Genomic DNA, 235,164 nt, shown 5'->3' on the forward strand with positions numbered 1-235,164 from the left:
GGAGGGGACAGGGAATGGAGAAGGCAAACAGGGAGGGGACAGGGAAAAGACCTGGAAAACAGTGAGGGAACAGAGGGGAAGCAGGGAGGGGACGGGAAATGGAGAGGGAAAGTGGGACAGGGAGCAGAGTTTGGAAGCAGAGAGGGGACAGGGAGCAGTCTGGAAGAAGGGAAGGGAAGGGAAGGGAAGGGAAGGGAAGGGAAGGGAAGGGAAGGGAAGGGAAGGGAAGGGAAGGGAAGGGAAGGGAAGGGAAGGGAAGGGAAGGGAAGGGAAGGGAAGGGAAGGGAAGGGAAGGGAAGGGAAGGGAAGGGAAGGGAAGGGAAGGGAAGGGAAGGGAAGGGAAGGGAAGGGAAGGGAAGGGAAGGGAAGGGAAGGGAAGGGAAGGGAAGGGAAGGGAAGGGAAGGGACACATCCCTCGCTCCCATCCCTGCTCCGAGCCCTGGCACGTGCGGCTCCCTCTGGCAGGGAGCAGGACAGCCGGACAGCGGGACAGCGGGACAGCGGGACAGCCGGACACGAGGCAGCCCCGGCTGCTCCCAGCTCGTCACCCTCTACCATTCCCTGGGAATGACACATTCCCTGGTGGTTTACGACCCTTTTCTCCCTGGGTTCCAGGCGAGCAGGGAACATTCCCTCAGCCTTTATGGATGGCCATTGCCACCCCTGTGCTGCCTCAGCTCCGGGGCAAACACCAAGGAGACGGGGATAATGAGGATTTTATGGAGCGTGGAGCCACGCCGGGAACACGGGGATGGGACTGAGCAGGCAGAGCTCTGTGTCCTGCCAGGAAATCACTTCAGGAGGCTCCAAATCTATTTCTCGCCCTTCTCCTGGGAGGTCCTGAGGAGGCACGGATTTAATGCTGCTCCCTCCGTGCCCCCGGATCGATCCTATCGGATTTTGGGAGCTCCCATCAATTAGGGAGAGGCTCCCGCTGCATTAAAGCCTCGAGGAGCCCTCCCAGGCTGACTTCAAGAGCAATTCCTGGCTGTGTTACTGCATTTCCAATAGGAGATTGATCCCTGTGAGGTCACATTTATTCCCAGCACCAAAAATTGCCAGTGGATGAGCGACAGCGAGGGCACTGCAGGGATCTCTGGAATAACCCCAGGAAAAGGGGATGGAGCAGCACGGAGCTGTTGTTTTTCCATTGGGATAAGAGGGATGAGGCTCCTCTCCAGGGAGCTGCCTGAAGAGGTGGCAAGAGAAAAAGATGGAGCAGCACCCATCAAAGCCCATCCTGCTCCAAAGATCCCATTCCCAGTTTTGGGGAGGTTGGTTCTGGTAGGGCTCAGGCAGTGGAAACTCAGGAGATTCATGATCCAAGGCCTCCACCTGCCTGGAATGATGATTTTGCAGGGAGTAAAACTGAAAAAAGGAAGGGATTCCAGGGAAGGGAAGGATGTGAGGAAGAGCAGGATGGTGCCAGTGCAGAGAGAAGGGTCCTGAGGCAGGTCAGGAATCCCAGACTTTGGGAAGAGTTAAAGGCAATAACTCAGCTCCTTTAAAAAACTGTGCCCAGCTCCTGGTCCAGCTCCAGAGGAAAGTTTTCCTGCTTCCACAGGGACACATTCCCAGAGCTCACAGAGCAGGAAGGAGCAGGAGGCAGCAGGGCAGAGTTTTCCCCCAAAACAAGGAATTGATTTCAACGATCTCAAAGTGGAAACAGCCTCCTGTTATCCCAGAGAGGCCAGGATCCTGGGAATCACCTCTGAGCCTCTCCTGCTTTCTCCATGCCGTGTTTCTGGGCCAAGGAGGAGCTGGCAGCAGCAGGAAAGTGGCCAGGGAATGCTGAGGCCAGGCTGGGTGTGAAGTGTCCTGCGGGATGCCCGTGCTGCAGCCCAGATCCATTTGCACTCCACAGGATCCATTCACAGGGACAACGGGATCCCCTCGGAGCCAGGGCTGGGATGAGGCTCAGCCCTTGCCCTGCTCAGCAGAAATTCCTGCTCTCCTGGAGCTGTGGATGGGCTTTTCCATGGGGTTGGAGCGGGGCCTTGCCACGATCCATCCCAAGGAGGTGCAGGAGCATCCTCTCCAGGGGATAAGGATGGGGAACACCAATCCCAAACAGCCCGAGGAGGAGGTGATGAGGCTGTGACAGCATCACAACAGGACCCTGCAGCAGAGCCAGGCTGACAGCAGCTCCTCATCCCAAAATCCCGACAAAACTGGCTTTTTCAACCCTTCTGTTTCAGAGCTGACCCCGTTTTCTTAACCCCATGACCACTCCCTGCCACACAGGGCTCCAATTCCTCTCCGATCCCTGTGGAGCAGAGCACAGCAGCCTTCCCAAATTCCCATCAGCAGCACCATTTGCCTCAGCAGTGCCAGCAGGAGCACCTGAGATCCCAGGGAAGCTGCTGCCCTTGGCTCTCCCCTGTCCCAGGCCACGCCACCAGCGAGAGATGCCAAAACCTCTCTTAAAAGAGCAGAAAAAAGAAAAACCCATTCCCATCACAGGCTTTGAGACGCCAGGGATAATCGATACACGGCTCCAGGAGATAAAGAATGAAACCTTTCCTCCTCCTTTTCCTCCAGGCTCTTTGTGCCTGCAGCTCCCAGAGCTGGGCAGCCTCTGACCTTGAGCTCCTGCATTTATGCTGGAGCGGGGATGGAGCGGGGATGGAGCGGGGATGGAGCGGGGATGGAGCGGGGATGGAGCGGGGATGGGAACGGGGATGGAGCGGGGATGGGAACGGGGATGGAGCGGGGATGGGAACGGGGATGGAGCGGGGATGGAGCGGGGATGGAGCGGGGATGGAGCGGGGATGGAGCGGGGATGGGAACGGGGATGGAGCGGGGATGGAGCGGGGATGGAGCGGGGATGGAGCGGGGATGGGAACGGGGATGGAGCGGGGATGGAGCGGGGATGGGAACGGGGATGGGAACGGGGATGGAGCGGGGATGGAGCGGGGATGGAGCGGGGATGGGAACGGGGATGGAGCGGGGATGGAGCGGGGATGGGAACGGGGATGGGAACGGGGATGGAGCGGGGATGGAGCGGGGATGGAGCGGGGATGGAGCGGGGATAGGAACGGGGATGGGAACGGGGATGGGAACGGGGATGGGAACGGGGATGGAGCAGGGGATGGAGCAGGGGATGGAGCAGGGGATGGAGCAGGGGATGGAGCAGGGATGGGAACGGGGATGGGAACGGGGATGGAGCGGGGATGGAGCGGGGATGGGAACGGGGATGGAGCGGGGATGGAGCGGGGATGGAGCGGGGATGGAGCGGGGATGGGAACGGGGATGGAGCGGGGATGGAGCGGGGATGGAGCGGGGATGGAGCGGGGATGGAGCGGGGATGGGAACGGGGATGGAGCGGGGATGGAGCGGGGATGGGAACGGGGATGGAGCGGGGATGGAGCGGGGATGGAGCGGGGATGGAGCGGGGATAGGAACGGGGATGGGAACGGGGATGGGAACGGGGATGGGAACGGGGATGGGAACGGGGATGGAGCAGGGGATGGAGCGGGGATGGGAACGGGGATGGGAACGGGGATGGGAACGGGGATGGGAACGGGGATGGGAACGGGGATGGAACTGGGATGGGAACGGGGATGGAGCGGGGATGGGAACGGGGATGGAGCAGGGATGGGAACGGGGATGGGAACGGGGATGGAGCGGGGATGGAGCCGGGATGGGAACGGGGATGGAGCAGGGATGGGAACGGGGATGGAGCAGGGGATGGAGCGGGGATGGAGCGGGGATGGGAACGGGGATGGAGCGGGGATGGAGCGGGGATAGGAACGGGGATGGGAACGGGGATGGGAACGGGGATGGAGCGGGGATGGAGCCGGGATGGGAACGGGGATGGAGCGGGGATGGAGCAGGGGATGGAGCAGGGATGGGAACGGGGATGGGAACGGGGATGGAGCAGGGATGGAGCGGGGATGGGAACGGGGATGGAGCGGGGATGGGAACGGGGATGGAGCAGGGGATGGAGCGGGGATGGGAACGGGGATGGAGCAGGGATGGGAACGGGGATGGGAACGGGGATGGGAGCGGGGATGGAGCCGGGATGGGAACGGGGATGGAGCGGGGATGGAGCAGGGATGGAGCAGGGATATCACACACAGCGCTCAGCCCATCCCCTGGGCTTTTCCTTTCTCCTGGCCCTGCACAACCGCAGCTTTGTCCTCTGCTCCAGGTTGTGGCAGGCCTGGCTCTGTCCCCCAAAGATAAGCCTGGAGAAAAATGTCACCGGCTGCCCTGATCCCAACCACCCATCAGCACCAAACAGGTGGAGTAATTCCAGTGCACACAGCATCCATCCATGAACAGGAGAGCTGGGAAGAGCATTCCCAGCTCCCAGCCCTGCCTCAGAGCTGATTTGTTTGGGAGGGACAAGCTCAGCCTCACAAGGAAGCAGCGCTGTCATCGCTGCAGCTTCCAAGGGCAGAATTCCCAGTGGCTGGAACACGATTCCCTGGACACCGCAGGGTGACAGGGGACAGCAGGGCAGTGCCAGCAGCGCGGCAGAGCCGCCTGGGACTTTGCTCCCAGAGGAATTTCCCACATATCCACGCTCGGAGAAGGCTCTGGCTCAGTTGTCACCCAGCTGCGGGGCAGGGGAAGGTGACAAGTGACAAAGAGCTGCCCAGAAGAGCCTCCCAGCCCTGCTCTGTGCAGCAGCCCCGGCTCTGCGAGCACCAGAATTAATTCAAAGCCACTTTAATTCCAACCGTTCAATTCCGCTGCCCTGCTTTGATTCCTCACCGAGGCCACGGAATTAATGGAAATCTTGGATCCAGCTTTCCAACGGGAGAGGCGGGTGATAAGTCAGCTCTGCAGGCACACGGGATTCACCTGGGACAGCGCCATTACCTGGTAACCAGGAAACAGCCACAGCTCAGCCGTCACACCCGGTTCCAGGATAATGGGAATGTGTGGGAATCTCAGCTCCCAAGGAAAACTCAGCTCCCTCATCGCTCCGGGAGCCTCGAACACGTGGGGAGTCGAAGCAGGAGCATCCCAGGAACTTGGCAGCTCTTCCCAGCCCTCCCGGGGTGTTTGAATTCACTGCCATCATCAAGGGACAAAGACGGGAATGTCGGAGCCGGGATGGGTTTGGGGCTGGGGAGGAGCTCGCTGGAAGCGCAGAGCTTTTGTCTGCATTTAAGGGACTCTCCTTAAAAGAATCCCCGCTCCCGAAGCTGTGATTTCTGTCACCTCCCTCCTGACCCTTTCCATTTAACATTCCAGGCTGGCTGTGGAGAAAGGGAAGCACGGCTGGCTCGTTAAGGAAAGGACAAAACGACTCCAGCAGGCTGGGATGGATCCCCAGCAGTGAACACAAAGCTTTGAAGGCAGCTCTGAGCGAACCCTGCAGTCCCCATCCCATGTGTGCACACACAACTCCCTGCGCCACACTGGCAGAGCGGTTTCCTTGCCAACATTCCCGGTTTTTCTCAAGGGAATCCCTGTTTTTCCTCGCGCCACTCCACCGACTTTGAACCCCGGGTGTCAGGAATCTGAACCGGCAGTGCATCCCAAATCCCGGCTGTGACACCACGGCCCTGTCCCTCATCCAGCCGGGCAGGAGCAGCAGGAACAGCTGGGAAGGTTGGAATTAGCATTAAGCTGGGGATGAGGCAGCTCTCAAAACTCCTCTGGATTTTCCCCCGGCAGTATTTTGTTCCCCTCCACCCTCTCCGCAGAGGGGTTGTCAGGAATTGGTGGAGTCACCGTCCCTGGAGGAGTTTCAGACACGGCTGGATGTGGCTGACAAGGTCCAGCTGATCCATCAAAGGTTGGACTCGTTGTCCTTTGGGGCCTTTTCCAACCTTAATGGGATTCTCTGACCTTGTTTTTGCTGTCCAGGGAGGAGGAAAGGGGAGAAATCCATGGATCATCCCCGCTCCGAGCTGCTGCAGTCCCTGGGCCCAACACACTCCAAAGCCTCAGCCGGCCCCTCCATCCCTTGGGATCCATCAAATCCCTATTTTTCTCTGCCCTGCTCCTGATGCGATGGCAGGAAAGGCTCTGACTCACTCCCTGCCTCTCTGTCAGTGATCTCCCAGCAGAGCAGCTGCTCGCTCCCCTCCCTGCCAGGCGCTGGAAGGATGGGATTGAAGCGTTCCTCGGGAACACATCGATCCCATCCGAGCCCTTGGAAAACCAGGATGCTCTCCCAGAACTCCTGCAGCCAGGATCAGATGTCAACACGCTGCTGCTATTTCAGCATTTTAACATTTGAACATTTCCCCCCAGGCCCTGACGGGTTCAGGAAAACTTCAGATCCCTGCTCCAGCCATTTCTATTCCACGCTGGAATCTCCTCTTCCCTTTCACTGTTGGGAATTGGAACACCAATAAATCACCCAGCAGAGGAGAGGCAGCCTCTGCCTGTGGAATTCTCCACAGGGACCCCAAAGCTCCGAGCCCAGCCAGCTGGAATAACCTCTGGAAAACAGGGACAATGGGAAAACAGCCACCAAGCAGCAGCCCGGGAAGGTCACGAGTCCCACAGCCCAGGGGGTTTTTGCAGCCAGGGATTCCTGCTGGGCTCCACGTTCCCAGCAAACGCTCCAGATGTTGGGAGCTCCCATGGCATCCCATCCTCGGGATCGCCTCGGGATGCGGCCCCTCAGGGCTCTGGCAGCAAGGGAATCCCCTCAGGGAAGGATTCCAGCCAGCAGCAACTCCCTGGAAAAGAGGCTTTAGGGAACGCAGAGGGAATCCTGGGAGCAGATTCCCTCCTTCCACAGAGGACATCCCATATCCTGGGAGCAGATTCCCTCCTTCCAGAGGGTGTCCCATATCCTGGGAGCAGATTCCCTCCTTCCAGAGGACATCCCATATCTTGGGACCAGATTCCCTCCTTCCACAGAGGACATCCCACATCCTGGGAGCAGATTCCCTCCTTCCAGAGGGTTTTCCACATCCTGGGACCAGATTCCCTCTCTCCACAGAGGACATCCCATATCTTGGGACCAGAGTCCCTCCTTCCAGAGGGTGTCCCATATCCTGGGAGCAGATTCCCTCCTTCCACAGAGGACATCCCATATCCTGGGAGCAGATTCCCTCTCTCCACAGAGGCAGCACATTCCAAATTCCCAGATTCCCTCCTTCCAGAGGGTTTTCCACATCCTGGGAGCAGATTCCCTCCTTCCACAGAGGACATCCCATAACCTGGGAGCAGATTCCCTCCCTCTGGACAGAGAAGTGATTCCTTACCTGGCGATTTCCCTGCTCCAGCTCTTCTAATCCATCTGCAGGCTCGGATTGGGGATTCTCCTTGGAGCTGGCTCCAGTTTTCCTTCTCCATGTGTAGAGTTCAGCCCTGTAGGAGAGGGCAGAGACACCTCAAATCCCAGCTCCCCTCCAGAATAAGGAATAAATAAAGAATGAATAAAGAAAAAAATAAAGGGGGGAAAAAAAGGAAAAAGGAAAAAAAGAAAAAAAAATAAAGAAAAAAAAAGAAAAAATAATAAAGAAAAAAAATAATGAAGAAAAAATAAAGAAAAAAATAATAAAGAGTAAAGAAAAAAGAATAAAGAAAATAAAGAAATAATAAAGAAAAATAAAGAAAAATAATAAAGAAAAAATAAAGAAGAAAGAAAATAAAGAAATAAGAAAGAAAAATAATAAAGAAAAAAGAAAGAAAAAAGAAAGAAAAAGAAAAAAATAACGAAAAAATAAAGAAAAAAGAAAGAGAAAACGAAGGGAAAAAATGAAGGAAAAAATGAAGGAAAAAATGAAGGAAAAATGAAGGGAAAAAAAGAAAAAAAGAAAAAAGGAAAAAAGGAAAAAAGAAGGGAAAAAAGGAAAAAATGAAGGAAAAAAGGAAAAAATGAAGGAAAAAAGGAAAAAAGGAAAAAGAAGGGAAAAAGGAGGGAAAAAGGAGGGAAAAAGGAGGGAAAAAGGAGGGAAAAAGGAGGGAAAAAGGAGGGAAAAAGGAGGGAAAAAGGAGGGAAAAAGGAGGGAAAAAGAAGGGAAAAAGAAGGGAAAAAGAAGGGAAAAAGAAGGGAAAAAGAAGGGAAAAAGAAGGGAAAAAGAAGGGAAAAAGAAGGGAAAAAGAAGGGAAAAAGAAGGGAAAAAGAAGGGAAAAAGAAGGAGGAAAAAAAGGGGGAAAAAAAGGGGGAAAAAAAAAGGAAAAAAAGGAAAAAAAAAAGGAAAAAAAAAAGAAAAATGGAAAAAAAAAAAGGAAAAAAAAGGAAAAATAAAGGATCTCCCTGGCAGCCTCCACATTCCCCCAGAGCTGCTCCAAGACACAAAATCCTGGCTGGTGACCCCAAAAAGTACCTGGCACCAACCCCACCCTGGCACCAACCCCACCCTGGCACCAACCCCACCCTGGCACGAGGGCTCTGCTCCATGCTCCAAAGGGAACAGCGTGGCAAGGGAACCCAAAAATTCCCAAACTCTGTGAGGCTCCCAGTTTTCCTGTAGATGTCTCCCAGGTCAGCAGGATCCAGAGGGAATTTGTGGCATGGAAAAGAGTTAAAATTTCACTTCCTCTTTGCTGATTTAGGATTTAAGGTCAGCTAAAACAAGGGAAGGGCCTAAGATTCCCACTCCATCCCAAAGAGTTGGGGTCCTGCAGGAATATTTCAGTTTAATCAGCCCTGGAGAGCTTGAAAGGGGTTGTGGAAATGTTACCTGGTGCATCCCTTGGGATTTCAGGAGGAATCAATCCACTTGCAGGCAGGAATGTCTGACATTTCCACTCGGAGGAGTTCTGGGATCATTTGTGACCCCCCAAATCCACCCAATGCAGGACACCAAAAGCACAGAGATCAGGAGTCATTTACCACAGAGCTGGGCTGAAGAGCTCCACTGAAATTCAGGGATTTCTAATCTTTTCAAACATCCTGGGGCCGTGGTGAGGCTGGAAGTGTCCAGGTTGGAGCCTCTGGAATGAGATGATCCTTAAGGTTCTCTCCCAACCCAATCCAGCCTGGAATTCTCTGAAGTGATTCCTGTGCCCATCATCCTTAACTGCTCCAAAAGCAACATTTTAAGTGATAGAAACAACACTTTAATCACAGCTCTATCTCCAATTCCAGCACCAGCCTGGATTTTGGTGAAAAAAAAAAAATCATCCAGAGGAAAAAGTGACTCCTATCAACACAGGAAGATCTCAGTTCCAATTAAGGAGCTGCTAATTTTTATCCTAAATTAGCTTTTAATTAGCAGGACATTTCACTTCAGGGTGTGGTAATAAAAAAAAAACCAGAAACTTTGAAAAACAAACAAGAGTTTGGTGTTAGAAAACCCCAAAAAAAGCTAAAAAAGAGCAGCTGGAACTTCCAGCCTCTCCTCCCAAAGGTTTTGTTCTCTCACAGCCAACAGGGACTAAAAATTTGTTCTGGGAGTGGGAAAAATCTGATAAATGTTAGAAATCCAACACCTATTTGCAAGGAGATTTCTCTGATGGCAGCAGAGCAAAGCTGATCATTATCTGTGAAAACCCAGGGGGAAAAAAAACACCTGAAATGATTTAAAGAAATGATTTAAAGGAATTATTTAAAGGAATTATCCAGATCGACTTCTGTAAGGAAAAATAATTAAAAAACCCACCTGAAATTATTGAAATAAATTCAACAGACAAACAGCATTCCAGTGCTAAGGAAAATATTGGGATCCAGGACTCCAAATTTCCCCTATTGTCACCCCAAAACAATCCCCCCATTCAGGTGCTGCCAGGTGTCCAGAAAAGTTTTGGCAACAGCTCTTGGGAAAGGTCAGAGCTGTTGTTTGGTTTGTTTCAAGGTAAGTTTACACCTTTTTTTTTAAATTTTTAAAAAGATAAAGGAAGAAAGGAAAAGAATTGTTCCTATTTCCCTGTTAAAAACAGCTTTTTCCAGCAGCAATTCCAAACCATGACTCGTGGAGATAATTAAACCTAATTAAAGGTGATTATTCCCCATTAATGAGCTGCAATAAAAGCATCGAGAGGCAGAGGAAAAAGAGATTTTACTGCAAGAACTTTATTGCACCACGTTCAAGGGCTGAGCCAGGAGTTGTGCCTGTGGGACATAGGGGGGCACAGTGACAGCCCCACACTGTGACAATCTGCATTTCTTCACTGTTTCCCCCTCAAATTAAGGCTGGAGATGATAATTAGTACATTATAATCAAGAGGGGAATTAGGGGAGGAGGGGGAAGAATGCAAAGTTATACAGAGAGCCTTTAAAATCTGTTTTATTGTTCTTCAGGAGGAGTTGGGGTTGGGGTTTTCCATCCAGCTCAGCACCTTCCCCTCCAATCTGACTTCATTTGTCAAATTGGTTTTAAAGCAGGATTCCTTTTGCTAAAAAAAAAAAAAAAATTCCATTTTTTTATTCGCAGAAAGGTGGAACTTCAGGCTGGGAGTGCAGGAGGGGAAGGTAAAGGCCAGAAGTGGGTGATTTCAGCACCATTTCCCTCCCACCTGGGCTCGGGCCATTCCTCAGGGCAGCATCCACACCACAAACACTCCCAGCCCTCCTCGATCCATGGAAAGACTCAGGAATATTCCACAGGGAGGAGGGAATTCAGCACAACCACAGCACCGGGGGCTGGGGACCTCACCTGAGGGGCTTGACAAGTACTGACATTTTCTGCTTAAATTTCTAAAAGCTCTCCCAAGGATTGGAATTGCAAAAGTCCATTCCCTGTGCTCTGGAAAGGTTCGTGCAGGAGTCTGGAAGAGGGAGAAATCCTGGGAAGGGAGGATGGGTACGAGGCCACATCTGCTGCAGGTACAGAACAACAGCAAAATATCCCAAGGGAACAGAGCCCTAAACCTGGATCCAAACCTTTCCAAGGTTGGATATTATGGAAAAACATCCAGGAGAAGGTGCACAAGGTCACCCCTGAGGCAGGGCACTACAAAAGTGTGTTTGGTAGAAGCAGCCTGGCTAAAATTGCTCCTAAAATCCCTTAATTGGTTCCCTGGCAGCCCCACAAAAAGATCTCCAAAAATCCGAGTTGTTACGGTTTGCTGATGAAGGGTGCCAGGATTTTGGGGTGCAATTAGGGATTCTCCCTCCCAAAGACCCCAATAAAAAAGAAGGCAATCAGTGGTTCAGTTGAGAAAATCCCCCCTCATCTTTCCCTCACACCTGGCCCCAAATCCCAATTTCCTGCGCTCAGCAAGGCAGGGAATGTGGATAGCAGCAGCAAAAAAAAAAAAAAAAAAAAAAAAAAAAAAAAAGCCTTTTCCATCTTTTTGACAGAGAAATTAATTTTAAGTCCTTGTCTGAATCGCCCCTTGCTCACCCAGGACACTTTGGAACATCAGTCTTGTGCCAGGATGGATTTTCTGTCTAGCAACAGAAAGGGAGTAATTAACATTTCAGCCAAATTCTTTGGAAAAAAAAATCAAGACTGACACACACAGAGAATCTCACACACTCTCAAAAGTAGATTCACCAGAGGGTTTAGGCAGTGAGGTTTCTGTTCAAGCCCCCCAGGAGTCAGAATTCCATGGGAAACACCCAGCACAGACATCACCCAATCCCCTGGGATGTGCCCAAAAAGGGGCTTAAGGCTGTTCCCAGCCAGCCACAAAGGCTCCTCCTCGTGTCTCTGCCAGGTTAAAACCAAAAAAACCTCCTTTTCCAAGAGTTTAAAGAGGAATTCATGGCTCAGGCCCTGACTAGGGGGTGCTTTCCTCAAGAAAATACTCCCTGCACAAGCCAATGCTCTGCTGCTTTTCCTCAGACATAAAGTTGACTTTATTTCTTTTCTTAAAAAGTTAAAAATACAGAAGGGTCAGAAACTGCTTTTCTCCTCGCAGATTGCAGCGTAAGGAGAAAACAATCCTTCACTGAAATGTTTCTCTTAATTGGGTTTTATTATTATTATTATTATTATATTTTTTTAATTTCGGGTTGGTTTTTTTTTTTCCTCTCAATCATCATCACCCATTTTTTTTATTATTATTATTTTTTAGGACACAGGTTGAGGAGCACTGACTCCACCATTAATTTGATGACGTTTTGTTTTGATTCCAGATTCACATTTCCAGGTGCCAAGAGTCCAGAGAAGAGCCCCCTGCTCACTTCTGCCTTCCTTTTGAGATCTTTTTGTTTGTTTATTTATTGAACACAGCAGTGACCGTTGGCATCTTTGAAGCGTAATCGCATCTTAGGCCGGTATTTCTCCAGATAAAGCAGCTGTTTGGAATTGAAAGCTCCCCTCCTTTTCCTAAAAAAACACAAGGAAGGAGGATATCAATGGAAAAAGCACCACTTCGCTCACTTCAGGCAGATTATTTGTTGTTTTAATGAGGTTTTTTAGCTCGAAAAAGCAGAATTTTGGCTGGAATTCGTGGCTTGGGAGAGGGGGGATAAACCAGCACAATATTCCAGGGGAATATCCTGATCTAATTCCAGCTTTTTTTTTTTTTTAAAGGGAGATTTTATTCCCATGCCTTGCAGTAGTTAAGGAACAACATCAAGGTCACCCTCCCCAGGTGCTGCTTATCAGCTAAAAGAGACAAAGAGATAAAGGGAAAAAAAAAAAGGAATTTCCAAAAAGGCAGGAAAATCTGTTGCCAGCAATCCAAGGAAAACTGGAGACCCTGGGAAGCCAGGAAAAGCTGGAATTGCTTCGTGGCAAAGCTCCCTCCACATAAATCTCACCTGCTGAGCTTCATTTCCAGGGATGTTGTCACTGAATTCATCCTGCCCCAGGTTTTTCTCCCCAAGATGGGAATGTGCCCCCAAAATTCCCCTGGGAATGCTGAGCTCCTCTGTTTGTTGGCTCGACCCCCCCCCCCCCCCCCAGAATTTAATTTGTATTTTTATTAATTAAAAGTAATTTTTACAGTCTCATTTTTGACATTTTTACCTCACAAAAATCAAGATTTTTGAGCCTTTTCTTAACATTTAAACCCAGAATTTAAGGAGAGAGATCACCCAATAATCTTCATTAATTAGCAGTTTTTACTGCTCCAGCCTAGACCTTTTCACCTCACAAAATTCAAAATATTTGAGGCTTTACTACACATTTAAACCCAGATTTTAAAGAGAGATCACCTGCTAATCCTCATTAATTAGAATTAATTTTTACAGCCCCATTCTCAGCACTTTTACCTCACAAAAATCAAAATTTTTGAGGCTTTTCTTCACATTTAAACCCAGATTTTAAAGAGAGATCACCTGCTAATCCTCATTAATCAGCAGCAATTTTTATAGTCCTATTTTTGACATTTTTACCTCACAAAAATCAAAATTTTTGAGCCTTTTCTTAACATTTAAACCCAGAATTTAAGGAGAGAGATCACAAAATAATCTTCATTAATTAGCAATTTTTACTGCTCCAGCCTAGACCTTTTTACCTCACCAAAATTAAAATTTGAGGTTTTTCTTCACATTTAAACCAAGATTTTAAAGAGAGAGATCACCTGCTAATCCTCATTAATTATAATTAATTTTTACAGCCCCATCCTTGACACTTCTACCTCACAAAAATCAAAATATTTGAGGTTTTTCTTCACATTTAAAACCAGAATTTAAGAAGAGAGATCACCTGTTAATCCTCACTAATTACCAGCAATTTTTATAGTCCCATCCTAGACATTTTTACCTCAAAAATCAAAATTTTTGAGCGTTTTCTTCACATTTAAACCCAGATTTCAAGGAGAAACTGGGGAAGATCACCTGTTAATCTTCATTAATTAGAATTAATTTTTACAGCCCCATTCTCAGCACTTTTACCTCACAAAAATCAAAATTTTTGAGGCTTTTCTTTACATTTAAACCCAGATTTTAAAGAGAGAGATCACCTGCTAATCCTCATTAATTAGAATTAATTTTTACAGCCCCATCCTTGACACTTTTACCTCACAAAAATCAAAATTTTTGAGGCTTTTCTTCACATTTAAACCCAGATTTTAAGGAAAGAGATGACCCATTAATCCTCATTAATTAGAATTAACTTTTACAGCCCCATCCTTGACACTTTTACCTCAAAAATCAAAATTTTTGAGCGTTTTCTTCACATTTAAACCCAGATTTCAAGGAGAAACTGGGGAAGATCACCTGTTAATCTTCATTAATTAGAATTAATTTTTACAGCCCCATTCTCAGCACTTTTACCTCACAAAAATCAAAATTTTTGAGGCTTTTCTTTACATTTAAACCAAGATCTTAAAGAGAGAGATCACCTGCTAATCCTCATTAATTAGAATTAATTTTTACAGCCCCATCCTTGACACTTTTACCTCATAAAAATCAAAATTTTTGAGGCTTTTCTTCACATTTAAACCCAGATTTTAAGGAAAGAGATGACCCATTAATCCTCATTAATTAGAATTAACTTTTACAGCCCCATCCTTGACACTTTTACCTCACCAAAATCAAAATTTTTGAGGTTTTTCTTCACATTTAAACCCAGATTTTAAAGAGAGATCACCTGTTAATCCTCATTAATTAGAACTGACTTTTACAGCCCCATTCTCAGCACTTTTACCTCACAAAAATCAAAATACTTAAGGTTTTTCTTCACATTTAAATCCAGATTTTAAACAGAAAGAGAAAAATCACCTGAGAATCCTCCCCTCTGAAGAGAGGGAAAGGCACGAAGCTCAGATTTATGGCAAAGCCATGCCATTATTTCAGGCTAAAACTCCTAAAAAACCCTAAATCTCTTCCTTAACAGGCCTGTCAAAACCACTGGAATGAAAGATTCCTGGGGAAAAGAAGCAAAAAATGGGAATTTTCACTTACTGCCTTATAAACTGAACTGCATCCTCATACTTCATTCCACATTCAATGAGAGCAAGTGCAACCAGAACAGGAGCCCTGCAGGAAAAAATCAATATTTAAGGAAGATCCACAGAAACAATAAATTGAACCCTTCAAAATTCATCAAATTCCTCTCCCAACAAGCAGCTGAAGGGTTTTTTTCTTGGAGTATTACCCACAGGAAGGAGTTTGCCTGATGTAAAATGACGTTTTGGAAGGGAGTTCTGCTTCCAAAGGAAATAAAAACCAATAGCAGCTCTTTAGTGGTTGGGGTGTGAGATAATAATTCTGGATTTTTATGCTTTTTTATCTCACTTGAACCTGATTTTCTGGTTTTTAACATCTTCTTGAATGCCTTTTACAGCGTGGATTGAGCTGTACAGAGGCAGAGCTATGAACACACGGCTTCATATATATTCACATATTTATTTTTTAAAGTACATTCTGTAAAGAAACGGGAATAAAGAGAATTTTCTGCTTTGGGATCTTCATTTTGGAAGTCAGTTAAGTGGAAAAAAAAAGTGGTTTTAACAAGCAAGAATCTCAGAATACACTGATTTTCTCCTGGATTGATGTTCACCCCACAGGGCAACAGGCACCTCTAAGGGTGGAGTAAAAAAGGATTAAAGAGGTGCCAGGAATTGGACAATTCATGGGGGTAAAATAACAAAATTCAGGAGGAATGACTCCCACTATCACCCTGCACCTGCATAAATACAATTATTCACTTGCCAAGTGTGAATTTGAAACTCTAAGGGCACTTGAATGAAATACAATAGACTAAAAGAGAATAGGAGAGACTAAAAGAGAACAGGGAAAAACAAACAGGGAAAAAATAGGGAAAAAATAGGGAAAAAACCAGGAAAAAACCGGGAAAAAACCGGGAAAAAAAACGGGAAAAAAAACGGGAAAAAAACCAGGAAAAAAACCAGGAAAAAAACCAGGAAAAAACCAGGAAAAATCGAAATAAAATCGAAATAAAATCGAAATAAAATCGAAATAAAATCGAAATAAAATCGAAATAAAATCGAAATAAAATCACTGTCTCTTTTCTAGGCCTGAACTCAGTTCCCCACTGCAGGCAACCAATTTTCTGGATTAACCCAGGATTTCTGTGCAGCTCCTGCTTTTCCCTGTGCCTGAGAGCAGCAGGAAAAGGGCCCTGTGGAAGGAGCAGATGGATTTGAGGTGTGGAGGTGACACAAGAGAGGAGAAACCTCTGGAAAAACCACTCGAGCCACATGTGGCCAGGTCCTGAAGATGTTCCTTGGATAAAACCAGAGCCCAAATGGGAGAACAAATGTTAATGGCTCCTGTGCCATGAAATATTGGCCATTTCTCCCTCTGGCTCCTCATCTCCTCCTCTCTTCTCTTGCAGAGGTGGGAATTTAAGAACTTGATGCACTCCCCACTCTTTAATCTTTGTTTTCCACTCCTTCAAGATGTTAATTAATGCCACACTGGAACAGCACCAACACTTCAATTCCGTTTATCCCCCAGGATAAATACAACATCCAGGGATTCCATTTGGGAATTGCAGCATTTTTTTTTTTTAATCTTGAAAGGTTCTTCCTCAAAGCTGGAGTGGTGAGGAAGAAACACCAGGCTGACTTCTCCAAACTGAAGGGAAGCCACTTGAGAGGAAGAAAAGTAATTAAATTAGTGCTCCTAAATGGCTTTTTTTTTTTAATTTCCACAGGATAGTTTATCAGTGGAAAAGAGAAGGAAATAAAACAAAAACGTATTAAAAATGTATTCTACTTATGTGAAGTAGCACAGAAGTGTTTATTGTTTTAGCACAAATACTTTTAAATTAATGAATTCCTAACACTTTTAAATTAATGATTTTATAATATTTTTAAATTACTGAATTCATGATTGACAGAAGTGTTCTGACCCATCTCTCCAAGGTTTTTGATCAGAGTTCTGAGATCACTGAGTATTTTTAAGCTGCACTAAGTCCCTGCTGCTTTAATGACACAAATTTGAGCTTGTTGGCTTAAATTATTTGGGAGAAAACAGAGAAATTGGGGTTTGTTAAACACCTAGCTGCAAAAGAAATGACATCTTAATCCCATTTAGAGCCAAGAGAGCAGAGCACTGACCTTCCCAAGCCTGCCACACAGTGAACAGCCACACAGCATCCAGGCTCCTCCCGAAATTTGGTTTTCAAAAGGTTCAGCCAGTCCTCCACGATCTGACTTGGGGGTGGTGCTCCATCATCAAACGGCCAATCCTGAGGGGGGGGAAAAAATTCCATGAAATCCACAACCTCCAGCAGTGGGAGAAGAATCCTGGATTTAGTGGGGGGAAAAAAAAAAAAAAAAAGCATAATAAACACAGTTCTGGGGGTGTTTTTCTGGTGGCACAGGAGTTTGTAGGTCGATATTATAATGCAACATTAAATGTTTAACAACCATTTAACTGCACTCTGCAATAAACCCCACACGAACTCCTCTGCAATGAAGGATTTTTTTAGAAAAAATAGCTGCCCTTGAAATCCCATTTTATTAAAAAAGATGTGAAAATCAATAGGTGTTTTCAAATAAACACGGGAGGGAGGAGAACTCTGCAGAGTTCCTTCTGAAATCCTATTTGTGCTTCAGGCTCTGTGGAGGAGAAGCTGTTCCTAAAAATTCCCAGTTCCAATGGAGCAGCTCCTCCAGCTGCTGGGAATCAGGGAGTTACCAATCACCTGGATGGTTTTAATTTGAAAAAAAAACCCCACATTCACAAGCAGAAAGGTGTTTAAATAATGGCTAAAAGCCACATTTTTGCAGCCAGCAGTAAATCCAGGCCACATTTAATATCAACAATCAAAAATGCCATGGAAGCAGCTTCCCATTTTCCTGAGGACACACAACTCTCCTGGAATTTGTGCTCCACATCTTTCCTTGCAGGCCCAAGCACAACATCCCACAGTTTATAATCCTCTTGGATGTGGGGAGTGCTGGAGAAAGGATGTAAAGGGGGGAAAAAACCCAGTATTTTGTAGTTATTTAGCACTTTTCTTTAGATGATCGTGATGTATTTTACCACAAAAACTCCTGGACTATTCCACAAGCTCTGGAAATGGAAGGAAATTGCTTTGAAAGGAGCCCTCTCCCCTCATCAGGCACAAACAACCCTTTCCTGGAGCACTTTAAGAACAGGTTCTGATTTAATAATATTCTCTGAAACCCGAAAACCACCGGAGTTTTCATTCTGAGATGCACTTCAACACTTCCTGAAGAACAAACAACAGCTCAGCAATGTGCTGCAAAGTGGGAATGAGTCTGAGAGCTACAAAACCCCCAAAAATACTGAAATAACTTTATATGGGATGAATTCTCCAAGCCTGAAGAGTGCAGAGAACTCCTTTGTTAAAGTACTTGGAAAATTAAAAATATCTGGGACAACACAGCAAAGTAAAAGGCCACAGGAATAAGATCAGCAAGTAAAACTTGTTCTTTCTAATAAAAGGCTTTTATGGGATTTTCCACTCAACCCCACAGTGCTGCCTGGATTATTTTAGGGCTGTGGCACCCCCTGTCCCAGGAAGAGAGGTACAGACTGCAGGATGCTGCTTTTGAAACGGGATTTCTGTGTATAAATTAAATTAAATCTTTTCCTTCATATCCACACAACTCCTGGGCTGGCCTGAGTCAACCCCAGCTGATCCCAGAGCATCCCAGAGCTGCTAAAACACAGCCCAGAATGAGGAACAAGAATAATTCTGGCACCAGGGAAGGAATTGCAGCAGAGTTTTGCAGGAATTTTTTCCTTATTCCGAGTTCTGCCACCCCTGGATTCCTGCTGGACAGGACAGAAAAGCCATTTCTGAGCTGCACAATGAAAACAGTGATTAATAACCAGGATTGCACAAAGGGAAAACACAGCTCTCCCTGCAGCAGTGGGAAGGGGGGAGAGGCAGGAAAGGAAAGGGATTTATCCTCTTTTCCCTTTTTCTGGAACAGCCCAACAGCTCCAGGTCTGCCCTGGCTCCAGGTGGTGAAGAAGCGACAGAACTTTGAGGTGACAAAGAACCTTTTCTTCAAAAATACTGGAATTAGGAGCTCCCAGAGCTGGCCTGAATCTGTGCAGGATGAGCCCACAGCTTCCACTTCCAGCCTGGAATCGCATGGCAAGGAATTCCCACCTCCAACGGGGCACTTCCACCTGCCTGTGGCATCCTGGTGAAAGCTCTTGGGGGGCACAGAGGGTCAAGAAAATCCGATCCAATAAATCAAGGAGTGAAAGAAGGAGGACAAGGAAATATCCCTTCGATCCTGAAGATGAACAAAGCCACCACAACCCCTCTGGTTGCCAAAAAAATCCTCCCAGGAATAAAAATCCCTCCCGGTTTTCCTGACGGTCCCATTTGTGTTCTGAGCCTTGCCACACGAACCCAGCCCACAGGAACTAAATCCATGCCCAGCTCCTGGATCCCAGCCCTGCTGACAAACATGTGCAGGCAATAGTATTCCTGCTGCACCCAGGGAACAGCTCATTCCCTACTTTCTCACTCTGCCATCTGGAAAAAAGCTCCGGAGCCGCCACGTTCTACCCGTGATCCAACACCCAGCTTTGCCAAAACACTCTCATTTTCGGGGGTTTCACTGAGTTTTTGAGCTCAGCAGGGTAAAAAAAAAGACATTAAATGGTGCTAAAAGAGGCACTGATCACCCCCAGGCTGCGGTTTTAATCTTTAATGTTCTTTTTTACAGGCAAATATTAGCTTTAAATAGCAAGGTGTTTTCTCAGCCGGGGGTAACTCGATCCCATTTCTGAGCAGTGACAGGGCTCTGCCTGGGAGAAAAAAAAAGCAGGAATTCATGGGGAAGAGTAGCTGGATTGATCTCCCTCCTGGAGCAGTGTGCTGAGGCTTTTTAGGCTGAGGGAAATGTCTTCAGACAGGAGATTCTGCTCAAAGTGAGAGGCTCCACAGCAGGGCAGAGCTGCAGGAAACCCCATTTCCAGTTTTTTTAGCAAAGCTTCCTCAAAGAGCAGCTTTCGGTTCAAAATTGAGGTTTGAAAGCTTCCTGAGAACCAAAACCTTGAATTATTTTAGAAACACAGGCTTCAGAGCACTGCCCAGCTCCTGCAGCTGCCCCACAGCCTGGAAAAGGTGGGAATTCCATGCCAGCTCAGGAAGAATCTCCCCTCTGGCACAGGAATTCTCTCCCAAGCCCCAGCTTAACTTAGGGCTCAGAGGGATTCTGCAGCACAATTTAATCCTTCCAACCTCTGGCAGCCTGAGGAGTGTCCCAGGGAGAGGTTTCACAGCAGTGTGTCCAAAAACACCTCCGTGTCCAAGTCCCAGACAGCTCTGGAAGGAGGAAAAACGCAATTCCAGAGGGCAGCCCTGCAAGGAGCGACTTTTCCAACAACACTGAGGCCCACGTGGCTGCCTGGAACTGGAATAAAAGCATTGCAGGGCTGGAAGCCAAGAAACCTGACTGACCTGGAGTTTTCACTGATATGCCGGGATACAATTTTTTTTCTCCTCATGGAAAACTGCAGGAGTTTTCCTCCGGCTGAGCCACGGAAAGCAAGAGGCAATGGAGAGCTGCAGGAAGGTTGAGGTGCAATTTCTGCCCTCACAACACCCGAGTGTTACTCACTGCAGCAAAATAAACTGATTATATCAGGCACACTCTAATAATTCCCAAGTATTGCCTGCAAAAACACTGCCTGCAAGCTCGGGGTGAGCACACACCTCTTAAAAAAACCTCCCCTGGAACAGTCAGACACCATTGCACAATGGCAGCTGTGATTAAGCAGGGAAGGAATTCCACCTGCTGAACTGGGAAGTGCCAGTCAGAGGTCAGGAGGACAGGGTTTGATGGGATTTTGGGAAGGAATTCTTCCCTGGGAAGGTGGGGACGGGTTGGGATGGAATTCCCAGAGAAGCTGTGGCTGCTCCATCCCTGGAAGTGTCCAAGGTTGGGTTGGAGCAATCTGGGATAGTGGGAGGTGTCCCTGCCCGTGGCATGGATGAGCTTTAAGATCCCTTCAGACCCAAAACATTCCAGGATTCCATGACTCTCTCCTGCTGCAGCCATTCCACAGAAATCTGTATTAATGTGTCACCTACAGGCTCAAAAGTGGAGCTTTCTGTAAGAGCAGGGAATGGGAATTTTATCCACATCCTGAGAAAACCAACAGCAAAGCCAAAAAATGCCGTGGCCACAGACAAGGACCAAACCAGGCTTCAACCACAGGGCTGAACACCAGATTTTACCAAAATAATCACTAAAAAAGCAAAGAAAATATCTCAACAAATCCAAAAATACACAAAGGTCCAGTGAGTTTCCCAAAGCCACCTTTACCTGGTGCTACTTTACTTTCCTTTTGGCCAAGCTGGAGCAGCCCCAAGCTCTTGCCCAAAGCATGAAGAGATTCCCGCAAGTTCTAGACATGAAAATTCACATTTTTAGCCAGTTTTAAAGGCAACTCACTAGAACTTGGATTCCTTCTTTCTCGATTGGAGCTTGATCATAAGTGGCATCACAAACTCGCACCAAGGTTGTCACCCCGTACTTCTTCAGCTCCTTGAAGGGAAAGGAAAACATGTGAGCACTGATGAATGATAAATCTCATTTTACCAGCTATAAACCTCAACATTTTCCACAGTTTCAGGGCACCGAGGCGACTGCCCAAGGAAGGAGCAAGGGATAAAGTTTGTGAGGACGAGTTACAAGAGAGAGGACAAAAGAGAAACATCTCTGAGGGGAAAAAAAATTACAATTTTAAAAGCAAAGTTAAAATAGCTGCTTAAATCCTCCAAGCAGCTTCTTCTCCTCCTCTTTAAATAGAAGCCTGGGACTGTTTGCTTCAGCCAGTGTTGACATTTGGAGGCAGGGAGGAACAGAACACACACCCCACCATAGTCCAGCTTCCTGGTAATGCACTATAAGTAGCACTCGGTGCCAGATAAAGAATCAGAGGATCAAACAAAAGCTGCTCCAGTTCACTCTGAAGGTTCATAAAGCAAGCAGGAATTTCCTCTGGTGTCTGAGCTGAATCCTTATTGCACCTCACAATTAACAGGAGTATCTACTGGAGAGAGACTCCTGAAAAGGGAAGAAAATTCTCAGTAACGGGGGTGAAATAAAAACAAAACGTGGCCGTGAGGGAAATGGAGCAGTGATATCTGAGCAGACCCACGTGAAGGGACACTCAGGCAGCAGCTGGAGATGACAGGATCCCTCTGGAATGACAAAAACCTGCACACAGCAGATAAAAGCCCTCTTGAGAGAAGCCAGAAGGGCACAGAGATGTGAAATCCACTGTGCTGCTGCTCCTCTGCTGAGCCCATCTGCCACTCGCACAGAAAATTGCATTTTGCTGTATTTAAGATGTCACTGTGTCAGTCACAGCGTGACCCACAGCACTTGGCTCCTCTGGCAGGGTGACCCAGCAGAGGCCACTTTTCATGGATCAGCTCTGGCACCTGAAATCCCTGACAGTTCTGGGATGGACAGAGGAGCTGGATAACTCATCCTGTAAATTTAAACTTCTGTTTGAGTCTTGCATTTAATCCTCTGAGGGAAGAGAAAGCTCAGTTCCAACTCCTACCTGCTTCTTGAAAAGCAGCAGCTGAGCGAGGGGTTGGTTTATTAAAAACAGTGCATTGTTCAATGAAAAAGAACATCTGGAGCCACAGAACATTCAAAAACCAGGACAAGAACAGCGGAATCATGGAATGGTTTGGGTGGGAAGGGAACTTAAAGCCCATCCAGTTCCAGGGGCCAGGGACACCTTCCCCTATCCCAGATTGCTCCAAGCCCCATCCAGCCTGGCCTCGGACACTTCCAAGGATGGGGCAGCCACAGCTTCTCTGGGAATCCCATCCCAACCCCTCACCACCCTCACAGGCAGGAATTTCCTGGATATTTAACCTAAATTTTCCCTTTTCCAGTTTGAACCCATTACTCTTGTCCAAGGAGTAAATCCTTGATGGTAAGGGGGGTGTGTTTGTATCCCAAAACTGAAGCTCTTTCAAGCCAAGAAATGCAAGAATTCAGAAAAAAATCATCAGTGGCTTAGAAAAAAATCATCAGTGGCTTCTCTCCTCGTACTGTGAGGAGAATGTGAATAATGAATACAAAAACCCCTTAAATTTTACCCTTTAATTTCAAGTAACAGGCAAAGCACTGAGCAGCAGAGGTGAGGAAGGACTGGTCAGCACCTGAGCAGGAATTCTGAGGAATTTGGGAATTGTTTTTTGGCCTCCTTACCTCGATGAACTTGCTGAGGGTTGCATTGGTTGGGTTGTGAGTGATCAGGAAACGCAGATTCTCGTATGTAATTTCCACGGGGGCTGGACGGTTCATAATGGCAAAGAAAATGTGTGAGGGGCCAAAAAAAAAAAAAAAGAAAAGAAAAGAAAAAAAAAAAAAAGAAAAATAAAAGGGGAGGGAAAAAAAAAAATCAATGACCTCGGAAACGTTTCACAGCAGAAAACATCAAAAAGACCACTAATATGCTTGGGATTGATCAGAGCTTGCTTTGACGGGTTTGTTCCTCAGGGATTTTGCTCCTAGAAAAGCAGGTTTGCTTCAGAATCCTCAATTCCTGGCGGGTGGTATCCTTCAGACTCCCGAAATTCCAACTACATGCAAGACTAGGCAGCCTGTTCTACATTTAGGCACTGGTGAGGCGAAGGAAGTAAGGGCAGGTTTTGTCTCCACTTCGTTTTCCTGGCGCTGAGTTCTGCCAGAGTCAGTGACAGGAATCTGCTTCCAATGGGCAGGAGATATCCCATAAATTTGAGCGCGTCCCGCTGTGTTCCCGGAGTCTTCAAGGCAAAGGGAATTCTGGCACACACGTGGGGAGCCCCCTCAGCTCACTTGGCAGCCAGGGTGCTGTGCTGGGCCTGGCAGAAGTCTGCCCTGACGCTCAGAATCGCCATAAATGTGCCAAGTATCCTCCAACAGAACACCTGGAATCAGGGAAAAACAGCGGGAAAAGCGTTGGTGGTTTCTGTTTCCATCATTGACCCGCCCAGAGAAACTCAAAATTAAGGCCAACACTGAAAAAAACCCCAAATAAATAGAAGTTCTGAGAGCCCTAATCCCAAATATTGTGAATATTCTCTCGGGATTTGTTGTAATTCCTGCTCCTGGAGCCACCAAGAACATGGAATTCTCGCTGTGCCCCCAACCAGGTGTCCTGGAATAACAGAGAACAGCATAAAGCCAAGCACACACTTGGAAATGTCATGGGCACAGCCCCACCTGCTTGGCTGGAGCCCAAATATATAAAAAATAGCACTGCTGTGGCTCTATTTTCTGAACAAAACCAGCAGCAGGAGCAGAAGTAAGAGCAGAATAAAAAAAACATAATAAGAGTATAATCAATTTTTCATGTCTTTGAGCTCTTGCTAGCAGATAAATTTCACCCAACTTGAAGTATCCCCCAGAAATCTATCAAAGTGATGGCCAAATGGTCATTTAGCTGCAATAACTTTTAGTTATTCTCAATTATTTCAGTTATAACCATAATAACTTTTGGTTATTCTCAGCCTTATCTCTATTTACAGACCTGGGCTTTAAAGGCAGCCAGTTTGAAGACCCAAAATTCAAAATACAAATGTTTCAGCAGTGAAGGATGGAACAAACCATGAAATTTAGGGAGATGAAAATGGACTTATCCCCAACTACCTCGAATCAGGAGCGAAATATTAAATTATCAACGTGGCTCTTCAGTGCTTTCAAAAATAATGAAGCCAAGGAGTCGCTGCTGACACCTCCTTTTTTGAGGGGAAAAAAGGTCGAAATCAGATGGATCAAATCCCACCCCGCAGGCAGAAGTCACAGACTTCTGCAACTGGAGTGGAAAGGTCACCGTGGCACAGTGGAGTGAGGATAATTAGGGAAAAACACACCCCCAAGGAGTTCCCATCCCAAACTTGTGCAGTGCTCAGTGTTTAATGAGATCCTCACTTTCAAACAGGCAAATTAAGCGCTACGAAATTACCTTTTCCACTGCCATCAAGTCAAAAATCACCCAAAGAACAGCAATTATTCCCTTAAAGTACAGCTTTCAGTGCCAAAAATGGTATTAATTAGCTTGCCAGAGGCAAGAGAAAAGCTGTGCTCAATCACCTCCCCCGACCTTAACGCAGCTCCTGCTCTGAGTGACTGAAATACAAATTTCCTCCATGAATCCTGGGATGTTTTATCCACAGGATGGAACCTCAGCCCAGATGGGAGAGTGCCCTCTAAACACATCAGACTCAAGTCCTTACATTTATCAATTCGCTCTCTCATAGATCATAGAAAACTTAGAGGTGAAAGCCCAATTAGAACTTAATTAAGGAGAATAAAAATGGTTTTTATAAATAATTTAATGGCAAAATGAGGAGAAAGGAGAAACTCCATTCCTAGATTTCCTTTTCCAAGATTTGGGTTGGAAGAGCCTCATCCAGAGCTATTTTTGCCCTGGAAGTGGTATCAAATCAGGGTCATTTTGGATACGCTTCAAATCAAAGAGGGAATTTCACCCCAATTATTTTAAAAGGTGGTTGTACAAACAATTTACCAGGTCATGAAGAAGTGGAATATCTCATTTCCACGTGTCCTAAGCATGGCAAGGACTCACCAACTCCTTGGTGACCTTGGCCAAGTCTTTTGGAGCGGCTCAGCTCCTCTGAAAAACGGGAATGACACCGGCTCCCCTTCCCAAAGGGATATTCCTGAAGCATTTAATTAGCTCCTAGCTCAGGAGTGATTAAAAATGTAAAGCACTGTATTTAAGCCCGAAAAAGTTATTCCCAGCAGGATAAGGAGTTGATGTAGCACGCAAGTTGAATTTTAAAAGTTTGGGTTACTGACAAATACCAAGTTTAAAAAGAAAAATCAGGCCTCTAATTAAGAAAATGAAAACTTATTGTCTACAACTTCCAATTTCCCCAAGTAAATACTTTTTTAAAAATCTCCCTCCCCGTGTTACCAAATCAATTCACACTTCAAAACCCCGAGAGAACTGATGGCAATAAATTGTAACCAGGTCTGTGGACAGCAGCAAACAAGGAATCGTTTTTCAGCCAATTAACCTTCCGATTTTATAGGCAGAAAGTGAGCTAGGACATGGAGAGCAACCAAAAAATGACAGCATGTTTGACGTGGCTGGCCTGGAAAAGGGAGCAGAACATCCGAGGAGGAAGCAGAGGAGGAAGAGGAGGAGGAAAAGCAGAGACCCAGCAGGACAAACAGCCGGGAATAAACACTCCTGGGGCTGAAAGGATGTGCCTGGGAGGCAGCTCCTGGTGGTGTTATCAGGGAATGGTTATCAATCAGCATGGAGAGGTTATCGATCTGTGCAGGTGGGAGGGATTTAGGGAAGCTGTAGCTGAACACACACAGAGATGCCACCAGGATTGGGCTCCCCTCACCCACGGCCAGGGAGAGCCTGATCCAAGGCAAATTTGAGAGGAATTTCCTTTAAAATCCCATGAATGGGTAAAAATAAGCTGAAAACCTATGGGAAGGGCAGTCATTAAGCAGCATAAATCAACCAAGGTCACAACTGATCAGGAGAGATCAGGGAAATGAATTCCTGGCTCGACAGGAGGCACTCTGGAGATGGCTGGAAGTGAAAAGCCAACACACCCACGACCTCCATCTCCAGGGGCTGCTGTGGCATTGATTCCTAAATTAGAGATTCCAGCAGAGCCAGTGGCCCTCGATTGAGCCAACACCAGTCCAGGGTAAATGAAAAACAAGGAATCACACCATGAGGAATTCCCAGTTCCACTGGCTCCTCCAAAACTGAGCTGCCCAGAGACAGAGAGAGAGAGAGAGAGAGAGAAACAGCTCGGAACAGCTGCAGCTTCCAGGGATTGCAAAACACGGATCCCCCTGGAAAGGTCACTGGGATCCCCTTTCCAAATGCCCCAGGGCACAGGATGCACAGCACTCCCTGCTAATTTGTTACTCGGAATAAAAAGGATACTTGGGTGTTTGGAAGGCCTCGAGCCACCCCAAATCATTTTGTTCCTCTAAGGGAGAATCCACGTTCAGCGTTAAATTCGTGAGCTGCTGGATTTTTCTCTTCCATAACATCTCTGGCATTTCCACACGTGAAATCAGCACCACCAGTGGATCCCATCAAATTTGCCATCCTGCCATCAGGCCAGGCTTTTTTCTGTCACTCTGCCCACGCCAGGTTTCACTTCCCCTTCCTGAAAATTCCCCACTGAGTGACCCCCATTGGATCCCTCCACTGCCAAAATCTTTCATCTGGAGCATTTCCCAAGTGAAAGAAGTCAGAGACCTCCAAAACAAGCCTTAAAACTTAGAACACAAATCAGCAAGAACCTAAAAAAGATCTTTTCTAAAATAACCTCTCCCAGCACATGGAGGAAAACCCTGGAACGAAATGGTTTTGGATGAACTCCTTGGAAACCCTCTCTGAAGGAAGCCTGCTCAGACTGACACGTGCCCGGAGAGGGGTGAGGTCAAAAAAATTTCACTGTTCCACCCTGTCCACCCCCGCGGGCGGCTGGAGCTCCTTCCCAGCTCCCTCCCAGTCCCTCCCAGTTCGCTGACAAGCTCTGGGAGTGACTCACTCGTTTCCTTTCGCACCAAAGCTGTGTAAAAGCCGCAGCAGATACGGATCTGCCCGAGCAGGAACACAAAAACCTCCGGATGGATGAAAGAAGCCTCCTCGGCTCGAAAGTGACACGTCAGGAAATGGTGACAATTGTCACCTGCTCAGGGGGAGGACAGGCCTGCGGCAAAGCTCAGGAAGTTGAGCTGCCATCCCTAAACAGGAATGGATGCAGAAATCACCCTGGAAGCACTGGGAAGCAACTGGACACTGCCATAATTCTTCCAGGAAGGTGCTTTATGCTCTTCCCTCCCTTAAAGTGCTGTTCTGACACTGGGGGTTTTTTTTAAAAAACACCTTCCCCACCCATCGCTTAAGCTTTTAGAGGATATATTTGAATGTTATTTGCATTCCATGCCCAAAAAGTTGAAAGTTGCTGAAAGTGTTTGAAGTCGAAGTTGCTAAAAGTGTTTGAAGTCAAAAGCAAAAAGGCCCTGCTGAGATAAAAAAAAAAAAAGGAAGCTACAATCTTGTTTAAGCCACAGAATTATATTCAAGTAAAATCAAAAATTACTTTCAGAAATTTGTTTGCGACATCAATAACTCCTTGTTAAAAATCAGAATGCTGAGTTGTCTAAGCTGGGCTTTGATAACAAGGCCCTGCCTGATCAGCAGCTCCCCCCAAACAACTCAGACTAAATATTCTCACACTTCCAGCTGAAATATCAAACCCAACACCAAAACCCCATTAACAAGTCAAGCAAGATTTAAAAGCAACTTCAAAAATCACACAGAAAACACAGAAGCTGCAGAGTTGAGTCACTTGCACCTCGCTCATCTCGCTAATTTGAGTTTGCCATCCACCTCTGCTGGGAAAGTGGAGCTGGCTCCTCTGAGGAGTTAAAGCCAGGCTGACAACTGAGCCTGGGGCTGACTGATAAATGTCACTGGCCCGCCACAAAGTCCCGATTGTTCCCAGCCACAGCCCATTCTCCGGGGCACAGCTCGGTTTTCAGTGCAGAGAGCAAAGAACTGAACTTTTTAGCACAGCACAGAGAGAAACAAGGGGCAACAAAAAGCTACAAGTAACAGTGACCCGAATGGAGCCAACCTGGAGAGGTCTTAGAGCTGGGAAAGGAGATTTCAGACTCATTTAGCCCTTCACAATCAGCAAAACGAGCCAGGGGATGATAGCAAAGCCTCTCTAAAGGGGTTTTATACTCTTGTACAAGAGCCTGAAGAGCTGCCAGGCTGATCCAGCTTCAGCTCACCTGCCTCAAAAAGAGCAACCTCCAAGCCAGCAGGGCTGATTTCCAATGTTTACACTGAGCTGCTCCAAATCTCCAGCTGTCAAACTGATCCAGAGGCACCGACAGCACCGAGCTGCTCTCTGCCAGCGCAGGAACATCCCTGACAACACGAGTTGCCCTCCCAAAACACGGCCAAAATACACAACACCAAAACACAAATCCCAGGATGGTTCAGGTGGGCAGGGACACCTTCCACCATCCCAGGTTGTTCCAACCCAACCTTGGACACTTCCAGGGATGGGACAGCCACAGCTTCTCTGGGAATTCCACCCCAGTCCTTCCCCACCCTCACAGGGAGGAATTCTTTCCCCCATCTCTAAACTCACTCTGTGTCAGTGTGAAGCCGTTCCCCCTTGTCCTGGCACTCCATGCTCTTGTAGGAAGTTCCCTGCTTGCCCTACACCTTTTCCAGCTGTGGATCACTCTCCTGGAGCGTGCTTTTCCATGAATCACCTGGCTCTCCCTCCCAGACCGCTCCACAGGTAACAGACCCGGAATTCCAGAGCGGGTCAAAGTCCAGGCAGGAGTCAGGGAAGCACCCTCAGCTCTGCCCTGACGCACAGAAAGCTTGGAGCACTGCAGGGTGCAAGAGAAGGACGGATCTCTGCAGGGAATTCAGCCTGGAATCATTCACTGAAGTTTATGAGGTGTAGCTAAAGAAAAAAAAAAAAATCACAACTAGACCCTGAGTAAGATCCACATTCCTGGCTGTGCATCCACACTCCTACCTTAACTCCAGCTGAGTTTGAGCTGATTAAATCCAAGTATTTCTACACGTTGAGTCATAAGGAGACAGAGTTTTCTGGCTGCTGCTACTGGTGGGTTTCTCTTTTTTTTTTTAAATTTTTTTTTTTCCCTCTCCTTTAAATCCTAACTGCAGTTCTGAGTCAGACCCTGCCTGGTTCGTTAGGGGAGTTTTGAGGCGAGTTTCCATTTATACAGGAGTCTTTCAAAGCCAAATTTCTGCCTTCCTCCTCCTCCTCGCCCCGAAACCAGCGAGCACAGACTGCCCCGGGAGAAAATGCAGATCGTGACTAATCACACCCAGGAACCATCATGCGACTGAGGGGAGGCCACTTCCAGCACTTCCTCACCTGTGCTCCAAAGCCCCAAATCCCAAAGCTCAGCTCCTTCTCACCCACAGCACGCCCCGAGCTGACATTCCCAATTAATCCGTCCCTCCCTGACTCAGACCTTCCCGCAGGTCACTCGCAGCACCCTGGGCCACGCCAGGGCTTTCCTGAGGCATTGCTTGTCCTAGAATTCATCGGCTCCCCCCTCTTCCAGCCCCAAATCCCACAGGGCAGCCCTTTATCCAGACAAACCGGCCCCGGCGTTCGCAGCCCTGCCCCCACTCCAACCCCAGGAAAACCACCACATCCTGGACACCCTTCCTTTCCTGCTCCATCTGCCCCCCTCCAGCCTGAGAAATGTCACCCTCCCCAGCCTTTCCCCCTCTATTTTCCAGCCCTAAACACAGAAAAAACCCTTCACTCTTTACAGACCGCCTCGAAGCTTCCCTTTCCCCTCCAAAAAAATCTTCAGCTTTTCTCAAACTTGTCCCCCATCCACACAGGAATAAGTAACACCCCTCCCCTCAAACACCCCTCCCCAAACCAGGTAGAACCCCCCCACCAAAAACCAGGTACAACCCCTCCTGCAGCCTCCTTGTCCTCCCACTGTTTCAATCCTACAGGAAACGCCCTCCCTTCCTCAACATCCCCCCAAAACCGGCTGCAAGGGGGGGCTTGGACTCCCTCCCTTGGGGTTCACTCCTCGCAGCCCCTCCCCCAGGTGAGGGAGGACCCCCCAAACCAGCCCTGCAGGTAGAAGGGACCCCCCCAATGCTTCAGGTCAGGGCCACTGTCCCCAACCAGCCCCAGGGGGACCCCCAGTGCAGCCCCCCCCAAGCAGAGGAGGGACCCCAAAGGTGAGCAGCGACCCCCAAACCTCCTCCTCGCACGCAGGGAGCTCTCAAAGCCCCAAAGGATCCCCCAAACAAACCCCACAGGCCGGGAATTTCCTCCAGAACAGGAAGGACTCCACGAACCAGCCCCTCAGCCCAGATAGAGCCTCGTAGACCCCCAAATCCCCCCCCAAAAACCAGCCCTTCAGCCCAGAGGGAGCCTCCTGGACCGCCAAGCCCACCCCAAATCAACGCCTCAGCCTTCTACAACCCCGAGACCCTCCAAAACAGCCCCTCAGAGCACAAAAGCCCCTCCAAACCACCCACAAGGGCCTAAGGAGACTCCCCAGATCAGAGAGCCCCCCCCCCCCCCCCCCCCCCCCCCAGAGCAGGGAATCCCCTCCAAACACGCCAAGCAACACCCGGGATTCCCCCCCTTCCCCGGCTCCCGGGGCGGCGGCTCCAGCCTCCGCACGTCCCCTCCGTTCCCCCGAAGCCCCCCGGTTGCCCCCTCACCCTGGGCATTGAGCGGGCCGGGGGCCGGGCGGGGTCGGGCGGGGTCGCGGGCGGGCGGCGGGGCCCGTGACGGGGCTGGGGCTGCGCTGGGCCCGGTCCGGCCGGAGACACCGAGAGCCCGCGCGCCGCCACACGGCTCCTCGCGCACAGGCCGCGCCCCCCCCTCCCGCCCGCGGCCCCGTGGTACGGCCCGCCCCTCACACCCACGGCCGGCAGAGTGGTACGGTCCGCCCACACGCGCCCCCGCCCCGGGGCAGCGCGGTGGGCGCGTCCATTCGAGGCGCCGCGGGGGGGGAGGTGGGGGGCATGGCTGGGGAAAGGAGGGCTACGTGAGGGTGTCGCAGCAGCTTCCAGTCTCTGGAGGGGCCTCTAGGGAAGCCGGAGAGGAATCCTTCGTCAGGAACTGTAGTGGTAGCACAAGGAGCAATATAGGTTGGGTATTAGGAGGAAATGCCTCCCTGTGAGCGTGGCGAGGCACTGGCGCAGGTTGTGGAATGCCTCGACCCTGGAATTGTTCAAAGCCAGGTTAGATAATACCTTGAGCAACCTGCTCTAGTGGGAGGTGCCCCTTCTCCATGCAGCGGAGAACGGCTCCTTCCATCCCGCTGCTTTTATAACAACCCCCCCCCCATACCCTATGGTACAGCCCTCTTTCTACCCCCCTTGGGCATTGGTACGGCCCGAGGGCGGCTCGCCCTGAGCGGGCACCGACCGTCCCCAGTCACCTTTGGTGCGCCCCGGCCCCCCCCGGGGCACTTGGACCGGCCCTCAGGCCGCACGTGCATGCGGAGCCTTCCACGCCAGCATCCCACCCTGCCAGCGCAGTGGTACAGTCCGCTCCCCCCCTCCACCCCCCCCCCAGCGGCCAGTGGTTCGGTCCTCCGGGGGGTTCCCACGGGTTCCGCTTCCCTGAGCCCGCGGCGGGATCGGGATCGGGATCGGGATCGGGATCGGGATTTGGGGAGCGGGACCTGGGTGAAGAACACAGTGGGAAACACTGGTGCGTCCCGCCCTGGCCCCCCCTGGAAGCCCCGTTGTCCCTCGGGAGCGCCAGCACACGGTGGAACGGCAGTTAATGAAGGAGCTGTCCCCGGCCCGGCCTGGTGTTCCCTTCCCCGCTCCCGGCTGGAGCACGGCATTCCGGGACTGAGAGTGATGCCATGAAGATTTTTGCCTTTTCTTTTATACCCCTGTTATACCTTTTTACAACTCCTGTATTCCTAGTGGTTTTTGCCTCCATTCTTGGACTTGTTTGTCAAGCTGAGAGACTCAACATTTTAGAAGCTTCGTAGCCAGGGATCAGTGTGCCCCAGAGCCCAAGGTCCTCTCCAGAACACATTCTGTAAACTCAGATAGAGCCATCCAGGGGAAGGCTCCTTGGGGAGGGGGAGCTCACTCGAGCCTCTCCTTGGGGAATCTTTGATAGATCTGCTAATTAGTAACACCTAGAATGATATACCCGATCTTTGGGGACACACTCAGTGGGTGCATCTCGATGCATATGACCTGGACGTGTGCACCTAAGGATCCTTAAAAATAAATACCAAAGTAAAATCCCTTTTCCCTTTCTAACCGTGCATGACTCTTGATTTTAAGACCACGAAAAGGCATCAAGAGCGTGGGGGGAGCAGGATCCTGGAGGGCAGGAAACCCCATGCTGGGCACAGCAGCGTGGCCTCAGGAGTGCTTGGGAAACACCCGCTTCCCAATCCCACCTGGAAAACGGGGTCTGCTCCCGTCACAATCCCGCTGAGAAGGAGCCGCTCAGAGCTGCCGGTCCCAGCTGGGGCAACCAAGTGCCACGTGTGCCCAAACACGGGGTGACATCTTCTCACAGCTCAGGGAGAGGTGGATAAATAAGAATCCCTTCTTTCCTGCACAGGCTGGAGGAGATGTGGAATCTCCCCAGTTATAAAAGCTGTTGTCTTCCCCTTTCCCGTGCTCTGACTGTCGAAATATTAATAGAAGGCCGTGTTTTATGCTAATTTAAGCAGCTGCGGTGCCTGGAATGTGTCTGTGCTAGTGAAGTGCTGCCTCTACACACCACAATAACAGAAACCCCTGCACAAAAGGGGGTTTGCATTTATGGAATCATGGAATATCTCAAGTTGGAAGGGACCAGTAGGGGCCACCAGGTCCAGCTCCTTGCCCAAACCCATCAGCAAAGAAACTTGAATCGTCCATGAAGGGGCAAAATTGAGGGCGGATCCACAGAGAGGAAAAAACGAACCAGCAAACCTTTGTCCCTCAAAATACACAGAGAAGCTGCTCAGTGCCACTTTGCTGGGTTTAATGGCTCTGCAAAGCCATAACTGGAGTCACATAAGCTCTGATAATCAGAGGCCTTAAGGCTCTTTTCTTTCCTTTTTCAGCACTGTGTGACATCACCTGCACACATCTCCTCTCCAAAGCCCTGTCCTCCAGCACAGAGCCAAGACAGAGACACCAAGGGCTCATCCCCAGAGTGGGCTCTGCTCCACAGGAACATAGGGGCAGGCAGAGGAAGCCTCAGCTCCCACAAGGACACTGCCAAAGCCCTGCTGGTCTCTGAAGGCCAGGGGGGACACGCTGAGCCCTCACTACCGCAGCCTCTCCCTCAGGGTGACAGTGGCAGGAGGGACACGCTGAGCCCTCACAGCAGCACTACCCCTGTACCTCAGGGCAGCGCTGTGAGCCGGGCAGCCCAAAGTCTCGGGTCCGGGTCCCGGTCCCCGATCCCCGGTCCCCGGTCCCCGATCCCCGATCCCCGATCCCCGATCCCCGATCCCCGATCCCCGATCCCCGGTCCCCGGTCCCCGGTCCCCGGTCCCCCCTCAGCCCCTTCCCGCGCCTCAGCGCCGCCGCCCGGCGGAAAAGCCGAGCGCGCATGCGCAGTGACTCCACCGAGGCACTTTTTTCCCATCGGCCCCCGGGACCGATGTGGCGCGGGCACGAGAAGCGGAGCCGCCGGTTCGAATCCTGCAGCCGCCGGTTCGAATCCTGCTGCCGCCGGTTCGAATCCTTCAGTCGCCGGTTCGAATCCTGCAGCCGCCGGTTCGAATCCAGAAGTCCCCGGTTCGAATCCTGCAGCCGGCGGTTCCCGTCTGCTCGCCGGTTCGAATCCCGCCCGCGCTCCCAAGGCCATCATCGGTTCTCTTCCAGCTTTGATTTTATGATTCTGTTTAAGCCGCATTGGTGAGGCCGCACCTCCAGTGCTGCGTTCAGTTCTGGGCCCCTCAAAGGCTTGTGCGAGGTGAAAGGACGTGTCTTGTGAGGAGCGGCTGGGGGAGCTGGGTTTACTTTGAAGAAATGGAGGCTCAAGGGGGACCTCATCGCTCTCCACGTGCACCTGACAGGAGCTTGTGGTGAGGTGGGGCCGGTCTCTTCTACTCTCCACTCTTCTACTGTGAGAAGAGTGGGCTGACCGACAGGAAATGGCCTCAAACTGAGACAGGGGAGACTCAAAGTAGATATTAAAATTCATTCGCGGTCAGACATTGGAAGGGGATGCTTGGGGAAGCGGTGGAGTCACCGTGTTTAGAGGCGCTGCGTGATGCGGTTTAGGCACTACAGTGGCAGCGCTGACGGAGCGGATGAGTTGGTCTCTTCTGATGCCTTTCCCTGGTCTTAAAATCAAGAGTCAGACACGGTTAGAAGGGGAAAAGGGATTTTACTTTGGTATTTATTTTAAGAACCCTTAGGTGCACACGTCCAGGTCATATGCATCGAGATGCACCCACCGAGTGTGTCCCCAAAGATCGGGTATATCATTCTAGGTGTTACTAATTAGCAGATCTATCAAAGATTCCCCAAGGAGAGGCTCGAGTGAGCTCCCCCTCCCCAAGGAGCCTTCCCCTGGATGGTTCTATCTGAGTTTACAGAATGTGTTCTGGAGAGGACCTTGGGCTCTGGGGCACACTGATCCCCGGCTACGAAGCTTCTAAAATGTTGAGTCTCTCAGCTTGACAAACAAGTCCAAGAATGGAAGCAAAAAGCACTGGGAATACAGAAGTTGTAAGAAGGTATAAAAGAAAAGGCAAAACATCTTCACGGCATCACTTCCAACATCGCTTATTCCCCGATCCCACGGCTCCCCTCACGCCGCCGGCATTCCTGAGGCGACGGCGGAACCCGGCGCATGCGCGGAGGCGCGCGGGGCCGGGGGGGGGGCTCCCCCCTCACGCACACACGGAGAGGGGCGGAGCTTCCGGCGCGGCACTTCCGGCCCCGGCGCTGCGCGGGCGGTGTGGCCGCTGCGCTCCCGCCGCTGTCCCCGGCCCGGCCCGGCGTCCCCTCCCCGGCACCGCCTCATGCAGCGCCGCGACGACCCCGCCGGCCGCCTGTCGCGGGGGCAGGGACCCGGCGGCCGCGCGCCGCAGCCGCCGCGCCGGCCGCCCCGTGGCGGAGGGGCCCGCGGGGCCGCGAGTGGGGCGCAGCCGCCGCCCGGTGGGGCCGCGGCGGCCGGCGGGGCCTCAGGGCAGGGGGGCTCTGGTACTTCGGCCCCGCTGGCTGGCGGCAAGATGGAGCCCGAGAACAAGTACCTGCCCGAGCTGATGGCTGAGAAGGACAGCCTGGACCCGTCCTTCACGCACGCCATGCAGCTCCTCACCGCAGGTACCGGGAACCCCCGGCGGGGCGGGCACGGGCGGGGCAGCGCCGGGAGAAGGGAGAGGGCAGCGGGTCCTGGTGGCCGTTCTGGCTCTGGTGCGAGAGGGGGGTTAAAATCGCGTATTTCCTTGTGTAATCTCAGCTTAATCCGCGGAGCCACAAGTTTTGTGTGTGTTATGTTGGTGGTTGTGTTATATTATATTGTATTAGCCCTTGCGGTGTAACCTCAGCCGGGCAGAAGGAGAATCGAGGGAATGAAAACCCTGGCGGGTTGAGATAACCGTTTAATAATTGGAATAAAATGCGATGATAATAGTAAATACGCTGATAATAATAATAATTGTAATGTTGAGAGGGAGTAGAAACAAGCGATGCCCAATTCCTCACCGCCCACTGAGCGATGCCCACCCCATCCCCGAGCTCCTCCCAAGTCTCTCCCGCAGTTTATAGGATGGGAATGACAGTCCGGGGGGATGGAATGTTCCTTTGGACAGTTCAGGTGACCTGTCCTGGCTCCCCTCCCCCCCCCGGTTTGGGAACAGCTCCTCTCCTTTACTGAGAATTCTTGGGGTAAACGCTGCTCGGGAGCAGCCAAAGTATCAGGGTGTTGGTAATGTCATTCCCGTAAAAATCCTCAAAAACAGCTGTTAAGAATAAAATAAGCTCTGTCCCAGCCGAAATCAGGGCGGCCCTTTCATCCCTGGGGAGAGAGAGGGACCAAAAAGGAACCTTAAAAACCCGGGGGGGGGGGGGGGGGGGTTCCCACGGAGCGGTGCTTGAGTCCCGCTGAGCCATTTCTGGGATTTTTTTCCCTGCTGGAAATCCGTGTCAGAGCTGGGCTCGTGCTTCTGCCGAGCCTGAGGAGGGACTGGAAATGGCAGTCTTTGTTCTGTGCCCAGCCGAGCCTTCTCCTTCCCCATCGCCGCTGTCCAATCGCCTGGCAGCTCGGATTTCCCTGGATCTCCCCGGTGCAGCTGCTGCACCGCCTTCGGGGCCTCCATGCAGCCGATTCAGCTGCTCCCAGACGCTGGAGTCAGCTTAAAAACGGGAATGAGTTCAAATATTCCCTGCCACTTTCTGCCTTCCGTGCGCGGTGGGGAGCTGGGAGGCTCCCAGAGCAGGAATCTGTTCGGATTTAATCTCTGTGTGAGCTCGCTGGTGCTTAGCATCCTGCTTTTAAATTATTTATTTTGTCGAGGCTTAAAAATGCAGAGTTTTTGGTGCAGCTCTGGAGGTTTTATGAGCTCGTTTAATGCTGGGAATAATTCTTGGGAATTGCTGTCTCTCCCGTTGTGCAAACAACTGGGAGAGATCGTCACGGCATCACTCGCCAGCGTCTTGATCTAAATAAATGAGTTTTATAATCCGATTTTCCATCAGTTTAATGGTTTTGATTAATAAAATTCTTCAGCCAGCTCGGCGGTGATGCCTCCCAGCCAAAGGAAATCCAAGGAGTTTGCAAATTCCCACACAAAGGGCAGCGTCCTGCAAAGCCTCCTTCACTTGAGGGGTGTAACGAGGATTTAGGAGGATTTATCCATTTAAAAATCGCTGATTGCAGCTTTGGGAGATTGAAAATTGGAACAGCTCCAGCTGTGGATATTTGAAAAATCGCTTTCTTTTTTGGGAGCATTCACAGTCCCAGTTCTAGGTGAGATGAGCAGGAAAACGATGAGGAAGAATTTGAGGTAAGATGGTGGCTTTAGGTCAATTTTTTTGCCTGGATGACCCCCAGAGAGCTCTGGATTCCTGGGAATTTCCGACTGCTCGTGGCACCCTTCGGGGCTGTCGTGTTGGAGAGGCTGCTGTGCCTTGGAATTTCAGTCTGGGCCAAAGCTGTGATGCACAGAGCCAGCACAACTCCAGCAAAATGACTTCCAGACACAGAAATGATCCTGAGTGTCAGCAGAATTCCTATTCCAGCCTTTTTTTTCCTCCAGGAGTGGAAGTTGCTCTGCCTCAGGGAGGGAGCCCTGCAGGAATTCTGCATTCGTTTCTCTTCAAACGACGTGTTGAAGTTGTCTGAAATGCTGTGGTGGTGCTGCAGCTGCATTTTTAGAGGGAATTGGCTTTTTTTGGGAGCAAGGGCAGGGCAGTGATGGGATTCTTATGGATTCCATGGACTCTGGGATGAAAGTGGCTACATTTAGGGTGCTGTTACCCTGAAGCGAAACTGAAAACTGGAATTTCTTGCGTTTTCAGATACAATCCGTGTTTCCCTCCTGGGATTTGGGGTCTGGGTGACTTTCCTTTTCTGTAGGAATGAGCAAATCCTTTTTTCCTTTGGATTTCTGCTGTGGAAAGAGAGCAGGGGGAGCTGCTGATGGTGTGAAAGGCACAGCCCTCTCTGCTTCCCTGCTTTGGGAAGATGGGAGATATCCCACCTGTGTGTTAGCCAGGTGTGGGTTTTAGGGTTTTTTGGGGGGAATTTTAGCTGTTTTTATTTCATGGAGAGACTCCAAGGGTCACCTCGGAGCTTCCCAAGGATGTGTGAGCAGTCATTCCATGTGGGGTGGCCAGGAGGGATGGGAATGGGTGGGAAGGGCTGGATTCCAAGCAGGAAGGAGCAGCTGGAGTTGGAACAACACGTGGAAAAGCTGGGAGCAGCTGGAGCTGCTGGGGGACTCCCACACAGAATTCCCTGCTGGCTCTCAGGCCAGATCCAGGCTGTGCATCCTTGGGAGTGGGAAAGGGCTGGGTGGGAGTGTCAGATGGGTGGGTGGTGGCTCCAGGGAGCCAAACAGAGGGATTAGAGAGGGCTGAGCTCACTGGGGATGAGAAGTGTCACCCTGAAGCTCCTTCACACGGAGTCCAGGCTCTCCGGAAATGGAGATTCCCTCAATTGCTGTCTTTCCAAGTGGATATCCTGCCCCCAAACTGCCCCCTTAAATTGGCCCCAGCTGTCTCAGGCTGGGTTATTCTTCCGAAACCATTTCACTGTGCCACTTTTCAGTTTATATTTTGTCCAACCATGGCAATGTTCTCAACTGCTGTGGCTGCTGTGGCCGTTCCTGTTCCTGCTGCTGTGGCCATTCCCGTCCTCCCTCCTGTGGCCATTCCCATTCCTGCTGCTGTGGCCATTCCCATTCCTGCTGCTGTGGCCATTCCTGTCCTCGCTCCTTTGGCCATTCCCGTCCTCGCTCCTTTGGCCATTCCCGTCCTCGCTCCTTTGGCCATTCCCGTCCTCCCTCCTTTGGCCATTCCCGTCCTCCCTCCTTTGGCCATTCCCGTCCTCCCTCCTGTGGCCATTCCCGTCCTCCCTCCTGTGGCCATTCCCATTCCTGCTGCTGTGGCCATTCCTGTCCTCGCTCCTTTGGCCATTCCTGTCCTCGCTCCTTTGGCCATTCCCGTCCTCGCTCCTTTGGCCATTCCCGTCCTCGCTCCTTTGGCCATTCCTGTCCTCCCTCCTTTGGCCATTCCCGTCCTCCCTCCTGTGGCCATTCCCGTCCTCCCTCCTTTGGCCATTCCCATTCCTGCTGCTGTGGCCATTCCCGTCCTCGCTCCTTTGGCCATTCCCGTCCTCCCTCCTGTGGCCATTCCCGTCCTCCCTCCTGTGGCCATTCCCGTCTTCCCTCCTGTGGCCATTCCCGTCCTCCCTCCTGTGGCCATTCCCGTCCTCCCTCCTGTGGCCATTCCTGTTCCTGCTGCTGTGGCCATTCCTGTTCTCACTCTTCCTGTCCTCATTCCTTTGGCCATTCCCATTCCCATTCCCTCCCAGGAGCTTTTCCCACCTGTGCCGTGTCCCACAGCTCACCTTTCCCTCCCCATGCCCCTTCTCCTGGCAGTGCCCTCCCTTCCCAGCAAAGCTCCAAAAGCAGAGCTGCCTGCCCAGGAATCCCAAGCCGGGGGGTGTATTTTGGGGAGGGAAACTGTGGGATTAGGCTTGCCAAGTTCTTGGAATCCATCCAGGAACAGGTTGCTGCTTCCCCTTCCTGAGAAATCAAACCAGCTGGGAAGCAGGGAGGGATGGAGGAGCCTCTGCTTTCCTCAGAGGTGCCACCCCAAACTCTTTGGGGATTTTTGGGGGAGCACAGGGTCAGTATTATTGTGCTGTTCAGGTAATGTTTTAGCCTTACAAATGAAGTGAACATACCTGTGCTCCCAGAGCCCAGCTGTGCTGCAGGCCAGCCTTTCCCATGGATTTTTATTATTAAGGAAAAACCTGGGCTTAGCTCAGGAGCACAAACGAGGAGCAGCAGCATTACCAACCCCCTTTACCTGCCCCATAGGAATCCTGCTGAGCCAATCCCTGCCCCACAGGAAGCCCTGGAAAAGCCACTCATGCCGCCAGCCTGCTGACATTCCCCGTGGCAAGCAGGTAACCTTCTCCCAGAAAACCTCTGGAATGGGCCTGGATCCTTCCAGGAATCCGGGTTTTATCCGACAGCTGCTCCTGGTGTCACATCCAGGTCACCACTGCCCTGGGTTTATCCTTCCTCACCTCTTTCCAGGCTCCCCACTTGGATCTGGAGGTGTCACTCACGCTGCCCTGAATTCCCAAAGTTTGGAAAAGCTTGGAATTCCTCTGCTGCTCCTTCTCCTCCCCTACGTTTTATGTTCCATTTCAAGGCATGGAGCTGCTGCTGCTTTTTTTTTTTTTTTGGCTTTTTTGAGTGATTTTTTAATTCCTTGTGGCCCTCCCAGAGCAATTCCCAGATGTTTCTGCAGCTTTGGCAGGAGGCAGAGATGGATTTTGCTGGGTGTGAACTGGGATTCAGTGGTTTGCAGAGGCTTTCACCCAGTCCTGTGGTGTTTTCAGGAGGCAGGAAATTCCTGTATTTAGTTCCATTTTAATGTTTAATTTGAACAGCAATGAATTCCTGTTTAGTTTCATTTTATGAAGGAAGTTTCAGGGTGTTTTATTCTGGATGTGTGTGGAGTAAACACTTGTTTATCAGCAGGATGCATTTTCAGAAAAACAAATTATTTGAGAAGTGGCTTTATAGGGTTTTAAGTTATCCTGAACCAGGCCACCAGTGCAACCTTTCATTTCCAAATCTTGATTCTCTGCTCTGTTCTGGGAGTTAAATTAAAAAAAAATTACATAAAACGAACCAAGGCAGCCCTTTTGTCTTACTTTATAGATTTGGCAGTGCATGAACTTGAGGGTTTTTTACTTTTGCTTTGTATCTTCAGAAAAATCACTTCTTTTTAAAGCAAAATTCAAGAGATCTCTTTCAAAACGACTCAATTTTGAAAAGTAAGGAGTCATGGTAACACTTTTGTGAGGGAGCCAAGGGGCTGCAGTGAGGAGAAATACAAAATTCAGTGGTTTTATCACAATTCTGTGCCATGGTTTGAGCCTAGTTTGCAACCCCAAAACCTCTGAGTTCTGTTTAGATCTTCCAACTAAAACCCACTTTATTACTGGGCCTATAATTAAAAATAATTCATTAAAATAGAGATTATTTAATGATGTTTCCTTAAGAGTGGATTCATTTTTTTATGGCTGTGGTCAGAGACGCTTCTCAGCCCAGGGCTTGTTCCGAGGGGTGACGGTGACCCCTTGTTCCCCTTTGGATGATCCCAGAATATTCCCACATGGATAATACCCCAAGTATCCACCACCATTAAGGTTGGAAAAGACCTCCAGAACCATCAAATCCACGTGGCAGGCTCGTGGAGCTGTGAGCAGGAGCGTTTCAGGCTCAAGCAGATGGTTTGACGTGGCCAGAAACCCCAGGAAATACAAAATATTGCAGCTGCACGGTGCTGTAAATGCTGCCCGTGACTAAGCAGGCTGCAGTTTGCTCTTGCAGCTCCATCCCAGTGCTGTGGATAATCTTGGGAAGTGTCTCTTTGCCCTGGAAAAGGCTCAGGAATTACATTTGCAGCCCTTGGGTTTGTTGGTGAAACGGCTCCGTTTGGTTTTTCGCCAAGGGTCGTGCTCCTCTCCTGGTAAAGAGCCTGAACTCAGGATTTGGGGTGGATATTAATGATGTGAGCGGTTTGGGGGGGTTTTTTTCTGTTGGACCAAAGGTTCATCAGGAATTTGGGGTTGTTAGCAATGGATTGGCTCCAAATTTGGATGAATTTGTCATGGAGTTGTTGGGTTTAGCTAAAGATTGTGCGTGACCGGCCACCTCTGGAAAGGGAATTCCAGGCAGCTTCCATTTCTTCTGGAAAATGCTGGGGGTTATTCCTGCACGAGGAAAATGCATTAATAACTCAGAAATGCCTGGAAGAGGATTTTTCAATCTCCATGTGGGTCATCTCTCAGTGAAAGCTGAATTTCCAGGCGGCTTTGAGGAGGTGTTTGTGTACCAGTCCCTAATTAACTTCCCTTAATGACCCACTTCCAGCAGGTTATTGGGACTGTCCCAGCTCCCCTCAGGCTGCAGCATTCCTTCCCTGCAGCCAGGCCACCTCAGTGGGGTTTTAAAACTCATTTTTAATTCACCACAGGCAATTAAAAACCCAAAAATCTTATTTTGAGGGCCAAAAAAATTCATAGTTGCATTGCTGAGAACTTGTGACACTTTTATGGCTGCACACCTGAGGGTTTAAAAACCCAGTTAGGAATTATTTGTGTGCTAAATCGGAATTTATTTCATGAAATGAGGCTGGGAGAATTTCCTGACCCAGACCACACTGGTGTTTATTGGGAATCTTTTCAATTTAACTGAAACTCGTCGTGCCAGGAGGTGTTGCCACCACTAATTAAAGGACAGATTTGAAATAATTCGAGTTGGATGCTAAAAACCTGCTGATTTCTGTCACATGATAGCAAAAATTTATAATTTTCACGTGGTTTGGGCTGGTTTCTTTGTAGATTTAGGGTGGGGGCTGCGTTCAGGGGCTGGCAGAGGAAGGCACAGGAATTTCCTTGTGGCATTTGTAGGGTTCAATCCTTGTCATGATTCCATCTCTGAATGTTTGAGGAATATAAAGCAGCCCTATTTTTATCTTGTTTAGAAATTGAAAAAATTCAGAAGGGGGAGCCAACAAAGAAGGATGAGGAAGAGAACTACCTGGATTTATTTTCCCACAAGAATATGAAACTGAAAGAACGAGTTCTGATCCCTGTCAAACAGTACCCCAAGGTGAGGGCCAGAAAAGAGCAACTGAATCTCTGGGATTTGCTTGTTTTCGGTGGGATTTTGTGGCAGGAGTTAATCCAGTGTTCCACTGTGGGATTTGGTTTGGTTTTTTTTTTCCTTTGCAGGCCTGTAGGGTTTTTATTTCTAATATATTGAATTTTTCTAGATTGTCTTGGGCTGTGCATAGCTGGGATCTGTGATTGTTGCAACAGACAATTCCACGTGTGGAGCTTTGTGTTTTAAATTGAAGAACTCATTTAACTCCTTGAAGATTTGCTGTGAAGCTGCTGCAGAGTAGATGTTGGAATTAAACAGTTCAGGGGTGTAAATTTAGCTTGATTGTTCTGCTGGAGCTTTTTTTTTCCATGAAAAGAAGGGTTTGAAACTTAAATTTTCCTTTTGAAACTCAAGTTTTCCGTTTGAAACTCAAGTTTTCCGTTTGAAACTCAAATTTTCCGTTTGAAACTCAAATTTTCCGTTTGAAACTCAAATTTTCCGTTTGAAACTCAAATTTTCCTGTGCATTTTTTGGGGGAGGTGAGGAGAAGAAAATGGAGAATGTTTTTTTTTTTTTTTTGTCAGCCAACAGAACATTCAGAAAAATTTTTGTTGAAGCTTTTGAGCTCTGGAGCTGATTTTTGTTTGGTTTTTTTTTCTTCATTTCCAGTTCAACTTCGTTGGGAAGATTTTGGGACCTCAAGGCAACACCATTAAAAGACTTCAGGAAGAAACTGGTGCTAAAATCTCCGTGCTGGGGAAGGGTTCAATGAGAGATAAAGCCAAGGTAAGGGAAAACACACACCCACAAAATTCCTTGTTTATGGTGGGAGAATTAGTGGCTCTCCAAGCATTTTCTTAAAAACCAACCCAGAAAAAGCTTCTCTAAAAGATGAACCACAAAGTTGATAAAATAAGAATTAATCCCAGCTCCTCCCTGAAGAACCATTCACTAAAGGAATCTTTTCCCCCTCCATCAAAAGATAAAAATCCCCTTTTTTAGCTGCTCCCTCTGAAATCCTTGCATTCTTCTGGTTCAGTGGAGTTGTTGGAGCAGCATGTTCCTGATAATCTTTGGTGAATCACAGAGTGCCAGGAGGGGTTTTTTAACAGCAAAAAAAAAAAAAAGAAAATCTGGGGAAAAAGATGGTTTTTATTTCTTCCTGCTTGTTTTCCAAACTGAGCTTAAGAATAGGCAGAGCTGTAAATTAATTCTGCTTTGACTTGAGCAGCACAAAAAGCTTTTTAACACTTCCAGGTTGGTTGTAACTTCTTAAATAACTGAAAAACAGTCCAAAAACCAGAGATATCTTAAAGAGATCTTGGAGCAGAGGTAGAGGAGCTGTTTGAGGCATGGAGCTCTACAAAGTGGTGTAAAAGAGGGTATTTCAATATTCTGAGGTCAAAATTTGGCTGGCACCAATTAAAAAGGGTGATTTAGTAAAAATAAAACCATCCAGCCATAAAAAGGTAGAAGGTTTTTTCTTACAAAACTCTTCCCATCCATGCTCTGTACCCAAAATCCCTTCCCAAACCCCCCCCAAAAAAAAACCCCATGAAGAGGCAACAACAAAAAGGTGAAAGATTTTTTCTTCTCAAACTCTGTATCCAAAATACCCTTACAGACCCTGGCAAGGCTCAGAAAAAGAGCTAAAAAGAGGTCCAAAAAAGAGCTTTTTCTGCCTCTCAAATAGATTTTCGAGCCCTGTGCTGTGCTTTGTTGCAGGAGGAAGAGCTCCGCAAAGGGGGAGATCCCAAATACGCCCATCTCAACATGGATTTGCACGTCTTCATCGAGGTTTTTGGGCCCCCCTGCGAGGCCTACGCCCTCATGGCCCACGCCATGGAGGAGGTCAAGAAATTCCTCGTCCCAGTGAGTGTCCTGCTCCTCTTTTTTTCTTTCTGAGGGATGGATCTGCCTCAGGATGGATGAGGTTTGCTCCTCCTGGGTGTAGCTGAGGAGAGCTGGAGTGGGGCAGCTTTGGAGAATCCTTCAGGAAGGTGGTTTTTATTCCCCTAATCATGATTCAAAAGATGAAATTCCCAGAGGAAACACTTGGGAGTGGGGATTTCTCTCCCAGGAGGAGCTGTGGGTGCCTTGTCCAGCTCCATGTGCCAGGTTGAGTGGGAAAATGAGTTTAGCCATGGGAGAGGCTTCTTGGATGGCTTCCCCCTGACTTGGAACTAAAAATCCAGCTGGAAAACTTCGTTGTCAGGTCAGGAATTAAACACAGAGGTGTTGAAGGGGGTGAGGATGGTGACTGCCCAGGCAGCTCAGTTGTTGAGTTTTGTGGCTTTTTTCTGAGTTAAATCGATATTTTTGCAGCTTTAAGTGTGGAAAAAAAAGCTTTTTGCAAAGCAGGTTTTCCTACTTTTCCTGCCTCTTCTCACTGGCTCGGGGATGTGTTTTCCTGCTGAACCTTTTTCATGCCTTCATGGCCAAATTCCTGTCATTTTGTGCCAGTGGGTGACAGGATTGTGCTGGAATTTTGCCTCCGAGGGTGGCAGAACTTGGAGGAGTCTCTCCCATGCTTTTAAAATTCAAATTGGTCGTTAAATTAGGGGAAAAAAACGGGGAAGTTCCCACATCTGGTGGGAGATTCCTCGCTCTGTGGTGTTGCTGTGGCACTGGGGAGACCCTGGCTGGGAGGCTCAGGGTGGAGTGTCCTGGATCCCCTCAGATCTTCCCCCTCCTGTGCCAGAAACCCACAAGGGATATGTAAGGAATGATGGATATCTCTGGATTATTAATTCCGGCTGAATGTGTGTGAGATATTCAGTGTGACTGAAATAAGATTGCAGTGGGATAGGGAGCACTGGGATGGTGCTGGGATCACCAAGGGAGCACTGGGATGGTGCTGGGATCACCAAGGGACCCCTGGGATGGTGCTGGGATCACCAAGGGACCCCTGGGATGGTGCTGGTATCACCAAGGGAGCACTGGGATGGTGCTGGTATCACCAAGGGAGCACTGGGATGGTGCTGGGATCACCAAGGGAGCACTGAGATGGTTCTGGGATCACCAGGGAGCACTGGGATGGTGCTGGGATCACCAAGGGACACTGGAATGGTGCTGGGATCACCAAGGGACCCCTGGGATGGTGCTGGTATCACCAAGGGAGCACTGGGATGGTGCTGGGATCACCAAGGGACCCCTGGGATGGTGCTGGTATCACCAAGGGAGCACTGGGATGGTGCTGGGATCACCAAGGGAGCACTGAGATGGTTCTGGGATCACCAGGGAGCACTGGGATGGTGCTGGGATCACCAAGGGACACTGGAATGGTGTTTGGATCACCAGGATGGTCCTGGAATCACCAGGGACTACTGGGATGGTTCTGCAGTCACCAGAGAGCACTGGGATGGTGCTGGGGTCACCAGGAAGCACTGGGATGGTGCTGGGACCACTGGAATGGTGCTGGGTGACTTTCTCTGCCCCTTTAGTCCCCAAATAAGGGATCTGCCAGCAACACACTGCATCCCTCAGGAGATGAAAAGCCAGCTTGGATTTGGATTCGGGTTTGCTCTGCATCCCAAGCCTTTCCTTTGGGAATGGGAACGCTGTGGAGTTACCTTGTGGGGGCTCCTTGCCCCTTTAAATGGGGGCTGTGGGGTGAGACTTGCCTGGGCTCTCCCCACATAAACCCTCCTGACATCCCTGGGATGCTGGGAACATCAGGACCTGCTGCTGGAACCTTCTTGGGAAAAGCTGCAGCAAATCCCAGTAAAACCACCCAGATCTGAACCGAGATCCATCCAGCTCTTTTCATTCCAGCACAGCATCCTGTGATATCCTGGAGCTGTTCTCTGGAGCTGACTCTCCCTTTTTTTTTTAGGATATGATGGATGATATCTGCCAGGAGCAGTTCCTGGAGCTCTCCTATCTCAACGGGGTCCCGGAGCCCAACCGCGGCCGAGGCGTCCCTGGGCGGGGCCGGGGAGCAGCCCCACCTCCCCCTCCACCCGTTCCAAGGTATTCCCAAAATCCCAGCCTTGGGAATGCTGGATTTTGCTCACAGTTGTGCTGTCAGGGAAGGTTAAGCCGCTTCTTTTTGCACATCAGCTGCTGGGCCTGACCTTGGAATCCGGCCAAGGTTTTCCAGCTGGTTTGGAGCACAGTGTTTGGGATGTAATCCAACACAGGGTGATTTGGGATGGCTGGAATCAATAGTTTCATAAAGGAGCCTCTCAGAAAGGGGCCTGGCTGTTGATGGATGTGCTGCAGCCCTCAGCATTCTCAGTTGGAGCTGCCCATCCTTGCAGAGCTCTGGGGTGGCATCATTCTGTCCTGGCTGTCGAGGGGATAAATTGGCAATAAAACTGTTCCTTCAGTCCTGGCCTCACTCCCTGATCTGTGGGGTGGGGCTTTTCCTTCTGCCTGCAGTGTCCCTGCCCGTGTCCTCAGTGATCCTGAGGGATCTGGAGGGCTGGGAGTGATCCCAAATAGGTGGGAGAGGCTCCTTTAAAGTGAAATTCGCTGCCCAAAGTTCTGTATCAGATTTATTTCTTTGTGTGTCTACAGCTTCCTCTATCCCCAAAAATCCTGATCCTGACTCTGGGCTGTAGATCTGCTCAAAAATGGGATTGAAATGTCATCAGGAGGCCTCTCCTTGGCTGTGTGGAGCCACTTGGGCTCAGTGTGACTCAGTAGGCAAAGCTGAGCTGATCTGAACCATGTAAAACTCCCAACTTAGGCTGGGCTGAACCAAAATTCAGTGATTTAACCCCAAAGGGCCACCAAGCCCCGCTCACTCATTCACTCCCCACTCATGGGATGGGGAGAGAATGGGAAGGGTGGAAGTGAGGGAATTAATGGGCTGGGATAAAATTCAATGGGAAAAGCAAAGTAAAGCAAGGAATTCATTCCCTGCTTCCTTGGGAACACACTCCAGAGGTTCCCCCTCTGCCTCCTGCTCCTCCCCTCAGCTATGGCTGCATTTCTTCTCTTCCTACACCTGTACCAGCAGAATTCCCACCCCCAGGAGGGTTTTGTGCCTGCTCCAGCACAACACCGTTCATTTTCATGCTGCTACAGAATCCCAAGCTCCGTTCTCGGCACCTCTGTTTCATTCCTGACAACGAAACCGGAAAATCCCCATCCTCAGTGAGCAGCAGCTCTTCACAACCCTTTTTCTTTCCTTTCCAGGGGCCGTGGGGTTGGTCCTCCCCCTCCTCCTCCTCCTCCTCCCCCCCCCCCACGGGGGGCCCTGGTTCGAGGAGCCCCCGTGCGCGGGGGCATCGCCCGGGGGGCCACGCTGGCCCGGGGGGTGCCCCCTCCCCCGGCGGTGCGGGGCGCTCCGGCCCCGCGGGCACGGGCAGCTGGCATCCAGAGGATACCCCTGCCCCCTCCACCCGCACCTGAGACCTACGAGGAATACGTAAGGAATGGGGGATTCACCAGGGGAATGGGTGTGGGGTGGTCAGGGTGGGTGGTGGCATAGGGATCACTGGGGATCGTTGGGAATGGAGTTGGGATCGCCAGGGACCGTTGGGATCGCCAGGGATCATTGGGAATGGAGTTGGGATCGCCAGGGATCATTGGGAATGGAGTTGGGATTGCCAGGGATCGTTGGGAATGGAGTTGGGATCGCCAGGGATCATTGGGAATGGAGTTGGGATCGCCAGGGATCATTGGGAATGGAGTCGGGATCACCAGGGGGTGTTGGCATCACCAGGGACCGTTGGGATCACCAGGGACTGTTGGGAATGGTGCTGGGATCACCAGGGCCCCCTGGGATGGTTGTGGGATCAAAAGGGACCCCTCAGATGATGTTGGGATGGTGCTGGGATCACCAGGGATCACTGGGATGGTGTTGGGATCCCATCAACCACTGGGATGGTTCTGGGATCACCAAGGGAGCACTGGGATGGTGCTGGGATCACCAGGGACCCCTGGGATGGTGCTGGGATCACCAAGGGAGCACTGGGATGGTGCTGGGATCACCAGGGACCCCTGGGATGGTGCTGGGATCACCAAGGGAGCACTGGGATGGTGCTGGGATCACCAGGGACCCCTGGGATGGTGCTGGGATCACCAAGGGAGCACTGGGATGGTGCTGGGATCACCAAGGGAGCACTGGGATGGTTCTGGGATCACCAAGGGACCCCTGGGATGGTGCTGGGATCACCAAGGGAGCACTGGGATGGTTCTGGGATCACCAAGGGAGCACTGGGATGATGCTGGTATCACCAAGGGAGCACTGGGATGGTGCTGGGATCACCAGGGACCCCTGGGATGGTGCTGGGATCACCAAGGGAGCACTGGGATGGTTCTGGGATCACCAAGGGAGCACTGGGATGGTGCTGGGTGACCTCCTCGGCCTCTTTGGCCCTCAGAGCAGGGAACTCCAGGTGTCCTAAATCCAGAGTAAGGGTTGGTTTTTATAAAAGTGCCCCCAAAGATCTGAAGTTTTCTGTGGCTGTCAGGGCACAGTGTGAAAAACGACATCCAAAAATGGATGGAATTGGCATTTCACGCTCTCTTTCTGCAAGAGAATTCTTCAGGAAGCATCAAAAATCCCCTAAAAAGTCAATATTGGAATGAACAGGGGGGTGTTTCAAGCCTTATAACTCAGCAGCACCCTTCTGCCGAGCTAATTTTGGCATTTGTGCTGTTGGTGTTCCAAAGGAAAATGGGAAACTGGTTTGGATGCACAAGAGCATTTTTTGGGAATGATCACAAATCCTGAGACACCTGAAAATTGGGTTTCTCTTCTCAGCAAAATGTTTGGGTTTTTTTTCACTGAAAAGTTCAAAGTTTGGGGGTTGTAAATGTGGGGTTTAGATGACACAAAATGATGGAATTATGGAGGGATCCCCAGGGATCATCCAGCCCAGCTCCTGGCCTTGCACAGACACCCCAAAATCCCACCCTGTGCATCCCTGGCAGCGTTGTCCTGGAGCTCTGCCCATTCCCTGGGGAGCCTTTCCAGTGCCCAGCACCCTCTGGGGGAAGAACCTTTCCGTGGTAACACAATTCCAGCTCTCCTGGCACACGGATTTATGGAGCCTTGGAGATGGAATGATTTATAAATAAATAGGAATATGATTTATCCCTGCCGAGCCACGGAGCACAGCAGGGCTCTGCTGCCTCCACGCTGTGCCTGAGCCCTTTCCCTGTGGCAGGGCAGGATTTCCAGGCTCCTCTGGAAGCTGCTGTAGGTTGGATTTGGTTCTTCCACTCCTCTTTTGCCCTTTTTTTGGTGACATTTTTGTCCCCATCCTTCCCAGGGCTACGATGACACGTACGCAGACCAGAGCTACGAGGGGTACGAGGGCTACTACAGCCAGGGCCAAGGGTGAGTTGGCTTCCCTTTTCCCAAAGGAATGCTGCATGACCTTTTTCCCTGATTTTTTAAATCCCATTTTAAGCCAATGGAAACATTCCTGAGCTGTGGAGTTCTGCTGGAATCCAGGGAATGACAGCGAGCTTCTCCTGGTTTTTGGGGAAGTGGTGGCGGTGTGGGAATGGGATTTCCCTGTGTGTAACCACCTCGTTGCTTTTCCAGGGACACAGAATATTATGATTATGGACATGGGGAGCCACAGGAAACCTATGAAGCTTATGGTATGTCTGGGAATTCTGGGACAGGGAAAAGGTTGGGAATTGCTTGTGGTCCATTTTCCGGTTTTCCAATGTGTGGACAAAAAAAAAAAATCTGAGGAGAACCTCGAGTGGTTTTCGTGGTGATTTTATCTAGGTCTGAACAACGTCGCTGGGGGTTTAGATTCTTATCAAATTTGATTGTCTCAAAGGTGAGGCTTTAAAAAAAAAATCCCATTTTTTAACTCTGGAAATGTCTTCATTTCCTTGTAGCTTTGGAATATTTCAGGAGGTCTGGATTTCCACCCACAGCACTTGTGCTGCAGTCTGGTTCTCCTGGGCTGGATTTGATGTGGTTCCATCTGCTTCCTCTGTCCTCAAAAGCCCTGATCCTGACTCTGGGCTGTAGATCTGCTCAAAAATGGGATTGAAATGTCATCAGGAGGCCTCTCCTTGGCTGTGTGGAGCCACTTGGGCTCAGTGTGACTCAGTAGGCAAAGCTGAGCTGATCTGAACCGTGTAAAACTCCCAACTTAGGCTGGGCTGAACCAAAATTCAGTGATTTAACCCCAAAGGGCCACCAAGCCCCGCTCACTCATTCACTCCCCACTCATGGGATGGGGAGAGAATGGGAAGGGTGGAAGTGAGGGAATTAATGGGCTGGGATAAAATTCAATGGGAAAAGCAAAGTAAAGCAAGGAATTAACAAACACCATCCCTCCAAAGGTCCCCTCTGCCTCCTGCTGCCCATTTATTTTTGAAGCCAGGCTTGGAATGGCATCTGGATGTGGCAATGAGAAGGAATCATTGTCCTCTGTCCCCACACAAGCCTGGGCTGCTCTGGGCTGAGCCAGAGTTCATTTTCCTCCCATTTTCCTCTGGGATTGAGGCTGGATTTGTGCTGATGATCCAGAGGAGTTTTCTTCTTGTTGAGCAGGGCTTAGACACAACCAAGGCCTTTCCTGCTCCTCACACAGGGAAATTGAGAGGGGACCCCAAGGAGTTTTCCAGACCACATAACATCCCGAATTCCCAAAGTTCTCCAGCAAGCTGCTTACAGGCTTGGAATTCCATGTGGATGGAACCAGTCCCTGTCACATCTGAGTGAGGGCAGGGAGTGACATTCACAACCAGCTGGAGGGGCTTCCTGGGCCCCCTGGGAGCTGGGAATTCAGAATTATTCTGCTGGGAATGGCAGAATTAGGGAAGCAGCTTTGTTGTCTCCTGCTCGCCCTGTTCCGAGGCTGGAGTTCCAATCCAGGAGCCTCAGGATGTTCCCTGCTCTGGGTTTAAATCCAAACCCAGGTGCCTGAGCAGGGATGTTTTCCAGCCCAGCTGCTCCCAGGAACTCTTGGCTCTTCCCAGGGTTTGCCTGTGTCACTCCCAGAGGACAAAGAGCCCTTTGTGCCTCCTGGAGCTGGCCGGGACTGGGAGGCCACAACGCTCCTGGGACGGAGCTGGCCCAGCTCATCTGTTTATCCCCAGCGATTTCCTTGGCTCTCTGCTTCCCTGAAAACAGAATGAGGGGGAAAAATCACGGAGCTGGGCCAGAGATAGTCGGGAGAAAGCGGGAATGTGGTGGGAGGAAGGGGGTTTGGTGTTTTGGGATGTTGGATTTGAGAAGGAAGCAATCAGGGGTGGATGTTGCAAGGAAATTCTGTTGGCTTTTTTCATGGAATGCTGGCATGGTTTGGAGCAAAAGGGACCTTCAAGATCATCCCCTGCCATGGAGACCTTCCACTATCCCAGGATTGCGTGGCCAGGAGGGTTTGGGATGTGCTGGGGGGTGCCCTGTCCTGTTACTGGTGCAGCACTGGCAGGTGGTGTCTGGCTGCTCCCCAAAAAATGTGAATTTTCCTGTGTTTTCGAAGGGATGGAGCAGCAAATGGTTTGGGGGAGCTCTTTTGGTGGATCACGAGCTGTTGTGGGGGATCAGAAGCTGTTCTTGGAGCTGTTTGGAAGGATCATGAGCTGGATTTTGGGGGATTATGAGCTGTTTTGGGGGAGCTGGATTTTGGGGGATCTCGAGCTGGATTTTGGGGAATCACGAGCTGGATTTTGGGGGATCATGAGCTGGATTTTGGGGGATTATGAGCTGTTTTGGTGGAGCTGTTTTGGGGGATCACAATCTGGATTTTGGGGGATCTCGAGCTGTTTTGGTGGAGCTGCTTTGGGAGATCAGGAGCTGTTTTGGGGGATCACTTTTGGTGGATCATGAGCTGGTTTGGAGGGATCACGAGCTGGTTTGGAGGGATCACAAGCTGCTTTGAAGGATCATGAGCTCTTTTGGGGGATCTCGAGCTGTTTCGGGGGATCTCAAGCTGTTTTGGGAGATCACGAGCTGGATTTTGGGGCATTATGAGCTGTTTTGGTGGAGCTGTTTTGGGGGATTTTGAGCTATTTTGGGGAGCTGTTTTGGGGGATTTTGAGCTGTTTTGGTGGAGCTGTTTTGGGAGATCACTTTTGGTGCATCACAAGCTGGTTTTGGGGGATCACAAGCTACTTTGGGGGATGATGAGCTGCTTTGAAGCATCATGAGCTCTTTTGGGGGATCTCGAGCTGTTTTGGGAGATCAGGAGCTGGATTTTGGGGCATGATGAGCTGTTTTGGTGGAGCTGCTTTGGGGGATTTTGAGCTATTTTGGGGAGCTGTTTTGGGGGATTTTGAGCTGTTTTGGTAGAGCTGTTTTGGGGGATCACTTTTGGTGGATCACAAGCTGGTTTTGGGGGATCACGAGCTGGATTTTGGGGGATTAGGAGCTGTTTTGGGGGATCTTCAGCTGTTTTGGGAGATCAGGAGCTGGTTTTGGGGGATCACAAGCTACTTTGGGGCATGATGAGCTGTTTTGGGGGATCTTGAGGTGTTTCAGGAGATCACGAGCTGGATTTTGGGGGATCTCGAGCTGTTTTGCGGGATCACGAGCTGGATTTTGGGGCATGATGAGCTGCTTTGAAGCATCACAATCCCTTTTGGGGGATCTCAAGCTGTTTTGGGAGATCAGGAGCTGGATTTTCGGGGATCACGAGCTGGTTTTGAGGGATCACAAGCTGCTTTGGGGGATTGTGAGCTGTTTTGGGGGATCAGGAGCTGGATTTTGGGGCATTATGAGCTGGATTTTGGGGCATTATGAGCTGTTTTGGGGGATCACTTTTGGTGGATCACAAGCTACTTTGGGGCATTATGAGCTGTTTTGGGGGATCTTGAGGTGTTTCAGGAGATCAGGAGCTGTTTTGGGGGATCACGAGCTGGATTTTGGGGCATGATGAGCTGTTTTGGGGGATCTTGAGGTGTTTCAGGAGATCAGGAGCTGTTTTGGGGGATCACGAGCTGGATTTTGGGGCATGATGAGCTGCTTTGAAGCATCACGAGCTCTTTTGGGGGATCTGAAGCTCTTTCTGGGGGATCACAATCCCTTTTGGGGGATCTCAAGCTCTTTCTGGGGGATCACAATCCCTTTTGGGGGATCTCAAGCTCTTTCTGGGGGATCACAATCCCTTTTGACGCCGCTTCTTTTCGGCACCATCCCAACCCCTCTTTCCCAACCCATCTTTAAGGCTGACCCTCCACAACTCCTCTCCCATCCCTGACTTTCTCCTCCTCTTCCTCACAGGCCAAGATGACTGGAATGGAACCCGGCCCTCCCTGAAGGCCCCTCCGGCCAGGCCAGTGAAGGGGGGCTACAGAGAGCACCCCTATGGACGCTACTAAAACACAAAAAATGAGGGAAAAAATCCCAATTTAGGAGCAAACAGTTGTTACTGGTTCTTGTATCTCCCGGGATTCCCGTTGCTTTACCCACACCACACAAGTAATTGTCTCCCTGTTTTTCTTCCTGGCCCTTTTTTTTCCTCCCACTCCATCCTCACCTTGCATTTTTGGCTTCTGTACGTAGGAACTTTTCGAGATGAGTTTAAATAGATTTAGAGGAGAACTTTTTAATTTTTATTCTTTGTTTTTTGGGGTTTTTTTTGTTTTTTTCTTCTTCAGTGTGTAGGTGGCCTTTTCTTTCTCTGTCGTTTTAGGTAAAAAACACAACTGTACCTTTTTTAAGGAAAAAAAAAAAAAGAAAAAAAACAAAAAAAAAAAAAAACCACAAAAAAAAAAAAGCTAAAAAAAATGTTAGTTTCCAAAGTGAAATGCTTTGCTTAGCAGTTATGAAATTAAGGTTTTGTTAAAACTTTTAAAGTTTGTTTTAAAGGAACCCATAAAGGTTGTAGTTGCAGAATCCCAAAGTAGGCTACATTTCAAAATTCAGGGTTATTTTTAAGAATTAAAATCATAATGTAACAGTAGTGGCTGCCACCATTTAAAAAAAAAAAATCTATAACTTCAGATGCCAAACCTTTAAAAGGAGATTGCTGGTGAATCTTGAAGTTTAAATTTTAACCCAAAGCATCCTCAAAACAAATTAAATAGCATTTTCTAAAGAGAATTGACTTAAAACAAAATTAGGTTGGTAAAAAAATTGACTTTTCTTATGTGGATTTTGAAATCTAGCCCCCCGTGCAGTGTTGAGATATGCTTGGGAAGATTTTTCCAGTGGAAAGGGGTTCTTAGTTTGGTTCTAAATGAACAACTTTTAAGGGGAAAAAAATACAAAGCATGGCTCTAATTGCCCAGTGTTTGATAGTAGAAAGAATATTCCATGGGTAGGCCTGTCAAATTCTCATTTTTTGTAGTGCTTGGGGGCAGAAAATCCGAGACAAATTCCAAACCCACCCAAAAAAAGAAACAAAATCTGAATTTTCAGCAGTCCCAGCGACTTGTTCAAGTGTATCTCAGCACGAGCTTTGCAGAAAGAGGGACACTGCAGCTGTAAAAAAAAATCAAACCAATAAAACAAAAAGCTAAAAAAATGATCCAAAAATTTCACTTTGTACATAAAAGTCCTAATTGGATTTGTGCACTGTCCTCCCACTCTGTTCTTGAAGAGAAAAAATGCTACATGTGTAAAGCCTGCCTAACTAGGTAGCTAAAAACGTGTCACAATGTCTGTCGAATTTGTCAATAAAGTTTAGTCCTTTTTTAATCCAAGTAAATGTGATGAATTGTCATTTGTTTTTGGAGGTTTTTGGTTTTTTTTTTTTTTTTTTCCAATAACTTTAATGCTAATTTGTCTTTTTTATTATTATTATTAATAATAACAATTATTATTATCATTATTATCACTATTATCACGATTATTATTACTATTATTATTACTATTTTCAAACCGTGGAGGCATTTCTAAAAATGGTGGTTTTTTGGTAATTCTCATGCCAAAAAAACGAGAAATTTTTCGAACTCCTTGAGCTTAAATTTCTTTTTAAATCTATTTCTATGAAAAAGACAAAAACCAAATTGTTTTTCACCCCCTGGAAGTTGCTGAAAGCAGTTTTGAGAGCCTGGACTGTGGCAGAAATCTGAATTTGGAAAGGGTTTGCTGGTTCTTTGCTTGATGATTCCAATTTCAGGTGGCCTCAGAGGATATTCCAGAGGCTGCCAGGGCTGGTTGAAGTAGGAATGCTGAGAATTCCAAGGAAGTTGCTTTCTGTAACCCCTTCCCTTGGCTAAGATGATGCCTTTCCTCCTTCCAGGCAGCTTTTACTTGGAAAAAACCACTTTAAAAATGGATTTTTCTTGGTGGCCGGTGCTGCAGCTGCTCCTTAAGTCCTTTCTGAGAGGGTGTGGATGTGTAGATATTTAAGATTTCGATTTCTAGTTAAGATTTCTATTTAAAAGTTAATGCTTCCTGGTTTGTATTTCCCATCCAGCACAAGAATTTGGAATTTTTAGGGGGAGAGGATTAAACTGCTCGGGGGTGAAAAATCGAATTTTAGGGAAAAAAAAAAAAACAAAAACAAAACAACTGCTTGTGCCAGCGCATGAGGGGAATATTTAAAAATAAAACCACACAAAAGTTGTATTTGTAGATCTGTTCTTAAAGTGCAAATAACTGAATTTTCAACACTGGTTTGGAGTCAGCTTTCAGGGCATAATGTGATGAAAAGATCAGCCTATGCCCCCCCTTTTAAAGGAAAATTATCAGCAGGAGAAATCAGGATGTGTAAAGCTAACAGGCATCGCAAAGCCCAAAAAGGTAACCTAAATGTCTGATTTTAATATAGCACATTTCTCTTTTCCATAAACTCGTGACGTAAACTTTTACCCAGCCAACCCTTCAGATGTTAATTTAATGTAAAAGGGGAAGGGAAAAAAAAAAAAAAAACACCACAAAAAAAACCACAAAACACAAACCTGACAAAAACAACCCCCCCCACCCCAAAAAAAAACCAACAAAAAAAAATGTTTAAAATATAAACATTTAAAACAACCCACATGGCTCCGGCATAAATTAGCAATAACTTTTAATAACGTGCCCTTGGCAAATGCACTGTGATGGAATGTGGGCCAGAAGGAATCTTTAAATATCCTGTGTTTTTAAAGGATAAAGGATGGAAAACCAACATGAATTGAAGCTAGTCTTGCTACTGCCCCACCCCCCCCCAAAAAAAAAACCCCCAAATTCTGCTCAGTTGTTTAAAAAATCAACTTTTTAGCCCCCCCAGTATTGCTGTTTCCTGTGAAATGTCCATAGCTCAGCTGAAGTTGCATGTTTTTCCTTCATGTGTAATTGCATGCAGGAATCTTCTCTTTTTCTTTCTTTCTCCTTATTTTTTGATGATGATGATGATTATTCTTCTTTTCTTTTCTTTTTTGGCATCTCTGCTGCCGTCGAGGAGCCTCACAAATTTCGTTTTAATTCGCAGGAGTTTGGGGCCGTGACTCAGCGGGGTGAGGAGGAGGAGGAGGAGGAGGAGGAGCAGGGGCAGCGCCAGCTGGGTGAGTTTTGGGGCATTTTTACAACCCCTTCTTGAGTTCCCCAACGTGGGGGTGGCACCATCTGAGCTGCTAAATTCCAATTATTCCTTGGATCTGCACGGCCAGAAAAAAAAAAAAAAACCGGGAAGCTGCTTCGCTGCCTGCTGCTCTGGCAGAGGTCACGGCGTGGAGGAGGCTCCCGAGCTGAGGTTTTAGGGGATTTTAAGGGATTTGGGATGAGATCCGTGCCTTTGGAGCTGGGATTCAAGGATTTGGGAGTGCTCCAGGCAGCAGGGGGGGTGTTGGATTTCATGGAATCACGGCTTGGCTTGGGAGGGGCCTGAAAGGTTCTGTGTTTCCCAACCCTTGGGATTTGTTACCCGATGCTGCAGGAGCAGAGCCGGCTCTGGGAATGGCTCAGCGGGAATTCAAATCCATTAAAATTCCAGGCTTCGCATCTTAAACCCGCAGCCTCGCCAGTTCCAGCCCTTCCATCCCTCACTGACGGATTCTGGAATGGGATGGGGCTGCTGGGGTCAGTTTTTATGGAATCCTGCCTGATGGATTCCCTCAAGTGATCTTGGGATGCATTTCAGAATCCCAGGATGATTTCGGTTTGGGAGGGAACCTTAAATCTCATCCCATTCCCGTGGGCAAGGACACCTTTCCCTAGCCCAGATTGCTCCAGTCTGGCCTGGAGCACTTCCAGGGATGGAACAAAGGAGATGCTTCCCTAAAAAAATCACTTTGATAAATGGATGGGAGTGATGGGGGGGATGATCACATCAGCAAGGACACAACTCCCCCCTGAGGGATTCCTTTGGGAACAGCAATCCCTGGAAGTCTGAGATCCCTGGAAGTCTGAGATCCCTGGAAGTCTGAGATCCCTGGAAGTCTGAGCTCCATAAATAAAAATCACAAAGGAATCCACCCTTGAAATGCTGAAAAAGCCCAAAGCCAACGTGGGCACATAAAAGGACAAATCGAATTTTATAGGGAATGGTGAAGCTCCCAAACGAGCCCCTCTTATCTCAGGGCCAGTAGGAATGTGTGGGAATGCTGCAGCAGGGAGATCCCCCTGAATTCCTGCACTTGAAAATCGGATCCTGCTGGAAGGGGAATGATAACAGGCCTGGATTTGTGGCCTGGTTATCAAATCCATCTTCATTTAAGGTGTAATTGGAACATCGATTTCTGTGGCAATGCACCAATCTTTCCCGTTTCTCTCCTAATAGGTACAGCTTTTCTATCAAGTGGAAAAGATTTGATAGAGATCATCTCTTAGCATGCAGTTGGGTTGGTTTTTTTTCCCCCCAAGTGGATTTTGTGATGCTGCCTTTGGAATAACCCAGCTCGTGCCTGGAATTTTGTGGGATGTTGATGGGAAACGCTTCAGTGTTGTGGCAGGATGGAAATGGGAATATATCGAAATATAACGGGATGTGCTGGGTGTATTTTGCCAACATGCCCTGCATCAGACAGCTCCCTCCCTCCCTCTCCAGGCAGATTTTAGCCCTGGAGCCTGCCAGAGCTCATTTGAGATCCCAAAATAACCCCTCAGCATCGGATGTGCCTCTCAGAGATGCTCTAATTAGCCAGACATCCCGGGGGTGATGCAGGGATTTGGGAGGGATCGAGATTCTTTGGAGTCTGAGTCACCTCGGTAACCTGGATAACCTTCCCTTTCCTGCTGGAGGTGCAATTCTGCTCACAAGTGCCAGGGATCTTTTCCTCTCCCTGCTTTCCCAAAGGCCTCATCCCCATCTCATTATTTGTAGGATTTTGGGAAAGACCCCAACCCAGAGAAAGGCCCCCGTTGTTCTTGGCTCTGTGCACGTCTCCTCTCTGGAAGTGTTGCCCAACAAAACTGTTCTTGTCAGGAGAAACTTGGCTCTGGGAACATCCTCCTGCTCTGTGCCTCAGCATTCCCATCCTCCCTGGCCTTTTCCCTGAGCGGGAACAGCTTTTCCAGCCTCCAGGGTTGTAAAACCTCAGCCTGGCCTTGCTTGGAGCTGGCACAAACCTGGATTTTGGGATCTTGGGACAGCCACGGGGGAGTGAATCCGAGGAAAACACTCCAGCTGGACTTGCCAGAGGTATCCCCAGCAGCTTTGCCTGGAAGGAGACTCATCCCCTGCCCCTTCCTTACCCCTGGTTTCAAGTTGCTGTTTGGATTACTTCAATAAAGCAAGTGGCTCCAAGCTTTATTCTATGGAATCATGGATTCAGGGATTGCTGTGGGGTGGGAGGGACCTTAAAGCTCCTCCAGTTCCATGGCAGGGCCACCTTCCACTACCCCAGGTTGCTCCAGCACTCCAGGAACATTCCAGGGTTGGGAATTTCACAGCTTCTCCGGGATATTTTATGTCTCCCTCAGCCTCACTGAAAGCACAGTGGGTTGAGGCTTTCCCTTAATGCATCCCTCCGAAATTCCACCTCGGATAAGCTGAGTCGGAGAGCACAGCTGGATTCCCTGCCCAGCTCTCGCAGCAGATGATTCTTTTTTATTCAGAATGAATTTGAAATCTGGATGAGAGCATCTGCCACGAGCAGAGCCAAGAAAAACAGCTTGAATGTGCATTTTCCCTTCCTTAACCCCTCCTGCTGCTCTCCTGAAGGAAACTTGGGCTCAGGGTGATTCCTGCAGCCTGGAGAGACCCTGGAGTGGCCCTGGAGGAGGAGGAGGAGGCAGCAGCTGTGCTGTGCCCGCTGGGAGAGGCAGAGGAGAACAGGGAATGCATCCAGATGGAGCTTTTGGGGAGGAAAACAGGGCTCAGGGAGCTTCTCCTGTCATGGATCAACCTGGAACATCCTGCATGAGACGTGGGCAGCGAGGGGGAGGAATTCCTGCAGGTTGGGCAGTGTCCATGGGGGCTCCCATCTGGGCTGGAGATGTTATTCCTCATTTTTCTCCTCGGGAAGCTCCCTTGAGTGAGCACAGAACAGCAAGCTTCGCTGTGGCTGCTCAGTTGAGCCTTCCATGGCTGCCATATGTTTTCCCGGGACTGTTTTTCCACGCTCCTTTTGCTCCTTTTGCCAAGAGGGATGAATCTCCCAGGAGTCGATTCCAGAGCTGGTTGAGGAGCACAGTTAAGACAGTGTTTGCTATGACTGCAAAATGGGAATCTGCCAGGTTTGGGGTAGTGCTGGAGAACACCAGAGCCTCCCTTGGATCCCTGGTGGAATACTGAAATACAAACTGTTTCCTGATTGTGGTGTTCATTTCGCCACCAAAAAAGGTTCATCCATCACGTTCCAGATGCAAACCTGACATTATTTGAGCCTGGCCATGTTTTTAGGGATGTCCTGGTACCTTCAGAGTTGTTCCTGGAGGATTCTCTCAAACATCAGCTGTCGGGACACTCCTGATTTTTTGATGGCTCTGCACAGTCCCAGAATCAATGTAGGTTGGAAAAGCCCTCCAAGACTTGTGACCCATCCCCACCACTCACACCTCCAAGGACGGGGACTCCAAACCTCCCTGGGCAGCCAAAAAAAAACCAGAAAAGAAGGAAAGTTCGGCTCTGTGCAAGTCCATTCATTTCAGAGCCGCCTTTCCCTGCAGCCCAGGCAGGCCTGGCTCTCAGCCTCGTGTAACGCTCCATCTGTGCTGAAGCATCAACCCCCACAAACTCGAGCAAAGAACTGCCATAAAAACCCACCGAGGGCGCTCCGTGAAGACGCCCCAAACCCATCCAGGCGCATCACAGCCCCTCCAGCGGGGAGCGCCGCGCAGATGGCGGCAGGGATTACTCATTCCCTGCAACAACGGGCTGCCGAGCAATGCTGTTGGCTGGCGGCGGTGCTTCCTCCCGTTTCCACGGGCTCGGGAGGTGACACCGGGAGGTGACACCGAGAGGTGGCACCGGGACCCCGCGGTGCCCCCCGGGTGGGCGTGGCCTGGCGGAGGGGGCGTGGCCCGGAGCGCGTTCGCGCCCCTCAGGAGCTTTGTCCCGCGCCGGCCGCCGTCGCGCCCCGCCCGCCATATTGTGCCCGGCGCAGGCGGAGCGGCGGCCGGCGATGGGTGAGGGGGGCCGGGCCGGGGGCAGCGCGGCCGGAGGGGGGAACGGGCGGAACGGGCGGGGGGGAGCCCGCCCGGCAGCCGGGGGGAGCGGCCCGGGCGGCGGGCGGAGCGCGGGAGAGCCCCGCGGCTCGCCCCGCCCCGCCGCGGTGAGGGGGGGCGGCTCCCGCGCCGCGGCCTCGCCCGGAGCCCCTGAGCCCCTCAGAGCCCCTGAGCCGCTCAGAGCCCCGCGTCCCGCCGCGGCCTCGGGGAGTGCTCACGGAGCCCCCCCGGAGCCCTCCGTGGCGCTTCCCTGCGAGTCCCGAGTACCTCGGTGGGGTCTTCGAAGCCCCGGGGGTCTCGCTGCAGCCCTGGCCGGACCCCCCGGACCCTCAGAGACCCCGGGGCCCCCTCAGCTCTTCTGCAGCCCCCACTTGTGCCCCCAAATTGCCCTCTCACAGCTCCCCCAGAGCCCCTGTGGCCCCCAGTGTTGTCCTGCAGCCCCGACTTGTGCTCCCACATTTCCCTTTTACAGCCGCGGCTGCTCCCCCAGAGCCCCTTTGGCCCCCATTTGTACCCCCAGATTTCCCTTTACAGCCCCTGCTGTGCCCCCACATTTCCCATTTCCCCCCTGGAGCTTTTGTGGCTCCTTCCCGCACCTCTGTGGACCCCAAACCCCCCAGGTCTGTGCCTTCACAGCTTCCACTGCTCCTTCAGAGCTTCCTCGGAGCTCCCAGAGCTCCAGCAGTTCCCAGAAACCATCCCAGAAGCTCCCCCAAACCAGCAGCTCCCAGGTGTCCCTCAAGATCCAGCTCTAGGACAGGGTTTTTGGAGAACTCCCGAGCTCAGCATCAGCTTTAAAACTCCTTTAAGATCAGTCTCTAAACCTTCAGCACTTATTTTGTTGCTCCGGATGCAAATTCCAAAGCGATGCAAGCTGGAAATGACCCACCAGGAAAAGGAATGTTCAGTCATTGGTCTGCCCTGAGTTTCCCTCACAGCTCAGATTTCACTTGGAAATGGGGGGTTTTTATCATTTCGTGTTGTGTGGATTCTCCTGTGGTTAAACAGGATCCAGGGAAAGTTTGGAACACCTTGGGATGAGTTTTATGTGTGGCAAGCAAGCACTGGAAAAGCTAAATTTGAGCATGACCTCAATGCCATCAAAACATAAAACAACAAATACCCTAAAAAAGTAGTGTTTTATCCCATCTTAAAGAGCCAACAATAAAATATTAATTTTAAAGAGCTGTAACCTTCAATTCCAACACAAAACTGAGTAAAATGCACCAAAACATCCCCAAATTCCCAAGTCCTTGGGGCCAGTTTTTGAGCATCTCTTGAGCGTCTCTGCCTGGCAGATGGAATTCCTTGTATAAAGTGATGAATTCCCAGCACCTCAGCAAGCTTGGAGCTCCCTGAGGAAAAAAAAGGGAATTCCTTGTATAAAGTGATGAATTCCCAGCACCTCAGCAAGCTTGGAGCTCCCTGAGGAAAAAAAAGGGAATTCCTTGTATAAAGTGATGAATTCCCAGCACCTCAGCAAGCTTGGAGCTCCCTGGGGAAAAAAAAAAGGTGGAGAAAGTTGAATTATCCCAGAGCAACGGGTCAGGGCGGTGATGGAGAGGCCTGGAATGATCAATCAATGATCTACTAAATGCTAATTCGTGAATAAATGCTCATTAATAAATGCTCAATGTCTCCCTGCAGTGGTGAGGGCTGAGCCCAGCCCGCAGTGAGCAGCTAGGAATCCCCCCAAGCTCCTGGGAATGGCCGGGGGACGCCGGGGTCCCAACAGAACCTCCTACTGCCGGAACCCCCTGTGCGAGCCCGGAGCCGCCGGGGCCTCCGGACACTCCTCGGGCTCCTCCGTCACCGGCGTGCGCTCCCGGACCAGGTACGGGCTGCTCCCAGCTCCAGGGACAGCTGGGGACACCTCTGGTGTGGAATGGCTTGGGTGGGGAGGACCCTAGAGCTCATCCCGTTCCTTGATCTTAGAGCTCCTCCCATTTCCTGACCTTAGAGCTCATCCCGTTCCTTGATCTTAGAGCTCATCCCATTTCCTGATCTTAGAGCTCATCCCGTTCCTTGGCCTTAAAGCTCATCCCATTCCTTGGCCTTAAAGCTCATCCCATTCCTTGGCCTTAAAGCTCATCCCATTCCCCAACTTTAGAGCTCATCCCGTTCCTTGATCTTAGAGCTCATCCCATTCCCCGACCTTAAAGCTCATCCCATTCCCCGACCTTAAAGCTCATCCCATTCCCTGACCTTAAAGTTCATCCCATTCCTTGATCTTAAAGTTCATCCCATTCCTTGATCTTAAAGCTCATCCCATTCCCCAACTTTAGAGCTCAGCCATTCCTTGATCTTAAAGCTCATCCCATTCCCCAACCTTAAAGCTCATCCCACTCCCCACCACCTTCCCCTATCCCAGGTTGTTCCAACCCATCCTGGGACGCTTCCAAGGATGGAGCAGCCACAGCTTCTCTGGGAAATCCATTCCAGCTCCTCCCAGTGAGGGATTTCTTCCCCAAATCCCGTCTAACCCAGCCCTCTGGCAGATTGAAGCCATTCCCAGCTCGCTTTCCTGTGGCTCAGCAGGTTGTTAACTCCCAGCTCCCTTTTCCCACATCCTGCTTTGTCCCTTGTAATTAGGATGGGTGTCCCTGAGACCCTTCAGGACGGGCTCCCAGGAGAGTTCAAACCCTTCAGTGACCATGGAATGAGAAATAAAAATAGAGACAATTTTATATCCAAAGCCCAGCTCGGGTTGTTGCATCTCCTGCGCCCTGAACTTGGTGTCAGGCAGAGTTTAGCTCAGGTGATGTGGCTCTGTAGGGTTTTTTTAGGATCAAATCCAGCTGGATTCTGTCACTGAGGCAGAGGAGGAGGGAGCAGCAGCAGCATAAACAGGAGGTGCTTTCTTTACTCTGCAAAGAAAATGTTGGGTCTGTCTCAGCACACTCCCTGCTGAGGGCCCTGAGCCAGGGAATTTGTAGGGATACAGTTATCCAGACAAGTCATTGCAAGGGCACAGAAGGTGGAGCAATCCACCTTTCCTGGGAAAGCACACTCCCAGGGCCTTATCCCAAGGCAGGGAATGCACAGATCACAGCCCAGCTCACCTCCGAGTGAGCCAGAGCCGTGCTTTTTGCGAGGGTATGAAGTGACAGGACACAGGGAATGGCTTCCCACTGCCAGAGGGCAGGGTTAGGTGGGATTTTAGGGAGAAATCCTTCCCTGGGAGGGTGGGGAGGGGCTGGAATGGAATTCCCAGAGAAGCTGTGGCTGCCCCTGGATCCCTGGAAGTGTCCAAGGCCGGCTTAGACGGGGCTTGGAGCAGCCTGGGATAAGGGAAGGTGTCCCTGCCCATGCCCTGGATGATCCTTAATGTCCCTTCCAGCCCAAACCATTCTGTGATCCCATGATTTATCAATCTCGAGGAGCTGAATCACCATGAATTTGGGAATCTGGGAGTTTCAGAGAGCTCAGGTTTTCCCCTCACTCACGGCCTTATTTTAGGTTCTCCACCTCGTGTTTTAAACCCTGGCCCCATCCTCCTGCATCCCCCTGGATCAGCACTTCTGCAGCCACACTCCACGATTGGGATCTCATTTGGGGATTTACAGTAGCAGTTCATGCTCTGCAGTTCCTTTGAGGTCCACACCCAGATTCCTTTGCCTGTTGTTATTTAGAGATTGCAGATAAATCTGGGAGATATTAATTCCCTTTGATTCAGAGGATCAGTCTGGGATGTGCTCACACAGGAATAGGCACCTCTGGCTAAACTCGTTTTTCCTCCTCAGGTGAACAGAAGGTGAAGAATGAACAAGGGCTTGTGTGTAATTGCTCTGCCTTTCATGTTCAAGCACTCTTAGATATGTAAATACCAACTTGAGGACTGAAAGCTTCCAATTAATTAAGAGAGCCACTGCTTGTCCCTCGAGTAGCACAACACAACCCTGGGTTTGAACCTGATCAACGCAGGGGATTTCATATCAAATGTCCTGGTGCTGGTGGCTGGCCTGGGCCCAAATATTGCTGTGTGTGAGCAAATCCCTGCTCACATCTGCCTGAAGAGTCACCCTGGCGTGCTGATATTTGTGATTTGTGCCAGCTCTTGATGGCTTGAGTTTCCCAATCAATCTTAGACCTGGGGCGGCGGGGGGGAGCTGGAGAACATTTCCCCTGTTCACCCCTGGCTGTTGGCTTCCCCTGGCAGGAGTGGCTCAGGGACAGGCCTGTCCAGCCCCCCTCTGGCAGCTCAGACCGTCGTCCCCCTGCGGCACTGCAAGATCCCCGAGCTGCCCGTGGAGAGGAGCGTCCTGTTCGAGCTGCAGCTCTTCTTCTGCCACCTCGTCGCCCTCTTCGTCCACTACATCAACATCTACAAGACGGTGTGGTGGTACCCACCCTCCCATCCTCCTTCTCACACGTCCCTGGTAAGCACCAAAGGGCAGCTGGCACTCCCAGGCTGTCTCTTGGATCACTAATCATAAACTTTTAGAGAGAGGTTTGATTAAAAACTACAGCTGACTCTACAACCCTTCAGCGCCGCTTCTGCAACTCCTTGTTTTCCACATTTTGGGCTCTGGCTGCCTGCTTGGCATTCTCTTGGAAAAGAGTCTGAGGAGAAGAGAATAATTTGGGAGTTTCTGTGTTGAATGTGGGTTCCTGGTGCTTCAGGGAAATGGAATCATTTTGGTTTTGTCCCCACAGAACTTTCACCTCATTGACTTCAACGTGCTGACGGTGACGACCATCGTCCTGGCACGGCGGCTCATCGGTGCTATCGTCAAGGAGGTAAAGTCAGAGCTGTCCTTCCAGGAGATCTGTAAAGCTCTGTGTCCCTTCTGCCATTCCAAACTCCTCCATCCTTCCCTGAAAACCTCTGTGAGATTCCCAAGTCAGAATTCCAGGCGTGGTTTCCAGTGGGAGGAGCGGAGAACAGAACCGAGCGCCCCAAACCGCTGCTCCTGCTGGCTCTGTGTCCTTCTGTGACTCTCCCTGAATTTCTGTCTCAGCTAAACTGTAGTGATTGTGCTTCTCTCCTCCCATCTGGCCCTTTTCCTGTTCTCTCCATCACTCCAGCTTTCCCCAGGGAAGAGCCAGGGCAGGTGGGTGTCTGCTCACTGTGGAAGCATCCCATCGTGAGCAGTGCCAGCAGAGTGGGCTGGGCACTGGTGACTACCAGACCTTAACTAGAAACTCTCCTCACTCCAGCTTGAGGAATGATTCCAGAGATTTTGGAGAGCCCAGATTCCACAGGAAGCCTCCGTGTCCTGATGTCAACTTGTCACTGGCACTTCCTTCCTACTTACGAATGTACACATTGAGTTTTCCCCTTGAAGAAGAGGGAATGCCCAGCTCTGCCCAGCTCTCTCCTGTGTCCCACAGGCTTCCCAGAGTGGCAAAGTCTCCCTGCCACGCTCCATCTTCCTGGTGGTCACTCGCTTCGCCGTCCTCACAGGCACGGGCTGGAGTTTGTGTCGCTCCATCATCCACCTCTTCAGAACCTACTCCTTCCTCAACCTCCTCTTCCTGTGCTACCCGTGAGTATCCCTGGCTCAGGGCTGGAGGATCCACCCTAAATCCAGGGGGAGGCTCCCTGCAGTCCTGTGGGGTTCTGAGCTGGAATTCCCCAAGTCTTGGAGCACCCTGGGCTTGTGGAAAGTGTCCCTGCCCGTGGTGACAGAGTTTTCCCTGCACCTCTCCCTCCTTCTTTGTCACATTCCTTAGTGGCAGCACACATCCATAAGACTGACCCTTCTTTCAGCTTGATGTGAGCATTAATTATTACTCATTATTGCTGCTCATTTCTTCTGAAAAGGGTTGTGTGCTTTTCCCATGGCGCTCACAGAACTCAGGGCTTTGTTTTCCCTTTGTTCCTGGGCTCCTCTGCCAGGTGGAGAGGGATTCAAACAGCTCCTGCTTTTTGTTAACTATCAAAAGGAAATATTTGGAGTGGAAATAGCTCCCTCCTCCCTGGTAGATGCAGGAGGAAACATCCACAGAGATTTGCTGCTTGTGTTTGAGCTCAGAGCTCTTTTGGGGAGTTTCCCTTTGGAATCATGGAATCCCAGACTGGTTTGGGTTGGGGGAGGACCTTAAAGCTCATCCAGTAGGGACAGGGACACCTATTAGACAAGGTTCCTGTGAGCCTTGAACTCCTGCAGCTCAGAGCCCCACAGGGCTCCAGGGAAATTCGGGATGGGAATGTGATCCCGCTGGGATGGGCTGCAGCTCCTAAGGTCCAACAGCCGTGCCTTGTGCTTCCCCAGGTTCGGGATGTACATCCCCTTCCTGCAGCTGAACTGTGACTTTCGGAAGGCGGGGCTCTTTGCCCAGGTGGCCAACATCGGCCCCAGGGACACGGGAGAGGTGACAGCCCGGGGCAGGGACTACCTGACGGTGCTCAAGGAGACCTGGAAGCAGCACACGAGGCAGATGTACGGCATGGAGGCCATGCCCAGCCACGCCTGCTGCCTGTCCCCGGACCTCATCCGCAACGAGGTGGAGTTCCTGAAGATGGACTTCAACTGGCGCATGAAGGAGGTGCTGGTGAGCTCCATGCTCAGTGCCTACTACGTGGCCTTCGTGCCTGTGTGGTTTGTCAAGGTGAGGCCTGGCTGGGAGGTGACACTGGGGGCACATTGGGGGAGGACGGTCCTTACTTGTGGTAATGGAATTCTGAATGTCTGGGGGTGAGGGGTGAGCCTGTCCCTGTCCCCTGCTCCATCAGCTGAGCATGGGGAGCATCAGGAGCTGTCTCCCTGGTTTTGGTGATGATGGCACGAGTATTTTGCAGGAATTCTCCATCCTCCATCTCACACCGGCTCTCCTTTTCCAAGCAGGATCAACAGCTCCGTGCAGAGCCCTCGTTTTACCTCCCTGCCCCAGTGCTCTGTGCTGTGATGCCTTGGGCAGGTGAGGCTGTCCACACGTGTCCCACAGTGTCCAAACCCTGTCACCCCTTCCTGTCCCCCCCCCAGAACACTCAGTACTACGACAAACGCTGGTCCTGCGAGCTCTTCCTGCTGGTTTCCATCAGCACCTCGGTGATCCTCATGCAGTACCTGCTCCCTGCCCGCTACTGTGACCTGCTCCACAAAGCTGCAGCACACCTGGGCTGCTGGCAGAAGGTGGATCCAGCCCTCTGCTCCAACGTGCTGCAGCATCAGTAAGGAATTCTCTGCTGGGCTTAGGGCTGGAGTTTTCCCTTGGCTGGGTGGGGAGCGCAGCCTTAAAATAAAACAGGGAAAAATGAGAGCGGAGTTGTTGGCTGACACATCCAACAGCACAAACACCCCTGGCACTGTCCCCTGCCAGGCAGAGCTGGTTTTTTGCAAGGTGCCAGCTGCTCCTGGCCACAGCTACCTGCAGTTTGTCACGGCCGTGGTGACAATTCCAAACTGGGAGCAGAATCCCCGTGCTCCTCCTCGCTGCTGGTGGGGAGGCAGCAGAGCCCAGTGCCCCGTGCAGGTGGGATTAAGGATTCTCTTGTTCCCTGCAGGTGGACTGAGGAGTGCATGTGGCCTCAGGGGGTCCTGGTGAAGCACAGCAAGAACGTCTACAAGGCCGTGGGGCACTACAACGTGGCCGTGCCCTCGGACGTCTCGCACTTCCGATTCCACGTAAGCTCCCCTCTCCTTCCCGGGGAGCAGGGATAAATAACACAGCAGGATCATGTCCTGAGCACCTCAGGCTGGTGGAGATGGGGATCAGTGCCCAGGCTGGGGGAATCCTGGGGTCACAAGGGTGACTCCATCCAGAGCCAGTCAGTGTATCCCCAGAGGAATCCTCACAGTCCTCTGCCTCACTCAAAGGTTTCACCCCTTTCCCAGTGCCTCACCGTGCTCTCCCACAGTTCTTTTTCAGCAAACCACTGCGAATCCTCAACATCTTGATCCTGCTGGAAGGAGCAGTCATCTTCTACCAGCTCTACTCGCTGATTTCCTCGGAGAAGTGGCACCAGACGATCTCCCTGGCTCTGATCCTCTTCAGCAATTACTACGCCTTCTTCAAGCTGCTGCGGGACCGGCTGGTGCTGGGCAAAGCCTACTCCTATGCTGCCAGCAGGGACTCAGAGCAGAAGTTAAATTAAAACAATTGCACTGATGCTCTCAGCTTATTACAGAACAAACAAAAACGAGAAACCCTCAGAGCTTTGTATTTTTGTTACCACTGCTTTTTTTTGTTGTCGTTTTCTTTGATAACTGATGTAATTAAAAGGAAAAAAAAAAACCTATTTTTTTACTCCCAACAAGTTGTTCGTGTGTTTGTTGTTTGAATCCACCTCCACGAAAAGTTTGCTGCTGTCTGGGTGTGGGGAGGGATTTGTTAATGGTGCTGAGGTTTGGCAGGGATGGAGTGGGAGGAGGAAGGTGAGAGTTAAAGGTGAGCTAAAGCTCCCAGTTGGGTTCCTTTAGGAGGAGCTGAACCCTCATCCCATCCTTTTGGGGGTCTTGTGCCCCCTCCCTGTGCTCTGTGGAGGGAAAGGTGATGTTATTTCTCTAAAATGTTTTATTTTTAAATTGCTGAGCCCCAGCTGCTGCAGCCCCCGGCTTGCAGCTCCCTGGTTCGAGGGGTCCCCTGGGGATGCGGGACATGGGGGGAGCCCCAGCCGCTCCCCTTTGCTGCTTTACCCGTGGGTCGGGTGTTCTGCCCCGGCTCCTCCTGCCCAACCTGCCCGTCAGGGTTGGGGAAGAAGGAGAAGGAGGAGTAGGAGGAGGAGGAGGAGGAGGAGGAGGAGGAGGAGGAGGAAGAGGAGGAAGAGGAGGAAGAGGAGGAAGAGGAAGAGGAAGAGGAAGAGGAGGAGGAAGAGGAGGAAGAGGAGGAAGAGGAGGAAGAGGAGGAAGAGGAGGAAGAGGAAGAAGAGGAAGAGGAAGAGGAAGAGGAAGAGGAAGAGGAAGAGGAAGAGGAAGAGGAGGAAGAGAAGGAGGAGGAGAGAAGGAGGGGGAGGAGGAAGGGACACGGCGCATCCCCCCGGCCCGGGGGCAGCGGGGCCGTCCCCGCTGCCGGGAGCAGCGCCCGTGCGGCCGCTCCGGGGGCTCCAGGCTCCCCCTACCCGCGGGAGAGTCCCGGGGGGGTCCCAAAAGGGGTTCCGGGGGTCCTAAATGGAGTCCCGAGGGGTTCGGGGGGGTCCCGGGTCCGGCCTTTGTTCCGGCAGGGCCGTGTGGCCGCCAGGGGGCGCCCGGCGCGCGCGCTCCCGATCCCAGTCTCGATCCCAATCCCAATTCCGATCCCGGTCTCGATCCCGATTCCGATCCCAGTCTCGATCCCAATCCCAATTCCGATCCCGGTCTCGATCCCGATTCCGATCCCAGTCTCGATCCCAATCCCAATTCCGATCCCGGTCTCGATCCCGATTCCGATCCCAGTCTCGACCCCAGTCCCAATTCCGATCCCGGTCTCGATCACGATTCCGACCCCGGTCTCGGTCCCGATTCCCATCCCGATTCTGATCCCGATTCTTATCGCGATTCTGATCCTGGTCCCCGTGCAGATCCCGGTCCCGGTCGCGGTTCCGACGCCGCTCCGGATTCAGCCCCGGCCGCACCGGGCAGTTATCGCCACTGAAGGCGGAGATCAAGCACCGGAGCGGGTCCGGGAGAACCGGGACCGGGAGTGGGATCGGAATCAGGACCAGGACACAGACCGGGACCGGCGGCAGCATCGCCCGTGGCACTGGGGAGGGGAAACGGGGCGTCGGTGCCCGGCAGAGCCCCGAGGGACGGCGGGGACATGGCGGGGACACGGCGGGACCAAAGGCCACCGGGAGCGAAGCCACCGCCGTTCCTCAGGGCTGCCGTCAGCGGGGCGAAGACCGAGGAAGAGGAAGGAGCAGCGGGAACAGCGAGGGCTGGAGGGGAGCCAGACGCGGCCGAGCCCGCGGGATTGTGCTCCCCCCGCGCCCCCACCCCACACCCGGACCGGGACCGGGACAGGCACGGAGCTGGGATCGCTCCACTCCCGGGATCACCGAGGGGCTCCGCTGCTTGGAGCGGCTGCGGGAACCCCCCCGAGCCCCCCCCCCGGAGGGTCCTGCGGGTTTGGAGGGGCACAGAGAGGCCCCCCCAGCCTGTCCCTGTTTCCCGTGTGACCCCACCAGGACCAAATCCAGCCTCCGGCCGGGGATTCCAGCCGGGATGGGGCGGGGGGTAATGTCGGGGCCCCGGCCCCCTCCCCAGCGCGGCGGGAGGAAACGGCCGTGTCCAGCCTTTCCCGAGGATGAGGATTTCCTTCCTCCCATTGAGCGGGGACCCTGGGGTTAGCACGCACCCTGTGGGGCCCTCTGGGGCACTCGGCCACAGGGCGGGGGGCCTGGCTGGGAATTGGGGGGCAGAGACCCCCCGACACGCAGCCCTGGGGGCACGTCCCTTATTCCCCTCCTGCCTGGCCGGGATCCCGGGAATGAGGGAGATGGATTTGGCGGGGGCACAGGATGGAGACGTGCAGCCATTTCCTCTTCTCCTTCCCTTTTTCCCACCCCGAGAGCGCCGCGGATATTTCGGGGTGGACCCGGGGATTCTTGGCTTCCCAGAAATGCTGTTCCCGCAGCTGGGAAGAGCTGTCACCGGCAGCAGTGACACGTTTCATTTCCCTTGAACCGGGGCTTTCCCAGGGCCTCCGGGCAGGGATGATGTCCCAGGGGAGATCCCGGTGGGAATTCCCCTGGGAACACCAGGGAAGTGGCTCCGCTGGGAACTCAGGTTGGTGACCCCGGGGGTCCCGGGCAACCCAAAGCCACGAGCTGCACGCCGGGGGTCCCGGGTTGGCCGGGCTCCATCTGCCGCGCTCCCCACGCCCGCTAATCCCGGGATTAGCAGCCAGATGCCAGGGGCAGGTTTGCCGCAGGTAACGAGGATCCCTCGGGAGGAGGTGACGGACATCAAAGTGCAGGAATTATGGCCGATCCCACCCGAGCCTGGGGTCCCCGGGCGGGAGGGCAGAGGGGACAGGGAGCTCACATCTGCCAAGACACATCCTGGCGTGTCCCCCAGCACAGCACCCCAGAATAGCGGCCACGCTGGAGCAAAATTCCCGGCAGAAATTCCCTCCACGGGCTCAGCATCGCCCGGGCTGAGCCCTCCCTGTGCACACCCAAAACTGGGAAAAGCTTCATCCTCCTGCTGCCCGCCGGGAATCCCCTCACGCTTCCCAGCAGATGCAGCTGATGGGAAAGTGGCTGATTTCCCTTAAAAGCCCGTCCCAACATTCCTGGGAGGCCATGTCTCCCACCCTTAATCCCAGTTCCTGGGACCTCCAAGCAGCCAATTCCTGATTGCTCCCAGCCCAGCTCGGCACAGATGAAGGACTGCTGGATCCCGGATTTCTGGATGGTTCTGCAGCTCAACCCCCTCACTGGGGACCTGTCAGACACCTCCCAGCTCCTCCTCATCCATCCCAAACCCCCAGCCCATCCCTGGCTTGTTCGCTGCCAAATCCAACATCCAGCAGCTCCTGATGTGGCACAAGAAGGTGGGAAGGGACAGGAGCATCCCCCAAAACCAAAGGTGATCCCACCTGGGCTGTGCCACCCTGTACCTGGCAGCTGTAATTCCTCCCTAATAAATATTTTTTTACATTAATAAAGCCAAATCCCCAAAGTGGTTAATTAAGGATTCGTTTGCTCGCTGTCACCTCACACTGCAGCCAGTTTGGGGTGAGACTGGGGGGAAAAACATCCCAGTACTGATCCTGTCAGCATCCCCCAGGCCGAGGGACCCCTGAGCAGCACCCGGGCCCTGCTCTCCCCCAGCCCCAGAGCCGCGGGGTCCCCTTGGGACACCCAAATTCTGGAGATGCTGAACTGAGCCGTGCTGGCCACAACAGCCCTGACCTTGCCCAGGGCTCACCCGGCCAAAACCGGGGCAGGCCACGGCCCACGAGGCCCCGTCCTGCCGTAATTACGAGCCCTCAATTAGCATACGCGCATCCTCATTAGCAATTACACGCGCGTCCTCATTTCCTCATCCAAACAAGTCCACGATGGGGACCAGGAGCTGGAGCAAGGATCGGGCAGACCCCCGAGCCACCCCCGCAGCCTCTCCCGTCACCTGAGGCCACCAAACTCGTGGTGCACGGGAGCGGGGACAGTGCCCGCAGCACCCCGGGCCCCCCGGCAGCGCCTCCCGCGGGGACCAGATGGTGACACCGAGCGCGGGGGCCAGATGGACCCTCCCGCCCGTGGTTCCCCCTCCGCTTCCGCTGCCATTTTCCCCCGGCAGCCGCCATAAATATGGAACAGCTCCGTTCCCCAGCCGGCAGGAGGAGGGACGGCGGCTCCCGGCGCTCCAGTCCCTTCGCTCCGGGCTGGGGGACATCGAGGTGCCACCCCCGGCATGGTGGACACGGCCCCCACTGCAGTTTCAGCTGAATATTCCCGGTGATCTGGGCTGGAGGCGCATGAGGACTGAAAGGTGGTGAATGGAGGCTCTGGAGAGCGTGGGGATGTTTCCCAAAAGTTGTGGAGAAGAGGGGGGCAGTGTCGGGACGGTCGCCCGCCCCCCAGGTGGGTGTCAGGCTCTGTGGTGGCCCTATCCAAGGCCGAGCTCCTCAAGCCCTCATGGAAACCCAAAGGCACATAAGAAACCCCAAACCCACCCTACACCGCTGGAGGTTCTGGATCCTTGGTCAGACCCCAGCCAGGCACCCCCTGAGTGGCAGCGCCTCCTCCTCGGCCACCAAAGGGGTGTCCCAGGGGTCCCGTTCGCCGCTTTTGGGATCTCCCACGAGGCTGCGAGTCCCGAGGTGTGGCTGATCCGGGACACGCCAGGACCTGCAGCCCCACGAGGGGCGTTTGCAGCCGGAGGCTCTGCCGGGAACGGGCGAGTTTCGGTCCCACGCCGGGCACGGCCGTGCCCCATCCCCTCCCCGCGGGGACAACGTGCACCGGGACAGCTCCTGGCCGGGCCACGCTTCCTCCCGCCACCACCACGGTGGCCTCGAGCCTTTCCTCCGCTCTTCCTCCGCTTTTCCGCCGAGCCCGGAGCCGTGACTGCCTTCCTGCCCCGGCCCCGCTTCCTGCCGGCCGGCGCTGCCTCCTCCGCACCCCGCATTCCCGGCTTTCCCAGCACCATCCATCCTGCCCGGGGCTCCTTCCCGAGATCCACACAGGGGGACCTGGCCTCCGTGCGTGTCCCCAGCCGCTGTCCCAGGACCCCGCGGCCTCCTCGAGCCTCCGGTCCCCAAAGCTCCACGTGGGACCTGTCCCCGACGCCGCTGCGGGGCGATTCCAGAGGTCCCTCCCTGCTCCACCCGCAGATTTCTTCCAGCTCAGCGGGAAGAGCATCGAACGCAGCAAATCTGCCCCCGGGCTCACCCCAGGGAGCGGCAATTCCCCGGTTCCAATCACTTTTGGGGATCTACCTCTGACCTAGTTTCTAATCCACCGCTCGGAGCGGCGGGGATGGCACGCAGGGCGCTGGGGAGGAGCGGGAGCTTTCCAGGAGCATCCACACCCCCCCCGGCTCCTGCTTTTTGGGGGGGCTGAGGGTCCGGAGGCTGCTCCCGGCTCGGGGCTGCTGCTGAGGGCAGGACATTCCCACACTGAGCCCAAGGGTGTCCCCCAAAACCGGTCGGACGCGCGCGGCCGTGACTCAGCCCGGTGGCAGCGGGCGGGGAGCGGCGAGAGCGGGCGGGCAGCGGCAGGACGGGACCTGCGCGGGGCCCCCCGCGTCCCAGGCAGCCCTGAGCAAACAGGGAAGTGAAAAATTTCCTTTTCCTTCTTCCCGCCGAGCTGGGTGTCACCGCGTCGGGGTGACCTCCCCCTGCACTCCGCTGCCTCATGCATCCCCTCCCCTCCCGCCGCTCCCTCCCGGCTCCGGGTGAGGGCTGGGAAGGGCTCCTTATCTCCCTTCCAGGCTGATGCAAGATTTGCTCATCCTGCAGCTCCCCAAGGCCGCGCTGCTGATGGTGTCACCTTCCCTTGAGGGCTGAGCTCGCCGTGGGTTTTCCATGTTTTTCACCAGCCCCCCTCGGCATCATTCCCTGCCCCACGGCCGAGATCAGCGAGGTTTTTCCCGCTGGCCCCGGGGCCGGGAGGGTTCGGTGCCCTGCGGGTGTTGGGAACAGGCTGCCAGCCCTCGGCTCCAGCCAGGAATAAGTGGATTAGGAACCAATCTCGTTATCGCTGCTGGCAGCCTCACAAGGGCCGTGGGATGGGGACAGCGATGGGGACAGCGATGGGGACGCTGCCGGTGGCGGCGGGGGTGGGGACAGGGGTGGCCGGTGCCCGGCGTGGGGTGGAACGTGGCCACCGCGCCTTGATAGCCAGGGCTCGGCTGCCTGCTGTTCCCAGGGATGCGGCATCCGGGCTCTAATGAGGAGGGACGGTTAATTAGTCAGTGTCAATTTATGTTAATTAGCCGGGGGGAGTGGAGAGACTGATGGCTCTGCCACCTGGCTGGCACTGGGGTGCGCAGGGCCGGGCTGGGGGGACACGCGTGGAGCTGAAGGTGTCAGGGCAGGACAGCGGAGCTCCCTGTGGGCACTCCCAGCCCTTCCTCACCTTCCCTGCCCGGTGAGTCAGGGCTGACACCCCGAAGGAAGCCCCAGGGATTTCCAAAACGCCTTGGAAACCCCCCGCGCTCCTGAGGCTGTTGGGGTGACGGAGCCGTGTGGGGCAGCAGCACGCGGTGGCCAGGCTGGGAATTTCGGAGGGAAACGGATGGGAAAGATGGATCCAGCCAAGGAATGAGCCCCTCTCCGGGCAGGGATGGAGCAGCTCCGTTGTTTACTCAATCCAGCTTGAGCTGCTGGTGGTTCCTGGGGTTGTTTCTTCTTCTCCAGACAGGGCTGTGACCACAGAAACAAAGGCAAAACTTTAATCCTGCAAATCCTCCTCTCTTCCCACCGAAGGCCGCGGTTGTTTGTCCCCCTCTGAGGGGACGCTGGGGTCGGACAGCGCCCGGGGGCTGCCCCGGGGGCGGCTCTGCCGGAGCCCAGAGCAGCTAAAAATATCTCCGTGTCTTCACGGAGGTGTTGCAGCCGCAATCAACCATGCAAACGAGACCGAAATTAAATCAGTCGCATGCGACAGGAGCTGTTAACCCCTGCCAGCGCGGGGACGTGTCCCCCCGGCACCGCCGGGCTCCCGAGAGGGACGTGCGGTGCTTGGAGCGTGGGGAGCGGGTTCCGTGTGCCCCGGTGGAGCCGAGCCGCCGTCCCCCCGCTGCCCCCGGCCCCTCCCGGCTCGCTGCCATCTGCTCCGGGTGTATTAAAGGCGTGGAGGAGCTGCAGAGAAACGAGGTCAGGGCTGCGATGGCTGCGCCCGCCCGCGAGGACCCTGCCACCCCCCCGTGTCACCAGCGGGACGCGCCGGTGGCACCGAGCGGAGCGGGGGTGACTCTTTGGGGTGTCCTTGGGCTCCAACGGCGGCTCGGGGCGAGCCCCAGCCGCGGCAGCTCCTTCCTGGCATTCCAGGTGGACTCCGCTCCGCCACGCCGTTCCCACATCCTGGTGCCAGCGGCGCTGCCAGGCGCCCGAGCCACCCCTCGCCCTGCCCGTGCCACCCCTCGCCAGCGCCGGGGATGCACCGCGATTCAAACACCGCCAGCCCCCCAAATCTGGGCAGCGAGCCCAGCGCTTCCCCTCCCCCCGGGGGGGGGCTCCCCCGTGCCCGCTCCGGTGCCAACGCGAGCCCCCGCCCGTGCGCCAGCCCCGGTGCATGTGCGAGTCCCCGCGGCAGCTGCCTGCATTTCATGCATTTTTCAGGAGAAGAAGGTTAGTGGGTCACTCCAGCGCCGCAGGCTCCGCTCCAGCTGAGCTGCTTTGCTGCCAAACGCGGCCGGGCTGGCGGCGCGGGGGCTGGGCCGGGCAGGTGGGCAGCTCCAGCCTGGCATCGCCACCCCGAGGTGCTGCCGTGTCCCCTGTGCCCCCGCCGAAGGAAGGAGCGGGATGAGCCCAGCCCGGTGCCCGTCCTGTTGCCAGCGAGCGGCGAGTTGAGGAGGGGTCTCTGCAGCCCCCCACGGTGCGGGGGTGGGGCTGGGCAGCAGCACCCCGAGGTTCAGAGCCCTGGAGAGGCGGGGAGGGAGCAGCGAGGAGGAAAAACGGCCGCGGTTAAAAGTTAATGCGGAGCCAAAGCGCGGCCGCGCCAAAGCAAACAGCGGCCGCTTTTATGGCCCCCGCCCGGCAGCGCCCGCACGGCTCCCTCCGCACCCTGCCCGCCCCTCCCGGGCCCTGCACCCCCGCGGGGACAGGGGGCACCCCCCGGCACCCCGGGCACACGGGGCACATCCCCGTGCCCAGCGGCTGCGGTGGGTGCCGGCAGCGCGGTTTGGAATGGGGTGAACCCGCACGGGGGGAAGGCAGAGCTGGGGGGACCCAGAGGTTTGGGGTGGTGCCAGATGTGGGGTGAAACCAGACCTGGGCGAAGCTCAGTGCGGGGTGAAGCCAGACCTGGGAAAAGCCAGATGGGGGACGAAGCCAGAGCTGGGAGAAGTCAGATGTGGGATGAATCCTGATGTGGGGTGACCCCAAGATGTGGGGTGAACCCAGACACGGAAAAAATAGCCGGGGGGCAAACCCACAGCTGGGCCAACTCAGATGTGGGGGTGAATCCCGACGTGGGAGAAGCCAGATGTCAGATGGGTGCGAATCCAGATGTGGGGTGACCCCAGACGCGGCCGAGCCCGCCCTGGGTGCGACGGCAGCGCTGCAGCCCCGCTCCCCCCGGGTTCCCCCCGGGTTCCCCCCGCATCCCCCCGCGCTGCCGTTGCCATGGTTACGGCCATGCAAGTCTGGCCGAGCTGCATCCGCCGCTGCATCCCAGCGAGCCGTGGGGGCGGGGACGGCACCGCTGCCCCCAGCCGCGGCCACACCGCCGCCGTCCCCTCCCCTCCCGACCCCAAAACCGGCCGCCGGCCCCTCCCGGGAGCTCACCCAGAGCGGGAGGGATCGGGGGTTGCCGAGCCCCTCCCAGCGGGATCCCCTTCAGACCCCGAAAGCCGTGCGGGAGTGAGGGGGGTGGGAACAGCACCTGCCTCTGGAGGCTCCAAACCCCCTCCCCGTGCCCCCTCCCAGGAGGATGGGAGCTCATCGGGCACTGCTGGAATGCCAGGGAGGCAAAGCGCTCCCCAAAAACCGCAGCCCCAGCACGGCGCGGGTCCCCCGGAGCCACCCCCGGGCTCTCGGTGGCCCGGCAGCTGCGGCCCTGGGGAGGCTTTCGGGTTTGCTCGGAGGCCAAGGGGGAATTCTGCTGCTGGTGACGAGGCAATCCCGGCTGGGGACAGCCCGGGATGAAGGGAAGGAGGGGATTTCTGATGGAAAGTTGCAGACAGCCCTGGCCCCGCCGGGATTCCCCCCCGAGTTCTGCTCCCAGCTCCCCCCTCACCCGCCTGGGATTTCGGGGAGAGGCTTTTCCCTGGATTTACCGGGGGTTCAGGTACCCCCAGCTGCCCCAGGAAACCGGGCAGGACCTCGGGGAGAGGAAACAGCAACGGGAACATTGGTGGTGTTGACACTTGCAGGTTCCTAATGAGGTTTTATAATTAATATTCCATTAGGATGAGCGGGGCGGGAAGTTTGTGGCTCTTGGGGATGATTTTCCACGCTCTTTGGGTACCAGAAAACAACACCCTCATCATCGAAACGCTCTTTAAGCTCCCTTCCAACCCAAACCGAGATGATTTTACAGCCTCCCAGGCACTCAGCATCCCTCCAGCCCGACATCCAGGAGCGGTTTGGGTGTCCCTGCGCTTTTCCTGCTGTCTGTCCGTCCATCCCGGTCCCTTCCCCCCGCATCCCGGACACACACTGGCCTCTTCTCTGCGCCTGGGCCCGTCAGATGTTGCTGAAAGGGAACAATGCCACGCATTGTCTGTCCCCGCTCGGCGGCATCAGCCCCGGCAGCGCAACAAAAAGCCACATTGACTCTCCTGGAGAAAGGGGCCCATAGATCCCGCGGCTCCCGGGGGAGGCACCGCGGCCCCGGAGCATCCCGGCCCCGCTTCCCTGCCCCGCGTCCCTGCACCGGCCCCGGGGACACGGGCTAAAGGGGTCACCGCTCTCGGGGGGAGGGCGGGGGAGGCGGTGGGATGTTGTGTCCCGCTGCCGAGGGATCTGTGGGATCGGCATCCAGCGGGAGGGGAGGGGGATTGTCCCTGTGTGCCCTGCTCAGGTGAGGCCGCACCTGCAGAGCTGCCTCCAGACATCAGGAGGATGTGGAATTGCTGGAGCGAGTCCAGAGGAGGCCACGGAGATGCTCCAAGGGCTGGAGTTCTCTGGAGCCAGGCTGGGGATGTCCACCTGGAGAACGGCAGGCCTCAGAGCCCCTTCCAGAGGGTCCAAGAGAGCTGGAGAGGTTTGGACAAAGAGCTGGAGTGACAGGAACGGCTCCCCACTGCCAGAGGGCAGGGTTGGGTGGGATTTGTGATCCCAAATCACGCACAGCCCTCCTGCCACGCTGCCCTGGCCATGGCGTGCGGGAGCGCTCCCGCCGCAGCTCCGCAGGAAACGCCACGGGAAAAACTCCCCTTGGACCGAGCCTGGCTTTTGTTTCCCTTATAAACTTCCCTTCCAGCCAGGAAGGATGCTCTGGAACCTGTCCCCGCTCGGCCCCGGGCTGGGGGACCCTGCCCAGGTCAGGGGAGCAGAGCCCGGTGTGGTCCCGCCCGCCGCCCTCCCAACCCTGCTCCCTGCTGGATGCTGCATTCCCGGTTTTCTCCAGGCACCCTCTGGCAGCCGTCCTGCTCTTCCAGTGCTCCCGAGCCGGCAGCTCAGGGTCAGGGAGCCCTTTATCAGCTCCCAGAAGCAGCCTAAGGCCGGGATTCGGGAGATAAGGAGAGTGGGATGAGCGGGATGCCCGGGCCAGGGCGCTGTGGGGGTTCCCGCTCTGCCAGGAGCAGCCAGGAGAGATCCACGGGCTGGGAAAGGCCGTGTGGGGGTGTTGACCCCCAAAATGCCAAAACTGTCCCGGGGACCGTGTCCATGGGGACCCTCACATGCCACCACTGTCCCCATTGTCACCCTGGGGCAGCCCAGCCCAGCCCAGCCTGAGGATGAGGCTGGAGGGGATTGGGTTCAGGGCCTGGCTTTGTTTGCAGATATCCCGATTCCTGGCCCTAAGGAAGAGCAGATGGGCTCCAAGATAAGATACGGAGGAGATTCCTCTCTCCTTCCTCCTCCGTGACTCAAAACACCTCAGCAGGACAGGGAAGGGGGTGACGGGGTGGGAAGGGCCCAGGGCTGGGAGAGAGGGGCTGATCCCATGGGATGATCCCACGGGAGGGAAAAAGCGAGCCCAGAAATAGCAGGAGCAGTCGCAGAAGGCGCCCGTTGCCATGGGATCTTCACAACCAAAAATGACGGGGCTCTGGCAGATACAAGAAGGGGCCCTTTCATGTGTTTCTATGGGAAGTCAGCGCCTCGCCACAGCCTCCCAGGCTGGAGCCTTGCCCAGGGCAGGAAGGATTTGGGGACACTGGTGGTGGGGACAGGGAGAGCTCCGGTAAATTCGTGGGACACCCTTTTTTCTCCAGGTGCACGTCAGAGGTCACTCGGTGCTGCCTCAGCACCACGAGCAGGTTGGGCAGTGCCCAACATCTCCTTGGTAAAGAGTAGAGATTCCCAGCTCTTCCTGCTGGGCCTTGTTCCCCTCAGGAATTCCCCAGCGTGGATGATTTTCCTCCTGCAGCTGAGGAAGCGCTGCCCCTTCACCCTGGATCCTCATGGGATGCGCATCCGGAGCATCCCGAGGCGTGTCCGTGTCCTGGGAAAGCCAAACCGCTGCGGCAGGGACAGCAGGGAAGGGGCAGCCCCCAGACCCTCAAGGAGAAGCCCCCAGACTCTAAAGCAGCTCTGGGCTGTCCCCAGGGGCTGTCCCCATCGTTGCCGTGGTGGCAGAAGCCTTCACCCTCCATCCAGCCAGCCCCGCACTCTCCCTGCTGGAATTCTGTCCCCGGAGAGATCTAATTAGTTAATTCCTTTGCTATTTATAAATCAAGATGGAAATCCCTCTGTTTTTGTTCCCAGCGCTGTTTGGTCACCCCGGCTGGGCCCCCTTTAACTCGGGATAAAATCCCGGAGCGGATGATCCGGGTCCATGAATAAACAATTGCCTTAATTCCTCGTTAAGGGCTGGCAGGACGAGCGGGTAGGGACGGTCCCTCCTGTCCCTCTCCAGCCCGGTGGTGCCGGGACTGGAGCTCCCTGCTCTGCCCCGCAGCCTCTGAGCGCTTAACACCCGATAAATTAATAATCAGCCGCAGTTTAAGTAGGTCTGGAAAGTGGAAAACAACATCCGCAAGGATCCGGCGTCCCCCCGGCCTGGCGGGCAGCAGCGGCAGAGATTTGTCTGCCTGTCCATCTGCTGGAGGAGCAGCCAGACCATAATCTGTCCGTCTGCGGGGATCCTGCAAATTCCTGCCCCTTCCAAAGCTCCCGGAGAGCCCGGTGGAGCCGGAGCATCTCCCAGCCCGCTCTGCTTCCCTGCCTGGGATGGAGGAGGGATGGGATCCAGCACGGGGCTGGTGGCCGCTGGTTTCCACTGGGAGGGGTGGGATGGGGTTTGGGTGATGCTGGAATTCAGCAGTTTCTGGTTTCTGCCGGTTCCCGTCCTCCACCCTGGTGTCACCACACGGCCCCGGCCACGCACGGAGGAGGAAAAAATGTTGGGAGCTGGAAAAACTGGCTGTGGATGCACCTGGGGATGGCCACGGTCACCCCACGGAGCTCCAGGGTTCTGGGACCGGCGTGGTCGCTCCAGAGGCAGCGGATCCGTCCCGGCAGCGTGGGAAGAGCACGGGAAGGACGGACATCTGCCGTGGAAGGGGAGGCACACTCGGGAATCCACGGGGAGCGTGGCTATTTATAAACACAGCCCTCACGCAGCGCTGCAGAAGAGGGTTCGCAAGAAAAGCTGGGATCGGGAGAGACGGGGATTCCTCGGAGATGAAAGCCCTGGGAAAATATCCTCTGGGAGGGCCTGGCGTGGTGGGAGGGATGTCATTGTCATCCCCCGGGTGTGCTTCTTGTCCAGTTTGCCCTTTCCACATCACATCCATGTCCTGGTGCTCTGGGAGAGGGGAGAGCTGTGGCATGAAATTCCTTGTCCCCTCTGGCAAAACACGGAAAAGGCCCGAGCTCTCCATGAGGTGGCTGCTGAGCCCAGCCCCAAAAATCCCCTCAGATCCAAGGGAACACCTTCCCACCAGCACCCATTCCACGGGGAATGCGTTGGTGTCCCCAGAGCCCCATCGGGGCTGCCACCAGCACCCCCAGGGCCGCACCCCCAGAGCTTCCCGAGCTTCTCAGAGCTTCCCGAGCTTCCCAATGCTCCAGCGGCGATGAGCCGCCGGTGCCACTCCCGTTTGTGGTTCCCTGTGCCTTTGGGATGGGAGATGGGAATGTCTCGGGGCCGTTGTGTGGATGGAGGGGTTTGGATGGGCGCTGCGAGAGCCGGCGCTGGTTGAGGGGTTTTTGGCACAGCCAGAGGGTGCTGGAGCTGCAGCAGAGGGATGGGATGGGATGGGATGGGATGGGGATGGGGATGGGGATGGGATGGGAATGGGGATGGGATGGGATGGGATGGGATGGGATGGAGATGGGATTGGATGGGGATGGGGATGGGGGTGGGATGGGGATGGGATGGGATGGGACGGGACGGGATGGGAGGGGATGGGGACGGGGACGGGGACGGGGACGGGGACGGGGATGGGATGGGATGGGATTGGATGGGATGGGATGGGATGGGGATGGGATGGGATGGGATGGGGATGGGCATGGCATGGCATGGCATGGCATGGGAGGGGATGGGAGGGGATGGCATGGGATGACAGCAGCACGAGGCCATTCCTGCAGACAAGACTCAGGATGAAATGACCTCCAGCAGAATGGCTGAAAACCTCTCCCAGAAGGTGGGAAGAGAAGCGCGGCTTTGACACGGATATTTCCCAAGGCTGAACAGCTGCTGGGACACCGGGAAGGGCTCCCCAGCTGTGGCTCTGCCACGTTGTCCTCCCCAGCTGGGAACACCAGCCTGGAGCTGGGATTGGGAACAAACATCATGCGTCCACTAAGTACCACACTCCCTTGGACTCTGGGTCTTCCCAAACCCGGCAGCATCCCTGGAACGCCTGTTTTCCAGCAGAGAACACCCTGCCCGGCTCCTTGGGCTTCTCGGGACACTCCGGCCCTCACGGCCAAGCCGGCAGCAGCCGGCAGCCGTCCAAGGGCTTTTTATCAACTGGCACCCAAAAGTCAATAAGGAAGATGCCGCCTGTTTTAATTAACAGCAATTTCGCTCCAGCGGGGGTGAGCTGGTGTGTCCCGGGGAGGGGGAGGGAGGCCGGAGACAAAACATGACCTTGTTGGCGCAGCGCACACAGCGGGACATTGTTTTCTCCTTGGAGCCTGGCCTTGGATCCTGCCAGGCTCCGTGGCACAGCTGGGTGCTGGGGACAGGGGGTCCTGCTGCCCGCGGTGGCTCCAGAGCAGCTCTGGTGGGAGCAGGATGCCTGGAAAAGTCCAGGGCACTCAGGAGCTGTCCTGCTGCAGCCCTCAGGGAATGTGGGTGGCTTGGGCTGGCACAAAAGGGTCAGGATTTTGGGACCCGCAGTGAAATCCAGCTGTGTGTGGGTGCCAGGGGAGAGCGAATCCCCGGCTGGCACTGCCGGATCCCTGGCAGGGATGCCGCAGGCCCCTCACCAGCTTGAGCAATCCATCAGTTTGGTGCCATTCTCCTTTCTCCTCAACGCTCCTGGTTCCAGGAAATCAGAGAAGAGGAACACCCAGAGGGGGAAAACCTCCCTGTGCGTGTGCCAGAGCGCTCAGCGAGGCAGGGAGCGGGGGTGTGAACCATGGCACAACCTGTCCCCACAGCAGGACCCCCGGGAATGATAGGGCTGGGATGAGCAAAACCCCGGGATGAGACACCCTGGAATGAGCAGGACCCTGGGGTGACAGGACTGAGGCCACCTGCACCAGGACAGTCCTGGGGGTGACAGGAAAGGGCCAAGTGGCACCATGGGACCCTCCCAGGGGTGACAGGGATGGGGTGAGCAGTACCCCAGGGGCGACAGGGCGGAGGGCACAGGCACAGCGGGGGTGTTGGTGATGGGAGCAGAGGCACCCAGAGGTGCTGGTGATGGGGGCACGGGCACCCCAGGGCTATCAGGGAGGGGTGAGCAGCACCCCGGGGTGATGAGGCTGGGGGGAGCAGCCCCCCAGAGCTGCCAGGGATGGGGTGAGCAGCACCCCGGGGCTGCGATGAGACCCTCCCCCACCAGGGAAGGGGGTGCTCACCGACCTTCGGGGGCTCCCAGGCTGGGAGAGGGTTCGGCGGCCCGGCGGGGCGGTGGCTCCAGCGCGGTCCCCCCGCCCCCGGGGCGGGCTCGGCACCGTCCCGCCCCCGCCCCTCGCCTTATCAGCGGCCGGCGGGGGGCTCGCCCCACTCCCGCCCAGCGCAGCCGCCGCGGCGGGGCCGGCACCTCCCCAAGTGCCGCACCATGGGCAGCCAGGGCTCCAAGGCGGCGGGCGGCGACCCCGACACCGCCAAGGCCAACGGGCAGGTGGGTACCGGGCGGTACCGGGGGGCACCGTGCGCCCCGCCGGGGCGGGCGGCAGCGCGGACAAAGGCTCGGTGGGGAGGGTGCGGTGATGGAGTCGAGGGGAACCTTCCTGCCCCGGCCTGGGGGGACCCTCCTGCCCGCCGGGCACCGGGGGATGCGGCACCGCCCGCGCCGCGCCCCGGGCTCCCCCCGGCACCGGGCGGGTTCCGTCCGCCGCCGCGCCCCGGTACCGGGAGTGGAGCGCGGGCGCCGCCCGGTGGTAGCGCGCTGGACCCCCCCCACCCACCCCTCCCACCGAGCGGATCCCCCCCGTGAGACCCTTACCCAGGCCCGCTGCACCCCCTTTTTATGGCTGGGCACCGCCCGGTGCGCTCCTCTCCCCCGCGGGAAGCTCCGCTCTGTGCCCGGTGTTCCCCGTTTCCACCGGCTGGAAACCCCCCCTTTCCCCGGCGTGGTGCCCCCCCCCCCCCATCTCCTTATCCCCAGCTGGATCCACCCCCCCCCCCCTCCCCGGTGCCCGCTGCCCCCCGTTTTCCCGGCTGGGAGCCCTTTTTGGGGTGCGGGGGTTTTGGGGAGGGGGCGCGGAGTGCCGGCGGTGCCTAACGCGGTTTCCCCCCGCAGGAGAACGGCCATGTGATCTACAACGGGGACATGACGCCCAAGGTGGGGGTCGAGGTAGCCCCCCAGAACGGGAACGGCTCGGCGGAACCCCCCAAGGAGGAGAGCGAGGGCGAAGCGAGCGGCGGGGACAGCATCGAGCCCGCCCCGGCCGCCGCCGACGGCGGCGACCCCAAAGCCGAAGGGGCCGCGGCCCCCAAGGACGCCCCGAAGAAGAAGAAGAAGTTCTCGTTCAAGAAATCCTTCAAGCTGAGCGGGATCTCCTTTCGCAAGAACAAGAAGGAAGCCGGGGACTCCTCTGGCTCCTCGCCCACGGAGGAGCAGGGCAAGAGCGAGGAGAACCCGCCGGGGGGGCTGCAGCCCTCGGCTCCCCCCGAGGAGGGGCCGGCGGAGGAGCAGGGGGAGGGCGGCGAGGGGGCTGAGCCCAAGGACGGGGGAGAAGCCGCGGGGAGCGAGGAGGAGGAGGAGAAGCAGCAGCAGCAGCAGCAGCAGCAGCAGGCAGGGGAGAGCCACGGAGACACAGCCAAACCCGAGGAGCCCTCGAAAGCCGCGGGGCCGGAGCCCACAACGAGCCCGGCGGCGGCGGCGGAGCAGAAGGAAGAGTAGAGGCCACCTGGGCATCGTCCTCACCGGGGACTCTCACGCCGCCCTCCCTCCATCCCTCCCCGTCCATCCCGGAACGCCACGGACTCGCCCACACCGCCCCGGCCCCCCTAGGACTGACACCACGCCCCGCACACCCCCCTTCCCTTCCAGGTATTTCTCCCCGTTCCTGGTAGAAAAGCTGGTTTGGATTCCCACCACCGCCGCCACTTGGAGTAGTTTGACCTGAATTCCTTGGGGAAAAAATAAAAATTAAAAAAAAAAAAAAAAAAAAAGAAAAAACAACAAAAAACCAACAAAAACCAACAAAACTGCCGAGGAAGATTTGTCCCGGACACCACTGGAGTTTACAGTTTGTAAGAATCCGGATCCCACTTCCCGCTCTGGATCTCTCCAGCCTCCAGACTGTCCCCTCTCCTCCCAGTCCCACTGACTGTTCAATGGAATTTTTTATTTTTTTTTTTTTCGGGTTTTTTTTCGGTTTTTTTTTTCTTTTCTTTTTTTTTTTTTTTTTTTTTTTCTTGCCTAATTTCTCAGTTTACATTCCTGGTTCTGACTTTTCATTTCAAGTATTTCGCGCTTTTTCTAGAAATCGATGGTTTAAAAGCTAATCTGGTTAGTTTTTTATAATGTCTTCTATTGGCTTAAAACCATAAAGCTTGTAAGTCCGCTGTGTTTAATTCTGCTTCTAAGGGATAACTTTTAGGGTGTGGGGTGGACAGAGGGGGCCCTGCCAGCTGTATAATGTGAAGCCAACGTTGTTTTTTTTCTCTGTAAATAATTTTTTTAATGGCCAAAAAAAACAACAACAACATAAAAAAAAACACCACAAAAAAACCAAAACCACTTGATTTGCAATTTTCTAACTTGTAAAAAAAAACCCCAAAAAAACAACAAAAAAAAAAAAAAAAAGGAGAAAGAGGGTAAAAAAAAAAAAAAAAAACAAACCCAAACCCAACCGAACCACTGAACAAAAGCTGTACTTGTAACATTTGAAAGGAATAAATGGTGACCCCTTTACGGGAGAGCTCGAGTCCTTCTTGTCCTGAATGCCAGGGAAGGGCCGGGGAAGATGGAGATGCTGATTTAGCCCAACAGCTGCTGCCTTTAATCACTGCTCGCCGTTAATTGACTCGCAGCAGATGCAGAGCCCTGGCCACAAAGGACTTTCCCACCCCAGCCCCGTCTCCACCTCGGGATCGCTGCTCAGCTGCCTGCTGGGGACCTGTTTTCCTGCCAATCCCGCTTTTTTCCCCCGGTGGGGGTTGGAAAAACCTCAAAACCCCCGGGATTTTCTTCAGGGTGAGGCGAAATTCCCGGTTTGAAGCTTGGTTTCTTTTAATTTAAATCGGGGTGGTTTTTTTGGGGGGGTGTTTTGGTTTTGTTTTTTTTTTTAAGAGCAGGATTAGCTCCTTTAGGCTGAAAAGATCCCGGAGCACAAAAGGAGAGGGCTGGGAGCAAAGATTCCCTGAACAAAGGGAAAAGGAGGCAACAATGGTGCCTCTATCCCTGCTGCTGTCACCTGCGCCGGCTTTTCCCGAGCCAGGAGGAAGGAGCAGAGCCTTGGAAGCTGCTCCCACAGCTCCTCCATTTCAGGGCCTGCTCCCAAATCCCACCTCGGCTCCCCAATTCCCAGCCCAGCACCTGCTCTTGGTGCTTGGGCTGGCGAAGAAGATGGAGAAGAGCAATGAGAAAGAAATAAAAGCCCAAACCATTGTTTGCCCAACAGGCACCACCCTGGCAAGGGCAAGGAGCATCCGGGCTCTTGGCGAGCCTCGAGGTAGGTGGGAATGCCCCCCAAAATTCCTGGGTTTATGCAAGGAAGCCGAAAGAAGGGATCAGCTTCCCAAAGGGATTCATTTCTTTGATCAGCGGGGTGAAATAAATGGGGTTTTTTTCCCCCCCCCCCTGTTTTGAAGGAAATCTGGGATTTGGGAGCTGGCTCATCCCGGAGCAGCCGGCGGAGCTGCAGCGTGGCAGCCATTTTAGGAATGCCTGGAAAAGGGAAGGGCTGCGGATGCAGGCGGGATCGGGAAGGGGGAATTCAATGGGGATTCCATTCAAACTCCAGGGGTTTTGTTCCAAGAGGGGAGGATTTAATGGTGGAAAGGAGGACGGAGCTTCCCAGAGCTGCTCCAGCACCCAAAGTCCACTGAGGCAACACAAAGCTGGGTTTTTTTGGACTCCAAAACCAGCAGATTTGGGGGTTTGTGGCCATTTCAGGTGTGATCCCAGCTGAGCTGCACAATGAACCTGCTCCTCATTAAATTAAGGAATTTTCATCCTCTTGGATTCCGCATCAAACCACTCAAATCCAGCCAAAAGATGAATTAAGTCCATCCCCTCCCATCACTTTGTTGTTCCCAAACTGTTCCACTCCAAGCACAAACCCAGACAGGATCAGGGATGAGAACCCAGCTGGAATTCGGGAATAAAACCACGCCAGGTGAAGCTGTGAGCACAAAAAAAAAAAAAAAAAAAACCACACCAAAAAAACCCCCAAAACCCATCAGGTTTTGAGTTCCCTTTTCCAGAGAGAGGGAGGATTTCAAGGCTGTTTTGTAAAAACACTGGGGGGGGAAAGAGGCAAAAAAATAAGAGAAAGCAAATAATGTGTAAAGGAAATAACCATTTACAAAAGAGATTCAAGCAGATTTCCAGGTGTGGGATAAATAAATAAATAAAATGTTCTCATGGATGGAATTAAACCAACATTGGAAGGGAAAAAGGGAAATTAATGCCTTCTTTTTCTTCCCAAATCCTAATTCCACCTCTAATTATTTCTTTGTTGGGATCTCCCATTAGATCCAGGAAAGGCTCTGAAAATGAATTAAAAAATTTTACTCGAGTAAAAAAAGCAGCCCAGGCTCACACCAACCATAGAAATGGACGAGTTTTTATTACAAAGGTTCTCAAAATTCAAAATAAACGCATCTTTAAAAAACCACAATAGATTTTTCCCCTCCCTTCCCACCCTCCCCAGACACAAAGTTACACTGATCTCTCTCTTGGTTCACCTACAAACACTGAAGAAGCAGGAGAGTGAAAAAACCTCACTCAGATCCCAAAGAGACTAAAAAACTCCACGGTGGGGGGAGGGAAAAAGCTGGAAGGTGGGGGGCTGGGAGGGAGGAGTTAAAAAAATAAACCCTTTGAAAAAATAACCTGTGTGAAGTTTTAGCAGCATTATTAGAGTTGAAACCCTCAGCAGTGCTCCCGTGGGAGGGTGCAGAGCCTCTGGAATTCCAGAGGGATTCCCCCTGAGAAAGGAGAGCAGCGAGTGGGAACTGCCTGGAAAAAAAAGAAAAAAAAAATCCGAATTTTTCCCCGAAGTTTTTTTTTTTTTTTTCCTCACCCCAAAAAGAAAGAAAAAAAACCAAAAAAGCTCAGTACAAAAGAGGCAAAAGAAAGGGCAGAGCTGGTCACAAAAGAGCTCTGGGGGTGAGAGAATGAGTGGGAGGAGGGAGAGGAGCTGTAAAAACGTTCAGAGCCCCATCTGCTGTTCCCTCAGGAAGGCAACAGTCGGCGGATAAAAAGGTTGGGATTTACTGGCCTTGGGAGGGAAATTCAGTTGGAAAACGTTGGGAATTTCACTTCAATCAAGAGGAAACTTTGGGTTTTTAGGGATACACAGCAAGAAGAGTTGTCAGCCAGGCTCTGGGCTGGCTTTGAGGGGGTTTTTGCAGTGGTTTGAGAGGAAAAAGCAAAGCCTGAGGGGAGGAGTTCCCTCCCCACCCAGAGAGGGTAAAAAATCAGGTCCAAAATCCCATCCCTTCCCTCCCTTCCAGGTGCGTAAAATGCTGCCACACTCCCTGGATCCAGCAGATCTTGGAAAACTCAACCACCCACTAAGGGTGATTTTCATTTTGTGTTCTCCACATTTGGGCTCTGGGGCTGATTCACTTTGAACAAAAACCCAAAAAACAATCCAAAAAAGCACTTTTCAGGTTGATTTTCAGCTGCTTCACCTCTTTCCCCAAGTTTGCTGCAGGGAGGAGCCAACTCTATTCAAGAACTGCACAATTTTGACCCTGAGAAGTGGCACCAGCTTGCAGGTTTTGGTTTTGGTTTTGTTTTTTTCTTTTGCCGTGGTGGAATCCAACTGAAGACCACAAAGGTCTCTCACAGGCTTCGTTTGGGAATTCTCCCATGAAACAAACACCCAAAAAAATAAGAGGAAAAATAAGAATTGATGGCCATCTTTCCACCTAACCTGAAATGCAGACACTACTTCTACTTAAATTCTTCTTTTCCAAGGTTATTTCGGAGGAGAGAGCAAAGGAAGGAAGTGATTTTTGTTGTTGCTGTTGTTTTTTAGAGACACACCAAGGAGGGCAGTGGAAGGCAAGAGTGAAACTCCCCGGTCACCAAATCTGGGCTGCAGAATCCTCCCCTGCCTGCTCCCAGTGGAGTGCAGCAAGGAATAATTTACAGTTCTCGAGTCATTTATACAATTATATAGAAATATATACAGAAAACTTATATAAAATAGAAATCCTGTGGGGAGGAGGCAACCCGGGAGCTAAACCTACGACAACGACAACGCCCGGCCAGCTGCAGCCACTCAGGTGGATTTTGTCTCTTCCTTCACCCTGGGGAAGCAAAAAAAAAAGGAAGGATTTGGTTGAAATCAGCAATTTGGGCTTGGATCTAACAAGAAGCCTTTAAAATGTTGCTTGTCTGGTTCATTTTCAGCTCAAATTTAATATATTGCTGAAGGAAAGAGAAGCGGTTTTGTTTTTCAGCCCTCTCAACACCTGCAAACTTCTTCCTGTGAGGAACTCGTGACAAAGCCACCCAAAATACCACCTAAAATGCCACCTAAAATGCCACCCAAGCTGTCACATCAACCTCTCAACCCTCCCCAAACCCCCCCAAACCCTGGCACGGGGAGTGAGCCAGGCTCACCCTTTGGGTTCTGCTGCTGCTGCCACTGCTGCTGCTGCTGCTGCTGCTGCTTTTTCCTCTTTTGCTTTTTCCTCTTCCTTCTCCTCTGGAATAAAATAAAAAAAAAAAAGACACAGAGCAGTGCAGGAGGAAAGGAGAAGCCAGGCAGAATTGCAGGAGGTGCCAGCTTTCCTGCTCACCTTTCTTCTCCTCTTCCTCCTTCTCCTCCTCTGCTTTCACACGCTTGGCTTTCTTGAAGTTGGCGACGTTTTTGCGCCCTCCTTCCCCCTCGTCCTCGGAGTCGGAGAATTCCTCATCACAGGATATTCTCTTGTTGGAATTTCGGACTGAGGGGGGAGAAGACAGAGGTTGGCTGAGCAAATTTTCAAATCAGGAAGCTCCCAGCATTAATTCTCTGAGTGGAGCCCACATCAATCAGGATTAGGCCACGATAAAAACACTTTATCTTGGCACCTGAGGCATCTTTGAACTCATCCCTTCCCCACCTGCTCCTGCCTCAAGATCCAAGATCACATGGACAGCTTGGATTAGGCACTGTGGGATGTCTAGACCTGACAGCACAGAGCACAGCCTCCCACTGCAAAATATGTCTGCTGGATCCCAAGGGCCAGGCTGGATCCAAAGCTCCAGGCTGGACACAAAGCTCCAGGCTGGACACAAAGCTCCAGGCTGGACACAAAGCTCCAGGCTGGATCCAAAGCTCCAGGCTGGACACAAAGCTCCAGGCTGGATCCAAAGCTCCAGGCTGGATCCAAAGCTCCAGGCTGGACACAAAGCTCCAGGCTGGATCCAAAGCTCCATTTTCCACTGCTGGGATACACCCAGAAGGAGTCTGCCAAGGATTCTGTCCCAGCACCCAGCAACTGTTGGAATTCTCCCATGATGGAAATCACCTGGCAGAAGGGATCCTGCAGTGCTCAGCAGTGCTTTGTCCTACCAAATCCATCAGGGAGGTGGGAATGGATTCAAAGGGAGACTCCAGGATCGGAGAATGGGATCTAAACCCTACATCCTGCTCTCCTCACGAGCAGCTCACGGATCCTGCCCAGCAGAATTCCCAGCACCTACTGGAAATGCGTTTCTCGGGATCATCCTCCTCCTCATCCCCGCTGTCTTCCTGGACAGCATCCTCAGGAATTGGCTGCATCTGGACCCCGGGAGCGTGAGGGAGCATGCGCAGGTTCTCGAAGAGCCGCTGCCTAGAGCCAGCCAGGGAAGGACATTTTGGCACCAGGGGCCACCCAGGGCCACCAACCCCCCCGGGGAAGGGGCGTTCCCCAAGACTCACTTGATTTTCTCCAGGTATTCGTTGGTGTTCTGGTTGGTCATGTTGGAGGGGCTGATGTGGAGCTTGAAGTCAGGCCCAAAGTACTCAAAGTAGTCGTTGTATGGAAGTTCTGGGGGGGGAATGAAAGGGAGTGAAATTCTCACTGGGATGACACAGGAGCAGCAACAGCACTGAGGGCATCCAAAAGGGATAATCCAGAGGTAACAAAACCCCAGCTGCATCATTTCCCTGAGCTGTCACTGGGATATCAGTGTCCCTAAGTCCTGGTTCAGGGCTCCAGGGGGGAATTACCATTGGGAATCTCAGTGTCCAAAGCCACAGCAGTCTCATAGGTCCAGCAGCGGGCCACGTTGCGGATCGTGTACCCCCCTCCTCCCAGCATCAGCATGGGCAGGTTAAAGCTCTTCACAAACTCCACACACTTGGCATGGCCTGCAGGGGGAAAAAAAAGGTCAAACTCATGGCATAAATCCCAAATTTTCCATGGAATTTCACGCTGTGAATCCTGCCACTTCAGCTCCTACCTTTGATGGTGAGGTTGAAGCAGCCCAGCCTGTCCCCAGACAGGGAATCGGAGCCGCACTGCAGGACAACGGCGCTGGGCTGGAACGTCTCCATCACTTTGGAGATCACCTAAACAACAAAGCCCTTGTCACCCCCTGCCCACAGGCCACTGTCACAGCAGCCCAGTGACAGCCAGGCACGTGAAGACATCCCTGGTGCTCCCACAGCTGCCCTGCTAACACTGGGGCTCTCACGCCGAGGCGCTCCCGCACAGGCCGCGATTGTTCGGGGTGAACAGAGCCCTGGGTGAATCTTGTCACAGAAAACTCCATCCAAGCCCTCAAAGAATGGCCCCAAGGACAAAGTGGGAGCCACAGAGGATCCCTCAGCACAGGAGCCTTCACTTACAGGCTTGAAAATGGCTTCGTAGGACTCGTCGTCGATGCCGTCCCGGAGCGGGTAATTGACAGCGTAGTACTTCCCTTTGCCTGCCCCAATGTCCTGCGGGGTGAGAGAGGAGATCAGAGCTCACCAGAAATCCAAATTCTGGGAATTTGGAATCCACACTGGGAAGGGAAGCTTGGATCACAGTGTGTTCCAGTATTAAGCCAGAGCTGTTCACTGCAGAGATGCACAGTAGCGGGCTGGGCTGGCACTGAATCTGTTCAGTCACTGAATTCTGCTTTAAAATTAAAATAAAATATTCTACTCTAAAATAATATATATTTTAACATTTCTCTTATCACTCTCACACCCAAGTGGTTTATTAAAAATAGTTATTTCATCTATGGTGCAGCTGCACCAGCACCAGCCTCTGGGCAGGGCTGAAAAAATACAAATCCTGAGTGAAAGATAAGAGGATTTAGATCAAAACCCCACAATTCCTGTAAAAATCCCGTAAAAATAAATAAAGAACCTTTCACCCCTGAGAACAGAAGTTTTGGCAATGTCAGAGGTTCCAAGGTGACTTTATCTGAGTGACACAGTTACAGAGAACTGAGTCACTGCAGGAAATACCACTAAAAATCCACTCACACTTCCTCAGAAACCTTCACCCAAGAGTTTGTGTCACCAAGCTGAGTCTGCAAGGTGACCAAAATGTCACCTTCAGAGTCATTTTTGGGAGCACAACCCCACCAGAAGGCTGCTGAGAGGCTGAGGGTAAAGATTTGGGTTTAATAAACGATCAAGGAGCCTCCCATCCACAGCTCTGCCCTCGGAAAATGGGTGTCACTCAGAGCAGGGACACCCAAGAAAGCAGTGACAAGGGGAAAAAGACCAAATCTCCGGGGAATTTCGTGGCTCTCACCCTCAGGTCCCCAGTTCCTGGGAAATATTCTCCATACTTGTGGAAGGACACGGTCATGACACGGTCTGTGGTGTAAAAAGCTTCCTCCACCCCGTCCCCGTGGTGAATGTCGATGTCAATGTACAGCACCCGCTGGTGGTACCTGGAAAAAAGTCACAATATCGTGTTTATTCTGAGGAAAAACTGCCTCCAGAGCAGAGGAAACTGGGAGGAGAGCATGGAACTCGGGGCTAGCCCCCAGGATTTATGAGGGAAAGAGCTGCAGGGAAGGGGCAGCAGTGGAACAGAAAATAAAGTGACTTTTGCTGCTGCAGCTGATCCTTGAGGGCAGCTCAGTTTGTTCAGATTCAGTCAATAAAACGCATTTTAATGCACATTTTTATGCCCAAGCCTCCCCCAGTGAGGTTTGCCTCGAGCCAGAAGCTGTCACAGCCATGGGAGGGTGGCAGAGGGGAGGAACAAAGAGCAGCAGCAAAATGTTCCCAAAAGCTTCAGGACAAATCCCTTCGGGACAGAGGAGAGCACAGCCCAAAAAAATCAACTCTGCTGGGAAACCAGCTGAAAAATAGGGAATAAAATTAAAATCCTGGGGGGAAAGCACTGAGGAAGAGGGGTCAGTGGTGCTGCCCATACTTGAGGAGCTCCAGGATGGCCAGGACGATGTCGTTGACGTAGCAGAAGCCGGAAGCCTCCGATTTCTTGGCGTGGTGGAGGCCTCCTGCCCAGTTCACAGCGATGTCTGTCTGCTGCTTGTTCAGCTTCACAGCACTGGCTGGGGGAAAAAATCACAGAGAGGTTAAAGCAAGAGTGAAAACCCTGGGACAGAGGCTGAGGGTGAAGCTCCAGCCCTTCCCCCGGGGTTTTTGGGGACTCTACAAAGCTCCAAGCCAAGGGTTTGACACTGGGTGTCCCCACAAGCCGAGGGAGGGGATGGAAATGGGATCCACGCTTCTCATCCCTTCCCACTTCTGCCTCAGAGCAGAAAAATCTGCACAAACCAGTCCCCAGCACCCAGCTGGGGTCACACTGGAGCCAATCTGGATTTCTCAGTGCCAGAGGGGAGGAGTTCCCTCCCCACCCAGAGAGGGTAAAAAATCAGGTCCAAAATCCCATCCCTTCCCTCCCTTCCAGGTGCGTAAAATGCTGCCACACTCCCTGGATCCAGCAGATCTTGGAAAACTCAACCACCCACTAAGGGTGATTTTCATTTTGTGTTCTCCACATTTGGGCTCTGGGGCTGATTCACTTTGAACAAAAACCCAAAAAACAATCCAAAAAAGCACTTTTCAGGTTGATTTTCAGCTGCTTCACCTCTTTCCCCAAGTTTGCTGCAGGGAGGAGCCAACTCTATTCAAGAACTGCACAATTTTGACCCTGAGAAGTGGCACCAGCTTGCAGGTTTTGGTTTTGTTTGGTTTTTTTTTCTTTTGCCGTGGTGGAATCCAACTGAAGACCACAAAGGTCTCTCACAGGCTTCGTTTGGGAATTCTCCCATGAAACAAACACCCAAAAAAATAGAGGAAAAATAAGAATTGATGCCCTGAACGAAGCTTTTGAATGCAAGGTTTGATGTGAGATCTATCCAGGTCATTGAGTGAAAATGCATTCAAAGGAAGTTCTCCTCCCCCAGCCCCTTCCATCAACTTCCTGCACGTTCTGCAAGGCTCCCAGGATCCAAACAAATTAAGAGATTCTGTGGAATTCTCCAGCCCTGGGAGCAGAGAGAGCACAGAGCTGCTTCAAACACTGCTGGTGCTGCTGAGGCCTGGCACAGGAAATACAGACTCGAGGCGTCACTGTGGGAGCAGCAGCCACAGAGCTCTCGGGCTGTGCACACAAACAGTTCCCCAGCAGCCTTTCTGTGAAGTGTGAGAAAATAGAAAACATTTAAATGCTCCAGCTCTCAAAACTTTCAGTTTCTGCTTTGCCTCATGTCCAGAGTTGGTGGTATTTTTGTTAAAAACAGCAGCTAAGTCACCCTGTTCTTTCCTTTCCAGGTTGTGCCTGCCCAGAGCAAGACTTTTACAACTTTTATTTTAATGTTAAACTCACATTGATTTTTTTTTCTTCTTATTATTCAACCCTGCTGTTGTGGTTTTGTTTTAACTCTGTCACTGGTGATGGTGCACGTTGAGTGAGGTAACCCAAATCAGCAATTAACAAATGGAGGGGGATTCATCCATAGGCAAAGCTCGGATTCACAGGGAGAAATTTGGGTTTAGTTATTAAGGAAATCAGAAATAGCTTCAGAGAGACAGAACTACATGAAACACATCTGAAGAAGGGGCAAATAAAAAATTCACAGGATTTGTGATCTTACCAACAGAGCCTCCAGCAGAGAGCTGACAGAACTCGAAGAGCCCATCAAACACAGGGCAGTCCTCCCCAACATTAACTGGAAAAGAATGGAAAAGAGTCATTAACATAAAACCAGAAATCAAATCCAAAGCTTACACCACCATCTGGATTGGAAAAATTGGCCAAAAGTGTTAAACAATAAAATGCTGGGATGGAATGACAAAATGGAAATGTGTGGCTGACACTTTGCACACTCCTTTGACTTCAAATCACTCGGTTTTGGGTACTCAGCACAACTGGAGTTTTAGCCTCAATAAATCTTTCCTGTAATTAATTCCACTATTAAAAATAGTTACTCATTAGAAGAAATTAAACCCCAGGCCCTTTTGATTTACTCTGCCCAAGTCTGGCATGCAAGAATGGAATTAGAGACTGTTCATTCCCTTTCCAGCAGGTTTTGTTGAAGAAAAGCTCTGCCCTTTGCATGTTTCATTTCCACATTTTGGCTTCTTCAGGGAAAAAACCACAGTGCAGAAAACACTGAGTGCCAGAGAGAGCAGAGTGTTCATGAGCTGTGGCTGCTCCAGGGGTAAACAGGTCAGTTTGGGTAGAAATGCACTTTGCTGGATGTCATCTGGTGGATTAAAGAATATCATGGACTGGGGGGAGGCTTTCAGAGTGTATTAATCGTGAACCTTGTGCTTTAGTATCTGTCCCCTTCAGCTCACAGGGGGTTCCAAGACTAAAATGTTGTTTAAATGAAGCTTGAGCTCTCCTCACTGTTTGTCTGGACTTGTTAGAAATCTGCTTTGGTAAAAAACATCAGCTCAGAGTGGAAGAGACACCAAATCCAGGTTTTTGTACCATTCAAGAGCCTTTCCGTGGATTGGAGAGGTTGGAACGAGACAGCAGCTCACAATTAACCAATAAATTAATGAGGCGTTAATGAGTATCTCAACCCTGCCCCATTTCCAAGCTGCCACTGCCCTGAAAATCCTTCAGCTTTGGGGTAGAACTGAGGAGTTTTTAGTTTGCTGGTTTGAAATACCCCAACTCTTCTGGTTAAAATAAAATCCATGCAGGTTAGAAACGGAGTAGTTCTGTCATCTCCAAGCCAGGAAGGCAATTTAGACAACAAGAAAACCCCAAATTTCAAAGGATTTCCCTCAGCTCCTTCAGCCTGAGAGAAGGAGCTGTTTCCAAAACGCTTATTTACCAGCAAAATCAAAGTCAAGAGAACGACAACTTCCCATGGTTCTTCCTACTGGTTTTATCCCAAATTTCTAGAGCTGGGCTGGGATTCCCAGCTCCCAGATTTGAAGCTGCAGCATCACTCACATCTTTGCATCTGCTTGCTGTACTCAGACATGTTGTCAGGGCGGATGGACCTCAGGAATTTGATGTAATCATCGCTGTGGTACTTGGTCATCTCCTCTGCATTCGCCTTGTGGGGACGCTGCAAACACAGCAAGGATTGTTCTGGAATTCAGCCCCCATCCCTAATTCCCGTTTTAAATCCCACATGTACCCCCAGCAACTGCAAAAAAGTATCAAAGCAGCAGCTTTAAGTAAGAAAAACTCGATTTGAAAGGTAGCAATGCCACTGTTGGCAAGTGTTACTTATGCAAGAGTGGGCATAAAGTGAATTTTAAGGATAAAAAGCAATTTTCCAGGGTCTGAAGCCTCTCTGAACCCCTCCCTCCAACACCCAGAAGAAACCAGAAATTCATCAACACAACCATTTGGGGTTTCATTCCTTTCCTCTCAGAGAAAAGCCCCAAAATTCAAGCCTGAAACATCAATTGTGACATTCTCTAACTCTTTTCTCTTGACGAGCAGCCCCACACTCACATAGATCTCCATCTTCCTGTAGAGGCCGTAGTTGAGCAGGAGGTTGTGGGTCATGCGGATCCTGTGGGGTTTCATGGGATGCCCTTGGCCATAATAATAATTCCCAACATCACCTGGAAGCAGAAAGGAGTTTATCATCAATTCCTGGAGAGGGAATCACAGCCGAGCCATCGGGACCTCTGTGATTTCTTTCTCCTTCAGCAGTGGCTGAGATCTCCCACTTTCCTGGCACAGGGGATATCCATGGATTCGGGAAAGTTCATCCACAAATGAGACAGAAGTTTGGAAATTCAGGCAATTTGGGATGCCAACATCACACTGCCACCACTGGAAGGTGTCCTTGTCTTTGGAAAATTGGATCATTGATGCTGGATCATCCTTCCAGCCCAAACCATCCCAGGGTTCTGTCAGACACGAGGAAGAAGCTCCAAGATCTTTGGGCCAGAGGAGTTTTGGGCACAGGCTGAGTGCCAGGAATGTCTCCCAGGTTTCACAGAGCACTCGGAGCAGAATCCACAGGGGCCAGGGGAGTTAATCCCGGCTCAGACAGTGACTCAGCCCAGGAACACCCGGCCTCTCCTTCCTCCTGTTTACCCAAGGGCAACGGGATCCAGGGAATTCTGCCACTCAGCAAACACCACCCAGCTGGGCTTTCACAGCTTCTACCTTTTTTTTTATTCCTTGAAATCCTCCAGAGGATTCCCAGGACTTTCCAGGCACCCCCTGAGGAATTATCCTATGGGACCAGGAGAACAAAGTCACCTTCCTGCAAATCCCACAGGTCACCTCCCCACATGGATTTTCTCCTCCAAACCGAGCTCACACTTCACTCCCCTCACTGCTAACTGGGGTTTTTTAATTCCACCTCCTTTCCCAGCAGGACTTATTTCCCTGAAATTTACAGGAATTTCACTTTCAGATTTCTACCTCCTGCCTGGTTTGGCTGCCAGCAGCAGGAATCTCTCCCAAGCCTCATTTTCCTGGGAAACCAGACCAAGTTGTTCCTGGAGTTGGACAACTCCCGACCCGTTTGGGAAGCAGGAGATCCAATCCGGTCTGGCTGGTGACTCAGTGGGGAGAATTAATATTTCATCAGCACTCTCAACGTTCAGCAGAAGCAGTTTTTCCTCCCGTGGACATGGATCTATTTTAAGGCAAGGAAAGGAGATGCCAACGGTGCAAATCCCACATCCAGGCAGTTCTGCTGCTGGAATTTACCTGCCTGTGGAGCTCTGAGGAAATGGGGGGGTTGTGTTCTCTCGGTAAAACTTCAGAACATTGCATTCTTTTCAGTAAAATACTTTTTTTTTTATTGAAAATAATTCTATTTTCTGAAATGTTGGGAAATCCGTGCTGGTATTTTACTGAGGCAACCAACCTGACAGGAAAATACATCCCTGAAACGATCCCAAAATCAAGGTTTGGGGAACTTGGAAGAGACGTCTGAGGCTCTGCCTAGAAAATCCAAGCACAGAACTCCGTGAAGCTTTTAAAAAATCACCATCAGCTGTCAGTGGAGTGCCCTGGGTCAACCCTGAGCTCCTGTTCCCTGTGCTGAGCACATCCCAAGTCCTGGGGATCCATGGATGAGCTCAGCTGCTCCTGGACGTCAGAGCAGATTAAGAAGTGTGAACTTAGCAGGCACCTCTTCCTCTGCTGGGGTTAAACAAATCCCTCCACAGGGAGATTTTCACGGAGAAGTTCCATCCAAACCCCCTCAGGATTCCAGAAAGGACCCTTTGGATACCTTCCCCCACCTCAGCATCCCACATTCCTTCATCCCATGAAATTCAGGGAATTCCCACACCAGGTCAGGCTGTTCCAACCTCTCTGTGTGGAAAATAGGAGGCCCAAATAAACAAAATGTGCATTTCCCCACAGTAAAAAGCACCTTTTCACTCTCAGCTGTGGATGTTTGAGAGCTGCTCAGAGAAGAAAAGTGGAAAAATAAATTAAAAAAAAAAAAGGCACTAAAACCTGGCCACAGAGTATGGAACCCAAATTTGTGGGGTTCCTGTGCAGCAAAGACCTGCAGGGCAGCAGCATTTCAAACTAAACAAGTGCTCATGTCCGATTTAAGAGAGAATTTTGTGCCTTTAAATATTACAGTTGATAAAACCAACAAATTGCTTTGTGAATTGGTTGTATTCTAAGGATTGAGAGAAATTTCGGAGTCCCAGAAAAAGGGAGAAAAGTTAAATTTAATCCAGTTCCATGGGCAGGGCACTTCTTACTATCCAGTCTGGGCTTGGACATTTCCAGGGATCCCAGCTTCTCTGGGAATTCTATCCCAGCCCCTCACCACCCTCACAGGGATTGATTCCTTCCCAATATCCCATCTAACCCTGCCTTTTTTTTTTTTCAGATTAAAGCCAGATTTGGACACAGAGACCAATTTTTCCAGGCTGGTCTGGAATTCTGGCACTCTTTAAGTTCCAACCTGGCATTTTAGGGATGAAGGGCTCGGTGTCCCCTGGGATTTGGGAATGCTAGGAGTCACACAGAGGGGTTGGGTGGTGAAACTGGGCCTGGTTTCACTTGAGCCAGAGCTCTAATCCTGCCTCCTCTGTGCTCTGACTGGCTGAGTCAGAGACCCAGCAAGGCTGAAAATCTCACATTTGAGGAAAAAACCTCACGTTTTTAGAGAGGAAAAAAAGCCCTCAGCACACGCCTGGCACAGGATTTGGAAGAGCCTCCCCCACTGGGCGCATCCTTTGAGAGGAAAAAGTAGCAAGACCAAGTTTTCCTTTGATTTCAGGCTAAAAACCGTGATGAAACAGAGAATTGCACAACGCCTCTCCCACAGGGTGAGCACAGAGCCTGCGAAAAACGAGCCTGCCCATCACCAGGGCACCAAGTCAGCCCTCCAAAGGGAAAGGGAGAGGGGCAGGACTGGGATTTCTCCCACTGGAAACCCCACAGGACACCCAGTGAGGGGTCTGGCCACGCTGTCCCCTCCCTGCTCCACAGGGCTGGTGACCCAGCCCCAGAGCCAAAACCAGAAGGAGCCACTCCACAACCCAGAGCCAGCACTGGGGGCTGGCTCCTGGACACGGGAGCTCCCTGCAAACAGCCACGCAGCCACTCCCAGAGCCTTTCTGTCCCCTCCCGACACCAAAACGCTGTCCCAGGAGTGCCTCTTCCTCCTCAGAGCCCGCCCTGTCCCCCAGCACCTCCGTCAGCACTCCCCAAAATCCTTCTCCAGCATCTCAGCATCCAAAGCGTCTCCTGGCTTCGTGGCCCTCTCTCCATCCCGGACCCTTCACAGCCTTTCCCATCTCCCAAACCTCCAGATCTCCACGCTTCCCCATCCCATTCCACCCTCCCCGATCTTCCGCCCACTCTCCCCATTCTCCTCCCCACATCCCCGCCGTGCCCCCCACACGCTCCCTGCGCCCTCCAACCCCACTGAAAACCCCACACAATCCTCGATCCCCATGCCCTGACTGCCCCCGCCCATCAGTGCCCCCAATATCCATCCCTGCAGCCCCCAGTGACCCCCCACAACCCCTAAACGCCCCTCAGAGCAGCCCCCACCCCATGCCCTCCGATGATCCCCCATTACCAGCCTCCCCCCCATCCCCAGCACCCTCCAGCGTCCCCCCTTCACCCCAGCGACCCCCATTACCCCCACACCCCCTCCCCAGTGACCCCCATTACCCCCAGTGACCTCCAGCGACCCCAATACCCCTCCACCCCCATTCCGTGGCCCCCCAGTGACCCCTCACCCCCACCCCCAATAATCTCCACTCCCCCCCCCCATTCTCCCCTCACCCCTCGCCCCCTCCCCCCCCCCCCCCGTCTCCGGTGCCCCCTCAGCCCCTCACCGCCCCCCTGTCCCGGGACGGTTTCCCCGCGGCCCGGCGGCCCCGGCGGGTGCCCGTGGCCCCTCACCATCGTAGTAGTAGCAGACTTTGCGCTTCGTCCCCTGCGTCAGCGCCATTTTCCTGCCTCCCCTCACAGCGCCCGACCCGCCGCCTCCCCGCGCAACCAACCCTGCCCGCCCCGGGCCCGCGGCCCCGCCCCTCGCGCCGTTCTGTCCAATCGCAGCGCTTCGTTCCTCCCCCTCCCGCCCGCCGACCAATCGCAAGGCGCAGCGGCACCCAGCAGGTTAGGCTGCGCGCCGGGGGCGCCTGGGCTGTACCACTGCGGCGGGGGCGCGGGGGGTGGGTGGGGAGGAACCATTCCCTGAGGGGGGGGGGCGCCAGGTGGGGCTGAACCATCCCATGGGAGGGGGGGGCCCAGGGCAGGGTTGACCCACGTGGGTGGGCGAGAGGGGGGCCGGGGGGGGTCTCACAGGGCTGGGGTGGGGGTCAGGGGGGTCTGGGGGGTCCCAGGGGCTCCCCGGCACGGGTTGGTGCGAGTGGGGTCCATCTGCCGTGGGCATCACCCCCGCGTGCCCCATCCCATGGCAGCCTGGCCCTGCGAGGCCCCCGCTGCTGAAAAGGCCTTTATTTCCCCAAAATCATTATGGGACGGGTCCTGCAAACGCCGTGGGGGGAGAAGGAGCATCCCACGGCCAAGGGGTGCGGTGGCCAACGCTGCTGGTGGGGCTCCTGCCATCACCGGGGGGCACAGCCAGAGCGGGGTGAGGTGACCCCTGGGCAGCTCCTGAGGGGCTGGAGCCTGGATCTGCCCCCTGGAAAGCGCAGGGACAGCGTGGTGGGCACCAGCAGAGCCCCTCTGTGCCATCCCCCTGCTTTTGGGGCTCTGCTTTGGCCGTCCATCCCCTCCTGAAGGGGTGAAATCTGCTGCTCCCAAGCTCTGGAGCGCTTCAGATGTTCACTGCGAGCCCCAGGCAGAGTTCAGCCCATCCCGGGGCGGTGTCCGTGGAGTTCTGTGGGCATGGGGGGCACCCCCAGCACCTCAAGCCAGGTGTGTTCCAGCTGTCAGGGCTGCTGCTGGTACTGGCCCTCGGTGGCCGTGAAGAAATCCTCGAGCACGCTCTTCATGAACTCGAAGGTGGGGCGCTCCTCGGGGCTCTCCTTCCAGCACTGCCTCATCAGCTCGTACAGCTCCGCTGGGCAGTTGTCCGGCTGCGGCATCCGGTAGCCCCGCTCCAAGTTCTGGATCACCTCGGGGTTGGTCATCCCTGCCAGGACAATGCCCAGGACTCAATTTGGGTGGGCAGGGACCACCCTGGGGTTGGTCACCCCTGCCAGGACCCAATTTGGGTCACCTCTATGTCACAGGTGTCACCCTGGAGTTGGTCATCCCTGCCAGGACCCGATTTGGGTCACCTCTATGTCACAAGTGTCACTCTGGAGTTGGTCATCCCTGCCAGGACAATGCCCAGGACTCAATTTGGGTGGGCAGGGACCACCCCAGGATTGGTCACCCCTGCCAGGACAGCAGACAGGACTCAATTTGTGTCACCCCAGTGTCACAGGGACCACCCCAGACTTGATCATCCCTGTCAGGACAATGCCCAGGACTCAATTTGGGTCACCCCAAAGTCATTGAAACCACCCTGACCTTGGTCACCCCTACCAGGACAACCCCCGTGGCACCCAATTTGTGCCACCCCCACCTCACAGGGACCACCCCAGGGTTGGTCACCCTTGCCAGGACAATACCCAGGACCCTCTTTGTGCCACCCCCACCTCACAGGGACCCCCCAAACCCTCCCAACCCCCGAAGGGGCGTGGTGGGGGGACCTTCCATCCCCCTTCCACCTCCTCCAAACCCTCCCCGCGTGGCTTTGGTGTCCCGGGAAGACCGGCGGGGATGGATGGATGGATGGACGGAGGGCAGGGAGCCAGGCTGGCAGCAGCGTGCGTGCGGCTCTGCATGCACACACTCGTGGGCGTGCCAGCCCCGCAGCTGCCGGAAAATCCTGACCTGGATAGGGGATCCGGCCGTAGGTGACGATCTCGGTGAGCAGGATCCCGAAGGACCACACGTCCGACTTGATGGTGAACGTCCCGTAGTTGATGGCCTCGGGTGCCGTCCATTTAATCGGGAATTTAGCCCCTGGGAAGCGGCGGGAGGGGAGGGAATGAAGCGTCCTGGCTGAGCTGGAATCAGCCCCAGCTGCGTTTAATCCGATGCGACAACCCCCAGCCACGCTCTGTCCCTGCCTGGGGACCAGCTGGGCTCGGTGGCAGCCCCCTGACCCCGCAGTAGCCACCGGGCAGGGCTGCCAGCCCACCCCAAGCAGGAGCCCCGCATCCCCACTCCAGCTGTGGGGAGAGAGATGGAAAAGGGGAAAACATCCTTGCACCCCCTGCTCGCCTCTCCTGCAGCTCCCAGGGTGGGTTGGGGTCCCTTTCCTGATGTCCCCAAGCTCTGGCACCCCCGGGGCTGGCCGGGGCTCACCCTCCCGAGCCGTGTACTCGTTGTCCTCGATGAGCCGGGCCAGCCCAAAATCGGCGATTTTGCAGCACAGGGTGTCCGAGACGAGGATGTTGGCAGCCCTCAGGTCCCTGTGGATGTAATTCTTGGCCTCGATGAAGGCCATGCCTTCAGCAATCTGTAATTTGTCATTATTAATGAATTGCAAATCTTAATGAACACCTCCAGCCCCACTGAGGTGGTTTTTTCCCCACTTCCATCCCCGTTTCTCTGCTCGCCCCTCACCTGCGCTGCCATGTCCAGGAGTTTGTTGGTGCTGAGCTTGACTCCTTCCGAGGTCTTGAGGAAATCCACGAGGCTGCCTGCAATGAAAGCAGCAGTTCTCAGCTTCTGACGGCTGTAGGGGTGGTCACAAGGGAGCTGTCACCCCCTCAAAAAAATCTCCCAGCCCCCAGGAAGGTGGGCAGGGGGGAGCGGGCAGAACACCCTTCCTGCAAAGTCCTTTTTCCCCCCTCTTTTTTTTTTCCCCCAAGCTGGAGGTGGGAGAGAGCAAAGCCAAAGCTTCCCCAGGGCTGAAGGCCAAGGAATCTCTAAAACGAACGGATTTCCCCAGCTCCCATCTTTCATTTTTACTGGTTTTGGAGCCGGCACTGGGAGGTGCTGGAGTCACATCCCTGGAGGAGTTTAAGGAACGAGCAGCACTCGGCGCTCTGGGCTGGTTGAGGTGGGGATTTTTCACAGCTTGAACTCGATCTTGAAGATCTTTTCCGGCCTTAAAATTCCGGCGGGGGGGTGTGGCCTCACCCTTCTCCATGAACTCGGTGATGATGTAGATGGGCTCCTTGGTGACCACGGCGTAGAGCCGCACCAGCCGCGGGTGCTGCAGCTTCTTCATCAGGTTGGCCTCGGCCAGGAAGGCGCTGGGGGACATGCTGCCAGCCTTCAGGCTCTTCACTGCCACCTTGGTGTGCCCGTTGTAGAAGCCTGAGGGGAAAAACGGGGAAGAACAGGATGGGGAGAGGGACTCCAGGTGACAACAGCGGTGCCAGCCAAGGAGGCGACACCGGGGCTGCTCCACGGAGCGTCCCAGCCCAAGGAAGAGGTGCTGGAGGTTCCAAAAGTTGTTTGGGAGTTGTAAAAGTTGGCTGGAGATGGAGTTTCACACCCCAAAATGCCTTTGTGATGTGGCCGGAGGGTTTTTGGGGCGGTCACAGCTCGGTGCTGGCCACTTCCTGTGGCCACGCTTTGAGGCAGCAGCAGGCACGGATGTTTCCGAGTGGGGTTTTCAGGGAGGGTGTTGAGAGCTGGGTTTGGAGTGGGATGTGGTGCTGGAGGAGCTGGGAAGTGATGCCAAAGCCTGGCTTTGGCTGGGAAGGTGGAGGGGACTTTGTGGGACAGCCAGAATCCGTGGGAATGAAGGCAGAGACCCCCACGGGGCTGTGGGGTCCCCCCCTCTCTCCACCAGCAGAGCAGGGATCCAGGGATGGGAGAAAAGGGAAGTTTGGGCTGCTCTGAGTGAACCAAAGCTGCCCCAGGGCTGAGTTCTCCCACCTTCCAGGACCCTCAAAGCCACAATCCCACACCTTGGGCTGCGCTGGCTGCTCCATGTGAGATCCCAGCTGGATCTTTCCCGGCTGGAGGGTCCTGCTGCTCACTCTGGTGGCCCAGTTTCACCCTGACTCACCCATCCAGACCTCTCCGAACTGCCCCGCTCCCAGCTTCTCCACCAGCTTCAGCGACTCCCGCGGCACCTCCCACTCGTCCTGCCACCACGGCTTCTGCGGCTTCTGCGTCCGGCAGGGTTTGCCCAGGCGGCAGCAGAGCCCGTCGGAGCTGCCTGGGCCAGGGAGAGGCAGAGCTGGGCCAGCGCAGGGCACCCGGCACGAGCCAGGGGCAGGGAGCAGCCTGTCCTGCTCATCCCATCCCAGCCGGTCCCGTTCCCTTTCCCGTCCCCTCTTGTTCCATTCCTGTTTCATCCTGTACCGTCCTGTCCCGTCCCATCCAGTTCTCTCCCATTCCCATTCCATCTTTTCCCTGTGCTGTCCCGTTCCATCCTATCCTGTCCAGTCCTTTTCCATCCCATCCCATCCCATCCCATTCTCATCCCATCCCATCCCCATTACACCCTGTCCCATTCCATCCTATTTTAACCCATTCTGCCCCATCCCATTCCCATCCCACCCTGCCACATTCCTATCCCATTCCATCCTGTTCCGTCCTATCCCGTTCCATCCTGTCCCATCCATCTGATCCTGTCCCATTCCCATTTCGTCTTGTCCCATAACACCCTGTCCTGTCCCATCCCAGCCCGCAACATTCCTATCCCATCCCCTCTTAGTCTGTCCTGTTCCCACTTCATCTTGTCCCATAACGTCCTGTCCCATCGCATCCAATTCTCTCCCGTTCCCGCCCCATTCCCACTCCGTCCCGCCCCATTCCCACTCCATTCCCGCCCCATTCCCACTCCATTCCCGCCCCATTCCCACTCCATCCCTCCCCATTCCCGCCCCATTCCCCCTCCGTTCCCGCCCCGTTCCCGCCCCACTCCCACTCCACTCCCACTCCACTCCCACTCCACTCCCGCCCCATTCCCTTTCCATCCCCGCCTCATTCCCGCCCCATCCCTGCCCCATTCCCACTCCATTCCCGCCCCATTCTTGCCCCATTCTTGCCCCATTCCCACTCCATTCCCACTCCATCCCTCCCCATTCCCGCCCCATTCCCCCTCCGTTCCCGCCCCGTTCCCGCCCCGTTCCCGCCCCACTCCCACTCCACTCCCACTCCACTCCCGCCCCATTCCCTTTCCATCCCGCCCCATTCCCACTCCATCCCGCCCCATTCCCGCCCTATTCCCACTCCATTCCCACCCCATTCCCGCCCCATTCCCTCTCCATCCCGCCCTATCCCCGCCCCATTCCCACTCCATTCCCGCCCCATTCCCACTCCATTCCCGCCCCATTCCCGCCCCGTTCCCATCCCGCACGTGTGTAGTGCTGCACCAGCTCCCTGAGGCTGCCGAAGGGGACGCGGGGGGAGATGTAGAAGCCGCCGTTGTCCAGGTTCCGGATCTTGTAGTGCTTCACCGTCTCCCCCTGGCTCTCGTCCAGGTCCCGCACGGACAGCGAGTACGAGCCTGGCGACAGGGACGGGGACAGCGGCTGGGACCCCGGCACCCATCCCGTGCTTCCCGGATCCAGAGGCACCCGCGGGTGGTACCTTTGGAGGTCTCGCTCTCGCGGATGAGGAAGGAGCCGTGGGTGTTTCCCGAGGCCAGGAGCTGCCGCTCGGCGTCCTTGCGGCTGATGTTCCTGAAGAACCACCTGGGGACACGGGGCAGGGTGAGGGATGGGGCGGACCAGGCTTTTGGGGTTCTCTGGGATGCTCCAGGCTCCCTCGCACAGCTCGGACGCCGCTGGGACACGGCTGCTGCTCGGTCCCTACTCACGGCTCGGGCTCCAGGCTGTTCACCAAGGCCACGAAGTTGTGGGGGATCAGCCCCTCCTGGCCCGTGGTGAGCGACTGCGCCTTCCACCACTCCCCGTTCCTGCCGGGACACAGCGCGGTGAGACACCCCCCGTGCGGCTGCCAGGACCCTGCACAGATCCCCGGCAGCTGCAGGGGTGCTGGGACACTGCTGGAATTCGCTCACTCTTCCAGGACGCGGAGCTTCTCCCCCTTCCGCAGCCCCAGGTCCCCGTCGTGCTTGGGCTCGTAGTTGTACAGGGCCACCACCAGCTTGTCTGGGGGAACAAGCGCAGGGACGGGGTGGCAGTGGCCGGTTTGGGGGGGTGTCACAGCCACCCCATGCCGCGGCCAGGCCTCACCTTGCATGGGCGAGCACGGAGGTGACGCGGGCTCGTAGGACACCAGAGGGTCTTGAACCTCGGAGTTGTTGCGGATCAGCCTCTGCCAGGGGACAGGAGCCCTGTGAGCCCTCCCCTTGTGGGATTTGGCCATCCCGTGGCCACTTCTGGAGGTGTTTGGCCGCTGGGATGGGGGTCTGTCAGCCCCTCCTCACCTGGCGCTTGCCGTCGGGCTCGATGGGGTAATTGCAGTGCTCGCAAATGTCGATGTTCTCGATCCAGTCCTCGTCGTAGTCGGAGCTGCAGCAGCAGCCCATGGTGGCTGTGGGGGGACAGAGGTGGCACGGGGAGCCTTGGGACCCCCATCCCTGCATGCATCCATCCATCCATGCACCTTCCCACATCGCCTGGCCCACCCCAGCTCCTCATCTGAACCGGGGGCACTCCCTGACTCCGTCACCAGCCGTTATTTCCTCCTAATTTATTCTGCCTTCGTTAATTAAAACCACTGAAGGCAATTAGTCCCCAGCCTGAAGCTCCTCTGTCCCCGGCGCTGCCTCCTGTGCCAGCTCCAGCCCTGGGGCTGATCCCTGTGCTCTCCCTGCAGATAACAACCTCATCATTAATATTCCATTAGCAATTAATACACTCCTGCAGCTCGGCTTTAATGAGGTTTGGCTGGGCAAACCCCGATCCTAAAAGCAGCTCCTGGGCTCCCAGGTGGATGTGGGCACTTCCAACGTCCTTTTCCTACAAATTCTCATTCACCCCACTTCTCCTGCACCAGAGATGTTCCTAAACGCCCATCCCTGCTCCGGGATTCCTCTGCACCTCACCCTGGACCACCCAGCACCCTCCAGCCTCAGCCACGGTGCCACGGGTGACACTTCCACCCGCGGTGCCACCACGGCGTGGGCACTGATGTCATGAGCGCTGCGTGGGCTCTGCAAACCACCCGGGCACCTCCCGCCTTCCCAGGAACGCTGAGCGTGGCACAAAACCGGGAGCAGCGCGTGGAAAGGGCGGCCCACGGCCCCGGAAAAGGCTCTTCCGCAGAATCCCCCGCGCCCACACGGCCGGGATTCATCTCTGACCCCGCTTTTCCAGCCTTAGCTCCGGGGCTTCTTCAAGCGCCCTGCTGCGGTTTCCGCGGGGCCGGGAGGGTTTTGTCACCGAGAGCCAGCCCAGGTGTGCCAGCCCCACAGCCAAACCCCGCCGTGCCAGCTCTGATGTGGTGGCAGCGAGGCCGTGCAGCTGCCAAGGTCCCCGTCCTCGCCAGTGCCCGGTGCCCAGCTGGGCTGGGAGAGGCTTTGCTGGGGGATGCCGGACGCTGGCACCGCTTTGTCCTTGTTTTCCTGCCTGGGAGCCGGGGTTTTCTCCAGCACGCACAGAAATCCACCTCCTCCCACGGTGCAAAGGGGGACATGGCAGCGGGGGCTTCCTTTGAGTGGGGAAAAGGGTTCCCCAGGGAGGGTTTGAGGTCCTCAGGTAGGGGTTTGGGGTCCCCATGGAGGGGTTTGGGGTCCCCATGGAGGGGTTTGAGATCCCCAGGTAGGGGTTTGAGGTCCCCAGGTAGGGGTTTGAGGTGCCCAGGGAGGGGTTTGAGGTGCCCAGGGAGGGGTTTGGGGTCCCCAGGGAGGGGTTTGAGGTCCCCAGAGAGGGGTTTGGGGTCTCCAGGGAGGGTTTGAGGTCCCCAGGGAGGGGTTTGAGATCCCCAGGTAGAGTTTGGGGTCCCCAGGGAGGGGTTTGGGGTCCCCATGGAGGGGTTTGAGGTGCCCAGGGAGGGGTTTGAGGTCCCCAGGGAGGGGTTTGTGGTTCCCAGGGAGGGTTTGGGGTCCCCAGGGAGGGGTTTGAGATCCCCAGGTAGAGTTTGGGGTCCCCAGGGAGGGGTTTGGGGTCCCCATGGAGGGGTTTGGGGTCCCCAGGGAGGGGGTTGAGGTCCCCAGGGAGGGGTTTGGGGTCCCCAGGGAGGGGTTTGAGGTGCCCAGGGAGGGGTTTGAGGTGCCCAGGGAGGGGTTTGGGGTTCCCAGGAAGGGTTTGGGGTCCCCAGGGAGGGGTTTGGGGTCTCCAGGGAGGGGTTTGGGGTCCCCAGGGAGGGGTTTGAGGTCCCCAGGGAGGGGTTTGAGATCCCCAGGGAGGGGTTTGGGGTCCCCAGGGAGGGGTTTGGGGTCCCCAGGAAGGGGTTTGAGGTGCCCAAGGAGGGGTTTGAGGTGCCCAGGGAGGGGTTTGAGGTGCCCAGGGAGGGGTTTGGGGTCCCCAGGGAGGGGTTTGGGGTCTCCAGGTAGGGGTTTGGGGTCCCCAGGGAGGGGTTTGGGGTCCCCAGGGAGGGGTTTGAGGTGCCCAGGTAGGGGGTTGAGGTCCCCAGGGAGGGGTTTGAGGTCCCCAGGAAGGGGTTTGAGATCCCCAGGAAGGGGTTTGAGATCCCCAGGTAGAGTTTGGGGTCCCCAGGGAGGGGTTTGGGGTCCCCAGGTAGGGGGTTGAGGTCCCCAGGGAGGGGTTTGGGGTCCCCAGGGAGGGGTTTGAGATCCCCAGGGAGGGGTTTGGGGTCCCCAGGTAGGGGTTTGGGGTCCCCAGGGAGGGGTTTGGGGTCCCCAGGGAGGGGTTTGAGGTGCCCAGGGAGGGGTTTGAGGTGCCCAGGGAGGGTTTGGGGGTCCCCAGGGAGGGGTTTGGGGTCCCCAGGGAGGGGTTTGAGGTCCTCAGGGTGCTGCCAGCCCAAGCCCCTCAGCTTGCACTTCCAGGTTTGGTTTTCCAGACCTGGAGTCCCCTCCCTCAGGTCCAGAGGTGGCCAGAAGACAAGGACTGTCCCCACAGTGGCCAGAGGGAGCAGGTGACGGGCGATTTTGGCCAGGAGAACACCCAGAAGTGACCTCCCCATGCTCTGCAATGCTGCTTTGGGGACTCAGATATTAAATCCCACCCTGCTGCCTTCAGCTCCTGGTGGCACCCATTTGGGGACACGCTTTGGCACCCAGAAAGGGGTTTGGCCACGCTGCAGGCAGGCTCACAGCGTTAAAACCACAGATTTTCTTTTGCTGACTCTTCCCTGATAATTCCCAGGAGCATCAAGACTTCCTACATTTCCAGCTGGTAGCCAGAAGAGTGAAAAAATCAAAAAATTCACCAACATTTTGCGGGCCTTTCTGAGCAAGACCCAACTCAAGATCAGCTCTTAGGGACAAGAACAACAGCAAAGTACCCTCATTTCTTGGCCAGAGCAAAGCACCGCTGAGAAATCCCATTTCCATCCCCCTGACCCCATGGAGGAGAAGCCCCAAACCCCTTCAAACAACCTCCAGCAGAGGCGAGCGGTGCCAGGAGCTGTTTTTTCCTCCCGGGGTGAGGAGGGAGGTGCTGCTATGGTGCCTTTTTTTCTTACAGCCCCAAGCCACAGCGTAATTTCCACCGAGCAGCAGCCGTTTCACCTGCGCCAGGGCCACGCCGGGGGGAAGGGGGGAAGAAAAAGGGGCGTTTGAAGTCGGCTTTTTTGGTGGCTGCATCTGTGCAACCGAATTTCTTTGTGCACAGGGGCCTGGCAGGGAGGGGTGTGGAGGTGCCCCTGCCGTGCCAGGTGTGCGACGGGTGGCTTTGCCAGGCGTGTGTCCCTCTCCCTGTTTTTTTCTCTGGAGTTGGGCTCCCTGTCCTGTGCTGTCCCTTCCTCCCACGTGGCCCTGGCCAGGTGCTGTTGGTTTGTCACCGGTGTGGGTGGGTGTGAGAAGAGCTGAAAATCTGGGCTGACCCCATCGCTGATGCTCTTCCGGACTCACCAGAGTGTCCTTGAGCCAGCTGTGAGCCAGATGTGACCCCTCTGGACGGACACCCAGCGCTGGCACAGCCCCGCAGGGCCACCAGGGACCGTGTCCCCAAAGCCGCCTTTGCAGCAGCGAGGTGTTGGCACCGCGACAGCACCAAAAATGGGAATTTCCGAGCGCCCGAACCCCCAAACCGGGCAGGAGCCCCCGAGGGAGCGGCAGCGAGCTGCTGGCTGTCCCTGCACTGCCCTCAGCCACAGCCCTGGGGACAAAAGTCCTGCTGTGCCCTGCAAATGCGGGTTTGGGGAGAGCCCTGCCAGGGGCCCAGCGCTGCCACCCCGGGCAGGACCTCCAGGCGGGCAGGGGACATCGGGACAGAGCCTTTCACTCCGATGTCCCCACCTGGGAGGCCCCAAAGGGACGTGGGGCCCAGCCTGGCTGCCCCCATCCCCACCCGGCGTCCAGCGCTCACATCCCCCCGCAGCAACGAGCCCGAACCCCCATTCCCATCCCTCCGAGGAGCCCTCGGAGAGCAAAACTCACCCCGCACCCCCGCAGGCAGCCGGGTGCTCCCCAAATCCCAGCGGGACGCGCAGACCCCTTCCCCCGGCTCTCACCTGTCGGCAGCGGGGTGAGGACCGGCCGCTCTCAGAGTCCCATGTCCAGGTGGGGCCGTGCCCGTCACCTCCTCCCCATCCCCCCGGGACCCTGCGGGGCACGGACAGGAGCCCCCCGAGCGCGGGTGGGACCCTGCGGGGCACGGAGAGGAGCCCCCCGAGCCCGGCTGCGCTGCCGCCGCCGCCGCCGCCGCCCGCTGCCGCTCCCCGCCTTGCCCCGGCTTCCTGCCTCATGAGCAAACTCAAGAGGAGCTGGTTCGCAGCTCTCGCACGACCGCAAAGAGCGAGTGACAAACCCCGACGGCTTCCTGCCATCCCCGGCCCCGCGGGGGTGGCCGAGGGGATGCTGAGACCCTCAGGGTCGCGGGAGGGGCCGGCGACAAGCAGGGGGGTGGTCGTCACCTGCTGCCCGCGCCCCTCTGTCGCCGGTGCTGTCCCCTCTCCTGTCTCCCTCAGTGCCCTGCCAGCCCCTCCACCAGCTGTGGGGCACATCCCGCACCCCGCAGCCCCCGATTTGGCTGGCACCGCTCTGGCACCGCGGTGCCACTGCAGAGTTTGGCACCTTGAGAGGTGCAGTGATGAGGAGCGGAGCTGAGGGGACACGCTGTGCCCCTGCCAGGCTGCCAGCCCCGCGTTTTGGAGCCAGCTCGGAGCAGAGCAACCACAGCACCATTGTCTTGGCTTTTTTGATCGAACGCGAAGCCACAGGGAGTTGGTGGCAGCTCGGTGAGGTACAGGCAGGAAGCCCAGAGGTGTCGGCGGGGGGGCAGTGGCAGCTTGGGGGACGCATTCAGGCTCTCCTCATGTCCTGGGAAGGAGAAACAGCCCCCAAAACGATCCTTGGGTCATCCCATAACTTCTCGGAGTCACCCCACAGCTTCCCCGCGGCTCTGCTTGCACACGGGGTTCTGCGAAAGTCACCTCCCCAAGTGGCACCTGGAGCTGCCAGCATCCCCAGAAAAAGGCCTGGAGCCACATCTGGAGGCACAGATAAGGAAAAAAAAAATCAACTCTCACCCTCACCTCCTTTTATTCCGCCTCAGAGGGCGGCTCCCCACATTTCCCACCGGGCCAGGCCCCAAAACACCCCGTGCCCCATGGGGACGGCGACGATCCCCGTGCCACCACCGCATGGCATCGCCCTGGGAGCAGCCCTACGGCTCGGCGCCGCCTGCCCCGAGTCCTGAGGGATTTGGGGAGGGATCCTTGAGCCCCAAAACACCCACGGCTCCCCCGCAGCCTCCGGGTGTGGCTCAGCAGAGGGAGAAGCGCCGGGAGTTGATGTTCATGCGGGTGACGCCGATGTGCTTGAGCGGCGTGGAGAGCAGGAAGGCGGCCTTGGGGGGGATGTTGCAGAGCAGGTCCGAGTCTTCCTCGCAGCCCTCGAGGCCGAAGGTGGCGTCGTCCAGCATCTCCTTGTGCTGGTGGCAGGCCTGCTCCACCTTCAGCCGGTGCAGCCGCGCCCGCAGCCGCATCAGCTGCTGCGCCAGGCGCTGGTCCAGAGCCTGCATTTCCCGCTGTGGGGGAGAAGGGAGAAGGGATGGAGCAGGATCGGCTTTGGATCAACTGCCTGGGCAGCGCGGGTGGGGCTCGGCCAGGGCACAAACCCAGCGGGGACCACCCTGGAATCAACCCTGGCACAGTCACAGCTCAGCTTTGCTGTCTGTGCCACCCCCGGAGCAGCAGGAGGGGGGTGACAGGCGCTGACCCCCACGAGGCCACGACCCCCGGTGCTGTGCGGGGGCAGGAGCAGAGCTATGGCACCGGAGAGCCACAAAAAACCCTGGAAAAAATCCGTGTACAACCAGCAAGGCGGGCAGGGGAGCTCAGCTCCCACCGTGGCCGGAGCGCCCTGACCCTGCCATGTCCCGCCAGCTCGGGCACGGAGGAGTTCGGTGGCCCCATCCTTGTCGCCTTCCTACTCACCAGCTCTGTCCTGAGCCACTCCAGAGCCGCCTCCACGGTGGCAAAGCCACACACGCCACCATCCTGCTGCTCCTTGGGGTGCCCGGGGCTCTGCTCTGCCCCCCAGGTGCCCGCGGGGGTCCGAGCACCCCAGCGCTGCCCCCTCACCCGGGCTTCCCACTCCAGGTACGAGGGTCTGCGGGTCTGCAGCTTCAGCTTGGCCGTCAGCGCCTTCACGCTGTCCAGGTTCTCCTCCTCCCAGGTGGGCTCCTCCTCGCCCAGTTCCTTGAATTTCAGCTGGCTGAAGGCCATGGTGGGATAAAGAAGAGCCCTCCCCAAAGCCCCCGCTGACCTCTGTCCACTCAAACCCTCCTCCCCAGGGAAATGAAGCCCCCACCCTGACCACGAGCACCCACCCACTCACTGCCCCAGCTACACCCGATTCCCGGCTATTTATCCACCCCTCGAGGACAAGTCCGATGGGCAGGAATTTCCTCATCCAGAGGAGCGCAAAGGAGGAGGTGGTTTTGGTTGGGTTTTTTTTTTTTTTTTTTTTGGGTTGTTGTGTTTGGTTTTTGGTTTTGTTTTTTATCATTCCTTTCCTTTTCTTTTTTAACAGCATTGTCTCCGCCTGGGAGGAGACTCCCCGTTCCCGGACGGAGCCTTCGCCGGGCACGGAGGAACGGGAATGATTTATCCCCGGGTGCAGCCGCCCCTCCTCACCCGGGGGGGGCCCAAAAAAGCCCAAGGAAGGAAAAAGAAACGGAGGGGGGGGGACCCACGGGGGGCAGCCGGGGTCCCGCACCCGGACGGGACCTTAAGGTGGAACCGGGTCCGGATCTGCCCTGTGCCACCTCCTCCCTACCCGGCGGGCTCCAGGGGCAGCGGCGGTGGCTCAGGGGTCTCACCTGTGTCCCCCGGCTCTCACCTGCCCCGTGGGTGCCCACCCCCGTCCCCTCCAGCCTCCCCCCCCCCCCAGAGTAGCCCCCAAATACTCCGCGTGCTCCCCCCTCGCTGCTCTCCGGCCCCGCTGTCCCCCCGCGTGTCCCTTCCCACGGCCCCGCCCGTGTCCCCTCGCTGTCGCACCGCACGCAGTGACCCCCCCAGACCGAGCTCCGGGGATCGCCGCGTCCCTCCGGACCGGGCCACCTTAAACCCGACATCCGCCGGCCGGGCCGGGCCGTGCGGGGCATCGCCGCCCTCTCGCTTCCACCCCGAGCTCCCCCTCCTGCACCCCCAAATCCCCACGCTCTCACCCCGAGCTCCTCCGCTGATGCCCCGCTGGCACCTCAGGGTCCTCTCCTTGCACCCCAGGACTCCTGGTGCACCCCACAGTCCCCTCCTTGCACCCTGAGACTCCTCCTTGTGCCCCAAAGTCCCCTGCTTGCACCCCAAAATCCCCGCTTTCACCCCAAAAGTCCTCTCCTTATGGCCAGCAATTCCCTGTTGGCACTCTGAGGTGCCCTGCTTTGCACCTCACTGGCCCCACACTTGTCCCCCGAGGTCCCCGCTTGTCCCCCGCGGTCCCCACCTACCACCAGCCCGAGCAGGTAAGCAAAGGGGTGGCCGGGGCAGGACCACCCGCCCTCCTCCTCCTCCTCCTCCTCCTCCTCACCCAGGACCCTTGGCAGCAGCTCCTGCCCCGTCCCCACCCCGGAGGTAGCTTTAGGGACAGCAAAGCCCGTGGCGACCCTGGCAGCGGGGTCGGGGTGGGGCCTCTCCCGGGGTGCAGCCCCAGCGCGGCCGGGAAGGACCCGGAGCTGCTCCCTGCAATCCCATTCCCACCCCAAATCCCCTCCCTCCAGCACAGCCGGTACGGGGGGACGCCGGAGCCAGCTCAGCCCCGCCCCGTGCCTCAGTTTCCCCGCTGCCTGGGAGGGAATGCGGCACCCCCGAGTGCTGGAGGTGACAATGCCACCACTCGGAGGGGCAGAGCCGCGTGACGCACAGGGAAGGGGTTTCCAGCCGGGCCGTGCGCTGCAGGATTTCCCCTTTCTCCCTCTCCCTGCGCCGGGCAGAGGCAGCGCCCATGGAGTTCTCGGAGCTGATCAAGACGGCGACAGTGGAGAACGTGCTGCTGTCGCGCTCGGGGCTGCCGGCGGTCAGGGGCACCCTGTGCATCACCAGCCACCACCTGCTGCTCTCCTCCTGCCCCCGCGGCGATGTGGAGCTCTGGCTGCTCATCCGCAACGTGGACGCCGTGGAAAAAAGGTGCGGCTGTCCCCAGGGCTGTCCCGGTCACCCCTGTCTGAGCTTCCCCTCCCAGCCCTGGCATCTCTGCCTGAGCTGGAGGTTCCCCCCCCACCCCACACCCCCTTGCTCTGGGTGGGCACCCCACGGGCACCCCAGTGCCCGCCCAGCTTTGTCCTTCCTCTTCCTCCCGGCCCACCCGCGGCAGCAGCGGGCATTGACCTCCTCTCGCCTTCAGAGTGCAGAATTTGGGCTGGTACCAGCCCCCCCGGACTGGCGGCTCCCTGCGGGACACCAGGTTTGGCTTTTTTGGCTCTTTTGCCTCTGCCACCCACCCACCGTGCCCCATCCCGGCTGCGGTAGCAGATGAGAGCCTGAAGTCCGGCACAGCCGCGGGGGGAGAGGGCAGCTCGGCGCTGTCTGTGTGTCCCCGTGTGTCCCCCACCCAGCCCTGACCCCCCACCCCCCTCTCGCCTCCCGTAGGGTCTCCGGCTCCTCCGGCACCATCACGCTGCGCTGCAAGGACCTGAAGGTGCTGCAGCTGGAGATCCCGGGCATGGAGGAGTGTCTGAACATCGCCAGCTCCATCGAGGTGAGCCCCGGCCGGCGAGCAAAGGGTTGGCCGGGGAAAAAGCGGCAGCTGCCGTGTTTGCTCTGGGTCTGGCATTAACTGGGTAAACACCCAGCTCCGGCAGCGCTGGCACCGGCTGCCCACGGGGCTGGGACGCGGCCAGGAGCAGGGAACAGCCCTGGGGACACGGCGGGGACGGTGCCAGCGCCCCGTGCCCGTGAGCAGCTCCGCCTGTGCCCCCGCCGCAGGCGCTCTCCTCGGTGGACTCGGTGATGATGATGTACCCGTTCTTCTACCGGCCCCCGAGCCTGAGGCTCGAGCAGGGCTGGCAGCTCTTCCCCCTGGAGCGGTACTTCCAGCGGGTCGCCTCGCAGGTGAGCCCGGCCCGGGAGGGACCCGGCGCCTTCCCCGCTCCGTGCCGGGCTCGCCGCTGATGTCGCCTCTCCCCCAGACGAGCCAGTGGCGGCTGAGCACCGTGAACCGGGACTTCAGCACCTGCCCCTCGTACCCTCCCGCCGTGATCGTGCCGGCGGCCGTGGGCGATGACACCGTGACGAAGGCGGCCCGGTTCCGGCAGGGCGGGCGCTTCCCGGTCCTCAGCTACTTCCACCCCAAAAACGGCACCGTGAGTCCGTCCCGTCCCTCGGCCCCTCTGCACCCCGCCAAGGCCGCCTTGCTGCTCTCCCCGCCCCGCAGGGGAAGGTGGCTGGGAGCCCTGCCATGCGTCTTCCCCCTGTGCCTCAGGAGGTGGGATTCCATCCTCATGGAATCCCGGAATTGGGTTGGAAGGGATCTTAAAGCTCATCCCGTTCCACCCCTACCATGGGCAGGGACACCTTCCGCTAATCCCAGGTTGTTCCAAGCCCCAATGTCCAGCCTGGGCTTGGGCACTTCCAGAGATCCAGGGGCAGCCACAGCTGCTCTGGGAATTCCATCCCAGCCCCTCCCCACTCTCCCAAGATCCCATCTATCCCTGCCCTCTGGCACTGGGAAGCCATTCCCTGTGTCCTGTCCCTCCACCCCTTGTCCCCAGTCCCTCTCCAGGTCTCCTGATGCCCCTTTAGGCCCTGGGAGCATCTCTAAGCTCTCCCTGGCGCTCCCCTTCTCCCGGCTGCACATTCCCGTCTCTCCCCCGTTCGCTGCAGGCCCTGCTCCGCAGCAGCCAGCCCCTGACCGGCCCCAACCGCCGGCGGTGCCGCGAGGACGAGAAGCTCTTGGGGACAATCCTGGACGAGGGGGAGCGAGGCTTCATCATCGACACCCGCTCGGCCCAGGCGGCCAAGCAGGCCCGGATGAGCGGCGGCGGCACCGAGCCCAAATCCTCCTACCCTCAGTGGAGGAGGCTGCACCGAGCGCTGGACAGGTGAGGGCTGGGCACTGGCACTGCGTGAACGTGGGGACTGCAGCCCTGCTGGCAGTGGCACCAAGCCCTCCACGCCTCTGTCCCCTCTCGCAGAGGCCGAGCGCTGCAGGAGAGCTTCATCAGGCTGGTGGAGGCCTGCAGTGACCCCTCCCTGAGCATGGACCGCTGGCTGAGCCGGCTGGAGAGCAGCCGCTGGCTCGGCCACGTCAAGGCCGCCCTGAGCACGGCCTGCCTGGCTGCTCAGTGCCTGGACAGGTGAGGGCAGCTGCACCTTTCCCACCTTTCCCAAGCCCTCAGTACAGCCCAAAATCCGGGCACCAGCCCTGGAATCGCCCCCACAGGGAGGACTCCAACGTGCTGGTGCACGGGGCGGAGGGGACGGACACGACGCTGCTGGTGACAGCGCTGGCTCAGCTCATCCTGGACCCGTCCTGCCGCACCCTGGAGGGATTCCAGGGGCTGCTGGAGAGGGAATGGATCGAGGTGAGAGCTGCAATTCCAAGGGGGGTGGGGATGCCAGGCTGGCTGAGTGCCCTCACACCGTATCCCCCCCTCGGGGTCCCGCAGGCCGGACACCCCTTCCAGCTGCGCTGCGCCCGCTCCGCCTCCTCCCACGCTCGAGGGAAGCAGGAGGCGCCGCTTTTCCTCCTCTTCCTCGACTGCGTGTGGCAGCTGAGCCGCCAGTTCCCCTTCTCCCTGGAATTCGGGGAGCAGCTGCTCCTCACCCTCTTCGACAACGCCTACGCCTCCGCCTACGGCACCTTCCTGTGCAACAACGAGAAGGAGAGGTCGGTGTGGGGGCACAGCCACGGCCAAACCCCTGCTGGGCACAGTTTGGGTCCCAGCAAAGCCTGTTGGGGACTGAAACGCGTCCCACGTGTCCTCCCCAGGAGCCTGTGCAAGGTGAAGGAAAGCACACACTCGCTCTGGGCCTGGCTGAACCAGCCTGAGGAGAAGCAGCAGTTCCTGAACCCTCTCTACTCACACAACCCCTTGGTGATCTGGCCCTCCGTGGAGCCCCAGAGCATCCAGCTCTGGCAGGGTGAGCGGGATCCTCCCAAAAATCCACCCTCAGCTCCGAGCTGGGCTGGCTCAGGGGAAGCTGCTCTGCTTTTCCCTCTCTGTCAGGGGCTGGAATAACACCCAGCCCCCTTCTGTCTCCCAGGTTTATTCCTTCGCTGGATCCGTCCTTCCCAGCACCTGGATGAGGCCTGGGTGGAGATCCAGAGGTTGGTGGAGGGAAACATCAAGGAGAGCACAGGGAAGAGGCTGAGCCAGCCCCTCCCTGACCCCACTGCTGGGACAGAGAATGAAAGATGAAGGATGGGCAGTTTGGGATTTTGGGATAAGGCGACACTGGATATTCCCATGGAAGTGCTGTGCAGGACACAGAGCCCATGGAGAGCTCTGGGAGTGGGGACAAACCCCCTTTCCCAGCTTTTGAGTGCCCGGACTGAGCTCGAGCCAGTAAATCTCTCTCCCCGCCCTCGCCTGTGTCCCGCTCTTCCATAGGGAAGCTGCTTCTTCCCAGTGGGATTTCAGCAGCGCCTGTGGACGGCTCTGGGGCTAAAGGGCAGGAGATCACAGCAAATCCCAGGAGGAGATCACACACAAAGCCAGCAGGACCCAGTAAACCACCACCCCCTCCACAAAACCACAAAGGCTGCAGCCTCAGTGTCGTGCCAGCGGCTCCGAGCCGGGAGCCAGCCTGGGAATTCTGCCCTTGGGCCCAGTTTTGAGGAAGGAAAGAGGCAAAAAAAACCCCATCCCTCTGGAGAGACAGGAGGGTGGGAGGGTGAGGAGCTGCAGCACGAGCTCCTAGGGCAGGAAATAACTGTTCCATGAGGAAAGCTGGCTCAGGGTCAGCCCAGCAGATAAACAAAGCGGCGGAGCCGGGCGCGTGCGTGGCAGCTGGAAAACAATTCCTGGCTGCTGCACTTCCAGCCTTTTCACACTTCAGGGCTGGGCCTGAGGCTGTGGAGCCTCCCTGGGAAGGAGTTCATGGATGGGCAAAGGTCCCGGGAGGAGCAGCACTGCTGTCTGTCTGCCCATGGGTGTGGAACAAAGCGCTGACAGCAGAGCTGGGAAAACAAAGTCCTTGGGTTAATTCTGGTCCAGCTCGAAAAAAAACTTAAAAAACCCCCCCCAGAGGTGTTTTTCCTTGTGTTTAGAAAAGATTGCTATTTATTTCCTGATTTTTTTCCCTCCCCTGATGTATAAATATACCCAGCAGGCAGGCAGCCAACCCAGTTCCCCTCACCCTTCTTCCAGTAAAAGCCATTCCTGCCCTTTGGAGCTGCTCGAGTTCCCGCTTCCCCAACTTCCCCCAGCCCCCAAAACTGCTGTCAAGAATAACTTCAGGCCTTTCCAACAGTCCTGTGGTGGAGCCCATGGACTGGGCAAGGGCTTGGAGAAGGGAGAAGGAGAGGGAAATCCTCCTTCAGGCTTCAAACTCGAACTCGAAGTACTGGGGATCGAAGTAGTGGATGCGGACGTAGCCATCCTCACCCCCACTGCTGTAGCTGCAGGGAGGAAAGGGAAAGTCAGGAATGCTGCTGGGAGCAAAGAGTGGGAAGTTTGGCCTCATCAACCCCTCCTGGAACTGATAGAGGAACCACAAAGGGGACAAAAAAAGGATCAGTGGCATGGCCAAAGTGTGGGACAGGGTGAGATTGACCCCCCCCAGGGCAGCCTGGAATGGGGAAATTCAGGTGCTGGCTGCAGATATCCTGTGGATCTGGCTGTATCCCAACTAAAAAGTGGGATTGGGTGGACTGGGGAGCACTGCAAGAGCCCCAGGGAGCCTCTCACCTCTTCCCATCAGGGTGGAAAGCAACGCTGTTGATGGGCCCAAAGTGCCCCTTCACTCTGCCAAACTCCTCCTCAAAAGCCAAGTGGAAGAACCTGGGAGGGGGAAGATTTAAATTGTCACAAGCCTGGAAGGGAAACAACCAGGGAATCCTCAAAAAAACCCAAAAAACAACCTCAAGGGCTTCTCCAGCACTGCCAATTCCCAAAACAAAGGGAAGTGCAATCCCTGGGATGCCAGGAGTGCTCCAGGTGAGGATTTGGCCCTGCCAGAGGGAAAAGGACCAACCTGGCCTCGAATTTGCCAATCCTGGTGGAGGTCGTGGTCACATCCATGGCCTCCTGCCCACCCCCGAGCACGACCTGCAGGGGAGAGAAACAAAGAGAAACCACAGCCCTGCAGGGCTTCCTCCTGGGATTTAGGGAATCCCGGAATCGCTGAGGTTGGAAAAGACCTCCAAGAGCAAATCCAGCATTGATCCCCACCTTGAAACCAGAGCAGAGCAGGGAGGGCCAGGTCCAGAGGTTCCCTGGACACCCCCAGGGGTGGTGACTGACCCCACCACTTCCCACTCATCCCACAAATCCCACAAACCCCCCAGCAGGCCTCCAACCCTCTGAGGAATTCCCACCTCCTCGTTCCCTGTGCCAGACCCAGCAGAATTCCCCAGGCTCATCCCAGAGTCCCGGTTTTAAGCTGGATTGGGAACACTCACAATGCAGGAATTTCAGGAGAAAGGATCCCCTGAGAGAGCTCATCCTTACGTGGTCAAAGATGGGGGAAAGGGCAGCAGAATTCACCGGCCGCTCCGTCCGGAACGTCTTCAGATGCTCCAGGGATGTGCAGTCGAAGAGCTGTGAGGGAAAAGGGAGAAATTGATGAATTAACTCACACAGATCCAGCCTTGGGCCTCACCTTGATGGGTGTTCCCTCTGCAGTCACTCCTGCAAGTTCAAAATCCAAAAAATATTCCCCCAGAAAAGGAAATCTTTCGCCTTCCAGAGGTGGCAAAGTGCAAATATTCTACGGAAGCGCCAGAATATTTCACTTTCAAAGCGTGGCTGCTCATTTGGCACCTCCCTTTTCTCCCTGAACATTCCCAAGGAGCAAAAAAAAACCCTGGGAGCAGAGATCCTGCCAGGAAATATCCACAGGCTGCTGGAAAAGCTCACCTTGGCCGTGTTGTCCTTGGAGGCAGTGATGAACATGGTCATGTCGCGGGAGGTCTGGATGTCGTTGATTTGCTTGGTGTGCTCCTTGATATTCGACAGCTGCTCCCCTGACTGGAGGGGAAGAGGCAATTTCAGGGAGCTGGGAAGGGATTTCCTCATTAAAAACAACCTGGGAGATTCATGGGAGGGAATCCTGGGCTGCTTTGGGTTGGGAGTTTAGAAATGGATTTCATTCCACGCCCCCACGCTGAGGCCTCGCTTCCAGCCGCGCTCGGCCTCCTCCTATTTTAATTATCCTTGATGAAACCGCTGTTTGGAGCCCCCAAATCCCACATCCCAACCCTGCTGTCCCCCCAGGAATGCTGCTCCATGCTCCCCCAGGCCCTGACCTTGGCACTGAACTGGTTGAGCTCGCCGCTCTCGTGGCCGGCGATGATGAACTCCCCGAGCGGGCCCCACACGGCACTGGTGATCTTGGAATCGCTGCAGGGAATCTTCATGTAGGGCTCGTTGTTCTCTGTGGGAAGAAGGGATCAGAGAGCCCCTGAGGGATGGATCCAGCATTCCACACTCCTTCCTGAGACCCCTGGAGCAGCCCCAGCTCCTCACCGATCTGGCTGGGGTCGCGCAGGTCGAAGAAGCTGACGAAGCACTGGTATCCCATCTGCTTATCCGTGGAAAACATGATGATGTTCCCTCCAAAGTCGAAGCCACACGTCCTCACGGCTGAGCTGGTCTTCACCAGGGCCAGCTGCTTCCCTGGGAGCAGCAGAGAGCTCAGGGATCATTGGGGGAAGGGTGGGAAAAGGGAGATCCACAGAATCGCTCGGGAATCGCTGAAGGATTTTCCAGCCTTTATCACGGAATGGTTTGGGTTGGAAAGGACTTCAAGCTCACCCAGCCATGGGTAGGGACACTTTCCACTAGCCCAAGTGGCTCCAACCCAGCCTTGGGCACTTCCAGGGATCCAGAAGCAGCCACAGCTTCTCTGGGAATTCCATCCCAGCCTCTCCCCACCCTCACAGGAAGAATTCCTTCCCAAATCCCACCCAAATCTCCAGTTTGAAGCCATTCCCTGGCTCCTGTCCCTCCATGCCTTGTCCTCAATCCCTCTCCAGCTCTTCTGGAGCCCATTTAGGCTCTGGGAAGGGCTCTGAGCTCTCCCTGGAGCCTTCTCCTCTGCAGGCTCTCCCAGCCTGGCTCCGTGGGTGCTCTGCAGGCTCAGGAGGTGCCACAGCTCTGGCCAAAAGCGGGATTTGGGAATGGCCTCACCTGTCTCACAGTCCCAGAGCCGACAGCTGTTGTCTGCAGAGCCGGTGAGGACGTGCCTCGTGTCCCCTGGGCCACCAGTGAAGGAATACCAGCCCCAAATTCCACCTGGGTACCCAAAGAATGCTTCTACACCAAATTAAAAACGTGGGGTTTTTTTGGTTTTGTTTTTTGGGCAAAGTCAACATTCCAATATGGACACGGAGCCCTTGCCAAATCCCATAATTTCCCCATGAAATTTGAAGGAAAAGGCTCCATGTCTTGCATTAAAACAACTTTTCCACGTTTTTGTCCCTGCAAATCTTCCCAAAAATCCAGGGAAGCAGCACAACACACAACAAATCCAAATATCCCTTTGGATGTCATCCCAAATCTCAGGGTGGGAGGAAAACCACCCAAAAGTTGGGGAAAGAAGAGGCAGCAGAAGAGTTAAATGCTGCTCTTGGAGAGGAAAACGCGGAGGACTCAGCGGGAATGAATCACCCACGAAAAACACGGGACAAACCGGTTTTTGGGATCAAAGGATACAATCGGCATCCACACACCACACAGCTCCCGTGTGCCCATTGTAGGTTCCCAACCTCTCCCCGTTCACCGAGTACCACACGTTGACAATCTGCGAGGAGGGAGAAAAACCCCAAAAACCCGACAAAAATTAACAAACGCCATTAATTACACGGTTTAGCGGGGCTGGGGAAGCACTCACGGGATCCTTGGCCACGGTGAACAGCAGGTCACCCTCGCGGTTGTATTTGATCTGCGTGATGGAGCGCTCATGGCCCTGCAGCAGGATGGGCTTCTGTAATTAATGATTAAATAAGAAATGAGTGACGGAGAAGGGGGTGGGGGGGGGGAGGGGCGAGCGCGGCCGCCGGTCCGGAGCTTATGGGGCGCGGGGGGGGGGCGGCTAAGCCGCCCCCCCCGCGCCCCAGAAGCTCCGGACCGGCGGCGTAGAGTCGCCAAATCGCCGGTAGCGACGACAAATCGCGAGCACCGCGCCCGTCGCGACATCGCTCTCACCATGGCGGCCACGCTGAGGCGTGAGGGGGGCGGGCACTTCCGGGTTGGCGGCGGAAATACGTCACGATCACCATGGCGACAAAAGGCGACTTCCGGTTAAACCGGGAAGTGGAACGGCGTTGCCATGGCGACCGCGGGTGAGGGGGGAGAGCGATGGCGGCCGGGTTTGTGTGGGAAATGAGGGGGGAGAACGTGGTTGGGGGGCTCTGAGGGGGTGTGAGGGTTCAGGGAAGAGTGTGGCCGCGCGGGGAACGTTGTGGAGAGGGGAGTCAGGCTCTTCTCGCAGGCATGGCAGCGCGGGGAGTGGTTTGGGTTGGGCAGCACCTCAAGCATCATCCCCGCGGGCAGGGACAGCCGGCACTATCCCAAGTTGCTCCAAGTTCCATCCAGCTTGGCCTTGGGTGCTTGCCGGTGTTGCAGAGAGGGGTTCCGAGGCATCGGTGCCACTGGTGCCGGCTTTCCGCAGGGCAGGCCGCGGCTCTGGCCAGTGGTGGCCGTGCTGTGGGGGCGGGAGCAGCCCTTCCTGAGGGCAGCAGCGGCGGGCATGGACGAGCTGCGGGGCCGGGGCCGCCTGGGGCAGCTGCTGGCTGAGCTCCGCTTCCTCTGCTTCAACTACAAGGTGAGAGCCCCACATTCCTTAGGCTCCTTCCCGTCCCTGAAACTTCAAACTCCGAGAATTCCTCGTCCTCAGTGCCCACTCTGCTCTTCCCGTGTGGTGTCCTGTCATTGCCGCTGCTCCTGGCATGGGCTGGGCTCAGGGATTGGCACCCTGTGCCCGGTTTTGGGTGCCCAGCCCAGCTCGGGGTGGGCAGGGCTGGGTCCTCTCGCTCAGCTTTGTGTTCTCCTGCAGTACCTGGTGCCCTTCCTGCTCAACCAAGGCGGATCCCTCCTCTTCTACCTCACCTTGGCCTCCACAGGTCGGTTCCTGGGGCTTTTTTTTGGGGTGGGTTTCTGGGATTTTGGCAGGATCAGCGCTGTGGGTCAGTGACTCGGCCGAACACCAAGAGGCCGCCTTGGGATGGTGACAAAAAACCCCAAATTGTCCACTTTAAACTTGGTGTTTCAGACCTGTCCCTGGCAGTCCCACTCTGCAACTCCCTGGCTTTGGTTGTGACCTTGGTGACAGGGAAGATCCTGGGAGAGGACATTGGTGGGAAAAGTAAGTCCCACTTGAGGCATTTCCTAAAAAACTCAGCTTTTCTTTGATTTCCAGGATTTGATTTGATTTCCATTATTTGATTTGATTTCTGCGATTTGATTTGATTTCCGTGATCTGATTTCCATGATTTGATTTGATTTCCATGATTTGATTGCCATGATTTGATTTGATTTCCGTGATCTGATTTCCATGATTTGATTTGATTTCCATGCTTTGATTTGATTTCTATGATTTGATTTGATTTGATTTCCATGATTTGATTTGATTGCCATGATTTGATTTGATTTCCAAGATTTGATTTGATTTCCATGATTTGATTTGATTTCTATTATTTGATTTGATTTCTGTGATTTGATTTGATTTCGTTGATTTGATTGCCATGATTTGATTTGATTTCCAAGATTCGATTTGATTTCCATGATTTGATTTGATTTGATTTCCAGGATTTGATTTGATTTTCATGATTTGATTTCCAAGATTTGATTTGATTTCCATGATTTGATTTGATTTCCATGATTTGATTTGATTTCCAAGATTTGATTTGATTTCCAAGATTTGATTTGATTTCCATGAGTTGATTTGATTTCTATTATTTGATTTGATTTCTGTGATTTGATTTGATTTCCAGGATTTGATTTGATTTCCATGGTTTGATTTGATTTCCATGATTTGATTTGATTTCCATGATTTGATTTGACTTCTATGATTTGATTTGATTTCTATGATTTGATTTCTATGATTTGATCTGATTTCCATGAGTTGATTTGATTCCTGTGATTTGATTCCCATGATTTGATTTGATTTCTGTGATTTCTGATTTGATTTGATTCCCATGATTTGATTGGATTGACAGTGTGTGGTCTGAAGATACCAAACACCCCACAAGGCTTGAACTGGGTCAGAGCAGCTTTGCCTGCAAAAAAAGGGGAATTGAATTTGGTCTGAAAGGGAATTGAAACATATTTGTGAGCAGAACTGGCAAATTTAAAAACAAACTGGCTGGTTTAAGCTAGAAGAGTTTATAGGCTTGAACTTTTCCCTCAGGAGACATTCAACCAGGAGAGAAACACGAAATAAACCCCTCACCATGGAAAAGGAATGGCCCCAAATCCCCCAAATGACAACCCCCACCTTTCTTCCCCTTCCCTGATATTGCACACCGACACTGCCCTACTCAAAAAAAAATCCAGGAAAGGCAGGAAATTGGACATTTTCAAACTCCAGGACCTGGCAGAACACCTCGAGGTTGTTATTTGAGCCACATTCCCAATCCATGCCCTGTTCATTCCCACAGGAGCTGTGGCAGGAATGTTGCTCACCGTGCTGGGAGTGTCCCTGTGTGTGGCTGGCTCCTGAAGGAGAAGCAGACCAGCAGGACCTGCTGGAAGGTACCTCCCCCTCTGGCTGAGGGAGTTTTTGGCTCTGTCCCACCTGGGAAGTTGTGTTTGGATGTCAGGATCCATGGATTCCCTGAGCACCAGGCTGGGAGCAGGCCCCGTTGCGAGCTGAGCCAATTTCGTGCCTTAAGGAATTTTTTGGTGGCTGTTTCAAGACAAAAACGATGAAATGGTTTTGTGCAGCATTGGAGGGATAATAAATGGTTAATAAATCATCCAGAGTGACCTCCTGGTGATGGATTTTTGATGAAAAGGAGTTTTTAGCATTTCCCAGAGGGACGACGACACAACGAAAATCTCTTGATGAGAAATATCCAATGCAGAACAAATTTCCTGGCAGACATTGGGTTATAAAAACATCAATTCTGTTTGGTGCTTCCTCCTTGCCAAGCTCAGCTGAATCAGAGCTTGGAAAAGCAGCATTTCCTTGGAAAAAAACCAGGAAAACCTCCCTTATTTAACAACATTGTGCATCTAATTCCCTGCTCACTGATCCTCTGCTCCCCAGGCCTGGAGGATGAGGATGAGGGACTTGGATTCATCCCAGAGTCTGGGGTGTGACAGAAATCAAGGATTCACTTCCTGGTACCTGTGCTGTGTTCCAAACTGTCCCCTTTTCCCATCACATTCCCACTGGGAACTCTCCAGAGCTCTTTGCTGCCAACACATTTTGGGTTTTTTTTTTCCATCCTTGGGATCACTGGCATCCCTCAGGGATTTAAATCCAGATCTGTGAGCTCTGCCAGGATTTATGGATCAGCAGCTCCATGGCAGCAGCTCTGGTCACTGCTTGGGAAATCCCAAAGATCCTGGAACAGGTTAAAGCACGCCATGGACACACCTGGCACCAGGCAGGAGAAATCAGGAAGGCAGGAACAGGTTCAGCATCAGGAAAAATTTGTTTATTCCCAAGAAAACAATCGAAATCATCCCAGAACAGAAGGATCCACAGGGCTGCAGTGTCCACGCAGGGCAGGGAACCCCAGCAGCACTTGGGAATGTGGAATGTTCCTGGACTGGAATGTCCCTGAGCTGAAGGAACTGACAAAGCACCAGCTCCTTTCCTGGCTCTGCCCCAGGAGGAAACGCCCAGAAGCCAGAGGAAAAAGCGGGAATGAGGGTCATCCCGAGGATCAGGAGGGATGGGCCCTCCCTCCCCACCTGCCCAGCACAGCCAGGGAACTCCTCCCAGCTCAGCACTTGAGTGTTCTCCAAAATCCACCACTTGGAGGTCGTGGATGTTGCAGATCCATCCCAAACACACAGCTCAGATTCCCAAAAATCCCCCACTTGGAGATCCCACAGCCATCCCAAACACACAGCTCAGATTCCCAAAAATCCCCCACCTGGAGATCCCAGAGCCATCCCAAACACTGAGATTCCCAAAAATCCCCCACTTGGAGATCCCAGATCCATCCCAAACACTCAGATTCCCAAAAATCCCCCACTTGGAGATCCCAGATTCCCCAAAATCCCCCACTTGGAGATCCCACAGCCATCCCAAACACTCAGATTCCCAAAAATCCCCCACTTGGAGATCCCAGATTCCCCAAAATCCCCCACCTGGAGATCCCAGATCCATCCCAAACACACAGATTCCCAAAAATCCCCCACTTGGAGATCCCAGATCCATCCCAAACACTCAGATTCCCAAAAATCCCTCACTTGGAGATCCCATCATCCCAACACACAGATTCCCAAAAATCCCCCACTTGGAGATCCCAGATCCATCCCAAACACTCAGATTCCCAAAAATCCCCCACTTGGAGATCCCAGATCCATCCCAAACACTCAGATTCCCAAAAATCCCCCACTTGGAGATCCCAGATTCCCCAAAATCCCCCCCTGGAGATCCCAGATCCATCCCAAACACACAGCTCAGATTCCCAAAAATCCCCCACTTGGAGATCCCAGATCCATCCCAAACACTCAGATTCCCAAAAATCCCCCACTTGGAGATCCCAGATCCATCCCAAACACTCAGATTCCCAAAAATCCCCCACTTGGAGATCCCAGATTCCCCAAAATCCCCCACCTGGAGATCCCAGATCCATCCCAAACACTCAGATTCCCAAAAATCCCCCACTTGGAGATCCCAGATCCATCCCAAACACTCAGATTCCCAAAAATCCCCCACTTGGAGATCCCAGATCCATCCCAAACACTCAGATTCCCAAAAATCCCCCACTTGGAGATCCCAGATCCATCCCAAACCCAGATTCCCACATGGAACCCCCACAGTTCTGTGGGAAGAGCTCGTTCCTGCAGGTCCCTGCTGCCCTCAGCCATTCCACTTCCACACCAGCACCAAAAGCACCTTCTGGAAGGGAAAATCCTCCCATTTCCCACTGGGATCATCCAGCTGAGCCAAGAAAAACAGGGATTTGGTGGGATGGATCCCTCCAGGACACGCCACAACCCCCCTGGCTGCGGATGTTTAATCCTGCTTGGACCAAATATCACATTCCCAAGAAATAAAACATTTTTTCTGGAGTGAAAAATCCAGAAAAATCCAGCTCCATCCCACCGTGCTGGAGCTGCTCCTGAGCTGCCCCTGTCCCATCAGGAGCGCTGCTGCAGCTCCAGGGCTTCTCCAAACCAATCCAAAAACTCGGGAATGCCTCCGGAGCGCTCGGGAATTCCCAGCTTCCGTTTCAGCAGCAGGAACTGCGAGCCCAAGAAAACCAAGCAGCCCGTGATTAAATCCCAGAGCCAAATCCCTGCCACATCCACCCAAATCCCTGGAAAACGGAATCCCTGGCACTGTCCAGCCCATCTTTCCCGTTTGGGAAGAGGCAGGAGCAGCTCCTCACGTTTTTCCTGCTGGCGATGGCCTGCTGGATCCACAGCAGCTCCATCAGGAGATGCTTCCTGTAGGATTGGAGCTCCGAGCGGGGCACGCCTGCAGTCCGCGGGGATTTCTGCCCCAAAAATGGGAGAAAATCCCATTGTTATCACAAAGATCCCGATTGTGGGAGTTGTTCCAACCTTCCCAAGATGTTCCCGAGGTTTTTATCCGTGTCCCTTACCCGGGCTGGCTCCGAGGTCGCTGCTGTCCCATTCGCTGTCGTTGTCCCACTCCTCGCTCCCTGCCGAGGCTCTTCCCTCCTTTCCCGGGATTTTATCAGCACCAGACCCAAATTTGGGGGGTTTGGGTTGTCTCACTGGGCAGGGGGGCTGAGGAGGGGGTGTTCCCACAGCCCCCAGCCCGCTCTGGTCCAGGGGGATCCGGCTTCTCCGGGGGTTTTTTGGGAATGGTCTCATTGTTCTCTGCAGCCTTCCCTGGATCCAAGAGCTTCCCTGGGAGGGGCTGCCCAAGGGAAAAGAGGAATAAACCAAAAAAAACCCCAATATACAGGGGGAGGGAAAGAAAATCTGAGGAAAATATTTAAAAAAACCCAAGAAAGTCTAAAAGGAATAAAATGGAAGAGAAAATATGAAGAAAATATGACGATGAATAGGAAGAAAATATAGAGAAAATATAAAAAAATAGAAATAAAATGGAAGAGAAAATATGAAGAAAATATGAAGATCAATAGGAAGAAAATATAAAGAAAATATCAAGAAATAAAAATAAAATGGAAGAGAAAATATGAAGAAAATATGAAGATGAATAGGAAGAAAATATGAAGAAAATACAGAGGAAAATACCAAGAAATAGAAAGGAAATATGAAAGAAACTATTAAAATATACAAAAGAAAATATATAAAAGAAAATATATATAAGAAAATATCACGATTCCCGGGAATGTTCCCCCGCTCCCGATTCCCGGGAATGTTCCCCCCGCTCCCAATTCCCAGGAATGTTCCCCCCCGCTCCCGACTCCGGGAATGTTCCCTCCGCTCCCCATTCCCGGGAATGTTCCCCCCCCCGCTCCCATTCCCGGGAATGTTCCCCCCGCTCCCTTCCCGGGAATGTTCCCCTCCACTCCCGATTCCCGGGAATGTTCTCCCCGCTCCCCATTCCCGGGAATGTTCCCCTCCACTCCCAATTCCCGGGAATGTTCCCCCGCTCCCGATTCCCGGGAATGTTCCCCTCCACTCCCGATTCCCGGGAATGTTCTCCCCGCTCCCCATTCCCGGGAATGTTCCCCGCTCCGCTCCCGATTCCCGGGAATGTTCTCCCCGCTCCAGAGTCCCGGGAATGTTCGCCCCGCTCCCGATTCCCGGGAATGTTCCCCCCGCTCCCCATTCCCGGGAATGTTCCCCTCCACTCCCGATTCCCGGGAATGTTCTCCCCGCTCCCCATTCCCGGGAATGTTCCCCCCTCCGCTCCCGATTCCCGGGAATGTTCCCCTCCACTCCCAACTCCCGGGAATGTTCCCCCCGCTCCCCATTCCCGGGAATGTTCCCCTCCGCTCCCGATTCCCGGCAATGTTCCCCCTGCTCCCGAGTCCCGGGAATGTTCCCTCCGCTCCCGATTCCCGGGAATGTTCCCCCGCTCCGGACTCGCGGGAATGTTCCCCTCCATTCCCGATTCCCGGGAATGTTCCCCCCGCTCCTCATTCCTGGGAATGTTCCCCTCCACTCCCGACTCCCGGGAATGTTCGCCCCGCTCCCCACTCCCGGGAATGTTCCCTCAGCTCCCGATTCCCGGGAATGTTCCCCCCGCTCCCGACTCCCGGGAATGTTCCCCTCCGCTCCCGATTCCCGGGAATGTTCTCCCCGCTCCCCATTCCCGGGAATGTTCCCCTCCGCTCCCCATTCCCGGGAATGTTCCCCCGCTCCCCATTCCCGGGAATGTTCCCCCGCTCCCCATTCCCGGGAATGTTCCCCTCCACTCCCCATTCCCGGGAATGTTCCCCCCGCTCCCCATTCCCCGGAATGTTCCCCCCCCTCCCCATTCCCGGGAATGTTCCCCCGCTCCCCATTCCCGGGAATGTTCCCCTCCACTCCCAATTCCCGGGAATGTTCCCCCACTCCCCATTCCCGGGAATGTTCCCCCCGCTCCCCGCGGCTCACGGACCTCGGGGCCGAAGCGCGGCAGCTGCAGGACGCGGCCGCTCCAGCGCAGGTGGCTCAGGTCGCCCTCGATCTCCAGCACCACGGCCTCGAACTCCTCCCGCACGCTCCGGAGCCGCCTCCGCAGCAGGAACCCCCTGGCAGCGGCCTGGCACGGCCCGGGGGCAGCGCTGGAGCCGGGGCAGACCCGCGGTGCCCCCCGAGCTCCCTCCCCGCCCGAGCCGGAGCATCCCCCGCGCCCAGATGTGCCCGTTCCAGATGTGCCCGTTCCAGATGTGCCCGTTCCAGATGCGCCCGTTCCAGATGTGCCCCCACAGCCGCATCCAAAGGCCCCTTCCAGATGTGCCACCCCAAGGGTCCCTCCCGTGCAGCCGTGCCCCCACGCAGCCTTCCCTTCCCGACACCTCCAGCGCTGTTCTCCCGCCCGCCCCGCGTCCCCCCGGCCCCGGCCCGCACCTGCAGCCGGGTCACGGCGCGGAGGAGCCGCCGCCGCCGCCCCTCGGCCTCAGCTTCGGCCCCGGCCCCGGTCCCGGTCCCGGCCCGCGGGCCCAGCGCGGCCGCCATGGCCCCGGCGCCGCCTGCTGACGTCATCGGGCCGCCACCGGCCCCGCCATGGCGGGAGGGGCCCGGCCGGGCCCGGTTGGGGCGCCCGGGGGTGGCGGGGGCCGGGGCTGGGCCGGGAGCCGGGCCGGGGTCAGGCCGCAGCGTCCTCGGGGTCCGAGCTCTCGGCCAGGTGCAGCTTCTGTCTGAGAGCGGGTCAAGGGGAAGCGCCGGCACCGTCCCTGTCACCAGTGCCACCATTGCCACCCATGTCACTGCCGTCATCACCAGTGCCTCCAGTGCCACCGTCACTGCCACCAGTGCCACCCATGTCACTGCCGTCATCACCAGTGCCACCAGTGCTACCAGTGCCACCAGTGCCACCCATGTCACTGCCGTCATCACCAGTGCCACCCAGCGCCACCGTCCCTGTCACCAGTGCCACCCATGTCACTGCCGTCATCACCAGTGCCACCAGTGCTACCAGTGCCACCAGTGCCACCCATGTCACTGCCATCATCACCAGTGCCACCAGTGCTACCAGTGCCACCAGTGCCACCCATGTCACTGCCATCATCACCAGTGCCACCAGTGCTACCAGTGCCACCAGTGCCACCTATGTCACTGCCGTCATCACCAGTGCCACCAGTGCTACCAGTGCCACCAGTGCCACCCATGTCACTGCCGTCATCACCAGTGCCACCCAGCGCCACCGTCCCTGTCACCAGTGCCACCAGTGCCACCCATGGCACTGCCGTCATCACCAGTGCCACCCAGCGCCACCGTCCCTGTCACCAGTGCCACCAGTGCCACCCATGTCACTGCCGTCATCACCAGTGCCACCCAGCGCCACCGTCCCTGTCACCAGTGCCACCAGTGCCACCCATGTCACTGCCGTCATCACCAGTGCCACCCAGCGCCACCATCACTGCCACCAATGCCACCAGTGCCACCAGGCCGCCCCGCTCCCCACCAAGGATACATGGAGCTGCTGAGCTCTTCCAGCTGTGGGAGCAAAGGAAGAGGCTGAAGGACCGGAGGGGACCCCGGGGGTGTCCCGGCCCTGGCAGGGGACAGGGGTGACGCTCACATGTGCCAGCAGCTGGTCCAGGTTCCTGTTGGCCGCCACCTTCTTCTGCTCCTCCGGGAGCTCCTCCACGCACACGTCGAGGCCGAAGTGGAGCCGCGCCAGCTTCTCCTGCATCTCCCGCACGTGCTCCAGCTGCTCGAAGGAGCACTCCTTCCCTGGGGAAAGATCCACCACAGCCCCTGCTCATTCCTTCCCTGGATCCAGGGGAAACATCCATGGTATTCCCCCATTCCACTCCTTCCCTGCGCCCATGGAAAGGATCTGTCAAATCCCCCAACCCATTTCTTCCCTATGGATCCAACATTTTCCCCATCCCAGCCTGTTCCTTGTGGATCAGTCCCATTCCCCATCCCGCCCCTTCCCTGCGGATCCAGAATTCCACCCTGTGCATCACCCCTTCCCTGTGCATGGATCCCTCCATCCCCCAGCCCATCCATCCCTCCACCCCTCCATCCATCCCTCCATCCATCCATCCGTCCATCCATCCATCCCTCCATCCATCCCTCCCTCCATCCATCCCTCCCTCCATCCATCCCTCCATCCATCCATCCATCCATCCCTCCCTCCCTCCCTCCATCCATCCCTCCATCCATCCATCCATCCATCCATCCATCCATCCATCCATCCATCCATCCCTCCCTCCATCCATCCTCCATCCATCCATCCCTCCATCCTCCCTCCATCCATCCATCCATCCCTCCCTCCCTCCCTCCATCCATCCCTCCATCCCTCCATCCATCCTCCCTCCATCCCTCCCTCCATCCATCCCTCCATCCATCCATCCCTCCATCCATCCCTCCCTCCATCCATCCCTCCCTCCATCCCTCCCTCCATCCATCCATCCATCCCTCCCTCCATCCATCCCTCCCTCCATCCCTCCCTCCATCCATCCCTCCATCCTCCATCCCTCCATCCATCCCTCCCTCCATCCATCCCTCCCTCCATCCCTCCCTCCATCCATCCATCCTCCCTCCCTCCATCCATCCCTCCCTCCCTCCTCCCTCCTCCATCCCTCCATCCATCCATCCATCCCTCCCTCCATCCCTCCATCCCCCAGCCCATCCATCCCTCCCTCCCTCCATCCATCCATCCATCTCTCCATCCATCCCTCCCTCCATCCAATCCCTCCCTCCCTCCCTCCACCCATCCATCCATCCCTCCATCCATCCATCCCTCCCTCCATCCCTCCATCCCTCCATCCATCCCTCCATCCATCCATCCATCCATCCATCCCTCCCTCCATCCCTCCATCTCCCAGCCCATCCCTCCTTCCCTACGGATCCACCCCACCCTCACCCCACGCACCCCAATCCCTCCCCTCACCGAACGCCTGCAGCTTTCCCGAGTGGAAGTCGCTGAGGAGGCTGAGCAGCCCCCCCTCCATCTCGCACACGTCGGACACATCCGTGAGGAAGCTGTGCTGGAGCGGGGCCCCCCGGGACCCCCCCGCGCCCGCCCGCGCCCGCTCCTTGCTCGTCCTGCGCGGGGAACACGGCGTTGGCATCGCCCCGGGGGCTCCGGCCGGGCTCCCGCGGGTCCCCCCTGGCCGCACTGACCGCCGGGGCCGGGGTCGCTGCCGGGGCGAGGGCAGCGTGGGCAGCGGCAGCGCGAAGGACGTGCTCTTGCTCGGGGGCAGCGGCCGCGGGGCCCCGGCGGGCGCCGGCTGAGCCAGGCAGGTCTTGGGGCTCCGCTTCTTCCTCCGCTCCTCCATGGCCGGCGCTGCGGGGGCTGCGGGGGCTGCGGGACGGGGGCCCTGCGTGGGACGGACACGGCGCTTGGAGGCTCCTTCCCTGCATGGAGATGACGGCTCGTGGAGAGGACGCGGCTTCCCGGGGCACAGCGGAGGGGTGCGGGGACCCCCGGGACAAAGCGGGGACAGCCACGGGCACCGGGACCCCCGGGACAAGGGGGGGGGACAGCCACGGGCAGCAGGACCCCCAAGATAAGAAGTGACACCCACGGCCACCGTGAGCCGCTCCAGGGCTCGGTGGCGGCGGCAGGACCGCAGCAGGAGCTCGGCCCCCCATTCCCGGGGGGGCTCCGCTCTCCCGGCGCCCGGAGCATCCCCGCGCGGAGCTCGGCCGGGGCCTGAACCGCAGCCGCAGCTCCGGCCGGGCCTCGGCTCTCGGCGTCTTCCCGATGGAGAAAAGGATTTCGGTCCCGAACGACCCCGGAGAGAACGGAGCAGGGACCGCTCGGGGGCCGTCACCGCGGGGCTCCCGCACAGCCCCCCCGAGCCCCGGGCCCCGCCGGGACGGGGCAGCTCCGGCGGCTGCGGAGCTCCTTTGTCCCCTTTGTCCGCAGCCTCCGGCCGCCGTCCGGAGCGCCACGGCCCGGGACTGACCTGCGCCGGGCCCGCTCCGGCCTCCGGGACCCGATGGACACCCCGATCCCGATGGACACCCCGATCCCGCCGGACACTCCGAGCGCGCACAGCCTGGGATTTGCATTTAAAGGGAAAGGGAACTTCCTCCAGGCTCCGCAGGACACCGGCTGCCCGCTGGACGCCCGGACCCGGCCCCAGCCTCAGCCCCGGGATCAGCATCCCGCAGTTTCGGGAATGGGGCAGGATCCGGCGCCCGAATCCGCGCAGCGCCGGCGGCAGCGGAGCCCGCGGAGCCCCCGGGGCATTCCTGCCACCCCCTCCCGCCGCCCCGGCCGCGGGGTTTACCCCGAGTCCCCTCCGGTGCCACCGCAGTGCCGCGATCGCGGGATCCGTCCCTGCAGGAAGCAGCCGGGAAGGAGCCGGGAAGGAGCCGGGAAGGGCCTCCAGCCCTGGCGCAGGGCCGGGATCAGACGAGTCCCGTCCCCCCCCCCCCGCCTCCAGCCCGAGCGCGGCTGCTCCTGTAAATCCCGGCAGGATTTTAAACCGACCTTGGACATTTTGGAGCCGATGGGGACACAGGGGACCAGGCGGGAGGGGGAGGTTGATACCCCCAGAGCCGGGACCCTCAGGGCTGGTGGCTCTTGGTGGCTCTTGGTGGCTGCAGCATCCCGGGGAGGGAGAGCCACGCTGAGATGCCCCGCGCTGGGCCAGTGTCCCCTCTTAGCAAGGACATCCCACCTCCACTGCAGCGAAACGTCCCTGCCAGCCTCCCCCTGCCCATACCCACTGGAAAGGCAGGATCAGAGCCCTGGGATACAGGGAAGTTGTGTCCCACGGAGGTTGATGTGGCCACCCCACACCCCAAAATCCTCATTCCCCCCGTGGTAAAGAACGAGAGACACCAGAGGCAGGAGCGAGGTCGGGAGTGTTTCTATTGGATACAGGATACACACAACAGCTCCCGCGGAGGTTTCTGTACCGTAACGGGGAAAAGATGGGGAAAAAAGGGGGTTTGGTGAATTTCTAAGGGGTTTTCCCTTTTACTGAACAGCGGGAGGAGAAGTCCAGATGCCGGCAGCAGCCCTCGCTCAGCCCGGCTGCTGGGAATGGGGGGGTCCCACCAGGCCAGAGCTACATTCGTGGATCATCCCGGGGGAACCGCACTGAGGGTGAGGGGCTGGAAGACAAAGCCACGCTCAGCTCCAGGGATTGTCCCAGTGGATGTCCTGTGGAGACTCAGGGCCCATCCCTGCTGCCTTCCTTAGACCTGGATTCCCTGGGATCACCTGGAGGAGAAGGGGACACGGAGACAGGTCCTTCACGGAGGGAAGATGTGAGAGCAGCTGCGTTGCCAGAAGAGAATCCCAGACCGATCCACTGGACACATCCACGGTGGGGAACGTCTCCAGGCAGCTGGCTTCAGCTTCCAGCAGGAGGAAGGCAACGCTGGGAGTAAAGTCTGTCACAAAGAGAAGCTGCAGCGAGGTTTGAAGCGAGTCAAGTCTTCCAAAAGAACAGCGAAAAGAGACAAGCCTTGAGAAACTAAAAGAAAATCCCAAAACCCGGTGCCAGCAGGTCCCACGTCTGTCCCTTAACTCCCTCCCAGCACATCCAGGCCCTGCAGGGTGAGGCAGCGCTGGGGAGATGCTCTTCCAGGCAGAGAGAGGAAGGAAAAGCGGGGCTGGGATAGCACAGGCAGCCCACGTTAGGAGCAGCCCCACGGCGCAGTCCTGGAGCTGATCCCGGCGATCCGGCTGGAGCAGCAGCTCGTGGAGCACGCACAGGGCTGAGGTTTGATCCTCCTCGAGTCCCAGCTCCGTGGATGCCTCCAGGGCTGGGGCAGAGGGGCTCGAGGGCACCTCCCCAATCCCTGTGCACAACGATGCGAAACACTTGGGAATGAGACCTTTGGATTAACTGTTTAATACACTTTGTGCACGTGTGCGTTCAGCAAAGAGGCAACTGTGAATCGTAAGGCGGTTGAGACATTGGCAGGGCCTGGGAAGAGCAAAAAGCCCGGGGCTGGGACCAGGCACCCCCTTCCTGCTTCTCCTCGTCCCCATTCCACACACAGAACCCACGGAGAGGAGGGGAACGGCCTCTTGTGCCCTCAGCTCACACACGAGCTGCCAGCGAGAGCCAGTCCGGGAGCTCCCTCCTGCCTGGCAGAGGGAAGAGGGAGAATCCAGCTCTGGGAATGCTCTGGAATTCTCCCAGCTCCACTTTCACTCCAGGCTGGGCTCGTTGTGTCCCTTGTCCCCGGCACTGCCGGATCTGCTTTCCTGAGCCTGCCAGTGCCAAGGTCTTTTAGCGAGAGGGACGATCAGTTGAGGCTCCATAGCTTCAATATTCACACAGGCAGGGAGCTGGGCCCTTCTGCTCCTCATGGATATCCACAGATCAAGTGTTGCCCTGCACATTTTTATATAGCTCATATATATATATATATATATATATATATATATATATATGTATATATATATAAAATCTTAAAAAAAAACCCTCCAAAAACCTAAGCTAGGAAATCTCACATCCCCAGGAGGGCTGCGTCCTGTCCTTTTCCACCTGTCCCAGCACCGGGAGAGGGGAGTCCAAGCAGCTCCCAGGCCACCCTCCCTCACCCCACATCTCAGCGCCCTGCCCGGGGCTCAGTCAGTGCCCCGAATCCCCTCCTCAGTCCCGCTCTGCCCCGCGCCTCCCGTGCTCAGTTCTGCCGGGATTTCCGCGGGATCCGGGCTCTGCGTGGCCTTTCCCGAGCTCAGGGAATCCGGAGCGCTCCCCACGGCCTCGGAGCTGTCCCGGGATGGGTCCTTCAAGGGCTCCAGCAGCTCCGTGTGGGCACACAGGTCCTGCACCTTCTTGTTGAGGTCGTTGCGCTCCGTCTGCAGCGCCCGGCACAGCTTCTCCAGGCGTTGGATTTTCACCTGGAGCCCCTCCAGCTCCTTGTCCCGAAGGGTTTTCTGTAGGAGGAGGGGAAGAAGAGGAGAGATGAAAGCCCAGAGGGATATGGGGGGGATAGGACAGAGCAAGGGGGATGGTTTTAAATGGAGGGAGGGCAGGGTTAGATGGGATATTGGGATGAAATTCCTCCCTGTGAGGGTGGCGAGGCCCTGGCACAGATTCCCAGAGAAGCTGTGGCTGCCCCTGGATCCCTGGAAGCATCCAAGGCCAGGTTTGGAGCACTCTGGGACAGTGGAAGGTGTCCCTGCCCATGGCAGGGGGTGGCACTCTGGGTGATCTTTAAGCTCCTTCCATCCCAAACCCTTCTGGGATCCTGTGAAGCTTTAACAATGCCTTTTGGGGTAGGACCTTGCTTGTCCTGAAACGGGGTGGAACTGGATGAACTTTTAAGGTCCCTTTCAACTCAAACCATCCCATGACTGATTCTAGGGAAACCCAAGAGGAAAATCCCTTCAGCACCCACAGCAGCATCACAGCTTCCTTCCCCTCTGCCCCCACAGAGCAGCAAGGCAGGACCTGTCCTGTCCCCATCCCACCCCTCCCCAGCTGCTCCAGAGCCTCCCCTCACCTCTTCTGCCATCTCCAGGAGCGCCTTGTTGCTGCTCTCCCAGCGGGAGCGGTACATGGTGGTCTCCTTCTCCAGCTTCTTGATTTTCTTGGTCATCTACAGAACCACAGGAAGGGCACAAATCGAGTCACAGAACGCCCTGAGTTGGAGGGGACCCACAGAGATCCAAGGGCAGCTCTTGGCCCTGCTCAGGACACCCCAAAATAAATTTATTTTATTGCAGTGACATCCCACAGGTCCTCAAGTGTCGCCCCAAACGGGTCTAGACCCAAAAAGAACTGAAATGATGGAGCTGGGGCTCTTCCAGCTCCCAGCAGCGAGGAAAAAGCGTCACCCACCTTCTCCATCTCCTGTTTGAAGGTCGTGAACACTTCACTGCTTTTGGAGAGGGTGTTCTGGAACTCCTCAAACTTCTCTGTGTAGAGAGCCAGCTGTGGGGAGAGACAGGGAGCTCATGGCACCCAATCCCTGAGAGGGGAGAGGCCAGCAAAGGGCTGAGCTGCTGCCCTGGGACACGGACAAACAGCAGGAGCTGCTCTGCCAAAGGAAAATTCTGTCCTAGGGAAACATCCTCGGAGCAGAGTGTTCTACAAACACCTCCTGCCTGCGGCAGGCTGATCCCGTGACTGCTGCCAGTGCTGGAAAACGATCCCTGAACGAAGTCTCAGCTCACCAAAACCAAGCCCAGGAGGGATCCTGCCCCTCTGTTTTCCAGATTAAGGAACTTTGGGTCGTTCCTTGCTTAGGGAAGGAGGGAAACCCCCCCCAAACACAGCAGGCTGAGCACAGAGAGCAGGGAACTCACCTGCTGCTTGAGGTGGGTCTCCTGCTGCTTCATCAGCTCACACATCCTCTGCGATTCCACAGCTTCCTTCAGCAGCTGGGAAAGAGCAAAGCATTGTCTGGGAATGCTCTTGGCACAGCAGAGGCACGAGGAGCACAGCAGGGCTCCAGCAGGGCTCCTGAAGATTCTCAGGAAGCAGCCACTGGGCATGCCAACATCTGGGATAACACTCAGGGATGCGCAGTAAGAGGCAAAAAGCAGAAAAGTCCAACCAAGACTTACAAACTCCTTCTCCCGCTGGTGCCTCTCCTCCGCCTCCTTCAGCATCTCCTGGGCCTGCTGCAGTTTGGCATCCACCAGCTGCTGCTGCAGCTCCTTGTGCTTGAACACCTTGTCAATGTGCTGCCGGGGGAACACCACGGGTCAGGGAAAGATCCACGAGTTCCTCCTCCCCTCTGGAAGCAGGAACAGCCTTCCCTGGGCAGGCCCTGCCCGGACCCACCTCCTCCCGCAGCTCGTACTGCTCGATGAGCTTCTTGAGCCTCTCGGCCAGCTCCATGTTCTCCTGGCGCAGCTTGGAATTCCGCTCATTGTGCTGCTCCATCTGCAGCTGGATGTCGTTCAGCGTCACCTGGAAGTGCGAGGTCACCTCCTTCCTCTTCTCCTCCTCCTCCCTGGCGCGCTGGACGCCCTCCTCCTGCGTGAGGGACACGGTAGGGAAGGGAGGAGATGGCCCAAATTAATGTTCCCAAGCCATCCAGCCTCCTTACATCCATCAGCAGAGCACTCAGAGCCTTCCCCCTTCCCTTTTTTCAGTGGATAAACCCCGAAGGAACAACTTGGACGCTGTGGGTAATGCTGGCTCAACACCAAAATTAAAGCATTGCCCTGATGGCAGAGTGGAGGCAAGCACTGGGAAAGGTGGATTTGCCAAAATGGCTCATGGGGAAGGGATCCAAGAGCTCGGGAAGGAGCAGAGCCTGGAGAAACTCACCTTGAGGGTGCGGTTGTGCCTCTGCAGCTCCCGGCACAGGCTCTCCAGCTTGCTCCGCGCCAGGATGGCCTTGCTGTGCTCGCTCTGCAGGTGATCCTTCTCCTGCACCAGCTGGCTCTGCTTCTTCTGCAGGATCTTCATCTGCTTCTGGGAATTCCGGTGCTCTTCCAGCTGGGAAAGGGGAGCAGAGGGCTGGGATGCAGCAGGGCAGAGCTGTGCCCCGCTGAGGGGGCACGAGCTCGCTGTGAGTTGTGTGACAGGGCAGGGCAGGGTGACACAGAGCCCAAGGGCCTTTCTCCTTCCTGAATTCCCATCCTGCTGGAATCTGAAGGACCTGCAGGTTCCCCCAGCCCAGGAAAAACCCACCCACGGACACTTTGGACGTGCACAGGCAGCCCCAAACCTCCTCCAGTTCCAGATCCATGCTTGGAACCCCACCTGTGCCCAGAACTGAGTCTGGTTAAACGCAGGATCAGGCTTTGAGTGTGTGAAAACAGATCTGAGCTCCTCCTGCACCCAGATTTGCCAAAATTCCTCCTGTCCACGCTTCACAAACAACACCAGGCTTGACCCAGCAACGCCCACCCTCTCCTATCCAGCGCTGGAGAGAACCCAGGACACCACAAAGCTCCAGTGTATCCCTGGAATGTCCCTCTCAAAGCCCTCTCCTGCCTCCCTGAGCTGCCACATCCTCCCCCAGCCCCAGGACTCACCAGCTCAGCGTATTTCTTGCAGAGCGCTGCCAGTTTCTCCTCTGACGTGCTCAGGGTGTTCAGGGTCTGCATCAGCAAAGTGATTTCCTTGCCTGGAATGAGATGTGGAACGGGAATAACTAAATAAATAGGATAACACGGCTTTACAGAGAGTTCTGGCTCGGAAAGGTGAAGAAAAGAGGGAGGTGCCCGGTGCCTTCCCAGGAGAACAACGGGAGCAGCTGGGGAGAGACCTGGATTTTGGAGGGGAAAACCATCCCTGGGCTGGCTGGAGCCAGCTGTGCCCAGCAGAAGAGAAACCCACGGCATTCAGAGGCTGCACTGGGTGCATTCCTCACTCCCACAGCACAGGAGGACGTTCCCAAACCCATCCAGGGCTCTGATTTCACCGAGGACCACCAGCGTGGTACAAAATCCATTCATCCACGCGCTGATATCCTCAGCTCCTCAGCTGGAGCAGGGAATCCCTCACCTAAACCCTTGGCTTTCTTCTTCTCCTGAGCCTTCTTCTGATCCCGCTCGCCGCCCTCCTCTCCGGGCCGGAATTCCTCGCTTCCCTTGGTGTTCTCCTTCTCCCCGTTCATCTCGGGGCCGCCCGGCTCCTGCTCCCCGTTCCTGGGGGATTCGCTCCGGCCCTTGTCGGGTTCCTCGGGCTCGGGGGGCTCTCCCTGCCCTCCGTCCTCCCCCGGGTTCTCCTGGCTGGCATCCACACAGTAGGTGTTCAGGATGTCCTCCAGCTGCCGGCTCAGCTCCTCGGAGACGTCGCGCACGGCGGGACGGGAGGATTTGGGATCCTCCTGAGTGAGGGGAGCTGGGGGGAAAAACGGCAACACAAAGCATGAGGCTCCCCCCTCCTCAGCCTGCTGGAAGCACACAGGGAATGGGAGGTTTTTCCTGGCTGGACTTCCAGCAGGATAAGCTGCTTTGTTCCGGCTGCGTCTCCAGCCGGCTGCCCTGACAATGGCAGGGCATTCCCAACAGCCTCTCCTTTGATCAGCAGAGCATGACCAAGCCCCTGACATCTGTCAAGAGGGAAAATTCCACCCTCTCCCCTCCTTTTTTTTTTTTTTTAAGGAAAGCAGGTTGTGTGTGAGCTTTTTCCACCCACAGGAATTGGCAGCTCGGATCTCCAGGGTTGGGCTTTTTAGCATGACAATGGATTTTAAACCTGGGTGAGCAGCTGGATCCCTGGGATCAAGCATCCCTAAGCAGCAGGGATGGAGCAGGCAGAACATCCTGGCAGCAGCCAGTAAAGGATAACTCCTGCAGGACTGCACACACACCGAAATAGGGGAAAAACCTCAGGATTTTCTGCCCCTACAAAGAGCTGGATAAGGCAGCCCAGCCTCATGCAGAAAAAGCAGCTCCCTGACTCTTCCCAGGCTCAAACCCGCCCTCACACATTCCAGGGAATGCCAGCACTGCCCCCAGCCGTGGGCAGGGACAGAATTCCCTGGTCTCCAGGGATCCCTCACCTTCCGGGGCTGCTGCAGCCTCTGGTAAGTCTCCCTCTTCCAGCCCCATCCTGCTGCTTGTTCTGGAAGGACGTGGAGCTTCTTTGGTCTCCACTCCCTGGTTCTTCATCACAGCCTTTCCACCCTCTCAGGCTCTGCAGAAACAGAGAGGGAGCGACTTTAAGGACACCTGAAGGATTTTAGGAGTCATCGGCCCAGGCTGGGAAGGAGCCTGTTCCCTGCAGGAGCTCTGTGCTGAGGAAAGCATCGCCTGGCTCCCAGTTTGTGTCAGGACAACTCCTATTCCAGCTGTGGAGAGCTGGGATCTCTTCCTGGAGCAAAGCAGAACCTCCCAACCCCCAGATAACAGAATTTTAACCCCCTCAGCCCTTTCTGCCCTCCCCAACTCTCGGATTTCAAAGCTGACCCAGAGAATGGAGCCTGCACAGCACACAGACCAATTCCTACTGAATTCCCCCGGCCAAGGAGAGCCTGAAACCCCAGCTCCTCACCCCCGAGGGGTTTGGATGTTCTCAGCCTTCCCATCCTCTGGGAATTAGGAGCTGAAGATGCTGCTGGTCTAGAGAGAAGGACGGGGCTGTTCCCAGAGAAGGCAGAGCCCCTTCCCGTGCCCCCCGCCGGGACCAGCCCTGCCAGGGCTCCTGCAAGGAAAACCCGAGGGCAAAGCGGCGGCAGAGCCCGGCCCGTGTCGCCACCCACGTGCGGGATCTCCAGGGCAGCGCCCTTCACCCGCACCTGCCCCGCGCCTCGGGCGCTCCTTTTCCGCTGCTGCTGCTGCTGCAACCGCGCAGCTCCCGGCCGAGAACCGGGGCTCGGAGTGCGAACCGGCCCCGCAGCACCCCGGGACGCCCCGGCCCATCGCTCCCTTGGCACCGGCACCCCCGGCCCGGCCCGGCCCGGCCCGCGGTGCCCCCGTTACACCGGGAACCGGCAGCTCCGGGCCCCCCGCTCCCCCCAGCCCCGTTATCGCCCCTGGCGCGGCCCAGCCCCCGGTGGAGCCTCCGCCTTCACCACCCCCCTCCCGTTAAAGCAGCCCTGCGCTGCCCCCCCCTCCCCGCACCGCCGTGACGTCACGCGCGCACCCCGTGACGTCAGCGCCGGCGGTCTGACGCAGGTGCCGCCTCGTTCCTCAGCCAACGGGCGCGCAGGGCCCGGCGGCGGCCCGGCGCATCGGCGGGGCGGTGGGTGCCGGTGCCCGCCCGGGGCCCGCCCGGTGCCGGGGTGGCGGCGGTTCCGGCGGTACCAGCGCTGAAGGAGCGGCTCGGCCCGGGGCCTCCAACGGCCGCGCGTGCGCCCGCCCGCGCCGCCGCCCAATCAGCGCCCGCCGCGCGGGGGCTGCCGGGAAGCACCGGGGAGACGCGGCAACCGCGGCGGGACGCGCCGGGGGAACTACAGCTCCCGGCATGCTCCGCGCGCGAGAGAGACCGCGAAAACTACAGCTCCCGGCATGCTCCGCGCGCGCGCGAGAGACGCCGTAGAAACTACAGCTCCCGGCATGATCAGCGCGGGGGTCGCCATAGGAACTACAGCGCCCGGGCTGCTCTGTAGGCCTGGAAGGAGAAGAGGTGGAGGAGGAGTAAGAGAAGGAAAGAAAGGAAACTGTGGCCTGCAATCCCGCCATGCCTCGGGGAATGGGGAGGAAGAAGAGGAGGAGGAAGGGGAGGAGAAAGAAGATATAACTAGTTCTTACAACTCGCAGCATGGCACACAAAGGGCCGGGCCTGCGGCCTACAACTCCCACCCTGCCCCTCGGGGCGGCGGCGGGGGATGGGGGGAGGGAAAAGTGTGGAGAAGAAGCAGAGGAGGAAAGAAAGGGGAAAACTGTGGCCTACATCCCCCAGCACGCCCTGCGCGTGACCACCCAGGGGACTACAACTCCCAGTACACCCTGCGGCCTACAACTCCCAGCACGCCCCGCGCGCGGCTCCGCCGTTACCGGGCGCCCCCCCCCCCCCCCCACGGTCCCGGAGCCCCCTCAGCCGCAGCCCCGAGCCCTCCCCGGGCACCCCCCATCACAGCACACCCGGGCACCTGCACAGCCGGAGTTTATTCGTTCCACAACAAGGGCTCGGCTCCCCCCCTGCCCCGCCACACCCCAGAACTCGGTGTTTGCTCCTCTGTTTTTAATGAAATCGTGGCAAAGTCACTCAAAAAGCGCCGAGGAGGCTCGGGGAGCTCCGTGGTCACGCACAGAGGATGGGAGGGAACGGGAGAAGCAGCGGGCCAGCCCTGAGCCCGGTGGTTTCCAGGTGTGCCTGCCTCACAGCGCTTATTTACAGGAATTGCAGAAATTTCATATATATAGTTTTCTCTGTGGCCCAATTAGACAAATAATCTACCTATCTATAATATAAAAAATACAGAGATTTGCCGTTTTTGGAAGTAAAATGTGCATTATCCGACTGTGAGCAGGAGGTAAACCTGAAAACCTGGTGCTGCTGGAGCTCCCACCACCACTGGCAGGTGGAGAGAAATCTTCCTCCACCCCAAACCACCCCAAGGCAGGAAAAACCCAGAATTCAGACCACGTTTCTCATGGAAAATAAAGTATTTCAAGTAAAGATGAAGGTGGGTTTCAGCATTTCAGAGCCCTGGTAGCAGTCAGTACAATGCAAACCAAACCTGTGCAACAGCAGCTGTGCTTCCTGCTCCAAAAAAAGCCATCCCAGTTCCCATCTTTGGGCTCTTGTTGCTTTTTTTTTTTTTTTTTGACTCCTTGGAAATACCACTAGCAGTTCTTCAAAAAACAACCAAAAAAATATCTAGACAAAGGGAAGCAGCAGGAAAAAAAAAAAAAACCAACAAAAACAAACTTCCCAGCAGTGAGAGAATTTCTCATTTTTCTGTCCATTTTCAGTATTTTGCATCAGGGAACTGGGCCCTGGGAGGAAAGCCAGGGCTAAACTTTGCTCTTGGCATATTAAGAGTCTTTAATAAAGAGTAACATGTGCAAAACCAAAAAAAAAAAAAACACCAAAAAAAAAAAAAATAAAAGAAGAAAAAAAAAATTTAAATAGATCAACCCACATTTCTCAGAATTACTGTGGCCAGAACAGCTCCCTCCTCTCCGTGTCCTCACCCAACCCAAGGCCGGAGTACCCGAGGTAAGAACTGCATTGGGGAGACACCACCACAAAGAAGAAGCCACCAAGAGGTGCCACCTGTCACCTCCGTGTCCCTCCTGCCTCCAAAGCCACGGGAGCAGCAGCCCAAAGAAACAAGGAGCAGAAATTCCCCTTCTTTCCGGGAGGACCGAGCGCTGTTTGTATTTGCAGAGCTTTCCTAAACAGGTGGAGTGGATGTCCAGCCTTCCCAGCCAAGACCAGCAGCTGCTCTCCCAAACTTTCCAGAAAGTTTGTGGTGGTTGTTTTGGGTTTTTTTGTTGTTGTTGTTGTTGTTTTGGGGATTCTCCCCAGGGCGTATTATAGCTGGAATCCTTCCATGGGAGCCTCGGATTGCTGGAAGATGTATTGCTGCTGGTTCTCATCCACCTGGGGAGCCACGGCCGCGTCGTCCTCCACCCCAAAGTAGTGCTCGATCAAATCAAAGGCTTTCTGGTAGATCTCCTGGTTCTCGTGGCTCTGGAGGAATTCTATTTTATCCAAACCTTTGAAGGAGAAAAAAGTGCAAAGGGATGAAACAAAGAAATCCACTCTCCATCCTCGTCGCTCTCTTCTGGGAGCAGAACTGACACCTAAATCCAACTATTCCAAAGCTGCCCCTGGATCTCATCCCTGCCAGGCAGGTTTAGCTCATGCAGATGTGCTCCTAGCTGGAGGCTCATCCCAGATTCCAGTGGAATTCAAACAGCTGGCTGTGAGGAATTTGGTAGCTGCAGGGGGTAGGGAGGAGCAGCAGCCTCCAGCTTTCGCTGCCCTAATTAAATCCAGTGCTGCACTGAAAGCATCCATGCACAATATACCCTCAAGAATTCCAGGAATTACTCTTCCAGGGACAATCAGGACACTCAGAGTAATGAGAGGGCAAATCAGACCAAAATAGGAACGTGCTCCTCCTCAAAGCATCGAGAGCAGGACAAAAAAAAAAATAATAAAAAAAAAAAAATCCATCACCACCAAATTAAGTCACTCCAGGGAAAAGCAAAGTCTCCCTGGATTTCCAGTGTTCAGCTGTGAAGAGTCAGAGCAATTTTAGACCCAGAACTGTCACTTTTTACTTAGCTCAGCTCATTTCTGGTGCCATGATTTTCAGCTTGGACTCCAGATCAGAGCTTTTACTTCCAAGTATTTTCTCCTTGCCCAATAAATGAGTTTGAAAATCTTCTGGAACAAATATTGGCTATTTTGGAATATAATAAACCTCTCAACAGAGCAGAAAAGCAGCCAAGAGACCCTTGCAGTGCCCAAAGCCCCACCTACCATAGGCCTCCTCGATCAGGCTGCAGTAGGGGTTGATCCCAGTCCCACTCTGGTTGGCTTCCTGCTCTCCCAGCCTCAGGATGTTCTCCAGCCCATTCAGTGCCACCAGAACAATCTTGGAGTCCATGACAGTCAGCAGGTCACACAGAGGCTTGATACAACCCAAATTCACCAGGTACCTGGAGAGAGAGAGCAGCACCAACATCCACTGCGTGCTCAGGAGCTGGGAAGCATCACCTCTGCTCCCTTGGAAAGGGAAATCCATAAAATCTATAAGAATTTTTCATAAAAATACGAAACGCATAAATTTACCTTAAAATACACGTTTACTGCTCGGCAAGGTTAATTTTGATCCATTTATTTGCATTTGTACAACCCCTTATTTTCAGAAATCTCTTTTTTTTTTTTAAGCAAAGGAGCCACTTCTGAAATCCAGGAGCTGCTCAAATTAAGTCCCCACTGGAATTTCATCTGTCATTAAGTCTGGACACTTAACCTAAGCTATCCAAAGAGGCATGGACAAAGTTTGGGACTAAATTACCCTCATCCAGAAGGAAATTCCAAGTTACAACCCAGCTCTTCCTGGCTCAGGTTCTCTCCAGAACTCCTCCAAATTCCTCGTTTGTCTGGCAATTCCCATCAAGGCCAAGCTCCCAGGAACCCAGCCAGATGTGCCCCAGGAGGAGGCCCCTCAGGGAATACCTGATCTGCTCAGGAGTCCCTCCTGACGTGGCGTTGGTGATGGCCCAGGCTGCCTCTTTCCTCGTGCGGAATTCTGCTTTCTGTAGGATTTCTATCAGCACTGGGAAAATGTTGGCATCTATGACTGCCTGGGAAGAGAGGGCAGGGAGAGGGGTTGGGATTGGCAGTGTTGTTCCCAAAAGGCTTCTCAGCACCTGAAAGAAACCTCTACCTCCGTATCTCAGCGTAAAGAACTTCCCAAGCTGTACCCTTCAGTGATTCCTGGGTTTTATTCCTCAGGCAAATCCTATTAAACAGCAGATATTCCATAACCAGCACAGCAGACAATCCCTAGGAACGCTGAAAGCACTGCTCTGCCTCCCTATGTAGGTCAGGAAAAGGATAATTAAACCTCAACGAGCTCCAGCTCTTCAAAGGGATTGAGGATGGAGAAATTCACTTATTCCAGTGATCCAACCTCAGTCCATGTGCTGGTGCCATTCCCAAGCTCTTCTTTAGCTCGTTTGGCAGCAGCAAATTGGTAAAATTACTGCAGAATAAGAGATGTGACCAAATCCAGCCTCTAAGAGTCAGGGTAAGGAAAAAGCTGCAAACCCTTAATGCTGAGCTTGGAATTTGGGATCACTGCAGGCAGGAAGGAGAAAACTGTACCTGGATTTGTGCTCTGTTCCCTGCTGTGATGTTGGATATGGTCCAGCACGCCTCTTTCCTGATGGATTCCTTGGGACTGCTTAATAAATGTAGGAGGCAAGGCAGGGCTGAGCAGTTTAGGATCACCTTTGGCACAAAAGAAGAAGTGAGATCACCCGATCCAGGCACAGCCACTGCACCCCCTGCAGGGAATTCCTCTCCTCTCACCTGGGTCTGGATGTCGTCCCCTGTCACGATGTTGCCAACTGCTCGAAGAGCTGGAGAGGCCACTTTGTAATCGTTGTGCCTGCAGGAAAACCGTGCAAGGACAAACCCAAATCCATCAGATCCCCAGCATATTCGCAGTATTCCCCTCCCCATTATCCCATCTGCATTATTTCCTTAGGATTCCATCCCCTGCCACACAGAACACATGGGAAGCTGAGCATATTGCCACTGAAAACAAAGCTGCAACACAGTTTGATCCCTTGCATCCCAATTCCATCCTCTTTTCCATATGGATTTTGGAGAAACAAAGTCAAACTGATTTTTCCTAGGCACTGTTCTTTGATTTGCCTCATAACCAGGCTTCCATTTGAAGTTTGAGAGCACACAACATTCTGCCATCATTCAGGAAATCTGGGAAGGGAGAGTGAAGTTCTTCCCAGTTGTCTGTGTAGTTGGCCCACACTCCTGTGATCCAATTTCAGAAACTTACAGGGATAAGGTTTCTTTGAGCAGCGAATTTGTAAATTTTTGGGGCAGATATTGAGACCAACACAAGTGCTTTTCCATAGTGTAGAGAAGAACTGGAAAATCTTCAGCTCAGGAAGACAAACCAGCAAATTACAGCTGTGAACCTGCTCCAGATCCTCCTATACCATCCCAGGTCAGCTCAGGTGCCTGGATCCCGTGTGCACAGGAGGTTTGGAATGCTCTGATGGGATTTTTTATGTGTCCTGCTCCCAGCCTGGCAGATACTCACATTAAGAGCTCCACCAGCCTCCTGCACACCCCTGAGTCCACCACAGCCTGGATCTTCTCGTTGGGACCATCGGACAGGTAGGACAGAGCCCAGCACGCGTCTGCCAGCAGGTCAGAGTCACTGTTGAACAACAATCGGGACAACACTGGCAGGCAGGGAGACACCTGCAACAACAGCCACCACCCAGGGTTAGTCACCAGGCCAGGACCACCACACCTGCAGGCAAACCCCTCCTGCTTGTGCTGACTGCTCAGGTAAAGTCCTGCACGGCCACAGATCCCTCCTCCCAGTCAGCAGCTTCCCACAGCTCCTAAGCAGCGTCCAAAGCCACCTCAACAGCTTTGTTGCTACACTCAAATGACACTGAGGAATTACACTGAGCTTTGGAAGCTCCTCATGCTCCTATAAAAGAGCTCTGCTCCATTTCTGATTCTAAAGAACCCTAAACAGCTCAGGATTCAGACCATCAAGTGACACCACAATCACTTTTAAGTGGGTTTATATTTACACTCAATTCAGGTTTCACCCCTCACCACAGACTTCCCAGCTTTGATAGGTGAGTTTGCACTTTAAAAAAGTGAAAACTCATTGATTTAAAACATTTGTTGTGTTACCAAAGGAGGATGAGACACCTGAAAAGTGAGCAGCAGGACCTTTAGTTAGGTTGCCTGGAAAGGGAAGCTACCCCAGCTCCCAGGAGTCACGGTTTGCAGCATTCGGAAGTCTCAGAATAGTTGTTGGTCATAATTGAAGTCCCAAAATTCCAGAGCTCATAAGAAAATGATTTAGAGAAACTTTCTAGGGAAGCTTGAGCCTGTCCCTTATTTGAGGGGTCCAGCAGAAAGGTTGGGAAAAATTAAACAGGTCCTCAAACAGTGCTGAACATCCAGCTCAACCTCAGCAGGAAAAACCTCACCCTGTGCCCTCCTTGAGTTCAACAGCCCAGAACAACCCAGACAAACATCTTCACTGGCTGTCTCCCCATCACCTGGCTGCCAACAAGGCATTTCTTCTCACCTTATCAAATTCAGGAGGTGGACTCTTCCCTCTGCACAGGTTTGACAAGGCCCAGACAGCGTTTCGTGTCATTGTCAGCCTGGTGGACGTGGTAAGGAGCCTGAACAGAGAATTACCAGGGATTATTGTCCTTGATGTGGAAGCAGAGGGAATCAAAGGAATTAAAACTAAAATATTTCATTCCAGTTCAGCCCAGGAAGACACTCCCAGCCCTCACCAGAGACCAAGTGACACAAACTCCTCAAGAGCCTGAGCTCTGAGGAGGACGTGAATCCTGTGGGATGAGGAGTCAGGCAGCCACCTGTGACTGACACCAGGAACAGCAAAATCAGCCATTTGTGACAAAGCCTCACCTTTCCAGGAGTGGGATAAAGATTAATTCCTGTCAGAGCAACAAGAACCCAGGCCTGACAGATCTACATTATCACCACGCTGAGGGAGGTGGTGGGAGAGAACTGCTCCCATTCCAAGACCCAAAAAAATCCATATCCCAAGCAGAGAACAGAAGCTCAGGGACACCCTGTGACTCCAGGAGGAGCAGCCCAGTGCAGTGTGAAGGAACATTACCCACAGGAGTCCCACTCATCTGAGCCAGTGGTTTGATTCCCAGGGATCACACACTGCCAGGCAATCTGTGGGGCCAGCTCCAGCACTGTGGCACAGTGGCACTCCCAAGAACTGCTCTGGCAAGTGTTTGTGGCTACTCACATTAATAAGGGAGGAAGAATAGCGCAGTTAAGGACGTAATCTCTACACACAGAGCTGTCTCCAGCAATGTTCCCCAATGCCCAGACAGCCTGAAAGGAAACAGCACCAGTTTTAGCATTCCCAGGTTCTAAGAGGGAGAAACAGGCAGTGTGCTAAGGAAGCAACTTTCCTGTAATTCCAGGCAAACATTCCATGTGTGCTCTGGAGCCAGTCGGGATCACTCCGTTGAAACACTGCCATTTTTAACGTGTGGTTCTCCCCAAAAAAATCCCAGAGGAAGGAGTGATCCTTACCTGTTCCTGAACATCCTCAAAGTCAGAGTTTAAGAGCTCTATAAATATGGGAACTGCCCCAGCCTCAATGACAATTTTGGTTTGTTGGGAAGTCCCCGAGGCGATGTTTGTCAGGGCCCACGCAGCCTCAAACTGAAACAAGTGACAAATGGGGATTAAAAAAAAAAAAGCCTGATTTAGCAAAATAGCTGTCATTACATTCTGGCTACAATTCCTGCAGCTTCTGCTACCAAAGGTTTTGTGAGAGAAAGGAAGAGAACACCTCAGCAGTCAAAGGATTTTATTTTCTTGAGCAATAAAAGAGCCACAACTGCTAAAAGCCTTCTCAGAGGCCACAGCTGCTCAGAGGACAAGCAAGAGAAGATGTCACCACCACATCATTTCATCTCCACAACCATTTCCCAGCAAGAAAAGTGAAGAGACACAGTGCATAAACACACGAAATAGAAATTTCTCGGTATTTCATCTGACATCCCAAAGATGCTGCGAGTTCAAGGGAAGCTGAGCAGCAAATCCCCTGCTTTTGCCTCTCTTTCTTGGTTTAAAATCAGATTTCCACCCAGTTCTCCTGGAAATTAAGCCCCTCTGGTCCATGGCCTGGGGCCAGAGGCAGGGAGAAAGATGAAAGCAGTCATCAACTTGGATCAAATTCCATGTATGGAAGTCTCTTGAACCCCTCCAAAGGAACCAGGAGGTTCAGGAATCTCAGGAAGCCACCCAGGCCTTCCCCCTGCCCCAGGCAGGATCAGCACTGTCCAACCCATTTCTAACATTTCTTGGCCTCTACTTAAAAGCCTCCAGCAATGGAGGTTTTTCCTCACACAGTTTCTTCCTGTGTTTATTCCATGGCTCCAGCAGCTCCCAGCAGAAATATCAGCTACAGGAAGGCCAAACTCTCTCCAGCTGCAGCTGAATTAGGTTATTTTTTCACCAGTGTTTTTCCAAGAATTTAATTCAGAGCAATTTACAATTTATTTTTTTTCCTGGCCATTACAGACTACTTTTGTCTTCTCCTACAGATCACATAACCTGCATTTTTTGGGGTTCAAAACATCATTTTTCCCTGACAGCACCTGTGGATTCTCATTGCTAAGCAAAGGTTAAACAGCTCCACACCCTGAAGAATTGATAAAAGAATCTCCTTTACCTGTAATGTGCAATTTTCACTTCTTTTCAGGAATTCCACGAATCTCTCCACCACTCCCTGAGTGTTTATCACCTCATCTATTGGAGGATTTGGCTCTGAAACAGCACGGCAGTGTCAGAGAGTGAACAGGCCTCATGCAGGGGAATAACAAGCCTGAAGTGTTAATTTAATTATCTCAAACTGGACTGAACTCATCAGGGCAGCTCGGCAGAATAATTGTCTGTACAATTCACACAAGTGGCAATCACCAGCAGTACAAGAGATGATCACATTTCCAGATTGTGGATACTTATTTTCCCCAAGCTGCAAAGCTTTTCTGCACAAACCCTTGCAAAAAGCAGGCTCTGTTAGATCCTGGGGCAGGGGTGAGTTATTTTTACCTTTGGAGAGTAATTTCCTGAATTTCTGAGTGGTTGCTAGCTGTAGGTCAGGGTCATCTGAGAACAGCATCTCTACCATCTCTCCTGTGATCAATCCCTCCTGAAAAGATGCAGAGGAGACAGAGAAATGGTTTCATTTCAGACTGAGACTATTTCAGGCATCACACACACGACATCCTACCACCATTTGGGCTTAGCCAGAAACCCAGAGATTCAAGACTGGGGATCCCAGCACATTATTTACCTCCTCGCAGACTCTTCCAGTTCACATTTGCAATGGGAGAAAAGGGGAAGACACTGGAGGAGGATTTTGAAGATGCAGCTGGAAATAACCCTTGGTAAACCAGAGTGAGCAGCAGGATGGGGATTCCCTGGCATGGGCTGAGCTTGGCAAGGCTCATGGCTCCACTGGCATCCCTCTGGACCCCCCAGAGGAATAAAATTTCCCCTCAGGAATAAATTGCCTCTTTGCATTTTAGCCAAGGGTTTGTGGCTGTTCCAGCTGCCTGCACCAACTTACACCAACATTCTCAAAAGTGTGGGAACAGAAACATTGGAGGTTGGCAGTTCTGTGCAATCAGAGAATCCCAGAATGGCTCAGGGTTGGAAGGAGCTTAAAACTCATCCAGTTCCACCCCCTGCCATGGGCAGGGACACCTTCCACTATCCTAGGTTGCTCCAAGCCCTGTCCAGTCTGGGATAATTCCAGGGATGGGGCAGCCACAGCTTCTCTGGGGATCTGTGCGGGGCCTCCCCACCTCCAAAGCATTAAATTTGTCTGAAGGCAACAAGGAAAGGCACCTTACCCCACATGTTGTGGAAGTAACGTAGGAATCCACCAGGAGACTATCAAACATGGAGTCATCTTCATTGATCAACTCCACATTCCTTCTTTTGAAGAGCTGGTGGGGAATAAAACACGGGGGTTGTTATTAGAAAGCAATGATGAACAGGCTCCACAACCTGACATTCTTGTTCCTCAACCAAGATCCCTCCTAGACTGAACGTAGCCTGAGTAAAAAGCGGTCATTAATAACAGCTCTGCACTCTCAGGACTAGTCTGGCACACAAACATGCTGAGTCTTGCCCTCAGATGTGCAAATGCCCAAGTCACTGAGACAATGGGGCAGGCAAGTGCAGAATTTGGCCAAAAGTCATGGAAACTGACCAAAAAGCAGCTTGGGGAGGCACTAATAAAGCAAATATTTAGTCCCACACACATCGCTTGGGAATCACCTCACACTTCCAGAGACCTCCAAGCCAAAAAAGAAATACAGTCAGGGTTAAAAAATACATGCAGGCCAAACTTTCACTTGCTCTTCCTGTTTCTCCAGGAAATAATCCCTTTCACTAATTACATCTAAAAAAAAAAAAAAACCACCACCACCTTTAAAACCAAGGATCTGTGAACAACAACAACAAAAAAAAATCCTCGAGTAGCCCCAAAAAAAAAACCACCTCGAGTAGCCCAAGAACAAAGTGCTTGGAAAGCTCTCCATGGGAGCTGGCTCCAGAGAAAAAGAGAAAAGCAAGATCTCGGTTAGAAGAGGAAAAAATAAGGACTGCCAACAAACCTTAATGCACAGATCCTTGAAGATTCCAGTTAGGCAGCAGCACAATCTGGGTTGTGTTAAGGCTGAACACAACCTACTCAAGGTGACAGTTACCTGTTGCTCTCGTTTCTGTTTGCGCAGCTGAATCCCTTCCTCTTCTCTTCTCCGGCGCATTTCCTCGGGATTTAGGGCTTTGTTCTTGTAGCTCTTCATTCGATAGTTTTCTGTGAAAACAGGAGGAGTTCTGCCTCAGGCTTCCTGCCACTGCTCCTGGGTGTCCTTCCCGAGGAGCTCCACGTGCATGAGGCATGGAATAACCAGCTCAAACACATTTCTTCCCTCAAAGCACCTTTGGTTTTCAGCAGGAATTCTTATTTCCTTGCTACCATCAAGGACTTTTTTTCCCCAGAGGTTCACAAGGCAAAAACCCAACAGAACAAAGGTGTTGAGTTTATAACAACAACAGAACAGAGCTGAACGTGAGGGACAGGCCCCGTGTGTCCCACCAGGTGTTCAGCACCTGACCTACTTCTGCTGCTGCTTCAGAGCTGAGTAATGCAGCAATTCCAACCTGATTCCTCCAGAGTTTGCCTCCCAGTCAGGGAAGGGACACTCCACTACCTGGCACAGCTGCAGGCAGCCAGGGCCAAGCTGTAACTCAAGTAGGGAAGGATGCCAATCCCTCACTGCTCCAGCTAGAACCTCCTGCTTTCACCACGGGAAAACTCTCCAAACTCTCCCATTTCTGACGTTATTTGCACATCTGTGCCCTTCTCAGGACAGGAAACAATCAGGATAAACATCAGAGGCCCAACTAGTCCTGAACCAAGTGACCACTTCAGAACTCATTTGAAAACCAACATTTTTGGTTTCTTCTCAGCTCTTAAGGGCAGGTGGAAGTGTTCTGTGGAAGTTTGCAGTTTTATCTCCTTATCCCCCCCATTTCAAACCTGAGGCACCCTCAGCCCCGTGGCTCACAGAAAGTTTCAGTCTCATTTATCAACCGCCTCCAGCCGCTCTGGAGCCCTTCCAAAATCAACTGCAGAAGTGTCAGACCTAAAAGTCCACAGCCAACCCAAGAAAAAACAAACTAAATACAAATATCCTACTTTTCATTACTAAGGAAAGACAAAACAACTGGAAAAATTAGTATTTTAACAGGAGAGGAAACAAAATACTTTCAGTTCCATGATTTCCCAAAACCAGCTAAAAAGACACCAAACAAGAGAGAAATCTACAGGTTTTAGGGGTTTATATCTGACCATACAATAGCCAGGTGTCACCTACATATAGATTTAAATTCAGGAAATGTATTTAAGCACCACTGCTCTGCTTTTATTCATATTTCCACCCCACTGCTGATGGCTCATGCAGCCACACGGAAGAGTAAGAGTTGACAGCTTAATTCTTTAAACAATTGAAGAATCTTAATCCTCCTTTTGGAAAGCAAAACCTCCAATTAAAAGGTGGTTTTTAAGAAAAGGAGGAAGGAAAAGTGAGGATCCACGGGATTACCAGGCAGTCACATAAATAGCCAAGTGACACATGACAGTTCAGCTGCCTCCAAACTCAGCTGTGCCACCCCAGAGTTGGGAAAGAGCCAGACTCAGGAACACCCAGAACCTTGTCCTTTAAGTTGGACTTTTTTTTTTGGTCCCAGGCCATCAAGAACTGTCATCCTGCAGGGAAACCCCGGAGATAACTCTTCAGGGCTGGTTGTATTTGTCACATCACTGTGCAACACTCTGTGACCCAAAATTCCCTATTTTCTCTCACACAGGTTTATCCCTCCAGATGATTTCCATTAACTTTTCCCAGTTCATCATCTCTGTCAATGCTTTAATGGCACGAGAATGCTGATTTGTGACATTCCACCCCATTTCCATGGCAACAGAGGGATGTGAGAAATGCAGGATCAGGGCCTCCCAGTGAGCTTCTGTCTGCAGCAGGACCAAACTCAGGGAATAAAACACAACAGGACAAATTCTGCGTTTGGAATGTTTCGGTACAAAACATCCAGTTCATCCCCAAGTGCAGCTTTGTGTTAACCCTAAACTCCCAATTCCATCTGTGGGAATACCCCCAAAACCCTTTCATCAGGCTCTGGGAGTAGCTGGGCTGTCAGGAATGGGGAGCAATCCCCTGCTCCTAAGGGAGTGATGCATGGAACAGACTCCAGCCACAGACTTTCCCTTTGCTCTGCAAAGATTTGCTTTTATGGAAGCACCAGTGGACACTGAACTCAGAACCTCAGAGAGTTCACGCAAGAAAACAGCAAATCTTGCCAGATTCACTCCATTTAAAAGAGCTCTGATCCAGCTTGGACAAAACATCCCTTCTGCTTTAGGAAGCCCACAGTTCCCCAGGTTTTGCCTTTTGTATCTCCCTGGATTAGTGCACTTCATTTGCAGCAGCTCCAGTGAAAAATAAAATAATAATAATAAAAAAAAAAAATCAGTATTTGCATTTCAAACTTAAGGACGAAACTGAAGCGAACAACACCTTTCCAATTCCCTGTGTAAAGCAAAACCCCTCAGGAGCCGGAAGAAATTTGGCTCCTGTTGCATTCACTGAGGGGGAAAAAAATCCACCAGCTGTCAAAGAATTACTAATCCAAGTTGCCACACTCATAAACTGGAGGATGAGAAGGTATTTAGCATTTAAAAGAAAGGAAAAACAAGGTGAAGCTTCACTTTAAAGGCTCAGCAGAGCACTCAAATCCCTGTAAAGCCAACGCAAGTTCGAGCAGAAAACTGTAATTCCAGGGTTGTTACTATAACGGCTTCTTGACGTTCCTGGATCAGGAATCCAACCCTGCCTCTTCCCAATTCTCTGCATGACAAGAAGCATTTGCTTCAAACATTTTATTCAGCTGCTGATTAAAGCCTGGGAGCTGAGTCACTGCAGGGACTTGTGCTGCTTAGTCAGAGCGAAGGCACAGAGCTCACACTGCCAGACCTGACACGGCTCTTTTGAAGCCAAAACACCCTTTCCCACAGGGAATCTTCCATAAGGAATCTTCCAAAGGTGGCTATGAATGCACAGCCTGGCCAGGAGGGCTGACAGCTGCTCTCTGCAGTGGGGAAGGGTTGGAGAATTATGCAAGTGTAAATAAATACACTTGAGGAACTTCATCAGCACTAATCTGCCAATTAGTGCCCGCTGGGGACATTCCCAGCTCTCAGCAAGCACCAGGTGACCTCCAAAGGCCCTTTCCACCCAAGTTTTCCCTGGGATAGTATAAAGTTGGTGGTTTACAATTTAAACTCCCCTAAATTAGACAAATCGCAGCAAAATTAATGGAGTGAACTACTGAGTTGCATGGGACAAACCTTATTCCTCGTATTTCTCCACTTCCCTGAAATCCCAGAGGAAGTGCCCATCTCTTCCTAACATAATTAACATCTCCAGAGGACTCTCCTAGAAAAAAGTGTGCCCAGGACAACTTTATTAAGTGAATTGAAACGCTGGAAAAAGAAGACTAAATCATCTGTACTACTTAAACACAAACCAAATGAAATTGTTGGCAATAAATATATAAAAGTAGTTGAATTAGTTGTACAGACTGTAGAAAAGGACAGCTCCAGAAATCAGTCAAAAGCACGTGGATTTTTTTTGCTGTCACTGGTAGTTTTGCAGTGAATCAACAAAAAAAAAAAAATAAAAGAAAAAATTCCCTTTGCTTGCTCAGAAGACAAGAGGGCAAAGGAAACTAAACAGGAGAACAACTACACAAGAAATCCTATCAAACAATCACAACTCCGGGCTGTCCCCACAGCCCTGCAACTCCACCAGCTGCAGCTAAACCCTGGAAAAGCAGCCGAATTCTGCTGTGCTGTCGCTCGAGCAGGTCTGGTCTGCACATTTGCTCTCACAGGGGTTGTTCTTGGAGGGTTTGCCACAAGCAGGCTCCCACCACGGAGCTGTCCCGGAGCAGCCTGGCCCCGTCCCTGTCCCGGGCACTCGGCTCCGGGACACGCTGTGCTGGTAAATCCCTGATCCCCGCAGTTATTTGGCTGCCGTTGGCTCGTTCCCTCCGGTTCAGCTCCCGAGAGCCAGGGATGTGATATCACTGCTGGAATGTGCAGCGCTGGGAGGGGGAAGGGAGAGGCAAAAATTCTCTTTGGGGAAAATTCACAGGCAGACAGCGTTTGCTGGTCACTCCCGAGGGTCAGGAGAAGATTAGGAATCCTTTTGGAATGTCCATGCCCTGATGGAAAAAGAACCCACCAACTCCTCAGTTCAGTTCCCAATGCTACCTCCTCCTGGTTTGATCTTTTCACCCCAAAATTTGAGGGCTTTAAGTCCTCTTCACCCTGGTTTATCTATTCTGAGACATTCAGATTTCCTTTAAAAATGGACTGATCAAGCACAAGTGTCACCTGAGAGTCACTTAGAACAGTCCCTAAAACAGGGATTAACTTTAACTGAATCAACTTAAACTCGAGCCAGGAGAGTTACAGGTTAAAACCAACCAGAAACACTCAGAGATAATTACAGAGGGATCTAAAATTCCAATAAATCCATCCTTTCCAACAAGTGCTTTGCCTCAGAAACAAACAGGACTGTGTGATTTGCTAAGCAGATTTATCTGGACCTCACCAGCCCCACAACTGAAAGCCTGAAGGAATCAGGACTTTCATTCTGGCAGGATTTTAATGATCAAACTCTCCCCCTTGACAAAGTTCATGTTTGCTCTCCTGAACTAAAGCAAACAAAGCAAAACAGCCAATTAACTGGAAAATTCATCAGCCACGGGAGTTTTATTAAGAATTGAGCATTAATACTGCTCCATGGGTTAAACAGCACTAAAAAAGGCATTTAAAGATGTCACTTGCACAGCAAACGAGGAATGACCTGATGACAATTTCCAACAATATCATTAACTTAAAATAATGAAAAAAACAGCCTTAGCTAATTTAAAAATAATAAAGTTACATGAGGATAATTCAAATGAGGGGGATATTAAACTCTTGCAGTGGTGGGAAGAACGGGAAGTTCCTGTGCACAAACTCCTCAGCTCCACATAAAACTGCTCCAAGACTTTCCAGACATTCACAGCAGGCCCCAGGACATTTTTCTCCTCAGAGCTGCCTGTCGAGGTTTTGCATCTCAAGCCATAAATTAAGATTTAAAAGCTGTTCAGGGCTGGGAGGTGCAGCAGCCACACAGAGATGTGGTCACTGACTTCTCCTGGAACACCACAGGAGGGTTTGGAGGCAGCAGAAAAGTTCCTGACGAGATCACAACAAGCAAGATCCCACCTCAAAGGGCACTTTTAAAGCTTCACAGAATCGTGGAATGGTTTGAAAGGAGCTAAAAGCTCATCCAGTGCCACCTCCTGCCAAGGGCAGGGACACCTTCCACCATCCCAGGTTGCTCCAAGCCCCATCCAACATGGCCTGGGATAATTCCAGGGATGGGACAGCCACAGCTTCTCTGGGAAATCCATCCCAGCCCTGCACAGGGAAGAATTTCTTCCCAGTATCCCACCTAAACTTGTCACTTTAAAGCCATTAGAGCTTCTGAAGCAGCTCTGGTTAAAAGACAATCCTGCAGGTGGAAAATGGAAACACTTTTCCTTACAGGAGAGTGAAGATGTTCACTGGAATTAAGGATTAAACACAGCTGCTACAAGCTTGGCTTTTCCACCTCACCCTTCCAAACCCTGCCTTCCCAGAGGAATCCTCAAAAAAAAAAAAAAAAAAGCCACTTCTCCTCCCCAAGCTGGGACCTTCCAGGTCAGGCACATCAAAGCAAAAAGCTGCTGGAATTAAAGCACCTTTTGAAGGGGCGACACTGAGCTGTGATTTATTTGCAGGGGGCAGAGACCTGCTCGCAACAGATTCCTCTCCTTCCCAGCAGTGTCGCGTCAGCCGCGGTGACACAGGGCCAGCTCAACACGTGCACGGTGACATTGAGGGCTGAAGCTTTCTTTTATAAAAGTCACAATAACCCAAAGCCCTGCTGGGTTATTAGAACGGCGAAGAGGTTATCTATATTCTCACTCCAACCCTGAACTCTGCGAGAGCTCAGAATTTAAATCAAGCAATTATCTGAGAATTTAAATGAAGCAGAGGTCTGACAGCCAGGGACACCCTGACGAGGCTTCAGCTGCAGCAGGTCCCGCTCAGGGTGTCTGCAGCAGGAACAGCCCTAAATACCCGAAAGTTACAGCACTGACACCCCAAAACCGGGGTCTTACAGCTCTCACAACCCAAACCCGAGCTCTTGCAGCACTGACACTCCCAAACCTGGGGTATTTCACCACTAAACCCCCCCACCCCACCCCCCGCAGCTCCCGCCCCACCCCGCAGCTCCCCAAAGTCGCTGCTGGCGTTGCCCAAAGAGGTCACAACCCCCGGCCCGCCCTCACCGAGAGCCCCCTGCAGACCCTCTGCGCCCTGAACCCCCCCGGGAACGGCCCCGGGATGACTCAGCGGCCGCGCCGGCCCCGCCGCCCTCAGCCCCGGGAGCGCCCGGGACGCCGGTGAGAGGCGAGGGCGGCGGCAGCGCGGGGCGGACGGGCTGTGCGTACTGCCCGGCCTCGCGGCGGCTCCCTCAGCCTCACCCCATCCCCTCGGCCGTGCCCGGAGCCCCCCGAGCCGCACCCGCCCCTCACGGCCCTCACCCATCGCGGCGGCTGCGGCGGCGGCTCTGGTGGTGCTGGCGGCGGCCAAAATATGGCGGCACCGGGCGGGGCGCGGGCCGGACGGCGGCCGCGCGGGGCCAAACCTGTGCGCGCGGAGGGCGGCGGGGCGCGGCAGCGGTGCTCGGGTGCCCCCAGCGGGCGGGGGCGGAACTGGCCCGGCGGGCGGGTCCCGTCACTCGGGTTCTGTCAGCGCTGCGCTGCCACTCGTGTCCCGGCACTCACGGTCTGCCACTCGTGTCCCTTCACTCGTGTCACTCGTGTCCCGGCGCTCATGGTCTGTCACTCGTGTCCCGGCACTCGTGTCACTCGTGTCCCGGCGCTCATGGTCTGTCACTCGTGTCCCGGCACTCATGGTCTGCCACTCGTGTCCCTTCACTCGTGTCACTCGTGTCCCGGCGCTCATGGTCTGTCACTCGTGTCCCGGCACTCATGGTCTGCCACTCGTGTCCCTTCACTCGTGTCACTCGTGTCCCGGCACTCACGGTCTGCCACTGTCGTCCCTTCACTCGTGTCACTCGTGTCCCGGCGCTCATGGTCTGTCACTCGTGTCCCGGCACTCATGGTCTGCCACTCGTGTCCCTTCACTCGTGTCACTCGTGTCCCGGCGCTCATGGTCTGTCACTCGTGTCCCGGCACTCATGGTCTGTCACTCGTGTCCCTTCACTCGTGTCACTCGTGTCCCGGCGCTCATGGTCTGTCACTCGTGTCCCGGCACTCATGGTCTGCCACTCGTGTCCCTTCACTCGTGTCACTCGTGTCCCGGCTTCGTGGACTGTCACTCGTGTCCCGGCACTCGTGGTCTGCCACTCGTGTCCCTTCACTCGTGTCACTCGTGTCCCGGCGCTCATGGTCTGTCACTCGTGTCCCGGCACTCATGGTCTGCCACTCGTGTCCCTTCACTCGTGTCACTCGTGTCCCGGCTTCGTGGACTGTCACTCGTGTCCCTTCACTCGTGTCACTCGTGTCCCGGCGCTCATGGTCTGTCACTCGTGTCCCGGCACTCATGGTCTGTCACTCGTGTCCCGGCACTCGTGTCACTCGTGTCCCGGCGCTCATGGTCTGTCACTCGTGTCCCGGCACTCATGGTCTGTCACTCGTGTCCCGGCACTCGTGTCACTCGTGTCCCGGCAGTTATGGACTGTCACTCGTGTCCCTTCACTCGTGTCACTCGTGTCCCTTCCCTCGTGTCACTCGTGTCCCGGCACTCATGGTCTGTCACTCGTGTCCCGTCACTCGTGGACTGTCACTCGTGTCCCGTCACTCATGGTCTGTCACTCGTGTCCCGGCAGTCATGGTCTGCCACTCGTGTCCCGTCACTCGTGGACTGTCACTCGTGTCCCGGCAGTCATGGTCTGCCACTCGTGTCCCGGCACTCGTGTTCTGTCACTCGTGTCCCTTCACTCGTGTCCCTTCACTCATGGTCTGCCACTCGTGTCCCGTCACTCATGGTCTGCCACTCGTGTCACGTCACTCTTGTCAGATCGCTCGTGTCACTTGTGTTGCATCACTTGTGTCCCATCACTCGTGTCCTGTCACTCGTGTCACTTGTGTCACGTCACTCGTGTCCCTTCACTCGTGTCACATCGCTCATGTCACTCGTGTCACGTCATTTGTGTCCTGTCATTCGTGTTCTGTCACTCGTGCCCCAGCACTCAAGTCCCGCCCCCCTCATTCGTGTCCCGTTCCCTTGGCTGCAGAGAAGGAAAAGAGGTGGTGGAGCTCAGCATTCCCCCACGAGGAGCATCCTTTGGGAATGGTGCCAGGCTGTAAGGAACCCTTGGGACAAATTCCCTCCAGTGCCAGCAGCCCAGTGGTGTCGTGGAACCATGGAACTGCTGGAGGGGGTTTTCCGTCTATCCGGGCTCGTGGGTGATGTGCCAGGCAGAGACAAACCTGGATCACACTGGGTGGTTTTATGGGGTCACTCAAAGCCCTGAAAAGTGAGGATCCCCCTTTCCCTCTCCTGATGGAGATGGGAGGAAAGAAAAATTGCCTGTGTCATCCCCACGGCAGAGGAAATGAGGACACCCGGGACTGGCAGCGACTCTGAGAATTCCTTTAATTGCTGTTAACTGCAAGTCTGTAAAAGGTTTGGAGAAAGTCGTCGTTACAAAACTACCAGCTGTTAGAATTGTTCCTGGTTTGTCACCCCAGCTAGAAAAGGCTCAGGGAGATGCGGAATAGTTCAAGAACAGAGAATATTGCACAACCAACCCACCGGTTAATTCGACTAAAGAAGAAAAGAAAGTGACACAGATGCTGCACCCTTGAGCTCTGCTGTGGGATCAGCTGGGACTCACACCAGCCCCAGGTCCCCACTGGTGTCCCCTGTGTCCCCTGCCCACCACAATCTGAGGCAGGACAAGGTGAGGCTCTGCTGGACCCACCACACCCCAGGCAGGAGCAGAGCTGTCCCCGGTCCCCAGGGGTTTGGCAGGACAGGGATGCTCCTACCAGAAGTCACCCCAAAAGAGGAAAAACCAACCCCAAAACCCCAACTCTTCTCAGTGCATCTCATTTAGTGCTGTCCAAACCCAGCAGGAAACCCCCAGCCTCAGTGGAGCGGCCCTGGAAGGGGCAGGACCAAGGCAAAAAGAGTCACCCCACCACCCCAAAGGTCAGGGAGAGCAGCAAGGCCACTGTCCCCTTGGGATAACTGTGCAGTAGCAACATCTTGTGTCATGACAAGGAAACGGCCCCAAAAAGAGGCCGTGGGGCCGAACGAAGCGTCGCAGGCAGTCACGGGGGCTTAAGGGAAGGAACCCAAGTGAGCACAGCAAAGCTGGTGGTGGCTGCAGGGCCTGGCACAGGTGGGACAGGGGGCAGATGGGCACACACAGCCTCAGCCAACAGGGACCACCTGCATTTGGGGGCCTCTCTCTCCCCAGGCTGGGAGAGGGAACGGCCAAGCAGAGGTTGAAGTGGTCAGTGGGTCAGGCTGGGGCTTTGCAAGGGCTGAACTGGGCACCACAACGAGGGGTTCTGTTCCAGGGTGACCCAAACCTCTGCCAGCCCAGCAGGGCCTCAAGTAAGAGCAAGCCACAAGGATTTTGCTTGGAGAATTTAACTAGAAAGACACAAAACCCAGTGCAGGAAGGTGGTGCAGCTGCAAAGGGGGGAGCAGCAGGCCTTGGCTCTTCGAGGAACTGCTGGAAACGGGAGTTTCCATGAGAAAAAGCTTCCAAGACAAAAAGCCAGGCAGAAGCTCAGGGTTTGGCAAGGGGTTTGGCTCCTTCCAAGGTCAAAGCCACAAGCCAAATGCCTTTTTCTGCAGCACCTCCAGCCCCCCAAGCCCTCCCTGGGTGTTGCTTTCCGGGTGGGAACTGCGGAGCAGCGAGCGGAGCAGGCACAGCCACATCCAGGAGCCTCTCAGCTGGAGGTTACACGTGCACACACAAGCAAGGAAGGAGCCAGCTGGCAGCCTGGCAGCCCCCAGCACACCTGGCAGGGCTCTGAGTGCCCAGCTGGCCCCAGGGACCCTTCACTCTGCCTCTTCCTGACACGTCAGGGTCAGTTTTGGCTTTGCCAGTCTCTAGGACCTATGGAGAAGTCGGGCTCCCCCGGGTGCCAGTGACCTCCTGCTTCCTCCTCCTGGATCTGAAGGGGTCACTTGAGTTGCCCACAGGTTTTAGCAGGAATGGAACTCCTCCTCCAGCCTGGGACTGCAATCCCCAGCACAGTCACACACAAAGGAACAGCCGGTCCGTGATTGAATTCACATTCGATGGTGGAAATGAGCCTGTGACACACGCTGGAAGCAGCTGCTTTATTCCCAGTCTTCCCACTCTTCATCTTCCAGCTGTGAACAGGAGGAAGTTTTTTCCGAACTGTTTCTGAGCTGTTTGCAACAGTTTGTTTCTGTAACTCAACAGCTCCTCCTGCCCAGGACACCTGAGCCAGCACAAAGCCCGATGTATCCTCATGCTGACACACCTTCCCAATAGGGATTTGCCTGCTTTGTTCCCCATGGGAAACCTCAGCACACTCATCCCACCTCTGCTCATCCCCTCTCTGCTCATGCAGCATCACCCCCAGGGCTTGGTGATGCTTTTGGGGAGCAGTTTTGCCTCCCCTGACTCACCTCCCCAGACATTTCCACCTTGGAGAGTGCCAGCTGCACCTCCTCTTCGGTCATGTCCAGATCAAAGTCCTTTTCCCAGTCCTCGCTGATATCCGTGCTGGAGCCTGGAAACACAAACATCCCCCACTGAGCCACCAGAGCTGGTCCTAAAGCCCTGGAATCCCCAAGGCTCAGAGCTACCACAGCCTGCCTGAGGAGGGAAAGCCTCCACATTCCCAGGAACAGCTCTCTGACAGAGATGGATGGACTGAGCCTGCTTCCCCTCGGAGAAACAAGTGGGAGAGGTGGATGCTCAAATATTTTTCTCCTCTGGCCTGGGAGAACTGGGATGTGTCAGCTTCCAGTCACACAGAAAATGCAGAGGGTAAAGAATGACAGGAGGGACTTAGATATGGGGACTGTCATTGTCCCAGCAGGGACATTCCTAGGGGATGACAGGCAGAGAGAAGCAATCACCAACATTCCCTCCACAGAGCACAGCCTTTCTTGGCATCCAGGGACCAAAGGCCTGTTCTGCTCACCAGCAGACCTTTGATTTCCTTCTCTTTCCTCTCCCCATCCCCATAAACCCAGAGGCCCTTTCCCCAAGAGGGTTCCCAGCCCCCACACAAACCTTTCTTGCCGTTGTTGGAGGGGTGGATTTGCCCACTGTCCGAGTTGAGCTCGAAGACTCGCAGATCTGTGGGCCCTTCCTCTCTCTGAGTCTCTGTCCTGCCCTGCCCTTTGCTCTCCAGCTCCCTGAGCTCTGTTCCAGCCGCCGGCTCCAAGGATGCTGCTGATTCCTCGGCAGGTGCAGAAGGCTGAGCAGCTTCTGGGGGCTTTGGCTCTTCCAAGGTGGCCTCCACCAGCCTCTGGGAGAGGTCCCCGGTGCCCGTGGGTGGAGCTGCAGTCTGTAGCTGGGTGGCAGGCACAGAGGCAGGGTTTGCAATCTGAGTCACAAGGGACACGCTCTCGCTGCTCTCCGAGGGGCTCTGCTCCACTGGGACCAGCTCTGGGGGCAGCACAGCCCGGCTCTCCCCGGAGGGGCCCTTGGCAGCAGCGGGGTGGTTTCCCTCCGGGGCTGCCGGGGTGGGTTCTTTGTGTGCTGCTCCTGGAAATGTGATGTTTGCACAAGGCAGAGGGGACATCCCCAAGAACTCCTCTGTAGGGAGGCAGAAGAGAAGCGAGAGATGTTTCAGCAAGTGCAGCAGCAGTTGGGCTGGGAGCCGGATTTCACAGAATCAGGGGATGGCCTGAGCTGGGAGGGACCCATGGGGGTCGTGGAGTCCAACCCCTGGCCCTGCACAGACACCCCAACAATCCCCAACTCTGCACATCCCTAAGAGCATCATCCTGGAGCTCTGGCAGCTTTGGGGCCGTGACCATTCCCTGAGGAGCCCCAGCACCCTCTGGGGGAAGAGCATTTTCCTGATATCCAACCTAAACTACCCCGAGCCAGCTCCAGCCATTCCCTCAGATCCCATCACTGGTCACACAGAGCAGAGATCAGAGCTGCCCCTTCACTGCCCCTTGTGATTTGTGGGAGTGAGAGGGATGATGAGTTCTCCACAAAGCCTCCCAGAGCCCCAAAACCTGACCCACCTTCATCCTCCTCCCAGCCTGGCTCTTCTTGGTGCATGCTCTGCTCCGCTCGCTGCTTCAGAGCCTCCCTCCGGGCTTCGTCCTGCAGGGAATTCTACATCAGCAGCAGCTCACATCCCCAACCCCTTCCTTCCCCCAGGCATTTCGGCATCACTGACTCCAAGAAGGCAGCCCAGATCCCTGTTTTCCCGGGAAAAGCACCCCCAGGGAGCCCCCCAGCCTGACCTACCTGCTCCAGGCGATGCACTTTGTAGAAGTAGCGCTGCCAGAATTCCGAGTGGGAAACAGCCACAGGGACCTGGGAAAGGGATCAGGAAAGGGATCAGGAAAGGGATCAGGAAAGGGGTGAGCCCCTCAGGGGGAGAGCTGCAGCTGCTGCTGCTGTGCCCCTCTCTCCTCCCAAAGCTTGGAACCATTTCACCATAGCTCAGCATGCAACCACAGCTGTTTCCATTCCAACTGCAAGGGGCAAACAGCTCAGGGCTTCCCTGCAGCATTCCCTGAGTCAGGAATTGCCCAGGCAGGGCCTCACCATTTTGGTGTAGAGTGCCCGGATGGAAGGGCTGGTTGCCAGCAGCTCTGCAATCTCCCCTTTCTTCTCCTCCAGGCTGAACTGAGCGAGCCAGGCCTCGAGCAGCTCAGCAGGGCCTGTTTGGGACGAGCACAGGGATAACAATCCTTGGCACAAAAGGGCAGGAAGACTTGGGAAGTTTAATTGGAAAGGTGCTGGGGCAAAAGAGGAAGGAGACACAGGGCTCAGAGCTCCTCTGCCAGCCCAACGCCACGTGGCACCAGTTTAAACTGGGCCAGTAAATTCAGCCTAAGCTGGTCCTTGAGGTAAGAGCCAGATCTGCTCTCTATAGCTGGCCCCAGCTACAGCCAAACCAGCCCTGCTGGCCAAAGGCTTCAGGGAATTCCAGGTGACCCCCAGACCCCCCAGGGACAGCACCCTGGACCCCCCTGGACCCTCCCATACCATCGGGCTCGTTGCAGTAGGTGGCTGGGTCGGACTGGAGGCTGTAGAGACGAGCCTGGAGGAGACACACAGGGACAGCTGTGAGGGAAGGGACAGCAGCAGAGCCAGGGGACAGGGCTGAGGATGCCACATCCCAGAGCATCCCCCTGGGAACGGGACACTCACCTTGGCACTGTCGTAGGGCTCGGTGGTACCTGAGGGTGTTGCCATCAGTGTTATCACGTCACAGTCAATGGTCTTGTCCGGTGAGGGAGCAAAGGTGTCCGAGATGACCCCCAGGAAGTCAGACAGCCCCTTCCTCACCTTTTCCGTGGCACCTGAGGAACCTTCCGTCCTCTTCAAGGGAAGAGGCAGCACAGTGTCAGTAACACCCCAGAATTCCTGGGTGGGATCCTTAAGGAAGCGGGATCTCTCCCTTCAGGAGAGTGCTATGGAGGAGACTGGGCTGCATGGGGGTGGTGGGAGGCACCTGCCTCAGGAGGGGAACTGAGGCTTTGTGGGAAGGACACAGCCAGGTTTGGGGCTGGCTGCTTTGGGGTGGGACTGTCCCAGCAGCAGCTGTGCAGGGCTGAGGCTCACAGCTCGTGTGGGGAGCCCGTGTCACCCCACAGTGACACTGCCAGCATCCCAGCTGCTCAGTGTAAGGGGAGAGGGAACCACAAGGCCCCTCCTCTGCTCATCTGCAAGGGCATGGAGTGATAGGACAAGGGGGAACGGCCTTAAGCTGAAGGAAGGAGGGGTGAGATGAGATATTGGGAAGAAATTCTTCCTTGTGAGGGTGGTGGGATGGAATTCCCAGAGAAGCTGTGGCTGCCCCATCCCTGGAAATGTTCCAGGCTAGGATGGACGGGGCTTGGAGCAAGCTGGGATGGTGGAGAGTGTCCCTGCCCATGGCAGGGGGTGGCACTGGATGATCTTGAAGCTCTCCCAGCCCCTACTCACTGCCAGCTTGTCCTTGACCACGCTGGCCGTGGCGGCGATGGTGCAGGCTGTGTCGTGCTGCACCACCTGGGTGAACTCTGCCAGGTCCCGTTTCATGAATTCCAAAGCCTCTGTGGACTGCAAGGAGACAGCAGATGCATTGCCCAGGCTTTTGGTTCTCCAACAAAGCCAGGATCGCTCCCAGCACGTCACAAAAATTCAACCGTGAGGGCAGCCTGGGCAAAGCGTGAGACCAGAATAACCTGAATAACAACAGCACTTGCTATGCCCAAAACACATCCCAGGAGGGTTGAAAGCCAAGAATAGAAAAACACAGGTTGGGAAAAGCCTGGGTTTAGGTTTTGTGTCTAATTAACACAAGCAATGCTGCCAGAGGCAGGAAATGACACACCCCAAAGCCACGCTGGGAGCACAGCCCTCCGTGCTCAGGGTGATCTTCACGGGACAGAGCCCAACACTCAGCCAGAAGGTCCCCAGCAAACCCATCCCAATCCCAGCCTGGGCAAACTGGGGCCGCCCCACAAGGTCCCAGTGGTTCCCACCTTCTCCTTGACAGCCTGGTAGCTCTGCTGGAGCCAGCTCCGCCACCAGCCCCCGTCCTCCCTGCGCGGGACACGGCGGCGTCAGCACAGAGCCTGAGCCCAGAGCAGCATCCCAGAGCGAAGCCCAAACCCCAGATCCCAGATCCAGACCCTGATCCTGACCCCAGAGCAGCATCCCAGAGCGAAGCCCAAACCCCAGATCCCAGATCCAGACCCTGATCCTGACCCCAGAGCAGCATCTCAGAGCGAACCCCAAACCCCAGATCCCGACCCCAGACCAGGATCCCAGACCAAACCCCCAAACCCCAGATCCAGACCCAGACCGCAGATCCAGATCTCAGATTCTGATCCCAGACCTCAGAACCCCGATCCAAATCCCAGACCCCAGATCCCGATCCCACATCCCAACCCCAGATCCCGACCCCAGATCCCAACCCCAGATCCCGACCCCAGATCCCGATCCCACATCCCAACCCAACAACCCGACTCCACATCCCGACCCCAGATCCTGATCCCACATCCCAGCCCCACATCCCAACCCCACATCCCGATCCCAGATTCACACCCCGACACCCCAAAACCCCGCCCCGGCCCCGCCGCCCTGCCCATCCCGGTCCCTGTCCCTGTCCCTGTCCCTGTCCCTGTCCCTGTCCCGTTCCATCCCGTTCCCTGTCCCGTTCCCTGTCCCGTTCCCTCCCGGTCCCGCCGCCCCCGCCCGTGCCCCGCTCACCCCTCCGCCATCTTGGCGCGGTGACGTCACCAATATTTACCGACCCCTCACCCCGCGGGCCCCGCCCCGGAGCCGGGCCCTCCTGACGTCACTTCCTGCCCCGCCCCGGGGGCGCGCCCCGGCTACGGCGGCCGGGCGGGACCGGGAGCGGGGCCGGGAGCGGGGCCGGGCGGAGGTGAGCGATGGGCACCGGGCAGGGCCGCGTTCCGGGGCACCTCCAGACCGGGCAGGGCGGTGCTTGGAGCAGGGAGGGGTCCCAGTACGGAGCAGGATGGTTCTTGGCGCGGCGGGGCATCCCGGTACCGGCTAGAGTGCTCCTTGGCCTTCTAGGGCATGCTGGGGGACCGGGCGTACCGGGACCTTGGCGGGATGTGGAACTCGTGGTACCGGGCGGGACGGTCCTTGGAGGGGTGTGGGATCCCCGGTACTGGGCGGGACGGTCCTTGGAGGGGTGTGGGAGCCCCGGTACCGGGCGGGACGGTCCTTGGAGGGGTATGGGACTCCCGGTACCGGGCGGGACGGTCCTTGGAGGGGTATAGGATACCCGGTACCGGGCGGGACGGTCCTTGGAGGGGTGTGGGACCCGCAGGGCCGCGCAGGACGGTTCTTGCCGGGGTCTCCCCCCCTGTCCCGGGTCCCCGCGGTGTCCCCGCGGCGCTGGCAGGGGGTGGCAGCGGCGGTGTCCCCGCGGGTCCCGGTGCTGACGGCTCGCTCTGTTCCCGGCACAGCCATGGAGGTGCAGTCGTACTACACCAAACTGCTGGGGGAGCTGAACGAGCAGCGCAAGCGGGATTTTTTCTGCGACTGCAGCATCATCGTGGAGGGCAGGATCTTCAAAGCCCACAAGAACATCCTGTTCGCCAACAGCGGCTACTTCCGAGCGCTGCTCATCCACTACATCCAGGACAGCGGCCGCCACAGCACGGCCTCGCTGGACATCGTCACCTCCGAGGCTTTCTCCATCATCCTGGATTTCCTCTACTCCGGGAAGCTGGATCTGTGCGGGGAGAACGTGATCGAGGTGATGTCGGCCGCCAGCTACCTGCAGATGACCGACGTGGTCAACTTCTGCAAAACGTACATCAGGTCCTCCTTGGACATCTGCCGGAAGATCGAGAGGGAAGCGGCTTTCTACCAGGCTGACAGCGGGAGCTCAGCCAGGGAGGGCACCTCCCTCGGCCCCAAGAGCTCCGCCCCCGCGTCCTGCCTGCAGGAGAAGGAGAGGATTCCACAATGCCAGCGGGAGCCTCCCTGCGAGGACTGCAGCACCCTGGAGCTGGTGGTCAGGGACCCCCTGAGCAGTGACTGCCCCGATGACCCCTCGCTGCCCAAAGGGGTGGAACCCAAAGTGGAGTTCGACCCCGACGAGGTGGAGGTGGCGGTGGGCGAGCGGCTGCCGCAGTTCCCCGCGCCGCTGTCCCTGGAGCAGATGGAAGAGGGGCAGCCCGTGGAGCTGGCCTGCAATAATTACCACATGAAGCAGTTCCTGGAGGCTCTGCTGCGCAACAGCTCGGCTCAGAGGAAGGAGGACGTGGTGCATCACTTTGTCCGGGGATTTGAGGGTAGGGCTGAGGATGCAGGAGTCGCCGTGAGTTCCATGATGGACATTCACAGCGACTGGTATGGTGAGGACACAGGTGAGAGGACTCGGGGGGTGCAGCCTGTGGAGTTGAGGAGGGAACAGCTTTGTTGGGCCGCTTCTTTTGTGACTCTTGTTGAGGAATATATTGCTGAATATTTTGGCACAGTGAAATAAACTCTTGTTGTGCACTTGAAAAGCAGCTGTACTCGTTTGTTCGGTGCAGCCCGTGGGAGGTGAGTATTCCTGACAGCTCTGCAGCTCCCAAATCACCCCCCAGACTCCAGTGGGGGCGATTCTGCTTTAATAAACTCACTGGGACCTCGTTGAAAGGCAGGTGCGTTTTTAAAAATCATTAAGAGCAATCCAGCAGCAGCTGAGCTGCCACAAGAGGGATCTGCTGCACGACCTGCTGCAGCAGGAGCTCATCCCACTGGAGCTCCTGCCAGTGCTGCTCTGCTCCTGCTTGGAATTTCAGAGGGCAGGAATCAGTTTTATCCAACACTGAGGGATCCCTACAAGTCCTTTAGGAGCACTGAAAGCTTTAAACTCTGTGGTATAGCATAAAGATGAGGCTTTTGTCACTTCTGAGCTGCTGGTCACTGAGGTTCTGCTGCTGCCCCGAGCCCAGCACCAGCTGGAATATCTCAGGAATATTTCCTGGCAGCAGTGTCAGGCACCTGGAGAAGAAGAAAATCAGGCCCATGTGCATTTCTCCTGATGTGGACAATAAAGATTTGGGCATTTTATCTGGTTTTTGATAAGTGCCTTGTCCAAACAGCCTTGCGAAGACAGGAGGTGGCTCTGACAAACTGCAAGTGCCACAGGTGCCGAGGATGTGACAAATGCCACAGCGCTGTGGGCAGCACACAAGTTTATTTTCACATCAGCTCAAGCTGCCTGTGCAATCTCAAAGCCAATAAAACTGACAAATCCTCTCTGCTTTCCAATCAGGCACTGATAAAATCACAAATCCAGGTTCAGTGCCACCAGCAGCTCTCAGAGCAGGGCTGGCACCACTCAGGCTGCTGCTTTTCCACGTGTGGCAGGGTGAGAACATCCAACACACAAACTTGGCTTCTCTTCTTCCCTCTCTCAACATCTCCAGGCTGTTAATGAGTCATGAAAAGGGAAATGCTTCCAGAGTTTGACAGGGAACATCGGGTGTCCTGACAGTGCAGCAGCAATCAGTGGGAGATGGGTTTTGAGTAGGAGTGAGGGAAAAGAAACCAAACCTTCCATTCCTTCTGTTTCTGTGCTAAACCAGGACATTGTAGCAGCGAGGAGAGTGGGAGCTTCTCAGCTTTCAGTGGTGCTGCTGCCTCAGCTTCCTCACAAGGCACCAGAAATGAGAAATGCAAAGTCCTGGTACCAGAATGGTGCACTCAGGTCAACAGAAGAGATAAACACCACTTCCTTTCACGTGTCCACCTCTGTTCCATCACCCTGGTCCCCTTCACAGCAGATGGAAGGGAAACAGGCACCTGCAGAGCACTGGAAGCAAGGCAGGACTAAGAACTGGGTTGGTTGGGGTTTTAATGAAGCTCTAAACGCCCAGCAGGGATTTGCAATCCTTTGGGAAGCTCCAGAATGGGGTGAGATGACTCTGGCTCACACCATTAACACCAGACACACCTTTTTTGATAGTGGGTTGGATAAACCTTAATACAAAGGATGCTCTGCAACCTCACCTGCTTGACACACAAAACATTTCCCTGAATCAGTGCCTGGAACAGGGAAAATTAATCCTTTGGCATCACATCTCCACCTTTCTGCTGGAAGGGAAGCTGGGCTGGTGCTGAAAAACTTGGCGGTGCCCATGTTTATGTAAAATGGGATCTTCAAGTTTAATTTTCTTCTTGCACCTGACTCCATAAATTGTGTAATACTTGTGGTTTGGTTTTAGGAACAGCAAAACATTGTCAGGAAATATATTGGGAGTCCTTCATCGTGCTATTCCCAGCAGGAGGGCAGTAGAAACAAAGAGTCATATTTTCAGATCTAAATATAAAAGCACTTGGACAAAATGTGCTATTCCTGCCTGCAGTTTGTGCTCAAGGTTTTCGTTGCTGATGCTGTTTAATGTTAATGGTTTAATAATTAACAAAAAAAAAGGAAGTGGCTGAGATGGAGCAGAGACCCCATCGCACCAAAAGCAGATTTTTGGTACTTCATTAAATATTCTTAAAATAAAATGAGCAACAGGGCGTCTGCAGCTGCATGAATTCTGCAATGGCACCAGCTGAGGAAAGCCCAGGTAAGCCAAGCCCAGGGAGAGGGCCCAGTGCAGCTCTCTGGCCTCAGCTTTGCAGCGAGCAGGACGAGGAGCCAACCCGAGGTGCCTGAGTGTCCTTGGGGTGACTTTAGGATGTGGATCCCATATCGCTGCCCATGCCCAGAAATTAATTCCTGTGCTTTTCTATGCCTCTAAACTGAGCCTGAGAGGGGGAAGGAAAAAACTGAGCAAAACTTTTTCAAAGCAGTTTGCAGCTTGTTCAAGGTCACACACAGAGATAGAAGTTTTTTTTTCCCCAGCTGCAGCAGGGGAGGGAGGAAGCACCCAGTTTGCTGCTTTCCAGTCAGCTTCTGGCCAGTTGTTTCAGTTTCTTGTTCTCCAGAGAGAGACTGAGAGTTGAGCTTTGTTTTTCCTTCCCTGGAATTCCGGGAATTTTCTCCCTTTTCTACTGGACTGCCAGATTTTCTCCCTTTTCTACTGGATTGCTTCAACCTCAGAGCAAATCAGGAGGACTTTCCACCGGGCACAGAGGGCCAAGCCTCAGCTCCAAGGAGACCAAAGGGAGAACTCTAACACTTCCCCAGGTTTTTCCTCCACAGAGAACGATTTTATTATTTAGCCTTATTATCCTTTCCCGTGTGTTTGCTAAATAAATAGCTTTATCTCCTTCACTTCCCTTCGAGGAAAATTTCTTTTTCCCCCAGCCTGGTGGAGGGAGGGATGGTTGTGCCTTCTCTCAGAGGACCTATTTCAAAATTCAGCCAAACCGCCACACTGAGCTAACCCCGCGCTGTGTGTTCTTCTCCCCAAGGTGACGTGCTGGTGGTGCCCATCAAGCTGCACAAGTGCCCCTTCTGCCCCTACACGGCCAAGCAGAAGGGGATCCTCAAGCGCCACATCCGCTCCCACACCGGGGAGAGGCCCTATCCCTGCGAGACCTGCGGGAAGCGCTTCACCCGCCAGGAGCACCTGCGGAGCCACGCGCTCAGCGTGAGTCTGGGTGGTTGTGGCCACCAGGGAGTTGATTCCGAGGGTTTTCTTGGTGTTTTCCAGGTGGATTTCCCGAAGGAAATTGCCTGTAGGAAGCCGGAGTGCTGAGAATGTTTCTCTGTTTTGAAGGGGTTTTGCCGCCCTGAGCAACGCTGGTTTTACCTCCAACCTTGGAAAAAATTACCAAGGATCAGACAACAACTAGGAAATGCAGTGGTGGGAATTAGGTGATAGACTGGAAATGCAGTGGTGAGAATTAGGTGATAGACTGGAAATGCAGTGGTGGGAATTAGGTGATAGACTGGGAAATACAGTGGTGGGAATTAGGTGATAGACTGGAAATACAGTGGTGGGAATTAGGTGATAAACTGGGAAATACAGTGGTGGGAATTAGGTGATAGACTGGAAATGCAGTGGTGAGAATTAGGTGATAGACTGGAAATACAGTGGTGGGAATTAGGTGATAAACTAGGAAATACAGTGGTGGGAATTAGGTGATAAACTAGGAAATACAGTGGTGGGAATTAGGTGATAGACTGGAAATACAGTGGTGGGAATTAGGTGATAGACTGGAAATACAGTGGTGGGAATTAGGTGATAGACTAGGAAATGCAGTGGTGGGAATTAGGTGATAGACTGGAAATACAGTGGTGGGAATTAGGTGATAGACTATGATGTAAGATTGTCACAGGGTGAAAAATTTAGAGGTTTTGGGCTTCTCTTTGTAGTAAATAGATGAGAGTAAAAAATATCAAAATGGAGGATTGCTGTTGTTCTCTAAACCTTCTTCTCCTTCTTCTACTACTCCATGTTCTGCAGTAAAAGTGGTTTGGGATGATTGGATAGAAAATTCCGCAGTTCCTGCCCGTGTTACTGAATAATTGGTAGGAAAGTGAAACTAATGGACGTTTTTAGTAACTATTGGTTAAAATATCTTTTAAAAGCTGTGTAAATCTTGATAGAGAGCCTTCACTCCTGCTTTCTGTGCTCTATGCTGTACCTGGGTCACGCTGGTGGCTCTGTTCCTCTGATAAGACTTCATAAACAACTATCTGGAAGCACTGAAACTCCAGGAAAAGTCTCAGTTTATCTTTGAAACTCCTTGCAAGGACTTTCAGTAAATTCTCTCCCATCAGGAGGGACTAGATTTATGGCATGGTAAAGTGTCAGTTGCCAAAGCGAGAGAAACTTTTCAGTTAATAATAATAATAATGATAATGATAATGATGATGATAATAATAATAATAATAATAATTAGTATTTGGTTCGTTGTTTTGCCCCATTGGATATTTGGTATTTCTCCTGAAGCACACAGTAAGGATTTAGGCATTTTGTTTTCCCAGTCTGTTCGATCTGGGAAGGAATTCTGCCTTGTGAGGGTGGTGAGGTTGTCAATTCCCTATTCCTGGAAGGATCCCAGGCCAGGCTGGACAGGGCTTGGAGCAACCTGGGATTGGGGAAGGTTGAGCAGGGATGGGCTGGATGAGCTTTGATGTCCCTTCCAACCCAACCCATTCCACGATTTTTGTCCTTTAAGGCCAGAATCACGATGGAATCCCCTTCAGCTGAAGCATGGCTGTTCTCCTCTTCTGGGAATCTCTCCCAACCCAGCAGGTTGCTGGTTTTCCCCCCCAGTTTTGCTGGTTTTCCCCCCCCCAATTTTGCTGTTTTCCCTGCAGGTCCATCGCTCCAACAAGCCCATCATCTGCAAGGGCTGCAGGAGAACCTTCACCAACAGCCTGTCCCAGGGGCTGCGGCGCTTCGGGCTCTGCGACAGCTGCACCTGTGTCACCACCACCCACGAGGACTCCATGCCCATCAACCTCAGCCTCATGGAAACAGCCTCAGAAGGCCAGGAAAAAGGGGATGCTGACAACGATTGGCCCATCTACGTGGAGTCTGGTGAGGAAAATGAGGCAGCTGATGATGATGATGGCGATGACAAGCAGGAAATCCACCGGAGTTTGTCAGACAGAGAAACTCTGATGTAGCAGTGAGAGGAGAGGGGGAGCACTGAGAGGTTCCCCAGCAGTGTCTGGGACAGAGAACTGCACATCTGCAGTTTGGTTTTTATTGTTCTGGTTTTTAATTCAACAGCGGGGAGAATTGGAATTTTTAAGGTTTTTTAAGTTTTCAGTGTTGTGCACCAGAAATCTGTGAGGAATCTTCTGCCTGGGGCTCACAGAGGTTGGACTCGAGCAGTTTCTCTGCCCCCTGGTTTTGGTTTTGCAGGTGGAACACCTCGGGGTTGTTTTAGGGACAGGTTTCTTCATATAATGAGTTGTGGTCCTTAATCCCTGATCTGAAAGGGGCACCACCTTTCCTCTGAAGATGATACAAAATGTGGTTTACATCTCTTACCTTGGGACTTTTCCGAGCTAATCTGTGATCCTTCTGCTTTAGGACAGTGTTACCTAAATTATGAACCTTAAGTGTTTGCTGAGACTGGGTTTGACCTGGAAACCAGGGCAGAAAAACCAGGATAACAAAAACAAAACAAGAATATGCTGCTGCTGAAAGGATAAGCAGGAAGAATAAACACATCTCACATGTCCTTAATTGCAGGAATTTAGAGATCAAGCTTCTCTTTCTGAATTTTTACTGCATCTTCCTCTCCTAAGAGCTCAGGCTGCAGATCTTCAGCCCTGTCTTTAATGTCACTCAGATATCAGTAGGCTTGGCTTAAATATCAAGCACAAATAATGGTGTCTTAGTGGCCTGGACTAAGAGAAAAGCTCAAATTCTTTTCAGCTTTTTACAGTAGGAGTTAAAAGCTGTCAGGCAGGTTCCTTGGGAATTCTGACTCTGGCAGATTGAATAACCAGATCCACACCTGGTGTAGCTGAGGAGCAGTGAAATATCTGAGCAATGCTGTCAAAGAGCTCTGAATGCCCTTTTGGAATCCTTTTCTTTCTCTTTTACTGTAATTTCTTTTAGAATTCGGGGATCCTCTCATGGTTTATGTTTTGCGATTTTATCCAGAATTTATTTATTTTTTCTAAAATACTCCACTGTGAGCCTCCTGTTTCTTTGCTGGGGCAGCTAAAGGTTTTCAAAGGAGGTGAGATTTTGTCACCTTTCCAGCAGCAAGTTGATAAGAGCTATCAAAACTCAGGCTGGGAAGCTTTAGGAGAAAACCCACCACCAAGAGAAAGCTTGTTTGCTTAGGGGTGACCTCCTGTTCCCTGACAAAGGGACAAAACTGAAATATACTGTGAAATCAGACTGTTAATGCTTCTTCCCTCTGCTGTTCCCAAGTGTTTCACGAAAAGGCAGATTTGATGAGCCTTTTTGCCTGGAGCAAGTGCTGGATCAGAATTCTGTAGACAGATTTGGCTGACAAACAGGGAGCAGTTCCTCCCACTTGAGGCGGTGTTTCTTGAGGGTTTTGGTGTAAAGATTTTACACTTGGCAAACCTAAAAAACCCAAGAGCTCTCTGATTTAACCAGGGTTTTTTTTTCTGCATACCTCGTGCTTTTGTTTCATATGCTGGAAAAGAGCAACTCAGCTTCTCCCTCTCCTTCATCCAGCAGTGAAACAGTCCCACTGTGATGTCAGATTTCTTTGCCAGAGCTGATTCTGCTCTCACAAGTGCAGCCAAGGGTTCATTGCCACACCAGGTAGGATGAGGAAAGAAGAAACAAGGTTCTTCTTAAAGAATTCACTTTACTGCTGGCTGCTGAAGAGAGCAAAAGGTAAAGAGACTTCTTTTGAAGTGGTCTGGTCCAAGTTCGTGATGAATGTCACCATGGAATGTGCTGGTTTTATTTTCTATCCCTTCGTTTGGGTGAGTTTCAGTCATCCCTGTTCCAGGTCGCCTGTAAATCTGAGTTTGTAGTAGCTGAGACAAGACCTTTACAGAATTCCCTGCTCTACAGCTCCTGTTTTAGTCCATCTGAGTTAAGGGACATTGGAGGGACAACTCAGGTGGGTGCCACATTTGGAACTGAGCTCCTCTGAAAATCCTGCTCTGGTTTTGGCTCCTCGGTGCTCTTGAAAACCTGAGCTAAATGTGGGGCTTGTAAATTTTGCTGGAACATTTGGAAATGCCTCTTCCAGCCTCCCAGGGCTTGTCTTTTGGACTGCTGGATTTTTGGTGAGTCCATCCAACACCAAAGGGTGATAAAGGAGATGAAGGAGGGACTTTCTGCCTTGAGAGCACCTGGGAATGAGCCACAGATCACCCGTGTTTGTTGGGAGACTTGCTTGCTGATGGAAGCGGGGCAGGAATGTAAATAGGGATCCAAAATGATATTTAATGACCAGGCCTCCCCAGTTCTGGTCAAGGAAGATTCCACCTCATTGTAAATATTGGTAGAAGCCACTAGACCTGGAATATCAGCTGAGCCTGGTCCTGGCTCGTGCTCCACAAGGTTGGGAAGCTCCTGGCATGGCCGAGCTCTGCTGACTCTGAGCCTGTGGAGACACTGGGAGCAGGGAAACCCTCGGGAAGTCTGGGTGGTGCAAGAGCTGCAGGAATGGCTGCAGAGACCTTTTCCTTCACCCTGCTCTCTTTGGTCTTAGAGATTGTTTCTTGTGTGTCTTGTGCCTAGAGAATGGAGCTGTCAGGGGTGTGGGGTGGGCGGGGGGCAGCTTTTCCCCAGGGAAAGGCACCACCAAACTCGGGGTTTCCTGTTGAATTGTCATTTTTTTGTGCTGCTTTGTTTTCCGTGGAGTCCTTTCAGCCTTTGGATGTAGAAGAGGGTGTAGTTCATGTAAATCCCTTTGCTTGTGCTTCCCACTTCGTTTTCTGGATGTTTTTTCCTCTGAAATCTTCCATTTGTAGACCCAGCCTCTACAAGCTTTGAGAAAATGATGTTGGCTGTTTAAAAAGCTTCCTCTGGTGCTTGCTGGAGAATCAAAAAATGTCGTTTTTAGGGGAGTTATTTCTAACAGAATCTTGTTCTCAAAGGTTTTTAAAAGCCGTGCAGGTGACATATCTTGAAGTCTTAGCTCGTCGTACTTGACTTTGTTTAGGAATACACATTTTAATGTATTTTTGCACAGAAATGCACTGTATTTCACTGAAGGAATACATGCTGCACTGGTATTTGTAGTGCATTTCACCTCTTGGTGCAAAGCCCTTGTAAATCTTCCAACTGTGCTCGTTTAATTTCCGGCTGTTTTGTAAGACAGTTTCATAACCGAAGTCCTTTAGTCCAGTAACGATGACAAATTCTTATAAACTGAACCTTATTTGTAGAAGTGACTGAAATATATTTGTGGATCTTGGAGCATTCTGGAGTTTTTTGATTGTCTAGAAAATAAAACTCTCTGAGAGGGTTGCTTGGATTTTTTTTTACCGTTCAAATGTTGACTGAGTAAACCTGAGAGTGCCTAGTTTCAATTTCTTGCATTAAAATTAAATAATTAATATTCCCATTTCATTAATCCAACTGAAAAATGAATAGATCTATTTCTGGGGACAGTTAGTTTGCAAGAAAAATCAGAAAGAACTAAAAGGGTCCTATTCACTTCAACCCCAGCCAAGGGAAATTTTTAGAAAATCTTTTATTTTATTAACACTGATTTGGTTTTCTTAACAGTCTTTGTAGTTTTATGTTAACTTTTTAAACTCCTTTTAAAACTTTTCGTTTCTGGGAGGCAAACCCCGATCCCAGCTAGGAGGAAATGCACATGGGGACGGGGAGAACAGCATCCCAAATATTCTTTCCAGATAATTTTGAATTATATCGACTATTTCACAAACGATCTCGCGGCAAATACACAATTTTTCCTTTTTTTTTTTTTTTTTTTCCCCATGAAAGATGTGAGGCGCTGAAGAACTCAAGAGGGGGTGAGGGTGGTTGTCTCCACCCTTGGTGAAAAGCATTTTTTGTGAGGCGAGGAGGGAGGGAAGCAGGAGAGCGGGGCAGCCAAGGGCCATCAGAGGGTGTCAAAGAACTCCCTAATGATTTGGGGAGGAGAATCGTTTGGATGCAGCCCTAAATCACCAACGCGAGCTGTATGCAAATACGGGACATTTGGGTGTTCCGAGTGACGATAAAGAATTTAACGAGGGGTTTTAATTGTCCTGCTGGAACAGGATGAGGGGTTTGGGCTCCCGCGTAGATGAAGTTCCTGACAAATCCTGCTGAGATGCGCGAGCAGCTCCTGGAAACGCTGCCACCAAATTTCCTTCTTTTCCTAAATTGTACCTTGCTGCCAGAGGGAAGATTCCTCCCTGGGCTTTAGGACAGGGCATTGGGATTTCCCGTTCATTTTGAAGCAGGAAGCGATGTCCCGGGGACCCCGAGGCTGCGGGGATTTGTACCTGGAGGTTGGGATTTGTGCTTGAAGAGAAGGTGCAGCTCCGACCCGATTCAACTGCCCTGGTTTGGTCCTTGGGAAAGCTGAGGACACGAACGATGATGCAAATGAAGTCAACCCAAATCCGGGCTGGCAGTGATCACATGCAAATTGTAGTCTCAATCTTAATTAATTCCTAGGCTTTGAACTCTTCCTTAAGTTGTTCTGGCACAGGTTCTTGAGTTTTTCCTCGGTAAAAAATATCCCTGGATATTTCAAGTTGGAAAGTGCACCATCACTGAGGGCTGTGATTCTTGAGGAGCATTTCTTTTAACTGGCATTACTGTTAATTAAACTATTATTATATAAGACACGATACCTTTATATATTATTACCGTTAATCACGTTTGATTACCAAACCCAAGGAGAAATGTACGTCAATTTTTGTATCAGCAAGAAAAATGGAATTTTTTTAGAGTAATTGGTAAATTCTTCTCTGAAGAGCAGACTCTCAGCCTTGCTCTGCAACCTTCTTGCTGTGAGGAGCACCTCCTTCACCTCCTTCACCCAGCTGCCAAGCACATTCCCCCTGGATGAACTCTCCAAACAGCATCTCAACTTCAAGTGGGACTTTCTCAGCTGGAATCAAGGGCTCTAAAATTTAGAAACACGAACCAGAAAACCTCGCTGAATGTCTGGGATTGTTTGGGACGCATTGTTGTGCACAACAGGGTGAAATCAGCCCCACGTATGAGAAAACCAAAGTTTGTTCCGTGGCTGTTCGTGGATCCACAGCATAGAGCAGTGAGCAGGAAGTGCTCTGAGGAAAGCACTCGTAGCATCTTTAAAAATTCTAATTAAGCTACTCTAGATATCACTGAACATTTTCCTCATATTTTTTAAATTCTATTGCCTGTTCCTGGCAGATGGAGAACCCTCGAGCTCCTGTTGACATCGACACAAACCCCCACTGACAGACGAGTGAAAGCACCACCCAGGCAGGTCAAACAGAACAAATACCTACAGGTAACATTTTTCCAAGGGAAGCTTTCGGCCGATGAAATAAATCGGGCATAAATGTGGAATAAAAATATGTAGAGCAACCTGGTCTAGTGGAAAGTGTCCCTGCCCATGGTCTTTAAGGACCTTTCCAACCCCAACCATCCTGGGATTCTGTGATTCCATGTTAAATAGAAAGAGGTGTGACTTAGCTGGCTTGACAGGCAGAAATAAACTTTAAAGGCGTGAATTCAAGAGGTATTAAAACCTGATACTACAAATAGATGTTCTGGTTTATATTAAACTGATTGTTTAGTCGGCTGTCTTCTTTATTTCTCAGTGGTGAGAGCTACGAGAAGCTGGTGTGGATTCCAGTTGTTTCATGTTCAAGAATGATTAATTTAGAGCAGAATCTTACAGAAGCAAAATGGCTTTCATGAAGATTTTAAGAGCATGGCCTGAGTTTGAAAGGAGAATCTACAAAACTAAGAAAGTTTATAAAAAAAGGGGAAATAAGCTGGAAAAAATATTGTTACATATATAAAACCCATATACATATATATACAAAATATGAATGGATAAAAATTGGAGATGAATAAATGTATATTAATTAGTGGGAGAATGCTTCTAATGATCAAAGGAAAGAGTCTTTGGATTGTTATCTTCTAGATAAAGAGTCTTTAGGCAATTTTGCTACACTGGGGAAAGAGAGATGAATTGTTTCAAGGTGGAAAGTCTGAAGTTAGGGAACGGAAGGCTAAAAATGCCACAAAGGACTCGGTTAAGGAAGAATGGTTTCCATGGGAAAATAAATATTTATGAAAAATAACTGGGGCGTCAAAATCACAGAAAAGACCCTGGTGGTAAGAAGAGGAAGGAGAAAGACACTCAACTTCGAGGGAGAGAAGGTGAGAGGTCCAGGTTTCGCTTTCAGACATGCTTTCTTCAGAAGATAACAGATACCAACAGAGAAAAGAAGATGTCACATCTCCTTTGGAGGATGCTGCGAGAGAAAGGAGAAGGATTTGGGTCATCGAGGCCCGCGCTATAGATAAAGGTGTGAAAAGGAGGCATCTAGGGCATCCCATCCCCTCCGGGGCAGCATGTGGGTGTGGGAAGCGGCGAGCGGCGGCGGCCGCGGGGCGCTCGGGCCGAGGCAGGCGCTGGGCTGCGGCTGCAATCGGTGCGTTGCCCCTTTAATTGTGTCCCCAGCCCTCGGGCGTCTCTGTCCAACGCCCACGTCAGCAAATACCTTTTGTTTCTCTCCCGTTCGGGCTCGCAGGGCTCGGGGCTGCGGGAGCAGCGGCGCGTCGCCTCCAGGCACGGCGAGCCCCGAGGCGGGGCCGGGGACCCCGCAGCCACCGCCCGCTCCCCCCGGCTCGGCGGCAGCCGCCCGCAGCACCCCGCCGGTGAGTGGCGGCTCCCGCACGCCGGTAGGCCGGGCAGGGCGCTGGGTTTGGGGCGGAAAGGGCCCCGCAGCCAGCCCGGTTGCGAGGGGCGGCGAGGAGGGCGCGGGGCCGCGCAGTGTCCGCGGGCGCCTCGGGCCGCCCGGAGCCGCTCGGTGCCGCCCGGAGCCGCTCGGTGCCGCCCGGAGCCGCTCGGTGCCGCCCGGAGCCGCCCGGAGCCGCCCGGTGCCGCTCGGTGCCGCCCGGAGCCGGGGCTGCCGCGTCCCCGGCGGGCGCCATTTGCAGCCCCGGGCGCGGACACAAAGGGGCTGCGCGGGGCGGGCGGCGGCGAGAGGGGGCTGCGGGCGGCGGGACGGGAGCGGCACCGGGCGCTGGGCACCGGGCGGGGACACGGGCGGGGACACGGGGGGCTGTGGCGGAGCGGCAAACGCGGCTCCGTTCCCGCAGGCGGCTGCGGGCGGCACGCCCGGCCCGAGGCGGTCCGTGCGGGCGGAGGGGAGCGCGCAGCCGGCCGGGGCTGGCGGGCGCTGCGGTCCCCGCGGCGGCAGCGGGGCCGGGAGGCTCCGGCGCCGTCGGGCGTCCCCGGCTGCCGGAGACCGGGCGGGCGGGTGAGTGACGGCGGCCGCGGCCAATGCCGGGGGGCCCGGGGCGCTGCCGCCGAGCCCCGCTCCCGGAGCTTTCGGCGGTGGCGGCGGCGGCGGGGCTGGAGCCCGGGCGGAGCGGGGCGAGGCGGAATCGCCGGTTCGGGGCACGGTCGCGGTCGCAGCCGCAGCTGCTGTTGGCTCCTCGTCTTCCCGGAGCTGCCTGAAGGCTGCGCAGCTCCAGCGGGCGGCACGAGTCCAGCCCCGCATCCTGGGGATGGAGATGCTCCTGTCTCTGCCAAATAACGCGGTCTTGGCTTTGTCATCGCTCTTGTCTTCTTGCAAAATGAATCTATGGTTGGGCATATCGTGGTTTAAATCTATTTACAGATATAAAGAAATGAGACTATTTGTAAAGGTAGCCGTAAAATTGGGTCTGACATCTTTGGCTGAGTTACGCAGCATTGAAGTCAAGAGTGTAATGATTTTCTTCATTTTTTTAGAGCGACGTTTCATTTCATCTTTTCTGGGATGGAGATTTCTTCTCACCAGTTTCACCTCTTGCAGCAACTAAATGAGCAGCGCAGGCAGGACTTGTTCTGTGACTGCAACATCCTGGTGGAGGGAAAGGTCTTCAAAGCCCATCGCAATGTGCTGTTTGCCAGCAGTGGCTACTTCAAAATGCTCCTTTCGCAGAGCTCGAAGGAAACGAGTCAGTCCACAACAGCCACATTCCAGGCCTTTTCTCCTGACACCTTCACAGTTATCCTAGATTTTGTGTATTCAGGCAAATTGTCCCTCACCGGTCAGAATGTGATCGAAGTCATGTCGGCCGCCAGCTATCTGCAGATGACCGACGTGATCAGCGTGTGTAAAACCTTCATAAAGTCCTCGCTGGACATCAGTGAGAAGGAGAAGGATCGCTACTTCAGCCTGTCAGACAAAGATGTGAGTTCCAACGGCGTGGACCGATCCTGTGTGTACAGTGGAGGGTGGAGGGCAGAGAGCAGCCCCCCACATTCCCACTCAAGCCCAGACCCTGGGACTTGTATGATGGGCGGGAATGCTTGGAGCAATTTCAACTATTACCCCACCTCTCAAAGAAATGCCCAGCAGCAGCTGTCCAAACACGAGCAGCGGCAGGATTCCATCAAGAAATCCCGGCACCTGGGGCTGCAGCAACCCTCTGACATCCCCCACTATAAATCAAGCAAGCTGGAGGACAGGGCTGCCGAGCCCGCGGGCCACGCCGCGCCTGCCGAGGAGCAAGTTCACATCGACACGGAGGTTGAAGCTCCTCACGTGGGCTATCAGTTCGGCCAAGGGGCTGAGGTGATGCCCAGGGGCTTGGCTGTGTCGCAGCAGGAGCACGAGTCACCCCGCTCCTCCAGTAAATCCAAGTCTTCTAAAGCTGAGGAGCAGTACGGGAGCATGCCTTCCATCCTGGGAGTCATGGGGAGCTGGGCTGAAGGTGAGTGGGGTTTGGTGCTGAAGGTACACAGACACCTGGTAGTGCTCTGTTCCAGCCCTGAGAAAATAGATCTTACTCAATAGTACAGCACTACTGCCAAAAAGACAGATGTATTGTCCAGAAATGTAGGTTTGGAAAGTTTAACTCGTTATTTTAAAATAATTTTAGGTGATTGAAGTACCTGGGGTATAAAGCTGGCCTTTCAAAATGAATTTAAGTGGGGAGATTTTTAAGCTCGTTTTCACAGAATGGTTATGGTTGGAAAGGACCTTAAAGCCCAACTTGTTCCATTCCCTGCCATGGGCAGGGACACTTTTCACTACCCCAGGTTGCTCCAAGCCCTGTTCCAGCTGGCTTTGCCTGGTGTGTGTTAACACAGCCAATGGTCCACTCCTCCTTTGTTGCACTCCTGTGCAATCCTTGTGCTTGAAACCACCTCTGAATACTGTTTCTAATAAAACTCATGTGCTATTCTTCACATGAAACACCTTTTCCTAGAGCATGACTTTGATTTTTTTTTTTTAAATACAATTATCTTCTGATGAAATACAGATGACCTGGCCAGGATGAGGTTCAAGTGCCCGTTCTGCAGCCACGTGGTGAAGAGAAAAGCCGACCTCAAGCGTCACCTTCGCTGTCACACGGGAGAGCGGCCGTACCCCTGCGAGGCGTGTGGGAAGAGATTCAGCAGGCTGGATCACCTCAGCAGCCATTTTCGAACTGTGAGTATTTTTAGCACCTGCATGATTTATTTAATGTGTAAATCTGGCTAATTAAACACAGTGTGAGTGTATCTGGTTGATCTAATGACTCCTGTAAAGAAGAGGGAATAGAAAATTAATTTGGTTTGGTTGCAGTCAAATTGAGGGGTAATTTGCAGGAAAGGGGAGGAATTTGTTGGGTAATTGATGGCTTGCAGAGGTTCTGCTCTCTGCAGCCTGTGAGAGCTCCTGTGGCCAATTACCGTGCCTGGGCTGGCACAGTTCCCTGTTCGATGTCTCTCAAACCGAGTTAACGCTACGATTTGACGCTGCTCCAACCCTACTTTTTGTCATCTCCAAAACCCCCCCTTTTGGTGGATGCTTTATCAAATCCATCCATTCCCATTTTCCCAGATCCACCAGGCGTGCAAGCCCATCTGCAGGAAGTGCAAGCGCCACGTGACCGAGCTGACGGGACAAGTGGTCCAGGAGGGGACCCGTCGCTACAGACTCTGCAACGAGTGCCTGGCAGAGGCTGGCATAGACAGCATCCGCATTGACTTGGAGGCTGAGGCACCTCTGGAATTCCCACAGGATGGGGATAAGGATTCCAGGTGGCACTACGGGGAAGACAACAGGTCTGACGTGGAGATCGTGGAGGATGGCTCGACCGACTTGGTCATCCAGCAAGTGGATGACAGCGAGGATGAAGCAGAGGAGAAGGAAGTGAAACCAAATATTAGGTAGTTGGAAGATGAGGAGTGGGAATTCCGTGGAAGAGGGAGAATGCACTGTGACCATGTGCCCTCTGCCAGCTGTTGGTGATCCTACAGAGACATGTGGTTGAACAGGTCCAGACTTGCATGTATTTATGGACACGTCATTGAGGCCATTCTGGTTTGTTATCAGAACCCCCAGAAGTTGTTTTGGTAAAAAGAATCCGTCATGAAATAATGGATAAACAAGGAAACTGCAGTATTACATGGATAATTTTTCCAGCAGGCAATGGGGCACGTCTCAAAGCCCTCTTGCAAGGGAGTGAGGTCTAAATACTTAAGACAAAGTCACAGATTTCTGTAAATTGCCCATTTTTTACACCTGCAGAGAGGTGGGGTTTGTATCATTGGGCAACAAACAAAGTATAGAGACCCCAGACACCCTCTCTTGAGTGTTCAGAAGTGAAGAGAATCTTCCATGAAATGTCATGAATTCTTCATGTTAAGATAAGGAAAAAGGCAGCTAATTAAGGAAGAGCATTCAAAATGTTTTGGCACTTTTGTCTGGAAAAGGACTTTTGTAAAATTTATTAGGATAAGGTGAATCTTTAGTAGATCATTTGTTCCAGACCTATTTCTTTAAAAGAAATTAAGCACATGAATGCTTAACGTATCAGAGACAAACTGATTAAAAATTTGGATCATTAATTGATGCCAGTAGATGTTTTAGTCTCAAAATTGGGATCTCAGACTGGGCTGTTTTAATAAGCACTATTAAAATACTCCCTTTTTTTTTTTGGAAACCTCTCAAAAGTGCCCAGACATGGTGGGATTGTTGGGGTGCAGGGCAAGGAGTTGGACTTGGATGATCCTTGTGGGTCCCTTCCAGCTCAGGATATTGAATTCTGTGAACCTTTTCCAGTCTGTACCATATGCCAGCGAGATCGAGATGTACTGGAAGTTCTAGACACCAGATTTGTGTCATTTCATCTACAATTAGGTTTACAGAGATGAGTAATGATGAAGAAATTTGACTTCTCTAACAAAAGAAGCTACTTGGTTTTGTTGCTTAGTGAGTTTCTCTTACCCAGCACTGTCAACAGGAGAGGAGCAGAAGATGCTCCCGGGGTGCTGCTGCTGCTCTGTGTTCCTTGGACAGACCTGAGTGTTAATTCCAATTCTTCATCTTGGGATCATGGAACTCAATGGCTGTAGACTTAGAAAAATTACCTATATTTTTTTCATTTTTACAGCTTTGTAAGCATGTTTGGCTGAACCCCGGGGTTTCTTACACAACAATCCCATATATATATATCTATATATATATATACTATTTAATCTTTCCCAGAGACAGCTAAAAAGTCTCTATTTTATTTTTAGTTGTGTAAAAACTGTATAACCTTCTTGTATCACCATGACCAGAGAGTGCAACATTTTCATTCCAGGCTGCAGGTGACCAGCCCAAGGTCTCTTAAATGACAACTTGAGAACTTCATGTTAAATTCAGTGTAAGCATTAAGCACCCTCCCCTCCGTGGGAAGCATCCCAAGGACACGAGAAATGATATTTTATTGTTCCTACAAAAATTATCATTCATTGGCTTAGACTTGGGGAGGGGGTGACTTAAAAATCTTTGTGATGACCCACATGAAAACACCTTAAACAAGACTTACACTTGCCTCGATTTTATGGGACCCTTGGTCAGCAGCCCACAAAACGGACTTGGTGTGAAAACAGACATTTAATTTCTTGGAGCTTTTAAACTCCTAAAATGCCTGTTATTAAATGGCAAAGAAATATTCCTGAGCAACCTGGACTAAATCAAATGCACAGAACAAGAAATATTGAAAAGAATATGGAGTAACTTTGCTCAAATTTCGCAGCTGTTTCCCTTTCCCTTTCCATTAAACAGTTTGACAACAAATTCCAGGTATCAGTGCCTGGGATACAAAGTGGCTGGAATTGGTCTCTGTGTGTTTGGGGATGGATGAAGGGGAGGGGAAAATGAAGTGTTCTCTCCAGGCCTGAAATCTTAACTGCCAGCTGCAAAGGTCAGCCTATTAAGTGTTTCTTAATAGTGGGGGTGTTTTTAGAAGCAAAAGGATTTTTGGATCAATACTCAATTTAATTAGATACCATAAATCTAAGGATTCTGAGGACCAGCTGCTTCAGAACAAGATCTGAAGTGGCTCTAAATGGGCAAATGGAACAATCTATCCATAGGAAGACTTTTAGTTTTTAAACACAGGCAGATTAATCGTTGATTTGCCGGGCAAATAAGGGCTTTTTTTCTGGATTTCTATGTTGTTATTCTCAGTAGCATAACTAGATATCTGTAGTCATTTTTAAAGTATCTTATTAAGCTTGGAGCTTTAGCTCAAGACTGCGATTCCCACAGGTCAGTTATGTTTTCTGTTCTTTCAAAGTTACCGTGTTTACATTTGTTGCCTTAATTTTGGTTGTTGTTTCCTTATTTTTGTATTGCAAGACAAGATCAATGTTAAGTGCCTTCTGTTTTTCACATCCTTCATTTTACAGTCCCATGTTTCCCTTGGGTTTTTTTTCTCTAAATGAAAATATTTAGGGTTTTTTTTGTCTCCTTCCATTGTCTCTGATTGTCTTCTTCATATTTCTGTGAGGATCACGTGCCACTCATCAGCACAAGTAACATTTCCTTTCCTTTCAAGGAGGAAAGTAAAGGCCACATAGGGATGTTCCCACTGAATTTATTTATTTCCTTGTATTTCTTTCATCTTCATGTCTCTTAGGGACAAGGTTTAGTGCTGGACTTGATCTTAAAGGTCTTTTCCAAGAACTCTGTGATTATTTTTCTTGGCTCGTGTTTACTTTGTGTTCACAAAACCACAGTCAAGAGTGAAGACAAAGTTCATCATCCTCTGATTAATGTCTCACCTCTTAACGATCCTTATTTTCTGACAATATCTTCCCATCCTTTAAAGGCTGAAATACTGAATTCAAAAATTCCCTTTCCCCCTTTTCAGGTGTTTCTTACAGAATTCTCTCTACCACATAAACCTATGACTTGTGTGATGCTTGATTAGTTCTTTCACATCATTTCCCTTTTTTTTTTTGTTTTCCATTAAATTACCTAAACATTTGTATTTACAGTCCAAAAAAATGTCACTTGTCCTTATCTTAAAGGTTAAACTGTTAGGAACCCCTCCTTAAATTGAAAAGAAAAAGACAGACCTCAAAAACCTGACTTCAGAATGAATCTCCCTTTCCAACCTTTTGTAATTTGGATTCTATTCCAGTTCTAAAGAATTGACATAAGGAAAAAAAGCAAAAATATTGATTTAGGGTGGCTTTGAAAATACCTGAACGCCCACAGATCTCTCACAGAGGGCTGACACTGACTGCTGCAGGTATCCTTCCTTTACTCTTGGCTCTGCAGAATGTTCCATCCTCCAGGATTTTGGGATCCATCTCAAGTTTTCAATGATAACTTAGGGGAAAAAAAAAAAAACCACAAAACACTCTGTTGGGTATAAAATGATGGAATATACATTTCTTCCTTGCAGCATCTGGTCACTGTCAGAGTTATCCCATTACAGAGCCGTGCCTATGTCTACCTTATATTTTAATTACTGTTGGTTGGAGGCAACATGTACAGAAATGAAATAGAAGAAAAATTCTCCAATTCTGCCCAAAAGATTGAGTTTTAAAGAAAAGGATGTTATAATCCTCCAGTCCTTGCCTGCAGAATTTTTCCATTCGGTACAAATCTGTACCAACACTGTCTGTTGAGTGATGGGTATAAGTTGATAAGCTACTAAGAAAAGCTTATAATAGCATTTAGTTAAATATTTTCTATACTGTTTAACTTAAAACCCTTCTACATTGGAGGCATAACCTTTCATCCTATTTAACTCATGAAATGCAAAGAGGAGGCTTACTCAGTGCATCAAGATTTTAAACAGAGCAAGAACACAGAACAAGAGATTTTGTAAGGAAAATTGGGAGGAGTGGCTGGAAAGAGCCTTCCCTATCTTGGCTTAGCTGCTGGACTAAATTAAACACTGTTGAAGATCTCACCCGACGCTTGACTGTGGAAATGGGAACTGTTCTTTACCAGGTTCATGCAGCCTGCTCTGAGGAGGGGAATGTACCGATGACTGCAGAGCTTCCTTCTCAAAATTATTCCATGATCTCGCGGAATAAGACTGAAAGAATCTCATCTAACAGGCACGAATTTGAAAGTGTCTTGTCTTCTAACAGGCATCCTGATTCCATTTTCCACCCAGAAGGGAAAACAGGACAATCTGTGTCTTGCACTCCTACGTGCAGCGCTTTGCTTTGGGATTATCCTCACTGTCTGAATACAAAAATCCCGTTATAAAAAAGCTGCGATATCGACTTAATGTCATTAATCCTACACCGCGGAGCTCCGGATCTCTCCCGTTCAGGTGGCTCCTTCCCTCCACACACAAAGGTAGCAACAACAAAGCTTTGTGTGAGCAGGGCAGCGGCCTCCGGGGCAGCATGTGGGTGTGGGAAGCGGCGAGCGGCGGCGGCCGCGGGGCGCTCGGGCCGAGGCAGGCGCTGGGCTGCGGCTGCAATCGGTGCGTTGCCCCTTTAATTGTGTCCCCAGCCCTCGGGCGTCTCTGTCCAACGCCCACGTCAGCAAATACCTTTTGTTTCTCTCCCGTTCGGGCTCGCAGGGCTCGGGGCTGCGGGAGCAGCGGCGCGTCGCCTCCAGGCACGGCGAGCCCCGAGGCGGGGCCGGGGACCCCGCAGCCACCGCCCGCTCCCCCCGGCTCGGCGGCAGCCGCCCGCAGCACCCCGCCGGTGAGTGGCGGCTCCCGTACTGCTCTGCACCGATGGGAAGGACCGGGCGGGCGACGGGGCTGACGGCGGCTGCGAGCGGGCGGCGGCGAGGAGGGCGCGGGGCTGCGCAGTGTCCGCGGGCGCCTCGGGCCGCCCGGAGCCGCTCGGTGCCGCCCGGTGCCGGGGCTGCCGCGTCCCCGGCGGGCGCCATTTGCAGCCCCGGGCGCGGACACAAAGGGGCTGCGCGGGGCGGGCGGCGGGGGCGCGGCGGGAGTGGAGCGGGGGCGGCGGAGCGCTGCCCGCGGAGGGGGCGCGGGCGGCGGGACGGGAGCGGCACCGGCCCGGGTAAGCACGGGCGGCCGGCACCGGGCGGGGACACGGGGGGCTGTGGCGGAGCGGCAAACGCGGCTCCGTTCCCGCAGGCGGCTGCGGGCGGCACGCCCGGCCCGGGGCGGTCCGTGCGGGCGGAGGGGAGCGCGCAGCCGGCCGGGGCTGGCGGGCGCTGCGGTCCCCGCGGCGGCAGCGGGGCCGGGAGGCGACTCCGCGCCGGCGGAGCTGCTCCGGCGCCGTCGGGCGTCCCGGGCTGCCGCGGAGCGAGCGGCCAATTCCGCCGGCCGGGCGGGTGAGTGACGGCGGCCGCGGCCAATGCCGGGGGGTCCGCGCCGGGCGGGCGGCGGCCCCGGGGCGCTGCCGCCGCATTCGAGCGGCCCCGAGGCGCCGAGGCAGAGGCTGCGCCCAGCGCCGACCCGCGTCAGCCGCGACTCTGCCCACGGCGGGAGGGCCAAGTTCTCTTGCCCAGTCTGAGAACCATCATGGCTTGGTCGGCATAATTTTCATTCTTTTGGGATACGGAGTAATCCCGCTGGGATATCTTTTCACCTCTTTTGGAGTTGTTAAGTTTCTTCTCTCTTGTTCTGCAGAGTAGCAGCCGCAGGGAGTTTGGAGATATATTGGGAATGTGATGGAGTTGTTTTAAATTTAAGAGAGTCATCTCTTTAAATTAGGATTCAGCATCATTGATTTAGATTGGCATGATGATGTTTTTTCCTTTACAGCAAACCTTCCTCTTACTTCCAGCCTGGAATGGAGATTTCTTCCCACCAGTCTCACCTCCTGGAGCAGCTGAACGAACAGCGGAAGCAGGACTTGTTCTGTGACTGCAACATCCTGGTGGAGGGAAAGGTCTTCAAAGCCCATCGCAATGTGCTGTTTGCCAGCAGTGGCTACTTCAAAATGCTCCTTTCGCAGAGCTCGAAGGAGACGAGTCAGCCAACAATAGCCACATTTGAGGTCTTTTCTCCAGAGACGTTCATGGTTATCCTGGACTTTGTGTATTCAGGGATATTGTCTTTAACGGGTCAGAATGTGATCGAAGTCATGTCAGCTGCCAGCTATCTGCAGATGACAGATATCCTCAATGTCTGTAAGACCTTCATTAAGTCCTCACTGGATATTAATGAAAAGGAAAAGGATCATTACCTCAGCCTCTCGGCCAAAAGTGCGAGCACTGAACCCGCCCGCCCGACTCTTTATCGCTCCCGAAGGAAAGCAAAGAGCAACCCCCGGCGTTCCTACTCGATCCCGGATGAAAAGCCTAACGGGAATGAAAACTCCTGGAGCAGTTACAGCAGCTACCTGTCCTCACAGGTGATCCTGCAGCGGGCAGAAACCCAGCTGTCCAAAAGAGGCAGGAAACAGGGCTCCACGAGGAAGCGCCGCAAGCACCTGGGGCTGTCGCAGAGCCGGGAGCTGGGAGGGTGCAAATCGGACAGAGCGGAGCGAGCCGGAGCCTCGGATTCCGGTCACATCTCCCGGGGGGAAGAGGAGGCCGAGTTTGATGCCGAGAACGCCGTGGATCGGGATGATTATGGATATCATCACGGAGCAGAGGCGGTACCCAAGAGGTGGTCAGTTACTCAGCTAGAACAAGAACTTTCCAGAACTCCCGAGTTCATGGAGTTAAAGGCAGAAGAACTGTACACCTCAATGCCCACAATTTTAGGGGTGATGAGTAGCTGGAATGAAGGTAAACAACGGAAAAGTTTGGTTTTATTTAGGAGAATTCAGGTGATGATTTGGAGCGAATTTGTATGGCTGCATAGAAACCAAAATGATGCCTAGAATTAGAGGTGATTTCGTCTACTCAATTTTAGTGCTAACATTAAGATTTTGCAGCCAGAACAGGGCATGGGAATTGGAATGGGAGAGACAGGCTGATCCAGGTATTCTGTAAAGTTCAACCAAAACATGCCTGATTATTTGGGCCCAAGTAGAGTTTAATGAAGCCTCAAGGGCTGTAACTGACTTGGGGACCTGAAGGACTAAATTTCTCCACTATTTGGCAGTAACAGAAGTGTTCAACCTCAGTCCAACCTGAGTCCTTCACATGAGAGGTCCTGGCATTGCTGGGATATTGCATTTTGGGGTCCAACCAGCCCAAGCTTCATGGCTGTTTGGCCACACTGCTGATATCACCTACCTGGAGAGGGTGGAACAAAGCTGACAGGTTCATTCCCACGTGCATTCTGTTGGAAATGAACACATCTGTAGATCATAACTGCATATGCTAAAGGCATCTTTATATATCACACAGAGATTATAAATGTCAAAGCTATGAACCATTAGCTGGTGGAAGAGTCAGATATGACAGCTATATATAAATAGGTGTGTATTTATGATCACCTGTATATCTAAAAAATATTGTCAGTAAGAAAACACCATCAAGTGGCCAATTAACACAATAAAAATGGAAGTTGTGGGAAATATATGTATATATAAATCTAACAAATCTATATCCCCCAAAGCCTGTATTTTATGTATCATTATATACTTACATATAATATATACTTACAGAAGCATCCAAATATCCCAAATACTTGGAGATTTCTCCTATTTAAAGGAAATTAGAGCTATCACGTATTTGAAGCTGAACACTGATGAAAGTGCAGCAATCCAGGCTCTGCTGTGTGCCCTGTCCCTGCCAGGTGACCTGCCCCGGATGCGCTTCAAGTGCCCGTTCTGCACCCACACCGTGAAGCGCCGCGCGGACCTGAAGCGTCACCTGCGGTGTCACACCGGGGAGCGGCCCTACCCCTGCGAGGCCTGCGGGAAGAGGTTCACCCGCCTGGAGCACCTCCGGAACCACTTCCAAACGGTAGGAAAACCCACCAGGGTTCACTGGTGGTGATGCCTTTCCCTGGTCTTAAAATCAAGAGTCATGCACGGTTAGAAGGGGAAAAGGGATTTTAATTTGGTATTTATTTTAAGAACCCTTAGGTGCACACGTCCAGGTCATATGCATTGAGATGCACCCACCGAGTGTCTCTCCCCCCCAACATTGGGTATATCATTCTAGGTGTTACTAATTAGCAGATCTATCAAAGATTCCCCAAGGAGAGGCTCGAGTGAGCTCCCCCTCCCCAAGGAGCCTTCCCCTGGATGGTTCTATCTGAGTTTACAGAATGTGTTCTGGAGAGGACCTTGGGCTCTGGGGCACACTGATCCCCGGCTACAAAGCTTCTAAAATGTTGAGTCTCTCAGCTTGACAAACAAGTCCAAGAATGGAGGTAAAAAGCACTGGGAATACAGGAGTTGTAAAAAGGTATAACAGGGGTATAAAAGAAAAGGCAAACAATCTTCATGGCATCAGTGGCACCTGTGTAGGCATTTCACACCCAACGCCAGAAAAGCAGCACGTCAGCTGGAATTGTTCATTATTTAACGTGGCAAATTGTATTTAAAATGTCATTCTTTTAGCACGATTCAGCACGTTTTCACTGTCTAAAAAAAGGATGAAGGCTTGACACTTTACCATGCCATAAATCTAGTCCCTCCTGATGGGAGAGAATTTACTGAAAGTCCTTGCAAGGAGTTTCAAAGATAAACTGAGACTTTTCCTGGAGTTTCAGTGCTTCCAGATAGTTGTTTATGAAGTCTTATCAGAGGAACAGAGCCACCAGCGTGACCCAGGTACAGCATAGAGCACAGAAAGCAGGAGTGAAGGCTCTCTATCAAGATTTACACAGCCTTTTAAAGATATTTTAACCAATAGTTACTAAAAACGTCCATTAGTTTCACTTTCCTACCAATTATTCAGTAACACGGGCAGGAACTGCGGAATTTTCTATCCAATCATCCCAAACCACTTTTACTGCAGAACATGGAGTAGTAGAAGAAGGAGAAGAAGGTTTAGAGAACAACAACAATCCTCCATTTTGATATTTTTTACTCTCATCTATTTACTACAAAGAGAAGCCCAAAACCTCTAAATTTTTCACCCTGTGACAATCTTACATCATAGTCTATCACCTAATTCCCACCACTGCATTTCCTAGTCTATCACCTAATTCCCACCACTGTATTTCCCAGTCTATCACCTAATTCCCACCACTGTATTTCCTAGTTTATCACCTAATTCCCACCACTGCATTTCCTAGTTTATCACCTAATTCCCACCACTGTATTTCCCAGTCTATCACCTAATTCCCACCACTGTATTTCCTAGTTTATCACCTAATTCCCACCACTGTATTTCCTAGTTTATCACCTAATTCCCACCACTGTATTTCCTAGTTGTTGTCTGACTGTTGGTAATGTTTTCCAAGGTTTGAAGCTAAACCAGCGTTGTTCGGGGGGTAAGAACCCTTAAAAACAGGCAGAGAAATATTCTCGGCACTCTGGGTTCCCACAAAGGCTGACTTCCCAAATTTGAAATGCTTTCAGATACACCAAGCTGGCAAACTGATCTGCAGGAAGTGCAAGCGCCACGTCACGGAGCTCACGGGCTGCGTGGTCCAGCAAGGGACTCGACGCTACAGACTGTGCCACAAGTGCTTGGCAGAAGCCAATTTTGACAGCATCCCCGAGGACTTCGATGCATCTGAACATTCTCCTGTGTCCTCCACGGGCAACAAACGGCCCAAATGGGCTTTGGAGGAGGAGCAGAAATCAGATGAAGAGACAATGGAGGAGGAGCCCTATAATTTGGTTGTCCGACACAATAACGATGATATTCCAGATGAGGCAGAGGAAAAGGTGAAGCCAAATCTTAGGTAGATCTTTGTGTATTTGTTATTGGTGGGTTCAAGATTAAATGACTCGTGTCCTACCAACTAATGCTGGTTTACTACTTTTAATAAAATGAAGTATTGCTAAAATTCTATTCTGAGAAGCAAAATTTGGACTGAAACAAGTTGTTTTGCCCACATGGAACAGTGTAATTGCTTCTAAATGTCATCCAGAAAGTACTGAGAATCATAAAATAGCCTGAATTGGAAGGGACCCACAAGGAACATCGAAGTCCAGCTGCTCACTTATTATCTGGAAACTATTTAGGAGAATTGTTTTATATTTCATCGAAGACTTGCTCAGAGCTCCCACTCATTGTGAAAGTGTGAATCAATTTACAGTTCTACATAGGTTCTGTACGATGCAGATTTTTAAAAAACAAATATTGCTGATTTGCTTTGGAAAAACTCGTACTGAGGTGAGCAGCTGAGAAATGTTAAACCACTTTTTTTTGCTGATACTGTAATTAATTTGTACATAAGGCATCAGAAACTTCCTAAGAAAGGAGCGAAGGAAACAAGTGGAATTCTTCCTGCTGAAGAACCTATTTACCAGAGATTTGTTTTCTCAGTGAACCTACTGCTTCTTATAGTTGAGAAAAGCATGATTTAGGAACTCCCACAGCCAGAGTAGAGTAGGTGACCAGAGCATCTGTAGTGCACTTGGGTAGTATGAACTTGCCTTTTTTTTTGTACTGTGAATTTTATAGAAAGATACACCAACGTGGTTCCAAGGAAAATAAAAGTGCAATCACTGGAAGTACAGTTGTCAGGTTTTTTCCATTTTTTTTTTTTTCCAGGATTGATGCAAGATTTGCTTAAACCCATCTATCTTACTCTAGAAATAAAGAGGCCAAGTCCCTCGAATTTCAAGGGGACATTTATGCCTTAAGATCATGGAGCTACTTTAGAAAGGCTCTCCTGCTTGTATAACTTTAGGGTGCTTGACAGCATGAAAACATTTTTTATAAGCACAATTTCCCTCAGAGGTTAAGCAACCTTTGTAATTCTGGAGTCTCTTTAGCTTTCTTAGTCGTATTTATTTCCCCAGTCACTTGGCTCAGAGAACCTGCACTTGGTAGAGAAACTGAAAACACTCGGTACTAAAATGATTAAAAAATAAAAGCTCAAGGAGTGCACAGAGGAAACCTTCTGCCTGAGAGCAGAGAATGGCATTCCCAGTGGGTACTCCTGATAAAGAGCCACTGTTTGGTCTCATGTCTCATTTGATGCTGTGTTTCCTTTCCCGGTAGCAGCATCTGTAGCCTGAAGTTACTGCCAAGAAAGCAGAAATTCCCCACAGAGAATTTGAGAACAGCCATATTGATCCACATCCAGGCTCTGCCTCCAACAGCTGCCATTAAACTCAGGAAAACTGAGAATGGGGCAAGCTTCTGGAAAAATTCCCTAATGCTCTCCCAATCTCCAGCCTTTTTCAGTTTTCCTTGAGATTTGTACATTTAGTAACCACCAATGCAGGTCTTTTCCAAGTACTTCATCACTCTACCCTGCATGAACAGGATCCTTTGACATCCCCCTAAAGGGTTTGCAGTCTAAGAGTGTTTTTTAATTACCCACCTTCAAGTAGTTAATTGTCTCAGTGGTCTCCTGTAAAGCCCTGGGAGAGCAGCACTGTGAGCTGAAACCTGCCACTACCACAGCTGTGCAAATGAACAAGGTGAATTTAAGGCCTGTTTTGTAGTAAGTACTTAATAAATATTGGGGGAAAAAAAGAAAAAGATTAATAACACTTAGTTAATTCCAAATGTTTTCCTAGCAAGCTCCTGTCAGTATTTCAAAGAGTAGAGCACTTCAGTGTGTTACTATAGCCTGGGACTGATCTTGGGGCACCTCAGCATTTGTCTACAAAGTTAAAATTTAACCACGTAAATTTCTTCTCTCATGTTTTAGAGAGCTGAGATAAAGGAAGGCTGCCCTCAGCTCCTACACCCACCTCCCCACAGACCCAGCTCTGACCCCTCAGCCCCTTGTTCACTTCACCACAGCCCCTCAGCCCCCTGTGCCCATCTCCCCATAACCCCAGCCCCTCGCTCGCCTCCCCACAGCCCCTCTGCCCCTGTGCCCGCCTCCCCTCAGCCCCAGCTCCACCCCTGAGCCCCTCAGTGTCCGTGTCCCCATAGCCCCTGACCCTCAGCCCCAGCCCCTTGCCCACAGTCCCTCAGTCAGTGTCCATGTCCCCACAGCCACTGACCCTCAGCCCCAGCCCCTCACCCACAGTCCCTCAGTCAGTGTCTGTGTCCCCATAGCCCCTGACCCTCCGCCCCAGCCCCTCAGTCAGTGTCCATGTCCCCATAGCCCTGACCATCCACCCCAGCCCCTCGCCCACAGCCCCTCAGTCAGTGTCCGTGTCCCCATAGCCACCTCCCCTCAGCCCCAGCCCCTCAGTCAGTGTCCGTGTCCCCACAGCCACTGACCCTCCGCCCCAGCCCCTCAGTCAGTGTCCATGTCCCCATAGCCACCTCCCCTCAGCCCCAGCCCCTCAGTCAGTGTCCGTGTCCCCACAGCCACTGACCCTCAGCCCCAGCCCCTCAGTCAGTGTCCGTGTCCCCACAGCCACTGACCCTCGGCCCCAGCCCCTCAGTCAGTGTCCGTGTCCCCACAGCCACCTCCCCTCAGCCCCAGCCCCTCAGTCAGTGTCCATGTCCCCATAGCCACTGACCCTCAGCCCCAGCCCCTCAGTCAGTGTCCGTGTCCCCACAGCCACTGACCCTCCGCCCCAGCCCCTCAGTCAGTGTCCATGTCCCCATAGCCACCTCCCCTCAGCCCCAGCCCTTCAGTCAGTGTCCATGTCCCCATAGCCACCTCCCCTCAGCCCCAGCCCTTCAGTCAGTGTCCGTGTCCCCACAGCCACTGACCCTCCGCCCCAGCCCCTCAGTCAGTGTCCGTGTCCCCATAGCCCCTGACCCTCAGCCCCAGCCCCTTAGCCAGTGTCCGTGTCCCCATAGCCACCGACCCTCCGCCCCAGCCCCTCACCCACAGCCCCTCAGTCAGTGTCCGTGTCCCCACAGCCACTGACCCTCCGCCCCAGCCCCTCAGTGTCCGTGTCCCCACAGCCACTGACCCTCAGCCCCAGCCCCTCAGTCAGTGTCCGTGTCCCCATAGCCACTGACCCTCAGCCCCAGCCCCTCAGTCAGTGTCCGTGTCCCCACAGCCACTGACCCTCCGCCCCAGCCCCTCAGTGTCCGTGTCCCCACAGCCACTGACCCTCAGCCCCAGCCCCTCAGTCAGTGTCCGTGTCCCCATAGCCACTGACCCTCAGCCCCAGCCCCTCAGTCAGTGTCCGTGTCCCCATAGCCACTGACCCTCCGCCCCAGCCCCTCAGTCAGTGTCCGTGTCCCCATAGCCCCTGACCCTCAGCCCCAGCCCCTTAGCCAGTGTCCGTGTCCCCATAGCCACCGACCCTCCGCCCCAGCCCCTCACCCACAGCCCCTCAGTCAGTGTCCGTGTTCCCATACCCACATACCCTCAGCCCCAGCCCCTCAGTCAGTGTCCGTGTTCCCATACCCACATACCCTCAGCCCCAGCCCCTCAGTCAGTGTCCGTGTTCCCATACCCACATACCCTCACCCACAGCCCCTCAGTCAGTGTCCGTGTTCCCATACCCACATACCCTCACCCACAGCCCCTCAGTCAGTGTCCGTGTCCCCACAGCCACTGACTCTCAGCCCCCGCTGAGCCCCTCAGGCTGTGGGGAACAAGCGCCACCTCAACTCGACGCCCGATTGGCCGATCCCAGTCACGTGACGCAGCCAGCCAATGAGGTTTCAGAGCGGCCTCTGAGGGGCCGCAATGGCGGCCATGCCCTCACTGCGTCCAGGGCTCTGCCTGAGGAGGAATAAACCCCAGTCTGTCAAAATCACACTTATTTTGTACCATTAAACTCGCACGTTGCAATTCTTACTGATAAAATAAGTGTCTGCTCACCTTAGCAGGGAACAAAGCACATGTGTAATTCATTTGTGTCTGAATTGGCCGGTCAAAATCACTCACAAAGCCATTGATTGTTTCAGTCCAAGTTTTATTTCGGCATTGAGGCTTGCTTAAAAAAATAAGAGGGGTTTTATCCCTCAGTCTTTACAACATGGAAATTAAACCAGAACTATTTAAGATGACTTTATAGGATGAGACACCACCTCCAGAGAAAGGCACTTGGAGCATTTACAGTAACAGAGCATGCCACGTCTGTGCTCTTCACCTTTAAATTAAATTAAAACAGCAGGTAATGCACACTTGCCATCCCATTTAAAAACAACAACAACAACACAACTTTGATTATTTTTGATTAACTCTGATTCAATGAAGCCCATAATCCTTTGACATTAAAAGATGGTCTGTATTGTCCTCTCTAAAAGACTGATCCGAACCATCTGCTTTTTAAAAAAGACTCCGTTTTCACAACATAGAGTTGGGAGTGAACCCAGGGAGAACCTGGAACATCCCTTTACAACCTGGTGCACCCCCTTCCACCACAGCAGCAAAGCTGCCAACTTTCCAGAGTTCTCATAGGTGATAAGAGGATTCCAGGTACACGGTCACAAGGCTTTAGGATTTCACGTGGCAGTTTATTTACAGCAATTCAGCACCACCTGCTGGCACGACTTCTTTTTTAAGTCGTTTAAAAGATGTGGTGGTTTGTTTGCTTAATTGGCATCGTTTTTTTTGGTGTCTAATTTTAAACACTCCGATTTTTTTTTTTTTTTCGACATTACATCTGAGCTGCTGCAGCTATTTCGGATTTATGTAAAATGGAGGAGGGACGTCAGCCCAGAATTAGAACATGAAATATGCAAATGGAATCAATCTAGATGAACATTATCTCCTGCCACCCTGCAAAAAGGGAGTATTTTAGTTATCAGCTCCACCAATTTCTGTATTTCATACAGCCCTTAGCACATTTAGCAGCCTTAAAAGATGACTGCCAGCATTCCTGGGAGACTTCCAACCTGTACAAACCTCTCCTTCTCCATATCCCCCAAAACCCCAATTAATTCTTCTTATACTCTTTCTCACTGGCTGACATTCCCTGCAATCACTCCCTTCAATTTCTGGTTTTAACTGGCCAATTCCTTCGTTTTTTCCCACAGGGATTACAGTTTTAGGGGGCTTTTGCCAGATGATGATTAATATCCACTCAACCACACTCTTCTTGCTTTAAATATCAATGATGACAAAGACTTCTGGCTTTTCATCTTCACAGATCTGCATTGCTGAGTAAGTTATGGCTTTGACCTCTGTGCCCTAGGAAAGAGACACAAACCATAGAGTTTCTAAATTTTATACTTTTTATCAGTTAATAACCCCCAGTTCTTAGCACTTTCCTCAAATGCTATCCATTTTTTTCCTCCAAAAAGCTGTAACTGTATTTGTTCTGATGAATAAGGAAGTTACCATACTAATGGCCAGGCCAAACAGTGGAAAGGGAACTCTTCCCTTATTTTATATCCTCTCAATACCACAAATTCCTCCTCTTACCTCTGACAGACCATCAACATTTGCTAGGCTAAAAATGACACAGGTAAAGACATCAGATTTTGCTTCTAGCAATTCTTTAGGAAAAAAAAAAAGCAGAAAAAAGCAAAAACTGACTAAGCAAAAGGCTCTACCAGTAAATGTGGAACCCAAGCACACAAACTCTGAATAAAGATTGGTCTTCTGTGTTACCAACATCACAAAAAGGAAGCCAATTGTTGAGTTTTGCTAGTGCTGAGGAAAAAAGTCATGCTTAGGCCAACAGTTTCAGGGACACATTCACAAAAAACATGCAGAAAGTGAGATCTTGAGTTCAGTGGTAGCATTCAGCCACGTTTCTATTTTGATCTCTGGAGGTCTGATTTAAAGGACACTACACCTCCCCTCCTAAAATGGAAAAGAGGAACCACTGCCTACCTGTGGGTGTTTGTCCAAAGAAAACTCTTCTCCCCACCTGTAAAGGCAAAAACAAAAGGAGAGAGGTGGTTGTAATTTTGGTAATATTTACCAAATGTGATAATTAGTTTCAGTGATGAGCACAGAACAGTGAAAGCCTCAAAGGAAGCAGGTAAAGTCCACAATCCATTTTTAGACAATGGTTTAAGCTCACCCAATCGATCTTATTTTGAACTGCATTCGGTCGATGTGAAGCACTTTCACTTCCTGCAGAGAAAGTGGGAGGAGAAATGTGTCAGTCACACCTTCTATCTTCAGGCAGAAATTCACAGTAAATCCCACTTACAAAGGTTATTTTCTACTGTTTAGATACCTTCCACCAGCCAAGGTTGCCCCAAGCCCTATCCAACCTGGCCTTGTATTTTTTTGGTGTTCCTTTTTCCCCTAAAATCCCATTACATTCAGAGCTGGGATTATTAGGGAACAGCCTCGTGCTACAAATGGAAAAAAATGAAACCAGACCACTTACCCTGGGTATAAAAAACTCATCAGCACTGAATTTATACAGCCACTCATCCAGGAAGTGGAAAAGAAGAGACAACATGTCATGCCCTGTGTGGTTGAAGCAGAGATGTCAGGTGATTGTCTCAGCAAAAAAACATTTTTAAGAGCACCTCAGATGTACAGGAGATTCAGATTGTGATGCTTAGTTAGATTTTAATTAACTGCAGTGAGACTAAATGTAAAGATTCAGATTTTTGGTTCCTTTCTCCCTCTCATAATTCTCCATTTAAGAAGTGCAGTCCTCACCTTCTGCCTCTACCTCCACTGTATCCACAGGTTCCACGGTCCCTGTATCTGTCATGTAGCCAAACATGGCCATAACACACTGCTCAAAGGCTTCTTCCAACGTGTCTCCCCAGGCATGGAGCCTAAAAACACATGGAATAATTACTGGAATATAATACTGGGTCATAACAAAAAGAAACAGCCCCAAAGTAACTTGCAGGTGAGCAATCAGAACATGAGAATTAATGCAGAGAAGGTGAATGAGCAAAAAACACCTTCTTTTTCTGTTAGTTTGTGAGAAGAGTTTCTTGGGACAACATGGAAAATAAATGTTTTACCAGTCAGCAAAAAGGTCTTTCCTCATATGGCTAATTGGTGTCTATAAAAGTAAACCCCACAGAAGAAATTTCATTTAAAAGGAGGAGTTTGGAAGGAGATTTCAAAAGACATTTCCAAATAACACAAAGGCTTACTCAGAAGCACCATGGGAACATTAGAAAAGAAACCAAACATGATTCTATGGTGCCCCAAAAGCAGGAACAAAATCGACCATCAAAGCACCCAGTGAGTGACATTTCATAGCTCCACAAGGTGTTACATCTGCAAAGTGGCCTTGGCTGTTACTCCAGGCTTAAAGCAGTGTAAGAAATAATCAATTTGTCATCCAAATCCCAGCTGCCCACACTTACTGCACGTCTGCTGTGTGATCCAAATCTGAGGGGAAGCGAAAAGAAAAGGAATGATGTCACCAGAAGTATTTATAACATGAGGATTAAAGAAAAAAAAAATACATCAATACCTGATTTTCTAACAGAACATTCTTGCATTCATCTGCAGGTGTGATAAATCTGTACATTAGAAACATTTAGCACAGGTGGGATTTTGGATTATTTCTGCCAAGCAGCAAAGAAACCCCTGTTTAATGTGATTATGTCAGTGCAGGGTTTGGCTGTTGTAACCCAACAGGCTTCCACAAGTTAACTCCAATAAAAAGAAACGTGAACCAGGAGTAAAGAGTTTATGCCGAAGTTTGCAGGACTAGAAGTTATTCATGCAGAGGATGAGATTTGCAAATATTTCCAGCTCAGTGAGGAAATCTACCTGTCCACACCCAAAAGCAGCCATTATGCAAAGAGAAGAATTTAAAACACAGGATGTAATATAAAACAGAAGGCAAACTTTACTCATGAAGCATGATTAACATGCCAAGCATGTATCCAGTTTTACATGAACCTCATTTATATTTATTCAGAGGAATGAAAGAAATGCAAAGTTACAGCAGAACTAAGTTGGGATGTGAAATAAATGCCACACCATGATCACTTCAACTGAAAAAAATTCTTCTGGTGCTGTTTAGAGAGTTCACACACTATTAAAGGGCTCTGAACAACAGTCTCTAAAGCAAACAAATTCCTTTGGATGTAAAAGAAGGATAAAACCTCTTCCAGCTATGGCTCCTGTGATATGTCACCGTATTTCTGCACTTCTATCAAATAAAGATCTGAACAGGCCCTAAATATATAAATTCTTATAACACAGTCCCTCCAGACAGACACTGGTAATACGGAAAACAGGCAGGGAATGGTCTCCTGCCTTAAGCTGGCCCTCGGGCTGCCACCCACATCCTCTTAGGAGACATTCCAGGGGTGGGGAAAGGCAGAGATAATCACCTTTAGTAAAAACACCACACACAAGACCAGCACACTTTTGAATGTCTCTTCCTACATGAGAGGTAGAAAAATGGGTTGCCTTGCTAAGAAAGGGCTCAGAAGAGCAAAAGTTTTCAAGGTGGGACTTAATTTATTTTCATCATGATTTTTTTCAGTGCCCATAACAAGAAAAGCATGATGAAAACAATTGGTTTCTCATTTCTGTATTTCCTGTCATCGTCCTTGCCCTCACAACTGCACTGTCACACCCACGCTGCATCAGGATAATATAAAAGAATACTAAAAATACTCACATTCATATTTCTTACAGAGAGGGGGGTACTTGGCTTTCACAGCCTTCTGCTCCTCGGTCAGGTTGTAATCCCTGTCCTCGGCTGCCATCGCTGAGGGCTCTGCAAGAATCCCTCACTTCCTGGTGCTGGGGAAGATCCAGGAATTCTCCCTCACTTCCTGCTGCTGGGGAAACACGGCCACGGAGTGTTCAACCTGTGGAGAACACCGAGAATTCCTCTTGAGTGCTAAATTCGGGTGATTTCAGTCGTCTGGTGTCAAACCAGGGGGGAGATGGGGAAGCTGGGAGTTCAATCCCACAGCCACGAGCTGATGTTTGCTCAGCCAGCAGAGCCAAGGGAAAACATTCCCTAAGGAAATTGTGGACTTTGGCCTTTTCTGGGAGGAATGATGTTTCTTCCTCCTTGTTGTGTACACTGAGCATTCCATTCGTTCACAAATAATAAAATACAGCCCTGATGGAAACAGCTGTAACGTGAATTAAACTTCCACGCTTTAGGTTAACTTCTAATTAATATTTTTTAAGGGTGCTCAGCCCATTGTACATCACACACCTGAAATGCCATTGCCCCCAAAAACCCCTGATATGACCTTACAGAGGATTTTTCTTCAGGAAAAAAAGGAAAGTCGTGTTCTCTTAGGACAAGGATTACATTTAAACCTCCAGACCTAGAAGCACGTGCGTGGCAAATCCAGCTGTCACCCAAGTGCAAAGGGTTTCCTGTGTCCCTTTTCTGGCAGTTTTTAAAAATAAAACCAACCAAAAAAAAAAAAAACCCTAAAGAACTGTATCAACTGCCCAATTTAAAAGTCAGATTCTCAGACCTGATCTCAGTAGTTGCTGCTTTCCTGTTCATTTGTAAATCCAACAGACACGAACTGAAAAACCTGATTAACTTCAGGCTAATTAATTCTCCTCTCCAGATTTCCAGACATCATAACCATTCTTTAATATTTTTGTGCATCATAAGATTTATCCACAGCTGAGCCCAACACTTCCACAAACAATGCAAATAATTTACAGATATCCCATACCTTTTACACAGGAGTTAATTCTTACTCCAAGGCTTAAAATCAAGACATAGGATACCCAGTTTCTAATTCCAGGTAAATATCAGGTGCTTTGCAAGGAGAAGTCTGAAACTGAGAAGTCGGGGTATCTCTTGAGGAATAAACCCAGATACTGATTTGATACTTGATTTTAAACCTGTTAAGCCTCAGCTGTGGATAGTCAGGTCCCGGGTTACCCTCAGCAGTCAACCAGAACCAGCAAATATTACATCTCTGAAACTCACCGCGACACTGAATTGTGGAAAAAGGGAATATATTTATGATTATTGAGAATTAATAACATGCCGAGGATACCCGATGGTGTCCGGGCGGCCCTGGAAGGAGGCCTCGGCCCACACACGCACCGGTCCGGTCCAGTCCCGCCCCGACACGCTCTGCCCACAGCTGTGACGACTGGAGGGAGCCGTAGCCACGGTTCTTCCCAATCGGGGACCGGGAGCGAGGAGCAGGAACCGAGACCGGGCCCCGAACACGCCGCCCCTCAGCGCGGGACGCGGCCCCTTTAAGGGCGCGCTGGGGACGCTCCGGAAAATGGCGGGGCTCCCAGGGGGAGGCCGCCCACGTGACCGTCGCGCGCGCTCCCGTCCCCGCCCCCTTGCCCTTCGTTGATTGGCCGGCGCCTCCCGGCGGCGGGCGCTGATTGGCCGGCGTTGGCGCGCGAAGGGGTGCGCGGCGCCGGGAGCCGCACGCAGCGGGGGCAGGAAACAATAGACGGAGCCGCGGCCGGAGGGGTCGGAGCAGCGAGCGCAGGAACCGCCCGCCCGCCTCGCCCAGCCCGCCCCGCCTCGCCTCGCGCCCCGCGGCCGCCGCGCTCCCCCCGCCCCGCCATGGCGGACAAGGAAGGTAAAGGCTCCGTATGGGCGGCGCGGCCTCCGCCTTGAGGCGCGGGGTGCCCCCCGCCCCCCCCGTTACGGCGTGAGGGGAGCGGGGCGGTGCCGCCAGGGGGCGCGCGGGGGCGGGGCCTGAGGGGGCCCCCTCAGTAATGGCCGCCGCCGCCTCCCCGCGCCCGCGGCACCGACCGGGGAGAGCGGCCCGGGCCGGGACCCTCTGCCCGCCCCCTGCGCCCCGAGGAGGGGGTTTGTGGGGCCGGGAGGGCCGGGCCGTGCCCTGCGAGGGGGGCGGGCAGACAAAGAGGTGTCACCGGCCGCTGCCGCGCGCCCTGAGGGTGCCCCGGTTCTGCGGGGGTGTCTCGGTTTCATGGGTGAGCTCCCGTTCCGCGGGGATTCTCCCCTTCCGTAGGCGACCTCCGGTTCCTTTGGGGTGCCCCCGTTCCGTCGAGATGCCCTCGGTTCCGAGGGGATGAGCCCCGGTTGCAGGGGGGTGTTCCCGTTCTGCGGGTGAGCTCCCCGGGTCTGCCCGTCGCCTTCTCCTCTACAGCGGAGGCTGGTGGCAGATGGGCTGAGAAAGCGTTTGAGAGCGACAAGGCAGCAGAAGGAGCCTTGGAAAACTGGATTTTGGGAACAAGTAGTTCAAGGCTGCACCCAGACCGGTCTGTTTAAGAGCAGTTGCTGGATCTCCTGCATTTAAACATCGTTACAAGTCTGGGGTTTGCCTCTCTGTGCACTAGGTCTCAGAATTTTATTGTGCTGCTGTAACAACATCAGCAAATCATCCCAGAATGGATTGAGTTGGAAGGGGCATCAAAGCTCATCCCATTCCACCTCTGCCATGGGCAGGGACACCTTCCACTATCCCAGGTTGCTCCAAGCCCTGTCCAGTCTGCCCTGGGACACTTCCAGGGATGAAATTTGACATAGTTTATATTCGTTCCCAGCCATATATCCAGGAAAAAAAAGGATTAACAAGTGCAACAGGAGATTTTTAACCATTTGGTAACTGCTCCAGCAGCAGACCAAGGTGTGATTGATGTAGTTGACTCTAATCCACTGCGTGCCCACGACGCTGTGTGTCTGTAAATACTTTTATAAATAATTAATTGTATGTATTTTTTTTTTAAAAACCCACTTCAGCAGCCTTTGATGATGCGGTGGAAGAGCGTGTGATCAATGAGGAATATAAAATATGGAAAAAGAATACCCCCTTCCTGTATGATTTGGTGATGACCCATGCCCTGGAGTGGCCCAGCTTGACTGCTCAGTGGCTTCCTGATGTCACAAGGTAAAGGGATCCTTCTGCTCTCCTTTTAAAGTGGAATAAACAGCAAATCCAGGATTGTGCTGAGAGACTTTTAGGTTGAGATCACAGAATCCCAAACTCGTTGGGTTGGAAGGGACCTTAAAGTCCATCCAGTGCCACCTCCCACTGCCCCAGGCTGCTCCAAGCCCCAATATCCAACCTGGCCTTGGACACTGCCAGGGATCCAGGGGCAGCCACAGCTTCTCCTGTGTCAGATAATCACAGGGAAGCAATTTTGTGATTCCTGTTTTGTTTCTCTTCCCCTGTAGACCTGAAGGCAAAGATTTCAGCATCCACAGGTTAGTGCTGGGCACCCACACCTCAGATGAACAGAACCACCTGGTGATTGCCAGTGTGCAGCTGCCCAACGACGATGCACAGTTTGATGCTTCTCACTATGACAGCGAGAAAGGAGGTAAGAGCCCAAAAACGGGGATTTTAACCATTTTTCCCCTTCCCTTCTCAATAGAAAATTTGTCTTTTCCTAAAGTTCAGGCAGCAAAGCTCAGATTTTACTTCTAAACAAATTTATTTCTAAGTGGTGCCTCCTTAATAGAGAAATACTCTGTTTCTTGAATGTCTTAATAATCTAATGATGAAAACAGAAGGGGCAGGTTAATTGCAAAAATATTTATGTGGGAAAACCTCTCCCTTCCCTGTTTCTCAGGAACTGACATTGAATCCCATGCAGTGCTTTTTATTGGTATTTTTGTTACCACATCTGCATTACATAAAGTCATGCAAAAAAATTTTACATATGCTCGTGTGAAATATTTTTATTTCAGAGGAATGTAACGTTTCAAACATTCTTCATTTGTCTTGAGTCCTGCTGCCTGACTGTTGTCCCAGCCCCTCTGGGGTGAAATTGTATTTTATTCAGTGAATCAGACTTAAATCTGATGATTTTTTAACCTTTGTGGCTGTCCCAAGTTAGGCATTCCTCCTGTTTGCTTGGCTGAATCAATCTTTCCACCTGGTGAAAGTCCTTAATGATCCGATGTTTGCTCTTCTTTTCACTGGAAGTCTGGATTGTGCAATGAGTATTTTGATCTTTGGGCTTCTTAAAGTTATTTATAAACATGGGGTTGTCTAATAAATAATTGTTTCTATTCTATTTTAGTATTTCTCAAAAATATATACTCCAATTTTAAGATAATCCCAAACCCATTCTTTTTGCCAAAATTGTGCAGTTTTATGAATTATCAGGTTACTTTATATATAAAGATAAGGGAGCTTCAGCAAATTGTGTCACAGTCCTAAAATTGCAATTTGTTTTTACCACAACTTTGTCTGTTCTGAGAGCTTGATAGCAAACCTTGAATCAACTCTTTGTGCCTCGTTCTGAAACTGGCTTATTATTCACAACTCCTGCTTTCTTATTCCTAGAGTTTGGAGGCTTTGGCTCAGTAAGTGGAAAAATTGAAATTGAAATCAAGATAAACCACGAGGGAGAGGTGAACAGAGCCCGTTACATGCCCCAGAACCCCTGCATCATCGCCACCAAGACTCCCTCCAGTGATGTCCTGGTCTTTGATTACACCAAACACCCCTCCAAACCAGGTGTGTGCCTCAGAGAGCAGCCACTCATTCCCTAAGGGTGAAAAAGAGGTGAAAAAATGGTGTGGATTACCCCTTATTTGGGATTTTAGGGCCAAGTGGGTGTTTGTGTATGATGTTATTTTGTATGGAGTTTAAACAGATGTATCCAAATGTATCCATGGAAAAGGAAACCTTTTCCTGCGCTTTCACTGCTTGTTCTGTCATCTCACTGTCAGGTATTTGAGGTTTTTTTGGAAATGGATTGTTTGGAAATTATGATTGATTTGGTGGGTAGCTGAGCTGTTCCCTTGATATCCTGTAAATATATTAAGTCATTTACCTACGAACTCATCGAGATTGTTTAAAGTAACTCCTTTTGCCACTTGTGAGGAGCATCAGAAGTGCCTTCCTCACTTCAAAAGGACAGTTTGGAGAAGATGAGAGAAAGAGAAATATCCCACCTTATATTTCTGGGTGTTCAGGAGGAGTTTTTTGAGCAGTAACAGCTGAGCTGCTGTTTCTCCACGCAGCTGGACCAGGCAACTTGAGCCAAAGCATGGAGGTGGCTACTGGGCTAAAAGTAAACTTAATGCCAGGTATTGCAGGATGTGCTGGAAATGATTCCAGGCACTGGAATTCTCACCTTGCCTCGTTCCAGATCCTTCTGGAGAGTGCAACCCGGACCTGCGTCTCCGTGGGCACCAGAAGGAGGGGTATGGACTGTCCTGGAACCCAAACCTCAGTGGGCATTTGCTGAGTGCTTCTGATGATCATGTGAGTATTTGGAGCACAGCTGGGTTAAACCTGCGCTTGGTGTGCCTTGGGAAGGGCAAAAACATCCTGGGGTTGAGGGGGAGGAGGGAAAGAGAGTGGTTAAAGATGTCATTTTTTACATTTTTGTTGTTTTAAAGACCATTTGCTTGTGGGATATCAGCGCTGTTCCCAAAGAAGGCAAAGTGGTGGATGCCAAGACCATCTTCACAGGACACACAGCAGTGGTGGAAGATGTATCCTGGCACCTGCTCCATGAATCCCTCTTTGGATCCGTTGCTGATGATCAGAAGCTCATGATGTAAGTGGGGGAATCCCTTCACAAACTGCTTCTGCCCCTCAGGCTTTGTCATCTCCATAATCCCTCGGTGAAATGGGATATAAAGCTGTGTTTTAATTCTATGTTTTCCCCTCCCAGCTGGGACACCCGGTCAAACAACACCTCCAAACCCAGTCATTCCGTGGATGCTCACACAGCTGAAGTGAACTGCCTCTCCTTCAATCCCTACAGTGAGTTTATCCTGGCCACAGGATCAGCTGATAAGGTACTTCTGCCTTGATCTTGGAACATCCTTGCTCACTTTCTGGGGTGGATGTACATGTTGGTTACTTCAACAAAATATTTTTTTTTCCTAGACTGTTGCTCTATGGGACTTGAGAAACCTAAAACTGAAGCTGCACTCCTTTGAATCACATAAAGATGAAATATTTCAGGTATAAAACCAGTCTTTATCTTTTATCCTCACAGACTTAGTTCTACTCAGCAGTCTGGGAAAGAAAACCAGTCTTTTCCACAACGTTTTTGCACTTTAAAACTCGTATTTTATTCTCTCACCTGCTTATACTTTTCTGGGTGGTGTTGTGGAGCTGCAGAGCTCCAGTACAGAAAGAGTATCCAGAAAGGGATCAGGGAAATGCTCTGGAGCTTTAACCACAGCAGAAGGATGAAATGGTAGCAGTGCAGAGTCCATTAAATTATTCATGGCAGCAGATTGAAGCAGGAGGCCCAGGGAAATGGCTGCAGTGTTTCCACCTCCTCAGCCTGCTCCTGCAGGAAGGTTTAACACCCTCTGACAAAAGATAATTGCTGGTTTTGCTGCTGTAAGTAGAGAATGTTCACATCATAGGCAGCACCTGCTTAGCAGATTAAATATTTCCATCACCAACTCGTGCCTTAATCAGAGGAAAAATATGTAGAGCTTTTTTGGTGGAGGGATTATCATTTCAGACTGTGTTATGTCTAAATAAAATTACAGGATCCTGAAATGCCACGTTGGTGTGCAGAATTCAGTGTTCTTTCCTAATCCTGTGATCCTATTAGGTGGTGTGTTCTGGAGAGCTTTATCTCTAGCAGAAGCAGTAAATGTGAGCTTTTGGGCAGTTAAGCTTAATTACAGTGATTTCTTTTCATGTGAGAGCTGTGCCTAGTGCTCAAGGAATCCGTGGGTTCTATTTGTGCAATCCTTGTTAAGATAAGGAGCTGTTTCCACTTGGAAACACGTGGGCTTTGCTAGAGGAAAAATTCCAGGTGGCACTTTTTTGGTGAAATGTCTTTTTTTTGTGTGTGTGAATATATACAAACTGCTTGCTGTGATAAATGTTATTTGAATATATTTGTGTTGTTATCAATTTGAATTCTTGTCGAGCTTCCAGGGTACAAAATGAAGTGTTGGGAATGTCCTGTTCCAGCTTCTCTAAACTCACTTTTAAATTTATCCTTGTCTGCAGGTTCAGTGGTCTCCCCATAATGAAACCATCCTGGCCTCCAGTGGCACGGACCGCAGGCTAAATGTTTGGGACTTGAGGTAAATCCCAAATTCCTCAGGTTTTCCCCACAAAATATTATTGATTAATTGCATCACACTTCACGAAAACAAAACAACCACCCCCACCTTTTCTTTTTTTTCTGCAGTAAAATTGGAGAGGAGCAATCCCCTGAGGATGCTGAGGATGGTCCCCCAGAGCTGTTGGTGAGTCTTTTCACTCTCATGAATGATTTTAACCTATTACTCGCCCTGCAATGCAAATCTCAAACCGTTCCCCTTTTTGTTTCCCCAATCCTAGTTTATCCATGGGGGTCATACTGCAAAGATCTCGGATTTCTCCTGGAATCCCAATGAGCCCTGGGTCATTTGTTCTGTATCAGAAGATAATATCATGCAAGTCTGGCAAATGGTGAGTTGCTTGGGAAGGTGCAGGAAGTGGCAGGTGGGAGATGGTGTTGAAATTCCTGGATTTCAGCATTCCTGCTTTTATTTACAGCCCTCAGAATTACCCGGTTTGTAGCACTGCTGAAATCTCAAAGGGACAGTGAAATCCCCTTTAGCTTTGGCCAGAACAATGGTTTCCAAATACTCAGGACATGTTTTGTGTTTATAAAAAAGAAGTGCTGGTGCAGAAGGAAAGTTTTCCCTTCTGTCTTTGAATGAAAACAGTGTGTGAGAACCAAGGATGAAGTTGAGGTTTCTGTAGTTATTCTCTTTAAGAATATTTGAGATTTCATTCTCCAAAGATGAAAAGGGTGCTGATGAACAGGAACAATTTGCTGGCCCCTACATTCCCAGCTGTTGAAGGTTTTGGAAAACAATTTTGACCTTTGACAAGACGATTTGCCTATTTTTTTTTTGTTTGTTTATCTCTAAATTTTGTTCTTGGCAGCTTTCTTGTGTAGTTCTTTTAGAAAGTGCTGTTGAGTAGAGGATCTACAAAATAAATACTTGAAACACTTTTGTAAGTCTTGCAGTGGACTCTCCTTTAGCAGATTCCTATTTACAGGACACTTAGGAAGTTTTTCGAGACCTGGCTTTTATGGATAAGGTTGTTTGTGTTGCTGCTTTAATGTTAATGGGATCAGGGATGGGTGATCCAGCAAATAAAAAATTACCAGGACTTTCTGAGGTGTTCTGGCAGGTGGAATCCTGTCCAAAGGGGTGGGAAATGCTTCTTCAGTCCCTCCATCCCTGTCTTGCAGGCAGAGAACATCTACAACGATGAAGATCCCGAAGGAAGCGTGGATCCAGAAGGTCAAGGATCCTAGATGACAACTTTTCCCTATTTTTAGTCTTTCTCCTTCTCTTTCCCTCTCAACCCTGATATTGACTTAACACTGGTTTTGAGACACACGTAGACTTTGTGTTCAGCCATCCTCCTGTAGATCCCATCACAGGTTTTTCCACCCAGACACTGAGAACCCACCACCCCAAAAACAAAAGGGCTCAGCCCCCTCAGCCAGGTCCCTGCTGTGGCTCCTTGGCCAGAATTCCTACAGCAGCCTCCTTTATTGCTCTGGCTGTCCCATTTTCACTGCCTTCATCGCAGAGCAAGCTTGGGATTGGGGTTTTTTCTCTCTCTTTTGCTTGCTCCAGCCACAGGCTTTTGCCTAATTTAAACAAAAGTTGCATTGGCAGAGCTGCCCGAGTGGGCTTGAGCCAACAGAGATGATCCAAGTGTTAATCCCCCCACAGCTCAGAAATGGTGTGGAAGGCCTTGTCCTCCTCAGTACAACTCAGAAGCCTTGGAATTCCTTCAGTTATCTGTACCTTGTGGCTTTTCCTGCCTTTGCAGATACAAGACTTGCAAGTTCTGACTTGAACTGAAATTTCTCTTTATTTTTTTGTCTCTCCTGGCAATTCTGGGTTTTTCATTCCTTCCTTCCTTTCCCTTTCCTCCCTCCTGCTGGGCGCCAGCGGTTTGGATTCATTAGCTATTCCTGCAGAGCCTCCTTCACCTCCCATGTTTTTTGCTCTATTGTGTGTTTCTTGAGCTGTGTTTTCACATAATGTTTCTTTCCTTTCTGTGAAATGGTTTTTAAAACTTGGGGGAGCCCTCAAGTTGTAAAAGGTGTTTGTTTGTACCAACGGATGACCCCGGTGCCCTCAACAGCCTTGGCAGCTGGTGGAAAACAAATGAAACGTGGATGAGCTACTTTTTTTAGGAGTTAGTCCTTGACCACAAGGTCCTGCACGTCTTCCACTCGGGTGTCCAGTGCCACCAGCAGCCTGTTACTCTCCATCTCCTCATGACTAATTGCGTGTAAGTCCTTCAGTTGGAATAAAGTTTTTCTACGTAAACGCTGCGAAATTTGGGGAGTTTTGTGCTGTTTCTGCATTTACTGCTTTGCTGAGGGTATTTACCTGTTCAGGGAGCTGAATGTGGTTTCTACCTATGTGTTTCCATGAGGCTGGAAGCTGGTAGAGATATTTTTTAATTTTTAACATGGATATTTCTCCCCTTCTCGTTTCTGCTGCCTTGTGAAATAAATTTAATGAGCACTTAAACCCCCAAGCAGCCACCAAAGCCCTGAACTGTTCTTCCCTCAAGCCCTGCTGCCATCTGCATTTTAACTCTGCCTTTAGCCCTTTCCACAATTGCTTTTTGTTACCCTGCAGCATGAATTTGATACAAACACCTTGGCTTGACAGACAAACTCGAGCTTTTGAGACGCAGCTCTGAGAATGAAAAGGCTCCTTAAACTCTGACCTTTTATTTTCAGTGTGAGACTCGATATAAAGTGGAAACCTCTTCCCCACCACCTCATTTCTGTGGAGCACTTCCCAGTACAGCAGAGACCCTTGAAATACAAAAGAAAATCCTCTTCAAAGGAGAAAGCTTCTCTTGCATGTAAACTTTAAAAATCAAACCCTCCAACACCAGCTTCCAAAACTTTCTGTGCAGGCTTAAACAATCTAGAACAAGACAAGATAACGTTTTCCCAAACACAGCAAAACATCAACCAGTTACTCCTCATCCATATCCATTGTTCAGTGCAAAGATTGTTTGCTCTGCTCCTCTGGGGAAAAGCACTTTTGCTACATGAGCAGCAGCAGCAGCACCTGGGGAAATACCCAGGGAAAGGATTGCCCGGCATTCCCGACTCCAGGCAGCTGCTGCACATCAGGCAGGATAAAGCAGCAGGAGGGGACATCCCTTGTAGATCCTCTGTCCATGTTTTTGCTGCAGAGGCTCTAACAGTCCTGCTCTGCTTTTTCCTCCGATTTGCAGAGGTGGCCGTAGATTTCTAAGCAGCTCCTGTAAGGGTAGAAAGGAAATTTTAAGCTATGGAATATTTACATCAATGCTTTGGCTGGAGAAAAAAAGGAAAGAGGGATGTGCTGTTTCTGGGAAACGTTCTTTCTTTTCACAGTATGGAAGAAAAAAGGAGCTGGGAAATGCTTCAAGAGGTTCAGTCCATGGTCTTGTGAGTGTGTGGGCCTGGCCCAGCCCTTCCAGAGCCCTTGGCAAACAGGATTTAACAGAAGGGAATGTCATTTTTGGTGGGAGCCACTGGAAAAGGCAGCTCAGAGCTGCGCTTAACTCTGAGGGCCCCAGAGCAAATGTGAAACCTCATGAAACGTGCCACTTCCAGGGCTGGCAATCTGTAGATTCCAGGAGTTAAGAGACTCCACTGCTGCACTTGGGATTAAATGTTGGTCTGTGGTTTAGGAGAACCCTGCAAGGACAGGGTGGTGTTGGGATCTGGGCTGAATCCTAAGTGCACTGTGTCCCCTTGGGAATGGCTGGTGACAGCACAGGCTGAGAGAGCTCTTCCCTGTGCTTGGATAAAGAAGCTTTGGGGTAGGGAATATCCTCCTGTGGTGCGTTTGCATGAGGAGGTTTGGGTGGAGAAGGGGAAAAGGAATGCTAAAGGCTGCAGAAAATGGTTAAGTGTGTCCAGCTGAGGCTGGAATAACAGAACAGCTCCAAGCTGGGTGAGTAAAACAATCCACAAACTCATGGATGTTTTCTAGAGCTTTAGGAATTCATGTGCAATGAAGATCTGAGTGAAACCAGGAGAGGACAGTTCCATCATCCACAGCACGGCTCCCCAAAGCTAAACCTCAGCTCATTTCCACATATTTCTGAGGAAACCACCACTTAAATTGCCACACCTGCTTCTTGGGAAGCCACTCCACTCCTCTGCAGGAGTTTCCAGCAAGTCCCTCTTTGCTGTTGGGCAAATTCCTGCTGGGATCCACTGGGGACCAGGAGGAAAAACCTGTGACCCCACCCTGGACTCTTCCCACCCATCCCTTTCCTCCTCCCAGCCCCTCTGCCCCTCAGGAATGGCACCCAAACGCACTTGTAGATGGAGAGCTCCCGATGCAGGCTGGTCCTCAGCTCCTCCAGCTCCTGGTTCTTGCGCTGCTGGAGCTGGACCCCGTTCTTGAGCTCCTTCAGCCTGTCCTCCAGCTCCTCCACCTGCTCCTGGGGGGAGAAAATGAGTGGATAATCTGAGGGAGGAAGGTGCCTGTGCTCCAGTGCTTCCCTCGCTCTCCTCAGGGATCCCCCTGTGGATGGTGCTGGTCTGGACAAGCACAGCCAGGCTGTCCCTGCCCAAGCACCCTCTTTAAAAACCGCTGCAAAAAAAGCTTTGCGTTCATACAAAGGTGGGAATTTGGGCTGGGCTGGGCTGTGTTTTGTCCTTAAGGCTTCTCCTGGCTGCTCGGTTTTGTCCCCTAAACTACTTAGTGTGTGTTTTGAGAAGCTGCCAGAGCTGTATAAACCCGTGAGTCAGAAGAAGATAAATAAGGAATTTGGGAAAAGGAAAACGTGGAGGCACACCAGGGGTCCAAGGGACCCTGAAAATCCAGGACAAGCCGTGGCATGGGTGCTGATGGTTCTGGTCCCCATCCCAGCAGGGAGGAGCTGTGATGGAAGGGGAATGGCAGCTTCCAGAAACTGCTGGGAGGAGGCAGCAATTGCGAGCCGAGAACAGAGAGTATTGAAAGGGGGGAGATTAATTGTGGAGCCTCTTTGCCAAATGTGCTCTTGGAGATATTGAATTGCCTTGTCCCTCAGGCTGAGGGGATGCCTGGCCCAGCCAGAAATAACCCTCCCAGGAGGCAGCCCGGCCCTGGGGCTGTGGGGACAGGGGGTGAGACCCTTCCTGGCAGTAGGAGTGGCAGAATCTGCCCCAGCAGGAGAGGCTTTTGAAAGAAAAGCCACCTTTATTCGAAGCTGGCTTTTCCAAACGTCTTGGCTCAGTCCTGTGCTCGGAGGAGCTGTGGGAAACGTGTGGTGCCTGTGCTCAGCAGCACTGCTGAGCTTTGGGAAGGAAACCCCCATCCCCTCCACCTCATTCCTAGAGCCATTTCTGAGGGGCAGGCCAAAACCAAGTGAGAAAATATTCAGGGGAAACCTATTTTCCAAGCTGGGTGAAGCCCCAAACTTTCCTACTGCATCCTTGGGTTTGCCTTATTCCCAGGGCCTCCTGTTTCACCTGCCCTGTGCCAGGCTGGGGGATAATTTTGATTCCAACCAGCAGGAGATGTTCCACATCCTCCTCATCCACACTCCTTCCCTGGGCCCTACAAGCAAATCCTGCATCACCCACATTTCCCTGGACGCAAAGCACGACTCCCACTCTCAAAAGAAGGTGGAGTGGTGCCCTTCGGGGCACGTACCCGGTACTGCCCGACCTCCTCATCCCGCTTCTGCTTGACCAGGACAATCTGCTCCTCCAGGCTGCGGTTCTGCAGCCGCAGCCGGCTGACCTCGCCCTGCAGGGGCCTCAGGGCTTCCTTCATGCCCTGGATCTCGCCCTGCATCTCCTGCAGCGCCTTGGCCCCGGCCTCGCGCCGCTCCAGCAGCCGCAGCAGCTGGGGCTCGTAGTGCTCCTCCAGCCCCCGCCGGCTCTCGGCCACGAAGCTCTCGAACTCCATGGAAAGCCGGCGGCTCTCCTGGAGGTACAGGTTGTCCTGCCGGCACGGCGGAGCCTCCAGGCGCTGCCTCAGAACTTCCTTCTCCTTCTCGCAGGTCTCCTTCAGCTGGGAAAGTTCCCCGGAGAGCTGCCCGGCCTGGCTCTCCAGCTCGCCCTGGTAGGCGGCGTGCTGGGAGAGGTCGTGCCGGCGGCTCTCCAGCTGGTACTGGCAGGCCACGCATTCCTTGGTCACCTTGAACAGCTTCTGCTTGATCTGCCGGATCTCATCCCGCAGGTTGTCCCTCTCCAGCTCCACCTTGGCCAGCAGCCTGCAGGCTGCCTGGATCTCCTCGTGGGCATGGCGGATCTCCTGCAGCGCCGGCTCCCGCAGCTGGGCCAGCTCCGCGATCAGGCTGTCCCGCTCCCTCTCCAGCTGCTCCACGATTTCGATGCACTCCTGGAAATAATTCCCCAGCTCTTCCAGGGTCAGGCACTGGTGCTCTGTGGCATCAGCATCCAGAGGGCTGCCTGCTCCCTCTGCGTCCATGTCCAGCGGGATCCCTGCCCCATCCGCGTTTTCTGGGATCCCTGCCCTGTCTGTGTCCATGTCCAGTGGGATCCCTACTCCATCTGCATCTTCCCCCAGTGGGATCCCTGTCCCAGCCTCATCCACGTCCAGCGGGACTCCTGCCGCATCCACATCTGCTGGGATCCCTGTCCCGCTTGCATCCACATCCAGTGGAATCTCTACTCCGTCTGCATCCATGTCCAGTGGGATTCCTGCCCCACCTGCATCCACGTCCAGCGGGATCCCTGCCCCGTCCACATCCAGTGGAATCCCTACTCCAGCTGCATCCACGTCCAGCGGGACTCCTGCCACGTCCACATCCAGCGGGATCCCAGCCCCGGCTGCATCCTCATCCAGCTGGATCCCTGGTGGGTTTAGCTCCGAGGAAGGATCCCTGCTGGCAGCTTGCAGATCCCAGCTGGAGTCTGGGCTGTCCCTGTGCAGGGGTTTAGATCCATTCCTCACTGGATCCAATGGTGGGTGAGGACATTCTGGGTGTGGAGCAGCTCCTTCAGCTGCTCCCTGTGGGGCTGGGGATGCTCCGGCTTCATCCAACTGCAGCTCTGGAGTAGGCTCGGGCTGTGCCATCAGGTCCCTGGGAAGGAGAGGGGATGTGAACCAGAGCAATGAGTGTAACAGGTCTCAGCCTTTCCTCCCCACCCTGTGAGACCCCAGAGCCAGGGAGGTCCTACCGTGGCCCTGCTGCCGTGACCATCCCCACGTCACCCACAGGGCTCAACGCTCTGGTGTCAGCTTGGGCCCAGACTGTCCAAAATAAGGAAAGAAAACCCTCTTCAAACCCTATTAAAGTGTCTGACTGCCACGGAGGAGAAGCGAGGGATGTAAATCCAGACCCCAAACCCAAGAGCTGCTCTGGAGCCAACCTGTCACGGCCACCCTTCCCAGCGGCACCGACGTGACCCGTGCGAGCGCTCCCTGGAAAACTTGCCGGGGGGTTTTAGCGGGTGTGCCATAACCTCACGGCAAGGGAATGCGCTGCTGGAAGCTCAGGCAGGCTCCGGGATGACTGAGATGGAGAGAACCTCGCACGCACAGCCCCGGGCGAGCGGCAGCGTCTGCAGCAGCAGCAGCCGGCGCTTTGCAGAGTCATCCGATCGCGGCATTGTCCCCGGCCACGGCACCTGCAGCTGCCGCCACCACCACCAAACCCTCGCTCTCGCATTCTCCCGGCTGCTATTTGGGGTAGGATGGACACAACAACGCTCGGGGACGAGCCGGGGCTTTTCCTGCTGCTGCCAAGAGCCGGTGGGATCGGTGGGAGGATGCTCTCACCTCTCGGCCACGCCGCTGAGCTCATGTCTAGTCATTCCCGAAGGAATGAGCGCAGGCTGGCACTCACAGGCAGCCCTCGGCTCGGAGCAACGGCTTTAAGCAAAGAACTGATTTTCACCGATACTTTCTCTCCTAATAAGGCAGTTTTCGGCACTGATGACACATCGCAGCCTCGGACTCAGCAGCCGGCGGCTGGAGAGGGGGCAGCGCCTGGAAAGGTGGGGAAAGGGCTCCTCTGCCCCGTTTTTCCTCGCCCTCCCCGCTGCCAGGGCTTGTTTTTCAAAGTTCTTGGATCCGCTTCGCATGGGCAGGACGGGAGGGGAGGGCCCCGTTCTGCCTTCCCAGCGGGGCTTGGGGGCTCTCTCCCACCCACCACCCCTCATTCCAGGGCCCCTCAGAACTCCTGGGTGCTCCAGAGAGACCACCCCCTCTCTCCCCGATCATTCCTGAGGGTCCAGGAATGCTGAACCGCCGTTCCCCCCACCCCATCCCTGCCCCAGGCCCCCCACCTCGCCGAGGATCCCGCACCCACGAGACCCCCCCCGGGCGGACACCGGCCCCTTCCTGCCCAGCCCTGCTCGCCCGGGTGGGCTCTTACCTTCCTCCCCTGGAGCCCAGCGCCGCCGGCTCTGCGCTGCACATGGGCTTAGCATGGGGCGGAGAGGGGTTATTAATAAACAGCGCTGGAAATCAGACTCCCCGGAGCAGCCGCTTCCCCCGGCCTGCGGTGCCAGCTGCGGGCGCTGCCTTCCTCCGCCCCCGAGAGGAGGAGGAGGAAGAGGAGGAGGAGGGCGGGGAAGGCCAGGCTGGCTGCATCCCTGGCAGAGGCAGCCGCAGGGACTGGCTACAGCCAGCCCTCATCCCTGGGGAGCGGCCCCCCAGCTCCCATCCAGCCCTGGCTGTTCCCACCCTCCGATTTATGGGGGAGCTTTGTTTTGTAGGGTCTTCAAAATGCCCCTTCCAGCCTCACTGGCGGATCCTTCCCTGGATCCGCAGGTCCCCGTCCCACCGGGGTCCTGGGCAGGGCTGGGATGGGGATAATGGGGTGCCGGGGTGGGGTCCCCTGGGGCTGCGGGGGTTTGGCTGTGGTGGAAGGGGAAATGCCAGAGGATGCAGCTCGTGGCCTCTGAATGCCACGGCCTCATCCTGAGCATGGAACGGGATCTGTGAGGGTGCTGGTAGCACAGAGCTGCACTCCCCAGGTACTGATTATCAATGGATTAAATAAATCTCGGGGTTCTTTATACGCCCCAGGTCGGCCCCACAAACCCCGGTAATGGCAGAGCGCAGCCTCTGCTTCCTCTTCCGCCCATAACCCATCCCTGCCACCCTTTTCCCTCTGTTTTGGGGGTGCAGAAGGTGCTGTTTCTCTCTCCAAAGCCCCGTGGTGGCCATGGTCAAACTCCTGGGTGTCCAACAGCGACTCTGCCCTCACCCACTTGGTTCCCCACCTCTGCTCACCCACAGCTCTTCTCTCCCATGCTGCCCATCCCCATCCTCCCCACTCCATGGATCCTTAAACCTTTTGTCCATAATATCACCAACAAATATTTACATAAAATACCCATTTTAGATATGTTTTGCCACGTTGGCATGGGAGCATCGTCCTGGGGTCACCCTTTGGCCTGTCCACCCCTCACGGTGTTGCCCCCTGAGCCTACCTCTGCCCGCTCCTGCTCCTGCCGTGCTCAGGAAGTCGCCACTCGCCTCTCAGGAAGTCTCCAGCTTACGTGCCCCAAAACCACCCAGCAGCGCACACCACAGCCTGCGACATCGCCCAGTGCCACCCCCGTCACTGGCACCGTCACCTTGCCCATGGCTCGCTGGCCACGGGGCTGCAGAAATCGAGTTTAAAATAACAGTGCCGGTCCATCCTTTGGGAACAGAGCTTTAAAAGGAAAAGGGAGATTTGAGTGGGGTTTTTTTCTCTTTTTTTGGATCCTGTTGCTTTTTGCAGCGCGACACACCTTCTTTTTCTCTCTCTTTTTTTTTTTTTTGTTCCACGAAGCGCCTCTATTTTTGACTCCATCGGAGAGGAATGCTGTTAATTCGCACAAGTTGGGTGTATAAATATCTATCTAGAGCTGCGACTGCCAAGGGGAGAAACCTGCGGATCGCACGGGCCGGGACCAACAACCCTTGTAGGGCCTGGAGGGGACAATGACAACGCGAGCCCGGGCTGGGCTTTATCTGATGAGCTGCCAAGGGCAGGGTGGGGAGTGAGGAGGCTCAGCTGTTCCCTGCTCCGTAAGCAGATACCCCGGCCCAGGCCCCGGCACGGGGATGTTTTGTGGATATAACCAGGCAACAGCCGGCTCCGGCGTCCCCGATGTGCCCGGCAGAGCCCGGCCGGCCGCGGGCACACGCTGGGGCCGGGCGGTGCAGGGAGATGCCGCCGGCAGCGAGCAGCGTGGACTTTGCTCCGGTAAACAGAGCTGGCGGTGTGTTATCGGCGCTGCCAGAGGCAGGAAAAAAGTCAGGAGAGAGTTTGAGAGACGGAAAGTTTGAGATCCGGCTCTTGGGATGAGTGGCAGCGGCTCCGGGCACCGCGCTGCCAACACGGAGTCCTTGGCTGAGGGCGGTCGTGGGGAGCAAAGAGCAGCTGTGGGGAGCTTCACCCGCTCTCTGCTGACCTGGGGCTGTGTCTGCCTTCCTGGTGGATTTTTCCTTCCCGTCACGCACGGCAGATTTGCCCCGGGAGCAGGGACCCAGCGCGGCGTCGCCACCGTGGCACCACCAGCACCACCCTGGCACTGCCACGGCGGCTCCGTCCCCGCGCTGTCCCCACACAATCGGTAGGGACAGGCTGGAGGTACCAGGGAAATTGCCCAACCTCGGCGCCTCCTCAGCCCAGAGGCAGCGCCGTGGGGTGTCCAACCTGCCCGAATTCCAGCGTGGATGGGATTTAGGAGCGGCTTTGCCCTCGCTCGCTGTGTTTGCCGAGGGTTCGGGGGTCCGGCTGCTGCCGGGAGAGCGGTGCCAGGTCCGGCCTCTCGAGTGTAGGAGCTGCAATCTGATCCCGGGGGGAAAGTGTGATTCATCCTCGGAGCTGGGAGCGCTTCCAGAGAAGGATCCTGGCTCCGAGGGCGGTGGCACATTGTGCCCGCTCCTGCCCTGCCCTCGCACGGTGGCCCCTTTGCCCCGGCCAGGTGAGGGGTCCCTGCATGAGTCCGCAGCTGCACGCGAGGGGATTCACCCCGGTTTGGGGGGTTGGATGCCTCTGTCCCCTTGAGAACAGCCGGGCTTGCTTCGCCTCCTGCCTCAGTTTCCCCAGATGAGAGCTGGGGTGGCTCCTGGAGAGGGAGGGGAGGTTGCCCAGCAGGGATGGAGGAGGAGGAGGAAGAAGAGTGCAGCGTGGGCATGTGCCCAGCTGGGAGCTGGGGCAGGGATGAAAGGGGGAGCCCGAAGGCGCTGTCTGCCCCGCAGGGACCTTGGCAGCTCCACGGGAGCAGGGCCAGACCGTGTCCTTGTGCCACCGGCGCCAGCGGCTGCCCCTTATCTGGGTGCTGGGTCCCGCTTTCCCTGCGCGGAGGAGGATGAGGAAAACGCCATCCCAGCAGCTCCTGAGGGAGACACCGGCCCGGCCAGGATCCAGCTGCAGGGATTCTTGGAGTGTGTCCGCTTCCACATCCCATTCCTCCAGCTTTATCTTTGCTCAGCCCAGATATGGGGATTAAACATCTGCCTCAAGGCTGCCTGTCCTGGCAGCTCCCCCAGCACCCCGGGGTGTCCCTGTGCCACCCGTGTCACACCCAGGGGGTTTTCACACCCCAGGGCTGGGGCTGCCACGTGCTGTCAGCCCCATCAGGCCCGTGCCAGCCCAGTGCGGCAGCTCTGATGTGTCCATGACATCCCACAGGGCATCGAGGCTGTGCTGGCATTCCCGCAGGCTTTTCTCTTTCAGGAAAGGTTCGGGATGCTCACGCAGCAGCCGGAGATGCCTCTTGTGGCCACCTGTCCCTGTCACCACAGACACGGGTGATGCTCCTGGGCTGTGACAGAACTGTCCCTTCCAGCACGAGGGAGCTGGGAAGGAAGAAACCACTGCTATTTATCCATCCATCCATCCATCCATCCATCCATCCATCCATCCATCCCACCTCCATGTACCCAGCACCCGAGCAAGGAGATCAGTGCCTCCCTCTTCCCATGACATTTGTGGCCCAGGCACCCTTCTAAAACCCCGCATTTTTACAACTGAGCTGATTTCCAGCACCACAACCACCAGTCCCCGTGTCCCAACGATCTCCAGCGGGGTCACTGCAGCCCAGGCTCCGCGCTGGCTTTTTCCATATCCTGGGGCAAGAAACAGGGAGCAGGAGCCGCTTCCTGCAGAAGGGCTTTGGAGCGAGCAGCTCCTGCTCAGGGTGGGAAGAGGCACCCACGGGGCTCAAAGGGATGCGGGAGGACCTTGTCCCGGCCACCTGTGCGTGACGGAGGCGTTAATGAGTAATGAGGGAGCAGCCAGGGCTCAGTGTCCCGGGGAGGGGACGGAAATGGGGGCAGGGGACGGATGAGCTCGGCCCAAGGCACCGGCTGCACCCTGGCACAGGCAGCAGGAGCTTCTGTGGCTGCTCAAGCGCGATGCCAGGGCCGGCAGCCGATGTTTTGGCTTTCTCATGTGCCCTTTTGGGTCTCATTTCCCAGAGATCAGGCACCTGGGGGCTCTTGGGGACATGGCAGCGCCTCTGCCTCCCCTCCCCTGTGCCTGGGTCTCGTGGGAGCGGAGCTCTCGTGGGAGCTGCTCTCCCCAGGAGAATCCCAGTGTCCTGTGACCATCCTGGCCCCACAGGTGGAAAATGAGTTACCCTGCAGCTCTCTGGGAGCGGGGGAAGCTCCTGAGGCCCTGCGTGGAGTGCTGGTGCTTTAGGGAGCTTCTGGAATTTCCCTTTCCTCTAGGACGGGGACAACCTTCCTCTTCACATTCCTCCTCTGCTTCCCTCGCCCCTCTGATGGGAGCTCTCCCCACAGTGTACCCAATACCCTCCCCCTCTCTCACTGTGATTATTTGGACAATGCTCCATAACTGTGTGAAAACATCTTTCAAACTGGTTCTGCTGCCACATGAGGAGGGGAAAGATGAAAAATGGGATTTTGTTTTTGTTTTTTTTTTTTGGAGGATAATGACTCGGAAGTCGGAGCTCAAAGCGGGAAGTCAACACAAACGCCCTAATTGGGGATTAGAGTCTCCTCAGTGCAGTTCAGCTAGACGTGGGTCAGCAAAGCCTGGGGGAGCAGGCTCAACCCTTGTCCTGGAAAGGAATCAATCCCCTGGGATCACGGAGGGGCACAGAGGTGCCAGGAAATTTCTGCCCAACTCTTTCCAGTGCTCATTAAGATCTTGAGTTTGGGTTCAGAGGGGTGAAGGGGGAGGGATATGAGGCAGAGACACAAAAGCACAGCAAACCTCAGCCTTTCTGCAGGTGTCACTCCGGGTTTGGAGCTGCATCCCCAGCCCTGGTCACTGGTGCTACTGGGAAGCAACAGGATGCTCAGGCTTGCACAGCCCACAAGATTCGTGTGCCAGGGCCTGAATCCCACAGGAGATGCTGATGTGCTGGGAAGCCTGAGGATGGACAGGCTTCTCGCTTTAGAAATCCTTCCAGCCCTTTCCAGCGGCTGGCAAACTCCTCCGGGCATGCGGCCAGGCCCTGGGAGCATCCGGGAAGGATGCGGCTCCTACACAACCACGCAGCTTTTCACAACAGGAAACACAGGGACCCAAACCCCTCGGAGCCAGGAGCGTGGAAATGCAGCAGAAAGCACCTGTGTTCTTGTCAGGACCATTCCTCTGGCTCTGTCACTGACCTGCTGCTGCTCCAGCCCAGCCCCTGTGCGTCCTGCTGTCCCCTCCCAGCTGGATCACAGAATCATGGAATGGTTTGTGAAGGGAACTCAACACTCATCCTGTTCCCAGCCCCTGCCATGGGCAGGGACATCTCCCACTATCCCAGGCTGCTGCAAACTCCATCCAACACTTCCAGGGATGGGGCAGCCACAGCTTCTCTGTGCCACCTGTGCCAGGGCCTCACTGCCCTCACAAGGAAGGATTTCTTCCTGAAATCTAATCTAAATCAGATCGGTTTGGTCTGAGCAATGCCAGCTTGTACTGCGTGCTGAAATCCTTCCCTGTGAGCTCCTGGTGCCCTCCCGGTGCTGCAGAACCTCGCCAAGAGGCTGAATCCCCCCCTCGCCCCGTGCCATCCCGTTTTCAGGAGCTGATTTGTTATCAGCAACAAGCAGCAGCGTGGCACAGGCTGCAGGCAGCGTCTTGGTGGCCTCAGGGTCGGGGAGCATCGTGTCCCCCTGGGCGCTGCCACTGGCGGTGACACGGCGAGTGTCACCCTCGGGACCGTCAGGCGAGGAACCGGTGGTGGCTGCGGGATGGGAGAGCAGGGGCAGGACACGGCTGGCAGCTCCGGCTTCTCTCCTGGGGACGGGGACAGGGACAGGGACAGCCTCCCCGGGGATGTGCGGGACGCTGTTCCGGGGATGACGATGCTGGAATTCCGCGCTCCTCTCCCGCTCGGGTGTTTCCCTGTTTTCCTCCTCTTCTCTCCCACTGCTGCTCAGCACCTCGGGCAAGGAAAACAGAGGGTCCCAAGGGCTGGGATCAGCCCCCGCTGTCCCCGCACCGCCCCCCACCCCCGCGCGAAGGGACAAAGCCGGGACCCACCGGGGAACGGGAAGAACATCTCGGGGAGCCCCGGCAGCCGCGACGGTGACGCCGCTGGCACCGAGGGGAAGGTCCCCGGTCCCCACGCCCCCGGGGCCACCTGCGGGAGGGGGGGGTGGAGGGGCGGGGGCCGGTACAGGCGGAGCTCCCGCAGCCCGGCCCCGCCCCGCACAGAAACTTTCCGTCGGCGCCGGGCGCTCGGCGGGAGCCCGGAGCGGGGCCGGGGCTGCAGCCGGAGCCGAGCCGAGCCGAGCCGAGCCGGGCGGGCCCGGCCCTATGGGCAGCGGCTGCCGGCGGTGCGGGGCGGTGCGGGGCGCTGCCCGCCGCGGCCATGTCCGCCGGGGCTGCACCTGCGGCGGGCGGCGAGCGGGAGCCGGAGCGGGGCGGCGGCGGCTCGGAGGGGGCTCCCGGGGCTCCCCCCCGGCGGAAGAAGGCCCGGGCGAACTCGTTGCGCCGGGCGTTCAGCTGGCTCCGGGGCCGGAGGCGGCCGCCCAAGGACGGCAGCACCTCGGGAGGGACGGAGGGAGCAGGTGAGGAGCGCTCGGGGAGGTGGCCACGGTGGCGATGAAGGAAGGGTCGCGACAGTGGCCGTGGAGGTGGGCGAGGAGATTTCAGGGAGCTGCTCAAAGAGGTGTCGAGGTGGTGGCCGAGGTGGTGGCTAAGGAGGGGTCACAGTGGTGGCCACAGTGGTTGGAGTGATGGCAAAGTGTTGAGTGGTGGCTGTGGGAGTGGGCAAGGAGGTGTTGGGGTGGTGGTCACAGTGGTGGCCGAGGTAGTGGGCAAGGAGGGATCGGGTTGGTGGCTGTGGAGGGCTCCAGGTGGTGGCTGAGGGGTTGTGGCAGTGGCTAAGGAGGAGTCACAGCAGTGGCTGTGGAGGTGGTGAAGGAGAGGTCAAGGTGGTGGCCATGGAGGCCGAGGAGGTGTTAGAGTGGAAGCCAAGGAGGGTCAGGGTGCTGACCCTGGAGGTGGCCAAAGAGGGGTCACAGTGGTGGCTGCAAAGGAGTTGAGGTGGCGGCGTGGCCGTGGCTAAAGAGGGGATGTAGGAGGCGCAGAGTTGCTGGCCATGATGGTGGCCAGGAGAGGTGGAGTTGCTGGCCGTGGTGGCAGCAGGGGTGGCTCCACGGGGTGAAGGAGGTGGCGGCGGTGGCCACGGGGGCCGCGGTGGCCATGGCTGCGGTGACAGCAGGCCGGATCCGGCAGTCCCTGGCGCGATCTCGCCCCTGCCCCGAGGGCTGGTGCTGGTTCACTGGGTAGGTTCTGCCTGTGCTGAGTCAGAAGGTCACTGGGGCTGAGGGAAATCTGGAGGGATGCCAGCCGCTGCCACCTCCACCTCCACCTCCTCCTCCTCCTCCTGGGCAGGGTGTTTGCATGCTCCAGGTGTGGCCCTTCCTGTCCCAGATATGGCCCTCACCCCGGACCGTCTGTGGGTGCTGCCTCCACATCCCTGGGTGCCAGTCACGTCCCTGCCACCTTGACCAGGACAATCTTGCAGGGGAAGGTGCCCTGGGTCCCCTCTCTTCACCATCCCGGGGCCGTGTTTCGGGAATCCACGGGCTCATCCCGGGAGCTTTGGCAGAGCGATGGGTACTGGCTTGTCTGGTCACGCTCCTCTCCTCAGCGCTTCTTTGGCAGTAGCAGATGTCCCAACGAGGAAGGTATCACCCCAAAAGCCTCTCCCACCTCACACTGTCGGGGACACCATCTGTGTCACGCCCCTGCCCTCCCTGCGGGCACTTCTGGCAGGGATGTTTTGGCCCTTTTGCCAAGGGAGAGGCCTCTTCTGCGGCACCCAAGCGCAGCAGGATGCTGTCAGCTGGAACTTTCTTCCTCAGTTTGCTCCAGGGAGTGAATTTCCAGGCATCCAAGACCTCATGCAGGCACGTTTCCTGCTTGGAGGAGCACACGGGGATCTGTGATAGGACAGGAGTGGCCATGGAAAGGGAAAAGAGGCTCGGGAAGAGCCGAGCTCTCTGCTGGGCCGATCCATCGGATGCTGCTGGTGGCTCCTTCCCGGCCCTCCGTGCGTGGACGCCGCTGCCACAGCCCAGCACTGAAACCTGAGCAGAAAAAATGAGATGTGCTGGAGCATGTGATGTTCCTCTTCGCGGCACAGAAACGCCCCCAGCAGCTCTGCCAGCCCTTTTTTTCCTCTTATTTTTTTCCCTGAAGTTGTACCGTTCATCAGCTAATCCTCAAAATGCCAAGTCACGGCCTGTCAGGGTCACAGCTTGGGGACCTCCTGCCTGTGCCGTGCTGCTCCCTCGCAGCTCGTGCCAGCCAGAGCTCTGTCACTGTGCTGCCACTGTGCTGTCCCATCAGATATCCCAGTGGCCAGGAGAGCTGTCCTGAGTGCCCACAGTCCGTGCTGGTGATGGAGGCACCGTTCAGTGCCCCAGCCCAGAGGACCCTTCCCCTCCGGGCTGTGCTTTTGGCAGCGCTGGCATCCCGGGGGGACGGGAGGTGCCACAATTCCCCCGGTTCCTGCTGGAGTGCTGGGAGAAGCAGCGCGGATGTGCAGTGGTTGCAGCTTGCCTGCGTGACTGAATCACCCTCCCCGTGCATTTCCAGCACGGAGAGCACGCCAGGAACCCCTCCCTACTCCAGAGCCTCTGGCTCCGCTGCGTCCTCGGGACGCCGCCAGTACATGCCGGGGTTACCGGCATCCATCCCTGTGGGCTGGGGGATAACGTTTCCCTGGAGGATGGGGTCAGGATGCCTCCAGCAGAGGTTCGGGATGAGCTGTGGGGAGGGAAGGAGTGTCAGCCCCGGGTGTTTTCCGTGGGCAGCCACGGCCGCAGCGCCGGGTGCTGGAGCCGGCGGCATCGGCTGCGCCACACGCGGCTCTGACCTGCCCGGAGGCAGCGCCGGCCTCGCCGCCGACATCACGAGCCTTCGTGCAGCGGGACCAGCTGGGAATTTTTCCAAACATCAGCTGGGAGCTGTGGGAGGGGGAGAGGGGAGAGCTGCAGCAGGGCCTTGCAGGCTCTGTCCTCAGCTTCCCCTGTCTCCGCGTGGTGCTGGGGGATTTGGATCAGGTTCGTCACCCCGCAGTTCTCCATCACCCCACCCTTCCCGCAAGTGGGTTTGGTCCTGGAGTGGGCACAGGGCGTGTCTGACCATCCTGGTGGTGGGGAGGGGGAGCAGGATGGCTCCAAGGGGTGGGAGAGAGGGAATTCATCCCAGGAGATGTGGATCAGGACTCATTCCTGAGCACCTGCCCGCTCTGCTGTGGGTGCTGGTGAGGTCGGCATTGCTCAGCACTGAAATCACGGCAGCGGGAGGATGAGAGCATTTCCACTTCGGATCAATCCCGTGGGTCCAGCTATCAGCGATCCCATCTCTGGCTGCCCAAACAGCTGAGCTGTGTAGAGGAAAGGCTCGGTAATCCTGCTCCTGGGCCAGCACCAGCTGCCTCTCCAGGGGACACCAGCGGCTCTGGGAGCGGGATGGGAGGGGCGATGGCTCCATCCCAGCTGGAAGCGCATCCTCTGGATGCTCTGCCCTGTTTGGGTGGATGGGCCCTGCTGGCTGCAGGTGGTATCCCAGCACCTCGCCATTCCAACCGTGTTTATTTCCACAATAACCTTTGGAGGCAGAGGAGGGATTAAGCCCCGGGGTGGGAACTGAGGCGGGGAGAGCAGCTGGGCTGTGCCAAGGGTCAAACACAGAGCAGGGATTTGGGGTGCCTGGCTATTCCCACTGCCTGGGCTGGGTTTCTGGGTGCAGAGATGTAAACACAGCTCTGGGATGAAGGATGAGCTGGTGCTGGGGTCCAGTGGCTTTAGTCTGTTTTTCTGGCTGCTGCTTTATCCGGCTTTCACAACATTCTTCTTAATTCCTTGATGAAGTAAAGGAATCGATGTTCCAGAAATATTAAATTGGGTTTGGCTTTTTTTTTTTTTTTTTTTAATTTTCCTTTTTGATGCCAGCTTAGTCCAGCAGCAATGATTTCCTGACTGGGGCAGGGAGGGGGGTGGATAGTGATGTTAAAAATAAAGCTTTCAATGCTCACAGCTGCTTTGTAACAGCAGCAAGTGCTCGTTGGGACTGGGGATTTGCGGTGAGCGGGGGGTGGAGGGGCTGGGCTGTGGAGGGGATCGTGCTCAGTTCCTTCATGGAAAGGGTTGTTAAGCACTGGAAGGTGTTCAAGAAACACCTGGACGTGGCAGTCAGTGCTCTGGGCTGGTTGACAAGGCGGGGTTTGATCACAGGTTGGGCTTGATGATCTCGGAGGGTTTTTTCCAACCTTAATAATTCCGTGATTCTGTGCTGGTGACACTCGATGCCACGGGGTGCACGTGAGGCCTCAAGGAAATTCAGGGCTGAGCTGTGGAATCTCCCTGGACGATTATTTCCTCCATCCTCTGCTGGCACGCACGGTTTGGTGTAAACACAGGGCTTGCGTTTAGCCCTGAGCTTCTGAGCTCAAAGGAGAGAGGGGAGAGGCGTGGGGATTGTTCCTTGTGTGTGTGTGGGAACGAGTTTGTTAATCTGCCAGAGGCAGAGAGTGACACTTCAGAAAATGTGAGCAGCAGGAATCCCCCGGCTGGCCTGGCCTGGCACCGGCGAGCGGCTGGGCGAACAAAGAGAGGTGTGTCTGCAACCACAGCTATTCCACCTGGAGACAGCTGGAAGAATTACTCCTGAGAATAACGTTCCATAAGATCCGATAAAACTATTTCAGCGGGGTCACATTTCCCCGTGGAAGGAAGGTCTGATTTCATAAGACAATATCATCATTGACTCCGAGTCCGGCAGCGACGGGAACATAACCCTCTGGAAGGTGAAGAGCTGGGCAAGGATGAAGTGAAAAACCATTTCCCTGCCAAGCAGGAGCCGGAGCCTTGGGCTGGTCCTGCTGTGCGTGGATAAAATCCACCTGACCCTGAGCAGGGAGCTGGGCTCCCTCCACCTCTGCAGGCTGGAGCCAGACCTGTCATCAGCAGAGCCGGCCTGGACTCCGGCTGGAGCAGGAAATCATTTGAAACCCTTCTGGTTATGTATTTCTGTTAATGATTGGGGATCTCAAGTGGGGTTTTTGTGTTACCTTTGCCTCGCTGAGCTTTACTTCCCCGTGAAGGGAACAAGGGCTGAATTCCTTTCTCATTCAGGCAGCTCAGCTCCTGCTCTGCGTTTGCCTGGAGATGGGATCAGGTTTAGGAAACACCAGGAGTGGATGAGACACCGGGAGGGATGGATGGAGCGCCAGGAGGGACAGATCTGTCCCCATGCCAGCACAGAGGGGTGCCCATGCCTGGGCTGGCCGCTCTGACCAAGGGAATGTGTGAGTTTGGGATGATCAGATGTGCTTGGGGCAGTCACGCCGTGCTGACCAGATCTGTATCTCATGAACAGCTTCTCTGCTGCTCCAAGCTCTTATCAGAGTTCTCTCAGTGAAGAAAACCGGGGATTTCTGGCCTGGAGAAGAGATTCTGCCTGGAATCAGCATCTCTGGGCCCCAGCTCTCCATTCTCATGTGCTGGGGAGGCTGAGAATGCTTCCCCTCCTTTCTCTCCCCTCTCCTTTGGGCTGTACTGGGGTTCTAACACAGCACAAGGAATTGGGGTGCTCAGCTGTCCCCACTCCCCAGGCTCCCTGAGCCAGATTTCTGCTCACAGCAATGAAAACCAGGTCTGGGATGCAGGATGAGAGCAGGCCTGCCCACAGATGCCAGGGGCTTTGTGCCCTGGAGCACCAACAGGGCAGCTCAGTGGGGTCTGTGGGGATGCTGGAGCCCCCCGTGCTGCTCTCAGCCCCCCAAATTTGGCAGGGACTGAACCACGAGGCCCAGGAGGAGCTGGAGCTCGGCTCCACGTGGCTGCGAGTTACCCCCTCACGGTTGTTCCAGCTCAGAGGAGCCACTCGGTATTTTTGGCACACGTGGGCTCTGCTGGGTGCCGGGGGCTCGGCTCCCTCCCGGAGCCCTGCCGGCACCTCCCAGGCTGTGCCCGGGGGCGGTGACGCCTCGGTGCTGGCGGTGGCCGCGTTCCCTGAGCAGGTGCTGGCACGGAGGGCGTCTGTTTTGGGAGTGGAGGGGGAAGCATCTCCCGGTATCTGGGGCAGGCGCAGGCTCCAGCCTCGCTGTGTCTCCCAGGGAGAGAAGGACGAGAGCTTCACCGGGAGATTTGTCCTGTGTGGCTGCAGAGTCACTGGAGAGGGGGCTGAGAGGCACGTGGGGTCCGTGTTTTGGGATGGACATCCCAGGGATGCTGGAAGGTGCTGGGCAGTGGGAGGAAGCCTCGTCCCAGGCTGGAGATGCCCCTGGCTGACCAGAGGAAAAATCATGTCCCACAGTGGCTGGGCAGGGACCTCAGGTCTGCTGCTCTTGTGACCATAACCTGATTTCATCCCGGCTGCCCCGAGGTGGAAGGGCTGTGCTGTGAACTGGGCACAGCCAGTAATGGGAAGCAGGGAATCATTTCCCACTGCATCCCCCATTTCCTTATCAGCTCCCACAGCAGATGGGGCAGCAAACCCACAGGGACAATCCCTGCCCAGCTGAGCGTGCCCTGGGCACCCAACCAAGCTGGTGAGGAACTGAACCATCAATATTTCCACTGCGGAGGAGAAGACTGAAGTCCAAAGATTAATTCGGTGCCGATCACCTTGGGAGGTCAGGAGCTGCTGGTTGATCTTTAATTTTTCCCTTTCTTTCTTGTACCACCTCCCCGGTTTTGTGCCTTTCCCACAAAACCCTCCTTCCTATTTATCCCAGCCTTTGATGAATCACCTCAGGAACATAAACATTGCCAGCAGGAATTGCCCACCGCTGCCTGGCTGGCTGACCCCTCCCTGCCCTCGCAGCATTTAATGTTCTAATTAAAAACCAGGAGGGAAAGCTGGGCTTTGGGAAGGGGCTGTGGAGGGGCTTGTCCGGGCGGTGTGGGCAGCTTTGGAGCAGCAATTCCCGTGGCACGGAGCTGCTCGTACCCTGCCAGCCCTGGCTGCTGCTGGTGGAGCAGGGACTGGAGCCGGGAGAGGCCGAGGCGCACCCGGGGAGGGCACGGGAAGGTGCCGACAGTGTGAGCAACCTCCTCGTGACTTGCCCCAGAGCCAGGAGTGGCCGTGGGGAGGGCGGCGGGGGGTTGCCACCCACCCCAGGCTGCGTGGGCGATGGCATGTGGGTGCTCGCCCTGAGTTTGGGCAGCGGCCGGACCCAGCCCGTGGCCTCGGGCGCTTTGCTCCAGCCTTAGCAGTCCTGTCCTAACCTTGGCC

General features: G+C 53.6%; 22 protein-coding genes across 78 annotated transcripts; 10 read left to right on the forward strand and 12 right to left on the reverse strand.

Annotated features, from left to right (window-relative positions):
• Positions 1–9,917: 9,917 nt before the first annotated feature.
• Positions 9,918–31,102, reverse strand: PTP4A2 (protein tyrosine phosphatase 4A2). Its single transcript, XM_032132368.1, has 6 exons — positions 30,953–31,102; positions 22,906–23,609; positions 21,124–21,216; positions 16,789–16,919; positions 14,666–14,740; positions 9,918–12,140 (listed from the first exon to the last, which is right to left on the reverse strand). Exons 2-6 carry the CDS (start codon positions 22,999–23,001, stop codon positions 12,032–12,034), a joined length of 504 nt encoding a protein of 167 aa, XP_031988259.1. The 5' UTR covers positions 23,002–23,609; positions 30,953–31,102; the 3' UTR covers positions 9,918–12,031.
• Positions 31,103–35,158: 4,056 nt separating this feature from the next.
• On the forward strand, positions 35,159–55,157 carry KHDRBS1 (KH RNA binding domain containing, signal transduction associated 1). Its single transcript, XM_032132195.1, has 9 exons — positions 35,159–35,545; positions 42,455–42,582; positions 43,246–43,362; positions 44,302–44,448; positions 46,412–46,548; positions 47,722–47,953; positions 49,806–49,873; positions 50,084–50,142; positions 53,729–55,157. The coding sequence occupies exons 1-9, from the start codon at positions 35,242–35,244 to the stop codon at positions 53,824–53,826; spliced, it is 1,290 nt and encodes a 429-aa protein (XP_031988086.1). The 5' UTR covers positions 35,159–35,241; the 3' UTR covers positions 53,827–55,157.
• On the forward strand, positions 53,839–69,182 carry TMEM39B (transmembrane protein 39B). Of its 3 annotated transcripts, XM_032132193.1 has the most exons (10): positions 53,839–53,926; positions 56,868–56,940; positions 62,630–62,816; positions 65,142–65,361; positions 65,639–65,722; positions 66,317–66,471; positions 67,201–67,537; positions 67,774–68,099; positions 68,433–68,553; positions 68,787–69,182. In XM_032132193.1, exons 3-10 carry the CDS (start codon positions 62,689–62,691, stop codon positions 69,021–69,023), a joined length of 1,608 nt encoding a protein of 535 aa, XP_031988084.1. In that variant the 5' UTR covers positions 53,839–53,926; positions 56,868–56,940; positions 62,630–62,688; the 3' UTR covers positions 69,024–69,182. The 3 variants fall into 3 exon arrangements, with proteins under 3 accessions (XP_031988084.1, XP_031988083.1, XP_031988085.1); XM_032132192.1 differs by lacking the exons at positions 53,839–53,926; positions 56,868–56,940 and adding an exon at positions 60,871–60,943; XM_032132194.1 differs by lacking the exons at positions 53,839–53,926; positions 56,868–56,940 and adding an exon at positions 60,872–60,943 and having other exon boundaries at positions 67,912–68,099; positions 68,787–69,053.
• A 15,116-nt stretch (positions 69,183–84,298) lies between these two features.
• On the forward strand, positions 84,299–86,474 carry MARCKSL1 (MARCKS like 1). Its single transcript, XM_032132301.1, has 2 exons — positions 84,299–84,429; positions 85,051–86,474. Exons 1-2 carry the CDS (start codon positions 84,367–84,369, stop codon positions 85,651–85,653), a joined length of 666 nt encoding a protein of 221 aa, XP_031988192.1. The 5' UTR covers positions 84,299–84,366; the 3' UTR covers positions 85,654–86,474.
• Positions 86,475–88,518: 2,044 nt separating this feature from the next.
• Positions 88,519–101,815, reverse strand: HDAC1 (histone deacetylase 1). Its single transcript, XM_032132296.1, has 14 exons — positions 101,703–101,815; positions 97,809–97,921; positions 97,296–97,413; positions 95,980–96,054; positions 94,293–94,431; positions 93,660–93,801; positions 92,759–92,851; positions 92,371–92,479; positions 92,138–92,278; positions 91,847–91,955; positions 91,627–91,757; positions 90,738–90,884; positions 90,559–90,643; positions 88,519–90,242 (listed from the first exon to the last, which is right to left on the reverse strand). The coding sequence occupies exons 1-14, from the start codon at positions 101,749–101,751 to the stop codon at positions 90,215–90,217; spliced, it is 1,479 nt and encodes a 492-aa protein (XP_031988187.1). The 5' UTR covers positions 101,752–101,815; the 3' UTR covers positions 88,519–90,214.
• Positions 101,816–102,245: 430 nt separating this feature from the next.
• LCK (LCK proto-oncogene, Src family tyrosine kinase) lies at positions 102,246–112,359 on the reverse strand. Of its 2 annotated transcripts, none has more exons than XM_032132256.1 (13): positions 112,272–112,359; positions 108,121–108,227; positions 107,927–108,008; positions 107,752–107,842; positions 107,548–107,646; positions 107,319–107,422; positions 107,086–107,235; positions 105,787–105,939; positions 104,907–105,086; positions 104,388–104,464; positions 104,127–104,280; positions 103,650–103,781; positions 102,246–102,900 (listed from the first exon to the last, which is right to left on the reverse strand). In XM_032132256.1, the coding sequence occupies exons 2-13, from the start codon at positions 108,220–108,222 to the stop codon at positions 102,698–102,700; spliced, it is 1,527 nt and encodes a 508-aa protein (XP_031988147.1). In that variant the 5' UTR covers positions 108,223–108,227; positions 112,272–112,359; the 3' UTR covers positions 102,246–102,697. The 2 variants fall into 2 exon arrangements, with proteins under 2 accessions (XP_031988147.1, XP_031988148.1); XM_032132257.1 differs by having other exon boundaries at positions 112,198–112,285.
• A 918-nt stretch (positions 112,360–113,277) lies between these two features.
• FAM167B (family with sequence similarity 167 member B) lies at positions 113,278–115,390 on the reverse strand. 2 transcript variants are annotated; one of them, XM_032132302.1, is made up of 3 exons: positions 115,263–115,390; positions 114,198–114,477; positions 113,278–113,788 (listed from the first exon to the last, which is right to left on the reverse strand). In XM_032132302.1, the coding sequence occupies exons 1-3, from the start codon at positions 115,367–115,369 to the stop codon at positions 113,525–113,527; spliced, it is 651 nt and encodes a 216-aa protein (XP_031988193.1). In that variant the 5' UTR covers positions 115,370–115,390; the 3' UTR covers positions 113,278–113,524. The 2 variants fall into 2 exon arrangements, with proteins under 2 accessions (XP_031988193.1, XP_031988194.1); XM_032132303.1 differs by lacking the exon at positions 115,263–115,390 and having other exon boundaries at positions 114,198–115,150.
• Positions 115,391–115,531: 141 nt separating this feature from the next.
• Positions 115,532–119,789, forward strand: LOC116454984 (myotubularin-related protein 9-like). Of its 3 annotated transcripts, none has more exons than XM_032132253.1 (12): positions 115,532–115,726; positions 116,195–116,387; positions 116,605–116,664; positions 116,850–116,958; positions 117,186–117,311; positions 117,389–117,562; positions 118,083–118,300; positions 118,394–118,555; positions 118,642–118,783; positions 118,868–119,088; positions 119,191–119,342; positions 119,466–119,789. In XM_032132253.1, exons 2-12 carry the CDS (start codon positions 116,206–116,208, stop codon positions 119,618–119,620), a joined length of 1,701 nt encoding a protein of 566 aa, XP_031988144.1. In that variant the 5' UTR covers positions 115,532–115,726; positions 116,195–116,205; the 3' UTR covers positions 119,621–119,789. The 3 variants fall into 3 exon arrangements, with proteins under 3 accessions (XP_031988144.1, XP_031988142.1, XP_031988143.1); XM_032132251.1 differs by having other exon boundaries at positions 115,661–115,726; positions 115,982–116,387; XM_032132252.1 differs by lacking the exons at positions 115,532–115,726; positions 116,605–116,664 and having other exon boundaries at positions 115,793–116,387.
• Positions 119,790–120,461: 672 nt separating this feature from the next.
• On the reverse strand, positions 120,462–124,679 carry EIF3I (eukaryotic translation initiation factor 3 subunit I). Its single transcript, XM_032132297.1, has 11 exons — positions 124,571–124,679; positions 124,257–124,349; positions 124,079–124,166; positions 123,554–123,619; positions 122,891–123,040; positions 122,671–122,798; positions 122,282–122,392; positions 121,874–121,963; positions 121,398–121,471; positions 121,112–121,204; positions 120,462–120,822 (listed from the first exon to the last, which is right to left on the reverse strand). The coding sequence occupies exons 1-11, from the start codon at positions 124,571–124,573 to the stop codon at positions 120,741–120,743; spliced, it is 978 nt and encodes a 325-aa protein (XP_031988188.1). The 5' UTR covers positions 124,574–124,679; the 3' UTR covers positions 120,462–120,740.
• On the forward strand, positions 124,653–127,343 carry TMEM234 (transmembrane protein 234). The gene is made up of 5 exons (XM_032132304.1): positions 124,653–124,707; positions 125,037–125,189; positions 125,421–125,487; positions 125,637–125,729; positions 127,024–127,343. Exons 2-5 carry the CDS (start codon positions 125,115–125,117, stop codon positions 127,083–127,085), a joined length of 297 nt encoding a protein of 98 aa, XP_031988195.1. The 5' UTR covers positions 124,653–124,707; positions 125,037–125,114; the 3' UTR covers positions 127,086–127,343.
• A 588-nt stretch (positions 127,344–127,931) lies between these two features.
• On the forward strand, positions 127,932–130,495 carry LOC116454989 (protein PELPK1-like). 35 transcript variants are annotated; one of them, XM_032132266.1, is made up of 5 exons: positions 127,932–128,397; positions 128,454–128,772; positions 128,820–128,946; positions 128,978–129,018; positions 129,153–130,495. In XM_032132266.1, the coding sequence occupies exons 1-5, from the start codon at positions 127,958–127,960 to the stop codon at positions 129,621–129,623; spliced, it is 1,398 nt and encodes a 465-aa protein (XP_031988157.1). In that variant the 5' UTR covers positions 127,932–127,957; the 3' UTR covers positions 129,624–130,495. The 35 variants fall into 35 exon arrangements, with proteins under 35 accessions (XP_031988157.1, XP_031988152.1, XP_031988165.1 ...); XM_032132261.1 differs by having other exon boundaries at positions 128,454–128,587; positions 128,620–128,772; positions 128,820–128,953; positions 129,009–130,495; XM_032132274.1 differs by having other exon boundaries at positions 128,454–128,555; positions 128,722–128,772; positions 128,820–129,018.
• On the reverse strand, positions 128,007–132,679 carry IQCC (IQ motif containing C). Its single transcript, XM_032132718.1, has 5 exons — positions 132,545–132,679; positions 132,089–132,236; positions 130,156–130,286; positions 129,940–130,047; positions 128,007–129,793 (listed from the first exon to the last, which is right to left on the reverse strand). Exons 1-5 carry the CDS (start codon positions 132,677–132,679, stop codon positions 129,689–129,691), a joined length of 627 nt encoding a protein of 208 aa, XP_031988609.1. The 3' UTR covers positions 128,007–129,688.
• A 33-nt stretch (positions 132,680–132,712) lies between these two features.
• Positions 132,713–136,360, reverse strand: CCDC28B (coiled-coil domain containing 28B). 3 transcript variants are annotated; one of them, XM_032132299.1, is made up of 6 exons: positions 136,063–136,359; positions 135,275–135,471; positions 135,042–135,196; positions 133,719–133,873; positions 133,611–133,633; positions 132,713–132,834 (listed from the first exon to the last, which is right to left on the reverse strand). In XM_032132299.1, the coding sequence occupies exons 1-6, from the start codon at positions 136,261–136,263 to the stop codon at positions 132,783–132,785; spliced, it is 783 nt and encodes a 260-aa protein (XP_031988190.1). In that variant the 5' UTR covers positions 136,264–136,359; the 3' UTR covers positions 132,713–132,782. The 3 variants fall into 3 exon arrangements, 2 of the variants coding, with proteins under 2 accessions (XP_031988190.1, XP_031988189.1); XR_004244281.1 differs by lacking the exon at positions 132,713–132,834 and adding an exon at positions 133,229–133,244 and having other exon boundaries at positions 133,354–133,633; positions 136,063–136,360; XM_032132298.1 differs by lacking the exon at positions 132,713–132,834 and having other exon boundaries at positions 133,260–133,633; positions 136,063–136,360.
• Positions 136,361–136,952: 592 nt separating this feature from the next.
• On the reverse strand, positions 136,953–144,758 carry TXLNA (taxilin alpha). 2 transcript variants are annotated; one of them, XR_004244280.1, is made up of 12 exons: positions 144,622–144,758; positions 143,540–143,673; positions 142,537–142,875; positions 142,065–142,156; positions 141,352–141,522; positions 140,860–141,054; positions 140,640–140,759; positions 140,379–140,453; positions 139,912–140,004; positions 139,574–139,669; positions 137,331–139,004; positions 136,953–137,221 (listed from the first exon to the last, which is right to left on the reverse strand). XR_004244280.1 is itself a non-coding variant. In XM_032132254.1 (11 exons), exons 2-11 carry the CDS (start codon positions 143,646–143,648, stop codon positions 138,693–138,695), a joined length of 1,602 nt encoding a protein of 533 aa, XP_031988145.1. In that variant the 5' UTR covers positions 143,649–143,673; positions 144,622–144,758; the 3' UTR covers positions 136,953–138,692. The 2 variants fall into 2 exon arrangements, 1 of the variants encoding a protein (XP_031988145.1); XM_032132254.1 differs by having other exon boundaries at positions 136,953–139,004.
• Positions 144,759–145,647: 889 nt separating this feature from the next.
• Positions 145,648–162,015, reverse strand: KPNA6 (karyopherin subunit alpha 6). Its single transcript, XM_032132255.1, has 14 exons — positions 161,965–162,015; positions 155,448–155,557; positions 154,587–154,682; positions 153,781–153,880; positions 153,401–153,495; positions 152,254–152,385; positions 151,961–152,049; positions 151,253–151,352; positions 150,236–150,399; positions 149,479–149,557; positions 149,272–149,397; positions 148,621–148,748; positions 147,919–148,097; positions 145,648–147,146 (listed from the first exon to the last, which is right to left on the reverse strand). Exons 1-14 carry the CDS (start codon positions 161,966–161,968, stop codon positions 146,962–146,964), a joined length of 1,587 nt encoding a protein of 528 aa, XP_031988146.1. The 5' UTR covers positions 161,969–162,015; the 3' UTR covers positions 145,648–146,961.
• A 2,010-nt stretch (positions 162,016–164,025) lies between these two features.
• On the reverse strand, positions 164,026–170,880 carry BSDC1 (BSD domain containing 1). 2 transcript variants are annotated; one of them, XM_032132095.1, is made up of 11 exons: positions 170,838–170,879; positions 170,108–170,168; positions 169,566–169,682; positions 168,789–168,959; positions 168,624–168,678; positions 168,180–168,295; positions 167,877–167,945; positions 167,648–167,729; positions 166,680–167,207; positions 166,067–166,170; positions 164,026–165,784 (listed from the first exon to the last, which is right to left on the reverse strand). In XM_032132095.1, exons 1-11 carry the CDS (start codon positions 170,846–170,848, stop codon positions 165,752–165,754), a joined length of 1,347 nt encoding a protein of 448 aa, XP_031987986.1. In that variant the 5' UTR covers positions 170,849–170,879; the 3' UTR covers positions 164,026–165,751. The 2 variants fall into 2 exon arrangements, with proteins under 2 accessions (XP_031987986.1, XP_031987985.1); XM_032132094.1 differs by lacking the exon at positions 164,026–165,784 and having other exon boundaries at positions 165,986–166,170; positions 170,838–170,880.
• A 75-nt stretch (positions 170,881–170,955) lies between these two features.
• ZBTB8B (zinc finger and BTB domain containing 8B) lies at positions 170,956–180,935 on the forward strand. Of its 2 annotated transcripts, none has more exons than XM_032132090.1 (4): positions 170,956–171,012; positions 171,566–172,474; positions 175,464–175,642; positions 177,322–180,935. In XM_032132090.1, the coding sequence occupies exons 2-4, from the start codon at positions 171,568–171,570 to the stop codon at positions 177,631–177,633; spliced, it is 1,398 nt and encodes a 465-aa protein (XP_031987981.1). In that variant the 5' UTR covers positions 170,956–171,012; positions 171,566–171,567; the 3' UTR covers positions 177,634–180,935. The 2 variants fall into 2 exon arrangements, with proteins under 2 accessions (XP_031987981.1, XP_031987980.1); XM_032132089.1 differs by lacking the exon at positions 170,956–171,012 and adding an exon at positions 171,050–171,136.
• A 2,871-nt stretch (positions 180,936–183,806) lies between these two features.
• ZBTB8A (zinc finger and BTB domain containing 8A) lies at positions 183,807–190,824 on the forward strand. Of its 4 annotated transcripts, none has more exons than XM_032132088.1 (4): positions 183,807–183,948; positions 185,382–186,349; positions 186,902–187,071; positions 187,465–190,824. In XM_032132088.1, exons 2-4 carry the CDS (start codon positions 185,410–185,412, stop codon positions 187,795–187,797), a joined length of 1,443 nt encoding a protein of 480 aa, XP_031987979.1. In that variant the 5' UTR covers positions 183,807–183,948; positions 185,382–185,409; the 3' UTR covers positions 187,798–190,824. The 4 variants fall into 4 exon arrangements, with proteins under 4 accessions (XP_031987979.1, XP_031987977.1, XP_031987976.1 ...); XM_032132086.1 differs by lacking the exon at positions 183,807–183,948 and adding an exon at positions 184,095–184,324; XM_032132085.1 differs by lacking the exon at positions 183,807–183,948 and adding an exon at positions 184,096–184,300.
• A 1,531-nt stretch (positions 190,825–192,355) lies between these two features.
• LOC116454921 (zinc finger and BTB domain-containing protein 8A-like) lies at positions 192,356–198,385 on the forward strand. 3 transcript variants are annotated; one of them, XM_032132083.1, is made up of 4 exons: positions 192,356–192,575; positions 193,610–194,580; positions 195,539–195,708; positions 197,277–198,385. In XM_032132083.1, exons 2-4 carry the CDS (start codon positions 193,638–193,640, stop codon positions 197,607–197,609), a joined length of 1,446 nt encoding a protein of 481 aa, XP_031987974.1. In that variant the 5' UTR covers positions 192,356–192,575; positions 193,610–193,637; the 3' UTR covers positions 197,610–198,385. The 3 variants fall into 3 exon arrangements, with proteins under 3 accessions (XP_031987974.1, XP_031987975.1, XP_031987973.1); XM_032132084.1 differs by lacking the exon at positions 192,356–192,575 and adding an exon at positions 192,864–192,899; XM_032132082.1 differs by lacking the exon at positions 192,356–192,575 and adding an exon at positions 193,304–193,374.
• A 3,253-nt stretch (positions 198,386–201,638) lies between these two features.
• On the reverse strand, positions 201,639–207,877 carry ZBTB8OS (zinc finger and BTB domain containing 8 opposite strand). 4 transcript variants are annotated; one of them, XM_032132103.1, is made up of 9 exons: positions 207,672–207,877; positions 207,552–207,558; positions 206,259–206,451; positions 204,985–205,009; positions 204,317–204,438; positions 204,036–204,118; positions 203,721–203,773; positions 203,528–203,564; positions 201,639–202,879 (listed from the first exon to the last, which is right to left on the reverse strand). In XM_032132103.1, exons 3-9 carry the CDS (start codon positions 206,344–206,346, stop codon positions 202,793–202,795), a joined length of 495 nt encoding a protein of 164 aa, XP_031987994.1. In that variant the 5' UTR covers positions 206,347–206,451; positions 207,552–207,558; positions 207,672–207,877; the 3' UTR covers positions 201,639–202,792. The 4 variants fall into 4 exon arrangements, with proteins under 4 accessions (XP_031987994.1, XP_031987993.1, XP_031987992.1 ...); XM_032132102.1 differs by lacking the exon at positions 207,552–207,558; XM_032132101.1 differs by lacking the exon at positions 207,552–207,558 and having other exon boundaries at positions 207,622–207,877.
• Positions 207,878–207,994: 117 nt separating this feature from the next.
• Positions 207,995–215,853, forward strand: RBBP4 (RB binding protein 4, chromatin remodeling factor). Of its 3 annotated transcripts, none has more exons than XM_032132096.1 (12): positions 207,995–208,170; positions 209,298–209,445; positions 209,733–209,878; positions 210,850–211,023; positions 211,661–211,776; positions 211,914–212,074; positions 212,192–212,318; positions 212,410–212,487; positions 213,502–213,578; positions 213,686–213,743; positions 213,838–213,948; positions 214,745–215,853. In XM_032132096.1, exons 1-12 carry the CDS (start codon positions 208,155–208,157, stop codon positions 214,808–214,810), a joined length of 1,278 nt encoding a protein of 425 aa, XP_031987987.1. In that variant the 5' UTR covers positions 207,995–208,154; the 3' UTR covers positions 214,811–215,853. The 3 variants fall into 3 exon arrangements, with proteins under 3 accessions (XP_031987987.1, XP_031987988.1, XP_031987989.1); XM_032132097.1 differs by having other exon boundaries at positions 208,032–208,170; positions 209,301–209,445; XM_032132098.1 differs by lacking the exon at positions 207,995–208,170 and adding an exon at positions 208,389–208,528.
• Positions 215,854–216,235: 382 nt separating this feature from the next.
• Positions 216,236–223,128, reverse strand: SYNC (syncoilin, intermediate filament protein). 2 transcript variants are annotated; one of them, XM_032132080.1, is made up of 4 exons: positions 222,935–223,128; positions 219,177–220,575; positions 217,853–217,977; positions 216,236–216,801 (listed from the first exon to the last, which is right to left on the reverse strand). In XM_032132080.1, the coding sequence occupies exons 2-4, from the start codon at positions 220,566–220,568 to the stop codon at positions 216,738–216,740; spliced, it is 1,581 nt and encodes a 526-aa protein (XP_031987971.1). In that variant the 5' UTR covers positions 220,569–220,575; positions 222,935–223,128; the 3' UTR covers positions 216,236–216,737. The 2 variants fall into 2 exon arrangements, with proteins under 2 accessions (XP_031987971.1, XP_031987970.1); XM_032132079.1 differs by lacking the exon at positions 222,935–223,128 and adding an exon at positions 221,872–222,063.
• Positions 223,129–235,164: the final 12,036 nt, after the last annotated feature.

Source organism: Corvus moneduloides, chromosome 23 (assembly GCF_009650955.1).
Source record: "Corvus moneduloides isolate bCorMon1 chromosome 23, bCorMon1.pri, whole genome shotgun sequence".
Taxonomy (NCBI): Eukaryota; Metazoa; Chordata; class Aves; order Passeriformes; family Corvidae; genus Corvus; species Corvus moneduloides.

Coding starts and splice junctions, on each gene's coding strand:
- PTP4A2 (XM_032132368.1), bottom strand. CDS start 23,001: ATGAACCGTCCAGCCCCCGTGGAAATTACATACGAGAATCTGCGTTTC. Junction 21,217..22,905: donor CCCTCAGCAAGTTCATCGAG/GTAAGGAGGCCA, acceptor TTTCCCTTCAAG/GAGCTGAAGAAGTACGGGGT. Junction 12,141..14,665: donor GCAGTTCAGTTTATAAGGCA/GTAAGTGAAAAT, acceptor GTGTTTTTTTAG/GAAAAGGAGGGGAGCTTTCA.
- KHDRBS1 (XM_032132195.1), top strand. CDS start 35,242: ATGCAGCGCCGCGACGACCCCGCCGGCCGCCTGTCGCGGGGGCAGGGA. Junction 42,583..43,245: donor CTGTCAAACAGTACCCCAAG/GTGAGGGCCAGA, acceptor CTTCATTTCCAG/TTCAACTTCGTTGGGAAGAT. Junction 50,143..53,728: donor GGAAACCTATGAAGCTTATG/GTATGTCTGGGA, acceptor TCTTCCTCACAG/GCCAAGATGACTGGAATGGA.
- TMEM39B (XM_032132193.1), top strand. CDS start 62,689: ATGGCCGGGGGACGCCGGGGTCCCAACAGAACCTCCTACTGCCGGAAC. Junction 65,362..65,638: donor CTCCTTCTCACACGTCCCTG/GTAAGCACCAAA, acceptor TTGTCCCCACAG/AACTTTCACCTCATTGACTT. Junction 68,100..68,432: donor TCCAACGTGCTGCAGCATCA/GTAAGGAATTCT, acceptor TGTTCCCTGCAG/GTGGACTGAGGAGTGCATGT.
- MARCKSL1 (XM_032132301.1), top strand. CDS start 84,367: ATGGGCAGCCAGGGCTCCAAGGCGGCGGGCGGCGACCCCGACACCGCC. Junction 84,430..85,050: donor CCGCCAAGGCCAACGGGCAG/GTGGGTACCGGG, acceptor TTCCCCCCGCAG/GAGAACGGCCATGTGATCTA.
- HDAC1 (XM_032132296.1), bottom strand. CDS start 101,751: ATGGCGCTGACGCAGGGGACGAAGCGCAAAGTCTGCTACTACTACGAT. Junction 92,480..92,758: donor ACGAAGCCATTTTCAAGCCT/GTAAGTGAAGGC, acceptor TTTGTTGTTTAG/GTGATCTCCAAAGTGATGGA. Junction 90,644..90,737: donor GGAGGAAGAGGAGAAGAAAG/GTGAGCAGGAAA, acceptor ATTTTATTCCAG/AGGAGAAGGAAGAGGAAAAA.
- LCK (XM_032132256.1), bottom strand. CDS start 108,222: ATGGGCTGCTGCTGCAGCTCCGACTACGACGAGGACTGGATCGAGAAC. Junction 107,236..107,318: donor CGAGAGCGAGACCTCCAAAG/GTACCACCCGCG, acceptor CCCTGTCGCCAG/GCTCGTACTCGCTGTCCGTG. Junction 104,465..104,906: donor CACCGAGTTCATGGAGAAGG/GTGAGGCCACAC, acceptor CTTTCATTGCAG/GCAGCCTCGTGGATTTCCTC.
- FAM167B (XM_032132302.1), bottom strand. CDS start 115,369: ATGCCCCGCACGGCCCGGCCCGGCCGGCGGATGTCGGGTTTAAGGTGG. Junction 114,478..115,262: donor TGGGGGGGTCACTGCGTGCG/GTGCGACAGCGA, acceptor CATGGCCTTCAG/CCAGCTGAAATTCAAGGAAC. Junction 113,789..114,197: donor AGTGGCTCAGGACAGAGCTG/GTGAGTAGGAAG, acceptor TCTCCCCCACAG/CGGGAAATGCAGGCTCTGGA.
- LOC116454984 (XM_032132253.1), top strand. CDS start 116,206: ATGGAGTTCTCGGAGCTGATCAAGACGGCGACAGTGGAGAACGTGCTG. Junction 116,959..117,185: donor ACATCGCCAGCTCCATCGAG/GTGAGCCCCGGC, acceptor CCCCCGCCGCAG/GCGCTCTCCTCGGTGGACTC. Junction 118,556..118,641: donor GCTGCTCAGTGCCTGGACAG/GTGAGGGCAGCT, acceptor TCGCCCCCACAG/GGAGGACTCCAACGTGCTGG.
- EIF3I (XM_032132297.1), bottom strand. Junction 124,167..124,256: donor TCACCGTGGCCAAGGATCCC/GTGAGTGCTTCC, acceptor CCCTCCTCGCAG/ATTGTCAACGTGTGGTACTC. Junction 122,799..122,890: donor GCGCGACCCCAGCCAGATCG/GTGAGGAGCTGG, acceptor TTCTTCCCACAG/AGAACAACGAGCCCTACATG.
- TMEM234 (XM_032132304.1), top strand. CDS start 125,115: ATGGACGAGCTGCGGGGCCGGGGCCGCCTGGGGCAGCTGCTGGCTGAG. Junction 125,190..125,420: donor TCCTCTGCTTCAACTACAAG/GTGAGAGCCCCA, acceptor GTTCTCCTGCAG/TACCTGGTGCCCTTCCTGCT. Junction 125,488..125,636: donor CCTCACCTTGGCCTCCACAG/GTCGGTTCCTGG, acceptor TTGGTGTTTCAG/ACCTGTCCCTGGCAGTCCCA.
- LOC116454989 (XM_032132258.1), top strand. CDS start 127,958: ATGGACACACCTGGCACCAGGCAGGAGAAATCAGGAAGGCAGGAACAG. Junction 128,588..128,619: donor CCCCCACTTGGAGATCCCAG/ATTCCCCAAAAT, acceptor TGGAGATCCCAC/AGCCATCCCAAACACTCAGA. Junction 128,773..128,819: donor GATCCATCCCAAACACTCAG/ATTCCCAAAAAT, acceptor CCCAACACACAG/ATTCCCAAAAATCCCCCACT.
- IQCC (XM_032132718.1), bottom strand. CDS start 132,679: ATGACGTCAGCAGGCGGCGCCGGGGCCATGGCGGCCGCGCTGGGCCCG. Junction 132,237..132,544: donor GCGCCGTGACCCGGCTGCAG/GTGCGGGCCGGG, acceptor GGGCCGTGCCAG/GCCGCTGCCAGGGGGTTCCT. Junction 130,287..132,088: donor GCGCTTCGGCCCCGAGGTCC/GTGAGCCGCGGG, acceptor CTGCCCAGTGAG/ACAACCCAAACCCCCCAAAT.
- CCDC28B (XM_032132298.1), bottom strand. CDS start 136,263: ATGCTGATCCCGGGGCTGAGGCTGGGGCCGGGTCCGGGCGTCCAGCGG. Junction 135,472..136,062: donor CCGGAGCGGGCCCGGCGCAG/GTCAGTCCCGGG, acceptor CGTCCCACGCAG/GGCCCCCGTCCCGCAGCCCC. Junction 133,874..135,041: donor GGGAAAGCTGCAGGCGTTCG/GTGAGGGGAGGG, acceptor ATCTTTCCCCAG/GGAAGGAGTGCTCCTTCGAG.
- TXLNA (XM_032132254.1), bottom strand. CDS start 143,648: ATGAAGAACCAGGGAGTGGAGACCAAAGAAGCTCCACGTCCTTCCAGA. Junction 140,760..140,859: donor AGTACGAGCTGCGGGAGGAG/GTGGGTCCGGGC, acceptor TTCCCCCGGCAG/CACATTGACAAGGTGTTCAA. Junction 139,670..139,911: donor TCAAACAGGAGATGGAGAAG/GTGGGTGACGCT, acceptor GTGGTTCTGTAG/ATGACCAAGAAAATCAAGAA.
- KPNA6 (XM_032132255.1), bottom strand. Junction 149,558..150,235: donor AGGCTGGTGGAGCTCTTAAT/GTGAGTATCTGC, acceptor GTTTTCCTGCAG/GCACAACGATTACAAAGTGG. Junction 149,398..149,478: donor GGGACGACATCCAGACCCAG/GTGAGAGGAGAG, acceptor TTTGTGCCAAAG/GTGATCCTAAACTGCTCAGC.
- BSDC1 (XM_032132094.1), bottom strand. Junction 168,296..168,623: donor CTACTGCAACGAGCCCGATG/GTATGGGAGGGT, acceptor CGTCCCAAACAG/GCCCTGCTGAGCTGCTCGAG. Junction 167,730..167,876: donor AAGTGCATCGCCTGGAGCAG/GTAGGTCAGGCT, acceptor AATTCCCTGCAG/GACGAAGCCCGGAGGGAGGC.
- ZBTB8B (XM_032132089.1), top strand. CDS start 171,109: ATGGTTCTTGGCGCGGCGGGGCATCCCG. Junction 172,475..175,463: donor CTGGTATGGTGAGGACACAG/GTGAGAGGACTC, acceptor CTTCTCCCCAAG/GTGACGTGCTGGTGGTGCCC. Junction 175,643..177,321: donor TGCGGAGCCACGCGCTCAGC/GTGAGTCTGGGT, acceptor TTTTCCCTGCAG/GTCCATCGCTCCAACAAGCC.
- ZBTB8A (XM_032132088.1), top strand. CDS start 185,410: ATGGAGATTTCTTCTCACCAGTTTCACCTCTTGCAGCAACTAAATGAG. Junction 186,350..186,901: donor CATGGGGAGCTGGGCTGAAG/GTGAGTGGGGTT, acceptor GATGAAATACAG/ATGACCTGGCCAGGATGAGG. Junction 187,072..187,464: donor TCAGCAGCCATTTTCGAACT/GTGAGTATTTTT, acceptor CCATTTTCCCAG/ATCCACCAGGCGTGCAAGCC.
- LOC116454921 (XM_032132082.1), top strand. Junction 194,581..195,538: donor GATGAGTAGCTGGAATGAAG/GTAAACAACGGA, acceptor TGTCCCTGCCAG/GTGACCTGCCCCGGATGCGC. Junction 195,709..197,276: donor TCCGGAACCACTTCCAAACG/GTAGGAAAACCC, acceptor AAATGCTTTCAG/ATACACCAAGCTGGCAAACT.
- ZBTB8OS (XM_032132102.1), bottom strand. CDS start 206,346: ATGGCAGCCGAGGACAGGGATTACAACCTGACCGAGGAGCAGAAGGCT. Junction 205,010..206,258: donor TCTCTGTAAGAAATATGAAT/GTGAGTATTTTT, acceptor GCTTCCCCTCAG/ATTTGGATCACACAGCAGAC. Junction 203,774..204,035: donor ATGAGTTTTTTATACCCAGG/GTAAGTGGTCTG, acceptor CTTTCTCTGCAG/GAAGTGAAAGTGCTTCACAT.
- RBBP4 (XM_032132096.1), top strand. Junction 209,446..209,732: donor TGGCTTCCTGATGTCACAAG/GTAAAGGGATCC, acceptor CTTCCCCTGTAG/ACCTGAAGGCAAAGATTTCA. Junction 212,319..212,409: donor CCACAGGATCAGCTGATAAG/GTACTTCTGCCT, acceptor TTTTTTTCCTAG/ACTGTTGCTCTATGGGACTT.
- SYNC (XM_032132079.1), bottom strand. CDS start 221,915: ATGTGCAGCGCAGAGCCGGCGGCGCTGGGCTCCAGGGGAGGAAG. Junction 217,978..219,176: donor AGGAGGTCGGGCAGTACCGG/GTACGTGCCCCG, acceptor TTCTCCCCCCAG/GAGCAGGTGGAGGAGCTGGA. Junction 216,802..217,852: donor CGGGAGCTCTCCATCTACAA/GTGCGTTTGGGT, acceptor CTACCCTTACAG/GAGCTGCTTAGAAATCTACG.